Source organism: Dromiciops gliroides, chromosome 4, assembly GCF_019393635.1.
Source record: "Dromiciops gliroides isolate mDroGli1 chromosome 4, mDroGli1.pri, whole genome shotgun sequence".
Lineage (NCBI taxonomy): Eukaryota > Metazoa > Chordata > Mammalia > Microbiotheria > Microbiotheriidae > Dromiciops > Dromiciops gliroides.
This window is the reverse complement of record NC_057864.1, coordinates 122574968-122811285: the sequence shown is the minus strand read 5'-3', so window position 1 is coordinate 122811285 and position 236318 is coordinate 122574968. Positions and strand designations below refer to the sequence as shown.

Below are 236318 nucleotides of genomic sequence, written 5' to 3'. Positions count from 1 at the left end.
AGGGAAACCATGAAAGAAACCCTTGGACTTCTCATAGGGAGAAAGGCATAGAGTGTGGTTCTGAGATACCAGTCTTCTCCAGCAAGAGACTGGCAGGTACTTTTATAGAGGACTGATGGAGGTGACCATCTCATTGTGGAAAGTTCCTTTAGTGAAGGAGGACCATCCCCTACTGGTGGTGGCTGGAGGAGTTGGGTGAGGGGTGGCTGCAGATCTCCCAAGTTTTCAGGACACAAAGGAAGCAGCTACACCTAATCTTATCGCCCCCAGGGATGAGGGAGACTAGAATGAAGGGTGGGGGTCTGGGAGCTAGCTCAGTCTGAACTGGTTCCTCTTATCTCTCTAGGTGTATCTGTCCTCTGGTTTAGTTTTTCAAGGAGAAGGTCCTTTGATGTGCCCCGGAAAACTTCTGGGGTGCCCTGAGCCCATAACAAAGCTTAATCTTCAACTTTAAAATGCACTAAGATTTTTGGGACACCCCATATCTACTACTCCGATTAGTAAGGATGTTTATTGAACTTTCAAAGGAAAGTGTGTTGGAAACATTAAAGTATTAAGATACATAAATATTACTCTTACTGAACTTTGATTATTTATTGTACTCTTTGGGTGCCAATTTATGGTCCCAGATTAATACACACATTAAGTAAATTCCAGTTCTCTTGACTCCAAAACAGACATTTAAATATGACAAACACATAATTGGTAGCTACACAATGATCACATTTTGCTTATAAATTTATTCAAAAGTAACCATCATCTATATTGGAATTCCATTGGGTAAGTATTTCTCTGCATCTAGGCACTTAGGCATCAGTTATGTGGTGCAGAGGATACAAATCCAACCTCAGCTAGTTAATAGCTGTGTGACCTTGAATGAGTCACTTAAATCCTATTTGCCTCAGTTTCCTCAACTGTAAAATGAAGATCATAATAGTACTACCTCACAGAGTTGTTGTGAGGATCAAATGAAAAAATGTTTATAAAAAGCACTTAGCACAGTGCCTGGCACATAAGAGTGCCTTAATAAATATTTATTCCTTCCTTTCTGAGCCTCAATTTCTTCAAATGTAAAATGAAGAAGTTACACTCTAGCCTCCAAGGTCCCTTCCAGTTCTAGATCTGTAATTCTATGAACTTAGTGCCTTTATATATCATTTTCTCCAGTCTTTGGAAAAGAGGTTCCCTTCACCTTTCCAAAGCCAACCTGTGCCCTTAAACCTGTTTCTTCTGTTTTTTTTTTTTTTGGTAGCTTGCCTCTTCTATCATTCCTCCTCTCTTTTTCATCTTCAATCTCTTCTTATCCTCTGGCTCCTTCTCTGCTATCTACAAACCTGTCCAAATCTCCTTCATCCCTTAAAAAAAAAAAAAAAACCTTTTTTATCCAGCCATCATCTCAAGCTATTACCCTTTATCCTTCCTTCACAAACACACAGAAAAACATAGCCTCAATACATTATCTATAATTGCTCTCCCACTCATTTTTTTAAATTTTTATTTATTTCTAATTCATGAAATAAAACAAGCATTTTCCTAACAGTAGAGTAATAAAAAGATGATTATACATGAAATAGCAAATGTATTGTGTAGAACTTGTTATTCTTTTTAAATATATGATAAATTTATCATAAATGTTCCCACTCATTTTTAACCCCTTTTCAGGGTTAAAACCCTACCATTCAAATGAAAGTCCTCTCTCCAAAATTATTATAACTCCTGACTTCTCAATCCACTGGTCTTTTCTCAGCCCTCATCCTTCCTGATCTCTGTACCTTTTGACTATCCAACACTCCCTCCAGTAATATTACTCCTCTTGGTTGCTCTTCTGTCTGCCTGACAACTTGTTCTCAATGTCCTTTGCTAGATCAACATCCAAATCCCAAACTCTAACTGGGTACTCCCCAATGTCGAATTCAGAGCATTCTCTCTCTCACTCTCTCTCTCAATAAAATCATCACCTTTCTATTCTTTCGATTATAATTTCTATACAGATTATTCCTGAACTTATCTGTCTCCAGCCTGACTCACTCTAGTATCTCATTGTCAAATGCAATGGGGCATTCTAAATGAATGTCCAATTGGCCCCTCAAACTTGGCATGTCCAAAACATAACTGATTATTTTCCCCTTATACTTGAACCTCCTCCAAACCTCCTTTTTTCTTTTTCTTTTCTTTCTTTCTTTTTTTTTTTTTGTGGGGCAATGAGGGTTAAGTGACTTTCCCAGGATCACACAGCTAGTATCAAGTGTCTGAGACTGCATTTGAACTCAGGTGCTCCTGAATCCAAGGCCAGTGCTTTATCCATTGAGCTATCTAGCTGCCCCAAAACCTCCTTATTTCTAACAGGACTACTATCCTTCCAGTCACCTCAGATTAACAACCTTGGAGTCATCTTTGACTCCTCACTCCCCTACTCCCATAATCCAATTGCTAAATCTTGTAAATTCCACAACATGTCACACATTCCTCTCTTTCTCTTCACTATGAAGCTACCATCCTAGATCAGGCCCTCAGTATCCCTTCCCAGAACTATTGTAATAGGTTCTTAATTGGTCTTCCTGTGTCTAGTCTCCCTCTCTCCGATCCATCCTACAAAAATTCTGCCAAAATCTTAAAGAATGGGTATAACTCCTTTGTTACTCTCCAACTCAAAAACTGTCATTGCGGGGCAGCTAGGTGGTGCAGTTGGATAGAGCACCGGCCCTGGATTCAGGAGGACCTGAGTTCAAATCCGGCCTCAGACACTTGACACTTACTAGCTATGTCACCCTGGGCAAGTCACTTAACCCCAACTGCCTCACCAAAATAAAAAAAAAAATTTTTAATAAAAAAAAAAACTGTCATTGGTTCCCCTTTGTTCCTCAATAAGATGCAAAGTTCTCAACCTGTAATTTAAAGCTGTCCTCAATTTGACTCTAACTTGCCTTTTCATTTCATATTACTCAACTTCATGTATTCTATATTCCAACCAAACTGGCCTATTTAAACAGTTCTCTAAAATTAGCATTCCATTTCCTATTTCCATGTCTTAGAACAGCTTATTTACAGCATTTGACAGTTTATCACTGCCCTCCTGAACACTCTCTTCTGAGTTTTCAGTGATACTGTTACTTCTTTCTCTTCCTACTCAGTTTCCTTTGCTGGTTCATAATCCATATTTAACTGTAGATGGATCCCAAGGCTCTATCAGGAGCCCTTTTCTCTTCTCTCTCTGCTCTCACATTATGACCTCTTAGTTCCCATGGGTTTTATTATTATTCCTATGCTGATGGTTCCCAGATCCATATATCTAGTCTTAGTATATCTTCTGAGCTCCAGGCATGTATCTCCAGATGCCTATTGAATATTTTCAACTTTTTATCACTTAAGCATCTCAAATTCAACATCTAAAACAGGTGATTATTTTTTCCCTCCCAAACCTGATCCCCCCTTTCAAAGTTCCATATTTCTGTTGATAGTACCACCATTCTAATCACCCCAACCTCACAACCTTAGAGGCATCTTTGATTCCCCACTCTCCTCTCCTCATATACTCAGTTGCCAAGTTTTATCCATTCTCCACATTTCTCACCCCTGCCCCCTTCTCTCTACTCATACAATTACCACCCTAGTTTGGAAACTTATCATCTTTCACCCAGATTATTGCAATGGATTAATTGGTTTACCAGCCTTATTTCTCTTCACTCTAATTCATTCTCCACATAGCTGCCAAAATGATTTTCATAAGATGCAAGTCTGATCATGTCAATAAAATCCAATAAGAAACTAATGTCCTTAGGATAAAATACAGCCTTCTGTGTTTTGGTTTTTAAAACCCTTTCAAGCTGGCCCCCTTATACTTTTATGGCTTTATTATACTGTATGATACTCCCCTTTCTCCATTTGATAGGCCAATCAAACTGCCTTTCTCATAAATGGGACTCTATCTCTCTTGGGACTGTTGAGTCACAGTTTTATAAATGATCCTATAACTCTTTTTGGTTTTTTTTTAGTGAGGCAATTGGGGTTAAGTGACTTGCCCAGGGTCACACAGCTGGTAAGTGTTAAATATCTGAGGTCGGATTTGAACTCAGGTCCTCCTGACTCCAGGGCCGGTGCTCTACCCACTGCGCCACCTAGCTGCCCTGATCCTATAACTCTTAATACTTTTCATGGGCCATTCCCCCTGGCTATGAACACTATGTCCTCCCTTTTCATTTAGAATTTTTAGCTTCTTTCAATTTCAATTTAGTCTGTCCCTTTGGCTTGCGGATAAGAAAACTAAGGACCATAGAGGTGAGGTGACTTACCAACATGACATAACAGAAGATCTGGAATTTGAATCCAAGTGTTACTCATCCAAATCCAGGGCTCTTCCACTATACTAGATTAATGCTAATGATAATTAAATAAGCTCATAATGAGCTCTGGCCTTCAGCAGGAAAAATAAAGATTAAGGTTTGGGCTTATCCTAGACTTTTGAAATCCTTCAGTAGATCAGTTTTATGAAACCAGGAAGGCTCAACACTGTTGCCAGATAAGTCTACTACAAGTGTGCAAATAAAAGACAAATCGTCACAGGAACACAGATTTAAAGATGGAAGGAATCTTAGAGATCCCTAGTCTCCTTCATTTCACAGTTGAAGAAACCAAGGCTCAGAGAAAAGTGGCTTGGCTTGGCTAAGGTCACACAGATAGTGAGTGGTAGAGCTTGAAGTTACTTCAAATGGAATCCTTTATTCCTTTGATAGATGTACATGAAACTAGCTAAAGCAAAAATATCAATCATAGCATAATGAATTGTGGGCAAAATTCTTCTCTTTTAATTGGTTCAGATCCCTCTGTAAAACAGAATAAATGGAAGAATCAAACTTCTGATCAAATATATATGTATATATATATTACACATATTAAATTAAAATCAGAATTAAAATTTCTGATCATTTAGAACCTGACATTGTTGATAACATCAAATGAATATGTTTAAAAAAATTATGCCACAGGAAACAATAAGAAGTTAATCAATCAGAAAACAATTTTTAAATGTTTACTTTGTGCCAGGCATTTTATCATGCAGTCGGGATACAAAGGCAAAAATAAAATAGTCTCCAGCTTCAAGGAGCTTACATTCTGCTGGGAGAGATAACATGTAAGCATTTAAATATTGCACCTTCTACAAGCTTCCATGGACCAATGAGATAGCTCCCCAGGGGAAGTGGCTGCCTATAGAGGTTGTCTGGGGTTTGGTGGAGAGAGGATGAGCTACATCACCTTGGCTCTAAGTCTGAGGCACTGGAAGAGAAGAGGAGCCCCGTGGGAAAGCAGTATAGCTAGCCAAGACTGGAGACTGGGAAACAGAGGAAAAACAACTTAATGAAAAGGAATGGAAATCAACTGGTGTCCCCCCCAATGGTGGCCAACATCATCCCTCACAGCAAACAGACAAAACTGCAGCAGCCTAATTGGAGGCGGGCCCTGATTGGTAGAACATTCCCCCACTCAGCTTCAAAGGACAGTAGCGGTGGGATGTCTTCTTTCTCCTTCTCCTTCCCCTCTCTACATCTTGGCAGAAGTGAAAAAATCCCAGCTATGTCCTACTTTGCTACCCACCAGTGCTGGTGGCATTTTGTAAGCATGATTCTCTTTTTATAAATGAGTTCATTTCCATTGTCTCTCTGCACGTCTTTTATTTGAGATCAGAATGTGGATAGAGGGACTGTCCTGGAGGGTTTTGTATTTCACAAACCATCTACACCAGAACCATACAGTTTAATGTGGAAGGTTAAGATCTCCTTCAGGCTACTGATTCACAGTTTGGTTTGATGAATGATCCTGTAACTAACTCCTCAGCAGAACCCTAAAACCTGAACTTGGCACTCACTTATATATTCCCTGGGAGAATGAGCCTTTGGAACATGGTGCTTAAGGGCGTGAGTGCAGGTTCCAAAGACTAAACTTTGCCCAAAGGAAAGATTAAGTAAGAAGAGCATGGACCCTGGGGAATGACTGAAATATTTAGTGTCATGTAAATATATGCAAAATAAATACAGGGCAGGGCAGCTAGGTAGCAAAGTGGATAAAGCGTTGGCCCTGGATTCAGGAGGACCTGAGTTCAAATGTGACCTCAGACACTTGACACTTAACTAGCTGTATGACCCTGGGCAAGTCACTTAACCCACATTGCCCTGCCCAAAATAAATAAATAAATAATAAAATAAACGCAGAGTGATTTGGGGGAGGGGGGGGCCGGAAACCACCAGATGGACAGACCATGAAAGACCTCATGTAGGAGGTGACATTTGAGCTAATATTTGAAGGAAAAGGGATTCCAAGAGCCAGAGGTGAGGAAGGAGTTTACTTTAGGCTTGAGGGATAGCCTAAGCAAAGGCTGGAGAGGAAAAGACAGGAGATGCAATGATGTATGTGAGGAACAATAAGAAGACTAGTTGGCCTGGATGGTAGAGTTTGTGAAAGGCAGGAAGTTATAATGAGGTTGCCTTTCACTTCATGAATTAAGAATTGATTTCTCAATCCTTTTTGAGTCTAAATGCAACAAGTTGCTCAGGGGAAAGGTCATTTTAATTGGGGAAAAGATCAGGAATCAACTTTGGATAACAACACTGCAATAAAAACTGCACCAAGTTTTATGTGATAAGCTTCAGTGGTTTAGTATTTGACAATACCATTCATGACTTTGAGCTCAAAATCTTAGGAAATAAAATTGGTGTAAATGTCTCATGTTCTGAGCAGGACAGACAGAAAGCAAGCACATACTGGATTTGTATGGTTTTTTCATCTGTAACTACCAAACAGTATAACTGCTCTTTTGTTGCTATACAATGCAAATTGCTGTGTTTGCTAAAAGAAAGCAGTAATATTTTCATTTGCCAGGCATTTCACAGGTAAATGAGCTTAATGAAAGATGGTGTGTTCGATTTTGGAGTCTTTCTCTTTGCTTTGTTTTTGTTTCAGGGGTTGGGCTGGTATATAGTGGCTTGCCCCTACTTAGCCAGGGAAAGGATTCTGAGTTCTGACTTTCCCTACTCATTTCCCTAGCAAATTTAGAAAAGCTATAGATAGCACCCTTGGGATGTCTCCTTCAGAGACTGCTAAAAGTATGTAGTTGGTAATTCATATAGATTGCCTTAGATTATGTAGCCTTTATAGATACTGGGAAGTCATTATCCCAACTCCTACTTATACTGATGAGTAGAATTCCCAGAGCAAGGTTGGCTACATCACCTCTTGAGGATCCTAGGGGTACCCCTGAGTGGTTTCAAGTGTCTCTCTTATGCTATCAGATCAGCCCCCCTTCTCAGTGTGTTCTCTCCAATATCAATCCTCAGTCATCTTTTCAATGTCATCTAACCAGTGCCAGTTAATATCTTCTTGATATAATTAATATGGCTGGTTGGCACCCCAGTATCATTTAACCAATTAAAATCAATTAGCTTTACAGAAAGGAGAAAATAGGCTCAAACTCAATGAAGTTGCCTCAGAACATTCAACCCACTAAGTTCATCTTCAAACGTAACAACCACTGAACAGAGTAAATCCTTTGCTGCAGCAGGACAAGGTACTTTGGAATCAGTTGGTCTGGGTCAAGCAGTTCATTCCTCAGGGTCTCACTGGCAGTATATTCTCCTTTGGACTCTAGTTCCCGGTGCCCTGTTGGTCATCTTGATTTTTCCAAGCTTACAAGGTTGCAGTCTACTTTGTTCTGTTTCCAATACTCCACCTACAGGCCAGAAAAACGAAGGCAAAAAAGGCAAAGATACAAAAGCACTCTGTGTTCATGGGGACACACTGGCCTAAGTGGGGCGACAGGCAAATAACAGCAAAAGACTGCTGGCATCATGGCTTCTACCTCTCCCCCCAACTAAAGGTTAACAGAAATTATTGGCTCCTTCACCACTCAGTTAATGTTCCTCATATCACACTTGGTTCTGACTCAGCAGTCAAAAACCAATCATAGGGATACTTGTGCATGCATTGCTATCAACATCAGTGCCCTCCCATCCCACATCACCCCAGTAGAGGGATAAAGGGGATCCTGGAAGTCCTGGCAGGGAGCAATAGTGAAAAGCTTAGGAATAGAGGAAACTTCATACGGACATACAAATTCCATGATCCCCTTTAATCCTCCCCACCTTGGATTTTTTTTTTTTTTTTTTTTTGATGAGGCAATTAGGGTTAAGTGACTTGCCCAGGGTCACACAGCTACTAAGTGTCAAGTATCTGCATCTGGATTTGAATTCAGGTCCTTCTGAATCCAGGGCCAGTGCTTTATCCACTGCACCACCTAGCTGCCCCCATTGCTTTTAAAAGAGGTGGCTCTTCATTCTTTTCATGAAGCCAGGAGTAGAAAAGAGGAGATAGATACAGAGCTCTTGCTGGGATAGAAGGCAGCTGCTGTTGCAGGTTAGGGAGAGGGTGGGGGGGAGGGAGAAGCACTGGAGTCAGGGCTGGGGACAAATCCTGGAGAGCTATTGCAGCTGTGCTAAAAGTGGTAGAGACCCAGGGTTGGATATGAGGCTGCAGAGGCAGTCGTATTGTCATGGGCCTAGACAACTGGTGAGATTGGACCAAGACACCGAAGGCAACTTCTGACACTTCCCACTCTTCATCTCTCTATTGTTTACAATTCATCCTGTTAATAATAACAAACATTTATGACACCTATTATGTGCTAGGTGATATGCTAAGAACTTTACAAAATTATCTCACTTAGTTCTCACAACAATCCTGGGAGGTAAGCACTATTATTATCCCTGTTTTGCAGTTGGGGAAACCGAGGCTGGCAGAGGTTAAGGGACTTTCCCAGCATCACACAGAGGCCAGATTTGAACTCAGGTCTTCCTGACTCCAGGCCCACCACACTATCCACTATACCACTAAACACAAAATTCTTTATGTTAATCTTTCCTTTGGTGGAGGATGAGGGGGGAAGGAAAGGGAGATAATTGGGTGAAGCCCTCTACAAGAGGAGAGTGTTTGCCAGTTGCTACTTGGTGATTCTACTACATCATGGTTCAACAAACCACAGTGTGATTGCTAGTTGTTGTTGTTGTTGTTGAGTCTTTCAGTCATATCATACTCTTTATGACCTCATGGACAATAAGACACCAATACTATCCACTGGGTTTTCTTGTCAGATACAGGGTTTACTAAATTGGAGGAAACAGAGTAGAGACAAGCCAATTTAGAGTTCCACAACTTTAATATTTCAGAGCTATATTGCATTTTCCTTTCTTGCCTTTAGATTAGTACTGAATTAAGGCCAGTGCCAGGCTGTTGTTGGCAATAAATTAACAGGCATGTAATAAGCACCTGCCATCTTCCACCAGTGCTAGGTACTGAGGGTATAATGACAAAAAAATGGAACAATTCCTACTCTCAAGGACTTTACAATCAAGGAAGATGATATGGACATATATAACTATATACTGAATAAATATATGACAGCAAATTCAATGTCCTTTTCGATAGACATCTTTTAAATAATATTATTATATCTTCAATGAGACTGGCAATTTGAGGATACACACATACATCACATATATTAGTGGGAGAAAGATACTTGCATTTGGGGGAATCAGAGGCTTCATGAAAAAGCTAGTGCTTAAGCTATGCCATAAGGTAAATTAAGCATTCTGGGAGGAAGAAGTGGGGGCAGTGGGTGGGGGGTAGAGAGTACATTCCAGGCATGGGACAATGATCAGTACAGCCTTTAGGGAAGCCTGTACAAACACATTTGATTCATTTTGACATAGCCAGTTGGCTGGTGGCTGGTGCCTCGCCATCTGGTGTACAATATACATATTACACTCATTTGCTGGTTAATTAATAAATTTGTTAGATTGGATGTGGGGGTATTACATTAAAAAATTATTATATGGTTTTCTGTAAAGTTTGCAGTTGATAATCACATGAATGTATTTTTCTCTCATTAAAACATTAGCAACTGAGTGATTGTATCCAAAACTTCTATGGATGACAGGATCTAGGTTTTTCCTCAAAGTTACAGAAATCTTTCCCTATGAGAAATAATCTCTCCTAAGCTGGGCACGATCCACTATACATTTTTTGTCCACCCCTCTAATACTCCCTTCAGGTCCAACTTGAGCAATTGCTTCCAAACCTTTGAGGATAATCTCCAGAACCACAAAAAACAAGCAAATACGTTGGAAACTAATTTACAAAATTGCCAATTGAAAACCTTTCCCATATATTATGTCACATCTTGTTGTCAGATTTCTTATAGTTGGAAGAAATATGTTATAGAAAGATTTCCGAAAAAACCCCAAACATGTCCTTGATTAGGAAAGACGGCATCCAGGTGGCTCAATGGATAGTATGCCAGGCCTGGAGTCAGGAAGACTCCTCTTCCTGAGTTCAAATCTGGCCCCAGACACTTCCTAGTTGTGCAACCCAGGGCAAGTCACTTAACCCCATTTGCCTCAGTTTCCTCATCTGTCAAATGAATTGGAGAAGGAAATGGCAAATCACTCTAGCGTCTTTGCCAAGAAAACCCTCAAAAGAGTCATGAAGAGTCAGACATAACTGACCCGAATGAACAACAATAACAAACTGGTTAGGGAGGTAAAGGTGTTGGTTGTAGAGGTATAAGCCAGCTACTTACTTAGTAGACTTCTCTACCCAGATAATCTCCTTCACTGTGTGGTCTTGACATTATAGCTGCTATACTCCCAAACATTTCCACCAAGGTAAAATGTATCAGCAATGCTTGATCACTAGTCCCCAGTTGCCTGTATCATGTATTGTTTATTCAGTTGAAGTTGAGGCCAAGTATAGTGCTGCCTTCATTGTTGCCCACCGTGATGTCATAGCTCCCCATTAACATTCCTAATTTAGTTAACTTCAAATGTAACATCTAAGCCATCGAGTTCACAAGAACATTATCTGCTTGTTACGTATGAACCAAAACATCTACCTGTCCAAAAATTTTGAGATGGAGCAATTTTTCAAGGCTTTTATGGGTCTTCCTCATAACAATAAGCTCTTCAGAAGAACTGTGAACACCCCTAACATTTCATACATATTGATGCCATTTCCAGCCCTTCCAAGTTTACCAAAATAAACCCACTGAACTATCACATCTTTATTTTTTAAAAAATGATTGGGGCAGCTAGGTGGCACAGTGGATAGAGCACTGGCCCTGGATTCAGGAGGACCTGAGTTCAAATCCGGTCTCAGATACTTAACACTTACTAGCTGTGTGACCCTAGGCAAGTCACTTAACCCTTATTGCCCCACAAAAAAGAAAGAATAAAATGATTGATTTCCGGTTCACCCTTAACAAATTGAAGTTCATCTTTCAGACCTCCAAAGTCAAGTCCACTGACTGGAAGATGTTCCAGTCTTCATGAGAACATTATGCCAAGTACTCTAGCCATATGCTCAGGAAGTCCCTGAGGGCTTAACGCCCAAATGCAGAGTCCTGTGGTCCTGATGCAGCCTATTCATGGTGGTGGTGGTGGCTATCACAGCCTCATAGACACCCCTTCCCAAATTCTTGACTTCTTTGTTTTGGTTTGCTTTTCATGTAGGTGTATAGAAAGAAGTCTTCAAGGAGGGTAGATTAAGAAGGAGATTGTTCAGAAGCAAAAATAATCTCTTAAAGAGGGGGTGGGGGGAAAGAAGGAAAAGTACAAGAGACTAAGATGGAATGAAATACAATAGTTAGCCCTTATAACTTCGAGTGAGATGAACTTATTCATAAAATGGAAGAGGACAGCAAAAATGGATTAGAAAACAAAATTCAACAATGTTGTTTACAAGAAACAAACTTGAAACAGAAAGATACACACAGTTAAAATAATGGAATGGGGCAGAATCTATTAATCTTCAGCTAAAGTAAAAAGCAGGAGTAGCAACCAGAATCTCAAATGAACAGCAAAAGTAAAAGAGTATAAGTAAAAGAGATAAACAGAAAAATTGCATTTTGCTAAAAAAAAAAGTACAATGAATTAATATCGGTACTAAAGATATATACACCAAAAGCATACAATCTAAATTTTTAAGGGAAAACATAAATGAGTTGTAGGAAGAAATAGAGAATAAAACTATAATAGTGGGGGGGGCAGTAATTTACCTCTCATACCTAGATAAATTTAATCAAAAAAGAAATGAATGACAGGAATAGACTTTTAGAAAAGTTAGATAATGAATAGGAATAGAAAAAAGCTTAATAATTTCTCAGCTGTTTATGGCATCTTCACAAAAATTGACCACATATTAGAACAAATTGAAAAACAAATCTCAAAAAAACAAAAAAGCAGAAAAAGAAAATGTATCTTTTGCTGACCATAATGCAATAAAAATTACATTCAATAAAGGCCTTTTGAAGCAAAAAAGAATTGGAAATGGGGCAGCTAGGTAGCACAATGGATAAAACACCGGCCATGGATTCAGGAGGACCTGAGTTTAAATTCAACCTGAGACACTTGACAGGTACCAGCTCTGTGGCCTTGGGCAAGTCACTTAACCCTCATTGCCCCACCCCCAAAAAATTTAATTGGAAACTAAATAATTTAATCCTAAAGAATTGGTAGGCCAAAAAAATAAATCACAGAAACAACCAATTTCATAAAGTCACTGACAATAAGGAAACAACAAACCAAAATTTTGGGAATGTGGACAAAGCAGTACTTATGGGAAAATTCATATTTCTAACTGCTTTTGTTAACAACAAAAAGATAGAGTAGATCAGTGAACTGGGCATGCAATTATTTTTTTAAAAGCTAGATCAGAAAATTGAAAAACTCCAATTAAATACCAAAATAAAAATCTTGAAAATCAAAGGAGAGATTAATGAAATTGAAAACAAAAAATCCATCAAGCTGATTTTTTTGAAAAAAAAATCGAATATTCAAGTCATTAGTTAACTTAATTTTTTAAAAGGAAGAAGAAAACCAAATTATAAGTATCAAAAGGGAATAAAATTAATTCACAACCAGTGAAGAAATAAAAGAACTCATTAGGAGCTATTTTACTCAACTGTGTGCCAATAAAACTGACTCTCTAAAATGGATAAATATTTTTGAAAATTCAAATTGTTCAGATTAACAGAACAGAAAATAGAGTATTTAAACAACTTTAGATTAGAAAAGGCAATTGAACAAGACATAAATGAACTCTCAAAGGGAAAAAAGGAACTAAATAAATTTATAAGCTAATTCTATCAAACATTTAAAGACTAATTAATTCTAATACTACATAAAATCTTTTTAAAAATTTAAAAATATGGCTTCTACTGATTTCTTTCTATGATGCAAATATGGTCTTGATACCTAAACCCAAGAGAGTTAAAATAGAGAAAGAAAAAGTATATCCCAATACCACTAATGAAAATTGATGCAAACATTTCAATAAAATATTAGCAAGAAGACTGCAGCAACATATCACAAAAATAATACACTATGACCAGCCCAGCTTTACACCAAGAAAATAGGGCTAGTTCAATATTAGAAAAATTATAACCATATTTGGCCATATTACTATTAAAAATAATAAAATTATATAATTATATCAATAAATACAGAAAAAGTTTATTAATAATAATACCAGCATTTATATAGTCATTATTATATGCCATGCAATATGTTAAGTGTTTCATAAATGTTATTCTCTCATTTGATTCTCACAACAACCCTGGGTGATAGGTACTATGATTCCTGTTTTACAATGGAGGAGACTAAAACAAACAGAACATGAGATTTGCCAAAGGCCACATAGCTATGAAATGTCTGAAGCATGATTGAAACTCAATATTTCCTTAATTCAGGCCCAGAACTCTATCCACTGCTTATTACAAGATGTAACATTCATTCCACTTGAAAACATTAGAAAGCAAAGGAATAAATAAAGCTATCCTTAAAATCATAAGTAGTATCTATCTAAAACCATGAGCTCAAATTATCTTTAATAGGGATGGGGGCAGCTAGGTGGCGCAGTGGATAAAGCACCGGCCTTGGATTCAGGAGTACCTGAGTTCAAATCCGGCCTCAGACACTTGACTTACTAGCTGTGTGACCCTGGGCAAGTCACTTAACCCCCATTGCCCAGCAAAAAACCCCCAAAAAACAAAAATAGGGATGGGCTAGAGGCCTTTCTGATAAGAACAGTGGTAAAGCAAAGATGTCCACGATCATCATTACTATTCAATATATTTCTAGAAATACTAAGTATACAAGGAGATTTTTAAAAAAAAAAAAGCACTGGTAGGAATAAACACAGACAAAAAGGAAATACAATTCTCACTTCTTCCATATTTTGGTTTACTTAGAGAACCCTAGAGAGATAATTTTAAAACCTAATCAAAACAATTAACAGCTTAATCAAAGTTGCAGGATATAAACTAAACCCTTATGAAGCATCAGCATTTCTGTATATTTCCAACAAAATCCAACAGGAAGAGATATAAAGAGAAATTCCATTTAAAATAACTACAGACAATAAAAAATACTTGGGAGTCTAATTATCAAGACACGCACAGGAAATTTATGGACACAATTACAAAATACTAGAACAAAACCAGATCTAAACAGGGTTTTTGTTTCTCTTTCTCTTCTTGGGAAGGTGGGGAGGTATGGAAGGCTTTTTTCGTAGAGCTAACCCTTACCACTTGTTCATGCTATTCATTGAGATCTTTAATTAGATTGGGCCCTCCTTCACTTAAATCCAATTCAGTGCAAGTCATGACATCACCCCAATGTCATGGTCCTATTCCAGAATGAAGGACAAACCACAACAACAACAATGAGGTTGCTGCAAGTACCACCTAATGATCCTGATTGCTATTCCCACTTCTTTCCAGATCTACAGTTGGACAGCTCCTAGACTAGTTCTGGCTCCACAGATGACCGTTAGGAGCCATAGGGGACAATAAATTTGAGAAGTTGCACTATACTGCAATTTCCTATGGTGTAGCTGCTAATGTAAATTTCCGAAGTACCCACAGAAACTAGATTCACGCTTTCATTCTGTTTCATATTGTCTCCCATGGTGTGCTTTGTTACTGTTCAGTCATTTTTCGGTCATGTCTGTCTCTTCCTGAGCTCATTTTACAGATTGAGGAACTAAGGCAAACAGGGTTAAGTGACTTGCCTAGGGTCACACAGTAAGTATCTAAAGTCAGATTTGAACTCACAAAGAGGTGTCTTCCTGACTACAGGCCCAGTAGTCTCTCCACTGTGCAATCAGCTGCCCGCTGCCTGATGCCCTCATGGTATGCTATACTTCAGCAAACTTTATCAGAGAATTCTCTGCCTTCTGCCTCCCCAAATTCAACTGTAATGACCAAAGGGCCAGATTTTAGTAGCTACAAAGGCACAAAAAGGAAAAGATTCATCTTGAATTTGGCCATAATAAAATAAGAGCCTTCACAGGGCCTCCTTACATAGTCTTAGCTTAGATAGAAAAGGGAGGGATAGGGATTACACCTTTGATTTTACTGCTGAGAAAAATTCCCCCTATCAATGCAGCTCTGCATCTTTAGAGAGTTGTCTAGAGCAGAGTTGTCAAATATAGGGTCCTTGGTCCACAACACTCCTGGTGCTGCCTTAGCTAGATTAAAATGTAATTAGGAAGGGGAAGCTAGGTGGCACAGTGGATAAAACACCTTCCCTGGATTCAGGAGGACCTGAGTTCAAATCTGGTCTCAGACACTTGACACTTACTAGCTGTGTGACCCTGGGCAAGTCACTTAACCCCAATTGGCTCACCAAAAAAATTTTTTTTAATGTAATTAGGAAATATTTAACAAAATAAATAAAAGTACAATAAAATATAAATAATGTTAATTTGTGTCTTTCTTTTTTGGAGGGAGGGCAGCTGGGCAATGAGGGTTAAGTTACTTGCCCAAGGTCACACAGCTAGTAAGTGTCAAGTATCTGAAGTCAGATTTGAACTCAGGTCCTCCTGAATTCAGGGCCAGCACTTTATCCACTGCGCCACCTAGCTGTCCCTAATTTGTGGCTTTCTAAGTCAATATGTGGCCCACAGGAATTTCTATATTGGATTTTGTGGTATATGTTTCTATTGGAGTTTGACACCAGTGGTCTTCAGTTCAGTCATGTCTGACTCACTGGGGTTTTTTTTGGTGGGTGGTTGTTGTTGTTTGTTTATTTTTGCAGGGCAACGAGGGTTAAGTGACTTGCCTAGGGTCACATAGCTAGTAAGTGTCAAGTGTCTGAGGCCGAATTTGAACTCAGGTCCTCCTGACTCCAAGGCCAGTGCTTTATCCATTTTGCCACCTAGGGGCCCCCTATGTCTGACTCTTTGTGATGCCATTTGGGATTTTCTTGTCAAATAAATGGAGTGGTTTTGCCATTTCCTTCTCCAGCTCCTTTTTCAGAAGAGGAAACTGAGGCAAATAGGTTAAGAAACTTGCCCAGGGTCACATAACTAGTAATTGTCTGAGACCAGATTTGAACTCAGGAAAATGAGTCTATCCCTACCTCTGGTCTAGAGCACTGAAAAGTTAAAGGACTTGCCCAGAGTTACACAACTAATATGGGTCAATAGTGGAACTTAAAGCCAGGTCCTTCTGGCTTCAATATATGTATGCATATACATACATATATATTTATATGTAAAATTGATATATGTGTGTATGTGTATATGTTTGCATGTGTATATACATATATGTATGTATTTATATATGGGAGGGAGAGAGAGAGAGAAAAAGAGGGGGAGAGAGAGAGAGAAATAAAGGCTAAAATAAATAATTCCATCTTTGTGTTTTCATTAGTTCTTATCATTTACCTCCTGTAACTGCAACTTTGTACATTTCAAGAAGTGAGAACAGATCAAACAAGTATTTCCAATTAAGTGAAAAAAGCACTAGATTTGGAATCAGAAGACCAAGTTTCAAACCCTAGCTCTGCCACTTACTAGCCATGTGAACTTGGGCAAATGACTTAACTGCTCTGTAACACACTCTAAGTCCAGAAATGAACACAGTTAGAGTGGGAAAAGATAAGGCTCAATGGTAATGAAGAAAGCCGGACAATGGCATTTTATTTGTTTTGATCTTTTTTTTCCTGAAAGGGTTACTTTTGTCAATCTCAGCCATTAAAGGAAGTCCTCAGAGTCATGAAAATAAAATGTTAAAAGTGAAAGTCTCTTCTGGCCAATGGTGTATTTGCTTTAGGTAACCACAGAGAGGAGCTCTAACCAGGGTCTCTGGAGAATGGGTTAGGGAGAAAGGGTGCGCTTGCCACTCTGCTTCAGCTGATGGACGATAAAGGAAGCTATTGTTGGCTTCCTGGATAGTCCTGCAAAGGAAATCCTTTTGACCAAGGTCCACCCTCTTTGAAACCAAAAAGTAGCTTAGATGATTCAACCCAGAAAAGAGCTAGAATTAAGACCCACTGGAATCTGAAGCCAAACTTTGCAAAAGGGAAGGAGCTCTGTTTAGGTGGGAAGAGGAAAGGGAGGGACAGGAAGAGGAGAGAGAAAGAAAAGAAAAGTCCTTTCTGCTATAGGTCAGATCCTGTTTTGGGGGAAAAAAAATCAAAGGAACCCTTCTAACTTTTTTGTTATGTTCTAATATTAGGTCAGTGTGTTGACTCCCCTGATAGAATTTAAGCTCTTTTAGAGTAGAGATTATTTCTTGTGTGTGTGTGTGTGTTTCTACTCTCAGTGCCTAATAATAATCATAAAAATAACAATGATAATAATAATAATAATAATATCTAACATTTACATAATGCTTTAAGGCAACTAGGTGGAGCAGTGTGGATAGAGTGGTGGACCTAGAGTTCAAGCCCTGTTCAGACACTAGCTATGTGACCTTGGGCAAATTACTTAACCTTTCTCGGCCTTGGTCCTAAGCTGTAAAATTGAGTTAATAAATAGCACCTACCTTGGAGGGTTGTTGTGAGGACCAAATTGCTATGAGATAACATGTAAGGCACATTGTAAACCTTAAAGCACCTTATAAATGCTGGTTATTACTGTAATTTAATGTTTTATTAAATGCTTTATATGTTATCTTATTTGATCCTGGAAACAACCCTGTGAGGTAGATACTAGTATCGTACCTATTTCATAGATGAGAAAATACCTGAGAGAAGTTAAGTGATTTGCCAAGGGACACACAGGCAGGATTCAAATTCAGGGCTTCCTGACTCCAGGTCCAACATGTGTCATTAAATTGCCATATAGTTGGCAAGCAGTAAATTCTTAATAAGTGCTTATTGATTGGTTGGTTGGTTGGTTGTATCATTGGCTGAGATCTGGAAATTTTTTTGTATCCCATGGAGCCTTACACATAAGTAGAATCCAAGAAGTATTTACAGACAATGAGACAACTTGGTTAGGATTTTATCAGCATTAGTATAATAAACTGAATTTTCTTTGGTATCGACTTTTTTAATATTTCAAAAGATACATCACCATATCATGTCCCCTAACCAGGAATGTAACCAAAGACTCTTTACCGAGTCCTTTTCTCTGTAGCTCCCTCACTTGGTGTTCACGTCAGCTCCCACAGATCTAATGATCATTTCCATGAAGATCTGTGGAAGAAGTTAGGTGGAACACTGAATAGAGCACTGAATTTGAAGTCATAAAGACCCAAATTAAAATCCAGCCACAGAATTATCAGTTGTACATCACTGGGCAAGCCACTTAACCTCTGCCTGCCTCAGTTTCTTCATCTATAAAATGGGAATAATAATAATAATAGCAACTACCTCTCAGGGTTGTAGTGAGGATCAAATGTTATAATATAAAAGCACCTTGTGCCTTGTAAAGTACCTTGCTTTAAAGTACTATATAAATTCTAGCTATTATGGTTATCATGATCATCATTATTATTATTCACATAACCGGCTCCAGGCTCTCTCCTGTGCCCCAGTCCTAACTCAACCAAATTGACTATTTCAAACCAGATTTCCCATCAACATCTCAAACTCATTATGTCTAAAACAGCTCAGAATCTTTTTTTTTTTAACTTTTTTTTTTTTTTAGTGAGGCAATTGGGGTTAAGTGACTTGCCCAGGGTCACACAGCTAGTAAGTGTTAAGTGTCTGAGGCCGGATTTGAACTCAGGTACTCCTGACTCCAGGGCCGGTGCTCTATCCACTGCGCCACCTAGTTGCCCCAGCTCAGAATCTTTTCCTCCAAACCCGCCCTCCTACCATCTTCTGAACTTCCCTATTTCTGTTAAAGGCACCATAATCCTTCCAGTCTCCCAAGGTTTTAGTCTTCGTGTCATCCTTGACTCCTCATTCTCCCTCACCTGATATATCCATTCATTTGCCAAAGCTTGCCACTTCTACCTCCACGCCATTGTTCTCATCAATCAATCTCCCTTTTCATCTCACATAGTTTTAGTTCAGGTCCTCATCACATATATCCTGGACCACTCATTGCCTCCTAATTTGTCTCTCTGTCCCAAGTCTCTTCCCACTCTAAACCATTCTTTATACAGCTTCTGAAGTGATTTTCCTTAAGCACAAATCTGACCAAGTCATTCACCTACTTGATAAAGTCTAGGATCAAATATAAGATATTCCATTTAGCTTTTAAAACCATCCTACCTTCCTACCCTTGTTACACATTCCTCCCTTGCACAAATTCTATGGTCAGTCTGGCCAATCTGGGGTTCTTTCCCATCTCTCATCTCTGTGCCTTGGCAGTGGCTGTCCCCTGTGCCTGGAATGCACGTCGTCCTCACCTCCATCTCTTTGAATCCTATTTTTTATTTAGTACTCAGCTCATTTTCTACATGAAGCACCTTTTGATCCTCCTTTCTCCCTAAATGACCTTGCATTTATTATATATATATATATATATATATATATATATACTTACTCATGTCTTGCTCAATAGAATGTAAGCTCCTTGAGGGCTTGTGGGGAACTCTGATTAATCCTCAGAATCTCTCACCTGTAAAAAGGGACAATAAGACCAATGCCATTGGTCTTATAGGAATCTTGGGAGGGACAGATAAGATAATGTAAAGAAAGTACTTCTCAAACTTTAAAACCCAATGTGAATATGAACATTTATTTTTCCTATTTAATTGTTAGGCAAATTATAATTTTAAAAGACTAGGGGCCCCTTTGTCCCTGACATGCACCATATATCTGGAATGCCAAAACAATTCTTTCTGCAGTCATGTCCTTTGTTCCTCTGATTCTCAAAGTGTTCTTGGCTGAGTTGCAGCTGCCTGCTTCCTCCTTGGGACCTTGGGGTGTTTTTTGCCCTGCATTTGTTTTCTTTGGCTATCACAAAAGGATTTTGCTTTTTATATTTGCAGCATGTGTCCTGTTGAAGGATAGGAAAGTATGCAATAACAGGATGGTCTACAGGATGCTATTTGTCTGAGAGGTTAGAAATTCTTTCTCAAGAGTCCTTTTCAAAACCCAGCAATCATTACTATTAACGATATTCAGTTCAATGCAATCAGTACAATCTCATCCTGGCAGATGCATCTGTAGAATCACATCATCTATAAGGAATCCCTATTCTTTGAATGTGCACTGGACAGCCAACCATAACAGGGACAAATGCTTTTGCTGAGCATATGTCTCTTTTTAATGACTTTTTGGATATTAATAATCAGAGGGTCAATGAATAAAATTTTTGTTGTCACTTCTTTCAAATAATTTTGTGTGATTTTGATATATGAATGAGAGATGACTCAGTGAAGGACACTTTCAGGTAGCATTTAGCTCTACCAAATCAATGCTTTTAAAAATAGCTAACAAGGGAAGGGGCAACTAGGTGGCACAGTGGATAAAGCACTGGCCCTGGATTCAGGAGTACCTGAGTTCAAATCCAGCCTCAGACACTTGACATTTACTAGCTGTGTGACCCTGGGCAAGTCATTTAACCCCCATTGCCCCACCAAAAAAAAATAGCTAACAAGGGGGTGGCTAGGTGGCATAGTGGATAAAGCACCAGCCCTGGATTCAGGAATACCTGAGTTCAAATCCAGCCTCAGACACTTGACACTTACTAGCTGTGTAACCCTGGGCAAGTCACTTAATCCCCATTGCCCCGCAAAAACAAACAAAATAAAATAAAATAGCTAACAAGCAATAAACATAAGGGAACCTTATTTTCTGTACAACTTTTGGTCACTTCCATTCTTTCATTATACCTTTATCAAGAATTCCCTTGGGGGAGGCTAGGTGGCGCAGTGGATAAAGCACAGGCCCTGGATTCAGGAGTACCTGAGTTCAAATCTGGTCTCAGACACTTGACACTTACTAGCTGTGTGACCCTGGGCAAGTCACTTAACCCCCATTGCCCCGCAAAAAAAAAAAAAAAAAAAAGAATTCCCTTGATATGTATATAGATTATTCTTATAATGATCTTGTGGAGATGAGAAAGTGGGCATATAGATGAGTAATAGTTGATATTTCTTGGTATTCTATTGGTCACTTTTCTCTGGTAATAACAGAATTAGTGATCTGTTACAAGTGTTTGAGATTCCACTGTCTTTCAAACAGTATAGTGAAGCCTCCCTCTCTGATCTAATGTAGTTTTTTCTTACCATATTTGTTTTCCTCAATACTATTTTTAGCTGTACATACAACACCACATCAAGTCTTAAAAGACTGCTAAGACTCCTCTATGAGATTCATAATCACTCAAAGAGGTTTACCTTAACTATCCAGTCACACAGCTAGTAAGTGTCCGAGACCATATCTGAACTCAGGTCTTTCCAACTCCAGGTCCAACATTCTATCCACTGTATCATCTATTTCCAATAAAAGGTATGAAACAAAGCCTCATGTTTTTAACAATATTCTCTAGGTAATGCTGTATGACTGGTGATGAGTCATAGAATATCCTAGTCTGAAAAAAGAAAGCTCTGAGTCATCTGAAGGGCAAGGGAGAGTTGCTTGCTGGGTAAGCGTTGGCTGCTACATATTACTAGTGAAAAATTACTCAGGAGAAATAGAGTGAATGATATCATCAAAAACACAATCTAGATGCTGATTCAAGACTCTGCAAAGAGTCCATAAAAGAAAAGGGACACCATATCTAAAGAAAATATCTTAAGGACCTCTATAAACCCTTTGCCACATATGCTCACTCAGCTTTATCACACTTTTCCCCTGCACTCTGTATGTGTGTCACAGACTTTTTTGTTTTGGTTTGTTTTGGGTTTTGGTGAGGCAACTGGGGTTAAGTGACTTGCCCAGGGTCACACAGCTTGTAAGTGTGAAGTGTTTGAGGTCTGGTTTGAACTCAGGTCCTCCTGACTCCAGGGCCAGCGCTCTTTCCACTGCGCCACTTGGCTGCCCCTGTTACAGACTTTTGAAGGTTATTTTTCTATCAACTATTCTTACTATACTATCTTGGTATTTTAAAAGCTTTCTCTAAAAAAAAACCAAAAAAACCCACCTTTTTAAATTGAATCTGGCTGCCTAATAAATATCAATTAATAACAATGTTGGGAAATGCAACATAATTCTAATAATATAGTATTAGAATAAACAACCTCCTATCCAACAATTGGAGAATGGCTGAACAAATTATGGTAAAATAATAAAATGGAATACTATTGTGCCATAAGAAATGATGATAGATGAAAGGAATACAATAACAGGACCGTTGCAAAGCCAAGCAACTTTGAAAGACTTAAGGATTTTGATCAAAGCAATGATTAAGCATGATTCCAGAGAACTGATCAGAAAGTATGCTATCTGCCTCCTGAAAGAAAGGTGATAGACTCAATGCAAAAAGAGACATTTTTTGAATGTCACCAATGTGGGAAATTTCTTTGCTTGACTATGCATATGTTAAAGGATTTGTTTGTTTGTTTTAATGTAAGAAATTAAAATTGAAAAATTTTTTACATAAAGGAAAAATAACTTCCCAATTGATAGGGTATAATTCTAGAATTCTGAAGGGAAATGGGTAGTCATGCTCTGAGAGTCTAACTTTTCAATGAATATGGGGAGTAACTATAGAATTTACATGAGTTACACATGGACTAATCTTTTTCCCCCAAGAAGGTTAACAGCAAAGGAAATGAGACTAGGCAGCAGTGGAGGGAGTGCTGGGCCTAGAGTCAGAAAGACCTGAGTTCAAATTGGACTCAAATAGTTTTTAGAAAGGGTTATCACTAAGATAATATAGTAAGAACAATTGATAGAAAAATAACCCTCAAAAGTCTATGACACTGGGGGCAGCTAGGTGGCACAGTGGATAGAGCACTGGCCCTGGATTCAGGAGGACCTGAGTTCAAATTTGGCCTCAGACACTTAACACTTACTAGCTGTGTGACCCTGGGCAAGTCACTTAACCCCAATTGCCTCACCAAAAAAAAAAAAAAAAAGAAAAAAAAGTCTGTGACACTGGAGTCTGGAAGGAAAGTAGGATAAAGCTTAGAGAGTATATGTGGCAAAGGGGAAACTCACAGTTCCTAACAATCCTTTTGCTGGAGTCCTTAAATTGTTCTTAGGAATGGTGTAGCTTTTCTTTCATGGTCTCTTGACTGTCCTTGACTTTGAAAGCAGTTACTGCCGTCAGCTGACCTGGAGATGCTGCTATGATATTGATGGAAGATGGCAAATCCCCAATTCCCCAGAATATGATCTCTCTCCATTCAAAAGGAGAGAGGAAAGATGGAAGCCATGACCAAAGTTTTTCTTTGCTTCACAGCTCCTCTCTCCCTCCCCCCCCATTGAATGTCTCTCAAAGATTTAGCCAGAGCACTCTTCTCTGCTTGCTCCAATGTCCTAGATTTTGAACTAGTTTTTTGGTTTTATATAGGTCCCATAGGGCATTACCAAATTCCCCCAGTCAATCCCAAATCTCTTCCTATGCAATGATTTTCCTATTAATCAAGGACTTTATCTTACTTAGTCCAAAATCTGTGACTGATTGAAAGATTGAGGCATGTTCTCACCTGGTTAAGGTATCAGGGAGTGGTATTAAATCAAGTACTTTCACTGTGTTGAAAGGATGTATGGGAGTGTTCAGGGAGGACTAGCACCTCTGCTATAAAGGTTTGCTGAGGCTGTTTCAGGGCTGCTCATCCACCTTTATTGTCCACCTGTCACCCAATTCTCATCTGTGGCTCCAAAATGCTATAGTGTGACCAATGGCCAGACCCCAATAAAACTTTCTCAGCAGATAGGATAAACCAGGTTGAGGTTAACTGACAGGTCTCAAACCAATCAGTGAGCTGGGGTGGGGGGGGGGGGGAGGTGGTGTCTAACCCAAGCATGCGAAGACTTTCCCTGGCAGAATGAGCAAATGAGAACAATTTGCTCCAGCAGCCATGAATGCAGCTGAAGCAAGTTCTGTGGAATGCTTATAGCTTGTTCGGACATCAAAGATGCCAAGGTCATCCATTGCATTCTGGGCCATCACCAGCTAACTTGACTTTTGCCCTGCCACTGGACTTCAATAACTCAGAAAGAGAGAGTGAGACTAATGACTTTGTCCAACTCCACCTCACTTAAACCTAAAACATCACCCTATGATGTCATTGGTCCTCTTCTGAAAAAAAAAAAAAGACAAAAACCTGATCAACCCCACCCTTGTATATGTTTAGTGTCATCTCTACTTCCTCACAATATACTTTTTCAATGTTTTACAAAAGTCTAATGTCAAATGTAACATCCTAATTGCCATCTTTGTGTGTGTGATATTGTGATATTAGTCATACTGTAACATTTGTCATATTGTGAAAGAAGAATCAGAGCACAAGGGGAAAACCTCAAAAAAGGGGGGGAAAAGCCAGCTCAAAAGTAGAAACAGTATGGTTCAATCTGCATTCAGAATCCACAGTTCTTTTTTCTGGATGTGGAGAACATTTTCTATCATGAATTCTTTGGAACTGTCTTGAATCATTGCACTGCTGAGAAGAGCCAAGTCTATTACAGTTGCTCATCCCATAATGTTGTTGTTTCTGTGTACAATGTTCTTCTGGTTCTGCTCCTCTCACTCAGCATCGGTTCATGTAAGTCCTTCCAGGTTTCTTTGAAATCCTCCCACTCATCGTTTCTTACAGCACAATAATATTCCATTACATTCATATACTACAACTTGTTTAGCTATTCTGCAATTGATGGGCATTCTCTCATTTTCCAATTCTTTGCCACCACAAAGACAGATGCTATAAATATTTTTGTACATGTGGGTCCTTTTCCCTCTTCTATGATCTCTTTGGGATACAGACATAGTAGTGGTATTACTGGGTCAAAGAATATGAACATATGCCCTTTGGGCATATGTTCTCCAGAATGGTTGGATCAGTTCACAGCTCCACCAACAATGCATTAGTGTTCCAATTTTTCCACAGCTTCTCCAACATTTATTATTTTCCTTTTTTGTCATATTAGCCAATCTGATAGGTGTCAGGTGGTACCTCAGAGTTGTTTTAATTTCCATTTCTCTGATCATAGTGATTTAGACCATTTTTTCAAATGACAATAGACAGCTTTGATTTCTTCAACTGAAAACTGCTTGTTCGTATTCTTTGACCATTTCTCAATTGGGGACTAAATGTCATCTTAAATCTCTAAATCCATTTATCTTTTTTCTTATTTCATCCTCTTTCACTTCTCTGTAGGCATTTTTGTTGTTCAGCTGTGTTCAACCCTTTGTGATGCCATTTGTGTTTTCAATGTAAGTCTATTAGATAAATTAATGAGATATGGTGTAGTGGATAGAGTGCAGGATATGAGGTCAGGAAGATTTGTTCAAATCCCATCTCAGACCCCTACCAGCTATGTGACCCTGTGAAAATCACAACTTCTCTTGGCCTCAGACCCCTCTCTGTAAAATGTGGGGGTTGGACATATTGGTCTCTGAGGTCCATTCAAGTATTATCCTATATATTATGTGTCACTTTGGAAGACAGTTTGAACCTAAAAGAAATGAGATAGACCAGATGTTCTTAATGTGAGATTCTAAATGGCTCAGTGGATGGAGAGCTAAATCTAGAGCCAGGAAGACCTGAGTTCAAATCCAACTTCAAACACTGATTATGTGTGACCCTGGCAAAGTCATATAACCTCTGTCTGTTTCAGTTTCCTTATCTATAAAATGGAAACACTAATAGCACTTATCTTCAAGGTTGTTGTGGGGATAATATGAGATCAGATTTATAAAGTACTTTGCAAACCTTAAAGTGCTCATCAATGCTAGATGATATTATCACTACCAACATCAATCATCATTATTATCAACTTGTGGTCCATGAAGTTTTTTTTTTTCGTATTTTGATAACTGCATTTCAACATAATTGTTTTCCTTTTTAATCCTATATATTTTATTTTATTCATACTGAGGTGTCTACAGGCTTCACCAAACTGCCAGAGTGGTCTATCACATGCAAAATGGTGAAGAACCTCTGAGACAGACACTTCCCTGAGAAGTTTCAAAGGATCTGGGAGCAAACCTAGTGTCAAGGAGGTAGTTTAGAGGTTGGGAAGCTGGGGCGGTTAGGGAGTACTCATAAATGACAGAATAAAACAGAGACACAACCCTGGTGGGGCTTATCATTGGAGGGTCTAAGCAACAATGAGTGGAGAGGGAGGTTCAAAGGTTTCAATACTCGGAGGATCAGCCTCAATAGTGGTGAGCAAAGTCAGGCCACTGGGCAAAATATGGTCTGAGTGACCCCAATATTTTAAGCTTGCTCAACCTTTGGGTACTGTGCTCAACCAGTCTGCAGAGTTCCCTTTAGGGTGATCCCATCTCCTTGGGACTTCTCCCAACCTGCAGACTACTCCCATTACCTGAGAACCAATCTCACCTCCCAGTGCTGTCAGATGGGGAGGAACTGAGATGACTTTTATCCCACCTCCTCTTTAGAATGTCCACCAATCAGGATTGATTTACCCATATGTGTACAATGTTCTACTGCTGTCTATGCAGGCTGGAGCTTGGATTTGGCCACCTGCCCCACTCCAACAGCCTGATGCATTGGTATGTCAGCAAACTCCATTTTGTCTTATTTCCTGTGTTTGCTTTTAGTTGAGGTCCAAATCAGGATTTATCTAAGAGTGCCTAAAACATTTGCCAGTGTAGGTAGGTTGGGGATGGGGGCAAATTTTAATTATTGTGCCATTTTGTAATAGAAGACTCAGAAGCATTTGACTTTTGTGAGAGTTAACATTATAATCTATCATATATATATATATATGTGTGTGTGTGTGTGTGTGTGTTGTGTAATTTAAGATTCTAAATGTGGATTCTAATGTGTTCCCCCAGTTTGGGGGAAACTGACTAAAAATCACTGATAAAACGAGTTTAGGTTTTTAAGGGTTTATTGGAAAATAGAAAGAAAAAGATTGAGAACAGAATTCTAACAGCCTGGCATTCCTATCTTTCCTCAAATTTCCTGTGAAGTCCTCTGCCGCCACCACCATCAAGTCCGGAAACCAAAAAAGGCCAGCGCTCTCTGCGCAGGCTCCCTTTCCTCCTTCCTGTCTCCTCCCAGACCATAGGAGGCTCCTCCAGTTGATTGGCTGGTAGACTTGATAGACAGCACCCATGAGCAAACGTCATTTCCTGACGCCAAGGAAAAGCCACAATGCCTCTGAGGCATTTTCCTCATGGTGGAGCTCTCCACAGCAAGTCTCCAGTAGGTGGCGTCATTCCAATCATTACAGTGTGTGTGTGTGTGTGTGTGTGTGTGTATAATCTACTGTCTGCAGCACTCACTAACAATTAACAAAAGAGCTGATAAAGGGAAGCAAGAGACAGAAGAAGTTTGAAAGGAAAAATGCCTTTCCATCCCATGCCCCTATCTCCTATCATGATCTCTAAGGAGCATTTAGGTGGCACAGTGGATAGTGTTGGGCCTGGAGTCAGGAAGACCTGAGTTCAAATCCAGACTCAGACACTCATTAACTGTGTGATCTGGGCAAATCACTTAATCTCTGTTTACCTTAATCCACAAGAGGCAATGGCAAACAACTCCGGTTATCTTTGCCAAGAAAACCTCATAAGGGGTCACAGTCAGATACAACTGAAGAACACGGCCTCAGCAAGTCACATTCTGCCCTGGGGGGGGGGGGCGCCTAGGTGAGGGATCCATGTGCCTATATGTGTATCTTTCAGAAACTTAGAGGTAAAATAATATTACTTAAGAAAACAGCCTGGCCTTGAGAATCCGGGCCCCTCCAGGTTCCTGGCACAACCTAGGGACATTGTACTGCTTAAGCAAATAAACATAAGTCTGAGCCTGGAGCTCAAAGAAACAAATCCTTTCCTCATTGTTAAGGATTCCTGCCTCCTTAAATGGAAAATGACAGTTGGTCAGAGCTCATTTCCTTAACCTCCACAATCTGGGAAGGAGAGCCAGAAGCCCAGAGCCACACCCCTTGCTGCTTCCACCCTTCCCTGAGGAAGGGTCTCTGAGTAGCTGTTGGTGAAGGAGTGATGGGTAGAAAAGTGATCAGAAGAGAGGGAGGGAGGGAGTGTATATTACTTAGAAGATTGAAGGAGACCTAGTGTTCTCTTTTTAATTCAAGAATCGTTAGGATAGGGCCAAGAGGGGATCAAGTAGCAGCTCTATGAATGGAGATCTTTGAAAGATTCTCCCCACCAAGACAGTCGGTGAGTGCCAGATGCAGCTCTTCATGATTCATCTAGACCCAATCGGTTCAAGTTTTCTTCGTTCTCCTTTGAGTGACAAGCAGATAAAGAATGGCATATAGTGAGCACTTAATGAATGCTTGTTGACTATTAGTGAGATCATAGATGAAAAGCTGGAAAAGAACTTAGGTCATCTAGTCTTGTTTAACATGCCAGGAAGATGAGGTCCACAGAAGCTAAGTGATTTGTCCAAGATGGGACCCAGATTCATTTCTAGTGTTGTTTCCCCACTGTACCATAGTGAATGCTGGGCTAGTAGACAGAGCACCAAAAGGTAACAAGTAGATAAAGGCACACTGCATTTCCTTATCCCATGGTGTAATGAAATAAGCCAGTGCTTGACTTGGAGTCCAAGGACCTGAGTTCCAATCACAGGTCTGCTATTATCACTTGCATGACCTTAGTAAGGTAATTTAACTTCACCGGTCTTTAAATTTACCTGTAAAAATGAAGGTGATGGACTGTGGGTGACCTTTGAGGTCCTTTTAAACTCTAATTCTGATTCTCTCACCCCTCACCCCCCCCATGTGAAGCTTCTCCATCTTACAGGTAGTTGATAAGGAATAGCCAATAGGTTTGCAGCCTGTGCATTGGGTCTAGCCTTGACCCAGTGCACAAGCAGAATGGGCCAGGCCAAATCTCACATTCTGACAAAATGTAAGGGATAGTTTAAGCTTCTGTAACCACTTGAGGTTATTCAGATGTGAACACACATCTTAAAATATTTGATCTGCTTAGAGTTATCAAATACTGCCTTCCCTCTCCATCTGCCTGTCATAGAAGTCTACTCATTCAAGTCTTTCTTCACTATGTTGTGTAAGAGAGGGCCAGTCCTGGGCAATGTGGTGCCCTCCCCCAACCCTGGGGCAGGGGACCCTTCAGAGACAGAAGCTGACCATGGATAGAGGGATGTTGTCAAAAAACAAACTCCATCCATTTCACTATTTTGCTCAGGGTAGCTGAGCTGCCCTGTTGCAGTAAGCATCTCTTCTTCTCTCCTCCCCATGCTCTGTGGCACAGCTGAGCAGCAATGGATACATCTCGAAAAACATTTTCTGTTGACATCCCTTGGTGTTGCCAACAAGAGCAGTGGTGACTAACACAATCATCGAGTAAAAACATCAGTGCAAACCAACTGTCCTCAGAGTATGGCTTGTGAACTCCTGGGTTGGTCTCCTTGTACTCTTTCAGGGAGGGGATCTGTGATATCAAAGTTATTTCCAAAAAAAATACTAATGTGTTATTTGCCTATGAAAATACTCCTCTCTTTTCCAATTACATAACTGTGAGGCCAGATTTCCTTCATATAATTCAATCAAAACAATAGCACAACATATCAAATCCAGAAATAGATATGAGAATCTAGCTGTCTTCTATTAAACCCTACATTAAAAAGATTTGCAAAAATATGTAAAATAATGCCGCTCTTCTTGCTAATTTTTGTTTTCAAAAATAGTTATTTTTCATAAAATATTTATATTAACATATAATTAGTTTATTATTATTTTTGAATTTGTTGGTTGTTGTGCAGTCATTTCAGTTGTGTCTACCTGTTCATGACCCACTTTGAAGTTTTCTCATCAAAGATACTGGAGTAGTCATTTTCTTCTCCAGCTCATTTTATAGATGAGAAAATGAGACAAACAGGGTGATTTGCCCAGGGTCACACAGCTATTAAGTGTCTGAGATCAGATTTGAACTCAGGTCTTCCTGACTCTAGGCCTGGCACTCTACTGTGCCACCTAGCTGCCCTAATTAATTTTAAAATTAACTAATAAATAAACAGTTCAAAATTTTATCAGCTTTAATTTCCTTTACAGTAAATATTGGCAGATATAGCTCTTTGGGATCCCCAGTAATTTTTAAGAGTGTAAGGGGTTCTGAGACCAAGAAGTTTGAGAACCTTCCCTCTAAACCTCCATTTTTCTTCCTATATGGCAGCTTTGGTTGATAGCATCTGTGCTAACAATATTTCTGAATATCCACACCCTTCCATAGTTGAGGGTTCCTAAAAATGGAGTGTAACAATGGATGTCAAACAATGTGCTTATGGGGCAGCTAGGTGGCGCAGTGGATAGAGCACCGGCCCTGGAGTCAGGAGGACCTGAGTTCAAATCCAGCCTCAGACACTTAACACTTACTAGCTGTGTGGCCCTTGGCAAGTCACTTAACCCCAATTGCCTCACTAAAAAACAAAACAAACAAACAAAAAAAACCCAATGTGCTTATGGATCTAGGTAGGGGTAGAATGGACTTAGAAAACCTTTATTTAAGTCTCACTTCCAGACACAGACACTATGTGTGTGGCCTTGGGCAAGGAGTCACCTAATCACTCTGAGCCTCAGTTTCTTATCTGTATAATGGGGATGATCATAGTCACACGACATAAGTGGTAGATTTGTTGTGACTCTGTGACACTGATTTGTAAGTTATAAGGTGCCTTTTTAATGAGAGTGATCTGTCATCTTTGTCTTTGCATCCTCACACAGTGCCTGACCCTTTGTAAGCACTTAATAAATGATTGTTGAATTAAATTGAATGGAATGATTACCAAACTTAGCATTAGACTTCATGCACTCATTTCATTATGAGGATCCTTAAGGGGGAAAATCATGTTTCAAGATCATGTAAGGGAAAATTAGTTTTCCACAAAAATTCTCTTGTTCTAATGTTGTCGAATCATCTCCCAAATGTGTACTTTGGTTATAAGGGGAATCAGGAAGACCAGGTGGGTGGATCAGGGAAAACTCTACCACTGGAAAATCAATTCAAAGTGCATGTTCATTGGGATCAGGAGTACAGGTTTAGCCTTCAAAGGACAGACACCATCAACATATGTGGAGATGTTGCTCATGGAAATGTCTTCTAGGAGGGAGGCTACCTAGGTATCATGGTATAGAGTTTTCGGAAAGGTTCTCGGCAAACTGTGAGAAGTGATTACTACAGGTTGTATTAGATTTAGGGGCCTCTCAAGAGGTCAAGTTGGAGATCTGGCAAAATAAAAAAACAAGCAATGTTGAAACAATGAGAGAAACAGTTTTCAAAGGAGAAGTTGTAAGATGTTTCTTAACTGAAATCAGGAGTAGGGAAAAATAATTGATTTTCTTCAATTTATGACATTGCGAATCCCTTTCTCCAGGCTAGGAGGACTTTTGCTCAGTTTGCTGAGAAATTCCCATGATACATGACTAGACGGAGTTTCCAGGGTTATTAGGGTGGTGCTGCTCCCTTTACCAATGATGAAAGTTCAGACTAATTGCCATTTGGGTCTTACTCTGACGATTAGTCTTCATTTTCCTAACCAGTCATTCATTAAGCACCTACTATATGTCAGTCACTGGATTAAGCCCATAAAATACAAAGATAGGAAAAATAAACAAAAACCAACTCAATCTCTTCTCTCAAGGAACTCACAGTCTGATGGGAGATATAACATGCAAATAACAGCGTACCAAGGAGACAGAGAAGATAAACTGGGGGTGGTATCAGAGGGAAGGCAAGAAAATTAACAAGGACAGGGCAAATCTTCTTGGAAAATTCTCTCTCAACCTGCCAACAGGGAATTCGCTGGTGATAGTCCAAATCATCAGCCAATGGTCTGATAACAGTTGAATGAAAATAAACATAACTTTGAGACCAGAGTTCATTCAATACAAGCACAAATAGACTTCTAATCAGATTTCAGCTAAGAGAAGTTGATGTTTAACTTGCAGTTCTTCATAGTAAGAGGTCACTAAAAAGTAATCATGATGATACTTTGCCTTGGGTTTGTACATGACCTTTCCTTATAAGAGCCCAAAGTGATTCCTTGTTTTTCCTCCAAAGAGTCCCAAGAATTCACAAGGTCACACAGCAAATCCTAGAGGAGAACTCCGACAATCCCTTGATCTAAGCCCTTTGTTCCTCCTTCTGTCTATTTCCCATCTTTCAGATACTTCCGTTTCATAAGGAGGCACTGTGAGGGAAAAAACCATCCTCTTCTCAATAATTCTCAGGAACTCTCTTCTTGTCTTATTCTCTGACTTGGATCTTTGCCCTCTCCTTTACTTATTCTTTTTTTTCCTGTTAATTGTTTTGTGTGTGTGTGTGTGTGTGTGTGTGTGTGTGTGTATTTTCTTTTTTTTTTTGTGGGGCAATGGGGGTTAAGTGACTTGCCCAGGGTCACACAACTAGTAAGTGTCAAGTTCTGAGGCTGGATTTGAACTCAGGTACTCCTGAATCCAGGGCCAGTGCTTTATCCACTGTGACACCTAGCCGCCCCATGTGTGTATTTTCAACAAACATTTATTTTATTTTTTCCAGTTACACGTAAGGGTAGTTTTCAACATTCATTTTCATAAGATTTAGAGTTCCAAATTTTTCTCCCTCCTTCCCTTTCCTCCCCCTTCCACAAGACAGAAACCAATCTGGTATAGGTTATATATGTATAATCCATAAGTGCTCTTTTTATCAGTTCTTTCTATAGGGGTGGATAGTAAGCTTCATCATTAGTCCCTAGGGATTGTCTTGGATCATTGTATTGCTGAGAGTAGTTAAGTCATTCACAATTGCTCATAGAACAATACTGCTATCACTATGCACAATGTACTCCCAGTTCTGCTCACTTCACTATACATCAGTTCATATGAGTCTCTCCAGGTTTTTCTGGGATCATCCTATTTGTCATTCCCTATAGCATAATACCATTCCACTACAATCATATACCACAGCTTCTTCAATCATTCCTTAATTGATGGACATTCCCTTGATTCCCAATTCTTAGCTACCACAAAGAGTTGCTACAAATAGTTTTTGTACAATTTCCCCCCTTTTCTCTTTTTCAAGATTACTATTGTTAACTGTTTCCCTCCATCCTATTCCCTTACCCATGATATTTACTCTATTATCTATTTTCTTTCACTCGATCCTTCTTCAAAAGGGGTTTGCTTCTGATTGTCCCCTCCCCCAATCTGCCCTCCCTTCTTTTGCCCCTCTCTCTTTATCCCCTTCCCCTCCTATTTTCCTACAGGGTTAGATAGATTACTCCACCCAATTGAGTGTGTATGTTATTTCCTCCTTGAGCCAATTCTGCTGAGTATTAGGCTCATTTACTGACCAGATTAAATAGATTACTCCACCCAATTGGGTATGTGTGTTAATCCCTCCTTGAGCCTATTCTGATGAGTGTAAAGTTTATTTACTGCCCAGCTCCTCTCCCATCTCTTCCCCCAATCCATAAACCCTTTCCTGTTTCTTTCATGTGGGATTTCACCCCATGCTATCTCTTCCCTTCCCCCTTCCCCAGTGCATTCCTCTCACCCCTCACTTTTACCCTAAAGTGTCATCATGGGGCAGCTAGGTGACACAGTGGACAAAGCATCCACCCCAGACCCAGGGGGACCCCAGCCAAAACCTGGCCTCAGACACAAGACAGTCACCCAGTGCACAACCCCAGGTATGTCCCTCAACTCCAATTTTTCATGGTTCTCTAGGGTCTTGTATTTGAAAGTCAAATTTGCCATTCAGTTCAGGTCTTTTCATCACAAATACCTAAATGTCCTCTATATTCAGTCATCCTGAGCTTATCACTGTACCCAGATGACTCTGGAGGAGTGAGGTTGATGACCCTTGCACAGTCCTCTCTCACTTATATCCAATTCATTTCAAGTCATCACATCACCCTGATATTACAGCCCTCTTTGAAAAAAGGACAAACAACAATAATAAACACCCCCAATTCCTTCACTTTAGCCTTATATGACATGTTCTCAAGGTCCTTCAACATTCTGGTTGCCCACTCCCCCAGTTTATCAGTATTCTTCCTAAAATGTGGTGCCCAGAAATGAGTACAATAGACCAGATGTATTCTGAACAAAGCAGAGTACCTTGGGACTTGCCCCTCCCTGGTGCTGGACACGCTGCTTCTTCTAATGTAACCAAAGATAATATTAACCCTCTGAGCTTTTATGTTCTGTTGTTAACTCATATTGAATGTGCAGTCCTTAAAAAAAAACCATATTTTTCCCAGAATGACTACTTTTTTAGTCAATCTTCTCTATTATATATTTATGAAGTTGATTTTTTTTCAATCCAAGTTTCTTACTTTTCCATAAATAATTTTTTATCAATGTCACCCACAGAAAGTACTGGGAGCCCATTTAAAACCTGGCACCTGGGCTAGTGTGAAATATTTGAAAAGATTTTATTTTTTTCTCTACACATAATTTTCAGTTGTGCAGTTGAGATTGAAAAGAAAAATAAATCAAGTGGAGAAAATAAAACTAGAAATACTCTTGCTTCTGGAAGAAAAAAAAAGGAGTCCTATTTATAACCCAATTGTTCTCAAGTCTTTCAAAGAATGCTTGGGAGAATTTAAGATTTTTTGTCCTCTGGAACAGCCTGTGTTTCTGTTAACACCATCGGATCTCCCAAGTGGGGTCACACCATGGGTGTGGTGTTGGGGAGGAAGCTGCCAACAACACAGTGTAAGAGAAAGAGCCCTGGATTTGGATGCTGAGGGGTCAGAGAATCATAAAGATGGAAGGCATGTTAGGCAACATCTAATTCAGCCTCCTGTCTCTTTTTTCCCCCCAGGTGTTGTGGGAATGTAGTGGGACATCAAGAAATCCAAAAGATTCAAACCCCCTAGGCCAAGGGGGAAACAGGTCTCTCTCCCACTTCAGGTATAAGTTGTGACAATACATGACCCCAGTACACTGATTAGCAATACTAAGGTCTGCAAAAGGATATGCAGGCTATGGATGGATGCTGCACATCTTACTGAGACACCCCACCCCCTTATCAAAGATACCCTCTTGGGGCAGCTAGGTGGCGTAGTGGATAGAGCACTGGCTCTGGATTCAGGAGGACCTGAGTTCAAATCCAGATTCAGACACTTGACACTTACTAGCTGTGTGACCCTGGGCAAGTCACTTAACCCCAATTGCCTCACTAAAAAATAAATAAATAAATACATAAAATTAAAAAAAAAAAGATACCCTCTTAGTTATCTGGTCCCAGTTTTTGCATTTCCCCTTGCTTCATAACTCCCTTCTTTCCTTGTTTTGTAAAGATACTCCAGTAAAGATTGCTCTAGTAGCAGAGTCACCATGGTGATCTGTACCCTGGCCATATATTTCTCTCTCCTAATAAATATCTTTTTATTTTACAAGATTCATGATGAGCCTCCAATTCTTTGGGTGAGCTAGCCCCCTGATCCCGGTCACAGGCCCCCCCAAACAAAGGGAGGAAACTGAGGACTAGAATGTTAAAGTGACTTGCTAGTAATTAGCAGACTTGGGATTTGAATTCAAATTCCTCTATGTATGTGTGTGTGTTTGTGTGTGTGTGTGTGTGTGTGTGTGTGTGACAATCAGAGTTAAGTGACTTACCCAGGGTCAGACAGCTAGTAAATGTCAAGTGTCTGAGGCAGGATTTGAACTTAGTTCCCCCTAACTCCAGGGCCAGTGCTCTATCCACTGCACAACCTAGGTGCCCTTCAAATTCCTTTATAACCCTGAACAATATCTTTTTAATTCCTAAGTTTCAGTTTCCTCATCTGTAGAATGAGGGTGTTAGATGAGGTGACCTCCAAGATTCTAGTTTTAAATAGAAATATTATGTGGGGGGGAGCAGCTAGGTGGCACAGTGGATAAAGCACCAACCCTGGATTCAGGAGGACCTGAGTTCAAATCCAGATTCAGACACTTGACACTTGCTAGCTGTGTGACCCTGGGCAAGTCACTTAACCCTCATTGCCCCGCCCCCCAAAATTTAAAATTTTAAAAATGTTAAACTTAAAATGTTTTTTTTTAAAAAAAGAAGCATCACTTCCAAGGCAGCCGGCCATTCCTAGTATAGAGAAGGATTTGGAAGCTTCTCAGATAAGATGTAACTTGTCAGGGAGGGATATCAAATTGCTCTGGCCAGTGGGGTGTGATCACTGAGGGGCTAATGCCTCAAGATTCTCGAGGATTTTCAGCTTTTTGATGCCTTTGAATTCTCCACCTTTGCTGGGACAGATGAAAACACAAGCAGGCTACTTAGTTATTCCCTGATTCCCACCCGAGTCTTGCTAAGAGGCTGCTACGCTGAATTGGCATAAATCTTTCCTACTTGGATGAACGCCTATGGTTCATCTCATGGGGCCACTCCTACACACTTCATTCAGTAGCTGTGAAGAGACATTTTAACATAAGTGCCTTAAGTGTCCATTCTTACAATGCCCAAGACTGTATTGCCCGGTACATCTAGAAAAGTCCAGCAGTAGAGAATTGTTCCAAATCTACTAATGAGTCTAGGCCAGCACCCTTGAAACTGACCTGCTCATATTTCCACTTTGCCAAGACTCTTTTTTTTTTTTTTTGTGGGGCAACGGGGGTTAAGTGACTTGCCCAGGGTCACACAGCTAGTAAGTTCAAGTGTCTGAGGCCGGATTTGAACTCAGGTACTCCTGAATCCAGGGCCGGTGCTTTATCCACTGTGCCACCTAGCCGCCCCTTTTGCCAAGACTCTTAATGGGCCTCCCGCCTCAGGTTCTCCTTTATATGATCCACCTTTTACATAGCTATCAGATTGCTATTCCTAAAGCACAGCTCAGGAAACTTCAGTGACTCCTCTTTGTCTTGAGGATAAAGAAAAAAGTTGCTGTTTGGTTTTTAAAGCCCTCCACCCTCTAGCTTGATTCTCTCTTTCCAGGCCCATTTCACAGTTGGGCCCTTTCCCCAGCCCAGCATACACTATGATCCAGTCAGGAGAACCAATTTGCTTTTCCCTGTACACAATATTCCACCTCCTACCTTCATAACTTGCCCAGATAGTCCTGCATGACAGGCGGGTGCTTCCTCGTCATCTCTGCCTCTTAGAATCCATAACTGACTTTAAATTTCAGCTAAAGCATCACTTCCTTCAAGAGACCTTTCCTGATCTCCTCCGCTAATGCTTCACTATTTATCCTGTCAATTTTTGTTTTTCTGCCTGTCTCCTACAGAAAAAAAAAAGATCGTTAGCGTGATACAAATCTACCTAAAAGCAAATACGGCAATGAGTGTAATGCAAAAAAGTTTTTAAATTTTCAGTTATAACAAGTATGTAGGAAATATAGAAACACTATGATAAGATTATATGATTCCAAAAAGGAGTTTGACAAGGATGAGAATGCCCAGATGTCCCCACAAGATAGGGACTTGCTATCCTGGAGAAAGAAGTCACCAGACAGGGACTTATCGGCTAGCTAACTATCTGGGTTATCCAGGGTTTCATAAAATACTTTTGGATAATAAGGCAGCTCTATCAAATCCAGGTGGTCCATACATATGTTCTTTTTTTGGGGGGTACAGTAAGGGTTAAGTGATTTGCCCAGGGTCACATAGCTAGTGTCAAGTGTCTGAGGCCAGATTTGAACTCAGGTCCTCCTGAATCCAGGGCTGGTGCTTTATCCACTGTGTCACCTAGCTGCCCTGTGGTCCATATATGTTCTTATTAATAATGCTGAATTTACTAATCTCCAAATGGATTGTATCTCCCTAGAGGAGGCAGCTAGGGATCTCAGTGGATAGATCACTGGACCTGGAGTCAGGAAGACTGGAGTTCAAATTTGGTTTCAGATACTTATTAGCTGTGTGACCTTGGGCAAGTCACTTAACCTCTGTTTGACTTAACTCCAGTGCCTTGCACTGGAGAAGGAAATGACAAACCACTCCAGAGTATATTCCAAGATAACTCTATGGACAGTATTGTCATAAAAAGTAGGACACAGCTCAGTAGAACAAAAGCTTCTTAAAGGCAGGGACTTCCTTACTTCTTGGTTTTTTGTTTTTTTTTGTATCCACAACATCTAGGACACTTCTTGGAATGTGACAGGTACCAAAAATATGCTTGTTAATCACTGGACTGATTCCACTGGGCATCCAAGGGCTGAGGAAGGATCAAGCTTGGCAAAACTGCTGGAGTATAGAGTGCTTCTGGAAAAGTGCAGGTTCCACCCAATCACATTCCTCCACAGAGACAACACTTAAGTCTTCTTTTCATGAGTTGCTATGACTGAAAAATTCACCCCCCCAGTATTACCAAACCTCTCGAAATTTAAGGCGGCTTGTCACAGAATCGTGGATTTGGGGCTAGAAGGAACCTTCAAGTCCAATCTCCTCATTTTGCAGGCAAGAAATCTCAGACTGAAAAAGATTAAATGACTCACCCAAGGTCACGCTAATAGTAAGCAGAAGAGACAGAATTGGAACCTAGGCTTTCATCACCAAAGTTAGTGCTCATTCCACCGTACCCTGCTAGCTGCTTATCTAGCTCTTTACTGACTCAGTGGGGCCAATGTGAAAGCCTAAGAAGTGGCTGAATGTGAGTATTGGACTTGGAGTCAGGAAAACCTGGGTTCAAATCCTGTTTCAAACAATTATTAGTTATGTGACCCCAGGCAAGTCATTTAACCTCTCTGTAAGATGGGTAGAATAGCACAGGGAGGTGGTGGGTTCAAATGAAATAATGTATGTGAAGTGCTTTGTAAACCTTAAATTGCAAGGAGAAAAAACTTTTTAAAGGAAATTTACATTCTAATAATGGGAGGCAAAGGGGAAGGAGAAAGATAATACAATCCTCCTCTAAGAGCAATGTGGTCAGCTGGGGACTCAGAGTCAAAAAAAATGGAAGACTAGAGAGTCATTGTTGTTATGCTTTGATGACCTTAAAAGAAGGAAGGAAATGTGTGTGGAGGTGTGGGAAGCATATACTAGGAAAGAAGAGGGGAGGTGACATTTACTATCTCACATAATGGGGGGTACAAGTAGAAGTCCAAATCCAATCAAATAAACATTTATTAAGTACCTAGGGATGTGCCAGTCATTGGGCTAAGCTCTGGGGATACAATTAATACAAAAGAAAGAAGAAAGACAGTCCCTGCCCCCAAGGAGCTTACAATCTAATGGGGGAGACAACACATGAAAGGAGGCAAGAAATGGAGGGCAGACACCTAAAGGCTAAGTGGGGAGGAGCATTCTTGTTCTGTGGAGCTTAAACTGCTCGGGGCAGCAGATGCAGTGTGGAGAAAGGAGAAGGGAGTAGGCATCACTTGACCTGTACCCTAGAACCAATACAGAGTGAAGTGAGAAGAACCAGGAGAACAATTTCTACTCTTGCAACAACATTGTAGAAAATGAACAATTTGGAAAGACTTAATAAGTCTGATCAGCCAAGATGCTGAAAGGACCAATGCTTTTTTATTTTGGTCAGGGCAATGAGGGTTAAGTGACTTGCCCAGGGTCACATAGCTAGTAAGTGTCAAGTGTCTATGGCTGGATTTGAACTCAGGTCCTCCTGAATCCAGGGCCAGTGCTTTATCCACTGCGCCACCTAGCTGCCCCGACCAATGCCTATGTATCACCTGCCAGAGGAAGTGACAGACTAGGTATGCAGAGTATGCAGCTTTTTGGACGTGATCAACACGGAATTATGTTATGCTTGATTATTCATATTTGTTGCAGGGGATTTGTTTTTCTTACCTTTTTTTTTTCCAGTGAGAGGAAGGGATGTGTGCAGAAGGGCTTGTTAATTGAAAAAAAAAAACCCAAAAACTTTAAAGGGCTCTATAAATACTTGCTGCTATTATTCTTATTCCCAATACTATAGGATTTTACAGAGCTTATGCTTTTCTAGTACAGCCTTTAAGAAGCCAAGGTTGCTATGACACCTAAATGAGGCCATCAAAGTAGGATCTTGTCATTTAATTATTTTTCAGTTGTGTCTGACTCTTTGTGACCCCACTTGGAGTTTTCTAAGCAAAGATACTGGAGTGTTTTCCCATTCCCTTCTCCAGCTCATTTTACAAACAGAGGCAAACAGGGTTAAGCGACTTACCCAGGGTCACACAGCTAGGAAGTGTCTAAGGCCAGATTTGAACTCGGGAAGATGAGTCTTCCTGACTCCCCACCTAGCTCTCTATCTACTGCACCACCTAGCTGTCCCAGGACCTCAATGAAGGTCAAGTAAAGCTACACTGTGGGGAAAAAAAAACCCTCCACATTCATTAAACAAATCTGAATTTTATTTACATTGTAGGATTAGAAAAGAAACAAATTTCCTTGTGTCTTTCATGAACAAGTGATAGATTTCCAGAAGTCTATCCCAAGTGGTTGGAGAAAAGTAGAAAAAAGGGATCAATGACTCAATTCGCTAATTCCAATGAAAATGAGGAAGGGAAATACATCAGTGCTTTGACCTCAAAGAAATCATTGTGGCTAACAGAGAGCAACAGTTTCTACTTTCAAAATGAATTTATTTGTGAGGACAAAACTAGGTTAGTTTGACTTTCAAAATTCAAGTTAATTCTTAACCAGGCTTTCCAGTTGCCAGGGCCAGATCTTGCCTGACCTTTCTTCATTTACTTCTGTTAGGAATGGTTATACCCAAAAAGCATCAGGGAAAGGGAATACACTCTAGGCACCCTAGTGCCCCAAAGGAATAAGCTATTCTACTTAGGGGTAAGGCCCTCTCCTATAAGAAGCCTTTGTCAGCTTGAAGGTGGCCGCTGTCAACTCTACACCAGTGAATGACATCACAAATAACCTTGATCTCTCTTCCCAAATTTACATTCTTCTAAGTTTATTCTCCTGCATATAGTAGACACTTTAAGTTCTTGACTGACCTCTATCTCTAAACCTATTTCATTAACAGATTAAAAAAATTAAAAAAAAAAAAAAAGGAAAAGGGATGAGTTTGAAAAGAAGCAAGACTGGTAGGAACTCTATAATTATCTTCTTGGTATGAAAAATAGTGACATGTATTAGTTTCCTTTCATCATTTTGGCTAAAATTTAATCATCTAGCAATATCTTCGATGTTGGTTTCACATTGCAAATATTGGCAGCATAGGTATTCAGACCAAACTTGTTTTAAAAATGAATATGTTAATATTAAGGCTTCAGAATTTGAAAATTCTAGCAACACTGCAATCAAGCTCTCCTCTCCTTTCCTTTCTCATTGTCCTCTTCTTTTTTTACCCACTTCTTCCTCTCATTAAGGCTGACATTAAGTTGGAATTGATCAGAAAAACCTGAAAGTAGAGGCCTCCATCTTGTGTTCAAGAGGCCCACCTGGGTATGGGTGAAATTTTTAAAAAATTATTTTGTAACATTCCTGTATTTTTAGTCAAATTGCTACCAAGAAGTTATTCCTGGACAGGTGTGAGGCCCATGGCATATCAGATAGTGTCCTCATACCAAGATGGTTACATAGATAAAATCAAACTAAAATGTCACAGCTTTTTAAGTACTAACTTTGTGTGTGTTTGTGTGTATGTCTAATTCAGGTTTAGGGGGGTTGGTTTTGTTTATTTTTAAAAAGTACAACTGGTAATATCACTTTTCTGCTACCTTACTTCAAGGATTCTAAATTCTGATTACTAATAATAAAGCCAAACTCTCTACTTCTAACTTTCTTTTTTCCCATCGATCTCATTACTTTCTTTCACTTTTCTATTATCTCTCTTATTTTCTTCTCTCCTCTCCTTTGCTTTCTTCTTCTCTTCTCTTCTCTTCTCTCTCTCTCTCTCTCTTTCTCTCTCTCCCCCTCTCTCCGTCTCTGTCTCTACATCTCTGTTGTTCTCCTCTACTTTCTTGTTACTTTCTTCAATTCACCCATTTCAGGAATGGAAAGCCTGTATCCCCTTGTTTTAACTGTCCTGCCCCAACCCAGCCCAACCTGTTCCCAACCCAAACCAACTCAGTCTTTAACTTGTACTCCTCTTCCTTCAAAAGGGAATAAAAAAGAGATTTCAAGTAGAAATGGTGGATTACTAAAAGATTGAGCATCCCTGTAGGGCATTTTATCTGTAATAATCACATGAGACAAATAGAGCTGTTCCTATTGAGGCCTGACCAACCTTAAACTGGTTGGGCTAGACAGGTAACTTGTCCTGAGCAGACCCTCAGATTAAACAAGGAGATAGTCAAACAACAAGTGACTTTCCAGAAATCCATGGGCTTTGTTTCCATCTCACCTTTACTCATTCCTTTACTGCCAATAGCTCTTTCAAGACAAAAAGATAACCTCAGACTATCATAGGCATTTCTTTTTTTTTTCTTTTTGGTGAGGCAATTGGGGTTAAGTGACTTGCCCAGGGTCACACAGCTAGTAAGTGTTAAGTGTCTGGGGTTGGATTTGAACTCAGGTCCTCCTGACTCCAGGGCTGGTGCTCTATGCACTGCGTCACCTAGCTGCCCCCTATCATAGGCATTTCTTAAATTTGAACAATAATTTCAAATTCATTGATGCTGCTTTCAAGATATCTCAATCTTCAACATCCATGGTCCCCTCCAACTTTTCTCACAATGTTAATGAAGCTTTCGGTAATTAAAAAAACAACAGAAGACAAAAGAAGTGTGTCCTCCAAATGAGGGTGGTGGTGGGGGACACATTGCATAGGACCTTCAGGGACAACAGGATTTGAGGTACTCTGTGTAAGCTGTATATCAACTCAAGATTCCAGTCCTTTGCCAAAATTTCTCCCGATTTTAATTCACCGGGAGCCTCCTTCCCATTAAGTCCACCCACCTGGAGTCTGCCTTGGTCAGGGTTCTCCTTCAGGCTGCTGAGCCACAGACTCAGGATTTAGTAAATAAATTTCTCTATAACTGAGAATCTTGAGTTGAGAAACCTCAACTCATGCTTTTGGCCTAATATTTCATTGAACAGGCTTCCCTTTGACCAGGATTCTATTGATGGTAAATGATCCCAAAGATGAAAAGCGCCAGAAAGCAGGGAAGGGGGCTGACTCTAACAACACTCATCAGCCTCTGCAAGAAAAGACAGTACTTTTTTCTTTCCAGTCACAAGTAGTTTCTGGGTCAAAGTCCGTGATGCTTGCTTCATTGTGTTCCCAGGGTAGCAGCATCAATGTTCTCTCACAGGACACTAGAAGCTGACTTCCGTTAGCGAACCAAGGTAAGGACGGTGGCTGATGCCACAAAGGGTGATGAGTAAGCTGTGGCGAGTCCTTGCAAACCAATGACAAAGTAGCGGCATCCTTTGGTGATCACTTTCCCAACATTCTGTTTTTAAAGAAAAAAAAAATTATCAGTAGGTATTTAAATGGTAATGCAGTGGATAGATTACCAGCCCTAGAGTTAGGAGGACCTGAGTTCAAATCCAGCCTCAGACACTTTCTAGTTGTGTGTCCCATGGCAAGTCATTTAATCCTATTTGCCTCAGTTTCCTCATCTGTCAAATTAATTGGAGAAGGAAACGGCAAACCATTTGAGTATCTTTGCCCAGAAAACCCCAAATGGGGTCGCAGAGTCAGACATGACTAAACAGCAAACAGTATTCAAACTCCTCATGAGTGAAGGGAGAATGAATTTAATCGCTATGACATTCCTTTCAAAAAAAAAAGTCAATCACAGATTGACAGAAGAATTAATAGTGTTATTCAAGAGAGTACATTAAATTAGATACTAGTGGGCCTGGTACAGAGATGAACTAGTCAGTTTTCCCTGGCGGCCTGACCCTGGGTTAGTCACTCTGAGTTTCATTTTCTACATCTATAAAATGGGAGTAATGAGACATAATCATTACAAGGCCTTTGCAACCATAAAGTGCTGATACAAATGCTAGTTTCTCTTTCACTCTTTCTGTTTCTATTATCAGTACCCAAATTCCTTCCAACATTGTAGATCATAACCTATACCTGACCATTGGTGTGATTTTCATCCATGTCCTCCTGAAAGTTCCCCCACTGGTGTCCACCCAATGTGCCAGAGGGGCTCCTTCACTTTCCCACAACTCAGAGAGGATACCAGTGGAGCACCCTGACCATCTACCCATCATCCTTTGCTCTCACTAGCCAGCCTATCTCTGTCATATAATTCTATAATGACATTCTTTACTCCCAGTTTTTCTTCATCATTCTTCACTGGTTATATATTGTAGCCTGCTCACATTTACCATGGGACATTTCTGTTTCCCTTTCTCTCAGTCCTTTGTTTAATAAATAATGAGCATTTATTAAGAGTTTAGTATGGGCCAGGCACTGTGTTAGGTACTGGTGTTCTACATCTCAATGGAGATATAGAACAAGAGATAAACTGATGGAACTGAAAAAGATGAGATGCTTAGGGTCAGTAAAAGTACCTTTCATTTTCCAAAAAGTAATGCAATCCAGTCCACTTTTTCCTTCTTTATATAAACTCTAGGTGTAGCTCATTATGTATCTATATTGTGTGTCCCAGACAGGGATGTGCTGAAGCCAGCTGGAACCTGCAGTTGGCCAGAGTTAATGGTTAAACTTAGGTTGTAAGCATTTATTTACACCTTAGAAATCAGAAAATACAACAAATCAGGGCTTGTCCTATTGTTTTGTTGATTGTCTAGACTTAGGAAAGTGATAGAAATGAAGATTAAAACTTAAAAGTGTGTATGTGTGCATACCCCCTCCCAGCCTCGTTAAACATTTCCTAGCACACCCCACTATTACTCTGTAAACATTGCTTGAGCTCAGGAGGAGGACAGTAGAAAACTCAGGCAAGGAAATTACCAGACTGTAGGCCTGGGGATTGTAGTTGCTGCTGCTGCTGACAACAACAATAACTTTATTATTATTTTTTTTTTTTTGGTGAGGCAATTGGGGTTAAGTGACTTGCCCAGGGTCACACAGCTAGTAAGTGTTAAGTGTCTGGGGCCGGATTTGAACTCAGGTCCTCCTGACTCCAGGGCCGGTACTCTATGCACTGTGCCACCTCACTGCCCCAACAACAATAACTTTAAGGGCTGCAAAGTGCTTTACATCCATCACTTCACTGGAGCCTCACGACCCGCCTATTCCCAGATACACATTCTGTTAGACTTACACGTTGGTTGTTGTTCAGTTGAGTCTGACACTTTTGTGACCCTACATGTTTTTTTTTGTTTGTTTTTTAATTTTTGTTTTTAAACATACATCTAGATAACTAACAAAGCTTATCTGAAACTGGCTCAATGACTATATATATATACATTTTCTATTTTCTGATCTTGCTTTCAACCATTCCAAGAAACCATAAGATTGAGAGCTGAAAGAGACATCAAAGAGTCATTCTACAGATGAGGAAACTGAGGCTTTATGGAGGGGAAATGATTTTTCCTAAGGTCACACAGGTATTTAGCAGCTAAGCCAGCATTCAAACTCAGGTCCACTGATCCCAAATGCAAAACTCTTTCTATTACTCCATGATCCCTTTTGAGTACCCTGCAGAAATCGGTGAGGTTAGCACTCACTGCTTCCTCTATGCCTTCTCCTATGACCACGGTTTCCACTGATGTCTCTACCCCCACCCTCTTGACCCAGATGGGGTCACAAAGAGTCAGACATTGACTGACATGACAACAACAAGTAATGGAAGGTAGAGGAAGAGAACAGTATGGAGTGATGCATTTTTGGAAGGCTCTTGCAGAGCTAACTAGACATTTTATACGTGAAACAACAAAACAATTTTTAAAATAAAGAAAAGCAGAGAGAAATTCTTTTGAATGTTGAGCTACTAAAATCAAAGATGGCTTATATTTATTTCTTTAAATTTTGTTCCGTGACATTTATGTCATCTACATTCTTGGCTTATTATCTCTTAAGAAGGATTTATCATTTCATCTTTGCCACTATCAAAAATACCACTAAAATAACTCATTTATCGGAGGGATGTCAAAACATAGCTTTGAGATATGTGGAATAAAGACATGTAAAATATCTATCTGCCAAGGTTTATTTCAACGCCATCCAAAGAGGACAGCTTTTCAGTTTTTGGATCAAAGTGAGAGAAATTCACTCTCACCATTACTGATTTCCTGGGAATGGAGTTTGTGTATGAATTGGGAGCAGAGTGAGCAGGGAGTAGGCAAGACTGTCAGTTAATTCTTTTTTGGGAGGGGGGAGGTGAAACACAATATTATTGTTATTCACAATGACCTTGGAAAGTGAAATTAATCATAAACAAATGGCAAGAAATTCTCCCCAAACCAAGAATAATTAGAATAGAATTTCTTAGTAAGGCAAAAACTTGATTTAGGAGGCTAGAAGAAGCTTCACCCATATGAGAAAAATGATAGATTCTATGAAAGCATGGTGGAATATTGGGGCAGAAAAGAATATGGGACCTTGTCCCCAATGAATCCAACAGGACTTGGACCCTTTCCCATACCATGATTTGAAGCTCTGACATTATGAGAAAAAAAGAGGCAAGAAAAAGTTTATCTCCACACACACACACACACAAAAATGGCTTTAAACAACTTCGGGAAGAAAAAAATTTGCCAGAATTTTTTTTCTGAAAGTATGTTATAATGTGTAACCTATATAAAATTGCTTAGTCTTAGGGAGGTGAGAGGTGAGGGAGGGAGAAAAAGAATTTGTAACTCAAAATTTTTTTAAGTGAAAGTTTAAAATTGTGCTTACATGTAACTGGGGGAAAATATTTTTGTTTTGGTGAGTCATTTGGGGTTAAGTGATTTGCCCAGGGTCACACAGCTGGTGTTAAGTGTCTGAGGTCATATTTGAACTCAGGTCCTCCTGAATCCAGGACCGGTACTCTATCCACTGCACCACCTAGCTGCCCCTAAAATATTATTTTTAAAAAGGAAGTATGTTATATAAGGATGAATATGAATGGCATAGAGGTTCCATCCATGTCTAAGTTTTGAGTTAGTATGTGATACAGCAGCCCTAAGGCAGGAGTCCCACAAAAAAGGATGCGCTGAGCCTGAGTTTGGCCTCCCAGGCTACCAGAGAGGATCTGCAACTGGTACAAAAAATTCCACGGTCAAAAAAAAAATCCACCAAGAAGTGAAATTTCTTCCACCTACCAAAACAAATACCATATTTTTAAAGCCATAACAATAAATACAATGACTATCAAACAAGCCCATATAGAGAGAGGGGGAAAGTCATCTGTTAGTTTCCTCCAGACTTGAGTTTCTCCCCAAGTTCAAATTCTTTGTGTTTAGTTACTGAGGTCAAGGGAGGAGGCTTAGCTATTGGGAGTTAACTGGAATTTGCTTTGCTTTCTGGGGCTGCAGTCCTTGATGACTTCTCAGTAGAAATGGTAATTAAATTCAACTGCCCATTCATTCCTCTGTCACACGGCTTTCCATTTGGGGAGGGGGGGGCAGGGTTTACAAAAAATGGAAGTCTAGGAAATCCATTATCTTTTAAACTACAGCTGTGGGGAAATCTGGTGTTAATGGAGGAAAACTACTACCAAAACCTGTAAGATGTAGAGAATCAGGGTCTTTCCCAGCCTGGTGAGATATGGGTACAAATAGAAGAGTCACAGAAGGGGAGGAAGGTAATTTCTGTTTCTTGTTAATTGATATATAACCAGTTATCCCCTTTATGGTGGGAATTTCCCCATTCTTTTTTTTTTTTTAAGTGAGGCAATTGGGGTTAAGTGACTTGCCCAGGGTCACACAACTAGTAAGTGTTAAGTGTCTGAGGCCAGATTTGAACTCAGGTACTCCTGAATCCAGGGCCGGTGCTCTATCCACAGTGTCACCTAGCTGCCCCCCCATTCTTTTTCAAAAGGGAAAATAGCTCTAAACAATTATAAATTATATAGCTCTAAACAAGAGAGCTATATCACTTCCCCACCACCACTACCCCAAAACATACAAAATGAGGAAGACTTTTAATTTTAAGCCTGTGAGGTAGGTCATAGGACAACAGAGTTAAAGCTGGAAGAGATCTCACAATTGGTAAGGGACCAACTCCCCTCCTCCCTTATAGCTGAGGTTCTGACTTGCCCAAAGTCACATGAGTAGAGAGTCTATCTCCAAGGCCAATACTCTTTCCACTTCACCATGCTGCCTGCCTAGAAGTGGTACTGGTATTATTTCCATTTTACCAATGAAAAACCCGAGACCCAGAATTGCCCAATATCACACAACAGTGGTGGAACATGGAAAGGATCCCCAATCTTCTGGCTGGAAATCCACTGCTTTTTCTACTTCATCAAAGCTACTTGGGGGCTCTGGTTTGCTCATAATCTCCTTCCACATAACTGCTTTATTTAATTAAAATCTGCACATCTCTGCTTTAGCCACTGGCTTCCCCAAGCCCACAAGTTGTAAACTTATGGTTTTCAAAAGATCAGCAGTTGAAAGACTTTCTGTTTTATGCTTGAACTCTTAGTTTTCCTTTCTTTTCTTACCCTTAACTGGATATTATTAAACAGCAGACAGAAAATGAAACTCATTTTCCACATTGGGCTTCTTTTAGGGGGTTAAAGAACAATTACCAAATGTTCCACAACATTCAACCAGCATTTATTGTGCACTGAACAACAACTATGGAAATGCAACATATTATTAGTTATACAGGCTGCTTGAAAATTATTAGTGAAGTTTTAAGGTATTAAAAGTTAAAACTGTACTAAGACTTCTGGGGCACCCTGTATAATTAGAATGATAATATAAAGTTAGATGAAGGAGAGGAGGAGGACAAAGGGGAAGAGGGAGAAAAGAGGGAAGAGGGAGAGAGGAGGGAGGAAGTGGGGAAGGAGAAGGAGGAGGAGAAACATTACCTTCTTCTTTGTGGCTATACCCTAAGGATCATGGGACCTTTCTATCTGACTTGCAACTTAAACCTTCTGTATGTGTTGTCTTCTCCGTTAGAATGTGAGCCTCTTGCGAGCAAGGACCATTTTGCCTTTTCTCTTTGTAGTCTCACAGTACACAGTATACTGTACATAGTAAGAACTTGATAAACGCTTTTTAATTCATTCGTTCATTTATTAGACAAAGGCTTACTCTGATAAAGCTGATGAGCTAGTGATATAAGGAGAATTTTAAATTTTAAATTCACTCCCTAAATGGGTCAAATTCAGATTCACTGATATTTAGAGGTAATAGAGGTCTGTCTGCTCTCAGAGGCAGTGTGGTATAGTAAACAGAGCTTTGGAGCCAGGGTATGGGAGGCTTCATTTGAGGTCTTGCTACAAAAAGTGATGAGCTATATAACCACAAGCAAGTGCATGAACCTCCTTTTCTCATCTGTAAAATGGAGATGATCCTAGTATTAACCTCGCAGGGTTATCATGAGAATCATACAAATTAAATATGTAAAGGGCTTTATGATCCTTAAAGCCTTACATAAATGTCACCATGATTGTGGAGGTTGGTCAGGTCCTGCCCTGGGGTTGAGGGGTTAAGAGGGAGTCAGAGAATTTGTCAAAATGTCATAGGAGCGGGCGGCTAGGTGGTGCAGTGGACAAAGCACCGGCCCTGGATTCAGGAGTACCTAAGTTCAAATCCGGCCTCAGACACTTGACACATACTAGCTGTGTGACTCTGGGCAAGTCACTTAACCCCCATTGCCCCGAAAAAACAAACAAACAAAAAAAACACAAACAAACAAACAAAAATGTCATAGGAGTTAGAGCTGGAAGAAGCCTTAGGGGTTATTTTGTCTAATCCCCTTGTTTTATTGATAAAGAAAATGAGATCCAAAGAAATCAGCTGATTTGACCAAAGAATCACAGTTATTAATTAGTATCATAGGTTTAGAGCAGAAAGGAGGCTTACAAGTCATATAATCTAATGCCCTGATTTTACATGTGAAAAACAGAAACCTAAAGAGATTAACTGACTTGGCCAGGCTCTTAATAAACAGAATACTGAGGTATTGGATATAAGTATTTGAGAATAGATATAAAGTTCCCAATACTTTTTCTAAATGAGCTATGGTATTATATCCATCCCTAAAAAAGACAGAGGTTCCCTTATGTCTATTTCTTAGTGTAAATCAATTAGCTTCCCTTTAAATAGTTAGATAGTATGTCATTCCATGCATATTTATCTAGTATTCATATTATTCTATTATCTATGATATCTTTAAGCAGTTTCCCTGCTTTTAGGAAATAAGTATTTGATCATTTAGACCTTTTAAATTGCTCACATTTATTTACCTCCTAAGTTTCTCTTACCTTCTGAACTTGCACTTTGAATATGCTATCAAGCTGTGGATCTCTCAATAGGAATAGTTAGAAGGCACTGATTCTATTAAATAACTGTTTTTCTCCCTATAGAAATATGACAACTATGTAGAATTGGTGGCTAGATGGAAAGATTGAGAGTGCTGGGTTTGGAATCAGGAAGACCTGAGATCAAATTTGGCCTCAGATATTCAGTAGCTGTGTGATCCTGGGCAAGTCATTTAACCTCCATCTCAGTTTTCTAAGCTATAAAATGGGAATAATAATAGTACTTACCTCCCAGAGTTGTCATGAAAATAAAATGCGACAATATAATGAACTATGCAAATTTTAAAACATTATATGATGATGATGTTCAGTTTTGCAAGACAAGCTATTCTTGGTTGTAATTTGGTTTTAATTTTCTCTTTGGTATACCATGTTCCAAAATTTATTTTCCTTTCTAATTTTTATTGCATAATCTTGCATGATCTTGACTGTATATCCTTGGTATGTGATCTCTTTCAATCTAACTGCCCATAGTAAGTTTTCTTTGACTTGGAAGATCTGGAATTTGATCAAATCATTGGGCGCTTCTTTCAGATGGTGATGTTTAGATTTTGTCTATTTTGAATTTGCCCTCTGGTTCCAGTATTTCTATACAATTTTCTGAAAATATGGTATGGGTTTTTGTTTTGTTTTGTTTTGTTTTGTTTTATTCTGGTTTTTGGAGAAACTGATGATTCTTAAATTATCTCTCTTACTTTAGAGAAGACCTGTTTTCCAATCATTTCTTATCTCATTTGAGCTTCACAACAACTCTAGAAAGTAAATGCTATTATTATCCCCATTTTACAGATGAAGAAACCAAACACAAATAGAGATTAAGTGACTTGCCTAAGGTTACTAGGGCCGTTTAGCTAACAAGTGTCAGGCTGGATTTGAGCTCAAGTCTTCCTGACTCCAGGCTATTTGAGATTATGGAATAATGGCATTCTCATCCATGTGAAATAATTAAAAGGGGATGGAATTAATTAAAATCTTATTGGTTATACTGTTTCAACTATGAATACATTCTGCTCTTTAAAAAATTAGGCAACAATTCTTCTTGCAAAAAAAAGAAATCATCCTCCCTATGCAGCTTCCTCTTAGAGACGTCTTTCAAGGTTCTCCATACGTGCTAACTCTCCCATGGGAACCCTTTTCTGATCCCCCTTTTGGCTAGCTGGCAGTGACCCTCAGCTCCTCAGGTGATTTTTTTTCCCCCTCAGGTGATTTTATATCAATTTACTTAGTTTTTTGTCCCCCTGAGTTATACACTTGGGGCAGCTAGGTGGCTCAATGGATAGTGTGCCAGGTCTGGAATCAATAAGACTCATCTTCCCGAGTTCATATTTGTCCTCAGAGACTTACTAGCTGTGTGACCCTTGACAAGTCACTTCACCCTGTTTGTCTCAGTTTCCTCATCTGTCAAATGAGCTGGAGAAGGAAATCCTAAACCAATCCAGTATCTTTGCCAAGAAAACTCCAAATGGGGTCATGAAGAGTCAGAAACAACTAAAAAATGACTGAATAACAACTACTCCACCCCACCCTCCAGAATGTGAGCTCCTTACGGGGAGGGGCTGCTTTTCATCTGTCTTTTTATATGGTGTTCTGCACATAGTAGGCATTTTTTAAAAGTATTTGTGGAAGTAAATCGGAGTCCACCTCTCTTTTCATTTCTTTCTTTGCACCCCCACAATGGAACATAGTCAACACTTAATAAATGATTGTTGACTTTAATTGAAATCTATCACTCTTTTCATCATTGCAGCATGGGGTAGGATGAGTGGGATATGGGAGAGGGGGCAATGTTGATCAGGGAGGGTGTTGCAAGGACTTATTCATTTCTTTTGACTCATTTGTCATGCAAAGATTTTTCACACCAGTGCTGATATACTACAGCAATTGTCAACCACATTTATTTTCCTTAAATAGTAGCAGGAAGAGACTTGGACATAAATTGAAAATCTGATTGCTGAAAAAAGTTGTCATTATCCTTCCCTGCTGTGTTTTAGTGAATTGTTTTTAAAAAGCCAGGCTTGTTTTCTAGTAAATCTCCCTTCACAAGTTTGATTCAAGTGATATGAGAACAAAATCTTAGAACAATTAGAAAAGCTCACATTTATAGCCCCAACATTATTATACAAAAGCAATCTCTACACGGGAGACAGTGCAACATACTGGGGAAACTGCTGGGTTTAGAAAGCGAGGACCTGAGTTTTCCTGACTACCTGCACAATTTTAGGCAGATCGTGTAACCCCACTGGGCCTCAGTTTCCTCACTGTAAAATGAGGTTGGTTGGACTAAATGACCCTTAGGATCTTTTCTAGCTTTAAATCTATGATCTCTGAGGTAATGATAGCTTCCTACCCTCCCAAATTGATAAGCTTGTTGTTGGTTTTTTTGTTTGTTTGTTTTGGGGTTTTTTGGTGAGGCAATTGGGGTTAAGTGACTTGCCCAGGGTCACACAGCTAGTAAGTGTTAAAGTGTCTGAGGCTGGATTTGAACTCAGGTCGTCCTGACTCCAGGGCCGATGCTCTATCCACTGCGCCACCTAGCTGCCCGGTAAACTTGGTTTTTGAGACTATATCTTCCTTCTAGTTTGGATGGTAAACAGTTGATGGAACCAAGGAACGAACAGGAGCTAAGATAGCTGTACCCAAAAGGTAAAATGATGATGTTGCTGAAAACAGTGCTGTTGTATGAATTAGCTATTGACTATGATGCCCACAGGAAATACCCCACTTCTCTCCCAGCTCTGCTCCTGACTCACCATCTCCTTCCACCTCTTTAGCAACAGCCTCTTCACCCTGAAGACAGCTCAACCTGTGGGTTTCACCCCTCTGTACCAACACTTCCCTTTCCAGTTCCCTTTCACGTGTTGGCTTCTCCCACTGGAATCTAAGTGATGGAGGAGAGAGAATTTTTTTTTTTTTGCCTTCTATTTGTATCCCCAGTGCTTAGCATAGTGCCTGGCACATAGTAACATTAATAAATGTTCAATCTATCTGTCTACTTGGGTGGAAGCAGGCTTCTATATGTAGAAAGTAGTAAAGACAGAAACTTTGTCACTATAGTGTGAAAGAAATGACATTTCTCCTCTTGGAAAAGAGAAGAAACAAGTGGATACCCTTACTTCCTCTAATGAGGGGTGAGAGGTTTATCCACATTCACAGTTTTATTATCAAACTTGTTGGAAGTAAATAAGAACAATTGAAAAAGGTAGAAACTTGACTTTTTCTATTCATTAAAAGGTGATTAAAAAAAAGAGAGACCAGCTTCTCCATGATAGGCAGGCATCAAATGTAGTAAAAACAGAAAGATCGCAGGCTTTGTAGTCAGAAGACCTGGGATCAAGTTCTGTTTTATTTCTTATAAGCTTCATAATGGAGGCACCTAGGTGGCTCAGTAGATAGATCACTGGACCTGGAGTCAGGAAGAACTGAGTTGAAATATGACCTCAGACACTTACTGCGTGTGTGATCCTGAGTAAGTCACTTAACCTCTATTTGCCTTAATCATCAGCAGGAAATGGCAAACCACTCCAATATCTTTGCCAAGATAACCCTACACGGTCATGAAGAGTTGGACACAACTGAACAACAACAAGCTTCATGATACTGAACAAATCATTTAACTTCCATAAGTCTCAGTTTTCCTGAAAGAGATGATACTATCTAAACAACTCATCTAACTTGTACTTGGAGTCAAGAAAATCTGGGTTCAAATTCTGAATGAGGTTCTTCTTTGTTGTGTGGCCATAGGCAAGTCATTTAATATCAGCCTCAGTAAAGTACTTTGAAAACTTGAAAGTTTACAAAGGGGAAGGAAAGATGATGCATTTTTCAAGTGCTAGCCACTGTGCCTTAGTGCTATACAAATATGATCTCATTTGATCCTCACTAAAATCCTGGGATTAATACAATTATCCCCATTTTACAGTTGCGGAAACTAAGGCAAACAGAAGTGACTTGTCCAAGGTGACACAGCAAATAAGTGTCTGAGACTAGATTTGAGCTCAGGTTTTCCTGGGCTCTATCTCCTATTTCTCTATCTCTTGTTCCATCTCTACCTTGTTTCATCATTATCAGTGGTTATTTTAATGACCAACTTTATGACTCTTGGGCTTGTAAGCTTTAGGAATAATGACTGGACCTATGATTTCATAGGAGGAGAAGGAAACTTAGAGGGAGAGGAAACTCCCTCTGACAATATGGGATGTTGTCTTCATCGAAACTTAAGAGTCTTAATTGCCTTAGAGCATTGGGACTTTGTCCAGAGTCATATACTCAGTGTGTGTCAGGAGAACTTCAACCTAGGCCTTCCAGGATCTCTATCCACTACATTATATAAATGAAAATTATTAGTAGTACTATCACAGCCCCGCCATTTGCAATCTTTGTGACCATAGTGTTAGCCACCTCACCACTATTTCCTCAGTAAAATGAGGGGGTTGGGTCAGATGACTTTTAAGGTCCCTTCAATCTCTAAATCTATGATCTTGGATGGTATGACCAAGGGAGATAATATTTGTAAAGTACTTAGCACAGTGCCTGATGTATAGTGTTGTTTGTCTCACATATAGTGTTCATCCTTCCTTCTCTAAGAGGACCAATGTGACATCAGTAGGGTGAAGTGCAAGTGACTTGCAAGTGAATTGGATTTAAGTGAAGCAGAGCTGTGCAAGGTCATCAGCTTCACTTGATCCCCAGAGTCATAAGAATCCAGTGGTAAGGCATGTCAAGACTACTGGCTATGGTCCAGCCTGACATATAGTAGGGGATTAATAAATGTTTGCTTCCTTTTCCTACCCTTCTCCCACCTGCCATGAATGAGTTGCCAGTTCTAATTTTTTTTTTAACACCCTAGGATAGATTTAATTTTCCTTCATTGATTAAGGAGTGTTGTTATGGCAATAAAAATGAAATTGGATTACTTTTAATTTAAAAAATGAATGGCATGCAACAACAGGGAGAGTGGAGGAGACAGTTGGTTGCTTTGGTTATCAAACTTTTTAAAAATTTAGTGTTCTGCCTCTGAACTGCCTTAGTCTAATCATAATATTGAAAAGTAGTTTTTTCCTCTGTTGAGTGCAATTGGAACCATGAAAACCAATAAACTCTATCTTTACCTGGGAAGATACTTTTTGGAATATTCCCTAATGAGGCTCAGAGGGCTGAGGCAGCATGTTCACAATAGCAAGGAATTAGAAGCTACAAAGATCGGTGTACCTGAGGCTGTAGCCCTAGATAGGGAAAAACCTTGCTTCCTGTCTGTTAGGCACGAAACAGCATAAAACTTCCATTTTTAACCATCTTAGCCTTTCCTCTTGCTCCTCTTCCCCCCAAAATCCTTGAAACCTCTTCCCCTCTGAGCTCTCTTCTCCATCAACAAACCATGTCTGCTGGTCTCAAAACATTCAGCACAGAAACAACCAGTTGGAAGAGGAACCAGGAGAGCTGACAAATGCAATATTTATGCTTGTTGAATTCAGCACCCCTGGAAATATCTGCAAATAATGGGGGGAAGTTTTGAAGAAATGATATCTCCAAAGGATACAAAGTCTTATTGCTGAGACTTCATAATGGTGTGGAGGTTGGCACCGGGTTTTCCAAGGCTCTTCTAATACAATATAAGCTTAGGAATAATCTAGGCAGTCAATCGACAAGCAATTATTAAACACCTACTATGTATCGGGCACTGTGCTGCTGGAGATACAAAGAAAGGCAAGATCAACCAAATAAACAAAAAATGGCTGCTGCCTTGGAGGGGCAGAAACTTACAAGGTAATAGGGGAGACAATGTGCAAACAACGATGAATAAACAAGATAAATACTGGCTGAACTGGGGATACATTCAGGAGGCTGGCACTGAAGTTAAGGCTTTTTGCAGAGTCTAATAGATATAAGGTTAGATTTCCTGAAGTGCCTCTGGAATTGGAGGACCTTGGTTCACCTCTTTCCTTTGATATTTGCTGTGTGTATGACCATGGTCAAATCACTTGACCACTCTAGTCTTCAGTTTCCTCATGTTTTAAAGGAAGGGGTTGGACTAGATGGTCTACAAGGTCCCTTCTAGCCTAGAGTAAGACTAATTTACACAAAATTTCCAAATCATCCAAATCAATCAACATTTACTAAGCACCTACTATGTCTCAAAAGGGGCAGCTAGGTAGAGTGAGTAGAGTGCAGGGCCTGGAGTGAGACTCATCTTCCCGAGTTCAAATCCAGCTGTGTGACCCTAGGTAAGTCACTTTACTCTGTTTGCCTAAGTTTCCTCATCTGTAAAATAAGTTGGAGAAGGAAATGGTAAACCACACCAGTATCTTTGCCAAGAAAATCCCAAATTGGGTCATGAAGTTGGACATGACTAAAAAATGAAACATCATCACCATGTATCAGAAACTGTTCTCTTCTACACATTTCAACAGAGCTACTCATTTTATTAAAAAAAATAGGGCAGCTAAGTGGCACAGTGGATAGAGCACTGGCCCTGGATTCAGGAGGACCTGAGTTCAAATCAGACCTCAGACATTTAACAATTACTAGCTGTATGACCCTGGGCAAGTCACTTAACCCCAATTGCCTCACCAATAAATAAATAAATAAACACATTCTAGGTCAAACTTTGCTTCTGTGCAAGTTTTGTTTCAATTCAATTCAACAAACATTTATTAAACACCTAGTTTGTAAAAGGCTGGGTATAGAGTGCCTACATTCTATTGTGGTGAAACAGCATGAATGTCAAAAAGCTAATTAAATTTTAATTAAATTTCTGAAAGGAGGCCAAAGGTCTAATATGAAGGGTAGTTTGCTAAAAATTGAAGGGAATTCCAGAGGGCACAGTGGAAGAGTAGAGTGTGACTGAGGGGCAGTTGAGGGATGGGCCTGATCCAGATAGGGAATGGTAACCAGAAAAGTTAGAACCTTCAAGCCAGGCAATCTATTACTAGTGAGAATCTCTGTGCCACATTTTACTGCCCCAAGGCTCCCATTCAAAATTACTGAGGCTTTGGGGGCAGGTAGGTGGCGCAGTGGATAAAGCACTGGCCCTGGATTCTGGAGGACCTGAGTTCAAATGTGACTTCAGACACTTGACACTTACTAGCTGTGTGACCCTGGCCAAGTCACTTAACCCCAATTGCCTCACCAAAAAAAAAAAAATTACTGAAGCTCTGAGCAAAACCATGGGACAGTAGATTGTTATCTTCTTCATAGTAGCATGGTCAAAAGATGAACACAAATTAGATGGTTTAGAGTAGATAACCAACTATGAGTGGAATGGGTTGCATAATTACTCACATTAAATAGTATTTGAGAGTTCACAAAATGTTTTCCCAAAGACAATCATTTGAAGTAGTTAATGAAGGCATTATTTCCATTTCACAGATGAGGTAACTGAGGCACAAGAGATTAAATGAATTTACTAGGGTCACACAGCCACAAAGTATCAAAGCTAGAATACAAACTCAAAATTCAGCAATATTTCGATTATACCTGTACCAGAAGCCTAGAGAAATCAGAAAGGGATGCGGGAGAAGTCTTTCCTATGGCAGAAACCCACCAGAACCAGAGAAAACCAGGTAGCATTTTTTTTCTACCCTCAAGGAGTTCACATTTGTTTGTTTGTGTTTTTGGTGAGGCGACTGGGGTTAAGTGACTTGCCCAGGGTCACACAGCTAGTAAGTGTCAAGTGTCTGAGGTCGGATTTGAACTCAGGTACTCCTGACTCCAGGGCCGGTGCTCTATCCATTGCGCCACCTTGCTGCCCCAGGTAGCATTTTTTAAATGGAAAAAACAAATAATCTGAGTTCTAGTTCCGACTCTACCACATTCTCCGTACGCTGGGAAAAGTTACTCCATCTCTCTATGCCTCGGTTTACTCATCTGTAAAAGGGCAAAATGACCCATGCTAAAATTTGCAGAGCTCATTCTTGAAAAGAGCCAGACGATAGGTCAATATGCATTTATTAGGCACTTATTATGTTACAGAAGACTATCTAATAGTTCACGCAAGTGTTCTTTGCCCAAACAGGAACAAGGTTAGGTTGGTTGAGAAACTGGAGTATTTGACCCGTGAATTTTTCAGGTGGGCCTTTGTCCATCGGGGTGTCAGAGGCCGAGAGAGCCATTCCTAGACTGTGGTAAGGGTACCTCCCACCCAGCCCTCAGCCCCCAGCCCCTGCGCAGACTTTGTGCCGGGGGAGACGCGCCTCTAGCGCAGCAGTTGAGGGAGGGAGAAGCGAGAGGATGCGCCCCTTCTCCACCATCTCAGCTGTCGGGGGTCAAGAACAGACAGAGCTGTCCCTTTCCTCCCAGCCAGCTCCAGGGACATCGGGACATGGACGACTCTGATCCCCGTCTCCCGCTCCCGCACCTTCCTCTACACCATACCTTGCCATACTTCTTGAGTTTCTTCCGATATTTCTTTTTGGGCTTTTCTCCGGCTGTCTGTTCCTCCAGGGGCTCGTATCTCTCCGGGAGAAAGGCAAAGTGAACTTTCTTGGAGTGGGCTGCCTTATTCCCCTTCGCCTCACCCTGGGGCTCCTGGCGCGGCAGCTGCTCCTCTTGCCCCTCGGGCTCCTCTCCTTCCTCCTGTTCTAACTGCGGGTGCTGAAGAATATAGGCCTCCTCCTCTTGCTCCCGCCTCGGGAACCGGCGCAGGTATCTGCCTTCCCCCTTCCCTCGGAGCTTGGCGCCCACCGTCATCCTGCCACCTAAGCTGCTGAACCGCGGCTGACTGCAGAGGAGAGGAGAGCACCGAACCTTTGCTCCCCGCCTTCTCTCTGACCCTCGGCCCTGTGACGGCACTGGACTGGATCAGAAGGGCAGCAGAGCCGGGTTCCTGGCGCCCCCTGGTAACAAGGGCCAGTATTGCCTACATAAATGCTAGCACTACTACTACTACTACTACTACTACTACTACTACTACTACTACTACTACTACTACTACTACTACTACTACTGCTACTGCTACTGCTACTGCTACTGCTACTGCTGCTGCTGCTGCTGCTGCTGCTGCATATTTATAGAATGAAAACTAACAAAACACCTTGCATACAACAACTCTGTGTAGTAGGCAGTGCAAATATCATCATTTTTATAGATGATTAAATTCAGGAGCAGAGTGATTCACCCAAGGTCACACACATTATTGTTATTCTTACTCAAATCCTCTGATTCTAAGCACTCTCTCCACTTTGCATATTGCCCCATATCAAAGATATTTTTGACTGGGAATACCAAGTCTTCCCTAGTAGACTAGTAAGCTACCTCCAAGAAAAAATAACCTTATTTCTTTTTTTTTTTTCAATATTAATAATATTTTCCCCAGTTACATGTAAAGATAGTTTTCATCATTGTGTTTTGTTGGGGGGTTTTTGGGGGGGGGGGGCAATGAGGATTAAGTGACTTGCAAGTGTCAAGTGTTTGAGGTTGGATTTAAATTCAGGTCCTCCTGAATCTAGGGCTGGTGCTTTATCCACTGCCACCTAGCTGCCCCATCAGCATTGGTTTTTATAAGATTTTTGAGTTCCAAATATTTCTCCCTCCCCCTTCCCTCCTCCCTCCACAAGACAGCAACCAATCTGATATAGGTTTTATATGTAGAATCATGTTAAACATATTTCCATATTAGTCATAAAAAAGCATTATTTCTTAACATTGTTACTATAACCTCCAAAAACCAAAAGTTCACATATACAACAGTCCTTTGAGGTAAGTTGTGTCTAATCATATGAATTTAAATTTTTTAATTTAAATTTTTTTTTTTAGTGGGGCAATTGGAGTTAAGTGACTTGCCCAGGGTCACACAGCTAGTAAGTGTCAGGTGTCTGAGGCCGGATTTGAACTCAGGTACTCCTGAATCCAGGGCTGGTGCTTTATCCACTGAGCCACCTAGCCACCCTGATCATATGAATTTAATAGTCGAGTAAACAGGTACAAAAAAGACAAATCATTTATTAAATGCCTACTGTATGTAGGCACTGTGCTGGGTGCTAGGGATACCAGAACAAACAAACAAGCCAGTCCCTGGTCTCAAGGAGCTCACAATCTAATGGAGGAGATGACGAAATCAGTGGACTATGAACAAACGAGATCCATACAGGGTATGTTGTAGGTAATATCAGAAAAGAAAGGCACTAAGATTAAGGAGAATTGGAGAAAGCTTCTTACAGAGGATGGGACTGTAGCTGATCCCTGAAGGAAGCCTGGGTAGCCAAGAGGCAGAATTGAAAGGGGAAAGAGTTCCAGGCATGGGGGCAGTTAGTGAAAATTGTCAGAGATGGAGTTTATTGTGAAAGGAACAGAAGTATCACCAGATCACAGACTATTGGGTGGGGGAGAGGGGAATCTGGGGAAGAGCAAGTAATGTGTGAGAAGACTAAGAACAGAGGAAAGAACCAGGTTGTGGAGGGCTTTAAAAGCCAAAGGATTTTACATTTGATCCTAGAAGCAATAGGGAGTGGACTGGATTTTATTAAGAGTTTATTGAGGGGGGGCAGCTAGGTGGCGCAGTGGATAGAGCCCTGGCCCTGGAGTCAGGAGTACCTGAGTTCTAATCCGACCTCAGACACTTAACACTTACTAGCTGTGTGACCCTGGGCAAGTCACTTAACCCCAACTGCCTCACTAAAATAAATAAATAAATAATTAAAAAAAAAAAGTTTATTGAGGGGCAGCTAGGTGGCGCAGTGGATAAAAGCACCGGCTGGCCTCAGACACTTGACCCTTGCTAGCTGTGTGACCCTGGGCAAGTCACTTAACCCCAATTGCCTCACACACACAAAAAAGTTTATTGAATGGGGGTTGGAGAGGAAGGGGGATTGGTCCGACTTGTATTTTTGGAAGACCAATTTGACAGCTGGATGGAGGGTGGATTGGAGTGGGGAGAGACTTGAGGGAGAGAGACCAGTCATTGGGTTATTGCAATAGTTCAGGTATGAGGTAACAACAGCCTATATCAAGTTTTGTCAGTGGAAGGAAGGAGCCTGAGAAGGGGAGAAGAGATGCTCCAAATGTAAGACTTAGCAACTGATTGGATATTAGGCTGGGGTGAAGCAGGTGGTGGGGAGTTGTAGTAAAAGAGAGTGAGGTCCTTCTGACTCCACATCTGACTCAAACTACCAGGCTGTCATGTCTCATTAATACCAAGGTATTGTGAGAGATCAAGAAAATACAGATTGCTCTAAAGAGGGAGAGCTAAGCAACCTTTTTTGAAATTTCTAGTCCCTATACTATTTGCACTTTCTTTTTTTGTTTGTTTTTTCTTTCTTGTGGTTTTCCCTTTTGTTCTGATTTTTTTTCACAACATGACTAATGTTTAACATGACTGTACTGTATAACCTATAGCAGATTGCTTGCTGTCTCAGGGAGGGGGAAAGTGAGGAAGGGAGGGAGAAACATTTGGAACTCAAAATCTCACAAAAGTAAATGTTGAAAACTATCTTTACATGCAATTGGGAAACGTACTATTAAGAGAAAAAAATTTCTAGCCTTTGACAAAAGGTGCTGGGCAGTTAATAAAATAAGGTGACCAAACTTTATCAAATAAATACTTCAAGAAAACATAATTGTACAAGTTTTATATCTCCGAGCTGTAGATACAACTGTGAACCTCATGAGAGTGGGGCAAGAACTTTGCCTTTACTTAACATTTGTATCTTCCTCAGTGCCCAGCTCAGCAGGTGATTGATAATTGTTGAATTCAGTTAACTCACTAAAGGCTTTTTCCTCCTATTGTAGGTACAGATATAGAGGAAGAGAGGAAAGGAGAGAACAGGAAATGTATCTGGTTTGAAACTTCCACAAGAGAAATGCCCAGTTTTGAAAACTTCCCTCAACAGTGCAGGAAAAGGAAACAGAAAACAAGAAAGGGCAAACCAGGAAAACAATATCTGGTAGGAGAATATAGAGACTACATTGATCTTCAAAGGAGCTGACATGTCAACAATGAAGGCTTTTAACTGACTTGTTTCTTCTCCTCTGTCAGGTCTTCCCTTCCAAAGTTACTTTTTTTTTTTTTTTTAAGGAATGAGAGGAGAAGTTAAGTTAGAAAGCTATTCTATTTAGGTTCCTGTTCATAGTAGTAGAGCCAGAGAAAAGAGGTCTGGGTTGCAAGTCTGGAGACCTATGTCTGAATCCTAGCTCTGAAACTCTTCCTTTTTTTAATTTTTTTTTTTTTTGGCGGGGCAGCAAGGGTTAAGTGACTTGTCCAGGGTCACACAGCTTGTAAGTGTCAAGTGTCTGAGGCCAGATTTGAATTCAGGTCCTCCTAAATCCAGGGCTGGTACTTTATCCACTGAGCCACCTAGCTGCCCCCTCTGAAATTCTTTATGTTAGATTTGAGACCTTCCTCATGGGATTGTAATGTGATGGATGAATGGATGCATGGATGACTAAATCTCCAAGTTTTTGTTTCTTCATCTGCAAAATGGGGATAATATATGTTATATATTTATGTATATATATATACATGCACATATATCTGTATTATATATGTGGTTCGTTTGTTTGTTTTTACCATGGGAACTCATGAAGACCCTGAAAACCCTTCCTCTGACTTTTATCACCTGTGTAACCATGGGCAAGTACAACCTCCTTCAGCCTCAGTTTCCTGATCTGGAAGCTGAAAGGGTTAGATGGGATGGCCTTTAATCTGTTCGCCCTCCCCCTGCCCCAGTTCTAGGTCTGTGATCCTGAGACTATCTACTGTACTAAGGCATGGAGGGAAATTTCATCTGTATTTCTGGAGTATGGACTCCAGTGAAATAATGGATTCTTGAACTATTGAAATGCATGTCTGTGTAGGTGTATGCATACATAGGTACACACAGGTGTATGTACGTGCACATGCATACACACATGTGCATGTGTGTATATATACATGCACATATAATTTCTGGGCCTCTTTACCTATATATGTAAGCTTAGTACCCGTTACATTCACTGCACGTCCAGTCCACCTTCTCTCTGTATTTTAGAAGTTTTTGATGACATCCTTTATTCTCATTCTTTAAAACTTCTTGTTGGTTTTGTGTTGCAGAAATATAGTTCCTGACCTCAAGTAGCTTATAGTCTTTTTTTTTTTTTTGCAGGGCAATGGGGGTTAAGTGACTTGCCCAGGGTCACACAGCTAGTAATTAAGTGTCAAGTGTCTGAGGCTGGATTTGAACTTAGGTACTCCTGAATCCAGGGCCAGTGCTTTATCCACTGCGCCACCTAGCTGCCCCCAAGTAGCTTACATTCTAATGGGGAAAAACACATAAAAGGAAGATGAAAGGGGGAGAGAAATAGAGAAAGGGATGAGAAGGTAAGTAAGAGTGTGTGGTAGAATAAGTCCAAAGAGTCAGGAGTGAAACCTGGAGAGGAGTGAAGACATGGCCCACATCACAACCTCAAAGCACCAAACTCCCTTAGGGGTCTGCTTATGTGTACTGTGTGCCCTTCCATTGCCCTCTGGTTGATGCTTAGTCTTAGTTCTTCGAAGGTAATGGTCTTGTAGCTATACAGTAATACTGGGAAATTATTCATATTGAAAAGATAAACCTTTGCTGTTTGGGGAAGCCTGGGGTCAGTGAAAGTCTAATTTGCCAAAGACAATCCAACCTGTTCTCTTCTTTTTCAAATCTATATTCATGATGTGTATAAGTGTGTGTGTGTGTGTGTATCTGTGTGTGTGTGTGTGTGTGTGTGTGTGTATATGTGTAAACTAGGATCATCTCTGGCCATGAGCTCCATCTAGTCATATGTTTGTGACAGCCCTAAGGGAGTTTGGTACTTTGAGATTATGATGAGCAGGCAGCTAGGTGGTGCGGTGATACCCTGGATTCAGGAGGACCTGAGTTCAAATCTGGCCTCAGACACTTGACACTTACTAACTGTGTGACCCTGGGCAAGTCACTTAACCTTCATTGTCCTGCAAAAAAATATATATTATGAGGAGGTAATCTCCTTATTATGGACCATGTCTTCATTCTTCTCTGGGTTCTACCCCAACTCAATGGCTTTCCCTTCCATGTCTTCTTACCTTCTTAGCCCTCTCTCCCACCTTTCTACTTCCCTTTATGTATTTCCCCAAATTAGAATATAAGCTCCTTGAGGTCAGGGACTATATTTCTTTCTGCTTGTGTTTTTATTCCTAACACTTAGCACAATGCCTGACACATAGTTAAGTGCTAAATAAAAGCTAGTTTACTTGACTTGTGGGCCATTGAACAAGAAGAGCTAATGACTCAATTGATATATTTTTTGGTGGGGAGGCAATTGAGGTTAAGGGACTTGCCCAGGGTTACACAGTAAGTGTCAAGTGTCTATGGCTGGATTTGAACTCAGGTCCTCCTGAATCCAGGGTGGATGCTCTATCCACTGCGCCACCTAGCTGCCCCATCTTAGTTGATTTTTAAAATAAGGAGACCCCATCTTCCACACTGCCTTCCTTTCTGTTGCTCATCATGTCAGGATAATTTTGACAAAGGCTGGGGGAAGAGTGGCTTGCCCTATCCTTCACCCTGACAGTCATGAGGTCATGAGTATATGGCAGATAAAGCACATGACATGTCTAGGAAAGCTTGAATCTCGGTTTGGGCTTTCCCTTTTGGTTTTTTTTTTTCTTCATTTTAGATGAATGAGTATCTACATAGAGATGGAGTCATCCAGGCTTAGAGGTAACCTTGTGAATCTGAGCAGTCTGGAGGTTCTAGATCATTTTGGCTGGAACTCCCTGGCAGCTCTGGGAAATTCGTGGCAATTACTCCAGTGTTCTTGGAAAAGATGACTGTCAAACAGAAGAAACAGCCCTTTACACCATTGTTTGGACAGTGCAGAGTCAAGGTAAAATATAAAATGTCATTTCAATAACCTCATAAAATGCTCTGTATTCTAATAAAATTAAAGCATCAGTCTACTGAAATGGTAGAAAATTAATTATAAACAGCTACTGAATCTTATTTTAACTTGTTCTGTCAATGAATACTGACTAAAATAATATTCATTCCCATTTCTTCTTATATGTCTAGGAAATAAAAACTTGTCTCACCCCTGATTTACATATATATTAAGTACTATTTTAGTCCCTCATTTTGGAGAGATTTAGAAATGAGTTAAAACTTAATCTTTTAAGAAATTTTCCCCCAAGGTGCCAGGATTGGGGTTTGATGAGCTAAAGAATATGCGATAAGATATCTTAGCCCTTCCTCTCATCAGAGTCCAATGTCTCCCAGGACTGAACCTGGTCAGGAATGAATACAAGGGTCCAGATAAGAGAGGGACCCCTTCAAGAGAGGGAGTAAGAACACTCTCCCACCTCCTTGAGCCCAGCAGTAATTTCTTAATGTTAGATACGTATATAAATGGTAATAGCAGTGTTTACAGAGCACTTTAAGGTTTGCAAAGTAGTTTCCATATATATTCTCAGCTGATCCTCACAATAGCCCTATGAGGAAGGTTGCTATGATAATCCTTATTTTATAGATGGAGAAACCAAGGGTAAGACCAAGAGAGGTCAAAGGTCACAAGTGTTATGAGAATGTGGTGGGAACTCAAGAAACCTAAAGATCCCAACCCCCAAGACCAAGGGAAAAGCAGCTCTCTCTCCCACCTCAGGTATGAGGTGTGGAAGAACATGACCCCAGTAAGCTGATAAGCAATACTAAGGTCTGCTAGAGGATATGCAGGATATGGTTGGATGCTGCATATCCTACTGAAACCCTGTTATCAAAGATCTCCTCTTAGTTATCCAGCCCCAGTCTTTGTATTTCCCCATACCTTGTAATTCCCTTCTCTTTCTTTATTTTGTAAAGATATAAGACCAGTCTTCTCTTACTCCAGTGGGACCGTCTCCAAGGTGATCTGTTCCCCGGGGGCTATATTTCTCTCTCCTAATAAATCTTTTTATTTTACAAGATTCATGATGAGCCTCCAATTCTTTGGGTGAGCTACCCTCCCCTCCCCCCATCCAGGTCACAAGTCTTCCCCAGATACAAGGAAAGCGGTAAGTGTCTGAGGCAAGATTTGAAATTCATTTTTCATGACTCCAAGTTCAGCACTCTTATCAACTATGTCACTTAGTTGCTTCTTAATATCTATTAATTATATAATATTATTTTAGCACTGTTATATGTATATTACATATATATATTCCTGCATAGATGCATATCTTTACATATATTATACATGTCCTTGTCTCTAGGAACAATTATTTTGAAACCATAACAATAACAGAGAAAACCCCATGTGTTCTCTCCTTCAGTAAGCAAGGAGATTAATATTCCCAGACTTTCATCCACTTCCATTTTAAATGAATGCATGCCTCTCTGTATTGCACTCTTTTCAAAGCACAGAATATCCAAGTTTGTTGCCAAACTACTTAGTAGCCTGAATATGATTCCTGGATTAGTTGAATAGTAGAATCAACACAGGTGCAAGATTTCTTTGAACATTGGGGAAAAAGGAATTTAATTTATCCTAATTCAGAATAAAAGGACACTCGTCATTGTCTGGCTGCAGCACTCAGATGGCAAATCTAAATTGTGTGATCTGAGACCAAAGCCCATTGCCTCAAGAGCTCAAGGGGACACACACACCTTTCTTCCGGGTGCATTACTTGATAAGAAAAAACCACTTCAGTGAGGTGTTGAAAAGAGCATTGCCCAAGGAGCCAGAAAGGCCTGGTTTGAAGTCATGGCTCTGTCACTCTGGCTGTCTGACCTTTGGTGGCTCTCTCTGAGGCTCAGAATAACCCTATCACTCTCTTTCAAAATTATTTTAGTAGCTCTCCATTGACTACTGAAGCAGACTAAACTCTAGCCTCCCTTAGCTTGGCATTCAAGGTCCTCTGTAATCTGTTCCAAGCCTACCTTTCCTATACAAAATCCCCAAGATACATGTACCTTATCCCTTTCCTAACCTAGTACTCTCTTTCTTGCTTTCTTTTTTTGGGTGAGGCAACCGGGGTTAAGTGACTTGCCCAGGGTCACACAGCTAGTAAGTGTTAAGTGTCTGAGGCCCAATTTGAACTCAGGTCCTCCTGACTCCAGGGCTGGTGCTCTATCCACTGTGCCACCTAGCTGCCCCAACCTGGTACTTTTTTAAATGCCTTTTCCACCTGTGTATAATAAGGTCCCATCTGTTCCATATATATCTATTCAAAACCTTAATTATCCTTCAGTTTCAGCTTGACTAACATTGCCTTCTTGAAGCCTACCTGAGAAGGTAGTATGGTGTTGTGGAAAGAACTAAGTTATTGTGGGGACAATAACACATTCACCAGAAGTACCTGGAGTGAAGTAAATTTGCAACTTAAAAAAAATTAGGCAGATGAGAAGGCTTTGAAAGAAGAGAGACAACTGGAAACTGAAAAGATGCTTTTGTCATGGCCTTTCCTGACTCCTCCCAGCACAAGAATTTTTAATGATACAACTTTGTGTTACTTGTTCCATCCACCACCTGGTGGATGCGCCGATTTCATAAAGGTTCAATTTAGGTTGGCCTTTTACCTCTACTGGGACTGGTTATTCATAGGGGAAAGCCCACAACCCCCCACCCCCACTCCAACCCCCAAGTCACATAAAGAGAAGCGAGAAATGAATTCTTTTAGATGGATGAAGATAAATTATGGTTTGCCAATATAAAATAACTTTCTCTTCCATAGTTTCCCCAAGTTTCACTAAGTTGCTGCTTTTGTGTCAGAAAAATTTCAGTTATGGTATTTTACATGACTGAATCTGACATCATTGCTTCTGCATTAACCAGAGAGAAGAAATCAGCTTCTTTCTTTGATTCTGTCAGCTCCACATTTTGTTTTTGTTTTCAGATTAAATATTCCTGACTCCTATCTTCTTTTCAAGTATTTTCTTACAGTGGAGGAAAAAATTGAGATGTCATTTTTTCCAAATGCTATTTCACACTTGAAAAAGTATCACCATCAAAAGACAAGGGAAAGCTTTACTTTGTGTTTTGCAAGCTAATATCATGTGCAAATACATTCTTCTTATTGAATCTGACTTCTTTGTTGAAAGGAGTTCGAAGTGAGGAACTTCCATTGTCCGTGCAGGTGAGAACCTTACCAGTAGCTGAGAAGTCAAATGACATGCCCAGGTTCTTGCAGACAGTAGGGATCAGAGCTGGGACTTGAGCCCAGGTCTTCCAAGCTCCAAAGCCAGCCCTCTATCCACTACACTACACTGCTTCTTATGTTTTTCTCTTTCATTTCTCTCTCCTCATCTTCTCTTTTCCTCTCCTCTGTCTCCTGTCTCTTCTCTCTTCCTTCCTCTCTCCCCTCTTCCCTCCATCCCTCTCTCCTTCCATTTCTTTTTCTTCCCCCTCCTCATAATATGCCTGCATCTGTGAGAAGTCATGTATATCTGTATCTCTATAAATAGTTATACATCATCACCACTTAACTGGACCCGTGACGTCATCTGTATAGGGGACTCCTAATGAGGATCTTTTCTCTCACTTCTCCACACCCAGGAAACCTATAGTGCTACCATAATCAAGATATCATTCCATCTTCCCTACTTTACTAATTCCATTATCTTCCTTCTTTCTAACTCTTTTTGACCAATCTCAATGCCATAATGAGATACTTAAATGTTGCTAATCATCCAGCTGTAGTCTCTCTTCTGAACTCTGGTTCCACATCATTAACTGCCTGTTAAATATTTTGAACAGATGTCTTATAGACATCCCAAACTCAATAGGTCCAAAAGAGAGCTTATCTTTCCTTCCAAACCCACCTGTCTTCTGCCCTTCCCTATATCTGCTGAGGGCACCACTATCCTTCCAGTCTCCCAGGTGCATAACCTCAGAGTCATCCTTAACTCCTTACTCACTCAACTCCTTCCTCCTCCCACAATCAAATCTTGGTTTGTTCACTTTTTTTTACCTCAACATTTCTTCCATTTGTCCTCTTCTCTCTATATACACACATACAAACACACACACACACAAACACCAGCTTAATTCCCATTCTTATCATTCTCACCCCACTATTATAACGAGATAATATTTTTCTGCCCCGTCTTGTTTCATTCCAGTTGATCTTCCAATTGACAAACTAGGTTTCTTGTAGATTTTGTCTATATCACTCTCCTTCCTACTCTATAAGCTCTAGTCTTTCCCAATTACCTCTAGAAGGAAATAGAAACTCCTTTGTTTAGGATCAAAGACATAGTCAAGTAGCTCTATTTGAATCTAAATGGGCTTTATCAAAGCCTGGTTTACCAGAGTTACATTTCAGGAAATCATATATGAAAACCACCTGAGACAAGAGAGTTAATTGTCCCATGGGGGGGTGGGGGTGGAATGATAGAATAACTAGATAGATGGGGATATGGGGGGGGGGGAATCTAGCCCACAAACCAGAGAGGTAAGGATTAGGAAAAGGTTTTATATAGAAGGTAACACTTGAATTCAGTCCTGAAGGAAACTAGGGATTTGAGGGGGACAGCGAGTGCAAAGGCAACAGGGACTGGGAAGAGTTCTGGATATAGAACAACCTGTAGACCTATATGGCTGGGTCACAGAAAGCTTGGAGGGAAGTCATATGACACAAGACCAGAATGGTAAGAAGGGCTAGGCTGTAGAGATTTAAATAAAGCCTTACTGAGGCTTTATTCAGCCTTACTCACACCTGGAGAGAGCAGTGATTTTACAGTGAAAAAGCACCATAATTAGAAGACCTACATTTGAATCTCAGCTTTACCACTTGTTACTTGTGTAACCCTGGACAAGTTAACATTTCTGAGATTGTGTCCCCATCTGGAAAATGGGGGTGGGGTGGGGCTTTGGACTATATGAGACCTAAAGCTCCTTCCAGTTCTACATTTATAATCCTGTTAGAGCTGAAGGCTGCAATAATAAACATCCACCTTGTGACATCCCAAAAGGGAAGGCGTAAAATAGCAGGGAACGTGCATTCCAAGGAGTGACTTGGACCTCGTCCTTCACTGGTATTGTAATATGGGCTGAAGGAAGGTGGAACCCAGGGGAGAGGACTACTTGACATCCCTTATAAGAGGGAGGAATGTTTTCCAGATTGTTAAATGGCCCATTATACATTTTTCTGTGTTAATTAAAACTTGTCAGATATTTGGCATTGTTACCCTGAAGGCTTTAGGGAAAGTCAAGATTCTGATAGTTTCTAGGGGAAGCCAGGCCTTGGACAATGAGCCAGAGATTTTTGACACTCTTCTTCCTCCCCTGCCCATTATTGTACTGTCTGTTCCTGGGGTTAAGGGACCAGCCCTACTGTGAGAATTGGAATGACACCCCCTGCCAGAGAGATATTGCAGGGAAGCTCCACCATGAGGAGAAAGCATGTGACAAAGAAACCATGTGACTTTAGCGCCCAGAACTTACATCTATAGAACTGCCTGTTAGTTGTGTCAATCAGTGTTACCAGCCAATTAGCTTGGAGCTGTGTGTGTGTGGATGGCCCTGTGACCTGTTTCGCAGGAGGCTTCGGGAAGAAGCCCCTGAGGAGGGGTCTCTTTTGGGTTGGAGACTTCAGCTGGGAGGAGGAGGAAACAGATTAGAGAGAGAGCAGGCAGATCTAATTTTTATCCACACGTTTCTCTTTACTAAGCCCTAATATATTTTAATACTTAAAAGTCTAAACTCATACTAAAGCTTCTAATTTAAGGCAACCACTCATTATGTTTTAGTAGATTTTAGACATCATAGCTAGAATTTTACCCCCTTACATTACTGACACCTGAAGAACACTGGTTCTTTCATAACTAATAGAAAAGAAAGGGAGACAAACTAAACCAATATCATAATTTCATTTTTAGCATGTATGCCTTATAGAGTCGAACAGCTACACAATTTGAATGTTCACATGACCTCAACTATATATCAATGCTCTAAGACTGAGATGATTTTTACAGAGATTTCTTCTGGACTTATTTAGATTGGATATCTTTAGGGCCTAGCAACTGCCTGATTGATAATATTTAAAAATATTAGTTGAAACAATCCTTTCCCTTAAACTCCCTTTGCCCCTCCCCAACACACATGCCAATTGAGAAGGAATGAAATAGATTTATCATGTACTACACATTTCTACAACAAACAGTTAATTCACATTATGATAAAGAGCAAAAGACAAGTGCTTTATTATGAGAACTGTTCAAGTAAATTTTCAGAGTGCACCAGTGAAAGTGAATAAAGATGACTTGCATCGATTTTGTTGAACACTGGGTTAAAAGGGTCTACAGTTCTTTTTCCAAACACCACCCTTTGCTAAGGCAAAAATACATGTCCATTTTAGAACAGAACTTTTACAGAAGAAAGCTACATCACAGTACAGGACAGCATGGAGAATCCACCTTAGGACACCATCATGGAATCACCTACACTCACAGCTTTCTAATGCAGGATAGGATTACAGAATTATTGATCACAGCTTTATTATTCTTTAAATTTATAATTTTGAATGAACTTTCTATTTCACTAGCATGTGCAGATGGGGCTCATATTTTGATATTGTAGTAATTAATTACAACATTAAGTAACATTGCACAGTCAACCTTCCAAGGTTAATTCAGTACAAAATGACAAATATTAAAATGTACCAGTACTAGTGGTTTTACATAGTTTATATCACTATTAATGAAGGAAAAAAATAGGTAAATGCCCAATTACAAAGTTGCACATTACAGGCAAAATGATGTGGAATAAATACAAGGAATTGGGTAAAATATTAAACACAAACATGGGAACAAATTGTACAACCACATAAGCATAAATCAATGATCTACCATTATAAGCAATGCTCAAAAGTCTCTTAGGTAATTTCATGTATCATGGTGGCTGGGAATGGTGGATGATGGATAGAGAAGGAGGAGAATAGGTGTCAAACGTTCCAAACGCCAGTTAATTCCTGAGGTGGCATTATTTCTTAACTGATGCATTGGTCAACACTTCAAAAATGAGTTTGTGCTATGAAACAGTACCAATATTTATTACATTTTGACGAATTGGTAATTGCAGTATTCTGAAGGCAGCGAACCTAACTCATATTACACATCATGATAGTTAAAGGGGAGATTTATCATTTGTAGTTTTCCTGCTACATTTATCTGTGGGCCAGGAGAAAACACTTCAAAGTTCAGATGAAACCCGACCTAACCTAGGTTTAATTCTTTCTCCAGCACCTCTTAGCCCAAGGCAAAGCTACAACTGTTTTTTTATTTATTTCTTTAAACTCTAAGTGCCAACACTGTAAACATTTAAAAAATTTTTTAAATCTAACCCTTGCTCAATAACAAGAATAAGAGCAAAGATAAGCAGGTACAACTCTGTGTACAACAAAAGCAGACTCATCAAGTGCTGATTTAAATGTATATTTGTTTTCTAAGTTATTAAAAAAAAGTTCATGCTACAATTGTAAAGACTATTTTTGTGCACTTTAATTCTGGACACAATTTTCAAAAATGCATGATGGAGGTAAGAATTTAAAAAACTCACCAAAATGTAAATAACAATTTCAACTCAAAGCATCAAACATATATATTCTGTGCAGAAATCTAGACAACTATACAAGATCTTTTTTAAGCAATTATCATTTTTATTATACAATTCTATGAACATAAAATGAACAGAATACTCAATTTACTTACCTGTACATGTGAACATAACGTTTTTAGCTACAGTTATTTAATATAATTCATACTGACTTTAATTTTACAGTTCATAACTATGTATAACCTTATTGCAATAAGGGCAATTTCTACAGGGGGAGTTTCACAGGCCAATCACATTAGGCATTATCAGTACATTCACAAATTGTAGATCACGTATGCATCTTCCCTGATCCTGTAAATTTAGTTTTCTTTATAGTTTAAGCTCATTTGCAATTTTGGATGCAATGTTCTTAAATGCAATAGAAGTCCCGGATATTCTTTTGAAGCGGACCCCATTAAGTGACAAGCGAGGCAATTTGCAGACTTCCATCTCCCACTGAACAAGGCTATCTTGTCTGGCATCTCCGTGTACACAGAAGAGCAAAAACTTCTCTTTTTGTTCATAATCACAGTTATTTGCATCCAACACTTTTCGGATCTCTCTCATCATATCATTGGGGTCCATGGAACTAGTGGTCTTCATACTCCAAGTGAACCGCAAAGAACGTGGCTTGGAATCTTTAGTATCCTCTTTTTCTCTTTCTTTTGGTTCCCCAGAAGTACTTCTGTGATGGAAAAAGATGAAAAAAAAAACCCATCCAGAAGTGAAATTAATACATATAAAAACATGCTTAAGTTTCCACATTTAATAAAACTATCCACAGTGCAGATGGCATAAAGGTAACTACAGACAAATTAATATAATACTATGAAGGCACAGTTACTTGAGTCCAATACTCTGTGTACTGACTTACATTAATATCTTGAAAGTTTTTTTTTAAAGTATATTGCCAAAACAAGAAGTCTATGGAACATTATTCCAAAGTATTAATGATATTCAAAAACCAGAAAGTAAAGGGGACACTTGTTTCATTTTCTTTGTGTGTATATACATACATACATATGCATATGTATATATGAAAATGACAAAATTTTACACACAAAATGGGAAGAATATTCTCTATGTATGAAAATTATTTTAGAAGGTACATTATATTTTTCTTTTCTCTGGTTAATGTTTTGTTTTGTTCTGTTTGTTGGCAGAGGAAGGGGGAAGATCAATGGAACCTGGTGGGTAATCACAGGCAATGTGAAGGGGCAGAACAGATCAAAGCCAAAGTAAAAGTCTTGAACTACAGCCATCTCATTGAATTCTGAAATATGACATTTGTTTCCTATAAACAATATAAAATAAGAAGAGATATTTCATATTACAGAAAGGTTCCAATATAATTTTAATATTTTTTGTGATGTAGAAAATGAGGCAATTGCATTGCTCAATAATAAAATATCAAAATAGAGCCGGATATTAGAATATTAACTTTTCAACCATTCTCATACTTCCAAAACAAGGCTTAAGGAAAAAAATCACTTGAAAAACATTTTATATTTTAATAATATATATGAGTATAATCATATTTCAATGCTGCAGAGATCCTACTGCTCTGCCACTTATATAAGTTTGTTGAAAATAAGGGAAAGGATGACGTAGATAAATAATTACCCAAAGAAAGTTAAATAAGCATGGAAGCTAATTTTTTTGTCCTCTCTCTACTACTCATGTTGAACTTGTACAATTTACAATAACTCAAATATATCTAACATTTAAGAACAAATCTTAACTTCACAATTAGCAGCAGGTAGTTAGTAGAACAAGCTACCATCATCAGTATTATTGTTATTACTACCATTTTTCAAGTAGAGACTGAAGAGACTGAGGCCACAAGGTTAAAAGACTTGTTCACCGTCTCACAGTTTATCAGCTCAGGGCTGATATACAAAGCCAGCCTTTTCTCTGTGCTGCACCACTTGTAAGGAAGTGATTCACAGGTTTCTGCTGCACAGAGATAATAAACATTTCTATACTTAAATTATAATAAATTCTTTTTTTTTCTTTTTGGTGAGGCAATTGGGGTTAAGTGACTTGCCCAGGGTCACACAGCTAGTAAGTGTTAAGTGTCTGAGGCCGGATTTGAACTCAGGTACTCCTGACTCCAGGGCCGGTGCTCTATCCACTGTGCCACCTAGCTGCCCCATAAATTCTTTACCTAAAACAGTGTATAAAACAATATCCTTGTTTTTCTAACAGAAGCATCACTCATAGAGTAAAAAGGAAAACTAAGTGTTGTAAACTGTATGAAAAAGATACAATACGTATGCATTTTGTGTATTCTAAGTGACTGCATCATTATAAAAAGACAGTCAAATTAACAGTAGCAATGCCTGGTGAGATGTTTTAGTACTAGGGTGGGGGGATAGGGTAAGCTTAATAGTGCAGAGGACAAGAGGGACTGAAAATCAAAGTGCTCCATGTTTATTTAATAGGCTAAACAAAGACAAAACCAACTTCTCCCCCACCCCCTTCCCCCCTTGCCCTCTATCCACTGGGGAAGAGGTATCTAAGAGCATACAGAAGGAAAACACATAGGACAGCATTTTAACTTCAGTAACTAAGACATAAAACTAGTATACTTTTTAAAGAAGGTCTATTTTGGGGGCAATGCTTAAAAAAGCATGTCCAAAACTCATTAGTTTTTGCTTTTAGTCATCACTTTCAACATGGTAAAAATTCAAGGTATACATTTAGCTGGCCAAATATAACTTGATGCCAAGCTACCTGTCAAGGTTTAAAATTTAATCTCCAATCCTGAATCCATTTCCTACTTGCAATATTAAAAATATAATGTAATATGCTTATTCCTTAGTTCTCCCATGAGCAAAACAGTTGTATAAATACTGACATAATTCATATAGTTCCATGATTAATAAACATGGTATAAGGGTCCCAAACGCCCCATTAAAATTTTATGTGCTGAGGGTCTGAGCCAAAGCACTCTCGAAAGCTGAACACCCATCTGGAATTGATGACTAACATTACAGCTCTTTACAGAGTTGCTTATTTCAAATGTTTGGATGTTCTAAGTTCGACACTCTTTTTTATGTGACTTAGATAAATTTTAATTATATTACTTTTAATATAAGAAAAACAATGAGTTTAATAAGAATCTAATGAGTTTATTTTTACTGTGAACATTTTAGAATACAGAAATGTTGCTTCTTTATAAAGTATACACTTCAAGATACTGTTTGGAAAATTACAAAGAATTAAGTATAACTTTTTTTCAAAGCAATTGATTTCTGGGGGACAAAACTCCACCCAAACACAAAATGTTTAAATATACAAAACAATATCTAAGCCCACTAGTTTTAAAGCTTCATTTTATGAGCTTCTATTAAATATTTCAGAAACCACATATTCATACACAGGGCCCTGGCAGCGAAGTATTAATTAATAGTGGCTCCTCACCTTGAGGTGTCAGTTCTGCCACTGGCTTCGCCTTCACTTGGATCCCTCAAAACAAAGTTAAGGTGGAGATTCAATGATAAAGATGAAAAATAAATCCAGAAAACCTACATCTAAAATGATGTAAAATAACTTTTTGTTGAGAAAACTTTTAGCATTATATTTGTTCATCATTATCAACCTGACATTAAGTTTCAGTTTTATATCATCATACCCATCAACAAAACTAAGATTTATTGAGCGTCTACTGGGTATTTATCACTGATTAAAGTTGTTATAGTGAAACCAGTTCATATATATTATTTTCCAATTGCCCAACCAAGATATATGGTAAAAACAGGGTTTTTTTGTTTAATTCAAGTTAAAGTTAGAATGATTTAAAAATTAATAGCCGCACTTGACAAAATTTATAATGAAATGTAATTCTAGTAGTCGCTCAATTTAGAGACCTTTGTAGTCAGAGAGAAGCTTTTTATATGTGTATATATATACATATATCTCAACATACTACATATTAATATCATTCTTTTAAAAGTAATAAAATGTTTATTAGAATTTCACTCAAAATGTAGTATACACATTTTAAATTATTTGATTTGGTAGAAATATATAGCAAATGGACAATGAATAAGCATATAAGGAGTTGGAGTCATCCTACTACAACAGAACCTTATGTAACTCAAACCTATTTCACTGATAAGGGTAAGTGTGTGCATATTTAAGATATACTTATACTTATTTGCTCAATGTCTAATTAGGTTTAGCTATAAATCCACCCTGGAAAAGTATGTTAAATAAAACCAAAGAAGACATTCTTTTGAATTTATTATGAAAACACTAATAAAATTTTAAATGGTTTCATGATTGTCAAAAGCAATTAAACCCAGAAAAACCTGTATAGAAACTGATTATTAATCAGTATTAACCTATCACTACATGACATGCAGTGGAATTACAAAACAAATGGTCAACTGAAATTTGAAATTTCAAAATAAGTTGGTATTTTACCTTATTATAGAAAATGCTGTTGTAGCAATATGTAAATCATTTTGGTTCATGAGTAAGGTAAATTGATTTACCAAACATAAAGAACTGAATTTTTGTGCACAATTCAAGTTTTATAAAATAATCATTGTTTTGGAAGCTCAAAGGTAGTAGTGCATTTTTCAAAGCCTACTCTCTCATCCATGGTTATTCAAAATAGTGGTGGATATAAAGCAGAGTTTCCTATGACTGCTGTTTCAATCTGTTGCTGCTAGCAGTAAGATCTGAGAAGTATTCTATCAGCAGCAGACTTGAGTAGTCATGATATGTAGTAAAGGGAGTAGGGAGACAGTGGCTCACTAATTACACATGGGAATTGGGTGAAAAGAGAACTCAGCTGTCAGGACACTGAACACAACACCATTTTAAGGGCTTTTATTTTGTATGCTAATGCTGACAGGTAATAAATGAATTTATTAGTTTATTTGCTAATCACAGTGTACAGTATTATTCAATCAAAATGCTAGAGAAATTTACCAGCTGTCCTATTGTCAAATACCATGTGATAGTTCTAGAATTAAATTTGTTAAAAGCTTTTTGAAAGATTTCTAGACACAGCCATTCCATAACTGTCATATGCACAAGTGAGCCTTTAACCTGCAGTTTAAAACTATTTTCTTTTGTACTGTCATGATGTTCTACAAGGTGGTACAATCCTTAAAATAATCATATATTTGAAGATAATTATTAAGTTGGTCTTTCTCTTTTGCCTTCCCAGTCCTAATTATTCAAACTTCTTTAACCTTTTCTCTGAAAGGGGCTAAAATTCTAGCTATAGTATCTAAAACCTAATGAGTGGCCACCAATAAATTATAAGCTTTAGCAAGAGTATTTAAGCGTCTAAGTATTTATTAAAGAGCATTAGGATCAGAGAGAAAGGTAAAAATCTAACTACTTCTAAGAGACCCTATCATCAGACTTGCCATGGCAAGGTCAGGAACCAAAAGAGGAAGAACCTCTCCACCAGCATCCACTTCCTACTTTGTGTCCTCCTCCCAGAAATGGGAGGCTCCTCAAGTTGATTGGCTGGAAGCTTTGACAGACAGTACCCACGAGCTAATGTCACTTCCTGATGCCAAGGAACTGACCACATGGCTTGCACATGAAGACACCTTCTCCTCATAGCAGAGCTTTCCTACAGTAAGTCTCCAGCAGGTGGCACCATTCCAATCATTACATCTCATGCATCTGATTTTTCACTTACTGGTACTTTGTACTTTAACTTTATTGGTTCTCAAAGACTGTAAAAACTTCCTTAGTTTTCAAGTGCTACTAAAAACTGGGCCTGGTAACTGAGTATGCCTATTTCTGTTGCTGGTCACACAGAAGTTTGTGTGTGTGTGTGTGAATTTCTTCAGATTTGAAGGATAACAAAGAAAGAAAGCCTATGGAAACAAGAGAGATAGAGAGAGCCAAGGGAGTATGAAGGACTAAAATCTGAGAACAAAATTGAACACATAGAATCACAGAGCTGGAATACATGCATGATGCACAATGAGACTTTGTCTAATCCATACTAATGCCACTAATTAGTACTCCATGTAAATGTTCTTAAATACTACAAATGCAGAAGACCAATTGTGCCCTGTCAATGACTCAGGCTTATTAGGGGTTATATTCCTGCACTAAATCCAATGTTTCAACATCACCCCTACTGCAGTACAACACTGAGTTGCAACTTCAAACTACGAAAATGCTACACAAAGGAATATGTCTTCATAAGGACACCGAGATATCATTCTATTTGTTGGTAGTTGACTACAAACATGTGAATGGTTCTGTAGAACAAAATTAATGGCTCTTCTTCAACAAGGTGTCTCCTAGGAAAATTTACATGTTAAATTTACATGATTTTTTGTTTGTTTGTTTTTTGGTGAGGCAATTGGGGTTAAGTGACTTGCCCAAGGTCACACAGCTAGTAAGTGTCAAATGTCTGAGACTGGATTTGAACTCAGGTCCTCCTGAATCCAGGGCCGGTGCTCTATCCACTGTGCTACCTAGCTGCCCCTACATGATTTTTGATAGCTGCTACAGAGAAACACTAACAAGGCAGAAAATCCTCTGATTATTAATATAAAGTGAGGCATAAAATAGGGAGACGTGGACTTAATAAGAGTGTTTACTACTGACACAGAGGACAATTAGAGTACAAAGAACAGAGTACAAAGGAAAGAGGTATTCCCTATAGATAGTAAGGTCTTCCTGACGCTTTTGTTTGTGGGTGGCATTATGATTACTGCATCAAGTTCCAGAATATACCAGAGTCTCCTAAATGAGATCCATAATAATGCAAAATAATTCAGCATAACCTAAGCATAGAGGAGAAAAACAAGTGGATGAAGACTTCCTATTTAGACTATGATATGCAGTTGGATGGAAAAGCTATAGAGCTGGTCCACTAGGATATATGTTTTAGAAAGATGGAATAGATGGGCAATGAACTAAGCCCAGAATGGAACCAGAGGAAGTTAGCCGACTAGATTGCATTTAGGAAATTATGTAGAGTACTTAAATGATAGTAAGTTTCTCCTATAAAGAAAACTTACCCCAGTCTTTTTTTATTATAAATATTCTTCTGGTGATTTTGTATTGATGTGAATCTTGCAATATCACAATCTCCAAGAAATAAAAATTACAGGTCACCCAAAGGGAGGCAATGGAGATACTTTGTGGACACAAATAGACTAAAATATAGTACCAACAATAAAATGTATGAGAAAAGTGGTGTTAAAAACACCAAATGGATGTATGACCAGAAAAAGAGATGAGCTAGTCATTTAATGACAGTGAATAATAACTAGTAGACAGCCTGCATGCTCTCTAGGAACCCAAGTAGTGCTGAGATCTGGAATACCAGCTCAATGGAATACCATAACTCACTGAAGCACTAAAGTACTAAAGAGCTCAGAAGACCCTGTGGCAGTTCCAGGCTTAATTATAAACTGATTCAATATAATAAATACAACATTTATATGCCTATTATGTGCAAAGCACTGCATTAGGTACTGGGAATATAAAACCAAAATGAAAACTAGTTTCTGCCCTCAAGTAACTTATGTTCTACTGGGGGTAAAGGCCTATGTAACAGATTCAAAGAAAATGAATACAATATAATTTGAGGAAGGAGAAAATACTAACAACTTGGGGGACCAAGAAAGACTTCTTATAGAAGATGAAACTTGAGTTGAGTCTTAGCTAAGGAGGAGGAGAAAAAGAGGAAGGGCATGCAAGATGGGCTATGCCTTTGTAGAGTCAGGAGATGGAATGACATGGGGAAGGAGTAGGTGAGCCAGCCCGGCTGGAACAAAGAATGAGGAAAGAAAAGTGATGTGAAATAAGCCTAGAGAAGTAAACTGGAGTGAGATTAGAAAGGGTTTTAGGTTTTATATACCAAGCTGATAAATTTGTATTTTATCCTATGCTATAATAAAGAATACGGAAGATGCTTGATTAGGGTTGAGCTTTAGAAAGATTATTTTGGCAGCTAGGAAGAGTATAAATTAGAAGGGGGAGCGATCAGAAACAAGGAATCTTATTAGAAGGCTATTACAATAGTCTAGGAGACAGGTGAGGAAGGCCTGAGGCTAGGGTAATGGCTGTGTACCTGGCTGACATGGTTATATAAGTACAAAAGAAATGCTGTGGAGGCAGAACTGACAAGAGTTGACAGTTATTATATAGAGGTTAATCTTGATACTGTTTCTCTTGTAGGCTTCATTGTGACTTCAGTGAATTACACCAATTGGGTAGTTATAAATTTTGAAAATCTATCTTCTCATTTGAAGTATGTATAAAAGTTTGGGAACCATGTAAGTACTTTTAATTTATCATGCTAAAAGAATGAAAATGCCTCTTCACAGAAGACTGAATGAACAGTAGCATTCCTCTAAGCCTTTACAATAAATTCAAAAGACTAATACCCACTAAAGTTTTTTTTTTTAAGTGAGGAAATTGAGGTTAAATGACTTGCCCAGGGTCACACAGCTAGTAAGTGTTAAGTGTCTGAGGCCGGATTTGAACTCAGGTACTCCTGACTCCAGGGCCAGTGCTCTACCCACTGCGCCACCTAGCTGCCCCCACTAAAGTTCTTTTAAAAGTTAAATATTTTGTTATAATATTTTAAATACATTTTTGTAAAGCAATAACTTAAATCTTTTAAGAATCATTATTAAAAGGAAAAATAGAATTTTAAAAGTCTATAGACTCCCTCACTTGAAAGATGAGGAAAATAAGGTCCAGAAAGATCACATGATATACTCAATCATATAAATAATTAGTGGCAGAGCAATGAAAGTCTCTAGACTCCTCCTAGCTCAATGCTCCTCTGATTACTCTATCCTGCTTGTGAGAAAGTCATTGTTATATAACACAAATACAAGAAAAATGTGTTGTACAGTGCTTAGTGTACAATCAGGAATTGAGTTGTTTTGGGTTTTTTTTAAAAACTGTTCCGTAATTTCAAAATTGTCCTTATTTAGAATTGTGTCCTCTCACCTGAAAATTTCTTTGCATATAGTTTCTATTTAACATTTCATGTACAAATGTTGCTTCCTCACAACAAAATGTAAGTTCCTTTTAGAGTAATGTTGGGTTTTTTGTTTGTTTTTTGTCTTTGCATACTCTAACACATTGCCTGCCACATACTAAATGTTTAATAAATGCTCAGGTGAAAGAGGACATCAGTGTGATGGAGGATGGGGGGGGTAGAAAAAGGGGGATAGAAAGGGAAAGAGGAAGAGACAGACAGCTATATCTTTTTCTTTCAAAGAGATCTCATGGCAGGGAGCGAAACCTAAATTTATGTGTATGGATACTTATAGTTATACCTACAAGGTTCTATGAGCACTTTCATTCTCACTCCACATACTGGAGAATATGGTCTACTGAATTCTTAGACATGACTTTCTGATTTCTTTACCCATTCATTAGATCCAGCTCCGAGGCATAGTGGGAAGGGATGAAGACTGTCTCCCTGGCACATCTGGCTCTCAGTCCTATATCGCACTGGATGTGACCACAAAATTTTAAAAGTTCCGAGCTATAAGGGAGCTTCTCCAAAATCAGATCAAAGCTAAGGAATGTAACTGTGCCACCCTGCCTGCCTTCCATACATTCCTTTGACTGATCTTTCATGGCTTTTATACTATTCATTCAAAGTTGCTCTTTATGTATGTGTATGTCTAACTATAGGTCAGGATGTGTCAAGGGGGAATGGGGTGCAGGAGAGCCAAAGAAGGCCCGACTCAAGAGACCACTTAATCTTCTAATCTCTTATGACTTTGCTCATAATTATTTTGGGAAAGCATCATTCCAAATTTAAGCATTGGTTCTAAGGTAAATGGAATGACTCTGAATCCCCCTGTGCTTGATATAAGGTAATTAATTATGTGAGGTGGAGATTGGAATGGGAAAGGCATCAATTCCAATTTGCCTAAGATAAATTGAAAAGGCTATTAAAACTACCCCCAAAAGCCCATCTAAAACATGAGTCAGCAAGCTAAATGAAGGTAATTAACATTTAATGTTGATATTATAGCTAGCACGTTAGTTTTGGATAGAAAAAGCTTATGATTTAGTGGTTGTGTTCTGTGGTGCTATATGTATATTTTTAGTACACTGGGGTCCCTTTTATAATTAAAATGTTCAGTATAGTTTTTCCATTTTATAGGAAAGAACATACTTTTTACTATTTTAAATAGACTGTAGAGGTTTTTAGACACTGTTTTTATGATGCATTTCCATTGTACTTATAATTTATTTGATTCCTATTACAGAATTTTTATACACACAAAAATGATAGAAGTAGAAAGCATACAACTATTTGTGGGGAACATAAAAATAATAATTTTAAAGACATAAGAAAAACAGATCTATAAAGTTATCTTGCACAATGGATATAACTGAAATTATTTTTAATACTTTATGCTAAATGTATATATTTTCAATATTTTTGGTGAGAGTGCTACCTGTTAAAACACAGAAGAAACACATTTATGCTATATTTCTATTAGGCATTTTCTTTATCTTTTTTTGCAGTTAAATTTTTATGCATTGAACTAGCTTGATTTCATTTATATTTAAAGGATTTCTTTTATGCTGAAAATTTTTATTTTAAAAACTTCTATAAAAGAATGTGGCATCATAATATTCCTGTGAAAAATACTTACAGTATAGCATCATAATACTCCTGTGAAAAATCAGTTATACAAGTTCTGCTGACAAAAGCTCATTTGTGTTTGATTCCCTCAACTAAATCTGTAAAACATAACTACAACAGCATACTGGTACTGACCTGCGAACAAACTTGGAAGTTATTTTGCTTATTATACCAGTTGATGTCCCCCTTCTGGCATGTGAAAATGTACCCGTTTCATGTGATGGTGAAGCAGGTGGTCCGTTATAAGTAGCATTACGTCGTTCTCGGAGTTGTTCACCATGAAAAGTACTTCGACTTGAACTCCCACGAGGAAAACGGGTTCGGTCTGGTGTAGTAGCACTAATACTATGAGCAGATGGGGAAGCAGCAGGAACTCTCTGAGTTGTACTGCTGGGAAAATTAAGATGCTATTTAGTTTGACACAGAAAAATTGTTTACTCAGGAGTCATACTTGAAGCTAGAAGAAAAAATTTGCAGAGCTTTCCCTTGGCATTAATTTATGGTCAGAAGCGATCTCATTTTTAGGAATTACTTCTAAAATGTTATCTCTTTTAAATGCTTGTCATTTGATTATTAAAATCCTCAATCATTAAATATTTTTTTTGGTTTGTTTTTGGTTGTTTTTTACAGGGCATTGAGTGTTAAGTGACTTGCCTAGGGTCACACAGCTAGTAAGTGTCAAGTGTCTGAGGCCGGATTTGAACTCAGGTCCTCCTGAATCCAAATCCGGCCTCTGACACTTGACACTTACTAGCTGTGTGACTCTGGGCAGGTCACTTAACCCCCATTGCCCCGCAAAAAAAAAAAAGAGTGATGCCCAGAATGTTCAGCTACAGTACTCTTACTTTGCAAAATACATATAAGGCATAAACCTTTTAGTATCAGGAGTGCTAAATCCATGATAGTGTCCAATATTAAATTATTCTAATTAAAGCTTTGTAATGCTAAAAACAAACAAAAAAACCCTCCTTAATTCTAAACACAACTACTTTACTGATAATAAATTTAGGTCTTGATGAATAAATATGAAAGGTCTATGTGTTAATTAACATATTCTCAAATGATTAAAAAGAATTTATGGGGCAGCTAGGTGGCACAGTGGATAGAGTACTGGCCCTGGAGTCAGGAGTACCTGGGTTCAAATCCGGCCTCAGACACTTAACACTTACTAGCTGTGTGACCCTGGGCAAGTCACTTAACCCCAATTGCCTCACTAAAAAAAAAACCAACAAAAAAAACCTCATGCATAGAGAGGCAACACTCTTTAAACAAAATGGGCATAGGAACAAGGCTGGCATCACAGAGAACTAGAAGACACCTGAAAGAATGTGGAGCATAAGTGGCCCTTCCTCTTACTTTTGTAGAATAAAGTCCTGAGGAGTAGGGAGATTAACAGCCTTACCTAAGCAGTAAGAGGTAGGACACTAATGACCACATGCCTGTTCTTTGAGGTATAACACTCCGTACTTCATAAAAAGAGGAAATGGGATGCACATAGTACATTACCCTGGTCGATAGTCAGTGCCATCTTTGATGGTTGGCAATGTGACTTTTATAGGATGGCCAGAGGCAGACATAGACTTCTGGTGTCGAGGTCGTGTAGATGGTGCAGCAGAAGTGATGGTAGAGCCCGCAGAAGATGTACTACTTGCAGACATTTCTGTCAGACTTTGAGTAGAAGTCATCAGGAAAGCCATGGGAATATGAAAAGGAGAACAAACTGAAATTTGCCACGACTAAAGAATGAGATTTCTATAGAGAAATCAAACTGAATAAGAAAAATTAATTACTTTAGAGACATTAACAATTATTTATGACTAATACAACGATTCATGTTGTTCTGGCTAAAAGTGTGCTGCATAATTTCTGTCACTAGTTTCCATGGAAAAGTGCTTGAGTAGGTTATGAAGTTATTTTTGTGGCTGTTCAACGGATTCAAGTAAAGGATGAAGTAATAGATCAAAGACATTTGTTTTCTTCCTAAGACTCAAGGTTTAAGGTATCTTGTCTTTTGGTCATGAATAATAAAACGAGGAATCCCAAGCTGGTAAAAAGAAAGTCTCTAGCAATAAACATCAATACACCTTCACTAATTATCAATTAAATGATAGACTTATCCTAGAAGTGATTTCTAGAAATCAAGTCCTTGCTTTACTAATTTTTGTATTTATACAGATATGAAAATGGTGACCTACACAGGTGGTGACAACCTGATTGAAGTCCTATAACTAGAAAGTAGAAGAGCTTACATGACTTCTAATCATTACATGAACTTATGAATAAGAGTTTGACAGGCAGTGACTAGCTACAGTGCAGGGAATTTAACAACACAAAAGACTCCTGAAGTGTCCAGGCGTAGTAAAGGCAAAGCACTCTGGTGAATCAAATGCTGGATTTGGAGTCAGGGAGATTTGGTTTTGACTCTCACCTCTATTACAGTACTAACCATGTGATTGAGCAAATCAACAAATCTAGGCTTCAGGCTTCTCAGCTATAAAATGGGGATGATAACAGCATCTACTTTGCAGGGTAGTTCTGAGGACCAAATGAGATAATATTAAGTAACGTGCTTTTTAAACCTTAAAGCACATTACATGTCAGTTACTATTACTTTTGGAACTAAGGATGGTAAAACTCCTCTACCTTCTTATTCTTCATACTTGATTTGTAAAGTGGTCAAGTCAATTATATTAAGGCACTTCAATAACCATTTACTAAGTGTTTACTGTATACTGAAGGTGCATCTTCCTGACTACAGTGTCTTTAATGTTAAGAGCTTTGACTGGGCATTGATGATATCTCATTGACAGAGTGTGAAATTTTTCACCAAGGTTAATTTTAATGAGCTAGGAATTCCTTTCCTTGTGCTGGACAGATACCACTTTGTGTGACCCATGGCAAGTCACTTAACCCCAATTGCCTCACCCAAAAAAAAAAAAAAAAAAAAAAAAAGATATATGGAGGGAAGCCTGCAAAATCACCTAGGACCTATGCATTGCCTAACACCAAATAAGGCTTATTAAACACTTTATTCAATCCAATCAAAGGTACTTCATGGTAATACCATATATCTGTAATATTGATCTATTGAGTTAGGCCTCAGTGAACTGATGGGTTAATGGATCCTTTAGCAATCTGTTCCTTCAATTTGCCTCACTTTCCAGAGTCCTATCCTATCTAGTCCTATAAACTTGCATCAGTACCCTGAAGTATCTCCATGAGGGTAACCGAAGGGTTTCAATTAGGCTTGATATAAGAAAAAAATTCTTAACAATTAGGGCTCTTTAGAACTGGAATGGGTTATATCACATCATGGAGGGTTCTCTCTCATTGATGGCCTTCAAGCAAAGGCCAGATGACCATTTGCCAGGTACACTGAAGAAATGATCAGACCTGATCACTGTTGAAGTCTCTTCCAAATCTGAAATTCTGCAACTCTAATTTGGTAAATGAGTCCTCCACACAAACGAAAAGCACTTAAGATCATTAGACATTTGACCCTCTTTCCTCAACCAGCAGAGTCGACATAACTCCTCAAACCAATAAAGAACAAGGTCCAGGTGGTATACTATAGTAGACAGAGTGCTTGGAGTCCTGACTCCAAGTCTGGAATTCAAACCTGGCCTCAGATACTTTACTCACTGTGTGACTCTGGACAAGTCGCATAAACACTATTTACCTCAGTTTCCTCAGCTTTAAAATGGGAATTATATAATAGTATTTACCTCACAGAGTTATTAGAAGGATCAATCAAGATTATATTTGTGAAGCACTTAGCAAAATACCCGACATACAGGAGGAGACTTTCGCATGCGTGTGTCCTTTGCCTCCCTTTCACCTTCTTCACTTTCTTTGTATCATGGATCCTCTGGCATTCTTGTCTCTGCCCTTGCTGTTCCTTGGTTCTCTTTTGATCTCACAACTCTGTGAAGTAGGTGTCAGTGTAATCACCATTTTATAGCGGAAGAAACTGAGAGGGACAGAGGTTAAGTGACTTGTCCAGAGTCTGAAGCCAGATGTGGACTCAGGTCTCTAGGTCCACAGTTCTGTCTTCTGCACCACCTCACTGCCTCTATAATCAAATGAGATGATTGTAAAGGCCTTAGCCTAGTGCCTGGCACTTCATAAATGTTTATTCTCTTTTCCTTCCAAGATTCTGATTCCTGTTTCTCTGCTGGCTCCAGGAACTCATCTACTACTACTGCTCTGCTTTTACTAGTTTCCAGTCCCAAAGCTGCTGATTTAGCCCAAGAACTCTATGCTGATATACTATCTCAAGGTCCATGTGGTTCTCCAATGTACATGCAAACTTCTTTCCAAGCAAGGCCAAGTATGTGAAGTCAGCTTCTTCTATACCTCCAACTTCCTTGTCTACTGTATTTCTGCTTTCTATTCTAAAGGTCTAAGCAAGAATTCCAAGACTGAGAAATTACATGAATCAATCACTCATTTTTCATGTGGTATCAATGAAGCAAACTAGGACAATGTCAAGACTACTTTATCACAGGAGTTAAGTTTGTTAAGGGTTTTTTCGAAGAGCTATCATCAGTATCGGAGTCAAGCTATTGTCAGTGGGGATGAGGGGAGAATGGGTTATCCTCACTGTATAAGGAAATCATATGGAGGCAACAAGGGTCAAGGATAATGCAGTAAATATGTGTGGCCTCCACTATAAAGTCTATGATGTTTTATCATAGACTTCCCGGGTCATCTTTGAACACAAGAGAGAAAGTCTTTGAGTACTGGCCCAGTGACAGACTGATCATCATGGTGGCTGCTGGGTGATGAATTTCTTAGTCACAGCAGCTCTAGAAGGCTGTCTACAAAACTGGAGAAGGGTGCAAAGCTCTGTGTTTAAATATCATACCAGGTTGGTGGGGGGAGGTAGGGAAAGGGGAATAAAAAGATACACACAGGACATTGTTCCAGTTTTCAAGGAGCTCACAACATATTTTATTTCCAGTTAACAGGAAAAGAATTTGAAATTTCAAAAATGAAATGCCATTAAGTCAGCAGTGAAGAGTAAATACAATTTCATTAGATTTGGCCTAATGGTCCTTTTAATCTGCACTTTTATGTGTTCATAGAATTTTAGAATTTCAGAGCTAGCAGGGACCTTGGGGATCCCTTTGTCTGATAGTCTGATCTCATTTTACAGATTGACAAACTGAGACCTTGAGAGTTGAAACAGTCTCCAATTGGCAATAGATGTTGATATAGGTCTTTTGATTCTGAGTACAACGCTCTTCTACTACACAAAATGTCACACCCCCTCCCCCCAAAAAACCCCCAAACAAAACAAAAACCCCCACTCCAGTAGTTGGATTTTAAAATTACTTTTAATTATACCTAATTATTAAAAAAAACCAAACAGAATTTGGATTTTTAAATTACTACTAATTATACCTAATTATAAAAAAGAAATTACTATTTTACAATGTTGGGGACAAGAATTCGCAGTTGATCTTTTGCCAGCTTTTATGTAAATGAAAAGAAAACCCTTAGCATTTGTACTTATTACTAAAAGCTTAAAAGTTCTTTCTTTCTCATTCAACAAGAAAAATAGAGAAAAACAGTATTCAAATTATGGTCATTCTATAAAGTTATGATCAGAGATAAAATAGAAAAAGTTATTTAAGATTTTATTCACAAAGTCAGCATTTTAAATAAGCAGGTACAGGTTTTAGGGCCTAAAAGCTATAGTTTATCTTGGGTTTCTATTATTTAATTTTTAAAATTTCTCATTTTTTAAGGGGATAAGGTATGTCTGTAAATTTCTCATAAGGACTTTTTTTCTTTCTAACATGGAAGCAGGAGGTCTTGGGAAAAACGGGTAAGAAATTGATTTAAATTTTACTTTTTCTTTTTTCTCATAATCCTACATTTCGAACTTATAAATGGATTCTGGGAAGGGAAAACAGAAAGTGAGAGAAAGGTAGATTCAGGAGGGAATGAGAAAGGAGAATAAGTATGAGCAAGAAAGAAAAGAAGAGTTGAAGAAGAAAATAATGAACAAGAGAAAAAATGGACAGAGTACAGAAGGGAAGTGATTACTGTGGAAGGAAGGGGAAAATCTAAAGAAATAACCAAAGGTGCTGCATTGGCAGGGGCAGGGTGGGGCAAAACATGGGGACACATGCAGGGGAGGGAAAGGGAGAGCGGATGAATATTAATTTGAATGTGTCACTTACTATGTAAGACTTTGGGTAAGAAACGTCATTTCTCTAGGAGCCAGATTCTTCAATTTTAAATAGTGAGGGGGTGGACTGGACCATCTGAAAGTTCTCTTTCCGCTCTAATTCTATGATCCTATGACCATGGAAGTGATTTACCATTCCTGTGTCTGTCTTCATCAGGATCCCCGACTCCTATACCATACATTTACCACACCAAGCTTCTCTTACTATCATGGACTCCAGTCAACCAATTCAAGTTAACCCTCAGTCCTCATTTATCTTACATCTTTTCACAATGCTTGAGCTTTAAACTCTCAGTCCACCCACTATCTACTCTTACTTCTTGTACCATGTCACAGAATGCTACTCACAGGCTCAATATCAACTTTGCTATATTATACTACAACTCAAATTCTTTCTTTCTTTCTTTTTTTTTTTTTTTTGGTGAGGCAACTGGGGTTAAGTGACTTGTCCAGGGTCACACAGCTAGTAAGTGTTAAGTGTCTGAGGCTGGATTTGAACTCAGGTACTCCTGACTCCAGGGCCGGTGCTTTATCCATCAAATTATTTCTTACCTGCTGTCTTTCCCATTCTGTATTGCAGAATAGCGATCTGTAGTCCTTTCACAAACATAGGTATTTCTTCTTGTCATACCAGTTCCAGGAAAAACATTGTTCTATAAGAAAGAAAGATTTAATTTTTCAATTTCAATTAAATTTTGGGAAAAAATCAGATAATATATAACTGTAAATTATATCAAAAAAAGTACAGTAAACTTAATGAACTAGAACACTCAATTAATCTGACGTATTGGATCAGTTTTTCCATTTAAGTTTTTCGAAATGAAAAAGCAACTGATAAGAGAATACATTCATATTTGGGTTTAGGTCAAAAAAGCTAATTCTAGAGTTTATCCTGGTGTCACTTTAATTCATTGAAATTTCCTAAACCAGGGAGTTAGGGGTTAGCAATCTTTGAGAGTGGGGGTAAGTGGGGTATGCTGTGCCAATAATTCTCCACTGACTGCATGGCTGTTACCTATCAGTCATTAATTTCTCTGAAAGTCTTTGTGGGTGAAGGAACTGTTAAGTCAGTACCCCAGGAAGGTGGCTCCTGTGAGTACAGGCCTCACAGAGATATCTTGACCCTAAGCTTCATCCTTAAGTCACTGAAACAAGTCAGTCAGAGGAAACTGGGGGTTCTGGGGTTTTTACTCCAGAAGAGGAGGGTGACTAGCAGAACATGTATCTCTCTGCTATGCTTGTATCTACATAGCTTTCTTCGTACAATTCCCAGTCCTAAATGCCACGCTAGCCCAAATCTCCTCACAGGCCATCTCTGGTACATGGATCTTAGTTTGCTAATCCTCATCCTATTCCCAACTCTACAGTACAATATAATGAAAAAAGACATTCATAATCATGACCTTATGGAACTTCAAAATACTCAGTTATTAAAGGAGGATTTAAGTACGCTTACTGTGACGTGCTTACAAAGACTGGAAAGCGTGCTAATATATTTTAGAAAATTCCAACAAGAAGAGATTTTCTACTTAATCTCAAGTTAATTAGAAAATTCAACTAACAAAAAACATTTAATTCTCTTAGTATGAAGTTAAACATGGTTTTGCTGTGCTTTAAAATAATACAGTCAAACCAATGTTTAATCATAAGAATGAAAAAAAATTTACATTTCTACCACATTGTTCATTCATCATATTTAGTGAGACAATCAACTAAGGCAAAAAAAAAATTAAACAAGAGCAAAAGAAACAAAATTGAGTAATTATGGGTCTTAATTTCAACAGTATATTCACCTAAAAGGAATAACTTCTGGGACTAACTATATTGTGTATAAAAAGTAAATTGGGGGCAGCTAGGTGGCACAGTGGATAGAGCACCGGCCCTGGATTCAGGAGGACCTGAGTTCAAATTTGACCTCAGACACTTGACACTTACTACCTGTGTGATCCTGGGCAAATCACTTAACCCCAATTGCCTCACCAAACAAACAAACAAACAAAAAAACCCAACAACAAAAACAAACAAAAATAAACAATGGAAAATGGTTTAAAAGAAGCTAAACTTAAAAGGCAATTTTCACGTTAAATTTAGATGTATGTGATCCATAGTAAATAAGGGCTAGACAATTCTAAATTACATTATGGAGAGATCCATTATTTTAATCTAAGTGAGGGAACAAAAAAATTTGCCTGCACTTGTCTGGTATAAGTGGAAGTAAGAAGAAACCAAAAAGATGGATTAGGAGAAGGAAATCTCTTGTGACTCTGTCCTATATCTTCCCTAGAAAGAGGAGATACATGAAAACAATAGTTTTCCATGTAACACCTTGGAAAAAGTTTAAGATTTCATTGCCGAGAAGGTGATAAACCCTGAATGCATATAGAATTTGCTCCCTTGTTAGAGCTGTGCAATAAAAATCCAGGGTTTGCTAGTAAAGCTTTCCTTTTTATAACATTCTTTTGCTGATATTTAGTTGGGAAAATTTTTATTATAATTTCAGAACCTTTTGCTAGTATAATGAAACACTTTCCTGGTGATTGAAACTGTTTCTGCTTTAAAAAAAAAGACTCAATTTGTTCATCATAGTTAAGAAGTTCTCAATGGGATTCTGTGAGAAAGAAACAGTTTCAAATTTGGAGCTTAGAAATACTGTATAAAGTGTAGTGAAATAAATATTAAATCACAAAATTAATCAGAAGGCTGAGAAAGCTACATTATAGGGCTCTTGTGAGCAAAGTGCTTTCTTTATGTACTTTAAAGTGCTATATACATTTTAAAGAAATATCAAATAATTTAAATAATTTCTAAAAATTATCAACTGCCAAAAAACATATCAAACTAGCTAACCTAACTTCACCCCACTAGTTATAAAATGGGCAATTTTGTCCATAACATTTTCCAATATAATGTACATGTCAACTTATTAGACAATATAACAATAAGCATAGAGATCTGTATATTTGTTTAAAATGTTTTGAATTAAATTATATGAGTCAAATTACCTTGGTCTATCTATCAGTATGAAAGGAATCCTGTCATAGGAAATGGGGGTTAAGACTGGGTTTTCTATAATCATATCAGTAATGTGGGGTTCCCCCCACCATAGATTACAGTGGAGAGCAATTGAACAAATTTGTTCCAATGCTCAATTTTGGAAAACATTACAGATCTTCTGATGTAAGAGTTTCATTAATGTTCTGTGTAAAAAATTCCTTGCAACAACAACAAAAAGGGCATTAAATGTATCAGCAGTTCAGGCTGTCCTGGAAGGTTTAAAAATTTATGTGCTACATATACACTTTTTTTTTCTTGACATTTGTCAAGAAAAGCCTGATAACATTCATGGAACATCCTTTTCAGCAGTAGTTCTTAATGTGGGGTCCATAAAATTCCTTTTAAAAATAATTTGATAGCAAGTATATCTCAATATAATTGGTTTCCTTTGTAATTCTATATATTTCACTTTATGAATTTAAAGACATAATTCTAAGAAAAGGGCCACAGGCTTTACCAGATGGTCAAAGGGGTTCACAACACAAAAAAAGATTTAAGAACCCCCAGTCAATAGTCTTCCTATACTGAAGCTTTGGAAACATTCCATAGTAATATAAAAATTATAATTAGAAAAGGTTTCTCCACTCAGGGCATGATGCTAGACATCTACCTGTTTGTCTTTTAAAATACTGTTTAAAATGTGATTTACTTAAAAACTGGCATTTACTATTACTGCTTTAAGATTTGCTAAGGGCTTTACAATCATTATCACATTTGAGTCTCACAACTTTGTGTGATTGTGGGTATATTATTCCCATTTTACATATGAGGAAACTGAGGCTCAGATAAGTTAAGTAACCTGCCTATGGTTACACAGTGAGCAAACATGAGGTGGGATTTGGATCCAAGTTTTCCTGACCCTAAATTTAGTACCTACTTCTACAGTGCTTCAGTTTAACACTTTACTTAATAATTCCCAAAGTATTAATGAGGGACGGACTAGTTATATGTTTGCCTCAGAGAGAGAGAGCGAGAGAGAGTGAGAGCGAGAGAGAGAGCGAGAGAGAGAGAGAGAAATGTGATACAGATGGACCTGGTAAGGTCTTCTCCAAAGTTACCAAGAATCTATTAATTACCGAATCCTGTGTGCTCTTCTTAGTCCTCATCTTGTGTAACCTCTGTAGTATGATATAGTTAGTGTTGGCCATCTCCTTTACCTTGGATTTTCACACTTTTTTCTCCTAGTTCTCATTGCTGATTGCTCGTCATTGCTAGATTTATGTCCTGTCATCCAACCACAGGTATGCCAAAAGGTTCTATCTTGAGCCCTCTTCTCTTCTCTTTCAACAATCAATGATCATGGGGGCAGCTAGGTGGTGCAGTGGACAGAGCACCAGCCCTAGATTCAGGAGGACCTGAGTTCAAATCTGGCCTCAGACACTTGACACTTACTAGCTTTGTGACCTTGGGCAAGTCACTTAACCCCAACTGCCTCACCAAAAAACCCCAAAAACCAAAACACCCCCCCCCAAACAAATAATCAATGATCATCTTTATGCAGGATGACTCTTGCATCTATCTATCTAGTCCTTCATCACTGACTGCCTGTTAGAAAATGCCAACTGAATGACCCATAGGAATTTAACTCAAACATGTCCAGAATCAAAGTTATTATCTTCCCCACCTAAATCAACTCTTCCTTTAAACCCTATTTCTGTTGAGGATACCACCATCTTTCCATTTATTCAAATTTCCACCTTTACAGTCATCCCTGACTCTTCCTTCTTTACCCCACAAAGCCGGTTGATAATGACTCGTCAATTCTACATGCCTACCATATTTCATATCCCCCAACCTCCTCCCCAGCCACATATACACAGTCATCACTCTAGCTCAGGTATTCTTCATCTCGTACTCAGACTATTACGACAAATTCCAAAATGGATTGCCAACCTTCAATCTTTCCCTGCAATCTAGTTTCCACAGTCCTGCCAAAATAATATTTCTAAAACATGATTTGGACCATGTAAAGTGCCATATTCAAGAACTTTTTATGGCTTCCTATTGCCTCCAGTTTAAAATATTAAACATTTAGGATAATATTTTATCTAAAATATTTAAATCTCATCAGTACCTTCTGTATCTCTGATTGGACCTTCCAACTGGAGGGCAGGGCCATGGACTCCAGGGCTTCCATTTAAGGTGGGAATCTTGCACAGTCATCTCAATTTCCCATCAACTACACTTCTCTTAGATTTCATCATGCCCTCCTTCCTCATTCTGCCTGATTGCATTAGCCTTTTGACTCACATTCATCAGTGCTCTCTGACCTCCTGATTGGACCCTCTGACTAAAGAACAGAGCCACAGACTTCAGGGCCTCTATTAAAGGTGGGGGGTCCAGCACAATCTTCTCCCTATTTCCCACCAGTTATGATACTTTTAGACTTCTTTGGATTCTCTATCCTGCTCCCACACCAGCTATGTTCTCCCTCTCTCACCCTCCCTGAACCCCACTTTTTACCTTCCTTTTGTGTGCTGTCTTCCCCCATTAATCTGTAATCACCTTTTAAAAATTCTCTCTACAAAAAAAAAATTAGTAAATGTTGTCATTTGAAGAAAAAAAACCTACTCTCCTTTCTAGATGCCTTTCAAATCTTTTTCTTTAATCGTCTCAATCTCTTTGCTGAGATCCAGATGTGGAGTTCCAATTCTTTACTGGACAATTCCTGTTTTTCCCACCAACACCTCAAATTCAACATAGAAAAAAATCGTATAATATATACAAGTTGTACTAGGTGGCTTCTGAACTCTCTAATTCAGGGATTTTGTGAATTTATCCTAAAAACTTGCCTCTCCTTCTAGCTTCTCTATTCCTATTAATAAGACCCACCATTATCCCCATCATCCACACTATTTTTGCTACTTCTATTTCTTAATCATCCTTTCACTCAACTCCCTCATTGCTCTGCTCAAATTGCTCTACAGAAGAGATCAACCACCATCTAATTATCAAATCTAACAGCCTACTCCTAGGCCTCATTTTTGTCAGTCTTTCTGTAGTATATGACTGCTGACTGCTCCTTTCTTCTTGAAAACTTCTCTTTCCTTGGGGTTCCACAACTATTTCTTCTCTTCACAGCTCTCTATTGCTCTCTCCAAAGTTACCAATGATCTCTTAATTGCCAAATCCAACAGCCTATTCTCAATCCTCATGCTTCTTAACCTCTCTGCAGCTTTTGACACTGTTGATCACCCTCTTCTTGATACTTTCTTCTCTCTAGGTTTTCATGGTTCTCCTCCTATCAATCTAACCATGCAAGTCTACTTCACTGGATCTTCATCCAGGTCATATCCATAAACCATGAGTGATCCACAGGACTCTGTGCTGGGTCCTCTTTACTACTTCACATGGTGATCTCTAATTCACTTTCATCCAGCTCTCTCAATGGATAGATTCAAACATCTGTCCTTGGGCCTCTTCTATCTTTACTCACAGATTCAACGATCTTCTTTACACAGATGCTTTCCAAATCTTTCTAATAATCTGAACCTCTTTCCTGACTTCCAGACCTGCATCTCCAATTCTCTCCTAGAGAATTCCACCAACACCTCAAATTCAACATGGATAAATCTGCCTGATCATATGTACAAACTGGGCTGGGTGGCTTCTCCTTCCAACTCTGATATCCCAGGAAGTTACTCTGAAACCTGCTTCTCCATTCCTGTTAACAACACCTACCATTCTTCCAGTATTTCATGCTAAGAACACCGGAGCAACTGTCTTTTTTTAACTGGTCCCTCACATCAACTCCTGTCACTAACATAACTCACATCAATTTCTTTCATTCCATTCCTAATGCTCTCTCCTTAGTTCAGGTCCTCTTTACTGGACTTCAGTTCAATAGCCTCCTAACTGGTTTCTCATCTCCAGTCACTTTCTGTTCCAATCCATCCTCTAAGAAATGCCTATCTCTAATCATGTGATTGATCTGCTCAAAAACCTTGAAAAGATTCCTATTTCCTAAAAAAAAGTCTAAGCTTTTAGCAAGACATTCAAATGATCTCCATGCTATAGTTCCAACTCATCTTCCTTATATTCTATCCCATTACTCTCCTTTCATGTATCTTCTATACCTGAGTTTTCACTATTTACTGTGCTCTACACATATTCTCTACCTTCGCTTATGCTCTATCTTCTGTCCACTACACACAAGGCATCAAAACAGCCTCTGCCTGTGGAAATCTTACCAATCAATGCTCCTCTCAAAGGCTACCTCCTTTATGAAACTTCTGACCTTCCTGACCAAATGTGTTCCTTCTTCTCTAAGCCACTTTGTTAGTAATAATAATGATGATAATGATGACAGCTTTTATTTACATAACACTTTAAGGTTTATAAAGCACTTTCTAACACAGCCTTGTGAAATAGGTAATGCAAGTACTATTATTCCCAGGAGAAAACCAAGGTTCAAGGAGATTTAATAGACTTCGTTACCCATGTATTAGTAAAGGCCAAAGCCAGAATGCGGCAGAGCTGTGACGTGAGCCCAGGCCTCCCAAGAAAGTCTAGTTCTCTTTCTACTTTCCTACTCCATGCATCCACTATGGCGCTTAGACTGTCTGGTGTATTAATATTTGTGTATAAATAGCACTATAGATTCAGAGATGGCCTTGAGAGTCAGAAAGGCCTAGGCTCAGGTCCTGCCTCTGATATATGCTTGCTGTGTGAACCTGGGCAGGTCATCTAACCATTCAGTGATCTAGGCAATTCTCTAAGACTTTAAATTGCAAAACTGGTTCTGACATTCATTAGGTGAGGAAGCTTCCTCCCTGGGAGTACCCTATGCCAATGAAGTCACAAGCTTGTTCAAAACAAAACAAAATGATGTCCCCAACCAGATGATTAACTCCCAAAGTGCAGAAACCATATGTCGTTCACATAGATATCTTCTGCAGTATCCTGCATGGACTAGGATTTAAACTATATTGGTTGAACTGAATTAAAAGCTTTCTAGGATATAAAACTTTACCTTTTCTATAATTTCTAAAGTTTATAAATGAGATAAAATAAACACATATGTACTCTTATTTAAAGAGAAGATGTTCTGAATTTTAAACATGATCACAATATACTTCTACATGCAATAATATATACGAACACTTGGCATAGTAGAAGATTTTTTTCTTTCGGGTCCTACAAGAGGACTTGCTGTCATCTCTGCTTTGGATCCAACTATAGTGCTGCCAAGTTTATGAGATACATCTTTGTCCCACTCCTCTTTTTGCTCACTTTCCGCACTGTTTGCCTGAGCCCTTTTGGTGTATGACACAGCAGCAGGAATTGATGGACCAACTGTAAAATAAAACATATCATCATCAGCTGAAAATTATTCATTTTTTCTGTTCATAAATTAAAACTGATTCTCTTTGACCTTAGAAATATGTACCTTTGCAAATTTAATGTTGAAATCTGAACCAAATGAGTGCCCTTTGAAAATACTTGGCAAAAAGAGTGATAAGTATCTACCACTTTTGATACCATAAATTAATAATTCAATGGGATGAGGAACAAATAGGCACATAAAGAGGTGGCTCTTCAAACTTTAAAAAGAATGGCACAAACCCTGCCCCTTCTACTATGCTTTCTGGAATGTGTACTCCGTAATTAACAAATTTCCTTTCATTTCAAAACTATTTCCTTCCATCATCTATCTCTCACTGAGACCTAGCCCCTTCCCTCATAATGACACTGCATTCCTAGTCACCTTTTCAATATTGGTCATACTGACTTACTAACTCATAGGTTGTGGTGGAGGAGTTGGGATACTCCTTGTTTTCCATTTCTACTTCCTAACCTGCCATCACTGAGTAACCTATCCTTTGAGATTCCAGTAAATATAAATTTATCATTCAATCAAGATTCTGGTAGATGTGATATGCTAACTCCAAGGATATTTCTGTACTCAATGAGTTCAGTGCTTGACTCATGGTATTTCCACCCCAGTTCTTCCTGTCCTCTAACTAGGAGACTCAACTCCTTTCCCTAAAGAGATCTCTTGGTGAATTAGTCCAACTCGATCCTACCTTCTGCTCCCGAGTGAACTGACCCCTTATGTTGTCACAATAACTCCCTGTCAAATCCAAACCTTGGATTACTACCCCCATCCACCTCCTTTGCTCTTAATCAAATGTTGATGAATAGAAACCAGAGAAAAATCACAAAACTGTGCTGAAAAGGTTCATTACAAACTTATGTAATTTCAACTGGACCCTTACCACAACCTTTTTCAACTGAGTATTTTGCCTCAAACTTTACTGAAAAAATTGATGTCATTTGATGAGAGCTTCCCTTTCTCCCCTCCTTATCTCGTATTACTCAGATGTCTTCCTTCACTATCACCTTCATTCTTGTCCTACATGAAAAGTGGGACCTTCTCCTTGTGAAGGCAAACACTTCTACACTCAGAAGTGATCCCATTCTATGCCATTTTTAAAAAACAGATTATTTCCTCTATCATTCCCATTCTTTCATAAATCTTCATTCTTTCCCTGTCTGCTAGCTGTTTTCCTGCTACCTAAAAAGACATTCATGTCTCCCTCCTAAAGGGGCAGCTAGGTGGCGCAGTGGATAGAGCACTGGCCCTGGAATCAGGAGGACCTAAGTTCAAATCCAGTCTCAGACATTTGACACTTACTAGCTGTGTGACCCTGGGCAAGTCACTTAACCCCAATTGCCTCACCCAAAAAAAAGATACGCAACCAAAAAAACCTTCATTTCATCCTACCATCCCTGCTAGCTATTCACCCTATATCTCTCTTCCCTTTTTTAGTTCTATTCCTTGGATAATAATAGTCTGTGCCAGGTCCTTCCACCACTTCTCCTCTCATTAGCTTCCTAAACCCTCTGCAGTCCAGCTTCTGACTTCATAATTATTCAACTGACATTTCTCTCTCAAAGTTATCAATGATCTCTTAATTCTCAAACCTAATGGCTTTTTCTTAATACTTATCCTTGAACTCTCTCCAGACCTGGACACTGTTGATCAACCTCTTCTCCTGAATATTCTCCTCCATCTTTAAACTTTTTATGACACTGCTCTGTCCTGGTTCTACTCCTAACTGACTTGACTACTCCTTGGCTTCATTTGCTAGATATTCACCTAGTTCACTTCCAGTAATGGTGTGGCCCCAAAGTCTCTCTTTTGGTTCTTTTCTTTCCTCTTTCTATAGTATTTCACTTGGTGACCTCATCAGTTTCCACAGATTTAATTATCATCTCTATGATGGTAATTCCCAGATCTATTTAACCCAGCTGAAACGTTTTATAGTACTTAATCCTGCGCGCACACACGCGAGCACACACACACACACACACACACGTGCTTATATTAAGTTTAATGTGAGAAATTTGGACTTTATATGACTAGAAGGCAATTGCCTATTAGAAACGTTCATATTATTCTTTTTATCAAATTGGATGTCTTAGAGATATCTTAAGCTCAAAATGTACAAAACTGAACTCATTATCTTTCCACCCAAACCCAATTTCAGGGGTTCCCTATTATCTCTGGGATCAAATATAAAATCCTGTTTGGCTCTTCATACCTGACCCTTCCTACCTTTCCAGTCTTTTTATACCTTACACCCCAGCCAAAGTGATCTGTACTCTAGTGTTAGTGGCCTCCTTGGTGATCCTTGACCAAACCATTCTCTCTCCTAACTCCGGGTATTTTCGCTGGCTGTCTCCCATGCCTGGATCTCTCTCCTCCTCCTCCATGCATCCTAGCATCCTAGACTTCTTTCCAATTTCAGCTATGCAGAAACTTTTCCCTCCTTAATGCTGGTGCCTTCCCTCTTGGTTTTCTTAGTTATCTCCCATTTATTTTGTATATGTCACTGGTAAATACTTGTTTACATGCTGTTTCTCCTAGGCACTTACACTGTTTATGCTCTGTATGTACTTAGTTATCTGCATGATGTCTCCCCCATTAGAAAGAACTCCCTGAGGGCAAGGACTGAGCTTGCTTTTCTTTGTATCCACAGTCCCTGGCATATAGAAAGCACTTAATGAATGCTTCCTGAGTGATTAATGCTTGCTTGTTGATTTTGTATGTTATGTTACTTGTTTGAAAATGCTTCCCACCATGATCACTGAAACGCCTCTGTTTCTGATTTGCTGATATACTCCTCTGGACCTTCAAATGAGCAGGAGATTGCATAGAACTGTTGTTTAGGTCACTGCTGGGTCGAGATCGCTGACACAAGTTACCACTGGACAAAGATTCACTCCCTTCGAACTAGAAGCATAAGAGAAAGGACATTAAGATTTTTAAAAAGATATAAAAGAAGTAATATGTATAATTCCTTTATTAATCTGATATTTTAAAGCTAATTAAAGGAAGACTCCCTCCCCAGGTCCAAAAAAGGACCCTACATGAAAGAGTATGATCCTGGATTACAAAAACGTTTATTGTCTGAGAAGAGATTGCGAAAGAAAACTTTCGGGGGGGGGGGGAGCAGAGACAGACAGACAGATCTCAGATACTCAAAGGGGAGTGGAAAAGAGGTGAGATAATACAGTTTCTAGAAGCTTTTGAGTAGGGGAGGGGGAGGGTGCAGTTAAAGGAGAAGACATCTGTAGATGCAATAAGCCAGGCAGCAGGATATTTAGAAAGTCCCAAGCAAGGTCTTGAGTCTATAGCTGTTGTTCAAGGTCGTCCTTGAGCTGGTTATATGGTTTCTGACTGCTATAGGCATCTCCAAATCTGGCTAGAGTTCACTTGCAAAGGATCACTGGTATGTCATGCAATTTGGGGCTTCAGAAGGTTTTTTGACTGGCTAGCTGTTGCATAACTCTGACAAGTTAGTACATTCATTATGGAGCCCATGTTAACAAGCTATTCTGTAGTACTTTACCATAAAAGTGGGCATAATTAAAAATTCTTTACCGGCCAAGTGGCTGCTGGCTCCCAGAATTTTCAGGGTGTCACATTTTACCCCTAATTCCTCTCCTTTGAAAGAAGGAAGTAAGTATGGTATTCCTTCAAACATAACAGAGGTTCAGGTACTTTCTTACCTTTTCCTAAGTTTGTATTATAAAATCCCATAGAGTATTAGGCACTTGGTATTTCTGGATATTACAGAGTAAGGTAGTATGGTACAGTGGAGAGAGGGCTGGTCTTGGAGGCAGAAAGACATGGGTTCAAGTCCAGCTCTTGATACATTCCAGCTGTGTAATTGTAGGTAAGATTCAAATTTCCAGTAACCCAAGAAACTCTTGAAGACTAAAGTTACATTTTTGTACGTGGCATATATGTGGAGGTATTTTGCCTGACTATTTTAGTTACAAGGACTGTGGTTTTGGTGTTTTTGTTTTTTTACACACCCCCCCAATAGGCTAGTTTAGGAAGGACAGGAGAATTGACAATAGCACTGCCAAAAAGAAGAAAAATTTTATTGAAGAGAACAGAAAGAAGGTCAGAAGAAAACACAAGCAGGTCAGCTTTGTAAAGTAACAAGTTGAATTTATTATATACCTTTTTAAAAACTCAAGCCAGCTATGATAAAAGTTAGCAGTTCCCCATGAAATCCTTTTTTTTATTCTACTTTGTATATATAGGGTTTTGGAAGGTGTTTATTCACAGTTCTACTCCTCCACAAAAAAGAGGATGTTGATGATACCTTATATTTAGTCACACTCAGTAAGCTGCTATTATTTATATTAATTAGAAAACCAGGAAGAAATACTTACTTCAGGTGGTTTTCTGCCCAGAAGTAGATAAGTAGCCATGACTTCATCATATTTCTGATTTATTAAGGATACATTTATTTCATCCCTTGAAAAACCCATTGTTACCATAATGTCTACAGAGAAGAAAATTCAGAAAACCACAAACTACTGTTAGTTGGTAAACAGGTTATAGTCTGTAACCAAAAAAAGTGGGGGGAGGGGGAGCATGTCAACAAAGCATAGATTTGACAACTGAGTCCTGATCTTGCAATGTGAACTTAGAACACATTTTTAAACCTTTAAGTTAACATATGTATGCATATACTGGATACTCTTCATTACCCATACTCAGGTGATCCTCCTGGTTCCAGGTAATTTATCACTGTTTACAACACTCCTGACCTAACCTCCCTTGTCTAGGCAGGCACTTACATATAAACCCTCCAATGCACAATGGTGATGGACAAAAGTGAACAATACAACACTTAATTTCTGCTCCTTGATCTACAGGAACAGTTTGAAGTGGGGAAGAAGTGTTTCAGTTCTCTGAAGGGCTTAAATTCCATTGCATCTTTTCCTTGCAGTGGAAAAACATTCTAGAATGTTCTTCTTGTTTTCACCCTACTTTTAAGTCAGATGTTTCAATGGTAAGATAGGAAGTAGTCACTGCCTCCAGAATTGTTAGGAGTAACAGAGTTACTCCTCGAACACAAGGAGATAAATTTCTGAAGGTCTTGGGGTAAAAAGGAGAGCTGAGAAAAAGGCAAGGGAAAGGGAACAGCTGGTAGCAGCCCCTGTTAATGGTGTGAGAAGAACTAGAGACACTCTTCAACTCAGTATGGTGCTTTTTTTTTTCAAATCTGTCTCCTTAAGATTTTCATCAACAAAAATGCCGTTTTCCTTAATATTCCTCACTTATTTCTTACTCTATTGTCAGAATAAATGGCAAATGTCTGTACATGTATATAAACTGTTTTAATGTTTCTCTGCATTTTATGACGATTAATGTATGTGGAAGAGACTGCAGATAAACTTAAAACATTAAAGGAAATGCAGAGTAATTTTTTCATCTTGACTAAACAAATTAAATATTTGTAAAATTAATAAATATTCCCAATTTATAATGTATAATCAGTGTGGTATAGCATAAATTGCAGTGGAGACTTGCATCTAGACATCACCTTTGACCCTTATTTGTGTGGTTAACATGGGCAAGTCACTGAAGCTCCTTGAGCCTTATGAAATGAGGATACTAATACCTGTAGGACCCACCTGACAAGATAATTGGGAAGGTGAAATGACATGGTGTATACAAAGTGTTTTGCAAACCTAAGAGCACTAGATAAATACCAGCTGCTCAGAGTTTAAGGTTTTTCACAATTTGACAGATATTGTATTAAGGGAGTCACATTTTTAGCCTAGAAACATGACCACCAGTAATACTTACCTATTCGCTTTGTGTCATTGAAATCTGGTTCAGGCTCAGTATATGGCTTTAGTTCTTCTTCTTCATGGCCAACATTCATCCACCGATCTTTCATTATTTGCTAGGAAATAAACTTTACATTATATTTGGTCGATCAGTTCATTCTACCACTTATTTCAACTCTACTTTTGGAATTGTGAATGTATCAGTTACTAAATCAGAAGCTATGTAAAGTTTATGTGAAGACTCAAGCAAGGGAGAAAATTATTCCCATGGAGATGAGTAACAGAGCTTCACATGAGAGCTGCCATTACTGTCTAGGTCCACTTGTTAGTCCAAAAGGTTCTGTGTCTTATCTTCCTCCAAAGTCAAGCAAAAAGGAATGTACAATGTGATAGCTTTGAAAATCAAATTATTATTGTTTGGAGGTTCTAAGAACATATATTTAAATGAAAACCATAGTCTTAAATACCTGGAATAATGTCCCTGAAAAGTTGATTCTCTTTTCTTATATCCCCCACTTGATGTATGAGAAAAAAAATCTTAATTTACTGGGCACAGAAAAGAAGAAATCATGGGGAAAGAAATGAGGGTTATTCATTAAACACAGCACTGGGAATGAAACATAATCAAAGCAGAGGGCTAGGAACAGGGTGATATATGGAATGAAAATAGGGAGTGGGGGGCAGGATCAAGCCAAGGACCAGAACTGGGCTTTGAGCTGAGAGAGCAACGGAGAAATTAATTTGGAAACTTAGATAAGGTTAAAGTTAGGATGGAAACTAAGGAAAAAGAGGAAAGCATAAGACAGAAACTCTGAATTGTAAAAGTGTTTAAAGAAAAAAAACCCTTTTGAATGTCTTCTATTATCTGATGCATAATATAAATCTATACATTTCAATATTTTTTGGTTTTTATTGAATAATCTTAATCAGGTAGTGAAGAAAACATAATTTACTTTCCTTCCTAAAGAATTCATGCATAAACTATATAATCTAACCTATAGCAATTAGTTTTTTTAAATTGTTATGCTTCACAAAGCTCTTATGGTTAAGAATATCTACTTAGAAGATGTACTCTGCCTAGTTTCTAATGAACTTGACAACTAGATTACAAAAGCAGAGTTCCAAATGTGAATTTTATCACCACATAAAATATAAGTATCTCTGATTGTACTATAGTGTTCTCCCCTAGGCTGTTCCAAAGGGTTGTATCCATATACCAAGTAATCAGAGGATTAAAAGAATATTTTATATGACTTTCCAAGGAATTTGTATATGTTTACTAATACTAATATGCCATGTAAATTTAAAGTTTTTTGCATTGTTTATAATTTTTTAAAGACAATAATGCCAGTAGATTCTATTTGCCTGTTATCTGGGCACTCAGGGCAAATAATTTCATTTCACTGTCTGGCTGATTCATTAAAAATAAAACCTCAGTTGGTGAGTCCTCCAAATTCCAATCGTGGAAAATCATAATGCCGTAAGGTAACAACTTGTGATCAGGGAACATATATCACACAATATGAGGGACCAGGAATGGTCCTCAAAAGAAAAGGATTAAAAATGTTTCTGGAAAGAGGGAAAAAACGGAAGACTAATCAGCTGCCCAGTATAAAGGACAAAGTTGCTAACTTCTGCTCTAGGGATAGCAAACTTTTCATCCTGAACTTCTTCTCCTTCACCTGCTTTTCTACTCTCCAGCCATGTTTGTTTGTTTTTTTAAAATCACAAGCAAGAAATAAACACCAGTGTTTTTCTGAAGAAGACCTAACCAGGAGCCTTGATTGGAAGATGTGATTATGTGAAGGATCTTTTTAGAGGTGTAGGGATCCCTCTACGGATAGATTTTAATGTTTCTCACCCCAGTCAATTTCTGTGGTTAAAAAATGCATTTATTCTATACATGAGCCTCTTTAAACTTAATTATATCGAAGGAAGGTTTAAAGGTACTATTATTATAGCCACTGAAGTAAACAGTGCCCTACTGTGGCAAGTGAGAAAAGGACCTGACTCATTCATATGGTGATTAAAAGAAAATAGCTCTGAGGTTGATAAAAAGCTATTATATACGTTCTACCTTTACCAAAAGCAAAGGACTTTTGCTGATGATTGTCCATCCCTGCACCATTAAACACTAATTAAACATTAAACATTAATCCTTTATTAGGAGGGAGGAAAGAACCATGAAATGTTGAACAAGATGAACCCATTCAAGAGATTTTAGCTCTCCAGACTCAAAACCAAAATCTTTAGTCCTTCAAATATTAAGATTCAGGAATGTCTATTTTTGACAAATTTACTGAAAGAAAAAGAAGGTAATAGTTTGAATTCCTTTTTAAAATCATAGGGAACCTAAACAATTCCTCAAGGCATTTTAAAATTATAAGAAGTTATTTGACATAGTGTTCTCAAAGGCTGACAGAACAGTATAAGCTATATTAGGTTCTACCATACTGGAAATGCTTTGATTATGGACCAAAGGAGTGAATGTCTCCTGTCTCAGAACCAGTCTAGTCAGATTCAGAGAACAGTGTCAAAAGTCGGACAAGGTGATGAATATTTTGGTCACAACAACTCTTGAAGACCAAACTCTATTTGCCTTCTGGCTCAGCTTTTGATTTTATAGACTTTGACACCATGCTCCTATGAAAGTAAGCTCCTACTATATACATGACAGGCACTGTGCTAAGCACTTTGCAAATATTAGCATGTGCAAAATGCTTAGCATAGTGTCTGGCACGTAGTAGAAGTCTGACTGATGCTTGTTCCCTTCTTCTCATGTTACCTTCCTGAATTAGAATACAAGCTCCTATAGGGGCAAGGACTGGGTTTTTTTCCCCTTTTTTGGGGGGGAGGGGGCAGGGCAATGAGGGTTAAGTGACTTGCCCAAGGTCACACAGCTAGTACGTGTCAAGTGGCTGAGGCTGGATTCGAACTCAGGTCCTCCTGAATCCAGGGCCAATGCTTTATCCACATAGCTGCCCCCTAGGACTGTTTTTCTTTCTGCTTGTATTTGTATTCCTAGTGTTTACCAAAATGCCTGATACATAGAAAGCACTTAAATGCTTATGGCCTTGCCTTTTTGCCTCAAAGGCCATCTACCACATTATATCAAGGTGTTATATGTGCTGATGGAAGGAATGAAAGGAATATCCACACCAATAAACTCAAGAACTTTGAAGTATTATCCTGTTGTCTTGTAATATTTGTTTTAGATCATTATGTTATAGAGTGCACTCAATGGATCTGTGATCTCAACATTACTTTGGTATTTCTTTGATCAGTACCTGTAACCTAGCCAGCCACACCTTTTCATCCTGTATGATCTTTTTTGGTCCATATTTTCCCATAGAGAATGTATGCCCCATTTAGGCCAGCTTTCTTTGGGTATTTTATTTTTCATGAATCCTAGTGTAACACATGGGCTACCCATCTAATGTTATGTGTCATATGTAGGTTTTAATATAGAAAATACTGTAAATAAACTCATGGTATTTAGAATTTAAAGGCATGGTAAAGGTTACTTAATCTCGCTCTCATTTTACAAATGAGGAATCTTGAGGCCCAGACAGATCTTTGGACAAGGATCACACATCTGGTAAACAAAATGGCAGAGCTAAGACCCTAACCCAGTATCAGATAACATATTTAAATGATAAAATGAAGTATAGAAAGAAGAGGTAAAAATATGAGAGAGGAAGAGATTCAGGAGGATAGTGTGGGTTGAGTTTTCAGGAAAGACTTTGTGAAGGGGGAGGGACTTGAGATAGGCCTCAAAGAACAAGGAAGCTTTTTAGGGTATAGGCAGGAATTGTGAGGATATATGTTTCACTGGCAAGAAAAATGAGTTAAGGCTGCAGAAAGCTTTAAAGTCTCACAAGAGGAGGTCGGACTTGATCCATTATTCATTTTAGGCATGAGGATTAATCTGGTGGTGATATATACAAATTACTGGAATGAGAACAGGAGTAATGAGAGCTAGGAGACAAATTCAGTATTTGGAAAGTGAAAGAGAGAGGCCTAACCCAGGACAATAGGATTAGGAATGGAGAGGAAGAGCCTGGAATCAAAGATATCTCGAAGATTTCAAGCCTTGGGTGCTTGATAGGATCACTGGGAGAAACAACAAATGTAAGAGAAGGATTTGAGGTAGAGGGCTGGATGACAGTGAATTTTGGCTGAGGACATGTTGAGTTTCTTCATTTAGGAATACTTGGATGTTTATTTAAGTATAGTTGACTTTTTTTTAGAGCCAAAGAAAAAAAAGAGATGATTCACAAGTGAATGAAAGGTGATATTTACTTTTAAGATTTCAAGGTTCATCTTTGAATTTAAGTATCTTTGAAGCTGTTGTAGTTGTAGTTCATCATCTATCTCCTTGTAGGGCTGGTGTAGCATTCCAAAGAAGGGAAGAAAGGAGAGGATAAAGAGAGAGGTTGTTAGGCAGAGGTAGAAGAATGAATGATGCCAGGCTCTTTCTTTTCCTCTCATCCTAGTCAATGACAAGCAATTCCTTTCAGTTAACTGTTAGTATGTTCTATCCTATACCAAGAACAATGTTATGTTCCACATTACAGAAACATACTCCAGTAACAGCAGTTGCCACTTCTAAATAGAAGAAAAAGTGTATCTATGCATGAACTTATGTGGACAGAATATTTTCTTTGATTTTTTTTTAGTTTGAAATAAGGAAATTATGAGGGAAAATACATGTGTATGTAGGTAATTAATTAGTTTTCTTCCTAATCCTGAATCTATGTATAACACTTGTGAATAAATTAAAGAAAGCAAGAAATAATAAAAGGGGTTGAATTGAATTAATTGTTGACAAAATATAGGGAAATACATATCTTTCTTTGTTTGGATAGCTCTGCTGTTCTGGCCATCTGGGTTAGCCTTGGAAGTCAGTGGGGAGTTCAAAAAGGTACTGCGTGTGCAGAGGGCAGAGGAGGGTCGCTGCTAGAACAAAAGGATGCTCACTTATCCCCAGGCTGGATGGCATAAGGTACAGGAAGAGAGAAGCAAGTTATATTATGCATGGCTAGATGAATCCAATAGGAAAACTGACAAAAACAGGATTCAAAATTTATAAATTATCATAATAGTTCTCATTGTCAATAGAATAGAAATAAAATTATTGACAATACGAAAACACTAACAAAATGTCAGATATTCATAAGGAGGCATTTTAATTATCCCAAGACAATATAAACATCATATTTAACTTCTATGTTCATAAAAGAGGTAAAAACTTAAGGGCTGCCAAATAAAAATATTATTTTAAATTTTGTTTAGCTTATATGAAAAGCCGTATAGGAATCTGGACAACTTGTAATGAGTTTTCACTTTGTGTTGGACTTGGAGTCGGAAAGATCCAAGTTAAAATTCTCCCTTAGGCATTAAGCTAGTTCATACTAGCTGTGTGAACTAGGCAACCAGCTTAAACTTTCAGCCTCAGTTTCCTTCTGCACAATATGGAGATAATAACACTACCTCATAGGGCTGTTTTGAAGTTCAAATGTGATAATGCATTGTAAAAACCCTTTGTACCAAGATATGTAAACAATAAATACATGTAAGACTAACAGCCATCTTCAATAGATAAGTGTTCAAAGGATATGAACAAACATTTCTCAAAAGTTAGAATAGCAAAGTATTTACAACCACATGAGAGAATGCTTTGAATCACTAATAATAATAGAAATGCAAATCAAAACAATCCTGAAGTTTCACCTCCCATCCTGCAAATTGGCAAAGGCAAAATGTGGCAATAGTTAATGTTGAAAGGGTTGTGGAATGACAGGCTCACCAATACATTGTTGGTGGAACTGTGAAATGATACAAACATTTTGTAAAGCAATTTGGAATTATATAAAGTGACTAAAATGTCCATACCCTTTGAGCCAGAGACTCCATTCCAGAGCTTATACACCAAAGAAGCTTTCAAGATGGGAAAAAAGAGTCCCCATATACTCCAAAATATAGGATCACTTTTTGTGATAGCAAAGAACTGGAAACAAAGTAGATGCCCACCAATTGAAGAATGGCTAAACAAATTATGGCACAAGATTGTAATGGAATACTACTGTGCTGTAAGAAATTATGTATGTGATGAATATAGAGAAGCATGAAAAGATCTATAGGAACTGATGCAGAGTGACATAAGCAGAGCCAAGGAAACAAGATATAGTGACTATAACAATGGAAATGGAAATAACATCACACCAAAAAATCAAAAGTGAATGTAACAAAATTATAAAGATCAAAAAGAACTTAAATGAAGAGAAAGGAGATGACACCCCCAACCTGACCTTTCATAGAGGTGGGAAGTCCACAGGTGTTACATAATACATATATTTTCTGACTTTTTCCACCATATCAAGCAATTATGCTGACTCTTTTTCCTCTTTAAAAGATACTATTTGTTATATGGGATAGCTCTCTAGAAGGGATAGGGTTAGGGACTTCTGGGATAACTATGATGATGGAAAAAACAGAAGACATCAATAAAAACATTTTAAAAGAAGATAACAAAAAACCCTTTACAAACCATAAAATCTATATAAATTCAAACTAATTTTATTGCCTGCTGTGAATACCTAAGTATGTTACAGATGCATTGCCCTAGCCTAGAGGCTGGGGGTAAAAAACAAAAACAAAACAAAACTTTAGGAAGTCATTTAATTTCACTGGCCTCAACTTCCTTTTCTGTAAAAAGAGAGGGTTGGACTAGTTGCCCAAGTTTCCTTCCAACTGTAACATTTGTTTTGACATCAAATTACTTTCCTAATTTACTTCACAATAAATCATCTCACAATTATTTTCCTAAATTAGGGAAGGGAGAAGAAAGAGAGAAAGAGAATAAGTAGGGAGAAGAAGAGGAAGTGAAAAAGGCTTTAGGCTGGTGATCTGAGAAGTGATAGAGTCCATTCCTGTTACAGAATTTTTTCCAAGTCAGATATTTGTAATGTAGTGTAGTCACACATTTAGTTTGAAGTTTCTTAGATCATTGTGTATATTCATATTTAAATTTAAATGCCAAAATAGCTTCTAAGGTCAAGGATATTATTTTTGATTATCCATGTCACTTCTCCTGCCTGTAAGTGCAATTATCAAAAGTTAACTATACATATATATATTATATATACATATTAATATGTATCAACATTGGAAAAATGCATCATTTGACTTCTTGTCTAGATATTGAAAACAATCTATGTGGAGTCAGTAGAATTGAACATTGATTTCACTCATTTTCCTTTCACTACGCCTCCAGAGGAGGAAGGAAGGATTAGGGTGCTAGTTAATAAATAGATATATATACATTCCAACAAATGTATATATAAGGAAGATAATAAATTTAAATAAATTGTAAATATATGACTGGATGACTATTACAGCTTATATGTATGGGGTAAAATACTAATTATTAGTTTATTGAAGCCACCAAAACAGTTTTTAATTTGAGCAAATTTCAGAGAGAAAGAAGAAATCATAAAAGCTAAGTAAAAAGGTCATTTCGATTCATAATTTATTGGTTCTTTATGGTTTGCAAAGTAATAAGAGGAAGGTGAGAAATGAAAAACTCAATTAAAAATACAAGTCCTTGCTATATCAAAGAGAATTTTCTGAGGTTTTGTTTAAAAATAATTCTAAATGTTTTCTTTCTCTCTGAAAAGCCATTTCTGGGAATGGTAAAATAGGCTTCTACAAAATGGTAGAAGCAATTACAATAATATTTTCTCTGTGGCCTCTTTAATACATAGTTGTCAGAGATTCGGATTATATAAAATAGAATGCTTTTCTACAGGTGATGGTCCTACCAAAGTTTATGTAAACACATCTAATCTCCAGGAACATAACAGCAGCAATTTGGCTTTTCAAATTAATGCAGATAATGATTTATAATGTTTACTTTAAAGCTAAGGGCAGATGTTATCCTAATTCAACTACTAGAAATTTAAATCACTTAAGTAAATTTTGTGACCCACCCAATTAATTTAAATACCCATCCCTAAACCATTTTCTGTATATTCTTTTCAATCTGCTCATTAGATTATCCCATTGTTATCACTCTATGACAGTAATCATTTGCCAAGTAAAACTCAGGAAAAGGAGGTTCCTATGAAGAAGGGAGAGGGGATGGTTAGGTAGAACAAGAGGATCATGAGGATCAGGAGTGTTTGTATTGATACAGAATTTTGCATATTTTTGGATATTAACAGTCTAAACCCCAAGAGATGATATTGTGTAACTGGACTAATAATCTAGAAGACTTGGGTTCAAGTCTGATCTCTGAAAGATAATGTTTGACTAGGGAAAGATAATGTTTGACTTTGTGCCCAGGTCAATCTCTAAGTTTATAAAAGTTGTACAACAGTTGCTGATTTGCAGCAATGAAGAGTTTCCATAATGGGAATCCCCAGTGAAATCACAGGTCCAAATAAAAATAAACAAATAAGCTATATGTTATATAAAGTACCTATAACAATCGAGTTTGTTTTTTAAAAAAGCTGGGCTTTTGCAGTATATAGGTTTTCAATTTTAAAAGCTTCCTCCATTGTCTATTTCGGGGGGAAAACACACACAAAACCATAAAATGAAAGGAATAAATTATATTCAAGTAAAATATCTCTGAAAAACATCTTATGTTGGCCCAAAGACATAGATAGTTTAGTATCATTCCCAACAGAGGTTTACCATCCCTTAATTTCCACCATTTCTTGACTTCCACCAAACATGTTATCCTTTAGTGAAAAATACTTGTGGAAAAAAATGACAAAGCCCAAACTAACCTGAGAGCTCTGTACACAGGGATGGCTCACTATTAGGATGCTTCCTAACCAGCATGGAATCCGTGTCAGAAAGCCCAATTGCTACACTAAAAAAGTACAGTTTAAATGAAGTTAATTATCTGAATTTTCTACCCCTTCTATTAAGGCAGACAAATGAAACAAAAATGTCACTAGTGCACAATACATGCTGGATTGTTGAAATCATTTTAGTACATGCTGTAACATTTATAAAAATAGAGGGGCATAACACTCAAGGAATAATCTTTTCCTAAATGCATTGCATCAGAAGAAAATGATGTTGAGGACATTAGATATTTTCAAGACCAATATTTTGTCACAAATAGCTTCTAAAATGGTTATACAATAGATTTTAATCAAAATAAGCCACATTTACTAAATGATTATGGGGTGCATGACACTGTATTAAGTACTCAAATAACACTTGCTCTATGTCCCAGTTCTATACTGGCCTAAGAGAACATTTTAACTAAAATCCGTCATTAGCTGATGTCACTTGCACTACCTATTTCACAGTTTTTCTGTAACAAAAGCATTTTGTAAACCTTGAAGTGATGTATAATTTTGAATTATTATTGACCTTACAAGGAATTATTATTTACACATTAGATTTCACTTTGTGACATTTTAATTCATTAAATAATTATTAAGTAAGTACCTACCATATTCAAGGCACTCTGTTACCTTTTCTAGCTAACTACTTAATTTTTCAGGTAGGATCTTTTGCAACTCCGAGTAAAAGTAACCTGCATTCCTATTGTCATAATGTCTTAAAGCACAATATCCAATAACTCGCAGTAGAACAAATAAGAAAGAAATCTCTTTCCAGAAAGCCCTCACTGGACAAAGAATAAACCTTATAAGTCATGGGTTGTTTTTTTAAAATAAAACTTCTTCTAGCTCAATGCATCACAAAACTTTCAATTTTCCTAAAAAGTACAGACTTTTGCAAAAGTTGTAGAAAAGCTTTTCCATCACTGGAATGTTTTGTTTGTTTCCATAAATGACTTACTTCCAAGCTGCCTCTTTTTATTGGATTCAGTACTAATAATTTTTTCAGAAGATTTTCACAGTCTGTAGACATATAGAATGGAATACGATACTTTCCTCGTAAGACTCGCTCCCGCAGTTCCTTGATAGAGGGAAAAAAATATGTTTTCATATGTATGGGCAAATATATATATATATATAGCCAACTACTGAAGCCATAAAGCTTTAGAGGAAAAACTTATCCTGAGTTTAAACTGTTACCTTTAGATTCTGACCATCAAATGGCAGTGATCCACTGACTAATGTATACAAAATGACGCCAAGACTCCATACATCTACTTCAGGGCCATCATATTTCTTTCCTTGGAAAAGTTCAGGAGCTGCATAGGGAGGACTTCCACAAAATGTGTCTAATTTGTTTCCAATTGTAAATTCATTACTAAAACCAAAGTCAGCAATTTTAATATTCATGTCAGCATCAAGAAGAAGGTTTTCTGCCTAGGAGGAAAATGTTAAAAGAAAATGATTTACAAAGGAAAGTTTATATGGAAACACATTTTGCCTAATTAAAGCCATGTTTCAGATAATTTTTTAAAGTTTCCTTTTATTCTTCTCACTAAATACCATTTTCATATCTTAGAAGTAGCCTCATCTTCCTATAATTATCCAATTTAATTCTAACAAATACCATTTCAAAGGCTTGGAAACACAGCCTTATCTTTAAGTACATACTCAGTTTAGTTCTAACAAACCTGATTTTTTTTTCTTTTTTTCAAACCTGATTTTTAAAACGTAAAATTAAATGTATACTATAAAAGTATTCTTATAAATGCAGTTTTCACTTAAGCCTGTCCATAACCCTTCCCTGTTTACGACAATGATAAGAATACCTGACATTTATATAATGATTGATGATTTGCAAAATACTTTATGTATATTATCTCACTTGATCTTCACAAATGTATAAGTACTACAGCTTTTATTCGCATTTTATAGCTGAAGAAATTAAGGCTGAAAGAGGTTGAGGTTAAGAGAATTGCCCATGATCACACAATGAGTATCAGAGCTAGGACTGACACCAGATTTATCCAAAGAGCTTATCTGGCATAGAGCTATAATATAGGTAGACAGACAAACAGACAGAGATATATAGATATAAATATAGGACTGGATAATTCCCTCAGTCAATAGATGAGGAAACAGGTAATAATAAGAGTTAATATTTATATATTGCTTACTGTGTGTTAGGTTGTCTGCTAAATGCTTTACAATTATCACATTTTATCCTCACAACAACTATGGGAGGTAGGTGCTATTATTATCACCATTTTACAGATAAGGGAACTGAGGCAATAAAGGTTGTGACTTGCTCAGGGTCATACAGATACTAAGTGTCTAAAGCTTGAGTTCAACTCAATTCTTCCTGACTCCAGGTCTTGTACTCTATTGACTGCACAACTGAGCTGTTTCCCCAAAACAACTAAGCAGACAAACTGAAGGAATTAAGTACATATCTAGTAAAAAAGCAGAAAAATCTAAATATAAGTCAACCAGGTTGGGTAGTAGTCATCAAAAATATACAATATTCAACAAAAATAAATTAATAATTATACATTAGCCTCTAGTAATAAAACTTTCCTTTCCATATTATTATTATTATTTTTTGGGGGGTGAGGTAATTGGGGTTAAGTGACTTCCCCAGGGTCACACAGCTAGTAAGTGTTAAATGTCTGGGGCCGGATTTGAACTCAGGTCCTCCTGACTCCAGGGCTGGTGCTCTATCCACTGCGCCACCTAGCTGCCCTCCTTTCCATATTAAAAAAAGATGTTGTTAACTAACTTAATAAAACATGATTGAAAAGCTTTCACCATAAGTAACTGACACATCAAAAATTGGCTAAATTATTGGTTAAATTATAAATAGCATCTTTTTTCCAAAGCTCTGCCAAGGGAAAATAAATGTGATTCAGATTCCAAAAATATTAAAATGATTTTTAAAGGGGTGAGAAATTATATTTGTGATGCTGTGATAATGAACTAAAACCCATTTTTTTAAAAGTGAGGTAATGGGGGTTAAGTGACTTGCCCAGGGTCACACAGCTTAGTAAATGTTAAGTGTCTGAGGCTCGATTTGAACTCAGGTACTCCTGACTCCAGGGCTGGTGCTCTATCCACTGCGCCACCTAGCTGCCCCACTAAAACCCATTTTAATATTTGTAGGAAAATGTGCATTTCTGAGAAAATAAATTCAATTTAAATACTCAAATGGATTTATGATCTCATCAATATGGACACTCCTTCCAACAATGCCTAGCACAGTACATCCATGTCCTCATTCATGTCTTTTCCTAAATTCATGTAGGGGGTCCATACAATGTGTTGGAGTTCTTCACTTTTTCCTATCTCTGTGAGGGTACCAATGTGGCACACAAGTTGTTTATTAGTTAAACATCATTTTTTTTTTTTTTGGCAGGGCAATGAGGGTTAAGTGACTTGCTCAGGGTCACATAGCTAGTAAGTGTCAAGTGTCTGAGGCTGAATTTGAACTCGGGTCCTCCTGAATCCAGGGTCGGTGCTTTATCCACTGCACCACCTAGCTGCCCCTAAACTTCATTTTTGCTATACAACCAATACACCTTTAAAAAATTATTTTTGATGGCATTATTTATTCCAGTAATTATTTAATGGTGCCGTATCTGTTATGATTTCCGTTTATGCCACTATGTGACCTAACCATCTGCACCAAAGTACTACTATAGTGGGATGGGTAGCTTATAGAACTTATTTATCATTATATCTATCTATATCTTGAATACTGAGAATGGGCAGATTGAGAAGAGACTAGATTTTTCTCAGGAAATTAATGATAACCAAACATTTCTTAGAAATGAATGTCTATCTTTTTAATATCAACATTCTACCATTTGTTGCTATTTGTTTATAAGTCATGAACCATTCTAGTGTCCAAAGAACTAAAAATGCATATTACTCAGAAGTCAATAAAGAAACCTATTCGTTACTTGTTACCATATCAATTAAGGAACTACAATTATGAACTGAAGAAAAGAAAATGTATTTAAAAACATTTTTTTTTCAACACAATTACAAGCCATTGGTTTCCCTTGCCTAAAACCTTTCAGAACAAGCAATTGGATGTAATGAGTATTCAGAATTAAAAAAGCTATCTCAAGTAATTAACATAATCATACAATGCCACTGAAAATAGATTCAACAGAAGGTAATTCACATGGCATGGTATAATGGAGTGACTAGAGTGACCAGACATAACTACTATTCATTACTAGCGTGTGATCTTGGGCAAATCCTCTTACTTTTATCGGTTTTAGCTTTTAATTCTTTAAAAAAAGAAAGTGTTAGACTAGTCAATAATAGCTCGCACCTACTTTTTTTTAGAGTTACAATGTATTTTCTCTATAACAACCCCATGAAGTTGTTATTACAAAGTATTATCTTCCCAATTTTACAGATAAGAAAATGAAGTTTAGAGAAGCCATGGCCACATTGCTAGTGTCGTTACTTAAGAGTCAAATGCAGGCTCTTCAGACTTCAAGTCCAGTCCTTGATTCATTCTAGTGCTAGAACAATGATTCTACAATTCTAATTATGTACACTTGACAATAACAGAGGAAATTTTATTTCATGTAATTGTTTTTAATGATCTATCATTAGACTCAGTAGTTGTCTTGCCTTGGCCAAGGAATAGAAGCATATTTTGGCCCAATGGGAGGAAAATATTTTTTTTTTTACAGTTATACTCACAAAAGATTAGAAAGAGCTGCCTCAGGCAGTAGTGGGTTTTCCTAGAACTAGGGTTTTCAAATGTAAGCTATATCACTGGACTCCAAAGTGGAGGTTCCGTACTCTAAGTTAGCTATGACACAACCCCAAGGGGGTACACAGCATCCAACATTTAACACAACTGCCAATTGTGGGACTAATCTCTGACATAACCACACACCCTTTGCCCATTACTACTCAACTTTCTCCTCCTGCTCAGTCCTACAACTGACCTATGGCTATGCAGACTTTCAACATTTCCTCTTTTCCTCCTAATGTAGGGCACCCCAAGGGAGACCATGACCCAAGCACTTGCACCAGTACAAGTAGCCACATACGCAGAATTTCTTCTGCCCCCAAAGAGCCACACACTGTTTTTCCATTACCTTGGGTGTGTAGCAGGCAGCCTTAGTTGTATCTGTGTTCCTGGTCTCCAATGAGTGGAGTTCCTACCCACCATCCCCCTTTTCATTTTCAGTGGGTTAGAATAAACTGAACAAGATGAGCAGTTACAGAACCTTTGTATCACAGATTTCATTAGAGTATCTTTCACCCCAAACTGTCCCTCTTCCAAACTTCCTAATCTTTGCCAAGGATCTAGTCATCTAAAGTCATCTTATTATAGTCATCTAGGTGTGCAAGCTCAGTGTCAACAATGACTCCTCATTCTCTTTCACCCTATATTTTCAATTATTTGCCAGATCTTGATAGATTGTGCTTACATAATATCTCTTGCACTTAATCCCTTCCTCTACTCATACAACCACCACCCAATTTCATGCCCTTATTACCTATTGTCTGGAGTACTATAATAGGACTCCTATTTTGTGCCTCTCTCATTTTTGATCTCCTCTCCACACAATGACAAATTATATTCTAAAAGCATAGGACTGACCATATCAATTCTACTTTTCAGTAAACTCCATGTGGTTCCTTTATTTATTTCAAGAGCAAATATTAATCTTTATTTCACCCTTTTAATTTCTATTTTTGTCTGCTGTATGATATATGTAATTATTAGTAAAATGCATACAAGTAACTTATAAATAAGTAAATATATGTATTGGAAATGGTCAAAATTTGTATTGATGGGGTACATAATCAAAAAAGTTAATTTCATATCTGAAAAGGATCTGGGTGTTTCAATTGACTGCAAGCTCAATAAGATCCAACAGCATGATATGGCAGTCAAAAAAAGGATGTGATTTTTTTACTTCAATAAGAAAACTGTAACCTCCAGAAATAAAGAGGTATTAATCTGCTTTTATTCTATGCTGGTTAGACCACATCCAGAATACTATGTTCAGTTCTGGGCACTAGAGTTTAAGTAGGATATCAATGAACCAGAGACTAGGGCAATGCAAGATGGTGAAAGGCTTTCGGTGCACATTCTATGAACACTGGTCTCAGCAGGAATAAGATAACTGTCTGTGATGGACTATCATCACATGAAGATGAAATTTAAACTTGTTCTATTTGGTTCCAGAAAAGATAACTAAGAGCAATGGGTGATACTTCAACGAGAATTTGAGCTTCATGTATGAATAAACTCCCTAATAATTAGAGCTGTCCACATTCAGACAGCTAATAAAAATGGCACCAATAAAGTTCATCAAGTAGAGGCTGGAAGATCTTTTAGTATGTTATGCTGGGGATTCTTTCTGCATATTTTGTTGTTGTTGTTCAGTCATGTCCAACTCTTTGTGACCTCATTTGAGATTTTCTTGACAAAGATACTGGAGTGCTTTGCCATTTCCTACTCCAGCTCATCATTTTGCAGTTGAGGCTTAATAGAGGCAAATAGGGTGAAGTGACTTGCCTAAGGTCACAAAGCCAGTGTCTGGGACAGATTTGAACTCAAGAGACAAGTCTTTCTGACTTCAGGCCCAAACTCTATCCCCACTCCACCACCTAGGTGCCCCATTTTGCAAAGGGATTGAAATTTAAATGTCCTCTTCCAATTCTCAACTTGTATTTTGTAATTTGTAAATGAGAGGATGAGAAAGTCTATGATATCTAAGGTCTTTTCCAGCTTGAAATCTTATGCTCTCTAAGGTCACTTGAAACATGTATTATCTAATCACTAAAAACAAATGCATGTTGCTTAGGAATACTACATTATATTTTTAATCAAAGTCCCAAAATATTAGACTTGAAGTCAGAAGACCTGGGTTTGAGTCCTGGTTCTGACAGTTACAATCTGTGTGACAATTTCTCTGAGCCTCAGTTTACTTGTCTAATAAAATGTAACTAAGATTACTTGCACTACCTACCTAGAGAATCAGTGTGAGTAAATTGCTTAACAAACTATAAGCTCTAGATCAGGGATTCTTAACATTTTTTGTGTTATGGATCCCTTTGACATTCTGGTGAAGCCTATGGTCCCATTCTCAGAAAAATTTGTGGATTTTTTTTGATACATAAAATACACAGGATTACAAAATAAAAGCTATACTGAAATATAGTTATCATAAAATAGTTTTTAAAAAATAAGTTCAAGGGCACCATGTTAGGAACCTCTCTCTCCTAGATAAATGTGTGTAATACATTACTTTAGAATACTTTTTTTAACACATAAAAATGACTAACCCCACAATCAGCTATTTGTGTTGAACATGGGATGCTGTAGGTTACCCCTTGGGGTTGTGTCTTGGCTCAATTGAGTATGGAATCCCCACTTTGGAAACCACTGATATAGCTTACATTTGAAAATCCACTACTGCCTGAAGCAGCTTATTCTAATATTTGAATTAAAATGAAAGCAAGTTATTTATCTAAGAATCCACAAAATATTTTATAAGAAACTTTTCTATTTTACTGAGCTTCTGGATCCTTAATCATAATGAATAATATTTTTTTCTGATATGAGTTATAGTTTGTAAAGTCAGAAAATCAACTACTTACCTTGAGATCACGATGTACAATACACTTTTGATGACAATACTGTACTGCAGACACAATCTGGAAAACATTTTTTTAAAAATTCAAGATAATTATATAGAAATTTTTTCTTCGATTTTCCCTTTCCCATGTTTCAGATATATCTCAACTATCAATTATCAAATTCCAAAGTTACATTTAGTTTTTCCACTATGACTTTCCTTTAACAAATGAGGAATGTTTAAAGTTTTAGTAAGTAGAAATTTCTTCTTTAAAGATGTCAAGTAGACATTGAAAATGCTCTCTCTAAAAGTATTAATACTCCTTAATTCTTTCATGAAATTTAAGTACTTTTATGTGGGCTAGCTTCTTTTCATATTTTCAAAATTATGTTATCTGTGCTAATGATCTATCTTTGCTGTTTCAAAGCAGTACAATAATCTTTGGTACATTTCAACCTCATCTATGAAAAAACAATAATGCCAATCTGAAACACAGATTTTTAAATTTTATTTTAAACAAGAAGCTACAAGATATTTTGTATCTATTAAGATGCAAATGCTAAGTAGGGAACTCATAATTAAAATATGAATATGGTATAACTATATTCTACCGTTTTTTATCATGTAAATATAAGCACAGAAAGGACTCTGAGGCAGTAATTAAGCAGTACAGAGAGAGGGGAATAGAACACAGACTTGAAGATCTGGGTTCAAGTTATTTAATCATTCAAGGTCTGTTTCCTCACCTGTCAAATGAAGGAACTGGTCTTTGGAGGTTCCTTCCAAAGCTAATATCATGGTTTGTGTAATGTAATGAAGGTAGAATTTCATACTAATGACTATCACCATGACAAATTGAGCATCACAGTTTGGCTTTTGTTGTTTGTTGTTTAAATGTACAATATAACTTAAACAAGTTACATTATGTAACTAAAACTATTTAAATTATGGTGAAGAAAGAGTATTTGTTGGTATCAATTACTCTAATTGCATTATGTGGGGGACAAAGGAACAAAAGCATAACTGCATCTGATTTTTGAGTAATATCAGTGTACTTTTAAAATGTTACTACTAAACAAAGATTGAAGTATGGACACTGAAGGTCATGAGTCTAAAACTACTAGTTCATGCAAGCACATCAAGCTTATATGGAAAATTGAAGTGAAGAAACTCTAGATACTGAATTGAAAGATGATAAGATGAAGAAATGTAGAAATATATGCACTTTATCAATCTGTGTCATTCTCAACAATGGCTGGAAGCTGATTTGAAGTAATTTCCTTAGCTATGTGCTATGACATTGTCACATAATTTTCATTGTAAGTATGTATACCAGTTACTAAAGTAACTATAAACTTTATTGAAATACTGCCAATCAAGCAATCACCAAGTATTTGTTAAGTACTTCCTCTGTGCAAGGGGAACTATGCTAAGTGCTAAGTATACAAAGAAGTAAAAATATTACCTGCTCTCAAGAAATTTACGTTCTATTGGGGAAGACAACTTGAATATAAATAAGTAAATACAAGATACATACAGAGTTCACAGAAGGAAGGCACCACCAGCTGGGGGGAATAAGAAAGGACTCCTGCATAAGGTGGCCATTTTAACACCATTTTGTTCATTTGAACAAGTTATATAATCTTGATCAAGTTATATAATGATACAACTAAACTTAATAATCCAACACCAACAGTATGGGGTTATATTGGGTAAGTGCTTCTGTAAATAATGAAGAGTCATGGCTTTCACACATGGCTCTCAATTATCTCCTGCATTAAAATTACTGCCACTGTTACTAGAGTTACAAAAATTTTGGAGCACTGAGGGTACTACCAAGCCACCTAATAGATACATATAGGGAATGCTTAACAGGTCCCACTAGATGCCATGTATTATGGTTCACAATGATATGTCTGACAAGCTGTCACGGCAATTCTGATGTATAAGGTTTCTAAAGGAAATCATTCCACTGTCTTTCTAGTGTTTTACAAGTAGTTTGGAAGTGATCATTTGGAAAAAGGAATATGAACTACACGTGGAAAATGTGATTCAATTCATAAATGCACTATGAGGCTCAACTTAAAAGTATATTCTTCTATATGAATGGGTTTTATGATATGTTACTAAATAAAATTTAGTTAAGTTTCATAAGGGGAAATGGACCTTCCTAAAGTACCATTTAGAATCAAGAAGAAAGCTTTAATCCAAAAATACAACTCAATGACACAGACTGATTTGTTTCTGTGAAAAGTTAATTTTTTTCCAGAATTTTAAAAACTATTATTTTTACACAATGCCAAAGAATAACACATATCATAAAAAGGAAATAAGGATGGAGGAAATTGCATCCTTCTTTACCTTCTTTTGGATTTAAACTGATTTAACATATCCACGTTTATGAATAATCTGATGTATCTATGATCTCGCTGCTTTGGGTATTCACTCTAGCAATACCCATCTATGCCCTCTCATCCCACGTGACTCATAAGTGTTGGACTAGGTGGAGTCCAAGGTCTCTTTCGGTTCTCGTTTGTTGATCCTATGATCCTCCACAAAGTCCACTTAAATAACAAATCCTTGAACAAGTATTTAAGAGCCTACTTCATGAGGTGTTCTATAGGTGACTTCAGGAGAAAAGTATTTGATTTCATGTCAGAAGACCTGGGCTTGAATCCTGGCTCCTCCACTTATTACTTACTACCTCTGTGACCTTGGGCAAACTGCTAAGACTCTCTTGGATCTCAGTTTCTTCATCCATAACAATGATCAGACTAAATCATCTGATTTCGAAAGTCTCTTACAGCTCCAAGTACTGCAAAACAAGTCCCTGTCCACTTTGGAAACAATTAATTTTTAATAATCGTTGGTAATTTTTTTGGTCCTGACTCTCCTTTTACTAAGCCATAAGCTCCAAAAATGCAGATATGACACTTTCAATAACTGCTCTATAGAATATGGTTGTTTACAAAGGCAGTTTATGCATAAGATTAAACAAATAAAGTTAAGGAAATAATTATGTCAAGCTTGAAAAATACATCCAATCTGTTTAACTGTAAGGAGGTTTTTCTTGAAGATTTTCTGTTAATCCAAAAGGAATAAAAGTAATACACAAAATTTTATATTTCAACTGATGATTAATATTTCATCCAAGCACAGACAATGCCTCAGTTGTCAATGTTACTTTTTTTTTTTTAGTGGGGCAACTGGGGTTAAGCGACTTGCCCAGGGTCACACAGCTAGTAAGTGTCAAGTGTCTGAGGCAGGATTTGAACTCAGGTCCTCCTGAATCCAGGGCCGGTGCTCATATCCACTGCCGCCATCTAGCTGCCCCAAGGTTACTTCTTTATTAACAACAAAACTACAGGAATAAGTGAGGGTCAAATGTTTAGACATAAATACTTTCAGAAACTGCTCTGGACACACGGCTAGGTGACCTTAGGTTTTGATTTTTGGGTTTTTTGGGGGGTAGAGGTGGGGGTGTGGAGGATGTCTTGGTGCATGTGTACAATTTCCACCGATGTGAAAGAAAATTCCAGTGTAACAAATTTTTTCCACTGAAGGTACAAGGACAACACCCTCTGAGAAACTTACAATCTTAGAGAGTCACCTAGAACATTCTGTGGCTAAAATAGCTTACCTATGGCCACATAAGATAAGGGCCTCCAGGAATAAAAGATAAACACTTTTAATAAGCTACCAGAGAAAAATCCAACACATCAGGTATAGAAAAAGTCTTAGGGACAAACATTTTGTAAAAAGATCCTAAATATCCTATAATAATTTTAGATAAAGTGAACTTCTATTTACCCTAGTTTTTATGGAAGACTGATAATAAACTGAGTAATCAGTATAATTTACATTTTATGATGAACCATAAAAAGAGACCTTAGAAAGGGGAGGCACTGTTGATAGCTGAAGAAAAGATTCACTTTTATAAGGCTTCACAGAATCACAGATTCTCAGATTTGGGGATCAAGCTAGGAGGCCATCTAGTTTGAGTTTACTGGAAATTCAATATAAACTAGACAAACTCCATGTGTGAGTTCTAATAAGAATTTGTGCCCCAGATAAAACAGTGACTATGAGTTTCTTCCTTGCTTATAAGATCCATGTTCACCTAACAATACTAAACAAAACTAACACCTTTTTAAAACCAAAAGCATGGATATTAACCACAATAGTAATGTCATCTTTTGAATATGGACAGCATCTAAAACTCTATGTATTATATATGTACACCAGAGTTCTGTATAGTTAAGCTCCTGGAGGTTTTTTTTTTTAAGGATCCACAAACATATTCTATTTACTTTTAACTATGTTGTCTCCCCCAATTAGAATGTAAGACTTCCAAGAACAGCAATTCTCAAATTTCTATTTGTATCCTCCACACTTAGCAGAGTGCTTAGCACATACTCAAATGAATTCTTGACCTTATTGATTTGGAATTCTCTCCAATAAGTTTTGCAACTTATTCATGCCTGTTTAAAAACCATGACCATTCTGGCCCATGTCACAGGGGATACATCTAATGTGCTGATGACCTTCCTCTGTTCCTTGATACACTGGGAGCATAGACAGAATACTCATGTCTACTTATCCCATTTCAACATAACACTTGTCATTCCATATGAGCAAATTATATTTATTTCCCTTATGGCCATTCTTTACTCCTGTTCTTCACAATGTCTCGTGGTTATTAAAGTGCCACTTGTCTGCTAACATATACCATGTATCTATCTCTCCATTACTCTCATTGTGATACTCAATTTTTAGGATTTCAAAGGCAGAGGTGTTACAAATTTTACTGCCAGAAAGCAATACCAAAAAAGTTAGTATTCAAAAGGCTGATCTTTAATTTCATGAGATTTGGGGTCAGTAAAAGAGTTTCTGAAATTTCCTGATAGCTATCCACTGCCCTTTCTCCTGTTCAACTTTGGACCCAGCTATTCTAAGCTAGTGTTGTACAAACTTCAGGTGATATCCTTCCAAATGTATGTTGAACATCTAGACAACCCAGCTATTTGGTCTTTCCTGTATGGATGGATAGAACAGGCTAAACAGTTGAGTGGTTACAGACTGCATCTAGGTGGTTCTCCAGTGTTCTTGGGCTTGATGCAATCCACACAATTTCATCTTTGAACAAGAGAATCAGGAGAACCATCTTTGACCCCAGACTCTGTTGATCTCCTGCATCATCGTGGAGAGTACTTTCAGCGAATGATTATCCCTATTTCAAGCCTCACCTGATGTTCATTATCAGAGTATCACTGAACAGTGTTATCTGTGTTGTGACATCTTCCAAGAAATCTTATACAGATAAAAACCATCTTATTGTAAAATTATCTTTGAGGGTATATTTTGTTCTAGTCGGTCAAATGCTTTTTTATAATCAACAAATAATAAGCAAAATAGATCTTCTAGTTTCTAAATCTTCAGCTAATTGTGAAATAGTAATGATGTGGCCCAATTAAAAATTATAACTTACAAAACCTGCTTACTTCCCACAAATACTCTCACCTATAGGCTTCCCCTAATTTGTGTAGACATGACTTTTGATAAAGATTTTATATGGACAGGAGAGTAGGAAGGAGGCTCAGAATTACTGACATTCTTTCAGTCACCTTTTGAATTATTAACAAGGTTTGGTATTTTTTTTTTCATTTCTGGCATGTTTCCTTCCTTTTAGCTATCTTGTAAATTGAACCCTCAACATAATTACAAGTGTACTGCCTCCAGCATATATTTCATCTATATAGCCTTGTTCAAACCTGCTACTTTTCCTGATTTTATTATCTTTAGTGCCATTTCCAGCTCCTCTACAAGCACATTTCGGACTCTGATGTTAAGGTCCAAGTGTGGTAGTTTCATCATCTTTGATGGAGAAAAAAGTTGTTATTTTTTAAAAATCCTTTCCTTTTTTCCTTCTGTTTGTAACCATCCTTCCATTTTTATTTTTGAATATGCAAAGGATGACTTTGATTAGTTGTCTATCTTTATCAACTTTCATTAAACTAGCTTTACCCTTCACTGCTTCTGCTTAACAAGATAGTACTAATCATAATTTTCCAGAACATTTCTTGGTAAGATTTTATAAATTAATTGATATTCTAACCCAATGTTGCCTCCAGCAGTCATATTTTTCTTTCAAACATTAAGTCAAATGTTTGTTAAAGCACTCTCTGGGCTCTTTTGGTCTCCTCTAATTTATATCAGTTAAATTTCCAGATAAAATTATTATAGTTAACATTCATGCCATATCTGTTGGTACACAGTATGTACTCAATAATATTTTTTCTTTAATTCATTCATTTGAGAGGCTTAAGAGATTATATCTAAGTTTCAGAGATATTATTACACAGAGACTCACTATGATGTCTATATGGTATATACTAAATCAAAATTTGATGGGAATAGCTTTGTTAGAATGTAATCTCTATTCAAGATGTACAAGTGTTGAATAGTGTGAGTCACTGTTATACAAAATTTGGCTGCTTGATGATTCATTTGTAAGAGGCCTAAAAATAACCATATATAACTATTTAACTTTATATTCAGGCCTTTTTTTTTCTTTCAGGGAGCATTTCCTTAAAAAAAAAAAAACCCAAACAAACCAAACCTTAACAAAGTATACTACAGTATAAAAAACCCTGAATTTTACTTTTTACTTTTAAAAATATGACTTTTGAATTCTGATTTCCAACCTTGTGACATTGGCCATTATCTATGCTACTGAAAATATCAGGAAAATACTTTCCATACCTGTCTAAATTTTGCACGGGCCTCTTTCTCCTTCATTCTTCCATGGGCAACTAAGTAATCAAACACTTCACCTGAGTCATAAAGGTAAAGCAGACAGTGAAATAAGCATTATTTTTCAATTTAAAGATATATGCAATTTCAGGTTGTTTTTAAACAGGCCATAGGCCAACAATTTTTGTCTATTATTAATTAATAACTGATAATTAATAAACTATTAGACTCGGGTGAAAAAGCTTGCTTGCATGTTTATGATCATAACCAGATGTCATACTTTAGTAAAACTCATAAAAAACATATATACATAATGCACAACCAGAAAACCTTGCTTTCTGGTGTTTTCTTAGAAATACGGTCAAGTCAACTCTATTATTAGGTCATCAAAAAAAATCACAAATATAACTCAGATTTGGCTTTGGAACATATTTTTTGGATACTAAAAGATTCAAGATTTACAATACTTCAACAAGAAAAAACAAAAACAAGTCATCTTATTTATGACCCTCTCCTGCATATTTTAAACTTCAGTCTTACTAAAACCACTTCTTCTGCATAAAGTCCCCTCACTCCAGCCCAACTGAGTGTCCTCACCCTCTGTGAACATCTAGAGACCTGATGTCTATACCATTGTCTCCTCCACTGTTCAGCAAACTCCTCAAAGCTTCAGATAGCATCATGCTTCTGTACCTGGTACACGGAGGCAGCCGGTATTGCAGTGGAGAGAGTGCTGTAGTTTGGAGTGAACAAGAACCTGAATTCAAATCCAGCTTCAGAGAGGGATTTGCTATCTGTGGGACCCTGGGCAAGTCCTTAACCCATTCTGTGCCTCAGGTTTCCTCATCTGTAAAGATGTGGGTAATATAGCACCTATCTTTCAGGGTTTTGGGAGGATAAAATGAGTTCATATTTGTAAAGTATTTTTGCAAACTGTAAAAATGCTAGATAACTGACCAGCTATTATTTTTTCCCCCATTTGTTCAGGACCAAGCATAGTGTGTTGAACATAAAGTACTCAATAAAATATTTGCTGAATTGAATCTGAAAGCAATAGAAGTCATCTAATTCTTCTAGCCTATTTCTACCACTTAACTCTCCATATAAATGTTTTCACACTTTGGTTTTCAGTATTTATGCCAGTCATCAACATAATAAGAAGCTAATTACCAAGTAAAGTATAATCATAGCCAATTAAATAGTAACACACTAATATTTACTACAATGAAATATGATCTTGTATATGATAGAAAGGTAAAGGAAATTGTATATCCCCAATATGACTATAATTTTTTAAAAGACTGAATAGTTCCTTATTTCTAGTCTAATTTAAAGTGATCTAAGAGTAGTTCTGAGAAAACCTAAGGAAACAAGTATGGTTTTTTTTAAGTATCAAAAATAAACTGACACTGGGAATAAAAAGACAAAAAATAAAACAAGGCCCCTGCTTTCAAGGAGCTTAGATTCTATTGTATGTAAAATATGCGCAACTATATAAATACATACAAAACAAACCAAAATAAATACCAGGTAATTTTGGTAGGGAGGATTTAGCAGATTGGGAATTAGATTGGCATTATATAGTGGGCATACTTGAGTTAAGCTTTGAATTGTGTGCTTTGAATACACTAGATTATAAGAATAAAAGAAAGAATAGGAAATTGCCATTGACTCTCTTTTCCTCAAATACAAAGGACAATTTCAGATTGCCCTTGGTTGTATGGGTCATGCTGGGAAAATCCCTGATCTGGTTTAGTATATATGTAGTCAAGGTAATTCTCAATCTGAAGGACCTCAAGAGAACAGATAGTAATAGGGCCAATTTAGGGAACTTCAATGAGTCTACAAGGCCAGTTTGGCATAGAATTCTCCAGAGTAGTTCTACCAACCCTAGTCTCTCTAGAATCATTTGGATTAACTGTCAATGATGCAAAAACCATCCCACAGGATGCCCTGCTCCAAAGACACTGAAGTACCACAGCCCCACTGCTGAGGCCAGAATCATACTGACCTATAACCAGCAAAGATAAATTTGCCTCATTCTTTGTTCCCCATGCTGTATTTCTGGAGGTTTTGTCAAATGAAAGGACTCATATGTTTTACAAAACTTTAAAGGAGAGGAACTTTGTACACATTTTTCAGAATGAATTCAATATCATTGAAGACAACAAGAATAAGAAAATGGCTTCTAAATCACTATCACAGAGCTTAAGGAAGTAAAATATGAATGAAGTAAAGCAATGATTATCTTATGCTTTATATCATCCATGTTACTATGTCCCTCCATTAAGACAGAAAGTTGACCTACTATGCCACAAGTTAAAATGCTTTATATTTTCATAATCAATACATCCTTGCAAATGATTATGAAATGCAAAATTTTTACTTTGTCAAGGGCCCTTTGGCCTGCTAGTCATGCTCACCTTAAACCCCCCCTCAACTTAGTAAAGGAAAAGCACCTAAATATATAAATTCCTAATTAGGCTTATCTCTCATACTGTCAAGAAATTCTCAAGAAGGCAGAAAGAACCAGCTGAACAAATTATGTAGTCTTTAAGTTTTTGGTTAATATTAAGTCTATTACATGTTTTAGAACTCAGATTCCATAATAACTTGCAAATTGTATTAATGAATATCAATCTCCCAAAATTATCATGTGAGTTTGAGGCAAAACAATAGCAATAACCGATGTTGACTATTTCCAGAATAAAATAAACTTTAAAAAACCGAAATCTACTAAAACAGTCAATTCAGCATGTCAAAAAAGGCACAAACACATTAAACTACATTAACATTGTACAAAATTTTCTTTAAAAGACTTGATAATGTAGGTTTGGGTCTTGAGTTACTGTTGACTCAAGTATAATTTTCCTCACCTATAAAATGTAGTACTTAGACTAAATGACCTCTGAAGTCTCTTGCAGCACTGATGTTTTATAGAACCCATGTAAAATCACTCTTGAACCAGAAACAAAGAATTTTAGATTCTGAAGGGACCTCAAAAGTCACTTAGTCCAATTAGCACCTGAATAGAAAGCAACTAGTAATCAGCTAAGAGATACCACAAATCACTTTTAATTGTAATCTGATTAGTGAAAATTTTAAAGTAAAATTCTAGACAGTTCCAAATATATAAGTAGATTGTGCTCTAAAACATTGCATGTGTAGGTCTTTAGACCAGAAACATTGTTTAAAAGTGGTCATTATAAGCCTATTTAAATGTGTAATATGCTGAAAATTTAGTGCAATATAAACAGCTTTACAAATGTTTATCCATAACCACTATAGATTCATTTTTACAGGAAAATACATTCAGATTTTGAATTTACAAGTAAAAAATTTCTCCAACCCTTGTCAGAAGTAAGAGTAGTAGTCTAGCTTTATGGCCAGTATTGCTGGATCTGAAGCCAGGACCTAAAGTTTGGAAAAAGTGGGCAGGTGATAGGGAAGGAGACATAAGGATGGGGTCCACTGCTTGATTTGTTATTTCTACTTCACCTAAACTTATTGCTTCTTTCCTACTTTTACATCCCTAAAGCAGGAAACCCATAAAGTACCAAGTTCAAAGAATTTTTACTATTAGTAACAGTGAGAGTAGAAGGTTATTAAAATCTTATCTCTGCAAAACCAATTAACACATCAAAAATTCATGTGCAATGTTCCTTACCTATGAGTCCCCCCACCCGAGAGGAACATAAAGAGAAATGTAGGTAATTTATTTTTTATTTTATTTATTTAGCCAGTAAGTGTCAAGTGTCTGAGGCCGGATTTGAACTCAGGAACTCCTGAATCCAGGGCGGGTGCTTTATCCACTGCGCCACCTAGCTGCCCCAAATGTAGGTAATTTAAAAACAAAAGTTAGCAATAAATATATTTTTTAAATCTTACATCTGATTTATTTCCTCCTTTCACTAATACCCTAAGCTAAAGAAAAGTAGACAGAATGACTAGGACTTTCTTCATAGAAGTTAAATCAAGAGTAAGGCATCTGGGAAGGCAAAGAAAAAGGTAGGGAGCTTAGTCAAAATTAATTTCAATTCAACAAGCTTTTGGCAGGTGCCTACTACATATCTAAGGTCTTATGCTAGATGTTGCAGCTGCTATTAAGATAAGAAGCCAAACCACCTCTGCATAACCACCAGGTGGTGGTGGTGGGCCTGGTCAGCTAAGAACTCAAAATGGAGCTATCTACATAGAAAGAAAAGAAGAGTTGCCTGCAAAAGTGTTTGGGAAAATAAACTTTACTGAGGAGTTCCTCAAAAATTTGTCTACACTTACCTTCAAGAACTTACATAATATTGAGAAGGGGAGGCAACAAGCAGAGATAAGTAAATAAAAGACAATTATTGGAGTAAGAACTCAAACAACTTGGAAAGCAGGAAGGAAATTGGGAAAGGCTTTCACAATAGAATGAACATTTTTATCCCATAGGCAATAGGGAGCCACTGTGCTTTAGGATGTTGCTTTGGCAGCTGTTTAGAGGTATATTGGAGAAAGAAGATCTGGAAACAGGAAGAATAATTAGGAGATCTTTGCAATAGTCCAGGTGAAAAGTTAGGAGGGCCTGAGCTAAGGCCTCTGAAAAAGAGTATGGGGATGAATCTAAGTTAGAATTACCAAGGCTTTTATTTTAATTTTAGTTTGTTGATAAGGGCGTGAGGGAGAGGGAAAAGTGTTGAGGATGACCCTTTGACTGTAAGCCTAGTTGACAAGAAGGATCATAGTGCCTTTGACAGAAATAGGGAAGTTAAGCGGAAGATTACGTTTAGGAAAACATATCTTGAACTCCATTTGGGGCACACTGAAGTCTAGGTAGATATGACCCAAAGGAAGTTACTCATACAGGACCAGAAAATAGGAGAGAGATGAAGGTTAGACACAGATTTGGGAGTCATCCACAATGATGATCATTCAAATTAATGGGAGTTGATGAAATCACCAAGAGAAAGTCAATGAAGAGAGAGAAAGAAGAGGGCCTAGACTACAGTCCAAAGTTCTAACTATACATAGAGGGAAGAACATGGATAATGGTCCAACAAAGGAAATTAGGATACAGTAGTCAAGTAGGAGAATCATGAAAGAACAGTACAACCAAAACAGAAGAAGAAAACTATCTAGGAGTCAGTTGATAAACATTTATTAAGCATCTACCATGCACCACATCACTGGAGAAGGAAATGACAAACTACTCCAGTATCCCTGTGAAGACAACCCCATGGACAGTATTGGTCACAAAGAGTCAGACATAACTGAATGACTGAATGACAATAACAACAATGCATCAAGTACTGTACTAAACTGTGGGAATACAAAAGAAGTCAAAATACAGTCTCTCTTCTCAAAGAACTCATAGTCTAATGTAAACAATTATGGATAGGGTAAATGGAGATAATAAATAGCAAGAAAAGCTTCCCTATGTTGAAATAAGGTGTGGGGGGGTGGGAGGGGGGGGTCACGAAGGAACAGCTTCCTGCAGAAGGTAGGATTATAGCTGGGACCTAATGGAAAGCCAGCCAAACCAGGAGGCAGAGAGTAAGGAGAGCATTCTACTCATAAGGGACAGGCAGTGAAAATGGCCATGAAGACAGTGCCTTGTGTGAGGAACAAGAAGGAGACCAGTGCCAGTGGAACAGAGTATATGATGGATGGGGCAGGAGGTGGGGGGTGGGAGAGTATAAGGTAGAAGACTGAAAGGTGTGTGTTTGGGGGCAGGGGACGAGGGAGAGACAGATTACAAAGGGCTCCTGAACACTAAGCAGAGGATTTATATCTGATCCTGGGAGGCAATACAGAGTGACTATATTTTATTAAGTAGGGAGGGTGACAGTCAGCCTGTGTTCTAATAAAATCACTTTGAGGGATTTTGAGGATGGACTGGAGTAGAGATGACTTGTGCAAGGCAGACTAAACCCACAGGCTATTTTATTAATACAGGTATGAGGGGCATCTAGGTGGGCGTAGTGGATAAAGCACCGCCCGGATTCAGGAGGACCTGAGTTCAAATCTGGCCTCAGACAATTGACAGCTAGCTGTGTGGCCCTGGGCAAGTCACTTAACCCTCATTGCCCCGAGGGGATATATATATATATATATGTGAGAAATATATATATATATATATATATATATATATGTGAGAAAATAAGGGCCTGGCAGTATTATCAGGCAAGATAAGGGACATTTACAAGAAATGTTATGAAGGTAAAATTAACAAGTCTTAGCAAAAGATTTGATGTGGGAGATTAGAGAAGAGGATTACACCTAGTTTGCAAATTTGGATGACTAGGAGAGGATGGTGGGGATCTTCAACAGTAACAGAAGAGGGGTAGTTTCACGGAGGAAGGGGAAATGATGAATTCAGTTTTAGACACGTTGAGTTTAAGATGTCTATGGAAAAACTAATTAAAGATGTCTAAAGAATAGTTGGAGAGGTGAGACTAGGAGTTACACAGAAGTTAGGATCAGATAATCAAATTAAAGAATGACAACTAAACAAACAGTAAAATAAAGAATGGAAAGCATAGAGATGACAAGGAAGATATAATGGAAGGCAAAGGAGGTAGGTTTACAACCAAGAATTACATACTCAGCAAAACTGGGTATGTAAAAATGGACATTTTACAAAATAGAGGAATTTAAAGCATTTTTTATTAAAAGGTTAGAGTTGAATGGGAAATTTGACTTCCAAATATAAGGTTCAAATGAAACAATTACAAGGTTCAAGTGAAACATAAAAAGGTAAAAAAGAAATAGGAAAGAAAAACTGTAAGAAATTTAGTACGGTTACACTATTTCTAGTTCTGTATGATAAAATAATATTTGTAATTCTCAATAACTATTGTAAAAGTAATTTTTAATGCAATTAGGAGTTTATGTAAAGAGCTTGTGGTCATAAGTTAATATTTAAGGTATGATAATATTTCTAAGTCTAAAAATATAATATAAGAATGATTAGAAAGAGTATATGTAGACAGAGGATATGATCACAAGGTGACACTGATGATATAACAACATAGAAAATAAAATAAAGGGCTAAAAAGAAATTGCATGGAAGAAGTAGGAACGGAGAAACGGAAATACACAAAGAGGCACAAAAAATAAACAAACAAATAAATAATTAGATAAATAAATAAAGGAATTATAATGGAGGGGAAGATAGGGGACATGGGCAAAGATTAAACCTTACTCTCATCAAAGTTCACACAAAAAGAGAACAACAAATACATTCAGTCTGATATAGAAATCTCTCTTACCCTACAGGGAAGTTCAGGGGGAGGGGATATTGGGGAAGGCGGTGATCATAGGTAAGGCAGTTGTGGGAAAGGAGAGGGTGAGGGGTCAGAATGGGAAGGATGATCAGATGAAAAATAGTATGGAGAGATAGACAGTCATCCTAACTATAAATGTGAACCCATTTGAGGCAAAATGATTCACATGGGGTGAATGTAGAAAGTTGGAGCGGGATCTATTATGCTTCAGCTGGAGCAAGGAAAGCAGGGGCAGCAATTATGATTTCAGACAGAAGAGAGGCAAAAATAGTTCTAATTGGGGTAGATGGGGAGGAAAACTATATTTTGCAGAGGGGTACCATGGACAATGAAGTCATGTCACACCTTAACATGTATACGCCAAGTGGTATAGCATCTGGGTTTTTGAAGGAGAAGTTGAATAAGTTGAAAAATCTCTAGGACCAGATGGATTCACAAGTGAATTTCCACCAAACTTTTAAATAATGATTAATCCCAATACTATATAAATATTTGAAAAAAAAATAACAGCTTCAAAAAAGCTTGGAAAGACACGTATGAAATGATGTATTGGGAAGTGAGCAGAACCAAGAGAATATTCTACACAGAGACACCAATATTGTTTGATGAAGAACTGTGAATGACTTGACTATTATCAGCAATGCAGTGACTCAAGTGAACCCCAAAGGAATATTGATGAAACATACCAGCCACCTCCAGGGAAAGGACTGACATTAATGGAACAGATTGGGGCATGCTTTTTTTTTCACATTCTTTCATTAAGTGACAAATATGGTGATGTTTTCCATGATCATATATGCAGAACCCATATCGGATTATTTACTGCCTGGAGGAGAGGGAAGGGGAAGGGGCAAGGGAGGGATAGAGATTGTAATAGAAAAATAGAAATAAAAATGTTTAATCTGGAAAGGTTGGGGAGGAGTATGCTGGGAAGGGTACAGGAGGTATATATGTATTTATACACACACACACACACACATATATATAGTGCATTTTTAAGTTATTTAGGTATTATTTATATAATAATTATATTTAAACAAATTTGTCATAAATTATTTAAATAGATATGTATTTGTTATTTATAAAACAGTTATTTGAGGATTTAAATACTAAGTTACATGTATTAGACTATATCTAGGTATATCTAAATATAATCATGTAGAAAATTTACATTATGTCATATTTGTGTCTGTGTATATTATATCTATGTTTGATATATGTATAAAATATAATTATATATCACAAATGAAAAATTTTTAAGAGATGACGAGGAGAGAACCACAAGTATAAATTTGACAATGAATCCTTGGAGGCTGATTGGATCACAAAGTGAAACTGTACAGAGAGAAAAGAAAGGGCCAAGGAGGGAGCCCTGGGATGTCCACATGACTTGGATGAAGATCCATGAAAGGAGACCGAGAAGGAGCAGTCATATAGGTAGGAGGAGAACCAGGAGAGAGCAGTGTCCAGAAAACCTGAAGAGAAGAGAGTATCACGGAAAAGAGAATGATAGACAGTTTCAATATCTGCAGAGAAGTCAAGGGTGAAGACTGAGAAAAGGCCATTAGATTTGTCAATTAAGAGAACTGTAGGAACTTTGTAGAAAGCAGTTTTAGTTGAAAGATGAGGTCAGAAGTGATGAGGTCAGATTGTAGAGAGTTAAGAATGTGACAGAAAAGGAAATAAAGATACCTATTATAGATGGACTTTTCTGGGAGTTTGGCCACAAAAGAGGAGAAATGTGAGCTGATAGGGGGAAGGAAGGATGACATAAGGGCTTTTTAAATATGAGGGAGACATAAGCATATTGTGGGCAGGACAGAAGGAGCCTGTAGATAGGGAAAGACTGAATAGAATTGAAGAAAGGGCATGACAGAGGGGCAGCAGAGGTTCCATACCAGTTGCCTGCAAAAGACTGTTGAAAACTGAGTCAGAGAAAAGTTATAATATTATTATTATTGCTACCTCTTACCTTGCACTGGACCAACCATTGTTTAAAGATGCCAGGGCAATATAGGGGATTAGTAGGTAATAGAGAGGGTAGGGTAGTACCAAAAAGAAAAGAGAGGTAAATCCTAAGTTGCTTTGGTTGGAAAAGGTAAAGAGTTGTATAATTTGTGCTACTGGACTGGAAAAGCTATTTGGAGGTGCTATGAACATACATAAATCAGACACACATTGGGCATTCCTAAGTTAGGAACCCTCATAATTTGGTCAGGGCTTCTTAAACTTTTTCCACTCATGACCTCTTTTCCCCCAAGAAATTTTTAAGTGACCCCAGGTATATAAGTATATAAAATAGGAATACATAACCTTTTACTACTGCCAATTTTTTGTAACCCCCACATTCAATTGCACGACCCCATATGGGGTTGTGACCCACAGTTTGGGGCAAGGATTTAGATGACTCTGCCTGTACTTTTGATCCATTTTCTTTCTTCTCTCTTATTATTTACAACTATAACTACTCTAATCCCACTTATTTCAGTTTCTCAAGGCAAAAGCCTACAGTTACACTCCTAACTTGGATCAGCAAACCAACCCCCTGCTATTACTGGATTGTGAAATTCAGTTTCCCACAAAGACAAAGGGTCTACTTGCTGAATGGTGACATTGAATAAGCAATATCTAAAATGTGCCTCCAAAATCCTTTTCCAAAGCCTTCAATACATAGCAATCTTTTTTTAAAAAAATAACTTTAAGCCCTGCTGGGAAGTTTCCTAGTTCTTGAAAAAAAAAAAACAAGGTTAATTTACATGTCAATGATTTTTTTTTTTTACCAAATCTGTGATTTTTAACATATAAGGGCACCGGACCTAAAAAGAAAAGTAGAGGAGAAAAGGCAAAAAGAATGCTATTTATAGCATACTAAATAACTGCATCCCTTTGCAAATAATAACTCAGGTCACTCACCAATAGAAATTTCTTTCAAAATCAGCACTGTTCCATAGTTCCATAACAAACTATCCTAAACTCACCCTTTTTATTCTTGGAATTACACATATTTTAATATACATATATCTGCATGTATATAGTTTTCATTGATACTTAAATTACAAATGTTTCTAGATTCATTGCTAACTTATTTAGAAATATATGACTCAAATTCGATTTTGAGGATTATTCCAAAAATTTGTGTAAATTGAAATTATAATACAGTTTAATCTGCAAATCAAGAACTGGTCTAGCATAGGCTTTTCTTTCTTTTTTAAATTTATTTTTAATTTATGGAATAAAACAAGCACTTCTATAACATAGTACAATAAAAAGGATGATTGCAAGTGAAATTGAAAATCTACTATGCACCACTTGCTATATCTTTCAAATATCCAACAAAATTATCATGTAAATTTCTTTCTTTTCCTTTCCTAGCTAGCCATATGCTTTTCTATAGTTAACTTTATTAAATGCAGTTTAGGTGTGCTGTTTTTCTCTTTTTAGGGCCCAGAGCTTCAAATTGTGAAAAATAGTTTTAGCAACTCATAGCAAGCAGGCTATGAGTTGCTAAAACAGCAACTTTAAACACTACCTACAGAATATGTACTTGACTGGCTCTAGAGAAAGCAAAGTTTGAAAGCTAAATTTAAGGAGCATATAATGCCTTAGTTAGAAACAAGTAAATATTACATTTATATGATTTTATTTTTATGCTTTTGAAAAGCAAAAATAGGGGCAGCTAGGTGGCACAGTGGATAAAGCACTGGCCTTGGACTCAGGAGTACCTGAGTTCAAATCCAGCCTCAGACACTTGACAGGAGCTGTGTGACCCTGGGCAAGTCACTTAACCCTCACTGCCCCTCCCCCCCCAAGAGAGAGAGAGAGAGAGAGAGAGAGAGAGAGAGAGAGAGAGAGAGAGAGAGAGAGAGAGAGAGAGAGAGAAAAGCAAAAATAAAAAGACTCAGTAACAATATTTAAACTATATAACTTAATATAATCCTTAGATGTTATTCCACCCCTTAAGACTTTTTTTTTTCAAATTTCAGTTATTTACATAGCCATACTTACCCCCACTGGCATATTCCATTACTAAATACAGTGTCTTCTCTGTTTCAATAACTTCAAATAATTTTACTAAAAAAAGGGAAATTATAAATATAATTTCATAATTATCAGGATGGAATACAGATTATAGTAGTTATCACTCAAAATCAAGACAATAAAATAAAAAATTCATAAAACTCTGAAAATTAACTACTATATATTATCAATCATATTTTTAGATCAAGATTATACAAATTTTGTTGAATCAAAACTAGCTACATTAACATTCCTTTTACATGAATTTAAATAACCTACCAAGTAAAATTAACACTTATTTTTTAATGTGTAATAAGCACATGATAAAGCACTATAAGCTATATTTATAAATGGAACTGTTCTTTTTAGTCTCATAACTCAACAGTTATAAGATTTTTTTTGTTAAAATTTGTTTCTAATTTCTTTTGACTCTCAGGACTCATTTGTATTCTACAGTCTTGAAAACGCTAGGAAAAAAGACTCAAGTAATGTTAGCTTTAGGTCATAATTTCATCACTTTTCTTAAGTCTTAAAAACTTACCATGTTAATACTAAACCATTCTAAGTTTTTAGCGACAGTTTTTGCCAACAATTTTTTGTTGAGGTTAGAAGTAATCAGCATAAAAGCACTGGCCCTGGATTCAGGAGTACCTGAGTTCAAAGCCGGCCTCAGACACTTGACACTTACTAGCTGTGTGACCCTGGGCAAGTCACTTAACCCCCATTGCCCCGAAAAAAAAAAAAAAGAAGTAATCAGCATAATAGTAAATGAAAGCAGCCTTCAGATAAACTGAAGTTTCAAATTAAATACACAGAAATGAGAAACAGAATTTCAGATCTCCGAAAGTTAAAACCAGAATCTTAACGAAATACAGGAAAATTAAAAGAAATACTACACAAATTTCAGCATCACAAATTAATGAAAACAGATTATAAAATGAAAACAGATCTGATGCCTTTATCCAACCATTACCTAAATGGGAGCACTTAAAGATGGCACTGATCGGAGCCACAAAAAGGGAAGGAATGGTGAGCAGAGAATACAAGTCGCAATAAGAACAAAGAGGGAAAGAGAAGGCAACACAATGCAATGGAAATAACATTGAATTGTACTCAGATAACTTGGGTTTAAATCTTGGCTCTGTTCAGAGAGAACAGTAAGAGATTTGAGGGAAGGAGAGAAACGAGGGAAGGAAAAGCAAGACTGGCCCACTATAACCAGGTTATCTGTTGTGACTACAAAAATAAACTAGGTTTTCTCCTTTTACCAGAACCTTCAGTCTAAGTCTGGGAAAGAAGGGTACAAGGGATTCCCAGCTCAAAGTAGCCTTGCCTTCTGCATTCTGAAACTATTTATATTTAGCATAGTGCTTGATACATAGTAGGTGTTTAATAAATACTGACTGATTATGAAGCAGGGTTAGGGGTGATTTTTCTAGAGTGTATTTTTTTTTTACACTCTGAGGAAAGGTATCCTTTAGCAATAAACACTACTAACTCACAGAGTTGCTTAACAGTAGGGTGTAGAAGTTCAAATAGGGAATATGTTTCATTGCAGAAAGACACACAGAGCCTTTTATCAACACCTGAGTGGAGAAGTACAGTGACCAGTTCCTGCTCTGGGCTTAGCCTGGGGGCAAGGGAGAAGGAAGACTAGCTTCTTCAACGTTAAAAAGCCAAAAACAAAAACAACACCCCGCCCCAAACCTAAGTGGTTAAAAAAAAGATAGAAAGGGGGTAAGAGAGGGTGCTTTTTACTGAGTTTCTCTAATATTGACTCTGTGAAGCCTACTCAGCATTTCCTGGGACATCTTTAAGGGAGCATCTGGCCACTTCACTGTTACGGAGAGACAGTATCATATAATGAAAAGAGCCCAAGACCAAGTACTTGTTCCTCCTAGCTGTGTAAACGTTGGCAAAATGGTCTCTCTGAATCTGTTCATTCATTTGTAAAATGGGAATAATAATAATACTTGAAAAAACCTTCTACACAGATTTGTTGTGAGGAACAAATGGTTTGACATATGTGAAGTACTCTATAATTTTATAAATATAAGCTATTTTAATTTTTAGTCATGATTTAAAAAATTTTAAGAGACAAACTATTTTTATAAGTATCTTATTTACTTACTAGCCATACCATTTATTTAGAGGTAGCTGATGGAGCAGTGGATAGAATGCTGACTTGGAAAAGGGCACTTAGGAAAACCTGAGTTCAAATCCAGCCTCAGACACATATCCAGGTGATGCTGTCCAAGTCACTTAACTTTTGTTAGCTTCAATTTCCTCAACTGTAAAATGGGGATAAAAATAGTACCTAGCCCACAGAGTGGTTGTGAGGCTCAAATGAGATCATAATTTTAAAAAAGTGCTTAGCACAGCACCTGGAACATAGTTTGTAGGCACCATATAAAATGACTGTTCCTTTTTCCTTCCCTATTTGGTACTTACCAATAAATGAGATACCACAGGGTAATATATGGCACACTTAACTCTCTATATAAATGTGTTTGGATAAAAAATGTTTATATCTATTATTTGATCCATATAGCTATCCATTCAAACATCTATCAATCTATCTCAGTAATCATACTGAGAGTTCTTTGAGGATAGAGAATGGTGTGTGTGTGTGTGTGTGTGTGTGTGTGTGTGTATACATATATTTCTAACCCTCACAGAACAAGTATAAAAAAGGTACTGAATAAATAACTATTAGACAATTATTTGTGAATTTAGTGATTTTACAAGATGTTTCATTTTGTAGGCTCCCCATAAGTTCTCATCAATCTTAAAATAAGTATTAACAGATTAAGATTTCTTACATTAAAAAATTCAAATGGTTATGAAGTGTACTGTAAAGGAATTTCACAAATTAATAATTTTCTATCAAACCTGAGTGGTCAACAGGAATTACTAATGATTGAGCTTAAAATACATGGAATTACAAAGAATTAAAAGGCTATTTGAGGGGCAGCTAGGTGGTGCACTGGATAGAGCACCGGCCCTGGAGTCAGGAGGACCTGAGTTCAAATCCGACCTCAGACACTTAACACTTACTGGCTGTGTGACCCTGGGCAAGTCACTTAACCCCAATTGCCTCACTTAAAAAAAAAAAGCTATTTGATCATTCCTTTTATTAGGAATAGCTAAAAGTAATTTAACCCCATTTTAAAGAGATTTAACTAAGAGATACAAAGTTATAGTAATAGTAAGTAAACTCTGATCTCTAATCACATTCACGATTTTTATAGTTACTGAATATTCCATTTACCTATTTAACAAGTTTCCTTTTTAAATTTACAAACACTTCATTTTCTAGATTGTTTATAATTACCTTTTCTCTTTGATCATCTAAACATATCTCTAAATGCTGTCTCCCTTTTCAAACAGAAATCTTATTATATATCTCTATAATAATAAAATACATACCTATATTAGGATGATTCAATATCTTCATTATTCGTACTTCTCGAAATAACTGTCAAAGAAAGCAATTATGAAAATATTTTTGTGAATACTTTAATTATGATCTCATTTGAATAAAAGGAGCCACATAGATACAATAATCACATGCAATCAGAAGATACTAGTTTACAACATATTCCAGTATCACAGTATTGGACTAGATATCAAGATACCTAAGTTTTGGTTGCATCACTGTTACTAAAACAACTTTAAGCAAATCATTTAAATTTTCTAAAACTCAGTTTTCTCATCTTCAAAATGAAGATGGAGGAAATGATTTTTAAGGTCTTTTATAGAGTTAACATTCAATATGTGTGTATATATATATATATATATATATTCCATGTTTTTAATTGAGTTCTTTATTTTTACTGAGTACATGATTTAATCTGTAAAGGTATTTCTACTACCAATACAAACTTCTCACTTTGGTGAAAGATTAATGAATTGCAAATGACAAAAAAAGCCATAACTTGATATCCAACTTTCTGGTGATAAACCACCCTGTAGTTGAAGCCTTTCTGGTTTGTTAGGATTTGCTTCATCTTATAGAGTTTTCATTCCAAGATATTCAACATAGGTAATAATGGAATATGCTTCTGGGCTTCCTTAAACATTCCTGCCCACCATAAAATGAAAATTGTTGATAACAATTTTATTACATTTTTTTAGTTTCAAGTGTTCTCCTTATCATGTTCCCCTTTCCTATCCATTAAGAAAGCAAGAAAAACAAACCCTGTTACAAATACTTATAATCAAGCAAAACAAATTCTGGCATTAAACATGTTTTTAAAAAAGTTAAAATCTGCACTCTTAAGTCCATCACCTCTCTATGTGAGGGTGCATAGCATGTTTTGTCATAAATTTTTTGAAATTGACAGTTTAATTATGATCAAAGTTCCTAAGTATTTCAAAATTAATTTGTTTCCACAGTGTTGTGATTGTTTAAATTACTTTCTTGGGTTCTACATATTAGTTTGCATCAGTTCATACATAGAATTCTTCCAAGGCTTTTAAAAAACCATCCCCATCATCATTTTTTTGGGGGGTGAGGCAATTGGGGTTAAGTGACTTGCCCAAGGTCACACAGCTAGTAAGTGTCAAGTATCTGAGGTCAAATTTGAATTCAGGTCCTCCTGAATCCAGGAAGGGTGCTCTATCCACTGCGCCACCTAGCTGCACCCATTTCTTTTTTTAATGTGAAAATTTTAATATATATTTTTGCAAATTATGTGTATGAACAACTTTTAACTTTTAAAAAAAACTGAGTTCCAAATTTTCTCCCTCTCTTGTCCCTCTCCTCTGTCACTGAGAAAAAGCAATTAGATACATAGATTTTATGCAGTCATGCAAAACATATTTACATATCAGCCATGTTGCAAAAGAAAACATAAACCAAAATAAAAGAAAAACAAAGTACAAAAAAAGTATACTTCGATCTGTATTCAGACTCCATCAGTTCTTTCTCTGGAAGTGGATATAGCATTTTTTATCATAAGTCTTAGAAAATTATACTGCTGAGAATAGCTAAGTCATTCACAGTTGATCACCATACAATATTGCTGTTAATGTGTATGTCCTCTTGGTTCTACTCACTTCACTTAGCATCAGTTCATGTAAGTCTTTCCAGGTATCTTGCTTATCATTTCTTTCTTTTTTTCCTTTTTTTGCAGGGCAATGAGGGTTAAGTGACTTGTCCAGGGTCAGGCAGCTAGTAAGGCTCATTATTTCTTATAGCACAATAGTATTCCATCACAATAGTATACCACAATTTGTTCAGTCATTTCCAAATTGATGGGCATCCCCCTCAATTTCCATTTCTTTGCCATTACAAAAAGACCTACTATAAACATTGTTGCACAAATTGATTCTTTTCCTTTTCTTTGATCTTTCTGGGATACAGACCTAGTAGTGGTATTGCTGCCTGAAAAGGTAGGCATAGTTTTATAGCCCTTTTGACATAGTTCCATATTGCTGTCCAGAATGATTGGATCAGTTCACAACTCCATCAAGGGTGCATTAGTGTCCCAATTTTTCCACATCCCCTCCAACGTTTGTCATTTCCCTTTTCTTTCATATTAGTTAATCTGATAGGTGTGAGGAAGATCTTAGAGTTGTTTTAATTTGCATTTCTCTGATCAACAGTAATTTAAAACATTTTTATATGACTACAGATAGCTTTGATTCTTCTGAAAATGCCTATTCATATCTTTTGATCATTTATCAATTGGGGAATGACTTGTATTCTTATAAATTTGTCTCAGTTCTTCATATATTTGAGAAATGAGGCCTTTATCAGAGAAATTGGCTGTAAATTTCCACCCCTCCCCCCATTATCTGCTATCTTTCTAATCTTGGCTCCACTGGCTTTGTATAAAACCTTTTTAATTTAATGTAATCAAAATTATCCATTTTATATCCCATAATCCCCTCTATCTTATGTTTGGTCATAAATTCTCCCCTTATCAATACATTTGACAAGTAAACTATTCCATATTCCCTCTAATTTGCTTATATCATTCTATTTCTAAATCATATACCCACTTTGACTGTATCTTGTAAGAATTGGAACAACACCCCCTGCTGAGAGGGACATTGTGAGAATCAGGCCTGAAAAGAAAATCTGGAAGTGACCTTTCTGGGGTTTCCAAGGTCAGATTGGCATCCGGAAGTTATGTCTAACACCTGTGGGTCATGTCAATCAAAGCTACCACCAATTAGGTTGGAACTATGTGTGAAGACAGCCCTGCTTCCTGTTTCACAGGGGGCTTCTGGGAGAAGCTGCTGAGAAGTGGGCTCTTTTCGTCCAGGACTTTGGTGTGGTGGGAGAACTTCATGTGGACTGCTAAGACAAGCGAGGGTTTCTCTCTGGCTATACCAAATAGATCTAAGCTAGAATTGTCTATGCTATAAGGGATCTGTTCTCAACCTCTCTTCACTAACTTCCCTTTTTTTTTTTTTGGGGGGGGGGAGAATGAGGGTTAAGTGACTTGCCCAGGGTCACACAGCTAGTAAGTGTCAAGTGTCTGAGGCCGGATTTGAACTCAGGAACTCCTGAATCCAGGGCCGGTGCTTTATCCACTGCGCCACCTAGCTGCCCCAATCTCTAGGTTTTTAATTGAATTTTCTTCCTCTTGAAATCTTTGGTGATTTTAGCTTTTTATTTTCACATTCCCTGCACTCACTTTCTGATTCTTCTCCCTTTTGTGAGATCTAGACTGTGTCCTTCCCTCCCACTTTGAGCAATTTACTTTTCACTGGGTGGGTTCTCTGCCCCAAGTAACTTCTAAGGGCAAAATCCCCAGATGCATTTCAGTCCCCTTTCCATCCAGCCTACTATAACCATAGTTCTGCCTCTAGCTTTCCTTCTCTAGCTGGTCTGAATCAGCATTTACCACATTTTACAGGCTTACAAGAGGGTATGTGGGTATTCTGAGTAAAATCTCTGTAGTTAAGAGTTTTCCTAAACTAGGGACTGCTCTAGGCAGAAGGATAAGCTGCTTTCCTCTACCCCCTTACACACACACACACACACACACTCTTTCTCTATCTCTATCTCCCTTTGTGTAACTAGGCAGAATCAAGGTGTACAGCATGTTGCAATCGTTAAGCAAGGGCAGGAAGTGAGGTGTCTCAGCAAAGTCTCTGCCAAAGGAGGGAAATTCCTGATCAGGTCCCAAGAATAAGCCAAAGGACTCATACATTCACCTTGCTTGAGGGGGTGAAGTTGGTGGGGAAATGGTATTGAGTAACTTCCTTAATGATGACAGTGCTCCAGTTATTAAATAAGACTATCTTCTTTAGCTCCTTTCTTTCTTGTCCTGGGAATTCAACAGCCAATTTTTCTACCACTGATGCAGAATTCCTCTTTTGGGAAGTGTTGAGTTCATGGAGAATGGGGAAAATGTTCAGTCCACTATCTTATTGGTGATGTTACCAGAAAGGATGTTATCTTATTTTACTAAGAAAACTGAAACCATCTGATCCCAAGTTGCCTCTTCTAATTACGGTCATCGCAAAAACCCTTGACCTCATCTTCCACTCTCTCCTCTAGTCCCCCAGTTTCTGACAAAGAGGTAGCCCTTCTCCTTGCCAAAACCAATCTTGCAGCATACTACAAACTCAATTATCCCCTCTGTCTCACTAATCTTCATCTTCTATCAACTAGTTCCATAAACAAATGGCCTCTGTATTCCCTAAACTTAAAAACCTTCAATAGACCCAACAATGTTTTCTTATTTTTATTTGTATCCTCTGCATCTAGCACAGAGCCTGACACATAGTAGACACTTAATAGATTGCTTAAAGATCGAGTGAGGACTTCTATTTTGAGGAAGAAAAAACATTTCTCTCTAATATTGTTTACATTATCAACTCCTTGGCCTATAACTGAATTTTCCAATTTATTAGATTCTGAATTAAATTATTCCTGCAATTTTTTTTAAAAAGCAACAACCCTTAAAAAAAAGAACAAAAGAAAAAAAGGCATCTTTAGAATCAAGCCTTTTAGAATGAGTATAATATTCTTGGGTCAAAAACTTGTTAAAAAAAAAAAACAACAGATGTTGGAGCAGCTAGGTGGTGGCAGTGGATAAAGCACCAGCCCTGGATTGAGGAGGACCTGAGTTCAAATGTGACCTCAGACACTTGACACTTACTAACTGTGTGACCCTGCAAAAATAAAAAATAAAAAAAAAGATGTGCTTTGCCTCTTTTGTTTAATGTATAAGATGGGTTAAAGTACATGCAAATCTTTATATTCTCATAAAATAAATAAGACTAGAATCTAGAAAATATGTCCTCTTAAAAATTCTGTAACATTAATTCATTCTCATTTTAAATTTATGCAGTACTTTGTGAATTCTGTCAATGAAAAATTATTGTGGATACTATATGAGGGTAGGGGAAGTGTTTTTACTAAGGAAATATTATTCAGCTACTAATTTAGTAAATGTTTCTGAAAGCTATTTTTTCTCCTTTTAAGGGTTTTTCTAAAATGCAAAGAAAAAAAAAACTGTGGTTTTCCTAATGGAAAGTAACTATGCTTGGAAATGTCAAAATATCACAATAAAACCAGACATTTTAACCAAGTCATTTCTCTCTTCTACATAACATATAAGTACTAAGAAAGCATGTTTAAACATATTTAAAATTTACAGAATGTTAAACTATTAAAATCTGCAAGTAAACAGCAAATCAACATGCTAATTTTTAAGTATGACGTTTTTAAAAGTTTTTAAGCTGAATACAAAACTTCCTCTGCAACAATTTTAAAAAATCATCCATTTTAGAGCATCAAAACTATTAATGGTGCATCTTCAGATAGAGTCAAATTGTTTTTTTTTCCATGATTACTACTCTGCCCTAACAGTAATCTAAGGACATAGTATTGATGACCAATTATTTAATTTAATTTAATTTATATGTTCCTAATGAATTGAGGCTAATAAAATAAAAGAACTCAAAATGTTTTCCATGGAAAAGGAAGTTCATTAATGAAGCTTGACTTCAGTATATATATATATATTTTTTTGGGGGGCTGGGCAGTGGGGGTTAAGTGACTTGCCCAAGGTCACACAGCTAGTGTCAAGTGTCTGAGGCCGGATTTGAACTCAGGTACTCCTGAATCCGGGGCCGGTGCTCTATCCACTGCGCTACCTAGCCGCCCCTCAGTATATTTTTATAATCTGAAAACCCAGCACCCCATATGTGCCCAAGAATATACTTTGAATCTAAGAATTAACAACTTACTTGCAGATCTCAAAAAAAAAAAAAGTTGGGTCAGACTCTAGCTGGCTGCTACATTAACTTTATAGAATAATGGTCAATATAGAATAATAAACATGAGTCCATTACTGACAGGAATCCTATTGTATTTTTATATATTTTAATGTTTCTAAAGGTTACTCTGGATTGAGGCTCAAGGATATAGGAGTGTCAGTAGGAACATGAGGGGCATTATACCAACTTTTAAGAATGGGGAGGTAGAGGCTAGGGTAAAGATGGGCTCACTCCTTTAGCCCCAAATGATCACCTCTTAAGAAAAGGTGCTCTCTTTGGACATGATTTCTTTACTGTACCTGAAAACTTATTCAGAGCTATATTTCCATAAGAAGGGATCAGAGAAATATAGTGGTTATTTCAAGGAAAGAAAAAGGCAAAAAGACTGAACATTTGGTAGAAAAGCTCTTGGGGAAGCCTAACTAAAGCTATCTAGAAATTAATGAGAGAACATAAAATTTTCTATAGTGAAATATATTGTTTTAAATTGTCAAAGAGTTAACAAATTATTACCTTTGCCTCGTATATAAGTAAAGAAAAAAAATGAACAAATCACTCTTAATGTTATTCCTGACTCCACGGCCGGTGCTCTATCCACTGTGCCACCTAGCTGCCCCTATCATTCACTTTAAAAGTTAGTGTAATTTCATGCTGATTCTGGAAAATTTGGCATAAATATTCTAATTAGGCATTTAGTTTAATAACTTTTGTCATCTAGTTATTTTTGGCTGAGACATGAATTTCATGCTTTGTTCCAAATTATGTTTATGACTCCTATCCTAAAAGTACAAGGAATAGGGACTAGCAGGCAATTACCAAAGAATGAAAATAGAAACACAACCTTCCAAGTTTGCATTAACTTAATTAAGACCTATCCCAGGCAATTTATAACAACATCCTGACATAAGTTATCAAAAGACTACAAATTCAGTAAGATGACTTAGCTGGCAGAAATGTAAATTTTTGTTTTATTCTGACCATGTGAAAGCAATGAGTCAATTTACCTGAGAGACTCTATTTTGGAGCAGTAGGGTTAGTAATCAGACCTCTGAGTAGATAAAAGTTAACCTCTGAGTTGGTTCTGAGAAAAATCTTCAGTTGGATCAAGAAACAGAACTCAGAACTTGAACTATCACCTGCAACTTGGTAAAGCTGAATGGATAAAGAAAATGGATTTTCATTGGCTAAGCAAAACTTATCTCGAGACTCAGAAAAGACCTTCAAGCATGTCTAGGAATAGAACCTAGCATATGAGACTGCTGCCTGAAAGGGTGGAAGTCTCTCATAGCTCACAACCACGGAAGGAGACTTGAAAATCCTTACAGATCTCAGGCTTATAACTTCATTTGCTTAAACCTGCCAGAAGATCTGCTAGCAGAGCAGAACTGTATAAGCCCCACCAAGAGAATGGAGAAAACCAGAAGAACAGTTGCTCGATGCAACAGAGAATGGTTATAAAGAATTATTCCTGAAAGGGGATGAAAGCCAATAAAGGCTCAGTCCTGGAGTCCCAGGGCCAATACGTTCCCTACTCATATGCTTCTATACTATATTTTGAAAGTCTGTGCCCAATGTCCCTCATGGTCACTATATGTGTTGATAGGAAAATTTTCCAAATTTAGAGTGGAATGTTCTATCTGAATCATTTCAGTTTGTCTCCTGTTTGGTGCCTTTTTCTGATAAGAGTTAGTGGTGTTATCTTGGCTGATTATGTTCAATGGGAAGAACATGTAGGATGCTGTTCAGGAGCTACAGTTTTAAGTAGTATCAGTACTACTATAATGTTTACTCACTAGGCCCCAAGAGTAAGAAGCACAGCCCTATCCTTATCTATCATATTCCTATAAGAAGTGTATTCTTTCTATTATCCCTGAAAACTGCTTCTGATGAGGTTTTCTCAAATTTTCATTAAAGTAATTTAAAAAGGGGCAGCTAGGTGGCACAGTGGATAAAGCATGGCCCTAGATTCAGGGAGTACCTGAGTTCAAATCGAGCCTCAGGGACTTGACACTTTACTAGCTGTGTGACCCTGGGAAAGTCACTTAACCCCTGTTGCCCTGTTCCCTCCCCCCCCAAAAAAGGTAATTTAAAACAGATTCAATATTTTCATGAATCTGAATTTTATCAGTATGGGTCTCTCCTCCAATAACACAGTTCAGCCTCTTCCATAAGACAGCAGATAGTTTTTAAGAATTGTCATAGCCAAAAAAAACTATTCTGTGGCTGGAATGACACCGTTCTTTCCTGGTTCTCTTCTTATGTATCTGCTTCTTCTCTATCTCCTTTGTGTGATTTTACTTCAGGCCATATCTATTAGCTGCGGGAGTTCCCAAGGTTCTACTCATATAATATTTCACTTGGTGACATCAACAACCATGGATCCAATTATCATGTCTATGTAGATGAGTCTTGGGTCTATTTGTCTAGTCCTAACTTCTGGTTTCACACCTTCACATGCCTATTAGACATCTCAAGCTATAAGTCCTATAGATATCTTAAAATATATTTAAAGCTGAACTCATTATCTTTACCCCCAAATTCTCTCCTCTTCCTCTCTTCCTTGCTTCCCTATTAGTGTTAAAGGTACTGCCATTATCCTAGACATCCAAGAAGCATATAACATGGGGATTAACTTTAACTCTTCAGTCTTACTCCTACCACACAAATCACTGACTCTTATCCCTACTTTTGTAACATCTCCTATGTACATCTTTCTCTCCTCTGACATGCTACTACCATGATGCAGGCCCTCATCTCTTCATACCTACCCTGCTGCAAATATGGAGTGTATGGGGTGTTTAGGGAAGACTAGCACCTCCAGTATGAGGGCTTGCTAAGCCCTTTTCAAGGCTGCTTATCCACCTCTGGTGTCCACCTGGCATTCAACTGTAGTGTCTACAGTGTTCACGGCCTGGTAAACCATCTCAGCAGATGGGCTAAACCAGGTTGAGGGTAATTGATGAGCCTCAAGCGCCTAAGTGAGCTAGGGGGGTGTCCACCCCAAGAATATGAAGACTTCCCCCAGAGATGGGAGAATGAGAAACAGTTTGTTCCAATGGCCATGAAGGTGGCTAGAACAGGGCCTGTAGAGTTCCTAGAGCTTAATCAGGCATCAAAGAGAACACGGTCATCTACTATATCCTGGTTCGTCCCCAGTTGTCTTGACTTTTGTCCTGCCACCAGACTTCAGTGACTCAGGAAGCAAGAGTGGGGCTGACAGAGTTTCTGCAACTTTGACTCACTTAAATCCAATTCACGCACAAGTCAAGATATTACCTGTGTTGTCACTGGTCCTCTCTGAAAACAACAACTGCAATATTCTTTTGACTGATCTCCCTGCATCTTCTCTCCCCACTTCAGTTCATCCCCTTTACTCCTATTCAATAAAGTCCAATGTGTCTCTATCACCTTTAGAACAATTCATAAAAATCCCATGTTTGGCTTTGAAGGCCCTTCCATTCTTCTTATGCTTTATTCCTCCGTTATAGCTCTATGATCCAGTAACACTGGATTTCTTGCTGCTTCTCAGATATGGCCCTCCATCTTCAGGCCCTAAGTATTTTTACTGGCTACTCTCCATGGTTGGAACTCTTTCCTGCCTCCTAGCTTCCTTCAAGTCCCATCTTTGGCTCCCTAGTCTTTGTGCCTCCTCTATGAAGTTACTCCCAAGATATTTGTATGTATCTTGTTTGTCCATAGCTATTTGCGTGTTGGCTTCCCCATTATACTGTGAACTCCTTGACAGCATGAACTGTTTTTTTTCCTCCTTTCTTTAAGCCAGCACAGTGCCTGGCACATAGGAGGTGCTTGCTAGTTTACGACATCTGGTTTTTGCTGCTAAATCTACTAGACTTACTATTCAGTAAAAATGAAAGGCATAAACAAGGAGGAAAAATGAGATACTGTTCAAATAAGTTTCCTCCAGAGACCTGAGGAAAATCTTGCTGTCAGCAAGCTGAAGATTAAAGGAGTAAATAATTCTTTCTTCATTCCTGAAGAGATGAAGCCTATGTAGACTGAGTTTTGGATAAAAAATTCCAAGTATTTTCCACCCCAGTGTGAAATTAAGTTATTTCTGTACATATGTATGCTTACAGAACCTGCTATAACTGGAATACTTTTTCCTTTAGTTCAAGAACCAGTAGAGGCCAGCTAGGTGGTGTAGTGGGTACAGTACCAATCCTGAAGTCAGGAGGATCTGAGTTGAAATATTGCCTCAGACACTTATGAGCTGTGTGACCGTGGACAAGTCACTTAACTCCAATTGCCTCTCCCGCCCTATCCCCCCCAAAAGAACCAGTGACAGGTCTGAGACTGTTAGTAACAGCAATACCATACCATCTAGGCTCCTAATTTTGACTCCTTATATAATATTAAATAGTCATAAAACAGATGGGCCACAGAGTGCAACTGTAGTGGTAACAGCAGGGGCAGCCAGTAAGAGGTCATGAGTTGTGGTCATGGAACACATGACTGGAAAGAATCTCTAACTGGAAATCAACTCCCTTGGTCTGGGCACCTGGAGCTGGCCCAGGCCATAAAGTGGTACTCTAGCAGTGATAGCAAGGACTCAGACCAGGACCAAGAGAAGATACTCAGTGGAGCAAAACCCACCGCATGCCTTGAGCTGACAGAACTGAACAAGCCCTACTGTCCTCCATCCTTGCCAACATAGCCAGCAACATCACTGATGTCTCAGCAACAAAGTCTCAGAGCACAGAACAGCATGAGGACATGGAGCAAGTTGGACAATATACAGGCTGTCCTGAGCAGTAGCTCAACTCAGTTGAAGAATGTCCCTGATCAGCCAGCTCCTCCAAGTGCTTGTTGGAAGCCCTGCTCCCTTTTCAGACTTACAACCATTTTCTAGAATAGCTGCTTATGTCTATAGTAGACTTTCTGAGATCTACATCAACTCAAAAGAGTAGGTTGTGGTATAATTTGGGAGTCTTATGAAGACAGTTTCTGGAGATCTCTCCCTTGTTCCTGCCTCCTCTACCACTTACTTACTTACTGCTTCTATAGAAACTTAACTTACACAGAATCATATAAGAAGACCTACTGAAGGTCATAAGGTGGACTTCCCAGGAAGTCTTGATACCACGCAGCCATGGCTAAATACATGGGGAGGGAGAAGCGCTATGATGGAGTGACAGTAGAGAGAGGAGGACTGGGGCAGGAACTGGAACATTGCTATGAATATTATTAAGCGACTGATAAGTGGGGAAGAAATTGAACTTTGACCTCCTTGGCATCATTCCTTCATGTTGGGGCATGAGTTAATGATAAGGATGAGTTGGTTACCTCTATTTCTCAGACCCACAGTTTTTACATATTTGATCCTTTAATTTTATTTATTTTGGCCTATCACCCTTGATGGACATCTATCTCCCCGCCCCCAAAACAACAAAAAATAGTAAACAGACAGACACACACACACACACAAACACACAGACCAAGACCAAAGTACACCAAATGAAAGTGGAATTTCTTTTTTACCATGCCTTTATTATTTGAAATTTAAGAGAAAACACTAATACATTTCTTTAGACTAGAAATATTTTGTAATGTTTCTCAGAAATCATAAGTTTCATAACAGAAATCACTTGTAAAAACAATTTTTTGGCTTTTAGTCACTCAAGACATAGAATGACACAGCCATTGAGAATCCATGTTTTTCTCTGTGCTCACATCTTTTAGCAGTTTACACAAAAGCAACCATGGTATCTAGTCTAGGAACACGCTCAGGTAAGGATGAAATAATGGCCAACAAACATGTACATCCAGATATTCTCTATGTTATGAATCTGCAGCTATAACAGATCTGAGCTGGTTCTAAAATGTTGTATTAGCTGCCAGCCACAGTGCTTCAGCTAAGCAATGTGTTGTTTAAATCAACAAAAAACACATAATCCAAGAAGGACACAGACCAAAGTTCCTTCTTGCAGAATGAGTGTATATTCACTTCCATAGAGGGAAGACTCAACTAAAATAATCGATATTTCTATTGATCAGAAGTTTTATATTCGATATATCAGATGTTGTATTAATACTCAATTTAAAAGTAATGTTAAGGGGCAGCTAGGTGGCGCAGTGGATAAAACAATGGCCCTAGATTCAGGAGGATCTGAATCAGACATTTGACACTTAGTAGCTGTGTGACACTGGGCAAGTCATTTAACCCTCATTGCCCCCTACCCTCAAAAAGTAATGTTAAGACTGACTGCAGTCTTAACACATAGAATAGAAACTATATGGCATTTTACAGAACTGGTAAGCTCTAAAAACTGGCATATCTGACTAGTTTCTAGACAAAACTTTAGTCCAATAATCATAATAAAGAAGGAAGCAGCTGAACATATTTTCCCCAACAAAATGTAAACTTTTTGAAGGCAAGCATTGCTTTATTTTTGTTTTGCAAACCCAGTGCCTAGGACAGGGCCTGGCACATTGTAGAAATTTGATAAATGCTTGCTGATTTATATAATTTCCTAGGATAAAATTCTGCTTTAGAAGGCCAAAGCCTATCCTTGTCTCATTTACTTATATAATAGCTTTTGTCCTATTATATTCTGACAAGCACTACTGAGGAATCAGGGAATATTTTGCTTTTATCTGCAAAATTTTTGCTATAAACATCAAATACTTTACTTTCAAAGTTGCATGTTTATTTTGAAGTAATGTAGTCTTTGTGTTTGAGAATGTTTTCAAGCTTTGAAAATTCCCAGTAGAATGATAAATGGTATTTGTTTGCTCTGGCAATCTTTCTTGTTTTTCTTCACACTCTGCTTTACCTACTTTTAATTATGTGTTGTACTTCATAGGAATTTAGTGAGTTCTTAGCTTAAGTCTATAGACTATGAGATGACCATATCAACAGCAAAATAACAATCTGGAACCATAAGAATTAACTCTGAACTAAATTTCACTATCAATTATTTCTTATTTCTAAACATGACAGTTAACAAAGCCTTTGCCATACTTTTATATCATTCAGGTATTTGAACAGTAGATAAAAATTACTGAATTTGGCTACTATGTCACATTTCCTGTGTGACCGTGACCAAATTACTTACCTTCACTGGGCCTCAATTTTCTCATCTATAAAAAGAGGTTGTACTGGATATGACCTCTGAAGTCCCTTTCAGCTCTAAATTTTTTGCTCTATAATCTTACATTTCTAATAATTATTTGATAAGTAATTCATTAGTAAAAACAGACAATAAACTCAGGCTCCATTTCTATCCAACTTTTTAAAAAATTGAGTGTGGCATAAATTTGTGCTTTTGTCTACCCTTTCTCTATGTCTTCTGAATTCTTTCATCTGGATTATATACATATCCCTCCCCAACTGTCTAACTTACCTTTCACAATATATTTTTTGGGGTGAGGCAATTGGGGTTAAGTGATCTGCCCAGGGTCACACAGCTAGTAAGTGTCAAGGGTCTGAGGCCGGATTTGAATTCAGGTCCTCCTGAATCCAGGGCCAGTGCTCTATCCACTTCACCACCTAGCTTGCCCCCACAATATTTTTAATATAGTGATTTTTGATAATTTTAGTGCAAATATCAAATTTTCCCCTTTCAGAACATCTTACTTTAGGGATGTAGCTCATATTTAGAATTAGTGTATATTCAGTCCAAAACTCTATATTTTAAAGATATTTATACTCTATTTTTTCATCCAATTCATGTATTTCAGTAGCAGCCCCAATCAGAGAGACTGAGAAGCTAAGACAGTATACTGCATTTAAACAATATCTTAAAACTGTCTCCCATATTCTATTCATCGTTATGAAATAAAGAAACGGGGCAGCTAGGTGGCGCAGTGGATAGAGCACTGGCCCTGAATTCAGGAGGACCTGAGTTCAAATCTAGCCTCAGACACTTAACCCTTTTTAGCTGTGTGACCCTGGGCAAGTCACTTAACCCCAATTGCCTCACCCCCCCCCCAAAAAAAGTCAAACATGAAGTAAAGAAACATTTACCTTTTGCAGACTGGTGGGATTCAGCTGAGTTTTATCTATTATTTTTACTGCAACCTGAAAAATAAAATTGTGCAATTCTTTAAGAGACTACTAATTTTTCCTTTTTTCCCCAATGATACAAATATTTATTATTATGTACCTAACTTCAAGAAGAAGACTATACCTGTTTATTTTCCTTGTCCAGGTCAGTAGTTCTTATATTGTGGACCCCTGGGTTATCTATGTTATTACAAAAGAGTCTAGGAATTCATATGTGCAGCAAACATTTTGATCTTTATCACAAAAATATGTAAAATTAAGATATTTATTAAACATTTACTAAGTGTCAGGCATTATAAAAATGAAATAGTCCCTATCTTCAAGGAGTTCACACAGGCTAAATTCACTAAATAACATGTTTTACACAGAATAAACAAACAATGCCTTACATTTGTTAGTATTTTTAAATTCATAGATAAATTATATACATATAAATTCATTTAAGAGCATTATTAATGATAAATTATATAAAATATATATATAAATTCATTTAAGAATATTACTAATGAATGTTTTGTCATCACATTGTTTTTTAATCAACCAATGGATACTAACAGTATAATTACTATTGTATGGAGGAATGCAAACTATTTTACTTTAGAAAGGGATTCTCGGGGCAGCTAGGTGGCGCAGTGGATAAAGCACCGGCCCTGGAGTCAGGAGTACCTGAGTTCAAATCCGGCCTCAGACACTTAACACTTACTAGCTGTGTGACCCTGGGCAAGTCACTTAACCCCAATTGCCTTACTGAAAAAAAAGAAAAGAAAGGGATTCTCACATATGAAAAAATTGAAAACCATTAAACTAGGTACAAAATTGCTTTTGTCCATTAAGATCTAATAACTTAGTTTTTAAATGAATACAATTAAGATTTGTCTATTCCTCACCCATAATGTATTTGGAAACAAAGAAATCTGGCACTTGGTTTTTAATTTTCTGTCTTCTGGATGAAAACCATTCTGAATCTCAATGCTTGATCATGTTCTTGGTAACTAACAATTATTTTTATGATTATAAATTTTCAATAGGATCCTGAATATTAATCCAATAAGATTACTTTTTGGAATGACAGGCTTATTTATAATGGCATGATTACATATTAGGACTGATAAAATTATTAAGATGGAAAGCATGATGATAAAACAGGCAAAGAGAAAAACAAAAATAAACCTTTTTTATAAGTGAGGTTTTTACAATGTTATAAAGACATCTTCAAAATATTGTGATTTGTGTGTGTGTGTGTGTGTGTGTTTAATTTAACCCTTACATATGTGGAATAAAGTTTATATCCCAGATTTTTATAATTTCAAAAGAAATATTGGACCTAATTATATTAAATAGGAAAATATATACTCACTTTTAACAAAGACTGGCTAGCAGTCTCTAACAGAGATTAAAGAAGTGGGTTTATTCAGCACTTAAACTGAAATCTGCTGCTTAAGCAAGAGCTAATGGATGGAAATTACCCAGGGTGTTCTGTCCAAAAAGGCAGGAGAAATCACTGTTAACTTCGACTTTAAGCAACAAAAATAGACAAAAACTGGGGTAAAGTCTAACAACAGTTTCAGTAACAAGAGCCAGGGAGTGATAAGGAAGACCCAGACAGCAGAATAGTATATAAGTAGATATGAAACAAGAGAACGTTCCCCCTCTTCCCCACTCACAACTGAAAGGTCAACTTTTAAAGAGCCATTATAGTTCTTTGTAGATAATATACTATTCACATAATTAAGAATGGACTATTCTGTAGATTTCATATTTTACCCCCAAATAAGAAAGCTTTTTAAAGAGATTTTTAAAGGTTTGTGGAAATATATTAGTCTTAAAATTAAAACTTACCTCTCTACCTGTAAGAACATGTCTTGCCAATTTCACTTTGGCAAAATTTCCCTTCCCTATTGTTTTCAGCAAACGATAATTTCCATGTGAGGCTGTCATCTGTAGCAGACGTAATGGAATTTCTACATCGTGTAATGTTTTGTCGACTACTTGATTTGGTAGGCTGGATGTGTGGTTCAGTGTATCCATCAACAGATGTATGCTACGAAAGAAAGTTATACGATTTTATGTTAATCATTTAATGACATTTTTTTATTTAAAAGATATGACACTACTCCTGCAGGCCCAGCTTTGCCCACACTTAAGACTTTATTTCTTGTCTTGGGCACGCGGCATATAAGGAATACTTATGTTAAGAGGTCATGGACATAGTATCAAGATCATTTTTGTTTCTGGTCCTCCTGACTGATATTCAAATTATGTCATACACATATTCTGACCCCAAACATTGTTCCTCCCTGGGTTCCTGGCTCGTTATTCCATGTTCTCCTGTCTAAATTCTGCACCCAGGTCCCTGTAGCTTTGTTCCTCAGGTAATCAGCCTGGTAGCCTGATCTCTCCTGCTTGATCACACTAGCCTGTAAGGCCTTTAGCTACCTATCCCATTCCTTCCTCCTTGTATTCATCTCTAAGACCTTTAGATCTGCACTGTTAACTACTGGCTCCTTCTGTCCTCCTTTGCTCATCCCCTACACGATGAAAAGAAGGCACCTCAATGGCCATCTTGCCAAAGACCTTTATTTTATAGATGAGGAAACTGAGGCCCAGGAAGGCAAAGTGACTTATCTATGATCACAAAGGTTATGAAGCATCAGAATCTGAACCCAGGTTCTCTGATTTCAGAGTTGCTGCATCTTTCCATGGTATCCTGCTGATCTGCGAGCAGTACTGGTGTTCCCATCCCTATGATAGCAGATCTCTTTTCTGGTCCACCCTAGATACTTCTAATAACCTTTCATTATAATTGTAGTCTGGGCTGACCTATTCTGTTGCTAATGAAGTCCTGGAACAGAGAACTTTCACTGTATCATTAGTGATACAATACTATACTATATATATACACCATATATCTGGGCAATGAGGTAAAAACTTATAAAGTACATTATTTGGCAAATTCAAGAATAGAGGTTCTTAATCTGGGGTACATAGAACCCCAAGGCATCTGTGGATAGAAGGGGTTCATGAACCTGAATGGGAAAAACACATCTTAATTTTCACTAATTTTCAATGAAATTTATCCTGTCCTTCAATTATTTTAAAAAAAGTATTCTGCAAAGGACTTCCTATTCTTCACTGGAACACCACTAGCATCTATGACACATACACACAAAAAGATTAAGAACTCGTGTTCTAAACAGAACATCCATATTTTAGATGAAATATGCTATACCTTCTGGTCCTCTACAACTGAAGTGAATAAAAAAGCAGCAGAATAGGAAGTAGAATCAGAGTTGTAAGAGACCTCAGAAATCATCAGTTCTTTTTGGGGGGGGAGGCGGGGCAATGAGGGTTAAGTGACTTGCCTAGGGTCACACAGCTAGTGTCAAGTGTCTGAGGCCGAATTTGAACTCAGGTCCTCCTGAATACAGGGCTGGTGCTTTACCCACTGCACCACTTAGCTGACCCATTCATCAATTCTTTTTACCCAGAGCACGAGTCCTAAGTCATAGGAATTTCTTCATAATGAGGAAGAAAGCACTTATACTTACAAGGCCCTCATATTATCTACCTCAACCTCAAACTAGAAATTAAGAACATTTGCTCTTCTTCGGTCAAATATATCACTTACAGTGACTTAAAAAGTCACATAAGTTTTTGACTCAACAATATAGTTTATTTGGGATGGGTAATTAGAATTTATCAAGGGTAACTAAATGCTTTCCTAATAGAGCTTTACTGGTGGTAGGTTATCAACTCCCTATCAGTCATTTTTGTACTGTTATTTCCAGTACAAGGTCACTATCCTTGTCTGGGAAAACAAGCATTTCTAACTTTCCTCTTTCACTAAACTAGACAATTTTTCTTCATTCTAGCTTATTTCTTTCCTCTACACCAGTCACCTGTTTTTTATATGATACAGTATGACACAATGAACATTATTCCTAACAGAAAAGGGTTCTAATTAGAACATGAAGGCTCCACACAATTTCATCAGAGTTTTAAAATAAGATATTCTCCTGATTATAATTCATTAGTATCATAAGAAGTAATGAATTTTAAAAAGTAGTGACGGATCTGGGGTTAGATGACCTAGGTTCAAATCTTGCCTCTGACATTTAGCTACCTGTCTAACTATGGAAAACTCACTGAAGTGCTCTTGGCCTTCAGTTTCTTCATCTATAAAACGAAAGGGTTGGGCTAGGAAGCCTATAAGGTCTTTTTCAGCTCTACATCTATCATTCTGATCTCTAAAATCATGGGCCGGACTTTTTTGGTTAACCTCATCACTCAACTTAAACTGCTCTCCCCAAATAGCCATGACCTCTTAATTGTTAAACAGGATCATTTTTTCTGAGTATTAATTGTTCTCATCCTCTCTGCTGCACTGATATTGATGACTCTAGTCTCTCCCTCAATCTTCTCTCTGAGTTTTCAAGACCTTATTACTCTTAGTTTGCTTCCTACTTTCTGACTGCTCCATCTCAGTATCCTTTGCTGGCTCAGTATCTACTACAGGTGCCTCCTTGGGGATATTCTCCAAGGCTCTGTCCCGGGCCCTCTTCTCTTTTACTTCTATATTCTCTTGGCAATCCTATCAATGCAGAGGACTCAAAGATCTATATATCCAGGAGCAGTCTCCCCTAAACTTCAGTCCCAGATCACCACTTGCTGATTGGACATTTCAAATGAGGAATTCTGAAGACATATTAAACTTAATATGTCTGAAACTGAAGTCTTGACCTGATCCCTCAAACGCTCCCCTCCTCCAAACTTCCCGCTCTGTCAAATTGGCCACCATCCTCCCAGTGTATCAGGTTCCAAGACAGTGTTGTCCTGGGCTCCTCGCTCTTCATCACTACACAAAGCTAGTCAATTACCAAACTCTTGCCATTTCTACCTTCATAACCTCTCTTGTTTCCAACTCCTTCCTTTCACCACCCAGCTACCACCTTGGTTCAGGCCCTTATGACCCTTCACCTAGATTATTGCAACAGCCTCCTAACTGGTCTCCTTGCCTCTAGTCTCTTCTTCCTTCCAGCCTATCCAACACATTGCTGCCAAAATAATTTTCCTTATGTGCATTATCTGACCATGTTTCTCTCCTACTCAACCAACTTTAGTGGCTTCTTATTGCCTCTAAGATAAATTATAAACTCCTGTTTCAGCTTCTAAAGCTTTCAATGGTCTGGACTCAACCTATCTGTCCAGCATCACTGGACATCACCTCCTGCGTTCTACAATCTGCCCACAGTGACCTCTTGTCTTCCAACTGACAATATTCTGTTTCCCATATCTGTGCCTCTGCATTGGCTAGTCCCCATACCTGGACTTTCCTCTTGCCTCCGCCTCATCAGATATTTTTCTTCCTTTCAGATGCAGCTCAAGCACCACTTTCCGCATGAAGCTTTCCTGGTCCCCCAAAACTGCCAGTGCTCTCCATCACAAAACACCTTATGTTTAACTACTTTGTATGTTATATTTATACTACACATCTTCTAGATGTGTTTGTTGTGGGGATGTAAGTTGATTGTGAGTAGGGATTATTTCATTCTTTGTAACTGCATCTCTAACACTTAGTACAGTACCAGGCACATAAAAGAAACTTAATAAATACTTCTAGAACAACTGATTGTTTCTCAGTTATTACCCCATCCACCTCTGACAGTGGTGCTAGACTTTTCCCCCCCAATATATTTTTTAAATCTTTTTGTTATCCTCAGCTTCCCACAGTAGCCTCTGAGTTTAGTTCTCCTAACATTTTGTTTTTTACAAGACTGTGTCATGATCTTATATCCATCACCTGGTACCTGTCTTTGTTTTCAATCTTCTTTACCTATGGTTGTAAAATCTAAATTGGTTGTAAAGTTTTCTGACCCTCTACATTGGTCTTTTCAGAAAACTTGTTTTTCTTCCTTATTGGAATTATTTCCTTTTGTGTCATCAGAATTTTATTCTTGAGAAACATTTCCCTTCCTTCCCTCCCCTCTCAGGTTACTTTCCCTGTCTACTTATTCTTTTCTCAAAACCAGCCTTGAGACTATGTCAGCCTAAGTCCAGCTTTCCTACTGTTTATCACAAAAAATTGTATAGTGATCACGTCTATCTCTCTGAAATGTTTCCCTTATTTCCAACCTAGCAACCAGTTCTTCCCTGTTATTGAGAAGCAAATCCAATAACGAATTTCCTTTATTTTGGTTCCTCTACCTTTTGAAAGATGAAATTATTAATAAGGCAAGCAGTTATTAGCTCTTCTGGTTTGGGCAGAGAAAGAATTCTAGTTGATTTGTAGATAACTGAAGTCACTCATTACAATTACATTATGCCTCTGTGCTAGGCCTATAATCTATTTCCCAAACTTCTCATATATCAGGTAGGTCAAAAGTCACAGATATTTAATAAGTCCTTTATTTTTTGTTTTTAATTTACAATACCATGACATCATATATAGTGTATATATATATATACACACATATATATAAAATGAATTTATATTACATGTGAATAATCAATCTTGTAAATGGTAAAAATAAAGAAAAAATAATTTTCGTAAAGTTACTAAAACATCAGACCCCTTAGTGACTTTTGGTCCACCCTGTCTTTTCTCTTTCTGTCCAACTAGATAATGTAATATATTCCAGTGACAGGATCTCTTCTGTCCCTCCCACCACTGATTTTCACCCACATGTTATCTACAATACTTCCTCCTTCTGGTTCTTGGATGTCTCCACATCAGTAGATCACAATAGAGAACGCTGCTCTACTCCCCAGCTGCTTCTGAGTAAATTCTGCTCTGTCAGAGCTCTATTTCAGTTTCCTCCCACCAAATCTCAGTGCTTCCTATGAAGTTGTATTTGGCTCCCTATGTTAGTACTTTTTAGTTCCTCCTGCTTGTTGCCTGAGCATCTGTATATAGACATTTGAGGCCATGGGCTTTACTACTGACTCTTTTCTTGGCTTTTTGTCCCCAATTTCTAAGTATTTCAACAGCTATTCTTCCTTCATTACAACTGTTATTTATGATAGCTAGTTTGATGAATAAACACAGGAAGCTTTCTCTCACATCCTTTGGATGAGAGGTTTCATGTTTAATTAATTTTTGTTTCAGATGTCCCAAAAGGATCCTGTGCTACATTTACTCTTTTATCACTCTTCTCCCCTCTCCCCTTCTACTCCAGTGAACTGAATACCCAAGTGAAGTCACTGTATTAGGTGCTAGGGACACAAAAGGGTTAAATCTCTGCCCCAAAGAAAGCTTTCAGTCTAGCTGGGGAGAGAAGTCAGACAAGAACACGAATGAATGAATGAGCATGTACAGGGTGGGCCAAAAGTCACAATGGGGTCTGATGTTAAAGTAACTTTTTGAAAATTATTTTTAAAATTTTTTGCCATTTACAAGATTTGATTTTTCACATGTAATATAAACTCATTTCCTATAAACACTGTATAAGATGCTATGGTATTATAAGTTAAAAACAAAAATCAAAATTATTAAATATTCGTGACTTTTGGCCCACCCTGTATTAAGTGTCTATTATCTGCCAGACCTCAGAAGCTAACCAGTCCAACCCCTCATTTTACAGAAAATGAATCATAGGTTAAATCAATTTCCTAGGGTCAAACAGATTATAAGTGTCAGAGGTAAGATTTGAACCCAAGTCTTCCTTGACTCCAAATCCAGAAATGTAAAACCAGCAAGATATATTCAGTTAGGTGAGCTTTCATTTACTCAATCCATTAATCAGGATTGCTCAGCTTCAAGGAATGTGCCAAAGTTTCCATTTAAATTTATTTGTGTGTTTGTTTTGGGAGGGAAAGAAACCTGACCTGTAACTTACTATAGAAATTTCTTCAACCAATGCAGTTCTTCACCAGCTTAACAATCTATAGTCTTACAGATTTGCCTGGGTACAGATCAAGTGACTTGCCCAGGGTAACACATTTGGACCTAGGCCTTCTGGACTATGAAACCCAACTCTCTTTCCTCTGTATATATAGATTACTTATATAAACTTATATTTAATATATACTTATATTTAATGTACACTGAGATATAGATAGACAGATAATGAATACCAGTAGCACTTTCAAATAAATCATACATACAATAACTGATATGTCACTTTTTCTTTCATATGAAAATAAAGTGACCTTTCCCTTGCTCCTACTCTTTTACCTAAAATAAAAAGGCATGTTTCCTACAGCTTTGGGGGGTGGGTAAAAAGGGTTAAGTGACTTATTCAAGGTCACACAGCTGGTAAGTCTCAGGTGTCTGAGGCTGGATTTGAACTCAGGTACTCCTGAATCCAGAGCCAGTGCTTTATCCACTGCACCACCTACCTGCCCGGCCTACAGCTTACAATGTCTCTTATTAGTTACATATATTTTGGCTTTCCTGATTTTATTAGGAAATAATTTTGTGCGTTTATATTGCCTTGTGCTCAATAGCGACCTAAGTCTAATTTTTGTTTTTTCAGCATTTACTTTTGATTTCCACCCTGTAATGAATTTAGTGAACTTAGTGATATCATCAGAAAAAAATAACACCACCACCATCTACACAAAGTGGTCCTTAAATGAAAGTCAATGCACAGGGGACCTGGGTTATAATGGATAGTGTTGGACTTGGGAGTCAGGTAGACCTAGATACAAATCTTACCTCTGAAATGTATTCCCTAGCAAGTCACTTCACCTTTGTCAACCTGGTTTTCATCTGTAAAATGGGAATGACACCTGTAGCACTTCAGAGGCTTATGTCTGAATGAGATAATTATGTAAAGTACTTAGCAAACCTTAAAGCACTATATAAATGTCAGATGTTAACTGACAGTAGCTTGTTGTGTTAGCTTGACCAAGAAAGTAACTAAACTTTAGAGTCTTCATCTATAAAACAGATGTTTAACTAGAATATCTCATTCCATTTCTGGATAGCTCTAAGTGTTAGGCAGGTTTTCCTTATATCATATGTAAATCTTCTTTTTCTCTAACTTTAATCCATTATGCACCACCTTCTGAACCAATCAGAATAAATCTAATCTTCCCCAACATCAAATACTTGAAGATTTCTATTATTTCCCCTTCAGGTAAATCTTCCCTAGGATATGAGCTTTCCCTTAAATCAATCCTTTTAAGCCAGGTTCCATAGACTTTTCACCATCCTGGTGGCAACTCTTCTGGACATGTTCCAGCTCATTTATTTCTTCCTTAAAATGTGGTGCCAAGAAAGGATGGAGAGAGGGAAGGGAAGAAACATTTACTTAGCATCTACTTTGTGCCAGATGAGACAGCTGGGTGGCTAGATGGATGAGTTCTGTGCCTGGAGTCAGGAAGACCTGAGTTCAAATCCAGCCTCAGACACTTACAAGCTGTGTGACCCTGGACAAGTAACTTAACCTCTGTTTGCCTTAATCTCCTGGAGAAGAACATGGCAAACCACTTCAGTATCTTTGCCAAAAAACAAACACCTCCTCCCCAAAAAAACACCCCACCCACAGACATTTTATGGGTATGCTATGGTCCATGGGGTCATGAAGAGTCAGACATGACTAAACAACAAATATTATCTCATTTGATTCAAGAAAATTATTTAATACTACAGAACTGCTATTCAGTTTTTTACTTAGGGCAGAATAATATTCTTCATTCTGTATATTATGCTTTTCCTAAATGCAGTTCAAGATTTAATTTTTTTTTGTCATGTCATGCTGACTGTGCCTATCTGAAAATGTGAATCACTTAAGGGAAAATGAAAAGGCACAGAGTGCCTGTAAGAAACCAAACCCTCCTTTTCCCTTTTATTATTGAAGGTACCACCATCCTCCCAGTCACAAAGGCTCAGCACCATTCTCAATTCCTCATTCACATTTGCTCTACATATATCCAAAGTGTCGCCAAGTCCTGTCATTTTTATCTTTATGATATCTCACATAGATACCAGCCAGATTCAAGCCCTCATTACTTCAAATCTACTTCATCCTCCTGCAGTCAAACCTATCTTCCACTCAGCTACCAAAAGGAATCTCCTAAAGCACAGGTCTGACCATGTATGTCACTGTCCTACTCAAACCCCAGTGGCTCCCTATTACATTAAGAATGAAATATGTTCTTTGTGTTTTAAAGCCCTTCTCAATTTGGCCCTTTTTTATCCTTCTAGCCTCCTCACACTTTATTCCTCCTTCCTCCATCTATTCTACAATCCAGTGACATGGATCTTCTTGTTCCTGGCACCAAAAACTCCATCTCCACCCTATTCCTGTCTTTTCATTGGCTATGCCACATGCCCAGAATGCTCTCTCCCTCTCTGCCTCTGTAGTCCCTGTTTTCCTTCAATACTCAGTTCAAATCCTACCTTCTGAAGCAGGTCTTTCCCCTCCTCTCCACTGCTAGTGCCTTCCCACTGAAATCTGCCCTAAAATTATTTATCAATTTATCTTAAACATATCTTATATGCCCATAATTATTTATATATATTTTTTCTCCTATTAGAATATAAACTCCTTAAAGACAAGGACCATGTTTTTGCCTTTCTTTGTATCTCCAGTTCCTAGGAGAGTGACTGGACATAGTAGTAAATATTTAATAAGTGATAACTTACCAACTGTCTCCATTCACAAACCTATAGGTGAATGATCATTTGTAATTGGTATTCGAGAAAGGATTCTTGTTTTGGACAGGACAGTAGCATGCTGCAAGGGAAAGCATGCTAGATTTGGAATCTAAAGACCTGTGTTTGCATCCCAAACCTGACACTATCTTATCTGTGTATACCTGGGCAAGTCAGTTCTATCTGGCCTTCCCTTTTCTTGCTTACAAAATGAAGGAATAGGACCGTAACCAGTTCTAAATCTGTGACAGAACTAAAGAAACTGAGAATCCTCCCAGATCTAAAAGCAAATGATTCTAAAAAGTATATGGAGGGGCAGCTAGGTGGCGCAGTGGATAGAGCACCGGCCCTGGAGTCAGGAGTACCTGGGTTCAAATCCGGTCTCAGACACTTAACACTTACTAGCTGTGTGACCCTGGGCAAGTCACTTAACCCCCATTGCCCCGCCAAAAAAAAAAAAAAGTATATGGAATATTTTCTGTTACCAATTCCCATATTATTTTTCCACCAGAATTTTAATGTTGTAGAACAGAGGTTGCCTAGAAGTAGATGAACTCATTGGGGAAATTAAGTGAAAAGCTTAATGGTTTTTAAAAAAGAATCTAAAGCTTTATTGCTACCAAACATTATCTCTTGTATTAAGCTAAAGAAAATATAAAGTAGCCTAGATATAACAATTTTAAACACATTCTAGAAATTCCATTCTCATTTTTTTCTTTTGCCATTTTATACTTGACAAGGATGCTTTAAAAATCATAAATCAACAAGTAAATAAGCAAAATGAAGAATGAAATTCTGAATAAAATAATTCCAAACTCTTTACAATTTTATTTTTAATCATATTAACTTTACCAATGTAACTTTCTTACTTTCCAGTGTTCTAACTTATAAAATTTGTTTTCTATCCTTAAAAAAGTCACTTCTTATATTCTTCTAATTCTGCTTTCTTCACTACAAATAAATTCATGTACGTAATTTCATCTTTTCTACTTGCAGTGTCATTTTTATAACATCATATATTATATTAACATAAAACAATAAGTCAAGGTTTTATGATTTTGTCAGTATGGGCGAAATGATGTCTATTGAAATCGACTTCATTAATCAGTCACATTCAGCTAACCATTGGACATACACATGGTTTCCAGTTTGTGACTACTACAAAAAGGGATAAGACCTGTGATTTTACTGGTATAATGGTGGTGTTTGTCCTTCCCTGAAGAGGACCAGTGACATCAGGAAGGGGATGTCTTGACTTGCAAGTGAATTGGATTTAAGTGAGGCAGGGTGTAAGGGTAGAACTCTATTGAAAGAATCAATTAAAACATCCCTATCCCATTTAAAGTAAGTGATAAGATACCCTAATACCTTAACAAAGTAAGAATAAGTTTTGATTGAACCAAATTATTCAAAGGCATTCCAATTAAGTCTGAAAAAATATTTCTCTGATAAGCCTATGAAGATACTGGAGGTGACCAATGCACAGGAAATGTGCAGTGGACTGGCTGTATAACATGGTCATGCCCAATAAGGATTGTATAAAATCAAGGAATGTGTTCAGAATCAGGGAGAAGCAGTCTAGTGAGCAGCTGGTGGTAGAGAAGAAAAAGAGGTACCTCTGAGAAGAAATGACTTGAAGGGACTAGGGGGAAGTGTCTGGTTTCAGCCTTAGCCTCTTTCCCTATCCCCACACTGCCTCACACACACACCCTGGCCAAAAGAGGACTTTGTGAGCTTCAAAGGGTCAGGAGAATTTTTGACCACCCATTTCTCTATCATTATCTTAGAACTGTCCTCTGGAACACCAGCAGCTGGCAGCTATGTCTGCACTGGGAATTCAGAATAGATTAGATATGATGAAGGACAGAAGATTCAGGGCTTCACCAGAAGCCTAACAGAAATATGACATCATAGCTAAAGGAGACTTCATGCTCCCACAAAGGGAGCAAAAGCTTACAGCAATCAAAAACTACATGTGCTCTCTACACTTCAATCAGTCAATAAACATTTACTAAGTGCCTCCTTTGTGCCAAGCACTATGCTAAGCAGCTCCATATATACTGATGGAAGAATGTGTCACTGACTTGTGGGAAAAACAGGTGCTCTTATCAATTAGATTGTAAGATCCTTGAGGGCTGGGACTATCTTTTGCCTCTTTGTATTCCCAGCACTTAGCATAGAGCCTAGAACACAGGAGAAGCTTAATAAATGTTTAATGATTGATTGGTTATACTCTTTCTAAAATCTAATTAAGTAAACTGATAGTCATGGCAAGAAACATACCAGTGGGGGCTCATTATATAGTATTAGAAAGATATCCCTCCCCCTCCCCCACCTACTCTGGGCTACTTTAGAGCCCTGTGGGGATATAATAACCATGCTCTGTGGACCTAATTCATCAGTGACTGTGGAAATTGGGTCACAGGAAACTTCCTCTACTAACACATCACCAACTTCTTTGTAGCCATCTTAGACAGTTGTCTAGAACACTAACAGGTCAAGTCACTTGCTCAGGATCACACAACCAGTATGGATAAGAAGTAGACTTGAATCCAGGTCTTTCTGGCTTTGATGATGGCTCTTTATCCACTATGCCCCACTGTCCCTATTATATTACTAATAAAGCAACAAATTTTGTTGGTACACAAAGGCCTTTTTCTCTTTTTTAAGATGAGCCTGGAGATGTATTCCTAGTAATACAATGCATCCATAACATCTTAATCACATTCATTTGAATGCTTTCCAATTTGTCAGTGTTTTCTAAAATGTGATTCCCCAGAAACTTTTTGGAGAAGACGTGAAATCATGCAACAAAAGTTAATGGAGGGGGCAGCTAGATGGCGCAGTGGATAGAACACCGGCCCTGGAGTCAGGAGTACCTGAGTTCAAGTCCAGCCTCAGACACTTAACACTTACTAGCTGTGTGACCCTGGGCAAGTTACTTAACCCCAATTGCCTCACTTAAAAAAAAAAAAAAGTTAATGGAAATAACTGGGAATATTTAATCTGGAAAAGAGAAGAAAGGGAGTGTGATACCTTCCAAGTATTTGAAGAACTGTCACAGAGAAGAACTATACTTGTCATTCCCAAAGGGTAACAATAATCATATTTTCTCTAGGAACCAATGGGTAGAAATTGCAGAAAGGTAATCACCTTTTAAGCTTCGTGTACAGAAAAGTTTCTTAAAAACTAGCATTGTCCAAAACTATAGTGAACTGCCTCAAGAAGTAGTGCTCCACCATTCCTTAAGATCTTCAAGTACAGTGAGGCAGCTTGGTGGCTGGCCCTGGAATCAGGAGGACCTGAGTTCAAATCCAACCTCAGATACTTACTAGCTGTGTGACACCCCCCCCCCCAAATCTTCTGGTATAATCTTCAAGATAATCATTTGTCAGGGATGTTATAGAGTGCACTTTTGGGACTGGGTTGAAGTAACATTTCTAATTCTCCAGTCTTCCATAATCTACTTGAATCCTATCTCATGAGGCAGTGTATCTCATTTATGAACAGCTCTCATTGTTGGAAACTTTTTCCTTACTCTGAGCTGCAATCTATCTCCCATTAACTTCTACCCACTGACCCTAGTTTTCCTCTCTGGGGCCAAGCAGAGTAAGACTAATGACACTTCCACATATGAGCCTTTTAGATATTTCAAAGCAGCTATCATGTTGCTTCCTAAAACTTTTCTCCAGATGAACATACACCACATTACTAGAAGTGTTCTTTATATGAAACAGTCCCTGATAATCTCTTCTAGACAAAGACCCGACTTAATGCCCCTATCAAAACAACATGCCCAGAAACAGACAAAAACAAAAAAATCAGGAGGGCTTTTGCCCAGGGCAGAATACAGTGGGGACTACCATGTCCCTTTTTTTGGACAATACATTTTTGATGCACCCCAAGGTTCTCCACATTGAAGAAATCATAGGCATGGACCAAAAAAAGTCATATAAGCTATTATGTTTTGAATATAATTGGATTTATATAACTAAAACCCCCAAGTCTTTTGTTACTGCCTAGTCATGATATAAATTGTATCTTGTTAGATGTAGTTTATTATTCTATCTTTTTTAGATAAATTTTAGACTGTTTCTGTTATCTCATAAAGTAATGATTCTTCTCAATTTCATATTATCCAAAATTTGTCCAGGTTTGCCAACTTTCTCAGATTTAATTAATTTCCCACAACTGAACTTCCAAGATGATTTTCAGGTACTATGAAAGCACTAGTTTTGAAACTTTATTTGATTCAATTAAAAAATTATTAAGTACTTACTATAAGCAAGGGACTGAGGACACAAAGATAGAAAAAAAATTTTGCCCACAGAGAACATACAATCAACTCACATGATATGATGCATAAAAGTATAGAGTTCGGGCAGCTAGGTGGCACAGTGGATAGAGAGCACCAGCCCTGGGGATTCAGGAGTACCTGAGTTCAAATCTGACCTCAAATCCTTGACACTTACTAGCTGTGTGACCCTGGGCAAGTCACTTAACCCCAATTGCAACACCAAAAATAATAAATAAATAAAATATAGCGTTCTAGGTAAAATAAGATTGAGACAGAGGAGAGAGTCTAAGTGCTCTAGGAAAACTGGGGGAAAGAAAGACATTTTTTACTGTATGGGATTATCAGGGAAATTTTCAAAGTAGAAACAGTACCCAAACTGAGGCTTGAAGAGGAAGGGAAGGGTTTCAGTAGGTGGAAATGGGAAAGAAATGAAAAACTGAGCATGAGAGAAGGCCCCTGCATGAATATACAGATAATGCAGGATGAAATAGATAACAAGCATTCAAATGTGGTTGAAACAGAGCATATGTAAAGGAAACAATATGAAAAAATACTAAAAAAGAAAACCAGAATGTAGCCAGATTATAGCAATCCATATTTGCCAGTTTAAGGAATTTGAATATTGTCCTAGAGAGAATGGGAACTACTGAAAAAATGATACTGTGAGCCAGATGTGTGCATAAGGAAAATTATTTTGGCCTGTATAAGACCAAAAGGCCAGTGGAGAGGCTACCAAATAGTCCAAGTAAATTCTGAGGTCTTGGACTAGAGTAGTAGGAGAGTGAATAGGGAAGAGAGGGCGGATACAAGATATGTTAGAGGCAGAATCAATAGGATTTGGCAATTTTTGTAGATCTAGGAATTGAGGGAAATGCAATTAAAAATAATAGAATTGGGGGGCGGCTAGGTGGCACAGTGGATAGAGCACCGGCCCTAGAATCAGGAGTACCTGAGTTCAAATCCAGCCTCAGACACTTAACACTTACTAGCTGTGTGACCCTGGGCAAGTCACTTAACCCCAATTGCCTCACAAAAAACCCCCCAAAAAACAAAAATAATAAAATTGGGGGAGGCTAGGTGGCACAGTGGATAAAGCACCAGCCCTGGATTTAGGAGGACCTGAGTTCAAATCCAGTCTCAGATACCTGACACTAGCTGTGTGACCCTGGGCAAGTCACTTAACCCTCACTGCCCCCCCAAAAAAAAAGTTATGAAGAAAGGCAAGTTTACAAGGGAAGACAAGTAATTCAGTTTTAGAGATAGTGAGCTTCAAGTGTCAGTGAATCACCTAGATATAGCTCTCCAGCTACCAGTTGGAGATATGTGACTGAACCTCAAGGGTGAGATTAGGATATACAGATTTGGTAATCATCTTCATAAAGATAATAATGAAATAATATAGTACCAATACAAAGTATTATGTACCATACTCTCCAATGCTCCTTGACTCCTATAAAATCTCTTAGAATTAGATATGCCCTATTTATAAGAAAATAGCTTGCTATCACAATGACCTAGTCAATAAATAGTCATAAAGATTTTAAGTTTCAAAATTTCATTTGACATTATATGAAAGTGACCTGCAAAAAATTTTATAGCCTATGTTATTGGTTGTATACCTCAAGTTTAACACTATTGTTGACTTTCTACAAACTAGGAGATAGGACAACACAAAATTTAAGATATTTAATTATTATCATGATTATACATAAATGAAATAAAGTGAATAGTAAATAGCAAATAGTGAACAGGTAAGTTTATTTGAAAAACACAGAAAATCACTGAGGCCCCAGGATTATTAGAAATAATAGAATCATGGAGTATTGGAGCTGGAAAAGAACTAAGAGATCAAGTCATTTTTCTACACAGAATGTTAGATGCCCTTTTTGAAGAGAAAGAAATTAGATGGCTGAGCTTTCTCTCTGAAACATCTCAGATTGTACATCAGTTCCTCAAAAAACACTTCACTATGCTCAAACAGTATAATTAGTACTATACTTGCTCCTATGCTTGAAGGATTTCTGATTTAGCTGTAGGTACAGCTTTCACTGATTCATATCACAACCCTTTAGTGCTATAGCTAAAGATCTTCATGAGTGGCTGTAGCCAAGAAAAGTTCATGACATAGGTAGCCAACTTCTGGTGCTGAGCCTCTCCAAACTTAGCTAAATTGATCTTTGGACCATACTAAAAGCCTCTCTTCTCCACTGGACTCCACACACACAGACCTTTATAAGCCCAGGCTCACCTCTATGTTGTGATGAGGCATTAAAATAGAATTGTTGTGAAGAATCAGTGCCATAGCTCAGGTAGAATCATGGGATGAATATATTCTTATGAGTTGGCCTGGGATCCTAATAATTTATATTATTTGAAATTCAGAACATATTTTTTATCTAGAAAAAAACACCTTACAATAGAATTAGTTTTAAATTAGGAACTGCCTACATAATGAAATACCCCAACTAATGAATGTATTAGGAATAGATTTTCTTTTAACTCCATATAATTACTATCAAATATCTTCCCCGTGCAAATTCATTACATGATTTCATGGAAAAAACACCAAGATTAAATAAGACATTACCCCTGTCCTTAAGGGGCTTCAAATCATGTTTATGTCTTCACTGTAGAAGTAGTATAGGAAAAATTCTAGAGTACAATGTCAGTGGTGACGGTCTCCAAGAATACATGATATCTCTGGTTAAAAAAAAAATGAAGCCTCTAAAAACTGGCCTCAGCTAGCTGGGAGAAAAATCTTATTCTTAAGAACTACACAGCTTTATAGCATGGAATTTGGGGGGTGGAGAGGCTCACTTATAGGGGCAGGGAGTCAGTATCTTGGAATGTAGCACTGTCACTATGGGATAACACTATAGGATATTATTTCTTTAAACATTTATTAAATACATATAATGTGCTGTGTAATAATGTTCTTTGTTAATAAAGATATTATTGTATAAAGGGCAGTACAAATAATAAGGATGGTCAACATAAGATAGTCATTAGGGAAGACTTCACAGGGGAGACAGAACTTGAACTGGGTTTGAAAGATGGCAACGGCAAAGAAGGAGGAGGAAGACCTTTCCAGTGAGGGAAGGGAACAGCAATAGCAAAGGTAGTGATGTAATCGTGAAGAGAAAAAAATAGCAAGGAATAACAAAATTCGAATAGTTAAGACGGGCTGTTATAGAGTACCACGAAAGCCAAGCAAAAGGTTGGTCAAGAGCAATGCACTGACGGTTTAGCTTGTGGGAAGGAGATTAGAGGTTTTTTCTTCTCAGTCTACAAAGCAAAACTAAGAGTAACAAACAGGTAGAAGTTTTAGAGCCAAATTTAGGCTTGATGTAAGAAAAAGACAAAAGGCCTAACAATTACTACTGACTAAAAGTGCAGTGGATTTCCGGGAGGTTGGAGAACATGAGCTGCAAAGGTCCGAAGATGACTTGACAAGGATGCTATACAATGAAATTCTTTTTCAGTCACAGATATGATTAAATGGCCAGTGAGCTCCTTTTCCAACTCTGAAATGTTGTGATTTTTCCCTTGTCCCTGCTCTCCTCTAATCTTAGCAGCTGGGCCTCTGTATATCCCACGTGTGATATCTACCTATTCTAGACCCAATACTGACCCTGTGCAGGCAGTTTACCCAGTACTCTCTCAGCACCAAGTCAGTTTTGTTGCTAGTATGCTTTGACCGTGCCAGTATAATCTTTCCCTTAGGATGGAATTCCATGCTTTGTACTGACTGGTATCTGGTTGGGGATCCTAGCTGCCTTAACTATTGACTGAGTCTCCCAAAATGCAGGTGATGCTGGATTTCATGGCCAGTAACCTCTAGGCCACATAAATAAAAAGCAGCCTCTTCCCTTACAAAGCAACAATCTTGGTCAACCTATGCTTGAGGCCAGAGTCATTGATGATTTTGAAAATATTGAATCACACAAATGATGTTCCTCTACTTCCTGTTAAGGATGGCTGCTTTCAACCTTACTCCTTTTTATACATTCTACTGCACTCACCTGGAATACTATCCTCTGACTCTCAGATTACATTTCCCTTCATGGATCAGCTTAGGTGCTACATCTTCCATGGAGTTTGCTCTGATGTATTGTCTCTCATCCTCAACCAGTGAGTGTTCTCCCCCTTCTGAAATTATGTACTGACTTTATATATTTTGCATTTATAAATCTTGATAAATAATAGCATGTCCACCCTCTCCCTGCAGTAGAATGTAAACTACTTTAGGTCAAAGACTATTTCAGAGTATTTTTCTTTGTATACCCAGTGCCTAGCATACACAGGAGAAGTTTAACGAATGCATTTTACACTGAACTGAATGCATAATTCTTGAGCTTCTTTATCCTGAAACAAGGTCTTTTGGGTTAGGGATCACACCTACCATTTCACTGATAAAAAACAGGGGTTGGCAAACTACAGCACAGGGGCCAAATCAACTCAATGCCCATTTTTGAATAGCACATGAACTAAGAATGGTTATACATTTTTAAAGTTTTATTGGAATACAGACATGCTTATCTATTTAGTATTGTCTGTGGCTGCTTTTATACTACAATGGCAAGGTTGAACAGTTGTGACAGAGATTGTATGTGGCACTCTCATCACTCTGTACTGCTGCTAGGTTCACTGCAAATTGCAGTGATGCAATTATAACTCAACAGCATAGGGTGTCATGTATTGCTGGGCCACAATTTTTTTTTTACTAGTACATGCCTATCGCATCAAAAAAAGAAAAGAGAAAAAAGTCTTATTACAACTTTGTCAGTTCAGGGCCAAGACTGAAATTTTTCTGAAAGAGAAAGAAACAACTTCAACTACTATTACTGAATGACTCTGAAAATTAGCTTTTGTTGCAGACTTGATGGTTCTTAATGAATTCAACCTAAGATTAAAAGGCAAAACAGTGCTTATGTGTGAAACATACTGTGGTAAAAGTCAATTTGACAACAACTAATGTTTGAATTACGAGTGATGTCAAGCTGCTTTATATATATCCCATGCTGTCAAAAGTTAAAATGAAAAGCAAGATCTCCATTCCCACACAAATTTGCAAAATATATTTTCTAAGCTCAAACAACAGTTTGAATAGTGTTTCTCAGATCTCACTTTCAAGCGCAAAATAAATGTCCATACTTCAAAATTCATTTGACTGTGCAACCGAAAAGTGTCCAACTAACCTTCAATTGGAAGTGATTAACTTCAATGTAATTACATGTTAAAAGACACATATCAAGAGAAGAGTCTAAAAGAATTATTTAAATGCCTTCCAAGTGATGAATACGCTTAATTAAAATCATGTTCAAGGATTTGATATCAGTATTTGGCAGTACCTATCTGTGTGGAAAAAAAATTTCAAAGATGAAATGTGTAATATCTAATCACAGATCAGCATTAACAAATGAACATTTGCAATCAATTTTGATGATAGGATCCAAAGTCCACTAATGAACACCAGCTAAGTGAAATGTCAAAAGAAGAGAGAATACTATTTCTCATCAGTATTCTAGGGTTGCCTAGAACAGTGGTATCAAACAGAACCTACCCAAACCAGATAAAAGTGTAATTGGGAAATATTTAACAGGATAAATAAAAATAGAACAGAAGACAGATGATGTTAGTATGTGCTTTTCTAAGTTTTCTATGACTTGTAGGGATCCTTACGTACAATTTAGTGGCCCTCATTTCTATCTGAGTTTGACACCTCTGGCCTAGAGCACTGGGAGATGAGCTAACTTGCCTAGAGTCACAAAGTATTTTGTTTCAAAAACAAAATTTGAACCCAGGTCCTCTTAGATTCAAGACTGGCTTTCTAACAAATATGCTACACTGCCTCTTGATTTTCCTCAAGTAGTTTAGGACAAAATTCCTAAAAACAGAATAAAAACGAAGTTCACAGTCCTGTCAACCAAAAATATTTCAGGGGGAGGAGAGACACTGAGACTTGTTCTTACAGTTCTAATGAGGCAATAGGTCCAATGATGGAGATCCCAGGGGGATCACCACTACTACTGAATTCTGCACACATGGTATTCTTCTCTAAGCCTCTCTGGGTTTCTGGAAAACATCAGATACAGCTAAGTGTTTCCTAAGATAAAGAGAACTGTGACACGGTCAAATAGAGAATTTATGCTGGAACTTGAGTTAACAAGATTTAGAGATGGAAGGGTCTTCCTAGGTTAATATTTAATTCAACAATATTGTTTCATACACCATAGAATCACAGTTAGGAAGTACTTCAGAGGCCATTTAATTCAAACCTTACATGAATGAGAATAACTTCTACCACATCCCCAAACAGTCACTTCCTAGCCTTTGCTCAGACTCAGTAGAATATCCCAAGGACTTGTGCTTGCCCCCATGCTATTTTTTAGCTTTATTTTTGTCAAACACTTAAATAAAGGTAGGCGTGTGTGTGTGTGTGTGTGTGTGTGTGTGTGTGTGTGTGTGTGTGTGAGAGAGACAGACAGACAGACAGCTTTATCAAATTTGTGGGTGAACAGTCAACAAATGTTTATTAAAAGTAAACTCTTCTATGTGTTGGGAATACAAAAAAAGGCAAAAAAATGCTTCCCATCCTCAAGAAAGTCACATTTAATGGAGGAGACAACATGCAACTAAGTACAAACAAGATGTATACAGTGTAAGTGGAAGGTAATCTCAGGAGAAAGGTATTACATAGAGGAAATGTCAAGAGAGGCTTCCTGTGGAATTTGAGTTGAGTCTTTAAAGAAATCAAGAAAGCCAGGAGCTGGAAGTGAGGAGGAAGAACATTCCAGGCATCAAGGACTACCATTACAAATGCACATTCTGAAAACAGAGTGTGTGAGGAACAGCCAGGAAGCTCAGAGTGCAACTACACTGGTTATACTGCTAGACATAGTTGTGGAATAGAGGGGAATGGAATGAGAAGACTGGAAATATAGGAAGGGCTTAGGTTGTTAAGGGTTTTAAAAGCCAAATAATTTTATATTTGATCCTGGAGGTAACTGGGAACCACTGGAGTTCATTGAGGCAAACCCCAACTCAACAAGTATTTATTATATATTACTATGTACCAGGTCCTGTACTGAGACCAAGTCTATTTATTGAGGAAGCTTTCATCAGACCGTGATCTAGTTTCCAAATAGGACTTTAAATAATGCATCCTAAACAAAGTTTAATTTTTCCAGTTCAGGTTCTTTGCCATTGTAATAATTTCACTGGCATCAAAGCACTTTGATACTTATTACCCTGGTTATTAAACTATAAGTTTTGTAACAAATATGTCTGTGCATATATGAAGACAAACACACATGTATATGCATATGCGGGGAAGCAGGGTTTCCTACCAAAATAATATGGAATTTAAAAATTTGTTATTCTTGCTTTAAAAAAATTTATCTATATCTTTCTAGTTAGGCCAAGGTTAAGCTTAAATTCTATATTTCACAAATTTAAAAGTCAAAAATAAGAAATCTATTGAGAAGTCTAATCTATATATCTATATCTATATATAATGTTTCATGCTAAGCCAGCATGAAAATCGATGCTTCCCTCCCCCTTTTTTTGCAGGGCAATGAGGGTTAAGTGACTTGCCCAGGATCACACAACTAGTAAGGGTCAAGTGTCTGAGGCCGGATTTGAACTCAGCTCCTGTATCCAGGGCCAGTGCTTTATCCACTGCACTACATAGCTACCCCCCAATGCTTCTGACTATAGAGAAACTTTAGGGAAGTATCCAATATATATTTTAAACAGATATTTAAACTAAGTCATGAAAAAGTTAAGTTATGAAAAGTCTATTTATCTTAGAAAACTGAAATTCCAAGTAAGGTCTTTAACCTAAAAGTACAGCTCATATTTAGAATTCTCTTCTAATCATGAATTATGCTTGACAATGACTGTATTTATTATAAGACTCTTTCTTACCATTTGATGATAAAAATAATCCTCTTATATTTTTATTATCTAAGGCAGGGGTTCTTAATCTGGGGTCCACAAACTACTTCTACTTTTGTTTTAAGATCTTTGATAACTGGATTTCAACATATTTTGTTACATTATTTCATCTTATGCATTTATAAACTATTATGTAATGTGGTCCACAGGCTTTATCATACTACAAAAGGGGTCCATGATACCAAAAAAGTTAAGAACAAACCCTGATCTAAGAAGTGATTTGGATTCTAATCATCAGAAAGATATATTAATTCTCCTCAACGAATCATGGAATTATACATCTAGGGCTAAAATACTGAGGCCAAGGCCTATGTACCATCTAATTGATATAAATAGCTAATGTTAAAACTACTTAATGCATTTCTTTTCTTTTCTTTTTTTTTTTTTTTGGTGAGGCAATTGGGGTTAAGTGACTTGCCCAGGGTCACACAGCTAGTAATTGTCAATGTTCTGAGGCCGGATTTGAACTCAGGTACTCCTGATTCCAGGGCCGGTGCTCTATCCACTGCGCCACCTAGCTGCCCCTACTTAACGCATTTCTAAAAAGTTGAATATAAAGAATATTTGCAGAATGAGTATTTTCCATTTACTGTTCATTATGAGTTTACAGCTGTCCACCACAAAAAAACATGTTCCAAATGAAATAAAACCAAGACTCTCTACAGAAGGCATTTTCCCTAGGTGAAACAGGAACACCAGCCCTAGAGTCAGGAGGACCTGAGTTCAAATCCAGCCTCAGACACTTATTAGCTGTGTGACCTTGGGCAACTCACTTAACTCTGGCTGCCCCCCCCCCAAAAAAGGCATTTTCCTATGGAACTCCTGAAAGAAACCTTTCAATTGGATATTCAATCCATACAATGTTTGCAATTATCAAAATCATCCTGCCTATATTAAAATACCCTGTGCCCTAAATTCTTATTTCACTAAGAGTTTTCACTAACTGTATGAAGTATAAAAGTTTACAAAAGTGTCATAGCTATTGTGGCTGTTTTAAGTATTTAGGTGAAATTACTAGGTAACAGTAAAGAAAGTGGCATCTAAATAGAAGGATGGCTCAGAAATTTTCCTTGGAGTGGCAAATAAAGAGTTAGAGGAGTCAAATTGTCATGCATCCAAAAGGCAGCAAGAAAGACCATTTCCTGAGAAATGTGGTCATCTTTTATTTCAGTGTTCATAAGGACCTTAAAAAAATCAGGAAAATAACTGCTGCTTATGTGTCACTATCTGTAGCATAAGATGAAAGAGGAAGAGAAATTCTATGAAAAACATTAAACTGCCCTAACAAATCAATATGAGAATTTGTAATTTACTTGATATTTTCAAGGCAGAGGTCAAGAATAGTCAAGAATGGCCAAAAAATTTGGAAAATGATTTTAGCATAAAGAATGAGAGAAGATAAAGATTTACAGACTATACCAATATTTCTTTCCTCCCCCCCTCTCTCTCACACACACACTTTAATATTATATACATATATCATATGCCACATGTGTCATGTGTATTTTAATATACAAATGTATAATGCATATATATGTGCATATGCATCATGAATATTCTGAGAAAAGAATAAAAAGGCACTGAACTTGGCAAGTATGAGATAATCATAATGAAAAATGGTATTATGTGTATTTTAACAGAGAAGAAATGGCTTGATACTGAGGGGAGAATCTTTGCTGGATCAAATGTCTGCATAATTAGTTACCAATTTATTTGAGTAAACATCAAAACTAAAGACAAAAACTTTAAGACAAAAAAATTAAATTTTTTTAAAATATATGATTTGTAAGTCAACTTCAATCTGACCTATTTGAACAAGTTATTGGTACTGAAAAATATGGGAAATGCACCACAGCAAGTTAACATTAAAATTTAACTAATGTAAGTTAATTATGAAAATGAAAGGACTAGAAGAGCCTAAAAATTACTTTAATCAACAATTATCTGACTTAATTGTCAAGTGGAGAGATATGACAGCCAAGAGCCACACTGGTTTGGACTGTGGCCACTTTTGTTTTTAGAAAAGGAATCACAAGGAGTGCTGGGGGAAAACAATTTGAAAGAAGTTTGGGAAACTAATGTAACCAGGATTATAAGGAAAGCAGAAAACTGAAAAAGAATTTTTGAAACAAATATCTTTGATAAAGGCCTCATTTCTTAAATATATAGAGAACTGAGTCAAATTAATAAAAATCAAGTCATTCCCCAATTGATAAATGGTCAAAGAATATGAACAGGCAGTTTTCAGACAAAAATCAAAACTATAGTCATATGAAAAAATGCTCTAACTCACTATTGATTAGAGAAATGCAAATTAAAACAACTCTGAGGTATCACCTCACTCATATCAGAGTGGCAAATATAACAAAAAAGGGAAATGTTGGATTTCGGAAGGAATGTGGGAAAACTAAGACGCTGATCCACTAATGATGGAGTTGTGAAAAGATCCAACCATTCTGGAGAGCAATTTGGAACTATGCCCAAAGGGCTATAGTACTGTGCATACCCTTTGATTCAGCAATACTACTGCTAGGTTTATATGCTAAAGACATCCCCCCCCCAAAAAAAAGACTGATTTGTACAAACATATTTATAGCAGCTTTTTGTGGTGGCTAAGAATTGGAAATCAAAGGGGTGCCCATGAACTGGGGAATGGCTAAACAAGCTGTGGTATATGACTGTGATGGAATATTATTGTGTTATAAGAAATGACAAGCAGGATAGTTTCAGAAAGGCCTGGAAAGACTTGTATGAATTGATGTATAGTGAAATGAACAGAACCAGAAAAATGTTGTGCACAGAGACAGCAATACTGTTTGATGAAGAACTGTGAATGACTTAACTATTTTCAGGGATACAATGATCCAAGATAATCCCAAAGGACTAATGATGAAGCACACTATCCACCACCAAAGAAAGAATAGATATTGATGGAACACAAACTGAACGTGCTGTTTTTTCACTTTCATTTTTTCAAGTTTTCTTATACAAAATGACTAACATAGTAATGTTTTACATAATTGCACATGTATAACCCACATCTGATTGCTTACCGCCTCAGGGAAGGAGGGATAAAATTTGGAACTCAAAACTTTAAATAAAAAATATTTATTATTATTTTAAATGAAAATACAAATAGACCGAAAAAGAAAAGAAAGAAGATTGGCAAGAGACAGAACTAAGCAGTCATCCCAAGTTTATTTAAGGATAAAACTAGGCAACAAACAAAAGATAGAAAAGTTCTGCAAAGATTTTTTTTTTCCAAGAAAAAAAAAATGTAACCATCAGGGGCAGTGGAGCCACCACCATATGTGTACCCTAGTGTATATACAATGCAGTTCTAAATAGATTTCTAGAGGAATCAAAAATGTCACTGGGAAAAAAATCAAAGGGAAAAGCAGTTAAAGTAGACCAAGCATATCCAGAAAATATATATGAAGAGGTTGACACAATATAAAGGACCATGAAAAACAGAAGAGGTACAGCAGGGCTGGAAAAGGACCTATGGTGTCCTCAATTTTCAAAAAGGGGAACAGAACAGCACCTACAAACTATATACCAATGTGCTTGACTTAAATTTCTAGCAAATTCCAGACCATATTAAAGAAACTATGTATCTAGGAAAAAAAGCAGTTATCTAAGAACCAGTGTAGCTGCATCAAGAATACATCATGCCAGATAACTTATTTCATTTAATGATAGGATAAATAAACTGGCACATCAGGGCAAAATTGTAAATACAGTTTACCAAGAGTTCACCAAAGTTATATGATAACTTCTCTCTTGTTCTTCTTGTGGAAATGATGGAGGGATGTGGGATAGATCAAAGTTTCTTAAACTGTGGGTTCTTAACTGAATGTGGGTATCACAAAAAATTTGGCAATAGTAAAAGGTTATATATACCTGTTGTGTAAAAATTTCTCAGACAAAAAGGGGTTGCAAGTGGATAATGTTTAAGAAGCCTTGGGTTAGATGACAGAATTAGATGAACTTGGGACTAGGTGAATAACTGTCCTCAAAGAGTAAAGCAGTCATTATTAATGCTTCCATAGAAATGTTATAGTGGAGAGAACAATGGATTTTAATTCAGAGGACCTGAGTTCAAATCAATCTTTCACTCTAGCTTCTCTGCCCTTGAACAAATTATTCCACCCTTCCAAGTCTAGATGTCTTCAAAGGAGCGCACCCAGACTCTCCAGGTTGTATTCTAGACTTTCTCTACTATGTACCAGAAACCTTTTCATCCTGTAAGCTCACCAGATTCCTGGGATTAACACACTGGGGAAGTATCCCAGCTTTTCAACTCTATTTTATGTGTAGTATTCCCTCCATTTGATTATAAGCTCCTTGAGAGCAGGTTCTTTTTTTCCTTCTGCCTGTACTTGTATTCCCTGTACTTGTATCTGGCATATAGTAGGCATTTAATAAATGCTCCCTTCCAATTCTAGATCTATGATACTGTCAAATTTAAGGATGACATAAGCTATTAAGGAGAGCTAACAACTAGATGAGTTTCTAGACACATATACACACACAAAGAATCTTGATGGGCTAGAAAATTGAGTTGATTCAAATAAGATTCAATTCATTTCAGTTCAACAAACATTTATCAAGTAGCTACTAGGTGCCAGGCACTATGATAGATGCAGGAGATTCAAAGACAAAATTAAACAGTTCTTGACTTCAAGGAGCTGACATTCTACTTGGAGAAAAAAGGGGGAAGAGATGGATGGACACACAACATGTACACATAAATATGAAATATGTATCAAGTAATTTCTAAGAGAATGGGTATAGATGTCATATGAAGGATAAGGTTTTTTTCAAATATGCCAAGAGTCCTGGAGAGCAAAATGGAAGGACAGAGAACAGTAAGGAAGGGACATAAGAGGGATGCTGATACAAATGGAAAATAAAGAGGTTATGAGGGAAGAAAGCTCCAGCCCAGGTAGCTTACAACTCAGAATCACATGAATTCTGAAAAGGACAATAAAGCAGTAGATTGTCAGGCCCATTATAGTAGAAAAGGTAATGAACGTGAACTTGATTTGGGTAGTAGGAAAAATGGAAGGGGGAAAAGGGAAGGATGAATACACATAGCAGCAGAATATATATCCAATCCCTAGTTTTGCCTAATGAAAAAGGCAAAAGTAGATGGAGTTCTGAGGCCAGGATGATTTTATAAGAAACAAATTAATATTTAATGAGGAAAAATAAAATCTTACACTTAAGAAAATGACTTTATAAGTGCAATATGGAGAGGCATTGTTGGCAGTTTCTCTGAAAATGATCTAGGGTTTTGGATGTCAGATATGATATTGTGGGAATTCATTTTGTTGTGTGACCATGAAAAAGTCATTTCATCTCTCTGAGCTTCAGTCTCCTCATCTATAAAATGGGAATAGTAATATTTGTAGTCTTTATCTCACAGGACAAATGATAGGCAAGTACTTTAAGGTTTATAAAGTTTCTTGATGATTTGATATTAGGAAATTATTCAGGATAATCTAAAAATGGGAATTTTACTAGCTTTTGGGTGTTTTATATTTAGGTTAGTTAACATTAAAAAAGCTTAAAGACAGGCACATAAAAAGGTGCACCACCAAATACAGTTCTCTATTATTTTAAGAGGTAAAGGAAAGACATTACTTGCTAGTGATATGGTATGGGCAGTAGCTCACAGGCTGAGAAAGGCAAATCGAATGTATGAGATAAGTAGAAAGCAGTCATGGCTGCTGTGGAGACTATGAAATGAGCCATAACAGGAGAGAATAGTTAAGATGGAGGAGAAACAACAGCTTGTGTTCCTTATGATCAGGAATTTCACTTGACAGGTTTAATAATTAAGCCAGCAGGGTTCAGAAAAGGAGAACAACAAAAATATTGTTTAAGGAAAATTCTTTCTGAATAATGGCATAAATGAAATAAAGAGGTTATATTACTGGTCCAGGCACACAAAATATATATGGGGTCTAAACTAAGGCTATAATTCTAAGAATGAAAAAGAAAAACAAGATCTCAGATTTACTGAGGAAAATAGTCATAATTTGTAACCTAAAGAATATGAGATTTATAGTATATTTACAGTATATGTAGTATATATACAGTAGTATAACATATATACACATACTGATAATTTATCAATTTAAAAAAGGAAATGGGAGTTTAAGATGATTAATAGGCTATAAATATAGTGGCCCAGCACTTGAGGTTCTCCACAATCTAGTGCCACCCTATTTTATATTCATCCCTGCCATACATTCTACACCCTAGTCAAACTTGACTGTTCTCTGCCTCCGAACACATTCTTCACTTTGTTCACGTCTTCTAAAGAAAGCATTTTCTTTATTGGGTAAATTCCTGGCCATCCTTTAAAGCCTAATTCAAATGTCATACCTACCAAACAGCCTTCCTGATTCTCCCAAGAAAGGTCTTTAAGCTTTCAGACCCAACATAACATTTTATTTTGTAAGTACACCTTTCACGTAATGTAATATATTACAGTAAATGTCTGTATGCCTTATCTCTCTGTAAGGGCAGTTACACTGTTTTACCCAACCTTTGTGTACTGTCCCATTACCTAGTACAGTATTCTACACCCAGCAGGCACTTAACATCTTCTGAAACCACAGATGATGAAAAAATATGACTTTAGGTAAAACAATGTTGAAAAGGGTAGTTATTTTCACAATAACAATGCTATAAATGGGGCTAAAATTAGGACTATTTAAAAGCTTTAAAAAATTAGACTCCACAGAGACTTGAGACTATAATGGAGAATTGTAGGGCAGTGAACTGGACCATTTTGGTATCCTAACAGCACTGAGATAAAGAGACCTAAACCTAAGTCCCCAGAAGAATTCCTCAGGTTAAGCCAATGCAAAACCACAAATTTCATCTGGATGGCACAGTATGAAAAAACTGGAGGGAGTGTTCAGGGTGCCTCATTAAAGGCATCTGCAGAAATTCAATTAGGTAGCTGCTAAAGAAACCCAATGGCAAATCAGGTTATGGGAAGAAGGGCAAATAAAATACACTGATATACTAAAAGTTCATCACAACCACACAAGATTAAATTGAATTCAACAAGTATTTATCAAGTACCTGCTGATTGTGAGACACTTTGCTAAGAACTAGGGATAGAAAGACAAAAACAATTTAGAAAAAAACAATTATTATAGGTATCAGTGTAAGGGGCTAAAATTCTAGCTATACTGTCTAAAATATCTAATGATAAATTATAACCTTTAGCAAGAGTTAGACTTTTAAGCATTTATTAAAGAGAATAAGAATTTTGTAAAAAGAGAGAGAAAGGCCTAGATTCCTCTATTAAAGGGAGAGAGCATTCCTAGCTCCGCTCTCTGCCAGAGTCCACAGGAAAGAGAGAGTCAGAGCGCCAGGCTCCCCCTTCTTCCTCCCACAAGCAAACGTCACTTCCTGACTCCAAAGAAAAGATGTTTGGTCTGGCCCTCAGAGACCTTCACCTCATGGTGGAGCTTTTCTACAGTAAGTCTCCAGCAGGTAGCGTCATTCCAATCGTTACAACAGACATGCAAGACATGCAATCCAACCTCAGAAAAAGTATTGATCAAGAAAACATTTTTAAAAGAAACCATTTAAAGCACTAACAAAAATATCAAAAGTTTAGTAATCAGCTTACCTCCTAGTTATACTTAAAAAAATTCTGAGAATGGGGAAACAAGTTAAAACAATGAAAAAGAATATATATGCCCAACATTCAACCAAACACATAAAAAGAGTAGTTTTATGACAAACCTACAAAAGTTTAAAGGTAAAAAATTAGTTCTTTAAAAGTACTTGGAAAAACTGGTTGATAATTTGAAAAGAAATGGATTTGGACATCTTACACCATATACCTCTGAGTGGGATGGGAAGTACACCCACTGACCCCTGTAATAGAGACTCGAGGAGAAAGGAGGCCGAAGCATTGATTTTATTTCTTTCAAAAGAAAGGTGTACCACACTCACTGGGACAACCAGGAGGTGTGACACACCGGGATTAGAAATCAAGCAGTTTTTATACTCTTTACAGACATCTAATTTGAGCAAAATGCGGTAATTGGGTTCAGCAATAAATCTTTCTCCTGGGATGTTCAGCGATAAGTCCCTCTCTCCTGGGTCAGAGTGCCCCAACCTCAGGGGTTCAGCCATAGGTTATTTTGCAAAATTTCATGTTTCAGCAACAATTTATCATATCTACATAATGTCTCAGTGCAGACCCTATGAAGCTATTTTTAAGTTGATATGCCTATATTTAGAAAGGGGGATAGTAGCTTCCTGTTATTGCCTCTCTCTAGAGAAAAAACAGAGAGAGAGAAATAGGGGGCTTTAAGGGGCTTTAAGACTTTGAGATCAGATCACTAGGCCGAAGGGGGGGGCACTTTCCATCTCAGTGGAGGGTCATATCCATATGTCCCTCTCACCTCTACAAAGTACTATACCAATGTCCTATGGTGACCTGGAGTTCTAAAAATGCTATGCCAGCAGAGCACAAGCTCTGAGAAGTTCTACCCTGCTCTCAAAAACTTAAAGTCCTGGCAACGGATAGAGACTGCTTTCTGAGGATCAGTCTAGCTAAGTCTAGGCACCTAGGCAGCACAGTACAAAGAGTAGAGAACCTTTAGTCAGGAGGGCCTGAATCCAAATCCAGCCTTTGATACTTCCTAGCTGTGACCCTGGGCAAGTCACTAAACCTATATCTGCCTCAGTTTCCTCAAATGTAAAATGGGGATAATAATGGTATCTATCAGGATATTGTGAGTCAGTGAGATAAGATCCATAATGTGCTTGGCACTGTGTCTGGCACATAAAGGGCACTTGATAAATCCTTGTTTCTTTCCTTGCTCCCCTTCTATATAAAAAGGCTCATGACACCAGTTAGCTGGTGATGAATTCCTTGGCCATGGCACCCCATAAAACAAAGAAAAATACAAAATGCCCTTTGTTATTATGTGTTCCCTTTTTTACTTAAGCAATGATAGTGGGGGAAAAAGGAGCAAAGCATATTAAGAATCAAATCTTTTTACACTTTTTAAATAAACTTTAACATGGTCATTAGTATTCTAAATGTGAAATCTTTGCTGAATGAGCAAAAAATGGACATACTACTGGAGGGGCTAAATCTTACTGTGTTGGTCTTGACATTCTCACTATAAATGCAGCTAAGTGATATAGGGGATAAAGTGATGAACTTGGAGTCAGAAAGACCTGAGTTCAAATTCAGCCTGACATTTACTAGTTTTATGGCCCTGCACAAGTCTATTCACCTCTTTCTACCTCAGTTCCCTCATCTATAAAATGTGAACAATAATAGTTCCTACCTCTCATGGCTCTTGTGAAGAAAAAGATAATATCTGTAATGTGCTTTGGGGGGGGGCAGGGCAATGGGGGTTAAGTGACTTGCCTAGGGTCACACAGCTAGCAAGTGTCAAGTGTCTGAGGTAATATTTGAACTCAAGTCCTCCTGAATCCAGGGCCACTGCTTTATCCACTGCACCACAGAGCCGCCCCCTGTGCTTTCTATATAAATACTATTATTATAAATGAAACAAGGAGGAAGGTGCAGCTAAATGGCAAGTTGGTTCACAGGTCCATCTTAAGCAAAGAAAGGAGTTAGTGGAGTTACTTTTATCATCCATCCAAAGGCACGGGATTCCAATTTGTTCTTCTTGTATTGCAGTACTCATGATAGGTATTTACACAAAGATGATCACAAAAATAACAAAAAGTTCATTGCAGTTTATGCACCAAAATCTGATTCTGAAAATGATGATGTAGAAAAATCCTACTAAAAACTCAATAAGACTCTCCAAATCAAATCAACATACACTTATTGACTACAATCCAAAGGTGAGAATTGGTGAGGATAGTGAGAAATACATTAGAAAGCATGCTTCAGAGGCAGCTAGGTGGCACAGTGGATAAAGCACTGGCCTTGAATTCAGGAGGACCTGAGTTCAAATCCAGCCTCAGACACTTGACACTTATTACTGTGTGACCCTGGGCAAGTCACTTAACCTTCATTGCCCCACAAATTTAAAAAGAAAAAAAAGAAAAAAAAGAAAGCATGTTTCAGGAAGAAAAAATAGAAGCCAGGTAATTTGTAGATTATACAGAAGCCTCATACCTCTACATCATAAATATAATTTTTTTGAGAAAAGAACTGGTGTGATCATGACAAACACCAGATAAAACCACACACACAAAAATAAAATTGACTATATTTTGATAGACAAAAAAGGAGGCATTGATGCAGAAGTCGTCACTGAATCAGCTGTGTCAGCCCCATGATCTTTTTGAAGAAAAGATCAGAACTAGTAAGTTAGAAAAAAGTATAATAATGAGAAAAGGATATGGCATGCAATTAAAATAACTCAATTCACAATAATATTTTATTACACTGATATGTTACAATTAGTTTAGCCACTCGTCAACTGATAGGCATCTATTTTTGGTGCTCTGTAAGAGGGTGTACTTATTTAAAAATGAAAGCATAAGGACCCCTACCACCTATTTCCCTGTGACATATTTCTGGTGCCCAAAGTGGGGCACAGGAAATACCTGTTTCTCTTGCCACAAAAACCCAGTTATCTGATAAGTTTCTAAGGTATGGGCAGACACCTCAGCTCTTTAGAGAAACAGAGTTAAAAAATATTAAACAGAGCTGGGAAACTCAGCATATTATCAAATGTACTATTAAAATGTACTTTTAAAGTGCTCAGAGTATTAGGCCTTAGAAAGTTCTAGGTATATAGTAAATCACATGCAACTGAATTAAGAACACCTGATTGGTAATTAATTGGTTTTGTTTCAATTTTTTTAAATTCCTAATATTGTTTTAGGGTATTATCTCTAAATTTCCTTGTAAAAAGCAATTCCTTTTATATCTGGATGTCAATTTTTAAAAAATTTTCTGTTAAAATGGAAAATTTGAGTTTACCTGTCTGTTATTTAATCACCTTAATTATGGTCCCACTGTTTTAAGAAATTCTGAAGGCAGTACACTTATCCCAACTCTTTTGTTTGTTATTAAGCATCTTAAAGCAAAATTCATTTGTGTAATACTAACTTAAGGATGAAAAGCATATGACATTATTTAAGGAACTGTTATATTATTCTAAGTATACAACTTCTGTCTGGAATGTACATGATGCTTAGGGAAGCATTATTCCCTGAAAGCTTTGCCATAAGCAAATTCCTATAATCATGCCATTTGATCAGCATGAACACTATTGGCTCGTCATCCCTTGGGTTGATACTGCAAATGGGTTACCATAGTGAGATGCAGGTAAAGAAATTCTAGTCCTTTTATATTCTAAACAACTAAAAAGTGTATAAGGATCTGGCTTTGTCATCTGACTATTATTAGTTATGCATTTTAAAAGTGAATCAGAAGGGCAGCTAGGTGGCGCAGTGGATAGAGCACCGGCCCTGGAGTCAGGAGGACCTGAGTTCAAATCCGACCTCAGACACTTAACACACTTACTAGCTGTGTGACCCTAGGGAAGTCACTTAACCCCAATAGCCTCACACACACACACACACACACACACACACACACACACACACACACACACACACACAAAGTGAATCAGAAACACCTTAAGTACAACCTATTTGACATACACTCTTGTCACCTTAAGTCCTTTTGATTTTTTTTTTTGCCCTTCTTTAACCTCTTGTTAAAGTGTGCCCTATCCAGGCACAAGGCTTCGACCTCATGGCAGCTACAGTGCATGCCTATACATCTCTCCTCACCCTCCAGACCAGGCCCCTCCTCCCCCTGTGATTTCTTCAACCCATTCAGCTTGAAGCAGTTATAGAAGAATCTTTGCCCCTTTTTCCTTACAAGTAGAGAAAGTGGGGAAATGATATGGGTCTGGGGTAACTCTCCTTGAGAAGCTAAGCTATCAGGATGGACATACCTAATAAGTAAGGGCTCATTAGGCCAGGGGACAGAGATAACTCCAGAAGTCAGGACCATCACCCCTCACTTGCGCTTTCCACACTCCCAAAGGGGACTTCCCACAGTCAGGTAGGTGGTCACCCCATCCGTCCCCTCACCATCCATCTTCTATAAAGGCTTTGGCCTTCCTTCCAGTCAAGAAGAAACGTGTGGAGGCAGCTAGGTGACGCAGTGGATAGAGCACCAGCCCAGGATTCAGGAGGACCTGAGTTCAAATCTGGTCTCAGACACTTAACACTAGCTGTGTGACCCTGGGCAAGTCACAACCCCAATTGCCTCACAAAACAAACAAACAAACAACAAAAAAAGAAGAAACTTCTCTCAGAGAATCATGTGGTTTCTAAGCCATTTTCTCCCCTCTTGATTACTTTCTCTAAGCATCCAAATAAAAGACTCTAATTGAATTGTGTGGGCAGCTAGGTGGCACAGTGGATAAAGCACCAGCCATGAATTCAGGAGGACCTGAGTTCAAATCTAAACTTGACATAATAGCTGTGTAACCCTAGGCAAGTCCTCTAACCCTCATTGCCCGACCCCCCCAAAAAAGTTTAGGGGCAGCTAGATGGCACAGTGGATAGAGCACCGGCCCTGGATTCAGGAGGACCTGAGTTCAAATTCGGCCTCAGACACTTAACACTTACTAGCTGTGTGACCCTGGGCAAGTCACTTAACCCCAATTGCCTCACCCCCCCCCAAAAAACCATATGAACTATAATGATAAGGATTACTAATATTATCCCCTCATAAAGCAAAGGGAAGAAATAGAGGGTATAAATTTAAAGAAATCTTGGCAAGAGGTACTACTAAGCAATGGCATTCCAAGAGCACTTAAGGGATAAAAATAAGAATACAGCAGAAGAATGGAAAAGTTATGCCAAGATTTTATGACAAACATTTCATTATCAAGAACAGGAAAGTTAACACATTGGGACTCAATTCTAAACTCATAATTTCAGATGTATTTATAGAGGAGGCATTAAAGAGAATAAGGTCAGAAAAAAGCTTGACTGGACCAAGTATATAGAAAACAGATCCTTGCAGAGAGAACAATTATAAGGATATTAAAGGATCAATTTCCCAAGGTATCTGAGGAAGGTTGGGGGTGGGGAACCCTCACCTTATTAATATGGGGAAAAAAGGACACATAGATACTGATCTATATGACAACTTTTCATCTGAACACAATCTTTAAGAGACTGATCTGCACCCAACACAGGCACATGGGCAGGTGGGGATGCACACATACACATAAACACCCACACCACACACACACACACACACACACACACCCTCCCTCCCTCAGTGAAGAATTAGTAGGGAAACAAACAGCCAGGCTTTAGTAAGCAATATTCCATAATGTATTACTTCTTGAGAATCGCATAAATGACTTAAGAATATAGAGAATAGGGGCAGCTAGATGGCGCAGTGGATAGAGCACCAGCCCTGGAGTCAGGAGTACCTGAGTTCAAATCCGGCCTCAGACACTTGACCCTGGTCAAGTCACTTAACCCCAATTGCCTCACTAAAAATAAAAACAAAAACAAAAAAAGAATATAGAGAATACAAGATCTTTCTGTGATTATTTGTTGAATATGAAAAAATATTTGATTTTCTGAAGCAAAAACCTACCTTAAAGTTGTCTTAAAATAAGGTGCCCTGTGCCCATACACCACTAGATCATAAATTTAAAACTAGAAAGACTTTAGAGGTCATTTGGACAAACTGCCTCATTTTACAGATGAAAGAACTTGGGCTCTGAGAGACTGACTATAGTTAGACATGGAGGCACATAAGTGGCAGTGCTGAGACTCAAACCCTGGCACTCTAATTCCAAATCCAAAGTTTTCTTAGTATTCTCTTTAAAATAAATATGGTGGTGTCCTCTGCTGAATATCAAGTGTCATGAGCAATTACTCAAAATTTAAGCAACTATACCAAATGAATACTCTTCCTCTATATATACACATGCATTTTCTAATTGACTTGTTCTAGAAATTGAGTTAAAATACAGAAAGTAAAATAATTTTACTGACATTGGACATAAGCATATAATTGGATAAAGTCACCTAGAGGACAGATGAGAAAATAAAATTTTCAACAGAATTAAAAAACCTGTGATAACTGGGCAAAGTTGCAAGGTTAAACAAAATAATTAAACATCAACTTCAGGAAAAAAGAATAAATCACTTTTGACTGTTTTTGAAGTGAGATCAAATAGTTTCTCTCACTACTCTTCTTTTTTTTCTTTTTTGATTCAGAATTTTATTTTTCCCCCAAATTACATGCAAAAACAAATTTTAATGTCAATTTTTAAAACTTTGTGCTCCAAAATCTCTCTCTCCCTCTCTACCACCCCCCTGCCAAGAACTCAAGCAATTCAATATAAGTTATACACGTGCAGTCAGGCAAAACATTTCCACATTAGTCAGGTTATGAAAGAAAACAGACAAAAAAAAAAACAACTTTAGAAAAAGGAACTAAAAAAATTATGCTTCAATCTCTATTCAGACACCATCAGTTTTTTCTCTGGATCATAAGTCCTTCAGAGTTGTCTTGGATCACTGCATTGCTGAAAATAACTAAATCATTCACAGAAGATCATCTTACAATATTGCTGTTATTTTGTATATAGTATACTTCAATTTGCATCAGCTCATGTAAGTCTTTCCAGGTTTTTCTGATAGCATCCTGCTCATCATTTCTTATAGCACAATAGTGTTCCATAATAATCTTATCCCACAATTTGTTCAGCCATTCCGCAATTGATGGGCATCTCCTCAATTTCTAATTCAACCTTTTGTGGGTTTGTTTTTATCTCTTTTGGGATACCAACCTAGTAGTGGTATTACTAGGTCAAAGAGCGTGCGTGGTTTTATAGCTCTTTGGCCATAGTTCCAAATTTCTCTACAGAATGTTTGAATCAATTTATAACTTTACCAAGAGTGTATTAATGTCTCATTTTCCCCATATCCCCTACAACACTTGACATTTTCCTCTGCTACCTTATTATCCAATGCAACAGGTTTGAGGTAGTACCCCCAGAATTGTTTTGACCTACATCTCTCCAATCAATAGTGAGTTAGAGCATTTTTTTTCATATGGCTATAGTAGCTTTGATTATTTCATCTGAAAACTCTATCTTTTGATCATTTTGTCAGTTGGGGAATGGCTCTTATTTTAATAAATGTGAGTCAGTTCTCTATGTGTTTGAGAACTGAGGCCTGTCATACAAACTTGCTTCAAAATTTTTTCACAATTACTATTGCTAACTGTATTTCCCTCTATCCTATTCCCTCCCCATGATATTCACTCTATTTTCTATCTTCTTTCACACTATCCCTCTTCAAAAATGTTTTGCTTCTGACTACTCCCTCCCCTAATCTCCCTTCCTTCTTTCACACACCCCCATCCCCTTTCCCCTCCTACTTTCCTGCAGGGTAAAATAGATTACTATACCCAATTGAGTGTCTATGTTATCCCCTCTTTGAGCCAATTCTGATGAGACTACAGTTCACTCACTTCCCAGCACCTCCACCATCTTCCCTTCCACTGTATAAGCTTTTTCTTGCTTCTTTTATGTAAGATACTTTACTTCATTTCATCTCTCCCTTTGCCTTTCTCCAAGGGCATTCCTCTCACCCCTTAATTATATATTTTTAAAAGATATCAATCCTTCATATTCAACTCACACCTGTGCTCTCTGTCTAAATATATTCCACCCAGCTGCCCTAATAATGAGAGTTCTTATGAGGTACAAGTATCATCTTCCCTTGTAGGAATATAAACAGTTTAGCCTTTTAATATCCCTTATGATTTCTTTTTCCTGTTTACTTTTTTATGCTTCTCTAGAATCTTGTATTTAAAAGTCAAATTTTCTATTCAGTTCAGGTCTTTTCATCACGAATGCCTTAAAGTCCTCTTTGACTTTATTCCCACTTTTCCCCCTGAAGGATTATAGTTAGTTTTGCTGTGTAGTTGATTCCTGGTTCCTTGGATCTCTGGAATATCATATTCCAAGCCCTCTGATCCTTTAATGTAGAAGCTGCTAGATCTTGTGTTATCCTGATTGTGGCTCCATAATACTTGAATTCTTTCTTTCTGGCTGCTTGCAATATTTTCTCCTTGACCTGGGAACTCTGGAATTTGGCTATAATATTCCTGGAAGTTTTCCTTTTGGGATCGCTTTCAGGAGGTGATCGATCAGTAGATTCTTTCAATTTCTATTTTACCTTCTGGTTCTAGAATATCAGGGAAATTTTCCCTGACAATTTCTTGGAAGATGATGTTTAGGCTCTTTTTTTGATCATGGCTTTCAGGTAGTCCAATAGTTTTCAAATGATCTCTCCTGGATCTATTTTCCAAGTCAGTTGTTTTTCCATTGAGATATTTCACATTGCCTTCTATTTTTTGATTCTTTTGGTTTTGCTTTATTGTTTCTTGATTTCTCATAAAGTCATTAGCTTCCATTTGCTCAATCCTAATTTTTAAGAAATTATTTTCTTCAGAGAGCTTTTGTACCTCCTTTTCCATTTGGCCAATTCATCTTTTCAAGCTGCTGACTTTTTTCCCCATGATTTTCTTGTATCACTCTCATTTCTCTTTCCATTTTTTCCTCTACCTCTACCTCTCTTACTTTATTTTCAAAGTCCTTTTTGAGCTCTTCTATGGCCTGAGACCAATTCGTATTTTCCTTGGAAGCTTTGGATGTAGGAGCTTTGACTTTGTTATCTTCCTTGTCACCATAGAAACTTTCTAAGGTCAGCTTTTTTTCCTGTTTGCTCATTTCCCCAGCCTATTTCTTGACTTTTAACTCTTTGTTAAAGTGGGGCACTGCTTCCAGGGTGAAGGCTGAACTGTCCCAAACTTCAGAGGATTTGAGTAGCTGTTCTCCAAGATACTTCTAGGAATTTTAAGTCCTTAGTTCTTCCAAGGTGATATGATTTAAGGAGAAGTATATTCACCACTTTCCTGGCCTATACTCTGGTCTGCAAGTAACCATAGGCCTGCTTCTTTGCCTTGGAACCCAGAACAAAGTCCTGCTCCACTGTGACTGCAAGTTCTAGTGTGCTTGTGTTCCTCTCCCGCCTAGGACCACCACCCAAGACTGCAACCTGGATGCGAGCACAGGCAAAACAACAGAGTCCCACCTCAGCACCAGCAAAGAGACCCCTGTAATCTCCCCTGGCCAACCGCATACCCCTCACTGTCTGTGGGCTGAGTTCCAGAAGCAACTACTACCACAGCTAAGTCAGAGGCTCCTGAGGCCTGGTTCACTGGGGCTGGGTCCATGCTGGGGTTGGGTTTGCGCTGGTGTGGCCTGTGCTGGGCTGCATTCCACTCTCACCATGGTACAACAGACCTTTCTTGCCAACCTAAGTTGTCTTTGACTGGAAAATGATTTTGCCCTGTCCTTTTGTGGGTTCTGCTGCTCCAGGAATTGTCTTATGGCATTATTTGAAGTTATTTGGAGAGGTTTTGGGAAAAGCTCAGGCAATTTACTGCCTTTCCTCCACCATCTTGGCACTGTTCCCCCTACTACTCTTCTTTTAAAACAGAGGAAAAGGCTATATCAATTCTAGTTTCCAGGTCACTAACTAAAGTGTTATCCCTTCCATGAAAACTTTCCCTGATGGAAAATCACTTTGCCATACTAATATCTAACCCTAACATCATTCCTTTATTCAGCCCAGATACAACACTCTTCAAAATATAAATATATCTTTGTTTTAGGTCAAGTTTAACAACAGACTAATGCCATCAATAAGTAAATTATTATATCTATAGTGAAATTTCTTCCTAAACTTCAATTTAACTGTTGGCTCATTGGGAGGCTACTGGGACATTAAAGGATAATTTATCAAATGTGGAAAACAAAATCACACGTTTACTTTTTACTTTATTGTCTTCCTGGTTAAAAGACGACTGATGACTTTATTTATTGAAACGGTTACCTGGCCAACAAACCCTCCCTAAGGCAGATAATCTTTGGTCTGTAGCTAAAGCCCCTAGGATTTACCATTTTTACATCTTTGCTTCCCTTTCAAAAAAAGAAAGAAAGAAAAAAAAAGAACATTTCAAATTGTTTCCCAATAGATCATAACTATTTGCATTTGAAGTATTATACTGTCAGTGTCCCATCCAGTTACCATCCCTACTAAACCCACTCACAGAGGAGAGGGAATAAGGAATGAAAAAATATGGACTAGAGGCAGAAAAAGATGTGGAAAGAACATACGGGGGCATTAGAGGAGATCCAGAATAACACTAAGTTATAGAATCCAAAGAAAGAGAGGAAATCACCTGTTGGACAGTCTAAAATATCTATGAGCTATGCTGGATAAGGAAGAGTTCGAGTGAACTGAACTGTACGTAATAAAAATCTGGGTCCCAATTTGTGATATAACCTTATTTGTTTTTTCTGAAATAAACTGAACAATGAAAATGGTTATACAGAAGAAACAGTATGGATAGATAGATGATGGAAGATCTCCAGAAACTTTTAAGGCTGTTTCTACAAATCTAATCTAGCTATGGCTTGTATGTACTTTAAAAAAATTTTTTTTTTGGCAAGGCAACAGGGTTAAGTGACTTGCCCAAGGTCACACAGCTAGTAAGTGTCAAGTGTCTGAGGCCGGATTTGAACTCAGGTACTCCTGAATCCAGGGCCGGTGCTTTATCCACTGAGCCACCTAGCTGCCCGGCTTGTATGTTCTTGAAAACTGATTGAGTGCCAGAAAAGAAAACAAAAAACAAAAAACTGTGGCTTAAGTTCAATCACTTGAGGTGCAATGGGGGAACTTTTGATTTTGAGGAAGCTTACTGAAAATCATTTTGTAAAACAAATAATCATGTTCTGCCCAACATGATGAGTTTGCTTATTGATGAAAAGCAAAGCATACTTTTACAAGGTTTCCTTAAGTATAAAGACTTAACATCTCCAACTTTAAAAGTACAGTCTAGGGGCAGCTAGATGGCGCAGTGGATAGAGCACCGGCCCTGGAGTCAGGAGTACCTGAGTTCAAATCCGGCTTCAGACACTTAACACTTACTAGCTGTGTGACCCTAGGCAAGTCACTTAACCCCAATTGCCTCACTAAAAAAAAAACAAAACAAAAAACAAAAAAAAAAAAAGTACAGTCTAGTGCAGTTAAGAACAAAGGGATATCAATTGCTACAGCTATGTCACTTGGCTAGAAAAAGCCATTTTGGGCAAGGTAGAAATAAAGATGGCCAACCAGAGGCTTCAACTGAACTATATGAACTGTGTCAATGAAAAGAACCAAATCTAGAAAAAGAAAAAAACAATGATTTTCAAAAGCTATTCTCAGTCTTCTGCTCTTGTGATCAGATGACTTAAATGCAAATTATTCCATCCAAATCAAGAAAAGTTTAGCCTCTTCTGTGCACATGAGACTTAAAATAAATATCAGGAATGTCAGCCTGGTAATGAAAGGAAGACAGAAAAAATTGTTTTTAATTTAAAAATAATTTCTTTCATTATACAATTAAAATAAAAGCATAGCAGCCACAAGCTGGTTAATGTAGAGGCAAATAATCCCCAGTAGCCCAAAGGCATCATTATGTTATAGAGCAATAAGATAGTTCAAAATGATAGCCTCAAGGCACCAAGAGTTAAATAACAATGCAATAAAGTAGCCAGTAAAGTAAGCATTAGCTTAAATAATGAGGACAAGTCACCTTACAAAAGCATAAAAGACTGATCAGTATAGGCTGGGAAGATATGGGAAAGGTAGAACTTGAACAATGGTAAGCATCTGCATACATAGATTTCAAGAGGGGGGGGGTGGTTAAAGATGCTCAACTAGAAGGGAGATAAGAGAAGGAAAAGGAAACAAGCATTTATCAAGCACCTACTACGTGCCAGGCACTGTGCTAAGCACTTTATAAATATTATCTCATTTGAACCTCAGAACAAATCTGTGAGGTACATGCTGTAATCCCCACTGTCTAGAGTAATACAACTAGGAAATATCTGAAGCTAGATTTAAACTCAGGTATCCTCATTCCAGGCCCAGAACTCTATTCACTGTGTCATCAAGCCACCATTGCATCCTCTAGCCAATTCAGATAAGGCAGCAATGATCCTGAAATGTCTAAGAGAACTGACTGAAGAACTCTCTCCAAAATGCAAGGTTCTGGAAAGCAAGAACATGTCATTTGCGTCCTTTTATCTAAAGGACCTAGCACAGTAACAGGTATAGAGTAGGTGCTTAATATATACTTGTTGATTGAAAAAAAAAATGGTTGGGGGCAAAGTTAAGATGGCAAAGTAGCAAGAAGCACAGCTGAACTCTAAGCCACAGCCCCTCCAATAAGATCTAGAAAATGCACTAGGTAAAGTCCTGATTAAGCAATTTTTTAAAAAATCCCAACTCAAGTCAGCATAGGGAGACAAACAAGAAAGGTCTGAATATACTAGGCTAGGATCTAGCCAGGAACAAGCTCAAAGAATATTCCTGAATAGGGAGAAACTATGTATCAGGGCAAGAAGAGATGCCAAACCCAGCACAATGGGGCCTAAATTTGTACAGGACATAGGAATAAGTGTCAAATGGCAGCTCCATTACTTATTATGCATTTTCAGGTCACAGATATAGGAGTGACCGAAGAAAAGACCAATACCCAGGGGTGACATTGCAGAGTGAGGAGTTGTCACAGGTCCTAGGCTGTGTAGAGCAAGAAACAGGTTCAGAAGCAAGGTAGACTAATGTTCTATCCCCAGCAGCAGAACAGGGTTTCAGTTTCAGTTTCCAGACCATTCTGAAGCCATTAGCAGAATAAAAAGTACAGGAATCCCAGATAAAAATGAGGACCTACAGTTCTGTCACACTGAACCAGCAGAGTTCTGCTGCTGCCCAACAGTGGTTGAGTCCCACAAGAGTCTACTAGAAGTCCAACCAGAGAAAGTCCACAAGTGTGTTGCTCCAACCTAAACCCAGGTCAGGAAATTAAAGAGTTCAGACCAACAGGACAGTAATCAGACTTTGCCCAGAATCAGATCATTTAGAGAGCAATGAAAGCTTGCAGGTCCCTAGCCTGAGCTGTCCTAGAAATCCTTTAATAATACTGTTATGGGGTTGGGAATTTGGGATTATTAAAATTTAAGCCAGCCAGTTAAACTCAAGGAAGAACACACTTTGAGATTGAAGGGCATAAGCCCATTAGGTGTGGCTGCTGCCTGGTCGGTGCCATGGGAACAGAGATAGCTCCAGAAATCAGAATAAGCGCCCCTCACCCAAATTCTTCCAACCCCCCCCAATAAAAAACATTCCACCCTCAGGTGGTCACCCCCATCTACCATCTACAAAAGCTATGGCCTTTCTCCTATTTGAGAAGATAGGTAGCTCAGAGAATATCACTGAACCATCTCCCCTCAAGAGAAGTCCAAGGACTTCTCTCTTGGTCTCCTCTCCTTTCTCTAGCACCTAAATAAAAGATTATTTTATTCTAAATGGATTTGTGTGCAAGAGGGTGTAATTCTTTAAAGAGGAATACCTAAAGACCCCCATACCAACCATCTCCCCTGTGACAACACAATATTCAATACCCCCAAGAAAGAAGCAGCACAATGAAAGGTCAGCCCAAACATACTTTCCAGAAATGTGCAGAATTGGGCCCTAATATATAGCTGGAAATCAGGAAATTGAATGGAAAAATAAGGGGAAAAAAGAAAAAAGAATACTATCATGGTGACAGGGACACTCAAAAGACTAACCCAAAAGAAAAGAATAACTAAATCATTTATAAGCAAAGCCTCCAAGAAAACAGACCTTGAGCAAAAGTTCAACTAGAATTCCTGGAAGAGATGAAGCAAAAGTTTTATTTTAAGAGTTTAACAATATTTTGCAGAAATAAAATGAGAGAATTAACACCATAGCACAAAAGGTTCAAAATCTTGCCCATGAAACAAACTCCCCGAAAATTAGAACAGAACAAAAAGACGCCAATGGCTCCATGAAACATGAAATTTCTTTTTAAAGTCAAAAGACTAAACAGAAGAAATCTGAAGTATCTCACAGCAAAAATAACTGATTTTAAAAACAAACCAAGGGGCAGCTAGGTGGCACAGTGGATAGAGCACCAGCCCTGGAGTCAGGAGTACCTGAGTTCAAATCCGGCCTCAGACACTTAACACTTACTAGCTGTGTGACCCTTGGCAAGTCACTTAACCCCAATTGCCTCACTAAAAAAAAAAAAAAAAAACCCAAGAAGAAATAATTTAAGAATCATCAGCCTAACTGAGCCATGACCAAAAAAAAAAAAGGTTAGACGTATCAAGAAATATAAAAGAAATCTGTCCAGATCTCTTGGAATCAGAGAACAATTGTATACAGAAAAGAATTCATCAGTTACCTCCTGAAAGAAACTCCAAAATGAAAACTCCTAAGAATATTATAGCCCAAATCATACACTTGAAGCTCAAAGAAAAAACACTGAAAGCAACTAAAGAGAAAGAATTCAAATAACAAGAAGCCACAGTTAGAATAACATATGATTTAATAGCTGCTATTAAAAAAGGAGCAGAGGGGCAGCTAGGTGGCACAGTGGATAAAGCACCAGCCCTGGATTCAGGAGAACCTGAGTTCAAATCTGGCCTCAGACACTTGACACGTACTAGCTATGTGACCCTGGGCAAATCACTTAACCCCCACTGCTCCACAAAAAAAAAAAAAGGAGCAGAGACTTTGGAATATAATATTCTAAAAGGCAAACCGATATAAGCCTACAACCAAAAGTAACAACCCCTACCACAAAAAAAAAACCATAATATGACAACTGAGTATAAATCCTAAAAGGGAAAAAAATTTACCTTCAATGAGAAAGATTTCCAAGCATTCTTGATGAAAAGACTAGAGTTGTACAGAAACCTTGAATGCAAACAGAGGAATATAAAATAAGTAAACACGAGCAAACAATTACAAGAGCCTAAACAAGAATGCAGTTGGGTAAGTCTGTGGATAGAGAACTGAGCCTGGAGTCAGAAAGACCCCAGTCCACAATCCAGTCTCAGACACTTACTAGCTGTGTGACCCCGGGGAAGTCACTTAACCTTTGTTTGCCTTAATCAACTGGACAAGGAAATGGCAAACCACTCCAGTTTCCTTGCCAAGAAAACCCCATGGACAACATGGTCATGAAATGACATGGGGTCATGAAGAGTCCTACATGACTAAACAAACAAAGATAAATTCTTTACATTCTAATATGGAGAGATAATACATGTGTCTCCTCTGAACCCTATAATCATCTTGGGTCATAAGGGGAATCTAATTAAACAGAGGGCCTAGGAGCAATTCTGTTATGTTTTTATGATCTTACCAGCAGTCTATATGAACAAGGAGAAGGAGTTGAGGGGAATAGGTGACCCTTAAAGCCTCACTCTCATCTGAAATGGTCAAAGGGAAAAAATAAATACAGATAAAAGAAATATATTCCATTCAACAGGGGAGCAGGAGAAAAAGAGGACAAGGAGAAGAGAATGAGAGAGAAGCTAAATTAAGGGAATCTTAAATGCAACAAACTCTAAGGATGTACAAGAATATTTATAGTAACAACTCTTTTTGTAGTATAAAAAAACTGAAAACTGAAGAGGTACCTATCAACTGAGGAATGGCTGAACAAGATACTCTATATAATGGAGTATTATTGTGCTATAAAGAAATAATGAAATATATAGAGAACTAAGTCAAATTTATAAAAATACAAGTCATTCCCCAATTGATAGATGGTCAAAGGATATGAACAGGCAATTTTCAGACAAAGAAATCAAAGCTATCTATAATTATATGAAAAAATGTTTTAGATCACTATTGATCAGAGAAATTCAAATTAAAATAACTCTAAAGTATCACCTCACACCTATCAGAGTGGCAGATATAAAAAAGGAAATTTTTGGATGTTGGAGGAGATGTGGGAAAACTGGGGCACTAATCCACTCTTGGTAGAGTTGTGAAAAGATCCAACCATTCTGGAGATCAATTTGGAACTATGCCCAAATGGCTATGGTTTATATCCCAAAGACATCCAAAAAAAAGAAAAAAAAAAAAAGACCCATTTACACAAAAATATTTATAGCAGCTCTTTCTGTGGTGGCTAAGAACTGGAAATCAAAGGAATGCCCATCAGCTAAACAAGCTGTGGTATATAATTGTGATGGAATATTATTGTACTATAAAAAATGACAAGCAGGATGATTTCAGAAAGGCCTAGAAAGACTTATATGAACTGATATATAGTGAAGTGAGCAGAACCAAGAGAACATTGTGCACAGATACAGCAATACTGGTTGATGAACTACTCTTTACAGCAATACAATGATCTAAGATGATCCCAAAGGACTAATGATGAAGCATACTATTCACCTCCAAAGTAAGAACTGATATTGACTGAACACAGATGGAAGCAAGCTATTTTTTCTTTTATCCAAGTTTTCTTCTACAAAATGACTAATATGATAATGTTTTACATAACTGAACATGTATAACCCATATCTGACTGCTTGCCATCTCAGGGAAGAGGAAGGGGAGGGAGGGAAGGAGGGATAAAAACTGGAACCCAAAACTATAAATAAAAATGTTTATTACTTTAAAAGAAAAGAAAAGAAGGCTTGGAGAAGACCTAGAAGCTATCTTCTAGTGTTTTCATTTTTATAAATTTTTACCAATGTCCAAAGAAAAAGGTAGTGGAAAATAAAGGAGGGAACTCAGAGCCTTAGAAATCAAGCAGAGAGAGGGCTCTGGGCGATGCAACTGACCCAAATTTGTTCATTCATTCACCCTTATTGTCTCTCATCCCCATAAGCTGGCCTACTCCCCCTTAGGTCATTTTTCACTACTTGAAATAATGCCCTTTGAAAATTAGCTGGAAGACTAGATCAATCAATCAAAAAAATATTTTGTACTCAATAATACCCTCCCAAAGAGGGGGAGAAGGATTATGGATAGATTTCAGGTGATTGAATGTGTTTTTTTAAACTTATATTTTAACAACTATATTTCAATATAATTAATTTCCTTTGCAATCCTATGTATTTTCTTTTCTTTTAAATATTTAAAAAGATTATTCTGAGAAGGGGTCCAAAGGCTTTTAGCAGTTGGTCAAAAAGGGGTCTGTGAGACAGAAGAAAAAAAAGAAAGAAAGAAAGAAACTCTGTCTATAGAGAAGACCAGAGGCAGGCATCAAATAATCAAGAGAAACTGAGATTAGGCTAGCTTTGCTTGACCCTAGAAGGCAGAATTAGTAGCAGAGAGTAGAAGTTGCAGAAAAACAGAAATGATCCTGACCTAAAGTAAATTTCCCAACAATTAGAAGTTGTCAAAAGTAGAATGAGCTGCTGAGGGTGGGAACATGAATCTCTATCATTGGAGGTTCATCTTTTTTTTTGTAGCCAGGCCTGTTCTTTGTAATGTTGCAACCTTTACTTTTGAAATGTTTTGTAGTTGCTCTTTCAATTTACGAATGCTGTAATTGTTTATATTGTTTTCTTGGCTCTGCTTACTTTACTCTGCATCAGATTCTGTAAACCTTTCCATGCTTCTTTGTATTCATCACATTCATCATTTCTTACAGCACAGTAATATTCCATTACATTCATGTACCACGATTTTTCAGCTATTCTCCAATCAATGGGTATCTACTCTGTTTCCAATTCTAGCAAAATGCTACCTTAAGGGCACTCCAATAAAGTGTCTGTCATATATACTTCAAAATTACACAAGATTCTTTGAACCATGAAAAGGCATGGAGAAGGGAGAAAGAAGTATTGGATGGAGAGCTTGTTCATCAGCCCTCTGATCATTAATATTAAACAAGACAAAAACACGGAAACAAAATAAAACAGACACTACCATCATAGATGAAATATTCAGAGCCCAAGTCAGAGATTCCCTATGGTAAAGTACTTCAGATACTCCTGTTTGAAGATGACATTATACTAATTGTATCACATTCTATCATACTGTAGAATATCTAGATGAGATTCATACCCATTCAAAAGATTTTGGCTCAACTATACACCTGAGGAAGGGAGAACTAGAAAAACAATGAACACTGTCCAGACTATGACATACAGTAGATGGACTATATATGAAGTTTATCTATCAATATAACTACTGACATTTATATAATTAAATTTAAATCTAGCATATGTAAATGGATGTGCTATTTTATTCAAACCCAATAGCAACACTGTTAAATATTATTATTTCCATTTTGCAGATGAAGATAGGGACTCAAGGTGACTTGCAAAGTCATAAAACTAGTATGTGTCAGAGAGGGGATTGAACTTGGGACTCCGAATTGAGGTCCAGTGTTCTGTGTACCATACTAACCCACTTTAAAGTGAATATTATATAGCAAATAATATTTACTCCACTGTTAAGATCTATATTAGGATCAATTATAATTCCAAATCCTGATCTGTACCTAAAAAATTACAGAACAAACCTTTCATCTCCTATACCAGAGTTAAAATGTTTTCACATACAAGGAAAAAGAAAAAAAAAAACCTGAAAACATTTAAAAACTACACCTTACTAGGTTAACCCTGTTTCTTTTATAGAGAAAGAAACTAAGGCACAGTCAGATGAAATGCCATTCCATAGTTGTTGTTTGTCCTTCATTCCCAAAAAGGACATTGGTGATGTCATGATTTGCACCGAATTGGACTTAAGTGAGAGAGGACTGTGCAAGGTTACCAACCTCACTCTTTCCTCCAGAACCATATGGGTCCAGTGGATCAGGATGACTAGACAGGGCCCTAGATGCTTAAGGCAACTGGGGTTAAGTGATTTGCCCATGGTCACACAGTTTGTAAGTGTCAGAGAAGAGATTTGAACTCAGGTCCTCCCAACTTTAGAGCCAATACTCTTTCCACTGCACCACCTAAATAGCATGAATTTGTAGTGGATTTAGAGAGCAATTTCATGATTTCCTCTAATATATATGCAGTAAAATAGTGGATGACATCTTTGGATTATTATATATTGGAACAAGAAAGGAAGAAAAAAACAGATGTTTGTTAATTGAAAAAAATATTACTTATTTTAAAAAGAGATCAACGGTTAATTTAGAGTCCAGTTCCATACCAGAAGTCAGATTTCAAAGGGCTAAGGAGTAAAAAGAAAGTAGTCAATGAGTATCACAAATAGCTTTTCCTCAGTGTTTGACTGTGAAAGTGAAGAGAGGTAGAGGAAGAATCTGAGCCTTAATTTCCTTATTTGTAAAATAAGCTCTAGCACCTACCTTTCAAGGTTATAGTATGCATAAAAATAGCTAATGTTTGTAAACTTTGAAAAACTTTTTATGCTTTGAAAAACATACAATGTTTTATAAATCTCAGCTGGCATCATCAAAAGACATTTTTATACTTTAAGATTCTCAAACTAACATATGAAAATCAAAATGTCAATAAAAGGCAGCATGATACAGTGGAAAGACCAGGAAATATGGAATCAGAACTCTATATAAAATCCTCAGTTCCAATCCTGGCTCTGCTACTTACTTGTGTAAACACAGACAAGTCATTTACCTTTTGGGTTCCTCTTCTCTCTTTAAAATGAAAGGATTGGACTAAAAGACCTCTAAGATCATTACCAGCTCTAAATCTATTATCCTAAACCAACAGACCAATTATTATGGATAAAGATTATGTAAACATTTACTCAAGACCACATTTGGTGCTTTACAAATTAGAGCATTTAATAATACTTCTGGAGATCAAATTACTCAATGTTACATTTTTAAAGTTTAACTGAGGACACAACTTTAATAAAGAATAAGTCCCTATTTAAAAAATAAACTATACAAACTTCAAAGTAATTTTCATAAGATGCATGTCTTAATTATGTACAAGTTATGTTTTTAATTTTTGTCAAAGGTCTCTGGTTCCCCCATCTCCATCCACAAAATCTCACATTAGTCTCAATAAAAAAGCAAAATGGGAATCTGATCTTTAAATGAGTAGATTCGATTTAAATATATTTTGTTTCTTGATTTCTGGATAACGACGTAGTTAAAAATGGAAATCAATTCTTACTTTAATTTGTTATCTGATGTTCCAAAGACAACTCTTTATTGGCAATAATATGAAAAAAGTCTGACAAAAATATAAATAAATCTAGAAAAAAAAATTAAAATCTTTCCCCAAAATTTCATACAGAAAACAAAACACTTCGGGTCATAAGAAACTGTTAATTTTTAAAAGTTTCATTTCAAACATGACTTTTAAAGGCCCTTATTTCATATTTTAATGCACTTATCACAACCATCCTTTAAGCTTAGTTTAGTAAAGCAGCTATTATCTCACTCTCTCTCTCTCTCTATACATATGTATACATATACCCACATATATACATATAAATCTATGGCTATATATAGACAGATATAAAGCATTTATTCAACATCCATAACCTCATATCATATTGTTTTATGAAAGGGGGGGTAAATATCAACAAGGCTCCTACCCTCAAAGAACTTATAATACATTTGTTCAAGACATGCCTAAGGCACAAGAGATGTTCAATAAACTTTTCTTGAATTAAGGTTTTGATTAAGGGATATTTTGAAAAATTGGCCCTTTCACAATAAACTTGTCTAGGATAGGGGAACTGGTTATTATTGACTATAGTGCTATCCACCTGGTAAATACTAATAGACTTAAGGGAGGCAGATGAATACTCTCTCTTTTTCAAGGGAAGGCTGATGTTACAAGCCTCTGCTGGGACTTGTAGCTTATATCGCCTGGGGGTAAGGGACAGCTATATTTTCATTTTCCTCTCTCCCCCCTCCTAGAAAAGCTACGCAACCTTACCTGGAAAAAGGAGGATAATGTCCTTACCAAATGAACGATTAGGAAAATATATACAAATACATACATACCAGTATATATATGCTCTATATGCATATGCAGATAACACATATCAAGGGTTACATGCCTGGTACATTATAGTACATGAACATACACATCTATAACACACATGTACATATATACACATACATATTAGGGTTCTTACAACTGTTGAGTAGTGCATTATGGGGAATTTTACCCAATTATGAATCACTGAAACAAGAGAAAAGAAAAACATGCACAAGGTTGAAGGAGCAATGATACTGACTCAGTGGTACTGCTTAGTCCACAAATGGTTACTGAGGAAAAGGGAGGAAGATAAAGCAACAGGATAAGGCATTTGAAGACTTGGGTTCCAGTCCTAGTTTTGCCACTAACTTATTAGTTTCTTCGGAAAAGTTACCACCTCTCTGGTTTTCAGTTTCCTTATGTATAAAATGAGGAAGACTATATGGTATCTAAGGTTCCTTCCCAATTAAAAGACTCAGTAGTTTTTGTTTTGATGTCAACCAGTAATTGTTGCCAGGGGTATCCAAACTCTAAAGTTTGCTGGCCCTCTATCCACTAGTCCATGCTATCTCTCAGTCTCATCATTAAAGGCCTTATTTTAGTATTTATTTTAGTTATAATTTAATATTCTCATACCATTTCCCCCCTTTGGGAGCATCCTGGAGGTAAAAAAAAAAAATCATCAAATGTTAGACTTAAAGAGTCAGGAAGACCTAGTTTAAAAACTGCCTCTGAGCCTTACTAATAATTGTGTGATCACTCCAATCTATCCTCATGCCAAACTAACCTTCCTAAAAAAACACAGGTTTCCCCTCCCCACCCCTTTCAAGCAACTCCATTGGCTCCTTGTTGCCTCTAGGATCATATAGAAAGTAATCTCTGTTTGGCATTTAAAGCTCTTCAAAAAATGGCCCCTTTGAACTTTTCAATTTTCTTATATTTTATTCCCCTTTCTATACTCTGGGATCAAGCAACAATGACCTCCTCTGCTGTTCCTCGAACACACTTATGCATATCTCCCCACCAAAAGCGTTTTCACTGGATGTCTCCATGTCTAGAAACTCTCTCCCTCATCTCTACCACCTGGCTTCCCTGATTTCTTTCAAGCCTTAAAGTCCCAGCTTCTGCAAGAGGTCTTTTCTAGTCCAACTTAAACCTTAGTGCCTTTCCTCTGATACTACCCTCAATTTATCTAGTCTATATCTTGTTTGTGTGTTGCTTGCATTTTGTCTCCCCCATTAGACAATGGGTACCCTGAAAGCAGGGACTGATTTGTGAATGTATATGCTTGTTTTTGCCTTCCTTCCAGTATCTGGCAAACAGGAGGTGCTTAATAAATGCTAGCTGACTGACCATGAACAAGTTCCTTAAACTAACTGATCAATACCAAGTATCCAGATTATTAAGTTGTAATAATATCTGAAATAACTATTTCACAGGGTTTTCGGGTTCAATTAAGATAATGTATGTAGGGGACAGCTAGGTAGCACAGTGGATAAAGCACTGGCCCTGGATTCAGGAGGACCTGAGTTCAAATCCAGCCCCAGACACTTGACACTAGCTGTGTGACCCTGGGCAAGTCACTTAACCCTCACTGGCCTGTCCCCCCCCCCAAAAGATAATGTATGTAAAATGCATGCTATTTCAGTTTTACTTTGTGTGTGTGTGTGTGTGTGTGTGTGTGTGTGTGTGTGAGGTGTTTGGGGTTAAGTGACTTGCCCAGGGTCACACAGCTAGTAAATGTTAAGTGTCTGAGGTCGGATTTGAACTTAAGTACTCCTGAATCCAGGGCCGGTGCTCTATCCACTGCACCATCTAGCTGCCCCCCCCCCCCAGTTTTACTTTTTTTAAAAATTCCTCGTAACAGTTTCTGAACAAAAAAAAAATGTTTGAACACTTCCTTTATAAAGCTATTACAGAAGTGACAAAAGAACTAATTATTAGTGACAAAATGAGAAATACAGATAATAAAATGCTAAGCAAATGGGAAGATCAATGTGGACAATAATACTGAACAAATCTATGCTTTCAGGGGAGAAGAAATACATGCTGACTTTCCTAAGGTGCTACACAATTTTGGAGCTACACAGCTGGACACTGTGATACAACCATATTCTCAGCCCAGGGCTCTTTCCTACATTCATCATTCTAGAAAAGGGGAAAACATTGAAATGGAAAGTACTTGTTACAAGTAATCAAGTTGAGTGATATAGTGGTAGTAATGTAAACCTTAAATATGCCATGATAATCACACACCACAAATAAAATTATTCTTAAAATATAATGAGAGAAAATGTTTCAAAAGATATTGGGACATGAGAAGTAAAATAGTTAAGAAGTTCTACGAGTTGATAAGTCCTTCTTAGGTCTTTTGATCAATCCATAAATACTTGGCTTCATTATCCTATCTCTTCTTGTTGCTGGGTTTTATGCTCCCAAAAGTGATTCACTGGGTAACTTAGGCAACTTCAGATTTGCCTGTTTATTACTAGATTCTCTAAGCCTGATTACCAATTACCATGGTGATTCCTGTTTGGTTCTGTATTCCACTGTAAAGTACATCTTAATTAAACTGATTTTTTTATTACTAACTGGCACCTCCCACAACATTCTCCTAATTTGTCGAATCAAATCTGACTATGCTGAAAAGTATAACAAAACCAAAGCATCAACTTACACATTACACAAAAAATATACTGTAATTTAACAAACCAGCAAATTATCTGCCAAAATTTCAAACTAGCAATATTCTAACTAAACAAAGAGAGAGGGACAGCTAGGTGTCAAAGTGGATAAAGCACTGGCCCTGGATTCAGGAGTACCTGAGTTCAAATGGGGCCTCAGACACTTGACACTTACTAGCTGTGTGACCCTGGACAAGTCACTTAACCCCCATTGCCCCACAAAAAAACAAACAGAGAGAGAAATAAGGAACCTGGAAGGGAAAAGAAAAAACCTTTTTCACCTTTTCGCAACAAGGTAGTCATACTAGAAGATTCAAAATAGGGCAACAGTTTGTTGATCCAGCCACTCAAGTTTACAACCTCAACTCTTCATTCTCACTCACCACCAGCTACTAGTACCTTCTCCCCAAAATGGTCTAGAAACTATTTTGTATATACATACATATATACATATACATATATACACACAAAACTCTATAAATACTTACATATTTCGGAAGGTGTGTGTGAGAGTACATGTTGTCCATGGGAGAGATTATAAGTTCCTTGAGGGAAGGGCTGTGTTAGTTTTATTTTTGTATCCCCATTATGCACTGAATTAAATGACCACAGATGAAGATTTGGTGGAGGATGTGAGACTTGAGCTGAATCTCAAAATAAGGGTAAGATCTAAATATGAAGTTCAGAAGAAAAGCTCAAACAAAAGTATGGATGGGAATTTGCATAGCATGCTGTCTACTTCTATATGGAAATAAACTGGAAAATTTTAATTTGTTTTTTAAGATCATTTAAAGGGAAAATATAGAAAAGAGGCAATATGGTAGTGAATAAAGAAGTGAATGACTGGGACTCCATGATGACACAGGTAGTACTGCTACTGTATAGTTTTCTACTATATCATACATGCCTCCTCATTTCCTTGATCCTTCAGTAGTGAGTTCCACAGAGTTCCATCGATAGCTATACACTAGCAAACATTCTCTAGGAACTCAATACAAATAAAAGTTCTAAAGATGCTCCAAAAGTATCTCAGTCACGATTTTTCTTGTCTTGATTACATGTAAAAACGTCCATCTGAGTATCTCAGTTCTATAAAATTCATAATACCAAAAGTTTTGAGGTTTTTCTAACGATTTAATTTTCTATCTTAAACTACAGTACTATAGTAGATGTGATTACAGTTGTTCAACTCTGAAGTGGCAAACAGTAAAAAAAAAACTAGCACATATTCACTGTCAAAAAAGAACTTAGTAAAACAAAATATTTTTGCACAGGTGAGTCCATTACATGCAACTTGTTTTAAAAATTGTTCAATATTATGTGTTTAACCACATGAGAAATCAGTCATGGCATAATTGTACTTAATTATTCAGAGAATATTAGGATAAATATACACATAGACCCTTAAAGAAAAGTAAATATTCTTTAAAAAGTGTACACACACTGTTCACAAAGAGAAAAAATTCTCTCAATCTTCTTAGGTTCATAAGGATGCATACTGAAAAAATTTCATACTCATGCACACATCTAAAAAAGTAACTTTTTATGTTAAGAATGATGGCAAAATGTCCAAGTATCTTCATTTCACCTTTAAAGATTAAATAAAAGTTACCAATTACTGACCTTAGTTTCACAGTGGTTAGGGGGAAGAGGTTTTTATTTTTTTTAATGTTTATTCATATTGTGGGAAGGTTTCTCTCAAATACTTTGAAAAATTATTAATTTCAAGTAAAAACTGTTATTGAATAGCAAGTTTGACTCATTATACCACAGATGAGGTAAGTAAGATCCGAATAAGTTTACTACCAGTTATTGGGGGATGGAAAAAATAAGACAAGTTCATTTAACAATCTTCATTAATGCTTCTCACATTCTGTCTTAAAACAGTTTAAATACTTAATTATATATTCTGGTATTGTTTGCTAATTGTTTTGTTATATTGGCCTTATCTTCCTCACAACTAAATTTTAAGTTCCTTGAGGACAAAAAACAATCAACTGGTGGAACAAAGCACCGGCCCTGGATCAGGAGGACCTGAGCTCAAATTTGGCCTTGGACACTTACTAGCTCTGTGACTTTGAGCAAATCACTTAACTCTAACTGCCTTCAAAACAAAACAAAACAAACCACAATAAAAAAAAAACAGACAAGCATTTATTAAGCCTATGTTCTTCAAGGTATTGGAGATATAAAGACAAAAAAAAAAGAGAGACCTGCTCTTATACACTTTATATTCTATGGGGGAAACAACTTGGTACATACATAAGTCAATTTAAAAATATATACAATGTAAATAATAATCATGTCCAACACTATTATTAATAAGTAACTGCTTTCAGGTTTGCATGCCACTCTACTTTACAAGCACCCTCTATTATCAACTGAGACCACTGAAGAAAACATATCATGATATGCTTAATCTTAGTATTATATACATGTATGTGTAAGTAATCTGATTTATCCTCACAACAAACTTGGGAAGCAGATGCTATTATTACCCCCATTTCACAGACCAGGAAAGCCAGTCAGAGACAGGTTAAGGGATCTGCCCAGAATCACACAGCTACCAAGTGTCATAGACAGAATTTGAACTCAGGTTATCTTCATTAGAAGTCCAGGACTCCATCCATTATACCACCAAGCTGCCTCCTGGCAAATACATATTAATAGGAGGAGTGAGGCACTAGCAGTTCACTCTTCTTTAGCTGAAAGCACTCAGTAACAGGCACTCTATAACTGTGGAAATGAGTGCTGTTGTTTAATATTTAGCACTTTCTTTAGAAACAGAAGAAAATCCAGACAAGCTAGGAAAATCAATTCTATCTAGAATGATGACTTCACAATCTAGATCAAGAGAACTACTCAAAATGGAAAAAAATATTCATCAAGTTTCCAACTATATTAATTTCAAATGAATATTTTTTTTCAGCAGCTACTTTTAACCAGAAACCTTTCTAGATTTTCTACATCAGACTCCCCACTCCAGGAACTCTACAAACTCTATGTGTGATTCCTCAAACATCACATATGAATACAAGGACAAGTATGTGTCCTTGACTTTGCGGTGGCTGTCTCCCATGCCTGGTATATTCCCTCTCCTCACCTTTGCCACTTGAAATCCCTGGCTTCCTTCACAACTCAGCTGAAGAGCCACCCTTAACAGTGAGGCCTCTTCTGGTTCCCCACCTGCTCACCACCTAGCCCCGCCAAGGTTATCTGCTTTGTGTATATCTATATAGACAAAGTTGTCTTCTCCTTGGAATGTAAGCTTTTTGAAGACAGAAACTGTTTCACTTTTGTCTTTGTGTCCCTAGCACTTACCAGAATGCTTAGCACATAGTAGGCAATTAAACTTGACTGAAAATTTAGATTCATACAATTAGCATAATTCTTGCTTAATTTAAAAATATTTTTTCTGACTTTATACATAATAGTATGTTCTGTACTGATCCTTTGACTAATATTCTCTACTAGTATGCTTCCTAACAAGTGTAGAACAGTGTTGATTATTTCAAGAAAGAATAAACGTGCTGAAACATCAAGAGAAAACCATCTTCAAAAGCAACAGACATAAAACTACACTATCTTACTTTTTATTCACAAATATCAATAAATGGGAAGTGCAGAAATATTTTGATGCCACTATGCTTTACAACTAACCTCTACTAAGAAGTGAGACTACTAAAGAATGTATATCATATATTTTCTGCCTTTTCCCCTGTGCCCTTATGGCTTATTTTCATTCAAAACTGACTGCTCAGTATATAAAAACAAAACCACTAATAATGCAATTTTTAAAAAACGCTAGTTTTAAATTTTCAGTGGCTCCTTAATATCTTTGTTATCTCAGATTTGGGTTGGTACAAAAACTCCTGAGACTAGAGTCACTAGGACTTCTGACATTGTTATTTTGCTGAAATTTTCCTATCTTAATAAGGCTCTAAAATCTATAACCCTATCCAAGTGCTTTAAGAATTAACTTAAATTCCTAGTCTCTCACATCTTTTTGTCCAAGAATCTATTAAATTATCCGTAATTTAAGGGCTAAGTACCAACTAGTTAATCAGACTATTAAAGCGTCTAGAAAGCAGACAAGACTTTATATTCCCTAGAAACAGGCAAAGAATCAAGGAAAAAGCCCTATTTAAATGCCATAATTAGTTTTTGGCTTTTTCTTGTTTCAATCAAAACCTTTAAGAAGGAACAACAATTTTTTTTAAAGAGACATTACTATTTAACATGATTCTCTGGGATGTTTAAGAATTTAAATGCTTAAGAGAAGGCTGCATCTTCATAAATATTCCTGAGGGCTATTTGTTCAAAGGCACAGCAGTGACAACTGAAAACCCTTCCCCTCACTGACCCGCACCCTTGTGACATACCAGGGGAGGAGAAATATTTAAAGTAAAACCCCTACCAAGTTGATGAAAAGAAAGCGCTGTTGGCTTTATAAGGCTTTAAAACATAATGACCTAATCCAAAGGCCAACGAAGCTCTGTGTGTGTCTTTTTTTTTTAATTCTGCTCATTTCAGCCCAACAGCCTCTTTCTAAGGTAAACACAAACGCACAGATACACACACTTCCCTTGTCCACCCCTCTCCTCTTTGCTCCACTCTTCATCTCCCCCTCCCCGAATAAAAAAGTAAAGATACAATGTTACAAAAAGCAGAGTCATGGGGCGAAGGAAGGCTGGGTGAAGGATAAGGAGGGCGAGGGTCCGAGAGGGAAGGATGGGGGCGCGCCAGAGAGAGGAGAGCAGCAGTGGGGTGTGCCATGGGAGAGCCCAAGCTCATGCGATCAGATGCAGAGGCATAAATAAAGCCGGCCTCGGTGCCTCTTCTTCTGGGCAGACGAGTCTGCCATCTCCTCCTTCTCCTCCCCCCCTCACTTCCATCGCCCCCTCCACCACTCCATTAACAGCGTGGATTCTGCCCCCGACCCAGATGGGGGAGGGGACCCGTACCCACCCATCCCACCTCCCTTCCCCCCCACACCCCGGCCCCGCGCTGGGGGAGCGGGGAGCGGGGGGCGGGGAGGAGGATGAGGACCGCGGGCTCCCGGGCTCCCGCAGGCCGGGCCCGGCCGGGAGACAGGAGTTGGCGCGGCGGGCGAGGCCCTGGGGGGACGCACCGCTTTACTCACATTCTCCGTGTCCCGCTCGTTCACGGTCGGCAATGGCGTCCGGGCAGACATTTTGTGCGGGCGGCGGCGGCGGCCGCGGGGTCGCTCCGGGGTCTCGGCCGCCTAGCCGGGGAGGGGGGAGGGCGGGGAGCGCGGGGGGCGGGACGGACTGGAGGGGGCGGGAAGGCCCCGGTCGGAGGCGGGCGGGGAGCGGGCCGGCCCGCAGTGCGCGGCCCCGGACGGGCGGGGGAAAGGGAGGACAAGGACGAGAGAGCGATGGGGGAGAGAACCCGCTTCCCGCGGCGCCGGGAAAGGAGAGCGACAGCGATGGGAGGGCGGGGGGGAGGAGGAGGGAGGGCGGAGGGAGGAGGGCGGGTGTCAGGGGCGGGGAGGGAGGAGGGCTGGAGGAGAGGATGGAGAAGGGATGGATGGGCTGAGGTGCGGGTGTCCAGGTCCTGCTAGGCTCTCCGGGTCATGGCGGGGAGGGAAGTCGGAGCCTCAAATCCCGGCCGGCGGGGCGGGCCTCGAGCCTCGGAGGAGGGGGCAGCCCCGAGGACAGGACGGGACCGGACCGGGCGGTCAGCACGTCCCGCCGCCGCCTCTGCCGCGTATTCTGCTCCTTCCCCTCCTCCTGTCGCCACCGTCCCCGCCCCCTGCTCGCTCTACTCTGGTCTCCTCAGGTGCGCGGCGCAGGGCCGAGCCGGGCATTCAAGCGCACCCGGCCCGAGCGGCCCGGCCGCCCCTCCCGTCGCTCGGGTTCCCTCCCTCGGTCGCCGCTCGGCTCAGCGCAGCTCAGCTCCGAGGAGCGATGCCGCCGAGCAGTCTCCCCTCGGATCGGGGCTGGCGGGCGCTGCACGCACAGCTAACAGGCATTTGGCCGCTGCTGCCGCCGGGTGGGCGGGCGCCAGCCGGGAGGTGGGGTGGGGGGGCGCCTCCATTCATTCCCTCATTAGGGATGCGGAGCCGCCTCCTCCTTCCCCCCTCCTCCCTCCTCTTACTCCTCCTCCTCCCACCTCCATCCCCAGCCCCCACCCCCTTCTCTTCTCCTCTGTCCACTTCACTGTTTATTTTTGGTCCTTACCCCACGCGCAGAGCATAAGGTGGTCAAGGCAGCTCTGCTCCCTTTCTTTTGTTCCTTCGAGGTTAAGTGGAATGAAATGACTTTTTCTTTGTGCATAGGGAATGTTTATGGGTTTTTAAAAAAATTAACACAATGAATTTCCTCTTCCCCCATCCCCCGCATTGCTCTCTCTATTCTATTCTCTCATCTTTCACTATTCGGTTCTCATCTTTCTCACCATGTTCTTAGTTAAATACTGTATTTACAGATATTAGTCTCAGCAAATGGGGATGTACTTCCCCCACTTTCGTCTCTCAGATAAGAGTATCCACACACACACACTGCTCCCTGTCTCTTCTCCGGATTCCACCGTGACTCTGACCTAGACCATCTTAAGTGGACAGAGGAGAACAACTGTACAAGGCCCCAACGGTCTCTAAGAGCCCTCCAAAGAGAGGATAAATCAGAGTTTTGGCGCCTCGGGGAACTAGGGTAGAAGAGTGTCAAATGATCCATATTTTGATAGAGGTGGGGTTCAGGAAAGAGCTGACTCACTTAGCACATACCTTTGTGCCTTTGGGACGTCACAACATCTATATTTGCCGGTCATCACTTCCTGAGAAATAAGGATTTGTCCTTAGAAACATGTTCAAGGAGGGAGGGAGGCTGTCTCCAATTTTTTTCACTCATCTCATCAAGGTGACTGACCCAACTCAACCTTCCACTGACCTACTCCTAATTATACCCCCTGGAGAACACTATGTAGTTTCTTCCCCAGGACTCATTATACCTCAATGCAGCCATATTTTAATCTAATCTTGCATTAGTTCATAATGTTTACTCACATCTTGCCCTCCAATAAACAATCTTACCACTTTTATTCTTTTCCCCATTTTTCTTTTTCCCCTCACAGGATTCCATCCATTAAATCATAAATTGGAGTTGAAGGTAAGGGGGAAAAAGTGTTATACATATATGTGAGCAGTGGGTCCAATTTTTTAAAGCTTCTTCCCAAAAATTGTGTCGGAAACTCTAAGATAGTGAAAAATCCTGAGCTTTTTATGCAATTTATCCAATTTGAAGGCACTATTTGTGTAACAGGGCTTTTCTCACCCTAGCTCATTGAAGGATAGTTCTGAAAAGTAAACATTTGACTCAACCATCTTAACTGGTCAGCCCTAAAAACAGTAAATAGCCAAGGTCCCTAGAACAAAATGTTTCCACCTTCTACTTGCATTCATCTCAAACATTCCCTAAGATCAGGGAGAAGGGGCAGAGAAGGAGTTGTTGGTGAATTACCCTTTTAAAAATTATTTTATTTTGAAATCACTCTTTTCTCTAATTTCACAAAGTGAATGGAAGGGAATTTAGGTATTTAAAGTCATTCAACCCCTATAATTAAATATCACCACATTCCAAACAGGAGTTATTTTATGAAACTGCAAGAAAACATCTTGAATCATAGTGTACAACAGAGAACACCAGGTTTTTTATTAAAGCATTCTACAGCAGCATCTTGTAGGCCACAAGGAGATCTGGGGCTGCCAGGCAGAGGGGCTTATATTTAGCTACACTGGTCCTTGGGAAAAGTGACCACCCAAAAAGTTTGCCAAAAAAAAGTGAAAGTAGTAGGGGAAGAGAACAGTAACCCAAAAATTACCTGTATTAGTATTCTCCGAATTCATAATAATTTTCAGTGCATTACCAGTTCAAGAAATTAATAATTCTCAAACATTCCCCTCAAGATAACCCTTCAAGATAGTCAGGGACGCTTCCCCCACCCCTTTGTATAGATGAAAGAACTGAGAGGCATAGAGTTCCAGTGATTTGTCCAAGCTTACAGATGCATGCCAAGCTCAGAAGCAGACAGCTGGCAGTGGTGGCACTAACTGATATCTTGCACTAGGCAAGATTCACTGCACAGTACAAGGTAGTAGAGCTAATTACAAGCAGAGCTGGGACTGGAACCCAGGTTTTTAGTTCTCAGTTCCCTAGGCCACACAGTTTCCACAGACCAGGATGGATATGATAGAAGTCATTTGGATAAATATGAAGCACTGTACCTCTCATGTTGTTGGCATTAAGTAAAAATTAAATGGCAATAGCATACATATTTCATACAATTAACATACAAGAATAGAACTAGCATGTCAAATCAGTAACATGTACACTAGAAAGTATAATATTGCTTCATAAGCCCCAAAGTGGGCATGCCTTCCACAATTCTGCCTAACAAAATACTACAAAAGCAACTCCATCTGTCCAAAAATTACAACCAAATAAACCTCATTTGTTTCCATGGTTTAGAAGTTGGTGTTTAATGAAGAAAAATGTACGTGTACATTAAGGGAATGATAATTCATTATTGAGGTGCATGTTTTTTTTTAAAGAAACTGCTATTTAACCCCATACCTTTATGCAGACATGATTCCTGCCTTCCTTATGTATACACCAGAGTATTCTTAGTTAAATATGTATGATAGTAGATCTCAACAAATGAGGACCCTCTCAGTTTTTCAGATGCTGTGATATATCACCCTTATATTTCATTTACATATGTCCTTATGCCTATGACTGTGAAATTATGAACAAAAATTGATTTTTATTTGCTTTGAGTCCAGTAACCAAATTTAGTCTATTCATTTTAGAAACTTCTCTCAAGATATGATGCTATTGTCAGTAATCTAATAATTGAAGAGGAATTTTAAAAGATTATATTGAGTTAAATTCCAGGGTTTTAAAAATATCTGTTTATTTTTTTAAATTTCACTGGACTTTGCTATAATTGCTAATTGAGAAGGGGATTCAGTATAAGGATCTCAGAACTTCAGAGTTAGAAGGGATATCAGAATCTATCTAATCCAAACCATACTGGAGCAGTAAACTCTTCGGCACTATCCCCAAGAAGTGTTCTCGAAGCTTCTGCTTCGATAGATCCAGGAAAGGGGAACCTATCACCCTTCCTGAGACAACAAAATGCCCTATTGGGCAAGTAATCATTTAAAAATGTTTTTGTTCCCCCCACCCACCTCAAAGCCAACTAAAACATCCTACTTTCTGTAGCTTCCACCCATTTCTTTTCATTCTGCCCACCGGGGCAGGTTGGCTCTGAGTTGTGTTTGAGAATCATAGAGATGGAAAGGGGTCATCAGTTCAAATCGATAAAAATATTGTGCACCTACTATTTACAAAGCTTTGGAAATACAAAGGGTGGTGGTGGGACAGTTCTTAGTCTCAAGAAGCTCAGAGTTCCAGTGAATAAGTGTAACATGTACACAAATAATTATAAATTAAAATGAGAAAAGTACCTAGGAGAAATTAAATAGCTATAAAAGAGTATAGAGAGGTATTGAGGTGGCACACTGTAGAGCTAAAGCACTGTATTTGGAGTCAGGCATGAGTTCAAATCCTGCCTCAGGTACTTACAAATTCAGTGACCTTCCTGAGCCTCAATTTCCTCATCTATAAAATGAGAGAGTTTGGGACCAAATAGCCTCTGAGGTCTCTTCCAGCTCTAAATGATCCTGTCATCTCACAGATGTTGCAACTATGAGAAATCATCTGTGGTAGGGGAGGGGGAAATTAAGGAAGATCTCATGGAGGAGGTAGCAAATAAATGGACCTTGAAGACAGGAAAAGTTTTCACCATATGCGGATGTGAAAGGAGTATATTCTAGAGATGACGATTGATGGGAATTAGTACTGATGTTACTTGGATTTAAATAAAGAATATGAAGTAGAGTAGGATGAAATAACAATGGAAAGTCCCATCAGAGCCAAAACATGGAAGGCCTTGAATGATGAAATAAGGAGTTTGTGTTCTATCCTGAAAGTAATAGAAAATCACTGGCGGGTTTTTGAAAAGAGAAATAATATTATCAGAATAATGCATTAGAGAGAATACATTGGCAACGTTTAGCAAAAAATGTGGTCCTATGACAGTATTATGGAGGAGGATCTGAAGTAATTAACTTCCAGAATTTTATTGTTTAAAAGCCAAATACAGGCAGATTTCACATATCTAAAATCAGAGAAGTGGTACCAGATTGCTATGGTTTCTTCCCAATTATATGCACATACCAAATGTGACATTCAGAAAGTTAAGCCTATTTTCATTTCCTAAATCCATTTTTAAAAATGTGTCTGTTGGCTGCCAGACCTAGAGTTAATAATGCTTTTTTATACTGACTAGCACAGTACATTGAACACAGTAAGTATGATATATGTTTGACAAATCAAAGAATTTTCCATACTTAACAAGATACTAGAGAAACAAAATATCACCCAGAACCTGCCCGTTATAAGCAGGTTTCAATCAACTGAGAGTACCAGATCCTTGTGTTTACTCCCTTCAGTAGTACACACTGCATTCTATTCATGTCTTCTCATCCTGTGTGCCTTTTGTCAGTAAACAAGCATTTATTAAGGACTTACTATATTATGCTAAGTGCTAATGATACAAAGAAAGACAAATACAGTTCCTGCTCTCACTTTGTCCAGATTCTCCCCTAAATTAACCACAGAGTCTTCCCAGTGTGCTGAGGTTCATGCAGAAATACCTATAGAGCACATTAGACTATCCATCAGTTATCTCTCAGTTAGTCCATTGATAAGCATTTAATAAAGTATTTACTATGCAACAGGCTCTAAGCTCCCTATGAATTAGCCTTTATTACACTTTGTGATTAATATGTTGTAGCTGTAACATGATCAACAAATAATTGAGCATCAACTGTTTGAAAGATAATCTAGTAGGTGCTATGGAAAATATAGTTCCTGCCCTCAAACTGGAAGACAAGACATAAATATATAAAATGTTAAAACAGTAATTTAAGAGGTACCACTAGCCTATATGATTGATTGCCAAAAATTCAGAGGAGGGAAAGAAATAATTATTAAGCTACTATCTCCTCTATATAGTAATGGACATATCTAGGCTATAAAGAAAAAACGAGCTAAGATCCAGAAGGAAACAATAGTTGATTGTGTTTCTATAAGTAAATCATAGGGGGTCCTGTTTACACTCTTATTGTCAAGTCTAATCACTGGTGTAAGTGAAATGTTGTACCTTTTCTCAAAATTATTAGTGCTATGAGTAAATCAATTCCACTCATCTTATACTAGAAGCCAGGACTAGGGCATAGTCAACATATTACCAGACATGTTGTTATTCAGTCATTTTCAGTAGTATCCAACTCTTCGTGACCTCATTTGGGGTTTCCTTAGCAAAGACACTGGAATGGTTTGCCATTACCTTTTCCAGCTCATTTTACTTATGAGGAAACTGAGGCTAAATAGGGTTTAGTGATTTGCCCAAGGTCACACAGGTAGTAGGTATCTAAGGCCAAGTTTAAAGTCAGGAAGATGAGTCTGACTCCAGGCCAGTCACTCTATCTACTTGGACACCTAGCTGTCCTATTACCATACAGCCAGTGATGCAAAGAAAGCAAATGATTGATTGACCATGTCAAATGCTTCCTTCTCTGGCACACTGGCCACGCTCCTATAACAGCCTGGTTCCTATGAGTCCTTCATATACTCGTCATCTTCATCCATTTTGTCTATGTCTATTGCTTGCTCTTACTTCCAATTTAGTAAATAAATGCTTCTTCATGGTAGTAATTACTCAATTACTGAGATTGAAAAGGACCCCAGGAGGAATAGCATCCTGGCCTGCTGGGACCACCTTCCTGTCCAAGGCTGGGATTCAGACCTTTCATGGGCTTAAATCATCAGAGTTCCATGGCACGGACTTTGAAGTGTGCCAGGCTGGGGAATGAGGGATGGTCACAGCCAGAAGATGTCTATAAAGAAGCATAATCTAATGAGCTAAGAGGCTCCAGGTAGAGAGTGATGTTGGTAAGAGAAGCAGAGTCAGGAGACCACAAGGAACAAGAATGAGTCTAAAAGAACTGAAGAATCATGGTCTGGGATCAGGCTGCTGAGGTTCCATAATGATATAAACAGGTTCAGAGTCAATAAAGGTTTTTCTCAGTCTGCTCCACTCTGCTTTCATGTCTTTCTGCCTGGCCACGTGAGGCCAACTCCACATTTCAGCTCCTAAATTTGCTATAGTTATATACTCCCTCCCACACTGATCAGCATGGCAACAGCCATCTCTAAGTGGCAGCAGACACCAAGACCACGACAAAATACATTTATATATTATATTCTTTAATTTTATAATGCTATCACTTCCTTTGTTATTTTACAATTCAAAAAAAAGTGACCAAAAAAAACCCTCCTCATGACTAAGTCTCAGTTTCATGGATAGTATAAATTGCTAGATCATCACCCATGTCACACCCCTTACCTATGCATATGCCCTAAGGTTTTGTCCTAGTCCTTTCTTTTCTGTGCTTTCTCAGTTCATGAATTCATAGCTCCCATGGGTTTAATTGTCATCTTTATGCATAAATCACTGATCTATATATCTAGCCTTAGTATCTTTCTTAAATTCTGGTTCTCTATTACCAACTGCCTATTAGAAATTTTGAACTGAATGTCCCCAAGGCATCTCAAATTCAACATGTTCAAAATAGAGTTTATTATCTACCCATCTTCCAAACCCCATCCCACTTTTAAAATTCCCTATTTCTACTGAAGGAAGACAATATTATTTTTCCAGGCACTGAGGTTGACAAGCTCAGGGTCATCCTCAATCTTATTCCTCCCACAAATCAAATCATTTACCAAATTTTGTCATTTCCTCCTCCACAACATTCTCACGTTCCTTTATTTCTCTCTATTCACATATCCAAAATCCTAGTTCAAGCACTTATCACCTCTGACTTGGACTATTACAATAACCTTCTAATTGGTTCCCCTGCCTCAAGTCCATTCCCCTCCAAGTCTCTCCAATCTATTCTCCACAGAACTACCAAAGTGATTTTTCTAAAGCATAGGCCTGACCATGTCAATCCATTACTCAAAAAAAAATCCAGTTGCTCCTTATTAATTCTCAGATCAAATGCATACTCCTCGTACTGACATTAAAGATATCTCACAAAATGGTTCCAACTTCTTATTACACATTATTCCCCTCCATGCACCCTGCAGCCCAACCAGTATGGCCTTTGCTGTTCCTCAAACATAACCCCCTCCATCTCCCATCTTCATGCCTTTGTAACTGTCTGTGCTTGGAATACACTCTTTTTTCACCTCCACATATTAGAAAGCCCACTGTTCTTCAAAACTCAGTTCAAAGGCTACCTTCTACATGAAGCCTTTTCCTGATTTCTCCCTCCCTCTGCCTTCTCCCTCAAAAATATCTATACTTGGGGCAGCTAGGTGGAGCAGTGGATAGAGCACTGGCCCTGGATTCAGGAGGACCTGAGTTCAAATCCGGCTTCAGACACTTGACATTTACTAGATATGTGACCTTAGGCAAGTCACTTAACCCCAATTGCCTCACCAAACAAAAATCTATACTTATTTTGAAAATTATATATTTTGTATATATCTATATATGTTCATGTTATCTCCCCTAATAAAATATAACTTCCTTGAATCAATGATTTTTACTGTAGTTTTTTTTTTTTAATCCACAATGCCTGGCATAGAGTAGGCACTTAATAAATGCTTATGGAGGGATTGATATGTCATGTGAGCAATCCTTTAATATACAGCTACAGGGCTGTGCCATGTAGAACTATCTCCTAGCTCCAATTCTTTTTTTTTTTAATTTCAGAGTACCCAATTTGTGCGTGCATTGTGCTCCTCCACCCTGAACCAGCACAGTCTGTCTCCTGTTGACATTTCCTAGGTGACTTTTGGCATTTAGTGCTGTTTTGCAAATGCTACTGCATTTCTTTCTGCAGTCTCAATTTCTCAGTAACATCATATAGAAATGGATAACATTGAAAAACAATTAAATTACATCTCAGGAGAGGTGTATAGGGTGTTCAGGGTAGACTAGCACCTCAGACATGAGGGCTTGCTGGGAATCTGATGTAACATTGAAGACTTTGCCTCACTTAAATCCAATTTATGGGCAAGTCAACATATAACCCTTGATGTTATTGGTTCTCTTTGAGAATAAAAGATGAACAACAATATCTCAGGACTAGTATCACACAATTTGGAGCTCAATAAATGTTAATTGATTGACCAGCAAGGTGATTGCAAGGCTAATAGGACTCAGACTTGTCTACTTCACAGTAGGGGCTGAATGTATCATTATCAGTTGGAAGTAGGAAAGAGTTTCTAATGACTAAAGTACAACTTTAACCCATGCTTATAAGCACACTGAAAGAAGCCATCAAAAGGTAGAAAACACTTCAAAAATTTGCTGAAATAATTGGAAATAGCCTAACATTCTAATGGATTGTTAAGAAACAAGGACAGAGACCTGACATCCCAAACAATCAGGAAGGGGGTGATTCTTTTTTTTTTTTAGAGTGAGGCAATTGGGGTTAAATGACTTCCCCAGGGTCACACAGCTAGTAACTGTGTTAAGTGTCTGAGGTCAGATTTGAACTCAGGTACTCCTGACTCCAAGGCCGGTGCTCTATCCATTGCGCCATCTAGCGGCCCCCGGGGGTGATTCTTATTAGGCAAAGGCTTTTTGGCAAATTGAAAGTGGAAGGGGAGGAATAGTGGTACCCTCAATAGTCACAAAATATCAGGAGTGCAAATGGTAACAGGAAACTAAAGGACTTTTAGTATGTTTGTGGGATGAAAGTGACAATTGATCACGGTCATGCTTCAGTTTTGGGGGCTGGCTTACCTAGAATGGGGCAGTGCAATCTCAACTGGTCATATATACACACATACACAAACACATTATGCACACATTGTGTATGTGTGTATACACATATATTTCTATATATATACACATACATACATGCACAAAGCATGCACACACATATGCTAAATACACATAGCAAATTCCTGTAAACTACAGTGCCACAAAGGAGGCAAAACATTCATTTGTGAAATGATCAAACTAGTCAGTTCCAAATGAGAGACCGCCATGACATACATAATATATCTTCTCTCTGTTCCTTCTAAGGTTTTCTTTTTCAGGTTAAGCCAACAAGCATTTACTTAGCACCTACTATGGACCAAGCATTGTGCTAAGTGCACAGTGACTCATCACCCACTTCCCATTCTATAAGTATGGCCATCCCCCAAACTCCCAAAGTTCTGTCCTGGGCTCCCTTTCCTCTCTTTCTATACTCCCTTGGTGATTACATCTACTCTCCTCTTATAAGTTCAATGATCGTATTTATGAAAATGACTCTTAAATCTCTATATCCAGCACTGAATCTTTCTCCTGAACTCTGGTCCTGGTAGTAAATATACTGTTACCCACGTCCTGCAATGATAGCATCCTGTTAGATATCTCTGCTTGAATGTACCATGATCATCCCCAACTCAAAAAGTCCAAAACAGAACAGAACAGAACAGAACATCCCTCCTCATAACTTTCCTACTTCTGTTTAGGCCACCCCCACATTTCCCTCCCAGTTACCCAAATTCTTAACCTCAAAGTCATCCTTGACTCTTCCCTCTCATCCATTCCCCACATTCAAATCATTCGTGTTGGATTGGATTTTCAATTCTACTACCACAATATGTCTCATATCTTTCCCTTCAATAACACTGACACTGTTCTAGTCTAAGTACTTGTAAATTCTTGCCTGGATTATGTAATAGATTCTCCTTCTAGTATCTCCTTTCTCTGATCCATCCATCAAATAGCTGACAAAATAATCTTTCCAAGGCACGGGTCTGGTAACTGCCTTGCTCTAAAACCTTCTGTACTTCCCTATCGTCTCTAAGATAAAATACAAATTTTATCTGTTATGTGGCATCCTTCCCACTCTTAAGCCAAGCTACCTTCCCAATCTCATTTGACATTTTTCTTAACACACTCTTTATTCTAGACAAACTAGATTACCAGCTGTTGCCCCAAACTCAGCATTCTATTTCCTGCCTCAGTGTACTCACACAAGCCATCCCTCGCGTCTGGAATCCTCCCCCTCATCTTCTCTACCTCTCAAAATCCTTATCTTTATTCAAAGTTCAGTTTGAGTTCTACCTCCTCCATACAGTCTTCCCTCAGACTCCGCCCTCCCCAGTTGATAATTCTCCCTTGTTCTGAAATAACCTTGTTTTTACTTGTCTATATATATGTCATGTGCACTTAGAAGAATGGAAATTTTTCTCAAGCAGGAATTGTGTTATTTTTGCAACTCCAGTAACTATACAGCAAAATGTTTTGCATATGGTAGGCATTTTATAATTGTTTATTGATTTGAATTCTAAGACACATCATTTTTCTAAGCACCTGATATCCAATTTTTTCATTGATAAATTTTATTCTTCGATACTTAAACAAAATCCATGAAATCAATGATTCCAGTTCTCTCTTTACTGTTAAAAATTGCCACCCCCTTCATGCCTTAGTGGATGATCTTTATAGGTGAAGAAGAGAAGAAAAGAAAGAAAGAAAGAAAGAAAGAAAGAAAGAAAGAAAGAAAGAAAGAAAGAAAGAAAGAAAGAAAGAAAGAAGAAAGAGAAAGAAGGGAGGGAGGGAGGAAGGAAAGAAAAAGAGAAACAATTATCATTCACTTGATGAATAATGTTCTGACAATAAGCTTTTCTGTACTTAGACAATAGACAAATTGATAGTCTCCAGATTCAAATTTGAACCCTCTCTCACTCAATATGAACTACCAAAACTTGTGCTCCACTGAAGTATCTTTTTAAAACATCAACTTACTTTCACATCTCAGTGATGGAATTTAGCTAAACTTTATAGGAGGAATGGATTTTATAATCAATTTTTTCTCTCTGTCTCAAGGAAAAGTTGTTTTCCTTTCTCAATAATTTGGAATTTCTCCAATTTCCCTTACTTTTGCATAAACAGCCTCAACTGGTTCAACAAGTAAATTGTCCAGTTTCCTTTAATGCTTTGCTGAAGATGCAGTTCTAGTCTGAGAGCTTTTCCTTTATTCTGAATTTCTAACTGTTGTTTTAACAGGTCTATTAAGCTCTCACTATTAATGCAAGTGCACTCACAAGCCCTTCATTTGGTGAGTAGCTCAACAAATTGTGGTACATGAATGTAACAGAATATCACTGTGCCATAAGAAATGAGAATATGAACAATTCTAAGAAACGTAGGAAGATAATACAAATTGATGCAGATTGAATCAAGCAGAACCAGGAAAACATATTCACAAACAACAGCAATATAAAGGAAGGCAATAGTAATAAAAAGCAAAACTGAAGACTTTATAATAGCCAGGCATGACTGTGAAGGAGATGAGAAAATGTACTTTCCTCTCTTTGCAGAGGTGTGGAACATTGCATATATGATCAGATTCAAAAGATGCAATTGTTAGTTTTGCTGATATGTTTTATTCCCTCCCTACCCCGCTTTTTATTCTTTGTTGGAAGGGATTGCTCTCTGCATGGGCAGGGAGAGATAGATATAAATATATTAAGGTAATATAAAAACAAAGATGTTTTAAAAGCTTTTTTAAAAAGTGCACACAGAACTATAACCAAGGTAAGGCACCTAATGCTTTGTCCCAAGGCATCAATTTTAGAAGGCACAGACATTTTCAATCTACTATGTTACACTTCCATTTAATGAATTTACTTAGCAATTGAGATAGGCTTATACATTAGGCAATAGAGAATCAATTTAGGAGGCAAAAAAAGTCCTTCTTAAAAGGGTTTATGTTAAATCCAGTTAAATTCATATACAAATATCCATGTCAACAATAGAAAGATGTATAGAAGTTTCAAAGGGCAAGGGTTTCTAAGTCTGATGGCCTACAGTTCATGTTTGACTCATTTTTTGGCTCCTTAGCCACAATTTGGACCTAACCATGGTACCGCTGGCCAAAATTGCCCTATTTCCATACTATCAAGCTTCATGCTCTTCAGCAGAGGTTTCCCATAGATTTACTACTACATTTCACCATTTCTCCATAACTGAACATGTTTGTAGATATTAAAGACGTTTCAAGCTTCTTTGCAATATTAATAATCAATATATTTTAAAGTGACTGGTCCCAAGCCACTATATTAGGTCAAATAGCAAATAATTGTTCCCAGGTTTAGAATTCAATCTGGAGGTATTTCCAATCTGTTACTTCATATACATGCCTTGCTATGTCTTTGCTGAACCAATTCCTTCTGGCAATTGCCACTTACTGTTTAATAGCTGACAAGGTTCTCAGTTTAGTTCTTTCCATGATTTGCCATTATATCTGACCTTTCATTCCAAAACAAAAATTTTGAAGGTTTGATTGTATATTAGAAACCTTGTCCCCATGGCAAGATCTAACACTCTGTTGCATCCTGATCTCAGATAATTCTCTCCCACAATTCCATCATAACACCAACCAACCAAATGTAATTGAGCATATATTATGTACCCAGCATTATGTTAGACACTGGGGGGGGGGGAATGTGATATGGTGATAATGTAATATGATTGACTTTTTTTTTTGGGCGGGGCAATGGGGGTTAAGTGACTTGCCCAGGGTCACACAGCTAGTAAGTGTCAAGTGTCTGAGGCCGGATTTGAACTCAGGTACTCCTGACTCCAGGGCCAGTGCTCTATCCACTGCGCCACCTAGCTGCCCCCGGTATGATTGATTTTTAAACAAACATAACAGAACCAATCTATTTAAATGAACTATTTTTTAAATTTCTTTCAGAGCCTATGGCCTATGACCATGCAAAATTTGGTCAAATCTTTACCTAATAAATGTCAAATTGATTTTTAGAAGCAGTCAAAAATCATTCAGAGCTAAGTGTGGTGAATGAAGTGGATGACTGAATTAGGTAATACCATTTTTGGTCTAAACAAAAATAACTCTCAAATGTCCCCCCACTCACGAAAAAATAATCCAAGTAAGACTATAAGATGACAAGATTTTCTCATGTGATTCAGTTACTCTGAAGGCAATACCAAAAGAGGAACTCCAAAAATGCTTTAAGCAATAGCAGCATTGCTGATGTTAATAGATAACTTCCCAAAGTATCTAGGAGTGGTGGTGGTGGTGGTGGTAGTAGCAGCAGTAGTAGTAGCAGTAGTAGTAGCAGTAGTAGCAGCAGTAGTAGTAGCAGTAGTAGCAGCAGTAGTAGTAGCAGTAGTAGTAGCAGTAGTAGTAGCAGTAGTAGCAGCAGTAGTAGTAGCAGTAGTAGTTAGCAATCCTATGGCACTTTAAGTTTTATAAAGTGTTTTCAAATATTATCTCATTTTATCCACACAACAATCCCTTGTAGTAGGTGTCATTATTACCCTATTTTACAGATGAGGAAACTAACTCTGAGAGAGGTCACATAGATTATAAATATCTGAAGCTGGATGTGAACTCAGATCTTCCTGATTCTAGGTCCAGCACTATTCTATGGTCACACTTGTACATATGTATGTAGGTGTGTGTATGTTTGTATGTATATGTGTATATGTATATGCATGTGTGTATATGCATGCATGCATTGCATGCATATAGCCTCTTCTCAGGGGACTAGTCTGTCACTGGAAAAACAAGACATTGCATTCATTTATAAACCCTATACCTACAGATCAGTGAAGATCAACAAAGGCCATTGTTTACCACCTCACAAATGTTCCATATCTTCACAAACACTCTTCTCCTTGACTCCTGCATTAGAGAAAGTATTTCTTCATGTCACAGATAAACTCAGTGGGCCCTTAAAACACATCCAGAATTCTCTTGGCATGGGACCAATCAGAGATCCCTGAGGCATTACACTAGGAATCTGTTTTCAAGTTTGCTATCTAATCCAATCCATAGCTGAACAAGAATCTTCTTTACAACATAGCTAACAAGAGGTCACTCATGCTTTACTTGGGAACCATTAGTGATAGGGATCCTACTATCTCCATGAGGCAGTCCATTCCTCTTTTGGACACCACCTCAGAGAAGGCGAGTTGGAAGGGACTTCAGAAACTAGTCCAGTTTGTTAGCTATATCTTTCTAGTTTTGTGTCATGTGCAAAGTTGATAAACATGTCAACTATGCCTTTATGCAACTTATTGATCACAAATGTTAAAGAACACAGATTCCTATGGTATTCTATTAGAGATTTCCTTCCAGGTTTACATTAAATCATTAATGACTACTCTTTGAAGCCAGCTATCCAACCAGTTCTGAAGTCACACATGGGAGACACTCGCACAGGACCATCCAGCATAGCATGCATACGTTAAAGAAAGTACTGTGCTCTATGTATGAAGTAGAATTACAGTAGCTCAAAAGAAACATGAGATGTACAAATTTAGAGACATCTCTATTCCAAATGTTCATATGGGCTATTTGTTCCTGACCTGTGGTAGAGCCTTCTGAGTATGTATCAGTCTAATCAGCCACAGTTGAACACACTGTATATTGACCCCAACATAGTGATATCATTTTGGTCCTTTCAAGTATGAAGGATATAACCAATGTTTGCTGTATGATCTCTTGCACTATTCTTCCCTTCTAGGTAAGTACCATAGAGATTCAAATCCCTGACTTTGAGCAGGGCACAGAAACTTACTAAAAGGAAAGGTTTGAGGGCAGAAAATTGTAACTGCTAGGTTGTAGACTGCCTGATCCATAAGTCCTGTAATAATGTTGTTGTGCCCAAGGTAGTATAAGGTTTGGTGAACCTGAATTGTAAATAACTTAGCAAAATTGGGGAAGGGAGGAACAGTGGGATTGTTCAAATAACCAAGGAGAAGAAATTATCTTCAGTGGTTCTTATAGCACTTCCTCCCCTCTCTCTTTTAGAAGATTTCTTCTTGGGGCAGCTAGGTGGTACAGTGGATAAAGCACCGGCCCTGGATTCAGGAGTATCTGAGTTCAAATCCGGCCTCAGACACTTGACACTTACTAGCTGTGTGACCCTGGGCAAGTCACTTAACCCCCATTGCCCTGCAAAAACAAAAAACAAAAACAAAAAAAGATTTCTTCTTTAATGGGAAAAAAAGTCTTGGAGGAAGAGGTACTCCCCCTTGCCAAAGTCAACCTCTCAGCCTACTCCCTTGATCCCATCCCCTCCAAACTGTTCCAAGAGCTTATCCCTTGTTATCCCTTCTCTCTTTAAAAATCTTCATTCTCTCTTTATTCACTGCATCTTTCTTTACTACCTATAAATGTACTCACATCTCCATTGTTAAAAAAACAAAAAACCTTCATTTGACTCTGCCACTCCCTCAACAATTCGTCCAACATCTCACCTCTTTTTTACTGCCAAATTCACAGGGAAAAAAGCTCTTTACATTCATTGCCTTAACTTCATCTTCTCTCTCACTCCTAAAGCCCTTGCAATCTAACTTCCGACCCCCCCAACCACTCAACTAAAACTGTTCTTTCCATCTTTAACAGTGATTTTCTAAATCCAATGACCTTTCCTCATTTGTCATCCTTTTTGATATATATGAAGTTTCTGACACTGTTGAACACTCCCTCCTCCTAGACACACTCTGTTCCAATGATACTGTGTTCTCCTGGTTCTTCTTCTTATTCTGTCTTATTCCTTCTTGGTCTCCTTTGTTGGATCATCATCATGATTTAGGGGCTACTCTGTATGGGTATATTCAGAGTTTCTGTCGTGGGCCTTTTACTCTTATCTCTCTACAGTCTCTATTAGTCATTTTATCAGCTTCCATAGATCCAATTATCATCTCTGGGAGATGATAATTGATAGCTCTCAAATCTCTACCCAGCCCTTACCTCTCTCTTGAACTCTAATCTAGCATTACTAACTACTTACTGAACATCTCCACCTGGATGTCCCAAAGGCATCTCATAGCATACTCTATATATCCAAAATAGACTTCATTATCTCTCCCTAACTTCACCATGTCTTGCAAAGACACCACTCTTTTTATTTTTTTGACTGTGTCCTTCTAACTCTCCTAGGATGAAAGTGCAGTGGCCACTCACTGGCATATCCCAATACTGACTGGCACAGAAGTTTTAATCTGTTCCATTTTTTCAGCTTCATACCTCATTGGTTCTCCCTGACCCTGGGGCCCCTTTCTTCCTCTGACTGGAGAAAATAAAAGGTAGTCAGGTGGAGGGAGAAGGGAGAACATTTAAGGAGGATGCCTTAGGCAGCCATCTCTTAATTTCCCAGCCAGCTACACTCCTCTGGATTTCATCTTCCCCTGACACAAATATCTCACTTCCTCTACTTCTCAGCTTCTTTTTATATATTGTCTTCTCCCTTTAGACTGTGAGCTCCTTAAGAACAAGGATTGTCTTTGCCTTTCTTTATATCCCCCATACCTTATACAGTTCTTGGCACATAGTAGGTACCTAATGAATGTTTATCAACAGACTGACTGAACCTGAGTGAGTTCACTCCTCCTTAGGAAGTATGATGGCTGTCCACTCTCAAGAGCTCACTATATTGGTACTGGTCTTAGTGAGAGCATTTGATTGGCTTTACCCCTATGGCAGCCCAGAACTCTCAGACTCAAACCATTCACTAGTCTCAGCCTCGTAGTCATGGGGATTACAGCTGTATGCCACCATGCCTAACAAGGGCACAACTTCTTGAATTGTTTCTTTCTGGCTGCTTGCAATATTTTCTCCTTGACTTGGGAGCTCTGGAATTTGGCTATAATATTCCTGGGAATTTTCATTTTGGGATTGCTTTCAGGAGGCGATTGGTGGATTCTTTCAATTTCTATTTTACCTTTTGTTTCTAGAATATCAGGGCAATTTTCCCTCACAATCTATTGGAAGATGAAGCTCTTGTTTTGATCACAGTTTTCAGGTAGTCCAATGATTTTCAAATTATCTTTCCTGGATCTATTTTCTAGGTCAGCTGTTTTTCAAAGAAGATATTTCACATTCCCTCTATTTTTTTATTCATTTGGATTTGCTTTATTGTGTCTTGGTTTCTCATAAAGTCATTAACTTCCATTTGTTCAATCCTAATTCTTAGGCAATTATTTTATTCAGAGAACTTTTCCATGTGGCTTTTCAAGCTGTCGACTTCTTTATCATGACTTTTCTGCATCACTCTCATTTTTTCCTCTACCTCTCTTACTTTATCTTCAAAGTCCTTTTTTGGGTGCTTCTATGGCTTGAAACCAATTCATATTTTCTTGGAAGCTTGGATGTAAGAGCCCTGACATTGCTATCCTCTTCTGAGGGTGTACCTTGATCTTCCTTGTCAAAAAAGAAACCTTCTGTGGTCTGCACCTTTTTCTGCCTGCTCATCTCACCAGCCTATTTCTTGACTTTTGACTTCTTAAAGTGGGGCACTGCCTCTGGAATGCACTATCCCAAGCTTCAGGGAGTCCCAGGAGGTAAGATTTAAGGAGAGGCACATTCTCAGCTCACCAGGCCTGTGTTCTGGTCTGTAAGTGACCACAGGCTGATTGCTCTTTAACCCAGAAACAAATCTGGTTCACTTTGGTTGCAAGCGCGGACATGCTTGTGCCCCTTCCCCACCTGGGACCACTACCCAAGACTGTGTCCTATATACAAGCCCTGGGCAAAACATCAAAGTTCCACCTCAGTGCCAGCAGTGACCCCTATAATCTCCCCCAGCCAACTGCTCGATCCTCTCACCAGACTATGAGCTGAGTTAGCTGCAGTTGCAGCTGATTCAGAGGCTCTGGAAGTCTCTTTCTCTGGTGCAGCCTGAGGCTGGATCTGTGTCAGTGTGGCCTCAGGGTTGGGCTCCACTCCCACTCTATACAGCAGACTCCTCCTGCTGAACTTCTAAGCCATCTTTGGCTGGAAAATGGTCTCAACCCATACTTTTGTGGGTTCTGCTGCTCTAGCAATTGCTTTATGGCATTATTTGGAGTTTTTTGGAGTGATTGTGTCAGGAGCTCCAAGCGCTTACTGCCTTTCCTCCTCCATCTTGGCTCCGCCCCTTCGGCACCACTTCTAATCCCCAAGGTTTGTAATTTAGGAGTCATCATTAACTTTTCCCTTGTCTTATACTGATTATATCCAAACAGTGACCAAGTCCCATCTCATTTAGAGAGAACACTGAAATGTGAGTTAGGAGAAACAGGTTCTAATCCCAACTCTGATATTTATGTGGTATGTGGTTTTAAATGAATAAATGAAAAGGCATTTATTAAGTGCTTTCAAGCATTGTGCCAAGCACAAAGGATATAAATACAAAAGCAAATACAAGCCACTGTTCTTAAGGTGTTTACATTGTAATAAGGGGAGAAATAAGTAGAATGGGTCAATGTGGCTATGTGAAAGTGGGTCTGGTATGCTTATTATGTTTATAAGTGAACTGATCTGCTTTTGTTCAGCCTTCATTTCAAAGAGGACTAGTGATGTAATAGGGTGATGTCTTGACTTGTGCATGAATTAGATTTAAGTGAGGCAGAGTTGTGCAAAGTCACCAGCCTCACCACTCTTCCAGTCATTGAAGTCCGATGGCAAGACAAAAGTCAGAGCGACTGGCAATGTCTTGGGATACAGGCCATTTGTATGACCTTGAAGTGTTTTCGATGTCTGATCAAGTTCTAAGTACTCCACAGCACCTGCTTTAGCTACCTTCATGGTTGTTGGAACAGATTGTTCTCTTCTGTCTATTCCACCAGGAGATGTCTTCACATGCTTGGGGAAGATATTCCCCTAACTCACCAACAGGTTTGAGGCCTGTCAGTTACCCTCAATCTGGTTTAATCCATCTGCCAAGATGGTTTACCATTGTGGCCACTGTGCATGCTACAGCTACTTGGAGCCACAAGTGAGAGTTGGGTGATAGGTGGACACTAAAGGTAGATGAACAGCCCTGAAAAGGGCTCAGCAAGCCCTCACATTAGGTGTGCTAGTCCTCCCTGAACACCCTAGTACCCCATACAACCAATGTGCTATTCTATAAACAGTAGTTGTACAAAGATTAGAAAACACTGGTTACTGCCCACTAGGTACAGAGTCTGATGCAGGGTTAGGAATACCAAGGAAACAGAGATTGCCTTCTCTCAAGCAGCTTACATACAGAATCACACATGAATACACACATGACCACACATACCCACACTGAAAGACATTTAATAAAACAACCTAAATGCAAATAAACAGAGCAAACTGAATCCATCTGAACTGAGAAAATGAACTTATAGTAAGAGAATGGTCAGTTTCAGGCAGGGCTAATCAAGAAAAGCTTTCTGCTCTTTGCTGAATCTTGAAGGAGAGTCAGGTAAAGCCAGGTGAAGGCGAATAGGATGGGCATTCTTGGTATTCACAAAGGCAAGAATGAGCAAATTATATGTGGGAGATGACAGGAAGACTTGATTGGCTGGGACTGAGATTTGATCAACCCAGGAAAATCATTATTTGAGAGAAAATATTTAAGAGTATCATTGTAAGTGTTTTTGTTTGAAACTACCCCTCTCTGGATGGACATCCCTCCCCACCCCCACACCACCCCCACTATAGGTCAGCATTCCTTGGCTTATGCACTGCCCTAAAGGAAAGCTGGAATCCTCAACATACTTTGTTGGGCTCTCTCTACCAGAGACTGCTAGCTTTCCTGAAATGGACGATTAGCTTCCCCAAGCGCTTTAGTTGCAGTAACTCCCAGCAAGTTAGTTCTTGGAGTGTCTAGAGATGGGTTTTAAAAATAAAAAAGAACTTATATTCTGTTCCCCTAAGAATAATCTTGTCTTCTTATTTACAGCTGTAATGCTCCGTCATGCAGTTTTCTGCTATTATTCCCTCAAAAGGAGATCACAGCTATATGTAGGCAAAGAGTACATTGATGTTTAATGTGTGAAAATTGCACTTCTCCAGAGACATTTTCATGCACTGCTGAGGGAAATGTGCTTGTTTTGTTTTCCTGCCTGTTATTTTATTGGAAGCCATTTATTTGCTTAGGAGCTTAACACAATCAATCAATACAATAACAACAGCTGGGGATCTCCTTCAGTAAGGTCGCAC

General features: G+C 37.9%; 2 protein-coding genes across 2 annotated transcripts; both read right to left on the bottom strand.

The window, feature by feature from the left end:
- Positions 1 to 40593: 40593 nt before the first annotated feature.
- Positions 40594 to 59336, bottom strand: C4H1orf115 (chromosome 4 C1orf115 homolog). Its single transcript, XM_044005437.1, has 2 exons — positions 58940 to 59336; positions 40594 to 43618 (listed from the first exon to the last, which is right to left on the bottom strand). The coding sequence occupies exons 1-2, from the start codon at positions 59252 to 59254 to the stop codon at positions 43499 to 43501; spliced, it is 435 nt and encodes a 144-aa protein (XP_043861372.1). The 5' UTR covers positions 59255 to 59336; the 3' UTR covers positions 40594 to 43498.
- A 12304-nt stretch (positions 59337 to 71640) lies between these two features.
- On the bottom strand, positions 71641 to 215435 carry MARK1 (microtubule affinity regulating kinase 1). The gene is given in 19 exon segments (XM_044003527.1): positions 71641 to 73739; positions 76481 to 76525; positions 83814 to 84068; positions 85185 to 85346; positions 90430 to 90530; positions 98033 to 98226; positions 101017 to 101170; positions 102625 to 102737; positions 104051 to 104150; positions 113860 to 113979; positions 114099 to 114335; positions 120540 to 120596; positions 127280 to 127350; positions 138541 to 138606; positions 141982 to 142030; positions 155786 to 155839; positions 157664 to 157753; positions 157755 to 157865; positions 215370 to 215435. Coding segments are annotated over 19 exon segments (2385 nt in total). The 5' UTR covers positions 215421 to 215435; the 3' UTR covers positions 71641 to 73384.
- Positions 215436 to 236318: the final 20883 nt, after the last annotated feature.

Bases quoted from the DNA above. Each gene is read 5' to 3' on its own strand.
- C4H1orf115 (XM_044005437.1), bottom strand. From the start codon at position 59,254: ATGACGGTGGGCGCCAAGCTCCGAGGGAAGGGGGAAGGCAGATACCTG. The intron at 43,619-58,939 runs GTATGGTGTAGA...CTTTAAAAACAG, and splicing joins AACTCAAGAAGTATGGCAAG to AATGTTGGGAAAGTGATCAC.